The 244,285-nt window shown below is 38.3% G+C and overlaps 1 protein-coding gene across 6 annotated transcripts; it reads left to right on the top strand.

Annotated features, from left to right (window-relative positions):
- The first annotated feature begins 1,077 nt into the window (after positions 1 to 1,077).
- Positions 1,078 to 164,324, top strand: LOC134532714 (sodium channel protein para). 6 transcript variants are annotated; one of them, XM_063369498.1, is made up of 35 exons: positions 1,078 to 1,391; positions 5,844 to 5,876; positions 14,192 to 14,347; positions 18,712 to 18,917; positions 27,381 to 27,509; positions 29,604 to 29,695; positions 33,630 to 33,842; positions 36,593 to 36,656; positions 37,378 to 37,522; positions 39,941 to 40,105; positions 45,902 to 46,210; positions 54,144 to 54,221; positions 59,017 to 59,169; positions 73,505 to 73,765; positions 76,233 to 76,332; positions 78,017 to 78,085; positions 83,184 to 83,434; positions 85,711 to 85,884; positions 89,551 to 89,713; positions 92,250 to 92,437; positions 94,948 to 95,152; positions 108,269 to 108,412; positions 109,878 to 110,019; positions 112,218 to 112,339; positions 116,609 to 116,874; positions 121,264 to 121,437; positions 129,482 to 129,604; positions 136,515 to 136,637; positions 138,524 to 138,718; positions 141,059 to 141,196; positions 141,321 to 141,428; positions 144,431 to 144,701; positions 151,813 to 152,117; positions 157,333 to 157,536; positions 159,953 to 164,324. In XM_063369498.1, exons 1-35 carry the CDS (start codon positions 1,248 to 1,250, stop codon positions 160,541 to 160,543), a joined length of 6,204 nt encoding a protein of 2,067 aa, XP_063225568.1. In that variant the 5' UTR covers positions 1,078 to 1,247; the 3' UTR covers positions 160,544 to 164,324. The 6 variants fall into 6 exon arrangements, with proteins under 6 accessions (XP_063225568.1, XP_063225559.1, XP_063225595.1 ...); XM_063369489.1 differs by lacking the exon at positions 129,482 to 129,604 and adding an exon at positions 127,213 to 127,335 and having other exon boundaries at positions 73,496 to 73,765; positions 83,160 to 83,434; XM_063369525.1 differs by lacking the exons at positions 54,144 to 54,221; positions 129,482 to 129,604 and adding an exon at positions 127,213 to 127,335 and having other exon boundaries at positions 94,948 to 95,182.
- The last annotated feature ends 79,961 nt before the right edge of the window (positions 164,325 to 244,285 follow it).

Genomic DNA, 244,285 nt, shown 5'->3' with positions numbered 1-244,285 from the left:
GCCGCACAGCCCCAGCAGCAGGAGGCAGCAGCTGAGAGGGCTCCAGACAACAACAGGTCTACGTGATTGCTGCTCTATGTTGCCGCAGGTCGGACATGAACCAGCGGGCCCCGACGAACCCCCGGCGCGCCGCACAGCCCCAGCAGCAGGAGGCAGCAGCTGAGAGGGCTCTAGACAACGACAGGTTTTCGTGATTGCTGCTCTATGTTGCCGCAGGTCGGACATGAACCAGCGGGGCCCGGCGACCCCCCGGCGCGCCGCACAGCCCCAGCAGCAGGAGGCAGCAGCTGAGAGGGCTCTAGACAACGACAGGTTTTCGTGATTGCTGCTCAATGTTGCCGCAGGTCGGACATGAACCAGCGGGGCCCGGTGACCCCCAGCAGCAGGAGGCAGCAGCTGAGAGGGCTCCAGACAACGACAGGTCTACGTGATTGCTGCTCTATGTTGTCGCAGGTCGGACATGAACCAGCGGGGCCCGGCGACCCCCCGGCGCGCCGCACAGCCCCAACAGCAGGAGGCAGCAGCTGAGAGGGCTCCAGACAACAACAGGTCTACGTGATTGCTGCTCTATGTTGCCGCAGGTCGGACATGAACCAGCGGGCCCCGACGACCCCCCGGCGCGCCGCACAGCCCCAGCAGCAGGAGGCAGCAGCTGAGAGGGCTCTAGACAACGACAGGTTTTCGTGATTGCTGCTCTATGGTGTCGCAGGTCGGACATGAACCAGCGGGGCCCGGTGACCCCCAGCAGCAGGAGGCAGCAGCTGAGAGGGCTCCAGACAACGACAGGTCTACGTGATTGCTGCTCTATGTTGTCGCAGGTCGGACATGAACCAGCGGGGCCCGGCGACCCCCCGGCGCGCCGCACAGCCCCAACAGCAGGAGGCAGCAGCTGAGAGGGCTCCAGACAACAACAGGTCTACGTGATTGCTGCTCTATGTTGCCGCAGGTCGGACATGAACCAGCGGGCCCCGACGACCCCCCGGCGCGCCGCACAGCCCCAGCAGCAGGAGGCAGCAGCTGAGAGGGCTCTAGACAACGACAGGTTTTCGTGATTGCTGCTCTATGTTGCCGCAGGTCGGACATGAACCAGCGGGGCCCGGCGACCCCCCGGCGCGCCGCACAGCCCCAGCAGCAGGAGGCAGTAGGTGAGGGGCTAGCGGCGCGCACGCCCCCGCCAGCGGCCTCGGCGCGGACCGCTGCCCCAGGCTGTTAGCGGCGGCCCCAGGAGCCGCCCCCCAGCTGCCGCCATGTCCGACGACTCGGACTCCATCTCGGAGGAAGAGCGCAGTTTGTTCCGTCCGTTCACGAGGGAGTCGCTGGCCGCCATCGAGGCGCGCATCGCCGAGGAGAATGCCAAGCTCAAGGAGCTCGAGAAGAAGAGGGAGGGCGAGGTTGGTGCTCCCCCCTCCCCCCTTCCTCCCCCCTCCGCACAAGGTCGCCATCTTTTTGCGGCTGCTTTACGTGCTTGAGGTCTGGAAGAATTTCCCTTCTAAAAGTACCTACTTCAGACAAACCATCGTTTAGTTTCTCGCACGTGGCAAGTGGCACGCTTCGTGTCCAGATGATTACCTTTTTATGACTTATCGGCTCTAATGTCATTGTTAACGTCTAAACGTTATTAATAAAAGATACACAGGTGTGCAGGCTTTCTCCGGGCTGTATCACCCAAATAGGACCCTGTACAGCGACCGCGTAGTTCCATGGCTTTAGAAAACGAAAGAAGCGTGTCGCATGTTCCAAGAAATATTTTTTCACTTTAGAAACGAACTTAAAACTCGTGTCGCACGATGCGTTTCTTTCGTTTCTGCTGCTGCGCCTAAAATTTGCACCGAGGATTAGGCTCAATATTATTTCGACTTCATTTCTTACTTAGGGTGCACAATGCATGCCTCTCAAAAAATGTAGTAAGTAAATTGCTAAAAATCAAACGTTTTAACAATTTTTCTAGGAGCAATGAATGATTAGAAACTGGCAACCATTCCTGTTCAACCTCATAGCGTGACACCGGCCTTAATGTGATCAACCTGACGCTGCTTCAGTTGCCTTTGGGCTGGTTTCTTAATTCGCCAGCGAATCTGCTGGTGAATTTCCTAAAGAAGCTTTTTTTTTTTAAATTGCTGGCGTCTACAAAAGTGATTTCTCTGCGTCCAGAAGTCTCTCCGGTAAAGTTTAACAGGCTCTTGGCTTAGCGATGGGTTGGATGATATGGTCAGTAGTTGAACGATAAGTGCTTTGCCAAGAAGGTGGCTGATGAAATAAGAGGGCGTTTGTCGAGCGGCTGGATGCTGTAGGTATTTTAAAGACGTCCAGCCAAGCAGAGTTCGTTTCTGAATTCGGAATGCCACCAATGATTTAATGTTCGTACCCACACATGTTTGTTTGAGTTATTGTCCCAGAATTACGAATCTGAGCTTGAAGAGATCGAGCACAAAGCGTAACAGTGACTCGTAGTATATCAACCCAAGAAGCAGCCACACACGGAATTACTGCCCTCAAGAAACTTTTTTCCATACGTTGTCATCTTCTTATGTCTTCCATCTAAACTGTTCAACGTTAACTCTATATTCGTCAGTAGTTAGCTTGAAGATAACTTTAAAAGCAGCCAGTGACTAGTGTCAAAAGCAGAACCTTGTCAATCACCCTAAGAATAATCTAGAAATTTATATGACTAAACGATAGAACAGTGATAGATAGCATACAGACATCCACAGTTCGTTGAATGATACCTGTTAACAGACGCTACCCAGCTGGGTTTTTTTTTAATTGGCGCTTTGAAACCCGATCTTGGTGACCCTGAGGCCAAGAGTGGTTGTATCTTGAAACCTGGGACAATCAACAGAAAATTTTCATTTTAAATTACTGTTACAATTTTATTTGGGAGTGGTCCTGACTCCTTCGGGAGAAAGTGACTGCCGTCTGAGGTGTCGGGGCTGTTGCCGGCTCTAGTATCCGAGGCAGAATCCAATAGGGTTACGGGAAAGATGCACGGATGTCAATATAAAGCCTCACATTTTGGGAAGAGGTATCTGATGAGATGGAAAAGCCCTTTGTGCAGGAAATGGCAGAAGGTTTGTAAACTTTACCTAGGGGATCAGCACTACCAGGCCCTCTGGCCACTGAGTCCCAAAAGTCTCGGATCACTGTAAAGAACCAATGGTGAAATGGGAAAGGCAAGTCTGGGCAAGGCTTCTGCTTTGGAAACAATACATAACTGGGTGGAAATAATGCTACAATTTTTGGGGCGCCGGAGCCGACGGAGTATCCGAGGGGCTGGCCCTACGTGACCAGTTTCCCAGGCATCCCCTGTGTCTCCAAGTGGGGGAGCTACTGTAGCAGCTCACGAGCTGTCAGATCGTATAAGCCCGCAAGTGCATGAAGAATCTAGGAATTAGTGCGGAGTGACCCTTTTTGATGCTGGGACTCCCTGCTGAGGTTTTCCCTACCGACCCAGGTCGCATGGTGAGGACTCGCACTGGCAGTTGGTGGCTCTGATCGCTTAGAGCACGTCCTGAGGAGTCCCATCTCTGATGACGGGTGGGCGAAGCGAGCGGCGAAACAGCTTCGGCACTAGTCTGGACAGCTGGTAGAAATTGAATGTACCTCGCCCAGTTCACGGACTCTCTGGGTTGTCTGAGGAGTCCCAGAGGTGTGGTAGACTTGGTAAAGCGTCTCGTGAAACTCTTAGGATGGGGATTCCTCTGAGTCAACCACGAGATATCCTAATTAGGTTGAGGATGAGTGGGGGCAATGATGCCGGGATGGGTAGCCTCAACCTCTTTTTGTAGCTTCTCCTTAAACACATAAAAGTTGCGATGAATGGCGCATCCATTTTTCTATGGCACTAGAGAGCTCGGTTAGGGATGTTCCAGCCATAACGGGAGTAATTACACTCAAGCACGGCATGTTCAACCACTATACAGCTGTTATGCTGAACAAATGTTCCAATTTGCAAACCACTTTTGTAAAGCCAGATAAAGTACAAATATTATCATATTACTCTCTTGGGCTGGGTTTTAAACTTAGTAAGAAACGCATGAGCGCACGGACGCAACAGACAACAAACGTAAGAAAACTACGGCATTAAATTAAACATGCCAATTCGGAAGTCATCAGTAACCCTACAACTTGAAACTGTAAAATTGCAGAAACATTTTTCTTCTTCGTTTTTTTTTGTTTCACGAAAGTGCTTGAAATTCCAAATAGTTCATTTTCTTTCACTTTGCAATAGTTTAATAAGTGAAAACGGGATTTGCGTGGTTAAATTAAATTCGTAAAGTTCTATACACACAACGTCCGACCATTTGAAAGTTTTTGGAAATTTTCAATTCAAACATAGATAGCGGAAACACAAAACGTTGAAAGTTGGTCATTGCCGCCGTTGCGTTTTTTGCGTCTTGTATAATTTATGAACTGGCCATTAAAAAACGTCGTTACTTATCATTATTTCTTCTTGCGTTTCTTGCGTAGATTATAAACCCGGGCCTAACCTCAATTCGTCTACACAGAAGATTTGAAAAAGGACAGTCCAATTTTAGCCCGACTGATGGTTCTGTAGGTTCAGATAGGCTAAGCACTTGTCAGCATCATTGCCTGGGTAAAATTGTGATGGTTTGTAAAAGAAGCTGCAAAGACTCACAGTTTAAAGCATGTTAATATATATACACATATATATATATATATGTATCTTTCGTGGCCTTTGACGAGCTGAGACCTGAAGCAGAGTACACTAACTGACTCTCCCTCAAAAAAAAAAAATATTTTACTGGTGGTTTGCGTAGGCTAGACTAGATTTCTGGACATACATTTACCAAATACGCGTTTTAATAGTAAGCAACGACACCGCTGTACTTCACGGTAAATTCTTTACAATACGCTGCTAAATGTTTGCTTTCTGTCTTAAATACGCCTGGGTTGATCGAACCGTTAGTGGAAATTATCGCCATTATCAAAACGAAATTTTTTTCAAGAAACTGTATGTACCATTTGGGTTGCTGGAATTTCTACTAATGAACGTGAATACACCATGGCTTTAAAATTTAAATGTTACGGTTATAATTTTACATATTTTACATTTCTTATAGCTATAGTTTTAATTATCAGTGTAATGCGAGACAAATATTTTGACCAAGAAATGGAGCTATTTAATTCACAACGAAGTTGTTTAGACACCGCGTAGCATTTATCTCCATTACAACAGTTTTAGAAATGTCACGTTAACTCATGCAAATATAAAATTTGTTTATTTGCAAACATGAAAAAAAATTGCTAAAATCAGTTTCTTCAAGCACGTAATACAGGCTGTAGTGTTTAAAGTCAGTAGCTATTGTGAAGCTTGTAAAACGTTTTCCTATATACCTGTTTAGTTTGCGAGTGTATATGTATAATTAATATTGCTCTCTGTATTGTTGGTAAGTGTTTAATGGTTAACACACTGTGTCATTGAGAATGTCTGTCGCTTTGCATTTATGTGAGTAATTATGTTGTGATACTATAATGAATTTTATTTTATTTGTTGTTATAATACACGAATCACTATTCGATTAATTCTCGTTACAAATTAGAAATAACTGTTGAGATATAATCATATAAATTAGGTAGAATATACTTTAAAATTGTGCTGTAGATTGGTGTTGTGTGTTTTGGCAATTATTGGCCTAAATGTTGCTAGTGTGAGTATTTAAATTCGGTGTTTAGCAAAAGTAACAGTGCTGGATTTATTTTTATTTTCACTCTTCTTCTTGTCAAGTAACTTACATGTTTTATTTGTAATAATTTTTTTTTCAAACTATTTGTGTTTATTTTACTGTCTGTCTGTAAAATGTTTACGTTCTCTCATCTTGCAGGGATATATGGGACGAAGGAAAAAGAAAAATGAAGTAAGACTTTGCTCTTGTACGCTTGGTCCCCATCACAACTGATTTTATCTGCTGTTTGATATTAAATTGATTTTCAAGGTTTTTTCAAAACAAATCACTTTTGTGTCCACATGCTTTTATTTTTTGGGCACAAGTATTATTTTTTTTTTGGTTAAATGATTGACATTGTTAATTTATTAAGAAAGTTGTAAGTAATGCAATTTTATATGATATATATTTCTTACACTTATAATAATTCTTCATAATTTTAAGCATAAAACAAAAATATTAAAAATAAAAAAAACCAATGAAGAAATGAATAAATCAAAGTATGTGGAGAATTTTTTTGAAACTTCCTTTCGCCCACTTGCTTGCTGCTTTTAAGTACTTCATGTGTATTTTATTTTCGCTTTTTTTTTTGTTTCTTCCTATACAACAGTTTCTTCTTAAGCTGTATCAGAAGCACCGTGAAATTTAACTAGCAACGAATTGACTTACAATAACATTTCTTTGGAAATTATTTGACTTTCTCACAGATCGTTTAACAATAATTAACATTTCCAGAAATGTTTCAAAATGTTGTTCATAATTAACTTTATGGAATATTGTAAAACAATAATTTTTCTTAGATTAATTATTGATATAAATCAACGAACAATACTTATCTCATGCTATGCTTGTTGGGCTAGCCTCAGACGTGAATAACATGAGAAGGTTTTAATTATTTGCATACAGCTTACAAGAGACAACATTCACAGAACACAGGTACACAGAATATCTTTGGAAGTGAGGCAAATTTTAGCATTTTTTTGTTCTCGTGAACGAGATCATTAATACCACGAAGGATTTGTAGGCGAGCCGAACCTGTAACCAGAAGTGCTTTTTACGGCCATGCTATTGATATTCTGTGTAGCTACTCGAACACAGAAATGCAGAGAAGGTCTGGCAGACATCGTCACATCGCTGCTTGCCAAAGCTTGGGACTGCATCCTGCACGCTTTATGTATTCCTCCTTAGCAGCCGTAACTTAGCTGCATTACGCTAGCAAGAGGCGTAGAGCTCTGGCACGCATATGCAATATAGTTAGAGCGCAGAATGTTATAATATGTAAGTGATATAGAACCATGTTAAAAATTTTGAGTGACAGATTTCAACACGTTGGAACGTTAGTTGAAACTGTATTTAAAAAAAAAGATTGTAATGCACTTTTAGTTTAGTAATAGTTCGTCACAAGAGTTTAATAACCTGGTATTTATAAAACGACTGGGTAAAAAATGTAGCATCGACTGACTGCTTGGTATTAGATATGTTTACCAAATCCAGTTCTTCTTTCTAGCATTCAATGTGCTACGAAAATTCAGAGAGGTGCATTTTTGAAAAAATCATTATTTGCATGGAATTTCGTATGGGAATATATCAGACTGCTTGTGTTTTCAGTCATGTACAATGCTGAAATACGTTAAATACACTGCTGCTGATCACATTCGTTAAGCACACACAATTAAAAACTCGCACACATACGGATGATAATTATTTGTACCTTCGTCATTTCATGATGTTTTTCAGGCAACACAGATAGTGTCCACATAAAATTAACTGAAGGCTTAAACTCTAATACATTTAAAATTTGTCTTAATACTAGTGGTCTACGGGAAATTAGGAAATGAAAAATTGGATTGAGAAAAACATTTCTGGTTGCATTTTATAATGCCTCCAAGATTATAGTTTGCTCGGAAAGGTAACTACTGATTGTAATTACGAATAAAGACGCGTTATAAAATCCTTAACGTGTATGACACTAACATATAATCCACCTGCCTAAATATATGTTTGACACCGGCAAATAAGTATGCATGAAAATGCATTTAAGAAAATTTTGTGGATTTTTTGGTATGAAACAATTTTTAAACTTTCCACTCTGAGCCCATCTTAAAATTAGGCTGATTTTATATTATTATGTGTTTAAGTTACCTCTGTGATTGGGACAGGAACTGAAGTGTTTTAGAGTTTTGGCCTTCAGTTAAAGCATAGCTAATATAAAATGTTAGATATGTACTAGAATTCAAGTAAAACTATTTTTATCATTAAATATCTGTACACACAGTGCTTTAGAAGTAATCTATTTTTTTTAACCAGACACGTGGGAATAAAGTTAAAAGCTTCATCAGTAATATGTATGGAGTTGATGCTTACTTTTAATTATTATGATTAATAACCTACTAAACTTTTTTTATCTGTTCCTCATGCAAATACTTACGAAAAGTTAAGTAACGGAACGATATTGCATGATAAAAACAAAAGTGGAAAATATTTTACTGAATGTTTAGTACGACCTAATCACAAACAAATATACATAATATCTTCTAAGCGTAAGGATGAAAGATTTGGATTGCATGTAATCGTAGACTGAAAAATTTATTGTAAACGTGAAACGACAGACTTCTAGTAAACTGTTTTGCGTTGCTATAATTGAGCATATTTTAAATGGAATTGCTAATTTACAGGCTGTATTGTATGCAGTCAACTGTAAGCTTGGCGTTTTACCTTATGAAGTGTCACGTGGAACCGATTATTGCTTTTTTCTGTGACAATAATATTTGTTATTTTAGTGATTGTAAGAGTATTATGGCTTACAGTAACATGATCGTACATGAATGAGTAATTTCAAAGTTAAATACTACTCATTATTTAGTTAATCCTTTCTGACTGTGTATAAAATTCGTTGGATACTGTAAAAAAACCTTTTGCTAAATATCTAATTATGACAAGCGGGATTTAAAAATGAATCAGGGAATTTAATTCACCTAACCTTGAATGACTAACCGTTAACTGAGGATAATTATTTAAGCCAAAATTGTGATAGCCTGCCTTCATTGTTATCACATATGGCATCAATAGTTTTAGTAACCTACTATTTTAATAAAAGCTTCCTAAAAATTATATAAAAAACCCAATAACAAGTGATTATCACACACACTGACCTGACCTTAGGTCAAATTAAGGTGAATAGGAGTAATTATCACTATTTAATTTTGGGAGTGCACGCTTAGAAACAGTCCTCGCACAGAAAATTGATTTACGATCCAACTAAGTTTGTTAGAATCGTGTTAAACGTGTATTTGCTAAAGTAAACAACATGATACACAACAAAACTAATTTTGTCCTACCAAAAAATTACAGAATTGAGACGACTAAATATACCGGTAGGAGTAACAAACTTTTTAGTCAAAACATTTTTTAAAATTAATTGGCATTTTTAAAGTAAATGTTATTTAATCCAAAGAAATATTTTTTTCTTCACCTCATTGAAAGTAATCGATAAAAAAGGTCCATCCTTGTTTACCAGCGTGCGTTTTGTAACCGTCATAGGGTGTCCAGCAAAACACACAAACAGAATTCCTTGACTTTTCCCTGATATCTTCAGGCTGCTTATAGAATGTCACTCATAAAAATGCAATGTTTCCCTTTAATATAACCAACTAAGAGGTTGGCGCTCTATTCTTCCATAGACTGTCATAAAACCAAAATACCTACGCATTTTTCAGTTTCATGACATAATTGTTTACTCAGTAACAAAAGCCTAGAAACAGTAAACAAATTAGATTTTCTGTCATCGTACTTCGAGGAATCTAGTGTCACGTACCAAAATATACAGCACTGCACAAAAATTATCTCGACCCACCAGTATTGTAACAAAGACTAAACACAGATACTATATATGCGTGACCCAGTTAATGAGTTAGCGATGCAGTAAGAGCATTTGTCTACGACTATTCCCTGACTTTTCCAAAATCTCAAATTTCCCTGACAATTCCAGGTTTATCTTTATCCTCCCTGATGCTACAAACCCCGCCTCAGCATCTTCGCGTGTGTGTAGCCACTATTATTATTCAAGGAATTTTTTTCAACCAGTTAAATTATTCTCGTAGTTCTCTTGCCATTTGTGGCATGGGTCACCAATTTTCTCACCAGATATTTAGTAAACGTTATGTTGGAGCTGTGAGAGGTCGCGTAAGTGATCATAATTACGAACTTACAGCTGATAATTGTTTTCGAAACCTCAGATGAAACATGATACGCAAGAGCACTACGATCATGAACTTCCTGGAGTTGTCAAGGAATGGTAGTGTTGAGTAACTGTTGAAGGTGCGGTGTTTACGGGGCGGTGTTGAGCGGGCGGTGTTGAGGGGGCAGTGTTGAGGGGGTGGTGTTGAAGGTTCAGTGTTAAGCAGACGGTTTTGAGGGGGCGGTGTTGAAGGGGCGGTGTGGAAAAGTCAGTGTTATGCAGGCGGTGTTGAGGAAGTGGTGTTGAGGGGGTGATGTTGAGGGGGTGGTGTGGAAGAGTCAGTGTTGTGCAGGCGGTGTTGAGGGAGTGGTGTTGAGGGGGTGGTGTTGAGGGGGTGGTGTTGAGGGAGCGGTGTGGAAGAGTCAGTGTTGTGCAGGCAGTGATGAGGGAGTGGTGTTGAGGGGGTGGTGTTGAGGGGGTGGTGTTAAGAGGCCGGTGTTGAAGAGTCAGTGTTGTGCAGGCGGTGTTGAGGGAGTGGTGTTGAGGGGTTGGTGTTAAAGGGGGTGGTGTTGAGGGGGTGGTGTTGAGGGGGCGGTGTGGAAGAGTCAGTGTTGTGCAGGCGGTGTTGAGCGAGTGGTGTTGAGGGGGTGGTGTTGAGGGTGTGGTGTTGAGGGGGTGGGGTTGAGGGGGCGGTGTTGAGAGGGTGGTGTTGAGGGGGCGGTGTTGAGGGGGCGCTGTTGAGGGGGTGGTGTTGAGGTGGCGGTGTTGAGGGGGCGTTGTGGAAGGGTCAGTGTTGTGCAGACGGTGTTGAGGGAGTGGTGTTGAGGGGGTGGTGTTGAGAGGGCGGTGTTGAAGGGATTGTTTAGAGGGGCCGGTGTGGAAGGGTCAGTGTTGTGCAGGCGCTGTTGAGGGAGTGGTGATGAGGGGGTGGTGTTGAGGGGTGGCGTTGAGGGGGTGTGTTGAGGGGGTGGTGTTGAAGGGGTGATGTTGAGGGGGTGGGGTTGAGGGGGCGGTGTTGAGGGGACGGTGTGGAAGGGTCAGTGTTGTACAGGCGGTGTTGAGAGGGCGGTGTTGAGGCGGTGGTGTTGAAGGGTCAGTGTTGTGCAGGCGGTGTTGAGGGGGCGGTGTTGAAGGGGTGGTGTGGAAGAGTCAGTGTTGTGCAGGCGGTGTTGAGGAAGTGGTGTTGAGGGGGTGGTGTTGAGGGGGCGGTGTGGAAGAGTCAGTGTTGTGCAGGCGGTGTTGAGGGAGTGGTGTTGAGGGGTTGGTGTTAAAGGGGGTGGTGTTGAGGGGGTGGTGTTGAGGGGGCGGTGTGGAAGAGTCAGTGTTGTGCAGGCGGTGTTGAGCGAGTGGTGTTGAGGGGGTGGTGTTGAGGGTGTGGTGTTGAGGGGGTGGGGTTGAGGGGGCGGTGTTGAGGGGGTGGTGTTGAGGGAGTGGTGTTGAGGGGGTGGTGTTGACGGGGTGATGTTGAGGGGGTGGTGTTGAGGGGGCGGTGTGGGAGAGTCAGTGTAGTGCAGGCGGTGTTGAGGGGGTGGTGTTGAGGAGGTGGTGTTGAGGGGGTGGTGTGGAAGAGTCAATGTTGTGCAGGTGGTGTTGAGCGAGTGGTGTTGAGGGGGTGGTGTTGCGGGGGTGCTGTTGAGGGGGTGGTGTTGAGGGGGTGGGGTTGAGGGGGCGGTGTTGAAGGGGTTGTGTGGAAGGGTCAGTGTTGTGCAGGCGGTGTTGAGGGGGCGGTGTTGAGGGGGCGGTGTTGAGGGGGCGGTGTTGAGGGGGCGGTGTTGAGGGGGCGCTGTTGAGGGGGTGGTGTTAAGGGGGCGGTGTTGAGGGGGCGTTGTGGAAGGGTCAGTGTTTTGCAGGCGGTGTTGAAGGAGTGGTGTTGAGGGGGTGGTTTGAGGGGGGTGGTGTTTAGGGGTTTGGGGTTGAGGGGGCGGTGTTGAGGGACCGGTGTGGAAGGGTCTGTGTTGTGCAGGCGGTGTTGAGGGGGCGGTGTTGAGGGGGCGGTGTTGAGGCGGTGGTGTTTAAGGGTCAGTGTTTTGCAGCGGTGTTGAGGGGGCAGTGTTGAGGGGGCAGTGTTGAGGGGGTGGTGTTGAAGGGTCAGTGTTGATCAGGCGGTGTTTAGGGGGCGGTGTAGAAGGGGCGGTGTTTAGGGGGCGGTGTTGTCCAGGCGGTGTTGAGGGAGCGGTGTTGAGGGGGCGGTGTTGAGGGGGCGGTGTGGAAGTGTCAGTGTTGTGCAGGCGGTCTTGAGGGAGCAGTGTTGAGGGGGCGGTGTTGAAGGGTCGGTTTTGAGGGGGCGGTGTGGAAGGGTCAGTGTTGTGCAGGCGGTGTTGAGGGAGTGGTGTTGAGGGGGTGGTTTTGAGGGGGTGGTGTTGAGGGTGTGGGGTTGAGGGGGCGGTGTTGAGGGGGCAGTGTGGAAGGGTCAGTGTTGTGCAGGCGGTGTTGAGGGGGCGGTGTTGAGGAGGCGGTGTTGAGGGGGCGCTGTTGAGGGGGTGGTGTTGAGGGGGCGGAATTGAGGGGGCGTTGTTGAAGGGTCAGTGTTGTGCAGGCGGTGTTGAGAGAGTGGTGTTGAGGGGGTGGTGTTGAGGGGGCGGTGTGGAAGAGTCAGTGTTGTGCAGGCGGTGTTGAGGGAGTGGTGTTGAGGGGGTGGTATTGAGGGGGTTGTGTTGAGAGAATGGTGTTGAATGGGCGGTGTGGAAGAGTCAGTGTTGTGCAGGCGGTGATGAGGGAACGGTGTTGAGGGGGTGGTGTTGAGGGGTTGGTGTTGAGGGGGCGGTGTAGAAGAGTCAGTGTTGTGCAGGCGGTGTTGAGGGAGTGGTGTTGAGGGGGTGGTGTTGACGGGGTGATGTTGAGGGGGTGGTGTTGAGGGGGCGGTGTGGGAGAGTCAGTGTAGTGCAGGCGGTGTTGAGGGGGTGGTGTTGAGGGGGTGGTTTTGAGGGGGTGGTGTTGAGGGTGTGGGGTTGAGGGGGCGGTGTTGAGGGGGCAGTGTGGAAGGGTCAGTGTTGTGCAGGCGGTGTTGAGGGGGCGGTGTTGAGGAGGCGGTGTTGAGGGGGCGCTGTTGAGGGGGTGGTGTTGAGGGGGCGGAATTGAGGGGGCGTTGTGGAAGGGTCAGTGTTGTGCAGGCGGTGTTGAGAGAGTGGTGTTGAGGGGGTGGTGTTAAGGGGGCGGTTTTGAGGGGGCGGTGTGGAAGGGTCAGTGTTGTGCAGGCGGTGTTGAGGGAGTGGTGTTGAGGGAGCGGTGTTGAGGGGGCGGTGTTGTGGTGGCGGTGTTGAGGGGGCGGTGTTGAGGGGGCGGTGTTGAGGGGGTGGTGTTGAGGGGGCGGAGTTGAGGGGGCGTTGTGGAAGGGTCAGTATTGTGAAGGCGGTGTTGAGGGAGTGGTGTTGAGGGGGTGGTGTTGAGGGGGCGGTGTTGAGGGGTCAGTGTTGAGCAGGCGGTTTTGAGGGGGCAGTGTTGAGGGGGCGGTGTTGAAGGGTCGGTTTTGAGGGGCCGGTGTGGAAGGGTCAGTGTTGTGCAGGCGGTGTTGAGGGAGTGGTGTTGAGGGGGTGGTGTTGAGGGGGTGGTGTTGAGGGGGCGGTGTGGAAGGGTCAGTGTTGTGCGGGCGGTGTTCAGGGGGCAGTGTTGATGGGGTGGTGTTGAAGGGTCAGTGTTGAGCAGGCGGTGTTGAGGGAGTGGTGTTGAGGGGATGGTGTTGAGGGGGTGGTGTTTAGGGGGCGGTGTGGAAGGGCCAGTGTTGTGCAGGCGGTCTTGAGGGGGTAGTGTTGAGGGGGCGGTGTTGAAGGGTCGGTGTTGAGGGGGTGGTATGGAAGGGTCAGTGTTGTGCAGGCGGTGTTGAGGGAGTGGTGTCGAGGGGGTGGTGTTGAGGGGGTGGTGTTGAGGGGGCGGTGTGGAAGGGTTAGTGTTGTGCAGGCGGTGTTGAGGGGGCAGTGTTGAGGGGGTGGTGTTGAACGGTCAGTGTTGAGCAGGCGGTGTTGAGGGAGTGGTGTTGGGGGGGTAGTGTTGAGGGGGTGGTGTCTAGGGGGCGGTGTGGAAGGGCCAGTGTTGTGCAGGCGGTGTTGAAGGGGCGGTGTTGAGGGTGCGGTGTGGAAGGGTCAGTGTTGTGCAGGCGGTCTTGAGGGGGTAGTGTTGAGGGGGCGGTGTTGAAGGGTCGGTGTTGAGGTGGCGGTGTTGAGGGGGCGGTGTGGAAGGGCCAGTGTTGTGCAGGCGTTGTTGAGGGGGCGGTGTTGAAGGTTCGGTGTTGAGGGGGCGGTGTGGAAGGGTCAGTGTTGTGCAGGCGGTGTTGAGGGGTCGGTGTCGAAGGGGCGGTGTTGAGGGGCGGTCTGACCGGAGCGCCGTGTGCGAGCAGGTCCGGTACGAAGACGACGACGAGGACGAGGGGCCTCAGCCCGACCCCACGCTGGAGCAAGGGGCGCCTCTCCCCGTCCGCCTGCAGGGCGGCTTCCCTCCGGAGCTGTCGTCCGTTCCTCTCGAGGACATCGACGGCTACTACCACAACCAGAGGGTGAGTCGCGGCGCCCGGCTGGCCTGCACTGCTCACAGATACCATTACCACCCCACTACCAGTGTATTTGGAACAATTAAGATCCGATTACCATTGTATTCAGAACATTTAAGATCCGATTACGATTGTATTTGGAACAATTAAGATCCGATTACGATTGTATTTGGAAGAATTAAGAACCGATTAGGATTGTGTTTAGAACAATTAATGTCTGATTACGATTGTATTTGGAACAATTAAAATCAGTACAGGTTTTTATTTGGAACAATTAAGAACAGATTATGATTGTATTTCGAACAATTAAGAACTGATTAGAATTGTATTTGGAACAATTAAGAACCTATTAGGATTGTATTTCGAACAATTAATATACAATTAGGATTGAATTTTGTCCAATTAAGAACCGATTAGGATTGTATTTCTACCAATTAAAATCAGATTAGGATTATATTTGGAGCAATTAAGATCTGATTTCGATTGTATCTAGAGCAATTAAAATCCGATTAGGATTTCAATAGCAATAATTCATATTAGGTCTTTATTATGTTCGAACAATTCATTCACGATACCGTTTATATTAGAAAAAAATCCCTTTCGCACAGCCTATAGGTGTAGGAAGATATCGAAGTACTTATTTTTCTTCTGGAAATGTTTTGGAAACTTCTATAAACTCTTCGAACATTTTAAGAACTTAATGTACATAACAACCAATATTTACACAAAAATAAATATTAATACGATAGAGTAGGCTTACATTGTAGGTAGGTTTTATTTATTTTCTAATTTAAAGCCCAATTTATTTTAACACTTTTACAACAATTGTTTGTATTATCTCGAATTGTTTCAGACAAATGTTTTAGATAAAAGTAATAATATTTACAAACAATTTGAATGAATTTTATTGTGCGCCTACGAAGGGAGTTATGAATTTTTTGTCATTACACTCCAGTTTATTCCACCCTTTGCAGAAATTATCGTCGTATAAAAAGTTAATTAACACTATAGTTATAGATAATAATTTTAGGTTTTACAATAAAACAGAATGGATTTAATAGTGTACATGGTACTGACTAATTTAATTTTTTAAAAATTATACACTTTATTTTTACAACCCCTTAGAACGAAGGTTCGTCTTATCAAAAATTGTTTCCGACTAGAGTGTAAGATTAAAGTTAAAATATATAGAAACAATTCAAACGAATTTGATAGTGTCACTACTAAGGGAGTTATGAATTATTTTTTAAATTATACTCCTTATTTTTTCAACCTCTTGCAGGAATGGTTCTTCTAATCAAAAATTATTTCCGACTAATGTTCTAGATAAAAATTATAAGATTTATAAAAAAAGAATATACAAATTTGATGTTGTGCATACGAAGGAAGTTATTATTTTTTTCTAAACCTTGTTTTTTTAAACTTTTTGCAGTTATGGTTGGTCGAATCAAAAAAAGTTTTCAGACAAAACATTTGGGTAATACTCTTACGAGTTATAATTCATTCAAACGGATGTGATATGTTACAGCGATTTTTCTGTTTTTCAAATACCTTCACCATTTCTGCCCCTTTGGTCGGATATTGACCATTAACAAACTGGATCGAGATTTTCCACTAATTGTTTTTATGTAGTAGTTTGGAAGTGATTTGTGAAAAATTGCGACAAAATCGTGTCCACTATATATATATATATATGTATATATATGTATATATATAAACATATATATAAACGTTTGAGTTGACAATGATTTTGGGGTCTATGGACCACGAAACTAAAAACTATATAAATATTTCCCGAAAGTTACACCATAGTAACAGCTACACTCTCTGAAATCTACCTGAAATAGAGAAGAAAAAAAATAGAACAGGAAGATAGAAGAACGAAAGAATAAGATAGAGAGTGTAGCTTGTTGTGTAGCATGCGCTTGTTTTAGAAAATAGATGTAGTAATTCTATACAGTCAGCTGTGAATACCTAGAATTTTAAATTTGTTACCAGCGCGGTCTCGTTCCTCCTTTATCAACCAGCAGCGTAGAGAGCGCTGTTGAGACAGTCCTGGCATTTCCCGCATAAATAGCACTAGCTATTATATTTTCTTTCTGAATTGCAGAATTGTTTGAAGAAACGGTAACACATAGTGTGCGTATTTCAAATAGTGAGTAATATTTATTGCTAATTAATCATTATTGATAAATTATTATTGACATCCTGAGCAGTAATTTTGAAATGAGTAATAATTTCGCTAGTTCATGCTTATTAATTTATTTTTAATATAATAAAATTTCTCATTAATACAAAACTAATTGATAAAGCAACGAATGCCAAAAATCGCACCCTGTGTTAATTTTAGAATTGTCTTCATTCTCTCTTTCTCTCTCTCTCTCTCTCTCTCTCTGCCGTTTCACCCCTTACGATATACCTACTTACGAGTCGAGGTTTAAATTGCCAGAGAAGTTTCTCTTCTATCATGTGTATTGAGTTACACGCGCTCCTTTTTTTTCAGGTAGATAATCTTATACGACGATAAAAATAATAAACTTTATTGTTTCTGACATGCTTGAATTAAAAAAAAAGGCAATGTCTGCCAATGTCAATTGTAGGCCTATCTTTTTTCTCTAATATATTGTTACGACCGGGTTCGTAAAGGGATAGCCCAATTAAACATTTTACTACCACACAGCTTTATTTACTGCCACTATTTACATCACTGACAAATAATCTTCCGTAATGCCTAATAATCAATGGCACTTAAAAATGTTGCTTCCCCAGTCACTCGTTTCCACACACCGCACACCTCGCTGGGCCGCACCTCTGGCGCAACTCTTGCCGCAGCACCCCTCGCGGACCTCCGTCTCCGCACTCCGCCGCCGCCGCACACTTCCCTTCGCCGAGGATCCACTCGACGCTTCGCTCGGAACTTCGCCGCGCCCGCGACACTATCACCCGGAACTGAACTCTCCACCTTGGAACCTTCGTCCAGGGACTTCGCCGCTCTATCGCCCGGAAACTCCACCGCGGGAAAACTCCCGACTCCACTGAACTCACTCCCTGCCCTGGAACCTTCGTCCAAGGATTTCGCCACTCTGCCGCACCCACGGCACTATCGCCCCGGAAACTCCGCCGCGGGAAAACTCCCAGCTCCCAGCTGAACTCCACCCGGAGGCCGGCGTCCCGGGCTTATATATCGGGCCAGGCGCCCTTCTAGAATTCACGAGCGCGGATGGGGCCAGTCGCGTCATTCCACGCCGACCCGACGGCAGAATTCTCTCGAAACACGCGTCGGTGGCTCGCGTAACTCCGCAGCTGCCTGGTTTCGTATGTCAAGCTAAGAGCGCTGCGCGGGGAGCTGAGGGCTGGAGGGAGGGGAAGCGGTGACCCAGGTGCGCGCGGCACGTCTCATGTTGCGGCGGCCACCTGATGTCAGCCAGCTAGCGCTGCACCTGCGCGCCGCAGCCCTGCTTACGAACGTAACAATATGATTGTTAGAGAGAATACTTTCCTGAAATTTCCACTTTACCTCTATAAGAACATCTCCAAGGTCATAAACCATGTTAACGCGGTGTATTATCATAGCAATAATTGTTACAAAGTTTTAGAGATTTATTACTGTAAGTGTATTTTACCTTTGTATTTTGGCCAAAATTTACGTTAGCTAAGCATTTTGTCACATATATTATTAACGGCGAATACAGTTAGTTGCTTGATATTTCTGGGATCCTGGGATCCTAATTTGTTACATTTTTTTCTTACATTGTGTATTTGTATTTGTTTCCTCTCAATGTTTGCGTTTGTTTTTGCCGGTTTTGGACGGTGTCTTTTGGCAAGCACTGAGAGCAAGTGAACAACGTTAGTTATATTTTTTTCTTATATAGTGTCTTTGTATTTGTTTTCATTCAATGTTTGCCTTTGGTTTTTTCCGACTTTGAACGATGTCTTTTGGCAAGCACTGAGAGCAAGTGAACAACGTTAGTTAAATTTTTCTCTTATATTGTGTCTTTGTATTTATTTTCTCTCAATGTTTGAGTTTGTTTTTGCCTGTTTTGGACGGTGTCTTTTGGCAAGCACTGAGAGCAAGTGAACAACGTTAGTTAAATTTTTTCTTATATAGTGTCTTTGTATTTGTTTCCTTTCAGTATTTGTGTTTGTTTTTGCCTGTTTTGGACGGTGTCTTTTGGCAAGCACTGAGAGCAATTGAACAACGTTAGTTATATTTTTTCTTATATAGTGTCTTTGTATTTGTTTCCTTTCAGTATTTGTGTTGGTTTTTGCCTGTTTTGGACGGTGTCTTGTGGCAAGCACGGAGAGCAAGTGAACAAGGTAACTGGAACCACGTGAGAGCGGTCAGCTGACGCCCTCCCCTCCTGTTGCAGACCTTCGTGGTGGTGAGCAAGGGGAAGGACATTTTCCGATTCAGCGCGACCGACGCCATGTGGATACTGGACCCTTTCAACCCGATCCGTCGCGTCGCGATATACATCCTGGTCCACCCCCTGTTCTCCCTGTTCATCATCACGACCATTCTGACCAACTGCATCTTCATGATCATGGACCCCACCCCCACCATCGAGTCCACGGAGTAAGTATGACTGTCGTTCGTGTCTCTGTGCGCGCTAGCTCTCTCTCTCTCTGTCTGTCTGTCTCTCTCTCTCTGGCCGTGTCTTTGCCGAGGAGAATGTTTCACTTTCTCTGAAGTTTGGTTTGTAAAACTAGTATTTCATTAAAACAAAAAAATATTTTTTTAATTAACTGTGTGTAACTTTAATAAGGAATGCTGTTCATACATCCGTTATAAAATAAACTTTTATTTAGTAGATCAATATTTGACCTTATATTCTTTGTAGGTCAAATAGATTTCGTGTGAAAATTACTCAAAATATGTAGAAAATACCTGTAAACAGTTGTCACTATTGAACCCTAGCATTTCGCAAACTCTATTTATAAGAAAATTAATAAAATTATTCGTTCGTAAGTTGTCATAACACAATAAACTTGAAATCTATTCTGTTCTTAAAATATATATACTTGAGTTGAAATTTAAAAATATTACAATGCTTATTAGCATTCAGACTTAGGTAAATATAGCTTATTTGGCAAATTACGCTATTTTGTGTAAAGGCAGTTGTTGCTTTTTTGTTTAGTTTAGGTACAGTTTTCATAGTAGTAGTGCTAGTCCTATCTGTGTTAAACTCCTGTGTGTGCTCTCCTGTTGTCAGTCTGGTAAATGCATTTGATTAAGTATTTAGAAATTGATAGTGACAAAAATACCATTTTAGAATTGTTAGGTGACAGTAGCAGAGTTTGTGTTTTCTTTACTCTTGGTGTCATAGAATAAGCAATACATGTCCAATATTTACTCATACAGAGCTGGATGTTTCAACAAATGCTTTATCTCAAAGTTTTGAGAATTTAACGCTGGAATGTAAGACTATGGGGGATTTTAAAATATTAACGCGCTAAAATTTTGATCAACTCAAAGGGATATGTGTGAGAGCTTAAGTGGCGCATTTCGCCAAAACTTTTATGATATCAAGGAAACTACCCCTGAGCTAAGATATGTGACTTTTTTTTATGTTGATATGAAAAACCAATACTTCAACGAAATTTGGTTTTTATTTTGTGATTATTATTAAGTAAAACAACCTATATGTTATTACTTCTGCATTTTTAAAGATAACTCGTATTACACATTATAGCAATGATTTTATTTCACTATGTTTGTATCTCAGACATGTGAAATTGTATATTTGTAAATTACTTTTCAAGATTTTTTTTTCTTTTCAAGGTCGGTATTGCAATTTGGAAATATGCATAGCAACCCCAGAAATGTTCGATTATATGTAGACATAAACTGTAAATTTTCAAATAATTAAGTTCAGCTTTGAATAATTAAAATATATATTTTACTTATATAATCCACAGTTACATATTTTATATTTACCTTAAATTTAAGACAGCAACTTCTTCTTAAAGAGAAAATTATTAATGAAGTTATTCAGAGTCACTTGTATGGACACGATAATTGTTTTGCCTGTACAAAATTTACTAGCATGACTACCGTTACCAAAAAATTCTGAAAGACCACTTCACAAGATGACAGAAAAGATTTTCTCTTTCTTCTGTTTCAAAAAACCTTATTGAGTCTACATGATAACTACTAAATTAGCAGCAGATTTTACGCTTCAGGTAATAATGTATTATTGGTACTAATAGTTTTAACACAGTAGTAATATTTGCAGCAAAGTTTGAAAATTAATTTACTATGATAAGTGCTTGGTGTGCACGTATGCGAGCCATTTTAATAGACTTTGAAGTGATTCATAGCCATTTAAAGAACAAAAAAGTACTGATACTAATGAGATGTTAGGCTTAAAAATTATAGACAAATTTTTAATATACATACTCATAAATTATCATTTTAATGCTACATTAAAATAAAGAATTAATATTTATGTGGGAAAATAAAATATTATTAGTTAAAACATGTTTACCTCATCAATATTTGACCCTGAGAAATACCGAAGTTATTCCTGCTATTTTTATTCAAATGACAAATTATTTTTTTTGTAATAAAATAAACTTTTGAAATTTTGCACATACTCTTATTGTATTCAAATGAAACGATCAAATTTGTGATAACTTTACTGAACTTTCATTAAACTAATATATACTGTGAATAAATGACTTTGGATACCATACTGGAATAAACACTACGACGTGTAAACCAGATCATTTACAATCTACTCTTCAATAAACATAAAAAAAAATAATTACCTGCGTATTCGGGTCTTGAATCACGTAAATGTACTGTAGCAGCTCTTGCAGAATTGAGTTTTATATCAAGAACAAAAACTATGAAATTTTTAATTGGTTTTGAAAGTTCTCAGAAATAATTATTTAAAGTTATGCAGAATTTCAAATTAAATACACGAAATTTGAGAAACTAAGATTGGCATACAACACGAAACGTGAGAAATGTTGTTTTTTTGTAAAATTAAATTTAAAAGAGCAAAATATTTAATCTCGTATTTATAAGAGAAAAAAAAGTTGAAAAGTAAATCACATCATTTATTTAAGGTGAACAAAAGAATAAATTTAAGATATAAAAATGAATGGATCCTTTTTTTTTTAAATGAAACATCAATACAACTCATATTTACAAACTTCAAAATAAATCATATTTAGGACATCATCTTTAATCAGCTTGTGAGCTTTGATATTAAATAGTTGTATTGTTATCACCATGGGAATTGAAGGAAATGAATTTAGTATGCTCAGTCACAAAATAATCAACTGTCTTAAATTTTGTTAATGATGCTGTCTTGTCCCTTGAAAAGTAGAGTTCAGCTCTTGTTAGATTGTTAGAAAAAAATTACTGCCAATAAAATAATATAAAAATACAAGAAGATTTAAGTAATAACTTTTATTATTCTTCGACATTTTTATTATTTTTAGGACTTCAAACACAACTGGGACGTACAAAATAACTGTAAATATATCTAACAGGTTCTTTTTATTATCCTAAAGGAAATTGAAAACTAAAACAAATCCCACCACGTCTATGAAACAAAGACTACGCCAAATAATATCTACGTTTACATCAACGGGAAATCCAAGTCACAACGGGAAAGGCTATTTGCTTATGCAATCATCGCCACCACTCTAATACTACTTCCTCTAAACAAAAAAGCTTACACAAAACTTTGTCTCCGTTTAACCAACGCTACGCTTTGCTAATTATGAATTATTTGCTTAAATTACTTTGAGTAATGAAACACTATTCTATTAACCTGAACATAGACCAGAGAAAATATTTCGTCGTCATATTATCTAGACTGATAGCCGAGAAAAACGTTACCAGTGCAGACATGTTAACGCATTTGTATACATAAAATTCCCAATCAAATTGAAGGAAAAAATGCATTGATATTTATTAATATTTAATATAAAATGAAGTTGCACAAGCAAGCAGCAAACTATTCATGTTAGGGACTGGTCGTTGGTAATTGAGAATAAGACTTTCCACAACGTAGGCTTACGATTCGCCAATGAAAGTGTCAAATTCAGTTGAAGAAAAAAAATACCATGCGCGCTTGTGCTCTTAAGGTACTCCCAACACACCCACATTCTTTTTTAAGATCATTCAATACAAAGTAATGATTAGTTGTCGAGTATATTTAAAATACTAAATAATGAAATATCACGCACTAACTACATTGGAACGTGGACACACAAGAAAGAAGCGTCATAACTTCAATAACGTACCGGGTTTCTACACAGCACAAGCAACGCAAAAATGCAAGAAGAGCAAGACGGGAAATGTTAGAATACCAGTTTATAAATTACGCAAGACGCAAAACTACAACCCACGCATTGCGCAAAAATCAACTTCTCGTGTTTCAGCTTTCCTTTACGCCTTCTATAAATTTAAAGTGAAGTATTCTGAATACTTAGAAATATGCGGACGTTATGTGCATAGAAAACCAATATTTTTCTTTCTTTATAACTTTTTAATTTTATAAACTTCCACAAAGCAAGAGTAATTAATAATTTGAACTTAAACAATGTATTCAATAATATTTTATTGAACAACATATATTAAAGAAGGAAGCCCAAACAAAAAAAAATATATTCCTATAATTTAGTTTAGTTTAGGTGACATCTTACGGCAATATATCCCACACTTCTTGCATGATTAGCTGGAAAAGTGGTTTTTTTAACGTTTTTGTGCGGTATGGATAAGGATAATGACATTGAATATAAATCTGGCAATTTTTTTTTGTTTAAAGTCAATTTTACTGGCTACTATGTGTTAAAGCTTAGTTTCTTTTAGAAAAATAAATTAATTTTACTAAGGCTTTTAAAACATTCAGATTTTTTATGATTTTAAAATGCTAAATGAAATTAAATATTTTTTTTCTGGAAAATTTAAAACAAACAACGCAGTAGCCACCGGAATTAGCCTAATTTTTTTTAAAATTTTTTTGGTTCTATTTGGTTCTCCTTATCCGCACTAAACAAAAATGTTAAAAATTCAAATTTTCCAGCTAAATATATAAAATGTATACACTGTATTTTTAAAAATCTTGTTGTATTTTGGCCGGTCAAAAAATGTCTTAAAGTTGAACCATGTTAAACGTAAATATAAAAAAATGACATGTAACTGGACAGTACCTCTTAAATGAAACCACTATTCATTAAATTACTACATATCCATATCCTTAAAATATTACCACTTTTTAACATGTACGGTTTTGGCACCTTACAATACGAAATACATCAAGCACGTGTAGCACCTAAAATAAGATGTAAATAAAAAAAAAACAGAATGCAAGAACGTACACTAGAACATGGAATGTCAGGCATCTCAACACATTTTTATTCATGACCTTCTGTCCTGCTCGGCTCAGTCCGTCGAAGCGTTCACCAATCTGGGTGCGAATAGCCAGGTTTCGAACCAAATATAAGGTTTACACGAGTGGATATTTTAATCCCAGGCAGAGGTTTAGTTCAATACTAAATTCAACATTTCTGTACCACAATTAAGCGCATCGGAATAAAATCGGAGGTGTTGGCTTCCATAAACCAATCGATAAATTAACTGAATATAAATTCAAAAAGCTTCTGTTAGAAGACTTAAAGTTATTTTTAACAAATAATCATAAATAAGGTTGAAGAGATTCCGAAATAAAACAGTGTACATTACATACTATCTGATGGACCCGCACTCAACTGCAGCAGTTTACTAGCAGAATACTGTCGACCTGCGCAATATAACACATCGTTACTCGCGCCTTGAAAGAAAAAAAACCAAATGGAATTTTAAAAAAATCAACTTAGGATAATAGACATCAGCACTAAGATAACTAGAAGAAAATATAAACTAAAGAAATAATATTGTAGTCAATAGTTTAAAAATACCTTAAATAATATCATTTATCAATAACAGCTTGACAATATGATAGCAAAGATGATTAAAAAATATTGGATTATGATATGAAAGTGAATAAAAACATCAACAATGTAATATAAATTTCCAGGATATGATGAAAGAATCAGCACTGCAATAAACATTGTCAGGAAACGAAGGAAGTATCAAAAATGCGATGGATGTTGTCAGGATACGAAGAAAGAATTGACATTAAGATAGATGTGGCCAGGAGACTAAGAATCATCAATGTAATAGACATTTCCAAGAAACAGAGAAGGAATAAACAATCTGATATATATGGCCAGGAGATGAAGAATAAATCAACAATGCGATATATATATTGCCAGGAAACGAAGAAAGAATTAACAATGCGATAGCTAATGCCAGGAGACAAAGAAAGAATCAAAAATGGGATAGACCTTTCCAGGAGACGAAGAAAAATCAACAATGGGATAGACGTTGACAGAAGATAAAGAATCAACAATGCGTTAGGCATTGCCAGGAAACGAAGAAAGAATCAACAATGCAATAGACATTGCCATAAGACGAAGAAAGAATAAATAATGTGATAGACGTCGCCAGGAGATAAAGAAAATATCAACAATGTGATAGACGTTACCAGGAGTTGAATAAAGCAGCATCGACAATGCAATAGCCATTGACGTGAAGATTTTTTGTTTTGTTTTGGGATTCCTAAGTCTTAAATCGCAAGAAAAGTAAAATGAAAAATCAAATTTTGAATAAATTACTTTGTAATGTAAATTTACGTACTGAATTTCACGCTCTAGGCCTCGTCGTCAGACAAAATCTCTCTTATTAATTCAGATGTATTTGGTCTCTGTAAATCATGTAAAATATATTTAGATTTTTAAGGAGCAATGTTTTATGTGACAAAATTTATTAGGTATTTATTGTGAGGAAGAGAAGGAAAGCGGGAGATAATGTTTTAACTAGATAAAGCACTCGTCTGTCACACAGCGATGTAATTATACAATTATCTGTTGTGTAATCCTGCAAAAACATAAATGTATGAGCGTGCGAGCGAAATGGGCAGTAACGCAGAGACATCAAGTTAATGGACGAGAACACTTAAAAATACATAGATGAAAACGTGTAAATTCACTATTACTGAATATTTTTATTTAGCGAAACATTTGCTAGGTCATTATGTGAGTTAAAACACACAAATCAGTAGCGTAAACTAATTCAGAATTTTAATGCTGATGTAGTGGTAAATTTTAAGCTAATCTTTCGCCAGACTTTTCTTGTGATTATGAAAAAGGTATAGGTAAGGGACTAAACTGTTGTGATCATGAATGTTCTTCCATAAAACATAATTTTGCAAACGTTATTTTCAAATTAACTATTCGGCAATTTAAGTATATTTTTCACACTTTATTTAGGAATTAAAAAATTAGAGTGCAATTAACAATTTATAAATTCAAGAAACACAATGCACACAAAACCTGAGGAAGTATTATGTAAGTTGACTTTAAGTGTCACTGATTAACTAACCAATATTTACTATTTTTTTATATGTGGAATTTCATGGAACTTTTTATTTGTTTCCTGTCCGCTAGTTTCTATGATATTTAATGCATTGTTCATCCTGTTTTCGAATAAAGGTTACACTTAATTTTTTTCTAACGCTTTTATTTCACTTTTGGTTGTGAATTTTTAATTTTGTAAGTCATTTATTGTATATATAGATGACAAGTAAGCAGACAGTAATAAACTATTTACATAAAATTAAAAACAAAACAAACAAATTGTTTGCTGACTGGTAATTTAGAGTGTGCCCAAAGTGTATAATTTTATCAGACCTAACTATGAATTCGATTTTTTTTGTTACGTTTGGCTCACTTGCTGTAATTTTTTAATCTTAATTTTAGGTCTTAATCTTAATGTGATATTTTTATACTCCTATCATCGTTATTCAGTTTAAAATAATACATAATAAAAATGATTTTGAAAGTTTTATGTAATGGTGTTTTGATAACGTAATTATTCTAATATAGACATTGTCCTAAAACAACTGAAATATAGCAGAAATATTAACAATAAAATTTAAAATATATAACATTAATATAACATCTCCATATATATTTACGTTAATGCAAATAGTTGTGAATCAAACATTATTTCCTTATATAAACAAAAACACACAAACAAGTACCACATTTAGATATCAAATTCAGATAAACTTTCATCTTTAGTAGATATAATTAATCTGCACACTAGCAAAAATTCAGCAAGAATAGGGTAGCTATGGTAAACACATGGGTTTTAGAAGATGCTGAAAGCATTATAGGTCATAAAAACTTTCATTCTACATACATTGTTCGAGTTTTGAAAGAGTGTGGGGTGATTTCCAGAATTGTTATGTGTATTGTTTTCATTAGTTTCTGCATTATGTGCTTAGTGGCCAAGTTATTTATAGATTTAGCATAAATATATTTTTTTTTTAAAAATTGATTTGGAATACTTCATGAGGTTTTGCGAAGCTTATTTGTAAACACTCTGCCATTTTCATGATTACCAAACCCTTCAATACAAAAAAACAAAGTATTGCAACAAAATAGCTCAAACTATAACCGACTAGAAAATTGTGTTAGTGGAACGGCAGTTGTATTGAAATTGGATAGTCAACAAAATTTTGGGCGATACAATTTTTTGCTTGCAATGATTGTAAATTAATATTTATTAATATAAATAACTGGTGAAATAAAAATGCAACTAAAACATTTATTAGGTTGGTAATATAATTTGGTAAATGTGAAATATTCATACGTGAATTCTGTGTTACCTGGAAAGCATTTGAAAGATTTTAATTTCTCAAATTACTTATTTATTTTTTTAAATAAAAAACAATTAATAGATACATTTATGCAATATTTTTTCGCAGCGAAGTTATAGTTTTAGTGTTAACAAATGAACAAGTTCATAAGTAGCAATGGATCCAACAATTGCTTTCTGGGGTAGCCACGTTCACGAGGAAACAGCGTTTGCCGAGACATCCACGCTCTGCATGCCGACCCCGCCAGCTCCCACAAGCCCTTGCGCGACGCCAAGCTACCGATTGAGGGCCTAACTCGTAGACTTCTCTTTCAGAGTAATTTTTACCGGCATCTACACGTTTGAGTCGGCTGTAAAGGTGATGGCAAGGGGGTTCATACTACAGCCGTTCACTTACCTTAGAGATGCATGGAACTGGTTGGACTTCGTAGTGATAGCTTTAGCGTGAGTAGTGACGAGCGCGTCTCGATGAGTTCACTTTTCCTTTGTCTCCTAGTTTACTCATTGAGTACTTGCATAAGCCTGGCGAGCATTACGTCCTTCCCTGATATCTCGCTAGCGCGGGACAAGTGTCCGTATAGTCGAACGATATGCCATGAAATGGAACTCCATGTTTCCAGCTCTCGCACTTAAACAATGATGATAGCACAAAATCAAACTTACAGTTTCGTCTTTGCATTGCTTGTTTTTTATGCACTAAGACATATGTGCTGAGATAATAAAACTAATGCAATAGTAAATGGTGACTTGGTATGTGTTTTAAATTACAAAAGCACGTAGTTTTGGTCGTTAGATAAAAAGAAAATCACGAAGAAATTGCCTGACTTTGAAATAAGTTATCTTATGTCTTTATCTCTTTCATATATGACAAATATTTTCTTAAAATGTGAGTTATTTGTGAAAAATAATACTAAATGTGAATATGCAAAGCAGTAATGTTTTTTAATGAAAAGAATTAATGGATGCCCAATACATGCCTATGTATGTACTCAATGTTTTAGTAACAGTTGAGCTATTTATGATAAACGTACGTATTTTCTGTACTTCAGTTTGCTGATATTGTTAAGATTGCAAGAGGATTAAACTAATTTTGTAATGCATTCTGCCAAAACATTTTAATTATACTTGCAGAGACAATATAATTAATTATTGCTATTTGAACCTATTTTTTAAATTTCATAATGATGATTTTTGCATATTCTCCTATGCGGAATGAGATTTATGTCATACATAGCTCATGTTAATTTGTAGTGAATTCTCATTAATATATCATAGTAGTTTTACAATTAGACGTTATTAGTATGTAGAACTTTAGTAAATATAGTTGTGTAGATATGTCACGTAGTGTTTATTGCATTTTTTTTTTCAAAAAAATAATATGCACTTTCGTTCAAGTTTGCTTCAATTCTGAGTGGTTTGAATATTTTTAATCTTTCGGTAATAATACCACTTTAAAAAGTTCTAAACATTTCTATATTTTATTTAGCTTCGTAATAATTGATTAAAAACAAAGTATTTTAAAATCTTTTTATATACTAACAAATTCAGCCTTTCTAAATTAAAAAAAGTTGATTGTATATCCTGTTAGCTACATTCATAAAAAATAATGCCTGTTCAGAAATTTAAAAATTCTCTAATGTATGCACAATAATTGTCTGCAGGTGTACTTACTTCACAAAAATATATTTTCGGTGATAATTGTAAATTTCGTACCATTCAAAGTTATTTTAATTACATAATAAGTGTTTTCATTAAGTTTAAAACCTGCATTTAAGAAAAAATATATTATGACGCTCATAATGGCGTTTTTATTTCCTTGCTATTTAACAATTATTGTCTTTATTATTACAAAAATAATTAATCTTAAGTGTTAACACGTTTATCATTAAATGTTTCTAAGATTTTGGCCTATGATTTGTTTTAGAATTTTTAATAATTTTGATACTTATAATTTTGGAAATTATAATGCAATAATTAACAAGGGAAAGCTTAAGAAAGCGAATTTACTGGCCATTATAACATCAGCGTGGAAACTTTTATTGATAATTTTTATGCAACGAATGCTAAATATATTGTTTTCGGTATACTTATTTTAAAATACTGTGTGTGTTTGAATGAACCGTTTCTATTATCGCACAAACATTTATGTTTACACAAATATCAGAGATTTAAATTTACTTTATGTTTTGTTGTTTAAGTGCTTCTATTCTTTAAAAGTAAATTTATATCCTTTGGAAGTAAAAAAAAAAAAAAACTATTCCAGTTTCATATTGTAATAATTTGATGTACACAATGTTTAGTATGGTGCAGCAAAAACTAATAAATAAAATGATACAATACTTTCAGACCTCTTACCTGTTGAAACGAAGAGTTGGTAAAGTTTTTTAAATGATGGAATATTCTTGGATAAGTAATCCATTTTTTTTTTTAGTTTTTGTTACGTTAGTCTAAGCTATTGGTGATTATGAGCACTCTCGTTAGCAGACACCGTGTGCTGGGAGGAAGCGGTGTCTGACCGTCAGCCTGTATTGCTTCCAGTTACGTGACCATGGGGATAGACCTGGGGAACCTGGCTGCTCTGAGGACGTTCAGGGTACTCCGAGCGCTGAAGACTGTCGCCATCGTGCCAGGTGAGGTTGTCGCCTCTCTTCTGACGACGTTCCTTTCCCGGGTACCGCACTGAACCTGGCCGGTACCTTTTTGGGTACCGTGGTAGGGTGTTCACGAAAATTTACCCTAGCTGAAACATATATTATTTTTGATGTGTAACATCTTAAGCCCACGGTACACGGCACTTGGTGGTAGGGAGTTCGTGATTGCGACGGAAATCAATGCACGGCAATTTGTAACAGCCACGGTCCCGCCATCCTCGGACGGATGACGCGAAAAAAAGTTTATAGTATTAGCGGTTTTAATTAATACATTTTTAGCAAAATGGGCAGTATTTTTAGCAAATTTTGGCGCGTCCGGAAATGCAGCTGAAAACACAATGTGTGTGTGTGTGTGTGTATATATATTTCATGCTCGTCATTATTTTAAAAAATTCTACGTTAAATTTTTTTATGTCCATGTTTTACTATTATAAGCGTTTCTGCAATATGAGAACACACGAATTTGCACGTTGCCAAGGTTAGATGTGACATATCACTTGCGAATTATTAAAGACTCGTCACTTTTTTGACACCCACATACTATTGATACTTATATAATTGTATTACATTAACTTATTTAATGACTTACACAAATAATGTATTTATTACATTAATATGCAGTATGTATACAATTGTACTATCAAACAGTTATAATGTTCATTATACGGTTTTATTTTGATATATATATATTTATTTATTTATTCAAGTTTTTTCAGAAGCCTCTAATGAAAGATGTCACATTATTTTACTATTGGTAACATGCTTTTAGTAAATCACCAATGCGCATCAGAACACCTTATTTTGTTTGAAGAAACAAAAGGGTACAAAATTATAAACAATTGTAGACAAAACTGTAAATTGTTTAATTTTATAAAATAAAAAAAGACAAATTTCCCTTGAACAATCATAGGGAAAACATTCTAAAAAGCAACGGTAATGTTGGTCCAATACTGAAGGAACAAATATTTCCTCAATATACATGTCTCAAAAACCATTATACACATTAAAAAGTTTTAAAAATATTTTAGATCATAATATAAGGAATCTGAAATCACGTGAATTCTAGAATGGTTTCTTACTACAAGGTATAGCTGATTTATCTACCAATTTAAAAAAAAAAACTTCGAAAATTTGTTCCAATGGGAATAAGTTACTCGGTGCATTTGTCTATCGCAGAAAATCCAGACTGACAAGGGAAATATTTAGATTTCTACAAAACATAAAGTTCTCCGCCGCGTGTATATATTTAAGTAATTTGGGCCATTTTTTTTATTTTGTTGCGATAGGCAAGTGCCATGCAGTTGCGTTCGTCCAGAATTGCTCGCCATTACAACTCTAAATCACGTTATAGGAAGGTAAGCCGGAGACGCTCTGCAGTAATTGTATTCCTGCCCGCGGAAGTGGAAGCAGAGTTGATGGCACAAGCGTAGCACGACCGTATCAGCACTAACAGCGTGTTTTTACCCCCACCTTCTCTCCAGTCGGTGGGCGCGGCGGAAGAGAGACAAGAGTAAAAAAGAAGTTGCTCTTTGAGGCCAAGACTTTCGACGAGGAGAAAAATTGGTTGTCTGTAAAGTCGGTTTACGGACGATAGTTTAACGTGACAACGTCATATCAAAACATTGATGAAATGATTGCATACTTTTATGAATACAATTGAATAATTTTTATTGATTTATCACTATTTTGTATGGATACAAAGAAAAGAGTGAAATGAAATCTACAATTTAATTGATAAATTTACTTTCATTTTCACTCATTAATTCAAATATATTTATTAATTTAACGAAAAGATTATTTTAACTATACCTTTTATACATGTTTGCTATTTAACTTTTTCCAATCTGTGTTATTCTGTTAAGGATAGGACGATGATAGGAGAAGTAGGAAACGAATGGGATTGTTTCAAGTTTAATGTTCGTCGAAAAAGTCAAATCGATGGTTGTTCCAATCGAGTGGAAGAGAGATAGATGTGCCGCAAACGTACAATGAGCGTAATGGGACCCAGCATAACGGGACAATGTGCGTTACGGGACACTTTTTCGTGCGTGCAGCCGGCGTTCATCGATTTATTAGACTTAACGTCAAAAAAAAAAACAACATTATGGTTAAAAATTAAAATCTTTCAACACAACCTTTCAAGAATGTACACGTAGAAAAAAAAAGAGAGATCTTCTTTCATTACTCTCGGTCACGAGCAAATTCATGTATTCTCATGTTAAAAATACACTTATAATACGATAGTTGGACACGGAATTTAACGTAGAATTCTTAAAAATAATGTTTTTTTTTTTTCAAATAAATTCCTTGATGCAAATTACACGAAGTTTTCGCACCCGCCGCTAGAATTCACTGCCGGAGTAACTACGTCGACTATCGAATCATTCAATTCGCAGACAGAAACTTTAAACTATATAATTAAACGACTCCGATAAAAGCGAAAAAGACTTGAAAAAATCGCTTTTCCCCGGCATTGAAGCTGATTTCCGAAAAGGAATTTTATTAAAATACTGCCCTTCTTGCTAGAATTAATTAAACAGGTGGTAATACTATAAAGTTTCCCTTTGGCTTTGTGAACTTTGTTCGCACTATTTTCCACTGATGGCAGCACTTTGATTACACATTTCCGTCCAATGCGACTTCCGTTACATTCACGAAATTACTCCTACCAAATGTCATATGCCGAGAAAATAAGCTGGTTTGAATAAAAACCATACCATTCCTGCAATACATGGAACTATTAGAAAACTATGGTCTAGCCTGTTCTGCATAGGGAATGTTATGTGGCTAGCTGTGAAGTTTGGCAACTGCTACTTTGAAAACCTATTGCGGACCTTTTGTGGTGTCATTTTTCAGCTCAGTTATCTCTAAGCGAAGGATTGTAATTAAAATGGAGTTGCCCGGTTTCTATACGGCCTAATTATAAGATGTAAACCGCTTGCGAAAGCTGCGCAGAAGAAAATTTAACGGTTAATTTACCAACGGGAATGTCATCTAAAAGAATTTTGTATGTATGGGTTCCAGAGAAGAGTTTGATGTTTCATTACTTACAGGAATACTTAAACATATTCTTCATCCAATCGCCATTATACTTTGTAAAATTGTGTTCGTTAGAGTTTCATTAGCAAACACGAGATGCATTTTGGACAATTCTAAGCTTCAGAGCTCTCAGTGTAGAATTTTTAAATTTACCTACTAACATTTTCATTAGAATATTTCTTCTAATGTCAGGTCTTTCAAATACCAGAGCTTTGAAAGTATACATTGGTTTAAAGTTTTTCTATCGCCTCATACATAATTATTTTTCTATCTTATGCATACGGATAATTCTGTTTGTGGTAGACAAGTTTGGGACTTGCCACCATCAAATCTCTCATGGAACTGTTCCGCTGTCTCTTTGTCAGCTTCTTATTTGTCTCGGCGTACCGAAGGGAATTTTGACGGCAATGATGACGTGTATTTTGTCGGAAATGTCAACACGAATGTAGACAGGAACCTGACGGGAATGTGACGAGAACGTTGACGCTAATTTTGCCGGAAATGTTGACGGGAAATGCACATGGGAATGCTGACGGGTATTTTGTCGGGAATGTAGACAGGAACTTAACGGGAATGACGACGGGGAAATGCACACGGGAATACTGACGGGTCTTTTGTCGGGAATGTAGACAGGAACTTAACGGGAATGTTGACGGGATCGACGACGGGTATTTTGTTGGAAATGTTGAGGAGAATGCAGACGGAAACTTGACGGGAGTGTTGACGGCAAGGCAATGCTGATGAGAATACTGACGGGAATGGGCACGGGAACTTGAAGTGAATGTTGACGGGTATGACGTCGGGAATTTTGACGGGAATACGAAGGATAACCTGACGGGAGTGTTGACGGTAAGGCCGTGTATGCCCCTCGCAGGTCTGAAGACCATCGTCGGCGCCGTGATCGAGTCGGTGAAGAACCTGCGCGACGTGATCATCCTCACGGTGTTCTCGCTGTCCGTGTTCGCACTCATGGGGCTTCAGATCTACATGGGCGTGCTGACGCAGAAGTGCATCAAGAACTTCCCCACGGACGGATCGTGGGGGAACCTCACCGCCGAGAACTGGGAGGCGTTCGTCAGCAACGAGAGTGGGTGTCACAACCAGGGTCGTGATTCCTGTCCGGCCATCCTGACATTCCTTCCCACACGCCGTATTATCTACCCAATATCACGTCTCTGATAAGCTCTCTGTCAGAAAGATCTCAAATGGAATATAGGCGCGAGATTGCCACGCTTGGTAAAAGTGGAACTTCACAGACAGAGAGATATGAAATTTGTAATACCCCCTATTAATTAAATCACATATACTCTTGCGTCAAAAAACAGATATCTCAATAAACCAGTGTCATCAGTGGAATTTATGAACGAAATGATAGTTTAAGAGAAAACGCTTTGCCAATAACGACCTCAGCCTTACGCGGCCATAGTCTAAGTTTGCTTGACTTGTAAATTCCAGCCACGTGGTAGGCGAAGGTTTCACCGACGTTTCGGTTGACCTTGCAGTCGGCATCTTGAGAGTAGCTGCTATTAGTAGGTACAGCTATCCTGAAGATAGCGACTGCAAGGTCAACCGGAACGTCGTCAGTGAAATTTTCGCCTACGACGTGACTAGAATCCACAAGCCGAGTAACTTCAAAACGCTTCTTTTGTCGTTTCAAGCGTAACGAAAGAAAAAAAAATGCAACACTGTAGCGTCACTCCAATATCGTTTTTCTGAGAATTAGTAGTGAGGCTCTCGATTTTTTTTTACCCACCCTCACCACTATCGAGCGCTCCACTCCTAATCGTTGCGCTTTCTGTTACTCTCCGATGAGCCATCGCCTCGACTGGTTGCAATGAAGTTCCACTTAAACATAGGCGACTGTCCGGTGGAGTGGCCGAGCGGAGGTTGTGTAAAGATATACATCGCAGGGAGCACTCTATCGCCATTTAAGTTTGTCTGAGCACGAGAGAGCACGAGACTGCTCACTCTCCAGGACTACTCGCCTTTCCGGACGTCTGCCATGTGACTGTGTGACTTTCAAACCGCTCTTCACGGACTGTGTGACTTTCAAACCGCTCTTTGTGTCATTTGTAGTTTAACAGATGCTTTTGTCGGTGAGATAAAGCAGTGAAGTAATATTTCATTTGCAAGTATATGTTTTATTTCAAGAGTAAATAGTTATATTGATGTTTTTAAAAAAGCTTTAGTTCTTACATGATTTGAGAATTCAAACATGAATTTACACCTCCAAAAGATGCATAACATTTTGAAACTGGACATTTTGGCGTGCTTAATTCTTATTTTAGTGTCCACATAGAAAAAAAGGTTTATTTTCAAAAGATTCATTTGGAAACCAGTTGCCTAAAAAAACAGTTTGTAATACTACAATAAATATAAGTATTGTAAATTTATTTAACACTAGGCTCTTGTTATTTTTGTATATCTGAAATATGTATTTCGAGATAACACTGAGGTTTTGTGACGAAAATTGTTGCATAATTTTATATTTTAATTGATGTTTCATTTAAGCTTACTTTTTTAAACAATGGAAAAGTTAATGGCATATTAAACACTTTTGGTGTATAATACTTATTATGTGCGCCGTTAATACTGGTAAGCTGTACAGGGAACGGTTTACAAATAAGTTTAACTATTAGAGGTGCTGGGGACAACACAAAGCATGAATGCCCGGGTAAGAATCTGAACGCAGTATTACTGCGAACACTATTTTGGAGTCATACAATTGTTTCCATATAAATGTACAAATTTACAAATATCCGTAAGTTTACATGTATATTTCTGTTCCATTTGCAAAAAAAAATTACAGCATATGTACATATGTCCAGACAAAATTAAAACATTTAATAAAAATTTCAACTGTTGTATATGCTCACACGTTTCGTTTGTATAGTACCAAAGTGAGTGTATTATGCCAAATATGAAGACTCTGATAACGAGAGGATGCAATGGCGCACGAAATTTGTAGTCCTCTCGGGGATTAATGTGAAAGGAAGATTTCACTTGTGAGCACTAATTTAATTAAAAATAAAATAATGTATATCAAGTATGTTAAATATTTAGACTAAAAAGGTTTGAAATAAAATAATGAAATATTACCTCATAAAAAATATTGATGAAACCTTGGCACTTGATTCCGTGGGAAAGCCCCAAAGTAGAGGCTTTAGAAGGGGGGAGGGGGTGAGCAAGTCACTCCTGCTGTTTTCACGGCAAGCTGATTCTTCAATGGTTTGTCCTTGCAGGTTACTGCAGGGCAAATATGCTTATTTTTGAAATAAAAATCTCTAATAACATGTACAAGTAAAGAGGTTTTTAATTTGTTTAGAAAAAGAAACAACTGTTGTATGAAGCTTAAAAAGTTCGTATCTTTATTTATTATTCAATTTAATGTCTAAAAAATCAGTTTGCACTTGTTGAAATTAATTTTTCAAGTTTCCGAAGTCTTATATTCTAGGTACATAAACCCACATAAAAGTTTTTGTTATGACTAGGTTTTTTGAAGTTATACTCCTAATGCGACTTCCAAAAAGGTTGTGTTAAACGTTTAACGCTACCATGGAGAATAACGCTACCATGAAGAATTATTTGCATGCAATTAAAAACTATTTTTTAATGATGCCAAAGAAGTATAACTTCTCACGCGCGTACCTAAGTACACGCACCCATTTTTTTTAAAAAGTGAGTGTATATGATCTTCTTATTACAAATGTTGCTATACTTATAAACACAAATGTTATGATCCATACATTTAAATAAGAAGTGTCTTATTTTTATCATTAAAAACCAAAAATAGTAAGTAAAGCAGCAAAGTTACCTGGCATGTTTTGCTCTGTGCAGCTAACTGGTACAAAGTGGAAGGTGATAACGACTACAAGCTGTGCGGAAACTCATCTGGTGCTGGGTAGGTTGACTTGGTTATTCACTTACTCCATAGTTTACGACCTTATGAATATATACATATTGCTAAGCGAAAGGCAAATATTGTGATCACTTAGAAACTGGTCTCGGACAAGAAAAAAAAAACATTTGTCATTCCTAAATATTTGGCACAGTGAAATCTTACAAAATACTTTGTGATGTTCATGGAACTGTGTTAAGTACAGTTGTTTAGGGATATCGGTGAATTTTTTATTTTATTCGCACAATCCACAAAAAATGCGCGACTGCGGTGAACGACGTCGGGAATGCAAACAAACTCCCGGAAAACGTCGCGAAACCTGAAATTTTTGGCCAATCGTAAACCAATTTAGGAGTCTTGCACAGAAGACAAGAATCGGTATATAAACCATTATTAAAAGAAATGAATGAATGCATGCAAGGCACCTGCCACTTCTTTCCCTTGCACTCTTGGTGTCTCGATCAACACTCCTCTTGTCCTCATCCAGTGAAATATCAATTTTATGAAATCCATGTTTCAAATTGGAATCTCAAATTTGATTTAGAATATACAAATTCAATCTGAAACTAGGCCTCAAGTGTCGAAAAAAAATTGTGCAATAAATAAATGGCGTTGAAATAATTCAATAGTTTGATTTTTTTCTTCACATTACACCAGATAAATGTTTAGATATATTGTTGCTGTACTTAATTTTTCTACTAGCAACATATTTTTTCCCTTGCAGCCAGTGCAAGCCTGGCTTCACGTGTCTTCAAGGCTACGGGGGCAACCCCGACTACGGGTACACGAGCTTCGACACGTTCGGCTGGGCGCTGCTGTCGGCCTTCAGACTGATGACGCAAGACTACTGGGAGAACCTCTACCAGCAGGTTCGCATTCCCCCCCTCTTTTTTGACGTGACATCGTCTAATAAATCGATGAACGCCGGCTGCACGCACGAAAGGATGACACATTGTCCCGTTACGCACACTGTCCCGTTACACTGTGTCCCGTTACGCTTATTGTCCCATTGCGCTGTGTCCCGTTACGCTCATTGTACGCTTGTGCCGCATCTATCTCTCTTCCAATCGAATGGAAAAACCATCGATTTGACTTTTTCGAGGCACATTAAACTTGAAACACTCCCATTCGTTTCCTACTTTTCCTATCATCGTCCTATCCTCAACAGAATAACACAGATTGGAAGAAGTTAAATAGCAAACATGTATAAAAGTTATAGTTAAAAAAATCTGTTCGTTAAAGTAATAAACATATTTGAAATAATTAGTGCAAATAAAAGTAAATTTATCAATTAAATTGTAGATTTCATTTCACTCCTTCTTTGTATCCATACAAAATAGTGATAAGTTAATAAAAATGATTCAATTTTATTCATAAAAGTATGCAATCATTTCATCAATGTTTTGTTATGACGTTGTCACGTTAAACTATCGTCCGTAAACCGACTTTACAGACAACCAATTTTTTTTAGAGAATATATAATGTACCTATTGACGCTCTTCACTGACTCACCGCGAGACTGTCTCAGTAACGCTGTGAGACAGCGACTACTTGCAGTGCGCCAGCGTGCGGCGGGAAATCGCCCACCAGGAGTTGGAGGCTGGCATTCTGCAGGTAGCCGCACTTGCTGTTTTACACACAGCAACACGTTGATAACATTTTTCTTTATGTGTGTCAAAGATCGCATTTAAATGTTTTAATAAAAGGATGGCGCTAGAAGTTAAAGAAAATATTTTTTCAAAAATGTATTCTTTTACTTTACAAATTTGATTTATTAACTTCGCAACGTAAGTAAATATTCAATTTATCGCTGAAAATAAATTTTAATTACGTGAGCATGTCGTTATAATTCGTTAATAATTATTGAATGTGACAATTTACACGCAATGTAGTGTTTCAAGAGGTACTTCACTAAAAACAGTTTTTTGGCATATATTTTTATATATTTTCATATATATATAGGTATATATCCGATATCATTTTCATTTTTACAATATTAAAATAATTTAAATTTTTTATATATATTTTGTGTACATTAAAATAAAGTATTTGATATATTTATTATTTTTCAACGTGAGCCTTTGGCCCCTTCCAACCAACTAGAAATCAAATAAGCCTTTTTCCTCATAAAAATTATGCCTTTGAACATCATACTTGAGGTAAGTGGAAGGATGAATAATAGTAAAAATAACTGACCAAAATTAATACGACTGTAAACACAAGATTTTTAAAGCAGGAGAAGAATAAAATATTTATTTAATTCAATGCTCTTTTTGGAAAACCATATAATTTATACCGAAGAATGAGTCATCACAGGAAAAAAGGTTTATCAATACTTCAATTGATAATTCTGAATGGCACGTAGTATAAAATTCGGAGTCACAGTGAAAAAGGGCCACATTACATTATGATTGCAATATCGGAGGTTTTGTTCTTTCACTTAAATTATCTGCTCTAGCATACAATTCACATTTTTAATCACTCCAAATTGATTTATTAAAAATAATAATAAATATGAAGATTCTTTTTTAATGATACAAAACGATTAACCTAGTAGTTACAAATATTAATACATTTTCAGATAAAATAATATTCAAAAATCTAATTTGATTGTAGTTTTGATTTAGCCAATAGTATGAATCATTTGATACGCTAAAAATTAAAAGACAGTACAGTATAGGTCTATCACTTAACAAAAAAATTTAAACCTGCTTTCCTGTAATTTTATAATTATTTATGATTTCCTCCAAATACACTAAACCTCTCAATTAAAGTAAATGAGAATAGGTGAAAAAATGCTACACTGAAATAAAATACACAACTGCCACTTATTTTACATATTACCAAACGATGCAAAGGCGAGTGCAAATTATTTTTATATGGGCGAGTATCTTCATTCCACACACTGTACAAAGCTCTTGGGTTGCTAAGCGTTGTCTAGGCGAATACAATTTTCTCAGTTTTAGAACGCTATATGAGGCTGACTTGCACAGCCACGTATTGAAAATCTTACATTTTTTTTTTTAAATTTTAGTCAATACTTTGATGATAATACCTCAAATCACCAATGCTTGTGTGGACCTAAGGCTGATCATGCCCTAAGTGATAAAATTAACATGCTTTGAATCGAGAACAACACGCACGACGACATATTCTTTAAGGTTCACATTCAGAACTGTTGTACTTGCGGGCGTCCTATTGACGCGTGTCTTGGCGGTTACCAAGATACTGTAGATGGTTTGTGAGTTTGTGTCCCGAAACCGAGCTAGTGACGTCTTCTGACGCAGGTTCTGAGGTCGGCCGGTCCGTGGCACATGCTGTTCTTCATCGTGATCATCTTCCTCGGATCGTTCTACCTGGTGAACTTGATCCTCGCCATCGTCGCCATGTCGTACGACGAGCTGCAGAAGAAGGCCGAAGAGGAGGAAGCTGCTGAAGAGGAAGCTCTAAGGGTAACTCTAAGGCTGGAGCACCGAGACCAGGGGCGCAACAACAGGGGGGGGGGGGGGTGGCAAGGGTATTTTGCCCCCCCCCTCCTCTGAAACCTTGAAGTGGGGGCAAACGGGGGCAAAGAAAGTACTGTATAATAAAATTTTAGATAATAAAACTGCTTAAATAGCACCATTTTCCACCTTGAAATACAAATTTTCCCGGGGGAGTACCCCCGGACCACCCGCTTCAATATGGGGGCTCGATAGTTCTTTATAAAAAGGTATATTGCCCCCCTTTGGGAATTTAGTTCTTGCGTCCCTGACCGAGACCATAGACTATCGATGAGGTAGACTGCGCAAGCGAACTGCGCCGTGGTACTGAATAGCATACTCACTCGCAGAACTACCAAAAAACACTTGTCATGGCACACACAGTGTGGACATTCTTGAAATTATAAAATTTCTCAGCAATGTGTGAGATGACTTTTAAAACAGTATGTGTCCGTTATTTTGTGAATGATTTATTAAAAAAATACACTGCGTCAAATTTCTACTTACCGATTAATAACTCCAATATAAGCTAGGATCTGTTGGAATACCAAAATATGTAAACAAATAAATGCATGTGTCATTGCCAACATTAGCTTATTGTGACCTTCATATCAGAAGCAATTCAGATAGTGATACATCTATGCGCAAAAGAAAAAAAATGAGTCCTTGAAATTATTAGTCTATGACTTTAACACTTTATTCACTGAAAAAAATCTAACTCTACAAATATTTAAAAGTGCTAGTTGACGGTGGAATCAACTTTATCAGTATGTTTGCAGTTCCCAGGATGCACTTATTTATTATGGAACTAGTTGTACCTGTAATATGTTTTCCTATCCCAAAAAGCACTGTTTAAAGTGGAACCAGCTATATCTGAATATTTTATTTTCCCAGAAAGTGATTGTTCAAGGTGGAACTAGCTATTCCAGCACGTTTACTTCTCAAAGTCTTCACTCGTTTAAGGAGATACCATATTTACCTCTATGATTTATTTTCCAATGAAGTGGTCCATTCGACTGGAACCAGCTATACACGTGTGCCTGGGTGTCCCGGGAAGCGCTCGAGAGAGGTGGAACCAGCTATAGGGTGTCCCGGGAAGCGCTCGGGCGAGGTGGAACCAGCTATAGGGTGTACCAGGAAGCGCTCGGGCGAGGTGGAACCAGCTATAGGGTGTCCCGGGAAGCGCTCGGGCGAGGTGGAACCAGCTATAGGGTGTCCCGGGAAGCGCTCGGGCGAGGTGGAACCAGCTATAGGGTGTCCCGGGAAGTGCTCGGGCGAGGTGGAACCAGCTATAGGATGTCCCGGGAAGCTCTCGGGCGAGGTGGAACCAGCTATAGGGTGTCCCGGGAAGTGCTCGGGCGAGGTGGAACCAGCTATAGGGTGTCCCGGGAAGCGCTCGGGCGAGGTGGAACCAGCTATAGGGTGTACCAGGAAGCGCTCGGGCGAGGTGGAACCAGCTATAGGGTGTCCCGGGAAGCGCTCGGGCGAGGTGGAACCAGCTATAGGGTGTCCCGGGAAGCGCTCGGGCGAGGTGGAACCAGCTATAGGGTGTCCCGGGAAGTGCTCGGGCGAGGTGGAACCAGCTATAGGGTGTCCCGGGAAGCGCTCGGGCGAGGTGGAACCAGCTATAGGGTGTCCCGGGAAGTGCTCGGGCGAGGTGGAACCAGCTATAGGGTGTCCCGGGAAGCGCTCGGGCGAGGTGGAACCAGCTATAGGATGTCCCGGGAAGCGCTCGGGAGAGGTGGAACCAGCTATAGGGTGTCCCGGGAAGTGCTCGGGCGAGGTGGAACCAGCTATAGGATGTCCCGGGAAGCGCTCGGGCGAGGTGGAACCAGCTATAGGGTGTCCCGGGAAGCGCTCGGGCGAGGTGGAACCAGCTATAGGGTGTCCCGGGAAGCGCTCGGGCGAGGTGGAAACAGCTATAGGGTGTCCCGGGAAGTGCTCGGGCGAGGTGGAACCAGCTATAGGGTGTCCCGGGAAGCGCTCGGGCGAGGTGGAACCAGCTATAGGATGTCCCGGGAAGCGCTCGGGCGAGGTGGAACCAGCTATAGGGTGTCCCGGGAAGCGCTCGGGCGAGGTGGAACCAGCTATAGGATGTCCCGGGAAGCGCTCGGGCGAGGTGGAACCAGCTATAGGATGTCCCGGGAAGCGCTCGGGCGAGGTGGAACCAGCTATAGGGTGTCCCGGGAAGCGCTCGGGCGAGGTGGAACCAGCTATAGGATGTCCCGGGAAGCGCTCGGGAGAGGTGGAACCAGCTATAGGGTGTCCCGGGAAGTGCTCGGGCGAGGTGGAACCAGCTATAGGATGTCCCGGGAAGCTCTCGGGCGAGGTGGAACCAGCTATAGGGTGTCCCGGGAAGCGCTCGGGCGAGGTGGAACCAGCTATAGGGTGTCCCGGGAAGCGCTCGGGCGAGGTGGAACCAGCTATAGGATGTCCCGGGAAGCGCTCGGGCGAGGTGGAACCAGCTATAGGGTGTCCCGGGAAGCGCTCGGGCGAGGTGGAACCAGCTATAGGGTGTCCCGGGAAGCGCTCGGGCGAGGTGGAACCAGCTATAGGATGTCCCGGGAAGCGCTCGGGCGAGGTGGAACCAGCTATAGGGTGTCCCGGGAAGCGCTCGGGCGAGGTGGAACCAGCTATAGGGTGTCCCGGGAAGTGCTCGGGCGAGGTGGAACCAGCTATAGGATGTCCCGGGAAGCGCTCGGGCGAGGTGGAACCAGCTATAGGGTGTCCCGGGAAGCGCTCGGGCGAGGTGGAACCAGCTATAGGGTGTCCCGGGAAGTGCTCGGGCGAGGTGGAACCAGCTATAGGGTGTCCCGGGAAGTGCTCGGGCGAGGTGGAACCAGCTATAGGGTGTCCCGGGAAGTGCTCGGGCGAGGTGGAACCAGCTATAGGGTGTCCCGGGAAGCGCTCGGGCGAGGTGGAACCAGCTATAGGGTGTCCCGGGAAGTGCTCGGGCGAGGTGGAACCAGCTATAGGATGTCCCGGGAAGCGCTCGGGCGAGGTGGAACCAGCTATAGGGTGTCCCGGGAAGTGCTCGGGCGAGGTGGAACCAGCTATAGGATGTCCCGGGAAGCTCTCGGGCGAGGTGGAACCAGCTATAGGGTGTCCCGGGAAGCGCTCGGGCGAGGTGGAACCAGCTATAGGGTGTCCCGGGAAGCGCTCGGGCGAGGTGGAACCAGCTATAGGATGTCCCGGGAAGCGCTCGGGCGAGGTGGAACCAGCTATAGGGTGTCCCGGGAAGCGCTCGGGCGAGGTGGAACCAGCTATAGGATGTCCCGGGAAGCGCTCGGGCGAGGTGGAACCAGCTATAGGGTGTCCCGGGAAGTGCTCGGGCGAGGTGGAACCAGCTATAGGTTGTCCCGGGAAGCTCTCGGGCGAGGTGGAACCAGCTATAGGATGTCCCGGGAAGCGCTCGGGAGAGGTGGAACCAGCTATAGGGTGTCCCGGGAAGCGCTCGGGCGAGGTGGAACCAGCTATAGGATGTCCCGGGAAGCGCTCGGGCGAGGTGGAACCAGCTATAGGGTGTCCCGGGAAGCGCTCGGGCGAGGTGGAACCAGCTATAGGATGTCCCGGGAAGCGCTCGGGCGAGGTGGAACCAGCTATAGGGTGTCCCGGGAAGCGCTCGGGCGAGGTGGAACCAGCTATAGGGTGTCCCGGGAAGCGCTCGGGCGAGGTGGAACCAGCTATAGGATGTCCCGGGAAGCGCTCGGGCGAGGTGGAACCAGCTATATGGTGTCCCGGGAAGCGCTCGGGCGAGGTGGAACCAGCTATAGGATGTCCCGGGAAGCGCTCGGGCGAGGTGGAACCAGCTATAGGGTGTCCCGGGAAGTGCTCGGGCGAGGTGGAACCAGCTATAGGTTGTCCCGGGAAGCTCTCGGGCGAGGTGGAACCAGCTATAGGATGTCCCGGGAAGCGCTCGGGAGAGGTGGAACCAGCTATAGGATGTCCCGGGAAGCGCTCGGGCGAGGTGGAACCAGCTATAGGGTGTCCCGGGAAGCGCTCGGGCGAGGTGGAACCAGCTATAGGGTGTCCCGGGAAGCGCTCGGGCGAGGTGGAACCAGCTATAGGGTGTCCCGGGAAGCGCTCGGGCGAGGTGGAACCAGCTATAGGATGTCCCGGGAAGCGCTCGGGCGAGGTGGAACCAGCTATAGGGTGTCCCGAAAGCGCTCGGGCGAGGTGGAACCAGCTATAGGATGTCCCGGGAAGCGCTCGGGCGAGGTGGAACCAGCTATAGGGTGTCCCGGGAAGTGCTCGGGCGAGGTGGAACCAGCTATAGGATGTCCCGGGAAGCTCTCGGGCGAGGTGGAACCAGCTATAGGGTGTCCCGGGAAGCGCTCGGGCGAGGTGGAACCAGCTATAGGGTGTCCCGGGAAGTGCTCGGGCGAGGTGGAACCAGCTATAGGGTGTCCCGGGAAGCGCTCGGGCGAGGTGGAACCAGCTATAGGATGTCCCGGGAAGCGCTCGGGCGAGGTGGAACCAGCTATAGGGTGTCCCGAAAGCGCTCGGGCGAGGTGGAACCAGCTATAGGATGTCCCGGGAAGCGCTCGGGCGAGGTGGAACCAGCTATAGGGTGTCCCGGGAAGTGCTCGGGCGAGGTGGAACCAGCTATAGGATGTCCCGGGAAGCTCTCGGGCGAGGTGGAACCAGCTATAGGGTGTCCCGGGAAGCGCTCGGGCGAGGTGGAACCAGCTATAGGGTGTCCCGGGAAGCGCTCGGGCGAGGTGGAACCAGCTATAGGGTGTCCCGGGAAGTGCTCGGGCGAGGTGGAACCAGCTATAGGGTGTCCCGGGAAGCGCTCGGGAGAGGTGGAACCAGCTATAGGGTGTCCCGGGAAGTGCTCGGGCGAGGTGGAACCAGCTATAGGGTGTCCCGGGAAGCGCTCGGGAGAGGTGGAACCAGCTATAGGGTGTCCCGGGAAGTGCTCGGGCGAGGTGGAACCAGCTATAGGGTGTCCCGGGAAGCGCTCGGGCGAGGTGGAACCAGCTATAGGGTGTCCCGGGAAGCGCTCGGGCGAGGTGGAACCAGCTATAGGGTGTCCCGGGAAGTGCTCGGGCGAGGTGGAACCAGCTATAGGGTGTCCCGGGAAGCGCTCGGGCGAGGTGGAACCAGCTATAGGGTGTCCCGGGAAGTGCTCGGGCGAGGTGGAACCAGCTATAGGGTGTCCCGGGAAGCGCTCGGGCGAGGTGGAACCAGCTATAGGGTGTCCCGGGAAGTGCTCGGGCGAGGTGGAACCAGCTATAGGGTGTCCCGGGAAGCTCTCGGGAGAGGTGGAACCAGCTATAGGGTGTCCCGGGAAGCGCTCGGGAGAGGTGGAACCAGCTATAGGGTGTCCCGGGAAGCGCTCGGGCGAGGTGGAACCAGCTATAGGATGTCCCGGGAAGCGCTCGGGCGAGGTGGAACCAGCTATAGGGTGTCCCGGGAAGCGCTCGGGCGAGGTGGAACCAGCTATAGGGTGTCCCGGGAAGTGCTCGGGCGAGGTGGAACCAGCTATAGGGTGTCCCGGGAAGCGCTCGGGAGAGGTGGAACCAGCTATAGGGTGTCCCGGGAAGTGCTCGGGCGAGGTGGAACCAGCTATAGGGTGTCCCGGGAAGCGCTCGGGCGAGGTGGAACCAGCTATAGGGTGTCCCGGGAAGCGCTCGGGCGAGGTGGAACCAGCTATAGGATGTCCCGGGAAGCGCTCGGGCGAGGTGGAACCAGCTATTGGGTGTCCCGGGAAGCGCTCGGGCGAGCTGGTACCAGCCGTGCACGTGTGCTCTTGTGTCGCAGGAGGCGGAGGAGGCGGCGCAGGCGCGCGAGAACAAGCTGGCGGCGCGCGAGGAGCGTGCGGCGGCGGCGGCTGCGGCGGCGGCGCGCGGGGAGGACCGCGACGACCCGGGAGGCGGCGGCGGCGGCGGTGGCGGCGTGGCGCAGTCGCCGTCCGACTTCTCGTGCCACAGCTACGAGCTGTTCGTGGGCCAGGAGAAGGGCAACGACGACAACAACAAGGAGAAGATGAGCATCCGCAGCGAGGGCGGCGACTCGGTCAGCGAGCACCGCAGCCGCATGGGCAACGGCAAGGTCCGCAAAGTGAGCGCGGTACGTCTGCCCGGGGCTCGTCTACTGCCCGTAGTCGCCCGCTCGGTGGTGCTACATGCCGGTCTACTGTTGTGCTTTCCGAGTTTACGAACCTAGACATTCATAGCCCACACGGAGAAAAAGTTTGCTTTGAATCAAACAAATATTTGTTTATATATGGTGAAACAAATATTTACTTCCCGTAACAAAACATTTTGTTGGCCAAACCAAATTTTGTGAGTAACAAAATTGATTCATTACACCTAAAAAAATATACAGTTAATCTGACCAAACCTTTTTTCTGGATCAACAAAATCTTTCCAACAACAAAATATTTGTTTGAATCATCAAAATAAATGTATTTCCTCATATATAAACAAATTTTGCTGTGGCAAACAAACCTTTCTCTCGGTTCACACGCAGCTTCAAATAGGATATAAACTATGATTATTCTAACAAATTTTTTTAAGGGTTATTTACTAACTGGGCGCGTGGATTGAGATTATAAATTATTATTATTTTTATTTTTAATCAAAACTTTTAGTAAATAGTTAAATTTTAGTTTTTAAGTTAGATCGCAGACTTTCATGGCAATTTATAGTTGAGAAATAAACTCCAACCCTGAAGATGCCTGGTACAATGCAGAGCGAAACGGCTTAACCTGAAAAGTCAAAATTGCATTAATTTTATTTTTGTTAGTATGGTTTGTAAATATGTCTATCACTCTGCTCCACAAAACGGTTACCTAACAAAAATATACAAAGGCTGCGCCTCAGGTCTCATTTTCTGCTCTAACTTCTAAGTTTTAACATGTAGATAAAGTCCATACTCAGCTATACTTGAGATAATATTTATAGTTCTACATTATACAATTAAGACCTTGCATGAATTTCATAAAGTGCATAAGTTAAAAAAAAATATTGAGAACGCGAATGCAACCGCACATGGAACCCGCTGTGAATCTTTTAATGCAAATATGTTTATACTGACAAGGAGGCACCGTTCGAGGCAGTTATCTTACTTCACAAAGGACACGTGGTATAGAGCACACATTAAATGTGAAACATTGAAAATTATACTCCGAATCAGTGGAAGTTTACTGGAAAACTGTCGAAACTTTTCCATTTTGTATCTGTATTGTTGCAATTTTAACAGTTTTCCACTAAAATGTCACTGATAAACAGTAGTACAATTGATTATTTTAGTGTCAGATGGACTAAAGAAAACCTCATGGATGAATGTATGGTGTTATGGGTGGGGAAGTGGGGGTGGTGGGAAACTGGAAAAAGATCGTGGGTTTGGGGTGTAGTATAGGGTCATATGCCTGTGCCTTCAGTTTTAAGAACTTCAATGTTACAATTAAGTAAATATTATTTAGCAATATACATCATGCATGAGTAAAAGTAAAAAAAAACAAGTATTTTTTGGTTTTATAAAATGAATTCATCCTCTTAGAACAAGAAACATGTAACCGTCTATCTATTATTAGAAAGGAAGGGCTTGCGTCAGTATAACGATAAATCGATAAATCTTACTGCTTAACATGCTAAACCATAGATATATCACTTTAAACCAATAAAACAAAGCATTTTTGTTTGATAAAATGAAAAACTACAATAAAAATATAAAAATGAAATTATTTTATAGAAGGGGATCTTTAAGATATGTAGTTTTCGGTTTATAATTATTATGCGATGTTAAGACATCCTAAGCATATCACGAAGCGTTAATGAAACACAGTTAATTTAAATTTGTTGTTTTACCGTTATTTCACCATCCTTACACAAAATGCACATAGAAAAGCCAAACACAGCCAGTAAATAAAAAGCCAAAGTTAAGATGGTTAATTTTTGTAGTAGTCAGTAAGTAACCATATCTTTAATTAAATGAGAAAACTACCACACGAAAAACGCTGAAAAGTTAGAATAATAACAATCAAATCTGATATTAAATATTACATTATTTACCTTTAAGAAAAATGTGCAGACATTTGCATCGTTAATTTCTGGTTGCATTTTGCTCTGATTGTGTTGGCTTTTGCATTAAGTGGTTATTTCTCTGCCATGTATGTGCACGTTATCTTAAACTGCAAGTTAGTATTATTTAGCCCAGCAGTATATTTTAAGTAAAATAATAGTAGTGGAAAATCCCTATGTTTTCCTGTAGAAGTACCGTTAGATCTTCAAATATATGAGTACGTTTAGTTGTAATTTCACATACATGTTAATGAAAACGTTGGCATGTGATTTGTGTGCCTTATGAAGTTAGAAATCAACCCTCGATTATTTTATATTAACTGTTATGAACTTCAGCTGTGCTTTTTTTCAATGCCTGTTGAAGTATTATGCGTTTTATTACATGATAAAAATGTTCGACACACTTAAATTATTTTCTCGTGCGACAGCAGGGCAATATCCTTGTTTAACTCGTTTGGTGACATAAAGATTGCAGTATTATACGACGGCGGTGAAAATTCTCTGTCTCTCAACTGGTGAAATCGGTTGCTTAACCAACGTATAATATTGGCTCTCAATAAAGTTTAATTTTTTTTTAGTTTTGCAAAAATATACCTAAGTCTAAATAACTTAAAAGACAGCTGTGCTTAACCGCAGTACTTAAACGCCTTCTGTGGGTACGAGACTCTTGAAATAAGTCTTAAATAAACATAACTTATGACAAACCAAATTGTTATAAACGAATAGCATGCAACTTATCTCCTTAAAAGTAAAACTATTTAAAATAATTGTATCTTTATGGTTTTATAAATAGTAATTATAAACATAATCAAAGCGAATTATATTATAAGCGTTGTTTAAATTATATATAATCAATTAAGAATGATTTAATCTTCGGACCCCACCACGCACTGGCGGCAGAAGTATAACCTGTCTGTGAACGAGAGGAAAGTCGTTAATAATTAATACTTTATAAAATGTTGTAGGACATAAGTTATAATTTTTCTAACAAATTATTTAAAATATATTTATTCACGGGGGCATTTCTACGTTAGAGTTTTTTTTGGTAAATTATAGATCAATGACATAAAATGAAGATACGTATGGATTTATATTATAACTAATAATTTATTTATTTTTGAATTATCTTTTTTTAGTAAATATATAGATTTAAGTTTTAAGGTGAAGTGCAGGCTTTTACGGTCGTTGTTGAGAAATTAACTCTATTCCCTGAAGGTGTCTGCTGCAATGCAGAGCCAAAAGTCGATACAATCTAACACTTCCAAGCGGCTTAACCTCAAAAGCCAAAATAGCTTAAATTTAACTTTTTTTGTTAATAGTTTGTAAAAAGATTAAATCACTCTGCTCCGTAAAGTGGCTTTATATATAAATGATATAAACTAATCTACATAAACACTTTTCAGATATATTAAGTAATATTCATATTGAGTACTTTTAACACTTACTTGCGAGTTTTTCTTTACAGTCATAGCAGTGGCCGCAAATGTATGTAAATGTTATTTAAAAGCCATTTCATCGTGTAATAATACTAGAGAACATAAATGGTTGTAGTGAAAACACTATTTGATTGTAAATTTACGGGTGACTATATACGTGGGAAAAGTCATGAAGACACAACAAATATCTTAAAGAGATAAACTATACAAAACTATTTGGATTTATCAAAATTATTCCCACCAAGTTTCATGCACGTGTCCCATCGTTTTATTAGAACCCCAGTAAAAAATGCATTAATTTCTCTGTGTTCATGTCTCAGCAATATTAGGACACGATGCTATTATCGTCCACTATCGCCATTTTGAAACTCAACGATGCGTGCGTGCGAATGATAGCTGGTAGATATTTGTATTTATTACATTTATTAAGCGCCGGCCAAAATACACAGTACAAAAATAGGCAGTCACATTACAAGTTTAGACCAAATAAAAAACAATACATATATATAAAAAAAGTAATACGGAAAACAAAAATCTAGTGTGAAGTGTAGACGGGGATATCCAAGCAATCATAGCAAGCAAATGTTGAAAAATAAACTCTTTATGAACACAGATCTAGGGAAGAAAGTTCGTCTTTAAGGGAGTAAGTATTATTTGTGATTTACTCATTACATTAATTCGTATTTTCTCTAGACAAAATTATTATTTGGAAAGTTACGTGGCGGGACTGAGTTTTTTCAGCAGGTGGAAACCATTACGATAACTGACGCAATTAGAGGTGAGGTATTAAACCGTAAATTACAGCTCATGGGAGCAATATGGGTTTGGAATATTTGGCCGAAGACATTTTTGAATAGCTTTTCAAATTTTCAGGTACTAAAAAATTTAATTAAAATATACATGGATTGCAAATAAAATTTAAGAAATAATATGTAGTTGTTATTCAAAGTGCTACTGACATATAGAAAATAATCTTAGAAATAATGATACTGGGGTCTAGCAACAGTACAGTGAATGTAGGCTGTCGAGTCCATTTATATACCCACTGATATGGGATATGGCACATAGTTTTTCTCATCAAAAAATTCTTGTTTGTTCATATGTTAATTTATGCTGTTGAAGTTATGGAACTTAAATTTATATATATATATATATATATATATATATATATATATATATATATATATATATATATATATAGCGAATTGATTGTAGCAACTTTGCAAACAAAACATTAGTGCATGTTATTTTTCAAACTTACTTTTAAGGTTTGTTTTCCCGATTTTGTTATAATGCAAAAGGAATCGACGCTGCATATTTTTATACGGTTATGTAAATTAGAGGTTCAAACACAACTCGATCAGAGAAAAGAAACTATTTGTATTGAATGGCTTCTTAACTGCCTTGACAAAAATAGCTAACATAGGACACTTGCAGCTCTTTTTTTATAAATGCCAAAAAATCAATAAATTTGTTAAAGTTTGAGTTAAAAATTATAGTACACTGTTTCTTTAAAAACTACATTACTAAATACTATTTCCCACGATCTACTATTCAGTTAAGGAAAATTCTGTTTTAATATTTACAGGTAGCTTGTATTCAGTTTTTATGAGTGACACTCATAACGATCTAGGAATAATTTGAGAAGCCTAAAATGTTTTAAGTTATACACGCGCATGAACATAAACACATAATTTATATACATACTACCTAATACACGGCATGCGTTGCTATGCCTCATTTTTTTGGAATTTGTTTGAAGTAGGTACACATAAACAATATATATCCCTCAATAAAACTCAGTATATTTCTCTCTATGTATAAAATCTCTCTATGAATCTATGTTTCTATCTATATCTCGGTATATCTCCCTATATATATATATATATAGATCTCTCTATATATCTATACATCCCTAGCTCGCTGTAACTTTCTTTATCTCTCTATACATCTGTATATCTCCCTCTCTGTATCTGTTTATATTTTAATCGCTCTATGTCTATATCTTCCTATCTAAATATTTATCTTTACAAAACATAAGACGAACACACAAACATTCATTATAAATATATATATTTCTTTTACCTAACTATATTTTTATCCATCATTTTATACCTGTCGCAGGCATGACATAGGTATATAAAACACGCGCATATTCGAACGCAACTTTATGTCAAAATTTCAAAGAAATCGGTGAAGAACTTTCGGAAATTTAAGGTTATTAATGGAACAAAATAACATTTTATTTATATATATTAAGATACTTATTTTAAAATCCAACAGCAACATTTTAAATTTTGATAACCTACCAAAAAATAGTGGGAAAGGAAGTTTTACCGGGTCTTCATGTTCAGCCTCTCTGTTATTTATCTTCCGTCTACGTCTGGCTTGCGAACAGTTAGGCAACGAGTTTTCCTTGAATCACATCACTCTTGAATAATGGGTGCCTATATTTGTTGTCTTTCATCGACGGGAACACTTGTTTCATTCCCGCTGTGACTCGGAACAAACATTTTAAATTACATAATTAAGCTGCTTCCTCCAACAAGTGTCGGAAGATTGTAAGAAACGCTAACTCACATATATTAACATATCGAGTACTTCATGAACATAATCTGGGATACTTGAGTCGGAACACATTAGTAGGCTCCAGCCTTAGAAGATCTGTTACTATTGTATATTATTTTTTTTACCAATTCCGTTAAGCATTTGAAATGCACATGGCACTGACACAGATAATCTCATTATTTCGTTCTCGCTTTACGTAAATATACTGAAAATGTAAAAGTGTTGTTAGAATAATAATTTTGTTTGTTTAGTAGTATATCGGCAAAACCTTTTATTTGTGATTTTGCATGTTGAAAAACCTGATACTTAAATGTATTTTTCAGTCTTAAATTTGGTGTCATATATCATCTATAATTTTGTAGTTAGAAATAAATTTTGCTTGTTTATAGAACTTGAGTTTTAGTCATATTCTTTGGGCCATTTTATTTGGGAACGTATCATGAGACTGTCGTGCTTCAAGCAGTTCGGATTATGACAGTACCAATAACTCACAGTTGAGTTCATGGAAGTACGAGTAATTTTGATAGAATAGGGGCTTTTAAATATATTGTAGGATTGGTCTTTGTACTGTAGATGGTAATAAAATAATTTGGATTTGTTACAAAGTTTTCCCTTTTAACCAAAGAAAATAATTTAGAACAGAAATGTAGACTTTTAATACATATTTCTCGATAGAATGTAAAATTTTGTATGATTAAATTTTTGGATAAAAACATTTCTTTCGTACATGATATGTTTTGAGATGTAAATGAAGTACACACGATTGTATATCATCTACGACATTTTACACATCAATGTGGCATGCATGTAAGTGGTTTTTCTATTTCTTCCAGCTCTGTACTGTACTTCAGCCTGTATTTACGACATGCATGATCTTAGTTTGCAGTTTGAGTTCACAGTTTTATTTATACAGTTTTGAGCACCTTTTTGCCAAGTAGTTGTCAATGTATGGTATAATACTAATTAAAAAAAGAAAACCATTTATTGTTAATTTATGCTTATATTTTATACAACTTAAGCCTTTTTTGAACCATCTAACACAAATATTAGAATTATGTGTAATCTTATGACAGATTTTAGAATGCTTATGAGCTAGTAATAAACAAATAAAAAAATAATACATTTATGACAGAATAGAAGAATGATCCATTTAAGGGAACGTTTAAAGCAATATATTCATACGATAAATCTAGACACATTTAGATTTAACGAAGTGCTGCTTCTGAAACTATGACATTTATCCGGTGACACCTTTTTAGGTGTATTGGTGTTTTAAAATTTATACGTCTATTCTTATTTTTACTTTACAGTTCTGTACCATCGTATATTTGTAGTCTGTCATAATATATATATATTTTGAAAAATTTGTTAAGTAACATCAGTTTCAAATTTACTTAAAAAAATTATTTCAGTCCCTACTTTTCTCGAGCTATGCATTTCCTCAAAAATATAAAATCCGTGAACCATTTTAGTAACCTGTCTCGCTTATAAAATGCAGTTTATTTTTGGTAAGTTAACAAAGCTTTAGCGTATTATTACAGAAAGTTCTAAAAGTAAAATTTCATCTCACGTCTTGATTTTGACACCATTTTTTAGTACATAAGTTGACAACGCATGTGTGCTTCATATGATTTATAGTTTAAATTTATACAATTTTTTAAAGATTGTTGCTTATTGCAGAATCCTTGCAACTATAATTTCTCACTTGCTGAATTATGGTAATAACATTTTATTTTATTTTTGTGTAAGCTAATTGAACTACTTCATTTAATTATTTTTTATTATTTACGGCATAAACACGTTGTACGCAATGCTCCAAATGTGTTATGGGATTAAATAAGTATTTTTAAAAAAACACAGAGGTACTTAATTTACTGCTTGTTTGATCACCAGTATGTGCATAAAATGCGTTATATTATAGGGAGCACGCCTTGGGTTATGGTTCTATTTTTATTTGTTGGTTTTTTCCTCAAGGTACGAAGTCAGTACAGAGAACCCATAACCACCCCAAAAAGCCAGTTTAATTTTGCTTACCAGGACAGTCTCATGAAGGTATGTCATTACGTATGTGTTGGATGTCCTCGTGCTTTTGTATCAGTGGTCAATGTTGTGTGGTTATGCTTGTCATGTGCCATTTTTTGAACGTCCGTCAATTCGTTGAATTATATGGGGTAGTTTATCTAAAGCTTTGTTAGTTTTATGTAAACTGTCATATATTGTTATTTCGCAAATTGTAGGCCAGTTAATCGAACAGGGTAAGTAAATACGTTTGTGTGTGTCTACATGCTGCTTTATAAATTACAATATTTACGAATTTGACTCCTTTAAACACACCTACAGTATGTTTTTTGCATGGTCAAAAATCATTAAAACAAAGTTTCTGCATTTGTGAACAAATTTCTTTCCTACTATTAGCCACCTAAAATGTAGTACATCTGGTATGTACTTGTAATTACACTGAGCTACAAATATGTTTATATTAAACACTTAAATATCTGAAAAAACGTTTTAACCAAAATTATTAAACAACAGTGATAATCTGAAAGTTGATGTTGATTGATCTTCGTAATGCATTGCATGAAGTGTCAATTTTGTTTTGGTATTGTATTGCTTCAGAACTGGTTGTATTATTTTTCTACAAACTTTAAATTGCATATCATAATCCATTCCTTGAAGCATTTTAATGCATCATTTTAATATTTTGTGTATTTAACTCACATTTAAATTACTGTAGTCACATTATAGATAAATATTTTCATATGTTTATTAGTGATAATATTTATAAAAAAATTGTAAGTAGAAATAGATGAAACAATTGATGTGCTATATTTGTAATTAGTGATTATTTAAAAAATAGTTTTAGTGGAAACATGTTAACAGTGTACTAATAAAATAATTAAGAGCAGGCTTCTTATAAAATATGTTTAGTTATGATACGCAATAAGACATTTTACTTAGCTATTGTAATGATAGATAATTGTTTAACGCCCAGCAATTCAGCTTTTGTGGAATTTATGTTTGAAATTATTGAACTTATATACCTACTTTGTTTGGATAGTTTTTAATAATTCTGAAATCCCTCGTGATACATCCCAAATTATTTAAGCGTTTTGGTAGTGATCTCAAATGATGCAGGGACTACCAGAAATTGGGAATATTTTTTGTATTTATTTTGGTTAATTTTTTTAACATGTAAAATTTTCTCTCAGTTAAAAAACGTTTTCCCTATGTATTTGCTCCAAAATTTTAATTGAATAAAAAAATGTTCATAAAGAAGCCTAATATTTCCAAAATAAACACTAAGCCATCGAAAAACTTTTTCTCACTCCTAACAACAGTGAAAAATACGTACGAGGGATATTTAGACCTCAGAAAATCTAAAACTTTCTTTAGGCGCTTCTTTATGTATTTTCACACCAAGAGTCTTTCCTTTCTTGTAGATTCCACTTTTTCATGATTCATCACAAAATTCCGGGCATGGCTATACTGTATACTCTTCTCTAACACCTGTTACCTTTTCTCTCTACTATGAGCATGCATTTGGAGAATTTTAAGAATCTAATTAATGGTGCTTTCTTATATATATACATGTATTTTATGTATAATTTATCAGTATTTAGCTCCTTAGCGTTTATTTTTCATAGTGGAAATTCAGTTTTTAGAATGGGTGTTTAGTACGATTTGTACCATTCCTCAACCTAAGTACAGAATGACTGAATAAAATGAAAAAAAAAACAAACAAAAAAACCATTGATTTATTTTGTTAACTTTTTTTGCATTCATTAGAATTTGTATGTGCAAGTTGCACACAGATATTGGACAAAGCATGGTATGAAAAAATCTAACACAATAATAAAAACAAATTAAAAATAAGCACATAAGAAATTTTTCATTAAAATCTTCTATTGTCTGAAACCGGCACTGTTTCTGCAGTGAATTTGTTTAGTTAGTAATCTCCACATGTAAAAATAAAATTTACAAGTAGAGAAAAATGGATCCAAAATAATTTAAAATATGTAAATATTTTTAATTGGTTAAAGCACAAACAATGATTAACAGATTAGAAAGAATGGTAAATTAATATAAAAATACAAGTGTGAGCCATATTGTTATTTCTAATATGTGATGACCAGAGTCATTTTATATTTTTTTTTCAAAGCATACTTCTCACTGGTATTAGCACTTACATTAATTTATATTCTCTAATTAGTCGCATATTCATTAAATTTATTTCCATTCTTCAAAATTTAACTTTGTCTCGTTTAGTTTTTTCAATATTTTTTTTTCTCAGAATTTCGTTTTAGTAGTCTTTTAATATTATATAGATTTATCATGTGAAAATATTTCAGTTCGAATAAAACAATAACTGTTACACAGTTCATATAGCCTTATTTTTTTTAGCCATTTTCATTAATATTGTACTATTGTCATTTATTATTTAGGTGAAGATTGCAATAAAATTGATTTTAATGCCAAATGGATGAATTGAAAAAAAATGTAAATAAAGAGAGTAAGATTAGGTAGTGAATATGATTGGGTTCCTCCGGCTAATATGATAAGGCCTGTTTGTTAATATTTAGCTAGTCCAAGAAAACTGACGGTTTGAAGAATTGTCACATTCTCGTTCTGAATATCAGCGAATTAACTAGCACCTCACCTATAACGGGATGGTTTTAGCAATATTATTAAACTTTCTCTGCGCGCGTGCAAATATATCTAAGCTATCACAATGTACTTCAGTTCCTGCAGCAGTAGTCATAATAATCAATTTAATATGTATTAAAAAAGCCTTTAAAATTTTAAACGCCTCATCAAATTTACTTAATGAAACTAAAATTAATGAATCTTTTTTTGTAGTAAATATATGCCATTTTTTCTTATAACAAGGAAAATTTTTATGAATACTTTTAACAGAAATATATGTCATAAAATATTTGCCTTTAAATGAAATAAAAGAATACATTTCTTTAATCCCAAACTGAGGTAAAATATTTCACGTTGATGTTACATTAGAATTAAAAGTATATAAATATAAATCTAAACGCAACTCTTTTCTTGTGGGCAAGTATGTTGGTTTTAAAACTAATATATAAATAATTAGTTATGTATTGATACGAAAATAAATGTTCTGTGATAAGCATAAAAATCTAAAGTAAAGAAAGCAAGACCAATTTTTTTTATTTTTGTACGAAACATATTTTTATTACGATTGTGGCGTTGGTGTATATAAAAATTAGTTAAGCCTACTGTGGATAAAATTTTAGAATGTTCATTTCTGCTCAGTTTTAGTTTAATTCTGTTATGTCTATAAAGCTTATCACAATTATTTTGCAATTATTACACGAGGAATGATAAGGGATTCCACATGTCATAAAAACTGATTTTTTTTTTACTCTGGTTATAAAGTGGATCGCTAGACTTTTAGACTTGACCTCAATCGCAATGTTATTTTATTACGTTTTCAAGTCACAAGTTGTGTTTTTGATTATTTACTACAGATGTACAAAACGTAATTTTAATTTGACTAATTACTTCATGTAAATCACCAGACTTATATTTTCCGCGTTATCCCAGCAAAGTAATGGATACGGTTCAATTATGGCGGTTCTTGTTAGGTATGTTTATTCATATAAATCAGTAATTGGCTATACATATTATATGTGTGTGTATGTGTGTGTGTTTGCGAGAGTCTTTCAGTACTAGATAGTGATGTGTAAACATCTGATATCGGTAGCGAAAAAATTCATATGTTTTCATGTCGTTAATGTTGCAAACAAACTTATAATAAGAAACTCAGACACGAAATTTAACGTAGAATTCTTTAAAACAATGCAAAGCAACATAAATATTTTCAAGTAACATAATTTCTGATTACGAATCAAGCACGCACTTTCTGCGCCCGCCGCTAGAATTCACTGCATGAATGGCAAACTTTACTTGCCACTTGCCATTACGCGCAGATAGCAGCACGAAACAACAGGAAACTTTAAACTATTAGAAACGGCTTTGATAAGCTAAAAAGACTTGAAAAAATCCTAATGCCCTGCTTTGAACCCGATTTTCGACAAGGATTTTTTCATTAAAATACTATCCATTTTGATAAAATTCACTAAAAATTTTATACTATACAGTTTACGCAAACTTTAGAAGTCATACTGGTAATTTTACTAAAATGTTAACCTGAAACATTTCATAGTACATATTATAGCACTAAGTATATTTTTGTGTACTTGTTTTTAATTAAACGACTGAAATTAAACGGTAAATAGTTCCTACAAACAAATATTAAACTTCTGGAGCTGATTTAAGTTTATTAAATAAATTTATAATTTTTCAATTTTTTTTTTTGGAGAGATAAGATTTGAACCATGTCCTTTTAGGTCATTTAGCGCGCGCTATACCACTCTACTACTAAGCCTATAGGGAACTAAGAAGAATAAGTATTTTAATAATGTAATACCAGGTTTATTAAGAATTTTAAAACGTGAAATTACATTTTACTATGAATATTTCAATTTAACAAATAGGTTTCAGGGTATTTTCATTAATATAAAGTTACCTTTGTCACAACAATACGTTTGGTATGTCCCCCTAGTGTTTACGAAAGTTACTATATGTGAGTTTATTTTGCTACACGTGGGGGTCTTCCATATTGGTTACACATTCCCGTTCATCGACTCCCGATCCATATCCACGAAATGACTCCCACCAAACGCGTATACCGAGAGCATAGATGTTTACACATCAAAAACCACAACTACATGGCAACGAGCATGAAAAAAAACTTGGTGTGAACGACGGACAAGTGCTTTGATGCGGGCGGCGCCGCGGGTCTGGCCAATTGCAGACGAGCCTCAGCCTGCCGGGTTCGCCGTTCAACCTGCGGCGCGGGTCGCGCGGCAGCCACCAGTTCACGCTGCGCAACGGCCGCGGCCGGTTCGTGGGCACCCCTGGCGGAGACCGCAAGCCGCTCGTGCTCTCCACCTACCTCGACGCTCAGGTGAGTGTCCCCCGGGGAACAGGGGTGTGCAAGCCGCTCGTGCTCTCCACCTACCTCGACGCTCAGGTGAGTGTCCCCCGGGGAACAGGGGTGTGCAAGCCGCTCGTGCTCTCCACCCACCTCGACGCTCAGGTGAGTGTCCCCCGGGGAACAGGGGTGTGCAAGCCGCTCGTGCTCTCCACCTACCTCGCCGCTCAGGTGAGTGTCCCCCGGGGAACAGGGGTGTGCAAGCCGCTCGTGCTCTCCACCTACCTCGCCGCTCAGGTGAGTGTCCCCCGGGTAACAGGGGTGTGCAAGCCGCTCGTGCTCTCCACCTACCTCGACGCACATGTGAGTGTACCCCGGGTAACAGGAGTGTGCAAGTATCTCGTGCTCTCCACCTACCTCGACGCTCAGGTGAGTGTCCCCCGGGGAACAGGGGTGTGCAAGCCGCTCGTGCTCTCCACCTACCTCGACGCTCATGTGAGTGTCCCCCGGGTAACAGGAGTGTGCAAGTATCTCGTGCTCTCCACCTACCTCGACGCTCAGGTGAGTGTCCCCCGGGGAACAGGGGTGTGCAAGCCGCTCGTGCTCTCCACCTACCTCGACGCTCATGTGAGTGTACCCCGGGTAACAGGAGTGTGCAAGTATCTCGTGCTCTCCACCTACCTCGACGCTCAGGTGAGTGTCCCCCGGGGAACAGGGGTGTGCAAGCCGCTCGTGCTCTCCACCTACCTCGACGCTCAGGTGAGTGTCCCCCGGGGAACAGGGGTGTGCAAGCCGCTCGTGCTCTCCACCTACCTCGCCGCTCAGGTGAGTGTCCCCCGGGGAACAGGGGTGTGCAAGCCGCTCGTGCTCTCCACCTACCTCGACGCTCAGGTGAGTGTCCCCCGGGGAACAGGGGTGTGCAAGCCGCTCGTGCTCTCCACCTACCTCGACGCTCAGGTGAGTGTCCCCCGGGGAACAGGGGTGTGCAAGCCGCTCGTGCTCTCCACCTACCTCGACGCTCATGTGAGTGTCCCCCGGGTAACAGGAGTGTGCAAGTATCTCGTGCTCTCCACCTACCTCGACGCTCAGGTGAGTGTCCCCCGGGGAACAGGGGTGTGCAAGCCGCTCGTGCTCTCCACCTACCTCGACGCTCATGTGAGTGTCCCCCGGGTAACAGGAGTGTGCAAGTATCTCGTGCTCTCCACCTACCTCGACGCTCAGGTGAGTGTCCCCCGGGGAACAGGGATGTGCAAGCCGCTCGTGCTCTCCACCTACCTCGACGCTCATGTGAGTGTACCCCGGGTAACAGGAGTGTGCAAGTATCTCGTGCTCTCCACCTACCTCGACGCTCAGGTGAGTGTCCCCCGGGGAACAGGGGTGTGCAAGCCGCTCGTGCTCTCCACCTACCTCGACGCTCATGTGAGTGTCCCCCGGGGAACAGGGGTGTGTAAGCCGCTCGTGCTCTCCACCTACCTCGCCGCTCAGGTGAGTGTCCCCCGGGGAACAGGGGTGTGCAAGCCGCTCGTGCTCTCCACCTACCTCGACGCTCAGGTGAGTGTCCCCCGGGGAACAGGGGTGTGCAAGCCGCTCGTGCTCTCCACCTACCTCGACGCTCATGTGAGTGTCCCCCGGGTAACAGGAGTGTGCAAGTATCTCGTGCTCTCCACCCACCTCGACGCTCAGGTGAGTGTCCCCCGGGTAACAGGAGTGTGCAAGTATCTCGTGCTCTCCACCCACCTCGACGCTCAGGTGAGTGTCCCCCGGGTAACAGGAGTGTGCAAGTATCTCGTGCTCTCCACCTACCTCGTCGCTCAGGTGAGTGTCCCCCGGGTAACAGGAGTGTGCAAGTATCTCGTGCTCTCCACCCACCTCGACGCTCAGGTGAGTGTCCCCCGGGTAACAGGAGTGTGCAAGTATCTCGTGCTCTCCACCTACCTCGTCGCTCAGGTGAGTGTCCCCCGGGTAACAGGAGTGTGCAAGTATCTCGTGCTCTCCACCCACCTCGACGCTCAGGTGAGTGTCCCCCGGGTAACAGGAGTGTGCAAGTATCTCGTGCTCTCCACCTACCTCGTCGCTCAGGTGAGTGTCCCCCGGGTAACAGGAGTGTGCAAGTATCTCGTGCTCTCCACCCACCTCGACGCTCAGGTGAGTGTCCCCCGGGTAACAGGTGTGTGCAAGTATCTCGTGCTCTCCACCTACCTCGTCGCTCAGGTGAGTGTCCCCCGGGTAACAGGAGTGTGCAAGTATCTCGTGCTCTCCACCCACCTCGACGCTCAGGTGAGTGTCCCCCGGGGAACAGGGGTGTGCAAGCCGCTCGTGCTCTCCACCCACCTCGACGCTCATGTGAGTGTCCCCCGGGGAACAGGGGTGTGCAAGCCGCTCGTGCCCTCCACCCACCTCGACGCTCATGTGAGTGTCCCCGGGGAACAGGGGTGTGCAAGCCGCTCGTGCTCTCCACCCACCTCGACGCTCAGGTGAGTGTCCCCCGGGGAACAGGGGTGTGCAAGCCGCTCGTGCTCTCCACCCACCTCGACGCTCATGTGAGTGTCCCCCGGGGAACAGGGGTGTGCAAGCCGCTCGTGCTCTCCACCCACCTCGACGCTCAGGTGAGTGTCCCCCGGGGAACAGGGGTGTGCAAGCCGCTCGTGCTCACCTCCCACCTCGACGCTCATGTGAGTGTCCCCCGGGGAACTGGTGTGTGTAAGCCGCACGTGCTCTCCACCCACCTCGACGCTCAGGTGAGTGTCCCCCGGGGAACAGGGGTGTGCAAGCCGCTCGTGCTCACCACCCACCTCGACGCTCATGTGAGTGTCCCCCGGAGAACAGGGGTGTGTAAGCCGCTCGTGCTCTCCACCCACCTCGACGCTCAGGTGAGTGTCCCCCGGGGAACAGGGGTGTGCAAGCCGCTCGTGCTCAACACCCACCTCGACGCTCAGGTGGGTGTCCCCCGGGGAACAGGGGTGTGCAAGCCGCTCGTGCTCTCCACCCACCTCGACGCTCAGGTGAGTGTCCCCCGGGGAACAGGGGTGTGCAAGCCGCTCGTGCTCACCACCCACCTCGACGCTCAGGTGAGTGTCCCCCGGGGAACAGGGGTGTGCAAGCCACACGTGCTCTCCACCCACCTTGACGCTCAGGTTTGTGTCCCCCGGGGAACAGGGGTGTGCAAGCCGCTCGTGCTCTCCACCCACCTCGACGCTCAGGTGAGTGTCCCCCGGGGAACAGGGGTGTGCAAGCCGCTCGTGCTCACCACCCACCTCGACGCTCAGGTGAGTGTCCCCCGGGGAACAGGGGTGTGCAAGCCACACGTGCTCTCCACCCACGTTGACGCTCAGGTGAGTGTCCCCCGGGGAACAGGGGTAAGCAAGCCGCTCGTGCTCTCCGCCCACCTCGACGCTCAGGTGAGTGTCCCCCGGAGAACAGGGGTGTGTAAGCCGCTCGTGCTCTCCACCCACCTCGACGCTCAGGTGAGTGTCCCCCGGGGAACAGGGGTGTGCAAGCCGCTCGTGCTCACCACCCACCTCGACGCTCATGTGAGTGTCCCCCGGGGAACAGGGGTGTGTAAGCCGCTCGTGCTCACCACCCACCTCGACGCTCAGGTGGGTGTCCCCCGGGGAACAGGGGTGTGCAAGCCGCTCGTGCTCTCCACCCACCTCGACGCTCAGGTGAGTGTCCCCCGGGGAACAGGGGTGTGCAAGCCGCTCGTGCTCACCACCCACCTCGACGCTCATGTGAGTGTCCCCCGGGGAACAGGGGTGTGTAAGCCGCTCGTGCTCTCCACCCACCTCGACGCTCAGGTGAATGTCCCCCGGGGAACAGGGGTGTGCAAGCCGCTCGTGCTCTCCACCCACCTCGACGCTCAGGTGAGTGTCCCCCGGGTAACAAGGGTGTGCAAGCCGCTCGTGCTTACCACCCACCTCGACGCTCATGTGAGTGTCCCCCGGAAAAAAGGGGTGTGCAAGCCGCTCGTGCTCACCACCCACCTCGACGCTCAGGTGAGTGTTCCCCGGGAAACAGGGGTGTGCAAGCCGCTCGTGCTCACCACCCACCTCGACGCTCAGGTGAGTGTCCCCCGGGGAACAAGGGTGTGCAAGCCACACGTGCTCTCCACCCACCTGGACGCTCAGGTGAGTGTCCCCCGGGGAACAGGGGTGTGCAAGCCGCTCGTGCTCTCCACCCACCTCGACGCTCAGGTGAGTGTCCCCCGGGTAACAGGGGTGTGCAAGCCGCTCGTGCTCACCACCCACCTCGACGCTCAGGTGAGAGTCCCCCGGGGAACAGGGGTGTGCAAGCCGCTCGTGCTCTCCACCCACCTTGACGCTCAGGTGAGTGTCCCCCGGGGAACAGGGGTGTGCAAGCCGCTCGTGCTTACCACCCACCTCGACGCTCATGTGAGTGTCCCCCGGAAAAAAGGGGTGTGCAAGCCGCTCGTGCTCACCACCCACCTCGACGCTCAGGTGAGTGTTCCCCAAGAAACAGGGGTGTGCAAGCCGCTCGTGCTCACCACCCACCTCGACGCTCAGGTGAGTGTCCCCGGGGGAACAGGGGTGTGCAAGCCGCTCGAGCTCACCACCCACCTCGACGCTCAGGTGAGTGTCCCCCGGGTAACAGGGGTGTGCAAGCCGCTCGTGCTCACCACCCACCTCGACGCTCAGGTGAGTGTCCCCCGGGGAACAAGGGATGTGCAAGCCTCTCGTGCTCACCACCCACCTCGACGCTCAGGTGAGTGTCCCCCGGGTAACAGGGGTGTGCAAGCCTCTCGTGCACTCCACCCACCTCGACGCTTAGGTGAGTGTCTCCCGGGTAACAGGGGTGTGCAAGCCTCTCGTGCTCACCACCCACCTCGACGCTCAGGTGAGTGTCCCCTAGGGGAAAAGGGGTGTGCAAGCCTCTCGTGCACTCCACCCACCTCGACGCTCAGGTGAGTGTCTCCCGGGTAACAGGGGTGTGCAAGCCTCTCGTGCTCACTACCCACCTCGACGCTCATGTGAGTGTCTCCCGGGGAACAGGGGTGAGCAAGCCGCTCGTGCTCTCCACCCACCTCGACGCTCAGGTGAGTGTCCCCCAGAAAAAAGGGGTGTGCAAGCCGCTCGTGCTCACCACCCACCTCGACGCTCAGGTGAGTGTCCCCCGGGAAACAGGGGTGTGCAAGCCGCTTGTGCTCACCACCCACCTCCTCGCTCAGGTGAGTGTCATCCGGGGAACAGGGGTGTGCAAGCCGCTCGTGCTCACCACCCACCTCGACGCTCAGGTGAGTGTCCCCGGGGGAACAGGGGTGTGCAAGCCTCTCGAGCTCACCACCCACCTCGACGCTCAGGTGAGTGTCCCCCGGGGAACAGGGGTGTGCAAGCCGCTCGTGCTCACCACCCACCTCGACGCTCATGTGAGTGTCCCCCGAGGAACAGGGGTGTGCAAGCCGCTCGTGCTCTCCACCCACCTCGAACTCAGGTGAGTGTCCCCCAGGTAACAGGGGTGTGCAACCCTCTCGTGCTCTCCACCTACCTCGACGCTCAGGTGAGTGTCCCCCGGGGAACAGGGGTATGCAAGCCGCTCGTGCTCTCCACCCACCTCGACGCTCATGTGAGTGTCCCCCGGGGAACAGGGGTGTGTAAGCCGCTCGTGCTCTCCACCTACCTCGACGTTCAGGTGAGTGTCCCCCGGGTAACAGGGGTGTGCAAGCCTCTCGTGCACTCCACCCACCTCGCCGCTCAGGTGAGTGTCCCCCGGGGAACAGGGGTGAGCAAGCCGCTCGTGCTCTCCACCCACCTCGACGCTCAGGTGAGTGTCCCCCAGAAAAAAGGGGTGTGCAGGCCGCTCGTGCTCACCACCCACCTCGACGCTCAGGTGAGTGTCCCCCGGGAAACAGGGGTGTGCAAGCCGCTTGTGCTCACCACCCACCTCCTCGCTCAGGTGAGTGTCATCCGGGGAACAGGGGTTTGCAAGCCGCTCGTGCTCACCACCCACCTCGACGCTCAGGTGAGTGTCCCCGGGGGAACATGGGTGTGCAAGCCTCTCGAGCTCACCACCCACCTCGACGCTCAGGTGAGTGTCCCCCGGGTAACAGGGGTGTGCAACCCTCTCGTGCTCTCCACCTACCTCGACGCTCAGGTGAGTGTCCCCCGGGGAACAGGGGTGTGCAAGCCGCTCGTGCTCTCCACCCACCTCGACGCTCATGTGAGTGTCCCCCGGGGAACAGGGGTGTGTAAGCCGCTCGTGCTCTCCACCTACCTCGACGTTCAGGTGAGTGTCCCCCGGGTAACAGGGGTGTGCAAGCCTCTCGTGCACTCCACCCACCTCGCCGCTCAGGTGAGTGTCCCCCGGGGAACAGGGGTGTGTAAGCCGCTCTTGCTCACCACCCACCTCGCCGCTCAGGTGAGTGTCCCCCGGGGAACAGGGGTGTGTAAGCCGCTCTTGCTCTCCACCTACCTCGACGCTCATGTGAGTGTCCCCCGGGTAACAGGGGTGTGCAAGCCTCTCGTGCATTCCACCCACCTCGACGCTCAGGTGAGTGTCCCCCGGGTAACAGGGGTGTGCAAGCCTCTCGTGCTCTCCACTCACCCTGACGCTCAGGTAGAGTGTCCCCCGGGGAACAGGGGTGTGCAAGCCGCTCGTGCTCTCCACTCACCCTGACGCTCAGGTGAGTGTCCCCCGGGGAACAGTGGTGTGCAAACCGCTCGTGCTCTCCACCCACCTCGCCGCTCAGGTGTGTGACCCCGGGGAACAGGGGTGTGTAAGCCGCTCTTGCTTACCACCCACCTCGACGCTCAGGTGAGTGTCCTCCGGGTAACAGGAGTGTGAAAGTATCTCGTGCTCTCCACCCACCTCGACGCTCATGTGAGTGTCCCCCGGGTAACAGGGGTGTGCAAGCCTCTCGTGCATTCCACCCACCTCGACGCTCAGGTGAGTGTCCCCCGGGTAACAGGGGTGTGCAAGCCTCTCGTGCTCTCCACTCACCCTGACGCTCAGGTGAGTGTCCCCCGGGGAACAGGGGTGTGCAAGCCGCTCGTGCTCTCCACCCACCTCGACGCTCAGGTGAGTGTCCCCCCGGGTAACAGGGGTGTGCAAGCCGCTCCTGCTCACCACCCACCTCGACGCTCAGGTGAGTGTCCTCCGGGTAACAGGAGTGTGAAAGTATCTCGTGCTCTCCACCTACCTCGACGCTCAGGTGAGTGTCCCCCGGGGAACAGGGGTGTGCAAGCCGCTCGTGCTCTCCACCCACCTCGACGCTCAGGTGAGTGTCCCCCGGGTAACAGGGGTGTGCAAGCCTCTCGTGCTCTCCACCCACCTCGACGCTCAGGTGAGTGTCCCCCGGGTAACAGGGGTGTGCAAGCCGCTCTTGCTCACCACCTACCTCAACGCTCAGGTGAGTGTCCCCCGGGTAACAGGGGTGTGCAAGTATCTCGTGCTCTCCACCTACCTCGACGCTCAGGTGACTGTCCCCCGGGGAACAGGGGTGTGCAAGCCGCTCGTTCTCTCCACCCACCTCGACGCTCAGGTGAGTGTCCCCCGGGTAACAGGAGTGTGCAAGTATCTCGTGCTCTCCACCTACCTCGACGCTCAGGTGAGTGTCCCCCGGGGAACAGGGGTATGCAAGCCGCTCGTGCTCTCCACCCACCTCGACGCTCAAGTGAGTGTCCCCAAGGTAACAGGGGTGTGCAAGTATCTCGTGCTCTCCACCTACCTCGACGCTCAGGTGAGTGTCCCCCGGGGAACAGGGATGTGCAAGCCGCTCGTGCTCTCCACCCACCTCGACGCTCAGGTGAGTGTCCCCCGGGTAACAGGAGTGTGCAAGTATCTCGTGCTCTCCACCTACCTCGACGCTCAGGTGAGTGTCCCCCGGGGAACAGGGGTGTGCATGCCGCTCTTGCTCACCACCCACCTCGACGCTCAGGTGAGTGTCCTCCGGGTAACAGGAGTGTGCAAGTATCTCGTGCTCTCCACCTACCTCGACGCTCAGGTGAGTGTCCCCCGGGGAACAGGGGTGTGCAAGCCGCTCGTGCTCTCCACCCACCTCGACGCTCAGGTGAGTGTCCCCCGGGTAACAGGGGTGTGCAAGCCTCTCGTGCTCACCACCCACCTCGACGCTCAGGTGAGTGTCCTCCGGGTAACAGGAGTGTGCAAGTATCTCGTGCTCTCCACCTACCTCGACGCTCAGGTGAGTGTCCCCCGGGGAACAGGGGTGTGCAAGCCGCTCGTGCTCTCCACCCACCTCGACGCTCAGGTGAGTGTCCCCCGGGTAACAGGGGTGTGCAAGCCTCTCGTGCTCTGCACCTACCTCGACGCTCAGGTGAGTGTCCCCCGGGTAATAGGGGTGTGCAAGCCTCCTGTGCTCTCCACCCACCTCGACGCTCAGGTGAGTGTCCCCCGGGTAACAGGGGTGTGCAAGCCGCTCTTGCTCACCACCTACCTCAACGCTCAGGTGAGTGTCCCCCGGGTAACAGGGGTGTGCAAGCCTCTCGTGCTCTCCACCTACCTCGACGCTCAGGTGAGTGTCCCCCGGGTAACAGGGGTGTGCAAGCTTCTCGTGCTCTCCACCCACCTCGACGCTCAGGTGAGTGTCCCCCGGGTAACAGGGGTTTGCAAGCCTCTCGTGCTCACCACCCACCTCGACGCTCAGGTGAGTGTCCCCCGGGTAACAGGGGTGTGCAAGCCTCTCGTGCTCTCCACAAACCTCGACGCTCAGGTGAGTGTCCCCCGGGTAACAGGGGTGTGCAAGCCGCTCGTGCTCTCCACCTACCTCGACGCTCAGGTGAGTGTCCCCCGGGAAACAGGGGTGTGCAAACCTCTCGTGCTAATCACCGACCTCGACGCTCAGGTGAGTGTCCCCCAGGGAACAGGGGTGTGCAAGCCTCTCGTGCTCTCCACCCACTTCGACGCTCAGGTGAGTGTCCCCCCGGGTAACAGGGGTGTGCAAGCCTCTCGTGCTCACCACCCACCTCGACGCTCAGGTGAGTGTCCCCCGGGTAACAGGGGTGTGCTAGCCTCTCGTGCTCACCACCCACCTCGACGCTCCGGTGAGTGTCCCCCGGGTAACAGGGGTGTGCAAGCCTCTCGTGCTCACCACCCACCTCGACGCTCATGTGAGTGTCTCCCGGGAAACAGGGGTGTGCAAGCCTCTCGTGCTCTCCACCTACCTCGACGCTCAGGTGGGTGTCCCTCGGGTAACAGGGGTGTGCAAGCATCTCGTGCACTCCACCCACCTCGACGCTCAGGTGAGTGTCCCTCCGGGTAACAGGGGTGTGCAAGCCTCTCGTGCTCACCACCCACCTCGACGCTCAGGTGAGTGTCCCCCGGGTAACAGGGGTGTGCAAGCCGCTCTTGCTCACCACCTACCTCAACGCTCAGGTGAGTGTCCCCCGGGTAACAGGGGTGTGCAAGCCTCTCGTGCTCTCCACCTACCTCGACGCTCAGGTGAGTGTCCCCCGGGTAACAGGGGTGTGCAAGCTTCTCGTGCTCTCCACCCACCTCGACGCTCAGGTGAGTGTCCCCCGGGTAACAGGGGTTTGCAAGCCTCTCGTGCTCACCACCCACCTCGACGCTCAGGTGAGTGTCCCCCGGGTAACAGGGGTGTGCAAGCCTCTCGTGCTCTCCACAAACCTCGACGCTCAGGTGAGTGTCCCCCGGGTAACAGGGGTGTGCAAGCCGCTCGTGCTCTCCACCTACCTCGACGCTCAGGTGAGTGTCCCCCGGGAAACAGGGGTGTGCAAACCTCTTGTGCTAATCACCCACCTCGACGCTCAGGTGAGTGTCCCCCAGGGAACAGGGGTGTGCAAGCCTCTCGTGCTCTCCACCCACCTCGACGCTCAGGTGAGTGTCCCCCCGGGTAACAGGGGTGTGCAAGCCTCTCGTGCTCACCACCCACCTCGACGCTCAGGTGAGTGTCCCCCGGGTAACAGGGGTGTGCTAGCCTCTCGTGCTCACCACCCACCTCGACGCTCCGGTGAGTGTCCCCCGGGTAACAGGGGTGTGCAAGCCTCTCGTGCTCACCACCCACCTCGACGCTCAGGTGAGTGTCTCCCGGGAAACAGGGGTGTGCAAGCCTCTCGTGCTCTCCACCTACCTCGACGCTCAGGTGAGTGTCCCTCGGGTAACAGGGGTGTGCAAGCATCTCGTGCACTCCACCCACCTCGACGCTCAGGTGAGTGTCCCCCCGGGTAACAGGGGTGTGCAAGCCTCTCGTGCTCACCATCCACCTCGACGCTCAGGTGAGTGTCCCCCGGGTAACAGGGGTGTGCAAGCCTCTCGTGCTCACCACCCACCTCGACGCTCAGGTGAATGTCCCCCGGGTAACAGGGGTGTGCAAGCCTCTCGTGCACTCCACCCACCTCGACGCTCAGGTGAGTGTCCCCCGGGTAACAGGGGTGTGCAAGCCTCTCGTGCTCTCCACCTACCTCGACGCTCAGGTGAGTGTCCCCTGGGAAGAGGGGTGTGCAAGCCTCTCGTGCTCTCCACCTACCTCGTCGCTTAGGTTGAGTGCCCCCCGGGTAACAGGGGTGTGCAAGCCACTCGTGCTCTCCACCTACCTCGTCGCTCAGGTGAGTGTCCCCCGGGGAACAGGGGTGTGCAAGCCGCTCGTGCTCTCCACCCACCTCGACGCTCAGGTGAGTGTCCCCCGGGTAACAGGGGTGTGCAAGCCTCTCGTGCTCTCCACCTACCTCGACGCTCAGGTGAGTGTCCCCCGGGTAACAGGGGTGTGCAAGCCGCTCGTGCTCTCCACCTACCTCGTCGCTCAGGTGAGTGTCCCCCGGGTAACAGGGGTGTGCAAGCCTCTCGTGCTCTCCACCTACCTCGACGCTCAGGTGAGTGTCCCCCGGGTAACAGGGGTGTGCAAGCCTCTCGTGCTCACCACCCACCTCGACGCTCAGGTGAGTGTCCCCCCGGGTAACAGGGGTGTGCAAGCCTCTCGTGCTCTCCACCTACCTCGTCGCTCAGGTGAGTGTCCCCCGGGTAACAGGGGTGTGCAAGCCTCTCGTGCTTTCCACCTACCTCGACGCTCAGGTGAGTGACCCCCGGGTAACAGGGGTGTGCAAGCCTCTCGTGCTCTCCACCTACCTCGACGCTCAGGTGAGTGTCCCCCGGGAAGAGGGGTGTGCAAGCCTCTCGTGCTCTCCACCTACCTCGACGCTTAGGTGAGTGTCCCCCGGGAAGAGGGCTGTGCAAGCCTCTCGTGCTCTCCACCCACCTCGACGCTCAGGTGAGTGTCCCCTGGGTAACAGGGGTGTGCAAACCTCTCGTGCTCTCCACCTACCTCGACGCTCAGGTGAGTGACCCCCGGGTAACAGGGGTGTGCAAGCCTCTCGTGCTCTCCACCTACCTCGACGCTCAGGTGAGTGTCCCCCGGGTAACAGGGGTGTGCAAGCCTCTCGTGCTCTCCACCCACCATGACGCTCAGGTGAGTGTCATCCGGGGAACAGGGGTGTGCATGCCGCTCGTCCTCTCCACCTACCTCGACGCTCACTATTACTACTTAAAAAAAATATGGGGTGCACAGTGGCAAGTTTTTTACAGTCACCAGTATGCCAATCATCATCACCCCCACCTGTAATGTTGTATTATTAAGTCACCCCGAGTCATTGTGAAATTGTAGTTGTGGTTGTTGGTGTATTAAAACAACACAAATTCATCCATGTCTTACCCGGGATTCGATACTGCGCTACAAAGTATTACATATGAATTTAAGGATAATATCTCTTGTATATTTTTCTGTAATACCAGTATCTTTTGTATTTTTTAAAAACTTAATATTACCCTTTAATGTTACCACTTTAGTTTACCGAATGTATTCCAGAGTTATCTCACCATCATAAAGTTTGGTACGTCCCATAAATTTTATGAGAGTGACAATGGCTTCCTGGACCCAGGACCCTGTTCCTGTGCCACATTATAATTGCATGGTTATTTACCACCTACACTCTTTCTAGAATGTTATTTAACCTGAAAATACAGGGTATTATATTATGGTTACTATTTTTATAAGTTAAAAACTAAGCTTTATTTATAAAAAATTCAATATTTTTTTTTCTAGTTTGTAAACAAAATTATGAGAGTTAAACATTTAAAAATAAACAGGGCTGGGCCCTGGACCCAGGGGGACACACAGCCACACCTTTGTGGGGGCCATGAGAGTTACTGCATGTGGGTTCACGTTCATAAATGTGGGTCCGCCATCTTCCCGTGAAAACTCCGTTGCACGGCGAACATCCACTGGGGAGGTGTGGCCCGATTCTTTTTTTTTTTTTTCCTAACCTAACTAAAACTAAGTGTATTTTGGAGGGGTCCGGGTTAGGGAGGGACCTAGGTGCGTCTCAGGCCGAAGCCTATACGCCTATTCATGCTGGGATTAGCCATGCAAGGAGAGGGTCGCATGCATCATGTGCTAGGAGGGGATTGGCCAGCCATGGCAGCGATTGGCGCCATGACTAACTCCCCTCACTCTTAAATCTAGACTATAACTAGAGATAGGTTGGGCCCAGGTAAAACCTGCATAGACACAGGGAAAACCCTGGGCACATTCATGCGGGATGCAAATTGGCATGCATTACGTGTAGGAGTTTACAGGAGACAGAGGATGGTCTGGATGTAGTGTTGGGCAGAGTAGAAAAGAGTCTACCATGCGGGGGGTTGGGAACTTGGACTCGTAGTCCGCTTTGCTTTTTATCCAGGACTGGATTTAGTGACCAGGGACGCAAGCGCCCCTGGTGGTGAGTGGTTGCACTGACCACTCACTCCGCCGCCAGTCAGCACCTAAAAAAACTAAGAAACTAAAACAGAAAAAAGATAAATGACTTACAAACTAGGCATTTCGTTACGAAATATGCAAACACCCAACTCAGGGATGGACGTGCAGTGCTTAAGATAAAACTAAAATAAGAACTAAAAATATATATATATATATTTTTTTTTTTTAGATTTTTTATTATTATTTTAGAAATATATATTTTTGATGACTATTACTTAGTATCTAGGACTTATTACTAATTTACAAATCTCTAATATCTACTACTATACTACTAGTTAAATATAGAGGAACTGTCGGTGTATAAAGTTACAGGTGAATTAAGTCAAGACCTATTCGCATTCTGGCATGTTGCAAGCTTGTAATTCAAAATCCCATGTCTTTCAGAAACACAACCGGCACTGGAGGTGAAGCCTGCCAGGCGGGCCATGCCCATCGTACATAGGGAGTCAGCCCTAACACAACAGGCAGTGAACTCCCAGGAGCCGAACCTACACCTGCGTGCTTCGGACCATTTTGAATAAGCAAATTATTCGTTAATGTCTATAATTTAAGTTTCAACTCGCGGGAGACTGATTGGCCGATCGCTCAGCCAGCCACAGCACACTACGGAGGTCTGTGAGCCAAGATTGAATTTGGCATTTTATATTTTCCATGCAACTCTGGATCTTGTTCGCCCAGTGATGAAATATATGGGTTTCTGCTTATGGCACATTTATCATAGAATTTTTGCGCAGTTCGGAAATAATAATGTTTTAAAAGTTCGAGTTTGAGCTCTCTGTGCATAGCCCTTACGGGGCAATACACAGGCGCATCTGTCGCAATACGAATACTCTTATTCTGAATTCTCTGTAGCTTGATTAAGTGAGATTCCGCTGCTGTTGCCCACACCGGCGCTGCATACGTGATTATTGGTTTTATTAGTGCGTTATAAATTATTATTCCGTTTTTAACAGAACTACCTAAACGTCTGCTCATGACGGGGTAGAGGGTCATGAGCCTAGTGAAAGCTGTTTTTCTTTTCGCCTCTATGTGATCGCGCCATAGTAGTTTCCTATCCATGTGTACGCCTAAATATTTAACCACATTTTTGTGAGGAATTTGCTCATTGAAAAGTGTTAGTCGTGGTCTATCTTCAAGTGGCGGGAGATGTTTTCGCGTAAAAACTATAGCTTCTGATTTAGAAGGGTTTACCTTAATTCGCCATTTTGTGCACCACTGTTCTATTGAATTTAACGCGGTTTGTAATCTGTCTGCTGCGAGTTCTAGAATACTAGATCTGCTAAACAATACCGTATCGTCCGCGTAGCAGCCAAACTGAACTGATCGGTGTGCGGGCTTAGGCATATCGTGGATATAAATATTGAATAAAACCGGCCCCAAGATGCTGCCTTGTGGGACTCCTGCTTTAATTATTTTTAGGTGTGGCCCGATGTGTCCCGAGGTCGCCCGAGGTGGCCCGATGTGTCCCGAGGTCGCCCGAGGTGGCCCTAGGTGGCCCGAGGTGGCCAGAGGGTGGCCCGAGGTGGCCCGATGTGGCCCGAGGTGGCCCGAGATGGCCCTAGGTGTCACGAGGTCTCCCGAGATGGCCCGAGGTGGCTAGAGACCTCGGCTAACAGACCTCAGTGTGCGCAGGAGCACCTGCCGTACGCGGACGACTCGAACGCCGTGACGCCCATGTCGGAGGAGAACGGCGCCATCGTGGTGCCGGCGTACTACGCCAGCCTGGGCTCGCGGCACTCGAGCTACACGTCGCACGCGTCGCGCGTGTCGTACACGTCGCACGGCGACCTGCTGGGCGCGCCGCCGCTCACCAAGGAGAGCCAGCTGCGCAGCCGCAGCGCCCGGTCTGGCGGCAACCCGGCCGCGGGGGCCGACGGCGCGCACAAGCACCTGGTGAGTCCCTCGCCGCCTCCACCCCGCCTCCACCCCGCCTCCACCCCACCTCCACGCCGCCTCCATCCCACCTCCACGCCGCCTCCACCCAGCTTCCACCCTGCCTCCACCCCGCCTCCACCCCGCCTCCACGCCGCCTCCACGCCGCCTCCACGCCGCCTCCACGCCGCCTCCACGCCGCCTCCACGCCACCTCCACACCGCCTCCACCCCGCCTCAACCCCGCCTCCACCCCACCTCCACGCCGCCTCCACGCCACCTCCACACCGCCTCCACCCCGCCTCCACGCCGCGTCCACCCCGCCTCCATCCCACCTCCACGCCGCCTCCACCCAGCTTCCACCCTGCCTCCACCCCGCCTCCAACCCGCCTCCACCCCGCCTCCACGCACATTTTCTGTATATAGTTGTTTTATAGTTTAATAAACAGAATAGAATTCAAAACTAGCGGAATTAAACATGATTTGACTTCAGAAATGTTAACAATATAAAAAATTTGACATGGCAGTTCAACAAACGATGAAAGATCGAAGGAGATGTGGAAAAAATATTATAACCCTATGATTCCTTCATCATTGTCTTTCTTACATCCAAACACATATTTTGTTGAATTTATATTTAGGTATGTAAAAGGTAAAACTTTGTGTCGAAAAGAAATATCCCAACAAACCAAAGAATTACAGTGACCAACTGATTTGTGGGTAGCAGCAAAAATGTACACAAATATTGAGTATCTGTTGGATTTTTTCTCTTGCTGATGCAAAGGCAATATCCCAATTTTGTATCTTTGATAAATATAGGTCATTCAAGCAGTTTAAGTAATATTACTTAAATAAGGAAACTTTTTACTAGGTTGAATGGTTTTCGCATGAATTTTCCAAAAAAAAATATTATTGCAGTCAACTTGATAATACTTTTCATGCATTAAACATTGATAAATTTTATGCCAACAGATTAATTTTGATCATCAAATTTCCTAATATTTGAAGACCTAAAATTAAAATATTTTTTATAACAGCCAACATAATTTTGTAAGCAAGTCTATGACCTAAAGGCGAAAAGACATTCAATGTAGGAGCCAGTCTGGCCCTTAGTTCTCCAATGGTTATGTAACTCGAACGCTAATTTAAACAAATTTGCTTCCCTAACAAGCGGCTCAAGTGTATCTTTGTAGGTATTGAGTTCCAGAAAATTCTTTCTTACAACTGGAACAATTATTCGTGATGTACGGAGTGCAATATATATATATATTTTTTTGACGTGAAATGTCTTTAAAATCACACCGAAACATACGAGTACGTAACAAAAAATGTATATACCGTCTTGCCTTAATAATTCCCTAACTATTAGTCTTAGATACGTTAAGTGCGGTGTCGTTATTTAACGTATACAGTCAGCTCGCTGACACGACCTCGTGTTTGCGTCGCGGGCTGGCGGGTTGGCGGGGCAGGGGAACCGCACTGATTGGTCACAACCGCTGCTCTCGCTCCTTTCCACTCAGCGCAGGTCACGACTCAGACGTAACGGCGCTGTACTTCGTGTGTTTGTGTGTAGAGTTTATTTAGATCGACAGATTTAATCCAACAAAAAATAGTGTATTTTAGATAATATCTATACGTAAAAATGGTAAGTAAGTCTATAAAAAAGTCAGCCTCAGCCCGTGCAAGAGCCAGATGCATTAGACAGAACTATGAAAAAATCTGCGAAACAATCAAAACCTATTTGGTTGAGCGATGATTTTGTTAGCAGGAGATTTTCGTCAAACATTACCAGTGATTCCATGGTCAACGCCAACGGATGAACACAATGCATGTTTAAAGTCCTCCATTTTGTGGAAAAAAACGTTAAGATACTAAATTTAAGCAAGAATATGCGTGTCGAATTGCAAAATGATCGATATGGAGAAATATTTTCAAAACAACTCATTGACATTGGCAAAATCCCTGTAGACGTTTTGACTGGCTGCATTACATTTCCTAAGATATAAATCACGACTATGGTTGTAAGAGGAGGCAGTGGCCACGCACAGACGCCGAGCGAGCGAGACTGTCTCTGGAGTCGACTCCAGAGGGCTAAGGGAGCATCCAACTTGCTGGTTAGCTGAGTGGAGTAGGGGGCCGGAGGTGGTGCATAAACTGAGATGGGTAGCCTCAGTCCCTTTGCATAGCCAAAAGCTCTAACGCTCTTCCTGGTTGCGTATGCGGCGTATCCGCATCCACGCCCGTGGGGGCTCCAGGGCGGTAAGGCGAAGGCTAAGAGCGCTGGGTTAACAAATCAAAAGGAGGGGAAACCCTTTCTAGTGACTTATGTCTTTGGAGTCGCACAGCAGCCACGTGTCTGCTTTGTGATGAAAGTTTCAGCACGCAGTCAATTTCTCGTTTTCCATTTCGACCCATCACACTAAGAGCGGCGTGTGTGCCCGACTCAGCCCCGGCCCAATTAATTATTTTTTTTTTCTCTCCGTCCACAGGACGGGTCCGTCGACAGCGAAGACGGCATGATGAAAGGCAAGCAGCAGAACAACCCGTTCATCGAGCCCACCATGCCGCAGACGGTCGTCGACATGAAAGGTCAGTTCCACGCGTCAACCACCTCCCCCTCTATCCCCCTCCACCGCCAAAACACAGCTCCATAGCGTCACTAAAGCTCACACCCGAGCCACGCGCCTATGGTTCACATACCGCGGCTCTTCCCGTGAAAGTCCCGAACACTGGGTGAGCTAATCGGCACACAGCAGAACTACCCCGTGTTCAACTTCAGGCCAAGTTTTGAGCCCACCGTTGCCAGCATGTTGTGACGCAAACGTTTTTTTTTCTTCTTCTATCGCTTCATCACACCTTTTCACATCCGGGACACTATCTCTTAAATGGAAATAAAACTACGTACATTTTGTCACTTCTTACATGCGTTATTTGTTGCACTTTTGTGGATTGGAGCCAGAGTAACTCGCAATTCGTTGGTTAATGTTATAACTGTAAGTTAGCAGGCAATCAGTGATCTTTGAAAGAATCCCACAATTTATTTGAAAATCCAGTTCTCTAAAATTAATAATATTTTAATTGCTTTGAGTTAGTTAAGTGTCTTCGGTTGCATTGATGGTTGAGGTTTCACGCTCATTTGAGGGATGGTTCACGTTCAAACTTTTTGGCATGAGGCTTACAGTTGACATGCAGCCAGTAGAGTTCACGTGTTTGGGAGCTTGGAGATTCCGTCAACTGAAGACTTTCGATGCGTAAATCTAAATAGTATCTAATAAATTTGTAATCTGTAAATCTAATATCTTAAGCGGGTGGTAATCTTTATTATTTTTTCCATAATTTCGTGTTTTTTGCTTATTTGTTAAAAATAGATTCATAATTTAACTATCTTTTACTATTCATAACAATTTTACAAATTTAATACGTATTTATTTAATGGCTTTTTGAAACTTAAAGGCTTTTTTTTATTCCGTCAATCCTAGCATGAACTCAGATCATATAATTGTGCTGTATACAGTTTTAAATTAATCGTTTGTCTGTAGCCTTTATCATGGACTACTTATTTTATTTACGTACTTCATTATTGAGTAAAAAAATATTTTCCCACAATCACCTAAACCAGAATTTTTCAGGGTTTTGGGAAATACAGATTTTTATTGATCTATGAATGATATAAAACAAAATAACTTTAAACCTGTAAACAAAACGATTACGACATGCTCTTTCTTCATGCTATTGGGTTGACAAAAGTTTTTAAAATTTAATTTACTAAAAAAAACTACTTGTCAAACACGTATTAAGCTTATAAAGCACGTTATAAACAATAAATGGTAAGTATATAATTATTTTATTACAACAATAAACAAAATACGAAATTATGTAAGAAAATAATTTAAGATACTACACCTTTTTACTTAATTGGTGGGATTTTGAAAATCTAACTCTTTTGCATTACACTGTTATTTTTTTTAGAAAGACAGGATGATCAAAATTATATCGGACTCCAAATCGGCTTGACTCATAAGCTACGTGACTTACCATAGTTTCGGCTGGAACCATCCCTTGCTAGATTGGTGTATCGTGTTGGACTCATGCTCATGAAGGTTTGCGAGGGTTTGTAAGGACGTTGATAGCGGGAAGTTCACACCGTGTGTGTGTTTTCTGTTAGTCTGGCTTTAACTGTGGGAAGTGAAGGGCGTGGGAAGGGTTAACTGCATGCGGTGTGTGGTGCGCCTGCGACTCCACCCACCTGTGTGAACTGTTTGTTTGTGTGCAGATGTAATGGTTCTAAATGACATCATAGAACAAGCGGCGGGGAGGCAGAGCAGAGCGAGTGAGCCAGGAGGTAAATAGTCAGCCATCTCTGCTACCTTCTACTGTGTGTAGATGGCCAACACCCTTTTCTACCTTCTACTGTGCGTAGATGGCTGAGATCCTTCCACCTTCCAGAAAAAGCTGCGTAAAATAATCCAGACCAGAAAGACACTACTTCAAATTAATAACCATATTTAACTTTTTTTTTTAAGACACTGTTACGAAAATGATGGCCGTGGCACTTGATGATTTAGGGCTTAACGTATTGCTCTAGTTTTTTTTCCCTTCAAAGGCAAAGCGGTATTGCATAACTTTACGGGATCCACGTAACACCAGAATTTAACGATAAAATAATAACACGTAAATTATAAAATACTCATTATTTTAATGAACATAATTTAATTTTTTGAAACGAAACGGGATAGCACAAAAATGCTTTTTACTTGTACAATTTTTAGTTCGTTTTCCAGAATAATATGGAGAGTGATAAACATATTTGTGGCTAATGTAACAATATATTTGCAGGATGAGTAAAAAAAAATAGTGAACTAATTTCTTTATTATTTTGCAGTGTCTTTCTGGGTCCAAAGTAAAATAAAAAGTTTTGTTCCCTTAAAAATAATAATGATAAACAACAAAATAATAATCAAGGATAAAATTTTCATTGAATTAGTTTACTAAGTTAACCGGGTATATGTAATAATGTGTTAAATACCTTAGAAAGTATTTAAAATGACAGTTGCTGTCACATTAATTTGCGCCCATATAAAAAGATCTTAATAAATAGCAAAATCTGCTAAACAATAATAATTTATTTACAAATTAGAGATAATGTAAAACATCTGTTTCAGAAATCGCCTAAACTCTAGGCAAACTCTCAATAATTGTTCACTGCTTTGATAAAAAAAACTATTAGTGAAATCTTTCTTCTTAATGTCGCAGTACTCGAATAAGAAATGATTACAAAATTCAGGCAGTTGATTAATTCTTGCTAACTTTTCTAAACCTTAATACAATGTTTCCAATAAATTTAGGCATACAATAATTCAAACCCTAAGTGAAAAAAATTAGCTTAATATTATTAAGTCAGGCTATGAACTTTACTGATAGTTTCCAGCTCATAATAACAACCGTAAAAATTTAACTTCTGGTATCTCTTGTGCATTGAAATATCAGTCTCACCTAAGAATTACTATAGTCATTAACAATTATTATCGGTATTACCAATTGGATAAATAGTGAGTAAAACAGGAGTAGCGTTGTTGTTATAAGATAAAAAAATCTTCCTTATTGTATTTTATGTGTGCAGCACTATTTGTACACCTAACTCATGTAACACTGTTTCTTCTTCAGAGATGTGGTGTTAGTTGTTGTGTGTGTACTGTACTTTACTGTCAGTAGGAGACTTGGTACTTTCGCCGTAACGTGTTTACTTCCTCTCTCAACACGCCATCAACTCTGTTCCTCGGGTGAAAGAGTGAATGCCAACTTTGCACGCTATTCTTTGCATAAGTCAAACGCATGTTCCTCAGCCATGCTTTTTCTCTTAGCATGGTAGTACTTGCACATTATTAAGTCTCAGTTTTCAACTCAGAATATTGACTAGAGAAGTAAAAATATATTGTTTATGTAACTTTCCGTACTCTAAATAGAGAATATAGAAAAAAAGTAATATTGGCTTCAAAATTCTTGTGTTTACTTCCTGAGAAAAACACAAGTATGATATGTTTAAATCTCTAAGTAAGGCTTGTTGTATGCTTATTTCTGGTAAATTTTTATTCATGCAGAAACTTTAACTGACTGAAAATGTCTAGTAAATAAGCGTGATCTTGGTTGAAGATGTTATTGAACTAGAATTTAAAAATTAATTTGTTCAAGCTAAAACATCAAGATATTCTTTTTAAACTATATATGGTTGGCATATTCCTATTGTCTTAAAAATTATAACAAGAAAATAATTTGAAATATTTTTGAGAAAATGTGGAAACTCATTTAAAATAAATATTATAATGGTATGTCATTTTGTATTAGTAAAATTGTACATAAGTTAAGTGCAAATGCAAATATAGTTTCAATGAATTAGATTTATCATTGAACTATGATTTTTTTCAACAAAATAATATGCATAAAACTATTGACTTGTACGATTAAAAAATGTTATGAAATAGGTTATGCCTAAGAAAGTGTAGAAAAATAATATTTAATATCGCAGATATTCTTTTATTTTGTGAATGGCCACAATTAAAAAAAAGTGCACAATTTCACAATGCTGTAGAAAGAATGTAAAGAAAGCATGCTACATTAGATTGCAGAGGAGTAAAATTACTGTAGTATCAAAAGTGAGCTTAATGCTACAATAGAATACTGCTGCAGTCACATGCAAACTCCCTTAGATTAGTTTAGTTCATTTATTAGACACATTAGTGTGAACAGCATTTTCGACTGAATGAGGAATGCCAGCTGAAAAATATTTTCTAAAGAAAGGTCAGAATAATGAAAATAAGTGGAAAGTACTCTTGTCAAGTATCTTAAAAAATATTTTTAATTTGTAAATGATAGAAATTACAAAAAAAAAATTTTTTTTCTTTTACTTATTCAAGCCCATGTTATTATTGATTTTTCGAATGTGCAGCGAACAGTTTTGGGTAGGGAAAATAAGGCATCTAAAATGAGTTTACTAATTAAAGATATTTCACTAAATACGTTATACTTTTCTTGAAGTTTTTTGTGGAATTTATTAACCTTGAACAAAGTTTGAATTGTGAAATATTTTTAAATGAGAAAAATTTAGGTTTTAATATAAAACCAAATTTTTTCACTATAATACATAGTAAATTACATTTGAAATTTGGTAAAATATATTTGACGTAAATTATTCACTTAAATGTTTCAACTAATTGTCAACGCTATGCTAGATAAGTGTTTATAAAGCCAATAAAATGGTCAATGTCGTGTCACATTGATACAAAAGGACTTAATCAAGCACGGACATGTTTTAGCTAAGGTTAGTAGCTATAAAACTGGCCTTAAGTCCAAATACACGATACACTACTATTGTTTTGATTGGTCTGGTTTGGATAGGTTATGTTTGAATCTGTTAAAAAATTTGAACAAAATTAGACAAGTGTAGTAAAGCGAAAATGGGTACTCACCACTTTTCCTTGTTTTCAATTATATCTAACTGACACGAGCTTTGTACTGACGCAAAACGTCTGAAAACTTCACCATGCAATCAAATTTAGCTTTGCATGACTGCATGGCAGCTTGTTTTTATGTAAAAAAATATTTTAACATTGCTCATTCAGTCTGAAAGAGTGTGCCAAATGCTTTGCGTTGCTCTGCGATTCAGACGTTCAGATATATGAGCTCCTTAGATTCGCATTTGTGGTAAAGTGTAACGGGTTACCTCATCAACAACAGATCGTTCACTCTCCACGTTTTAAAGTAAAGAAAATGGAAAACATTTTTCTTTAGAATAACTGAGTGTGTATGCCATAATATAACAACTTTTTCTGGATGAGTAGAATGCACTTAAGCTTATATAAATAATTTATTGTGTCAATAAAACACATATATATGTTTAAATATTAACAAAAAAATATGGTTTTGAATTAAAACAAATTTTTAAATGTACAAAATCTAATGAAAAACTGGTATGAATATTTTTCTTGCAATAAAATATTATTTAGAACAAACATATGTTTTTTTTCCCCTTGAGGCAGCAACATGTACGTCGAAACAAAATATCTCTTTGAAATTTAACCATTTGTTATTAGTTTAACAGTATTTATGAAAATATTTGCTGTTCATCAACCACTCATTTCTCGAATCAATGTTATTATAAGTAAAAAAAAAAAAAAATGTGGTGGATGATGACAAAGTTGTCCAATTATGTCGCTCATAGTTCTGCTAAATTTCAAGTTTCCAACATTATTTTGGGAGTCTCCTTCAATGCACTTTTACCTCAAACTAACAACGAGCCAGTCAGCACACGCAAGTTTCAGAGTGCCCAATTAGAAACACAAAAAAAAAAATACACTGAAGCGACTTATTTGAAAATAAAATACACGTGTATTTGGTTAGGGTGCCGTGATAAAAACAATTGGTGTAAAACTGTTACAGAAGTTAATTTTCTGTGTTTCCACAGTTTAGAACGGCATACAATTTATCTTCAAAAAAAATATTTCTTTCGTAAATGTAGGTATATGAAATATATCTGAAAAAAAAGGCTAAAAATCAAACGTGGAGAGTAAAGCAGAGCTTTAGAATACGTACTGAGTCAAAATTTTATAGCTTTTCAATAGATTGTTTCGAGAAAGGCGACACGTCATCTGATGACTTATGTCCGGACGTCTGGCGTTCGCACAGCGGCTGAGCCGTAGAGTGAATACAATGGCGGAGTTAAAGAGATAGGCTGCGCAGTAGACAACTATGCGTGGTGTGCATCTGCGGTGCCTGCAAACACGTGACACTTCCGCCTAGCCAGTCTTCATCAATGAAACTTACCATGCTTCTAGGAACCACGATTTTTGTTTTTTAATCGAAATTTCGAATCAAATATCGAATTACTCACGGTAATAAATTATCATTTTTTTCTTTTCAAAATCAATACTAAACAAACATTAATAAATTTTCACACTTCACAGTAGTCCAAAAACAATTTATGCAAAATACAATAAAATGAAATATATGACTAATGATTTCAAACATTTAAAGAGTCAATCGATTTATCATGTTCGTCATGCATAAAAATAGTAATAACAGGAATACCAAAGAAAAATTAATACACACGACAGTGCTTATTAAAACGAGTGCAGCTGGCGTTCATAGATCACGTAAAAAAATCGTCTTTACACTTTTTTTCTCACCAGAGTCACCGTTTGTGAGTTATAACGAATACTTTAACTGCACCACTAATAACTGTGTCACGGAGTGTAGAATGCACCGAAGATATTGGTCTCGGCAGAGGTGGAGGTTTCGCTCTGCGCGACTGTGTTCACTCTGCGGCAGCCGTTGCTCTTTCCCCGCGAAAGAGAGGTGGAGAGATGCTGGTGATGATGGTGGTTGAGGAGGGGGGACGGAGGCGGGACTAAAGCGTCGCACAGTGTCGGTGTACCACTTCCCGGCAGACGAGGAGGACGACGAGCGGACCTTCAAGGACAAGGCGCTGGAGATCTGCATGCGCGGCATCGACATCTTCTGCGTGTGGGACTGCTGCTGGCCGTGGCTCAAGTTCCAGGAGTTCGTCTCGCTCATCGTGTTCGACCCGTTCGTCGAGCTGTTCATCACGCTGTGCATCGTCGTCAACACGCTGTTCATGGCGCTCGACCACCACGAGATGAACAAGGACATGGACAAGGCGCTCAAGAGCGGCAACTACGTGAGTTGATCCTTCCTCTAGTCTAAATAGACACGTACCATTTGCGCAGAACAAATGTTTTTGATGCCATCCCATCTGCCAACAGAACTATCAAAAACATAAATATAGACAACCTGTACAATTTGCGCTGAACAAATATTTTTGAGTCCATCCCATTTGCCAACAGAACTAACGAAAACTTAAATATAGAAACCATGTGAAATTCGCGCTGAACAATATTTTTGAGTCCGTCCCATTTGCCAACAGAACTATCAAAAAATTTGTAATGGCAGATGACAGTTGATGCGTCCTTAAGGTTATAAAATATCATGTCACTTTGCATGTCTGAGTTGATTTAAGTGTGTCAAATTATTCAATTAATTTTAAAATTTCAACCTAAACATATGTATATTCACGCTTTGTTACAATCCGCTTTAATTGACGGGTCCTTTGGAAAATCGTAACCAAATAATGGTATTTTGTGCAGAATTGGGTCTATATTATATATTAAGACTATGCTACTTATCAGCTATGTGGACCATTACAGTCCCCATAATCTGGGATTCTAAGAACTTTAAACTGGAAAAAGTATATGAGTTTTTTAGCTACCACAAAAATCTTGCATATATTCAACGTTTAAATATTTGTGGAGTAAAAAAAAAGAGCACATATGTAACTCAGTACACATGTGATGGAAGTGAAACTTCTTTGGCATTTTAAACTTCGACTCCTAAGTATATCGTAAGGGGTAAAATAGCACACACACACACACACACACACACACACACACACACACACACACACACACAGAGAGAGAGAGAGAGAGAAAGATATATATAAGACATTTTTCTAAATAAACATGAATTAACAAAATTACTACCCACATCAAAATAATCTCAAACCACGCTGTGTTGCCCTCTGCCCAAATACTCCCTTACTAGATGCCTGCAAGTCGGGGTGGCGTCAGGCGCAGGCGGGTCCCTACCGCCGCGACCCGCCTATCCCTGCAGCATGGCGGGGTTCAACCTGAGCCCGCTCAAGGCATCAGGGCTCGAGAAGTTCTCTGCACCGTCCGCAACCGATTCTCCTTCCGTTTCGTGTCAGAAATGTTCCTCAACAATGTTTCACGAAAATCCATTAAAATGCAATGAAATTGTACTCCCATTGCACCCAAAGAAGTTTCAATTCAATAATTTTATATTAAGTATCCAGGTTGGCACTACGTTGTAGTCGGATGCAAGCTGGCCGTTGGTGTGAGGGGTCCTGGGTTCTAGTACTGGGTAAGGCATGGTTGCAACTTAGTAATTTATGAACTTGGTCCAAACATTTCAAAAATCGACGAAATACTATAGAATAACAATATGAATGCATATAACAACAAATTAAACTAATTATAAATAATAAAAAAATGGTGAATGTTGCTCGAGCTGGTTGACTTCCTCGGAGTAATTTCATTATCACAACCCCCTTTCCTCTTCCAGTTTATTGTGTCAGTGCTCCATTCATATCTCGTTTACCTTCATCATCTCTAATAACCTTGAAGTCAATGAGAAGCTAAGCCCTTTCCTTCACTCCTGGATTCACAATGGAATATCTACTGAGAATGAGGCACGGTGGTCTAATGGTTAGAACACTCGCCTCCCACCAAGGAGACAGTGGTTCGATTCCCTGCAATGTCGAACCCTGATTCATGCAAGTGGGAAATGTGGCTTGTGGGTTTTCCCGGTGTACTTTCCCCCACCAATAATTCCGGCGCTGCTCCAAACCCCATATCTTATCACTAGAGACCTGCAAAATTCTCGGATTCATTCGGTAACAGGCTATAATTCAAACACATATACCTCTTAGATAATTTTGCTATTGGCTTACTGTTCATCTGGACGAATCTCAACCAGTTATAAACCCTCAACCAAAGAAGGATCGAATCACAGACAAACCAGCTGAGACGACTCACAAGTCGGCAGCCAATGAACTTGCGTTATTTGCCCGAGTGTACAGGGGTATGTGCAGTCTATCCTGAAGGTCATTGAAACCGCGAATTTTGCAGGTCTCTAGTTATCACCTCAAACCTTCTCCAGGCTGGCCTGAACGACAGGTCTGTCTCTTGTGCAGAGCAGTCAGCCCCATTCCATCCACGTAGACCCTGCCTCAGGCTGGAAACCACATGTTTGATCTGCATTTCATTTTTCACCTCCACCAGGTCTTGTGAGAATGCGGGGGTCCACGACGACGCAATTGTCGCGCGTGACGCAAGCGACGGCTGAGAGTCGGCGTCTTGTCTTTCCTGTCTGACGCAGTTCTTCACCGCCACGTTCGCGATAGAGGCGACCATGAAGCTGATCGCGATGAGCCCCAAGTACTACTTCCAGGAGGGCTGGAACATATTCGACTTCATCATCGTGGCGCTGTCGCTGCTGGAACTGGGGCTGGAGGGAGTGCAAGGGCTGTCGGTGCTGCGGTCCTTCAGGCTGGTGAGTGGCGCCACTCCTTTCACTCAGCTCAGCCCGCACTCGCTAATGCAAGCCTTTACACTTTGTGAAGAATCAAAGATTTTGAAGTTTTTCTTTTTTTGTTGCGTCATGGAAAAAAAAATGCAAGGACTTTCTAAATTATAACCTTGTCACAAATCTTTATGTAGGATACATACATATGCAAGTTCATATCAACTGAACTATTATTATTAATGTTTATACGTTTCATTTGGAAAATAAATGTAGCTCATATTGTTACATGAATTAATATATCTAAATATGCTTACTTGCGTTATTAAAAGAACTTGCATTGACTTCGGAAAAATTATAACGTGTCCCAAATTTTTGGTTGTAAACGCAAAACCACAAAAATATCAACTTCCAGACTGCCTGCGAACGACGAGCTGCCAGCTTTACAAGTGTGTGCCTTTTACACTTTGTGAAGAATCAAAGATTTTGAAGTTATACTTCTTTTGGTGCTTCATGAAAAAAAAAAAAGGCCGAGAGTGATTTTTTTTTACTATATGCGTGCACAATGCCACGAAAATTTTCACTGGATGAAAAAAAGGCAAAATAAAAATAAAAATTATGTTAATACTTTTAAATCTAATGGTTTAGTGATTGATATTGAATACTGATCAATCCAATAAAAAAATAACATTTATTGTGATCATTAGGTATAGAAATTGTGTTAAAAATTTTTAAATTATAATTTATTATAATTTTAAATAATAAATTATTACATTACTATTTTATAGGTATTCAAAATTAATATATTAAAATAAAAAATTCAGGATCTTGATTGATCTTTTTATAAATTAAGTTTATCTAGATTTTTTTGATAAATTAAATAACTTTTTTCATACATGTTTTTATATTAATATTGAACACTGAGTATTGATTTAAATTTGTTAATTTTAATTATTTATATTTTACCAACAATATTGATAAAATCAATCCTTTCCTTTTATTATTTTATTTATATTTATTATTTGAATGCAAAATTAAGTTAGTATCTTTATTTCACCAAGTAAGTATAATTTATAACACGCACATAAATACACGCACCAATTATTTTATGAATGTCGAATGTATGTCACCAGTGTCATTCATCAAAATATACTAAATTGGTAGCATTAACACATTTTTATGTATCAAAAGAAGAAAAATAAGTAATTTTAACTGCATACTAAACATAAATAACGTCACTGACGTAGAGAAATTAAATAATAGTTAACTATTAGCGTGGTTTTAATTTATGTCTAGTGCCCACGCGGTCATAAATATAATCATATGTTTTAATGCGAGTAAAAATAACATATATGTATGGTATTGCATATTTACTGCTTTACTTTTGTTTAACTGTAAAGTACCTTGGAATCTCAACCAAAGCTTTAATTTTACTTCATTCACTTCTACAACATACTCTCCAAAAACAATTCTCTAGACTCTAAAATAAATTAGTGTTAAAAATTAATAATGGTTGGAATTTTCTAAATACAAGCCTAAACATTACTTTCATGAAATAAAGCCTGCATTTAAATAGACACAATAGACAATTCCAGTAAATTTCGTTGAATTTTGAGTATTGCATTGGATTTCAATACTGCATGCACTGTATTGACTTGAATTTCGGTGATATTTCGGATTTTTCGCAATTCATCATGTAATATTTTCCTCAAATCGTTATATCCACCGGTTCTTGTCCTCAGCATTGCACCAATGTTGTCTTATAATTTGCCAAAAGAAGTATGCCGCAAGCAGATGACTGAAACAATGAAAAATGTATTTGTTTACAAATGGTTCTTCAATTAACACACTTTTAAAAAAAATATATATAAATATCAATTAGCGATTCGATGCTGAACACATTAAAATACAGTTAAAAATTAAAAATTCAACACTTTACTGATTTGAAACAAGTTTTTTCGAAGTGCAATATCAAACATCACCATCCAGTCTATTGAGTCCAACATTATAACAATTTTAACAGAGTTATTGGCAAATCCGGCCACTTAATATTGGGCTACAAAATTTTTTTAACTGCAGTGTCTACGCTGCCTGTGTATTTCATTTCATTTATATGCGGAGTTGAACGCCCCCTCTACGGCCATGCAATTATTGGATACGGAATTACAGCGTATGAGCCCAGAACATTTAGAGAACGAATCAGCTATGCCTGTGGCAAGGAACAATTCCCAAAAAAAATTTTTAACCGGTTTTAAGGGCAGATATTTCATGGTTGATTTAATTCTTTGAATGATTCTTGCAGTTGGGAATTTTCATTCAGTACATTTTATTGGACTTACGCCATTGCAGTTTTGCTCTGCTTGTTATGGAAAAAAAAATTGGTTGTCTGTAAAGTCGGTTTGCGGACGATAGTTTAACGTGACGTCATAACAAAACATTGATAAAATGATTGCATACTTTTATGAATAAAAAGTAATCATTTTTATTGAATTATCACAATTTTGTATGGATAAAAAGAAGGAGTGAAATGAAATCTACAATTTAATTGATAAATTTACTTTTATTTGCACTCATTAATTCAAATATGTTTATTACTTTAACGAAGAGATTATTTTAACTATAACATTTATACATGCTTGCTATTTAACTTCTTCCAATCTGTGTTATTTTGTTAAGGATAGGACGATGATAGGAAAAGAAGGAAACGAATGGGAGTGTTTCAAGTTTAATGTGTCTCGAAAAAGTCAAATCGATGGTTGTTCCAATCGAGTGGAAGAGAGATAGATTCGGCGCAAGCGTACAATGAGCGTAAAGGGACAATGTGCGTTACGGGACACTTTTTCGTCCGTGCAGCCAGCGTTCATCGATTTATTAGACGTTGTCACGTCTAAAAGTTCAAGAACGTAAAATGAAGGAATAAAAATTTAAAACATATAAATATACAAAGAACAAGCCTAAATCTGCTATGTCGAACATGTAAACCAAAATATGTACCTAAACAGGTATTATAAATAACACCACGACAGCACAGATGAACACAGCAGGTTTCCTAAGACAAACAACTGAACAGACATCTGTTCCCGTCATCGGACACAAACATACTGCAATGGCGCATGTCAATTAAAAATATTTTGATTCAAAGCTTCCCCATTATAAGAATCGTTCAAAGAACGTACACAGTTAAGGTTTCATTGGAGGTTCAGAAACATGCAGACTTAAAAGATCTTCAAAGTGTTAGATCTCTGACCCTCTAACTATTTCCGTTATTCTCCCTCTCGCAATTCCCTCCTCTATCTAGGACACCACTCCTGAGCGTTGCACTTATCGTCACGTGCTGTGCTGGATAGGCCAGGCGTGACCTGTTGCGGGAAACCTTCTTTTCACAGACGAGAGAGCCAAACGCTCGATCGTGCATCTTCGGTTTTTTTTTTGTTCATTGCAAATGTGTTAATAAAAGGATAGGCCTACTAATGGTCAATTAGGTTAGGTTAGTTACATTATAAATACTTTAAAACATTATGGACGGTTGGTTTGGTTAGGATAGCTACATTAAAGATGCGGGAAAAAGAAAAACCGAGCATGAACTTCGGGGAACTTCGGGTTTTGGCTCTCTCGTCCGTGGAAAAGAAGGCTTCCCGTAGCTGGAAGCAGAAGGGCGCTGGTGTGAAAGTTTGCTGGTCTGACTCCCCCCCGCAGCTCCGAGTGTTCAAGCTGGCCAAGTCGTGGCCCACGCTCAACCTGCTCATCTCCATCATGGGCCGAACCGTCGGTGCGCTCGGCAACCTGACCTTCGTGCTGTGCATCATCATCTTCATCTTCGCCGTCATGGGCATGCAGCTGTTCGGCAAGAACTACAAAGGTAACTGACTGACTGCCCCGGACGTACTCCGCGTCACCTTCGACGATCAGAGCTCTCGGGACGAAACTATATTTCACGGCCGTTGCTGTCCATCCTAAACCCATTGCGACCAATTTCATCACGTCTCGGGCAAAATCTGCGCAGGGTTTCTCTGCTGTAAAATTAATTTCAGTTACTAACAACCTAGACAGTGATCTTACACAATTGTGCCCGACAGATCGACCACTGGATATATTTACAATTACGAGAATAACTCCTTTCCCAGTGTCAAGACGGCCCGAAACTCCCTACGATGTGCGCTTGTCGGTACGTACAACAATTTACAAAAGCTGGAGATCTCCCGCCTTCCTAAAAACTTCTGAAATTGTTAGATTCGATTCAGTACGTAATGTTAACGTGATCTGAATTCATACAAAAAAAATTACATACATCTCGTATGTTTTTGTTTTAAATAAACATCAATCATTTGACGAACCCCTAACATTCTACCTTGAGAATTCAAGGTAGTATTAAATAGTTTTGAGAAAAGAATCACGATTGTGTAACAAACTTATTTAGGCTCTTTCTCTCACGCCGAGTTGGTTATTTAGTTTTATTCTCATAACTTTTATGTCTATAGCCTTATTGCATTGGTTTTTTTGGTAACTTTTTTTTCTAGGTGTTTTCCAAAAGTTATTTTCGAGCTGTAAAAGCTCATGGTTGTTATGATAATTATGAACACTTCCGCCCCTTTTACCTTCAGTAAGATGATCTTAAGTAAAAATCTGTTCTGAAAATTAAGAGACTAAACACAAAAAAGTATGAGAGTTGTCGTGACGAACGAACAGGGAAATCACTTGAAATAATAATAGTGACAAGAACAGAAAATTTAATACAAATCTGAGTGTGGGATGGAGTCTTGAATAAGTTAAAATTCTTTTTGGCGTTCAGAGTAAATACCTTGTAGGCTATTAAAAGTTTTATTCGTTGGAGAATTTTTTCTTTATATTTTTTTTTGGCGAGACTGAAATTAGTGGTTTGTTAGCTAGTGGGTCGTCCCGGTTAAAATTGCAGTCGACATAAAAAGGGAAAAGAGTCACCTGAAAGCCACAAGCCAAGAAATCCCAGACAATCGCGTGAATGCCTGAGACCCGTAGAGGTCAAAGTCAGGCCAGGTTCACATGTGATGAGAAACGAAACGACATGACCTGACGTTTAACCTGATAGTAGTTGACGTCCATGCATTTGTATGAAAACAAATGCACACTGGTTCAGACGTGGCACAGCGCCAAAAAAATGTCGCGATCAGAATTGAACGACTGCTCCAACTTCGTCACGAGCAGACTGCAGTGTTCTGCGCATGCGCGCGTATAAAACAAATTGTCAACAAAGTCATGCCATAGAGTGTTTATAGCTGACTATTTAGTGATTGTTTTTCGTTATTAATTTAATCTGAGCAAATATCTACTTGCGAGTTTTTTAAATTGAATTTTACTTAATATCGAGCTGGATGCGGATCGGTTAGTATGTTTAGTGCAGGAAAGATCTATTCTTTTTATAATCCATCAATGAAGGAGTTTAACGAAAAGAATTTAATTTCAAAAAAAGGTGGAAATAAATAAAGTAACGGAAATACGGGGTTGAGCTGTGGCGAGGAATCGTGTGGCGTGGCGCCGTGTCGCGTCTTCTCTGATTCTATGCGCACCCGGCCTTAGGCCTGACTCACTATGAACCGTCTCATTCGTCCGTCACCCGTACGCCCGTCAATCACGTGAATTGTAGCCAATCATACGGCCCGAAAATTTCCATTCATTCGTCCGTCCGTCAAAACTTTGCCAAAACAGCTAAATTTCAACGGACGGATAAAAGAGATTATAATTATAAAATTATAAAAAAAAATGTCTGGAAGGCATTATCTTAATTTCAAATGTTTTTTTTAAACTTGTTTATTTTTAAAACTGCTTCTGTATATATTTTTTTAACTAGCCCATGCCATTTGAAACTGTAAATGTCTGAGACACAAAAACAATACTGCAAGGTTACTTAAAAACATATTTACATAAAGAAGAAGTCTTTAAGAAGTCCTCAGAGTACATGATCGTCAAACTGTTAAAGCTTTACAAGATAAATTTTCTTGATGATATAAGCCTTAATAGTTGTCGGCAACATCCGAGTAGAAAAAAATTATCAAGACGGACGCGAGGATGATTGTTGACGGACGGGAGGATGATTGTTGACGGACGGGAGGATGATTGTTGACGGACGCGAGGATGATTGTTGACGGACGCGAGGATGATTGTTCACGGACGGGAGGATGATTGTTGACGGACGCGAGGATGATTGTTGACGGACGCGAGGATGATTGTTGACGGACGGGAGGATGATTGTTGACGGACGCGAGGATGATTGTTGACGGACGCGAGGATGATTGTTGACGGACGCGAGGATGGTTGTTGACGGACGCGAGGATGGTTGTTGACGGACGCGAGGATGGTTGTTGACGGATGCGTGGATCGTTGGGCCGGTCTGTGTCGTGAAGCTGTGCTGTGGCCCGCAGACAACGTGGACCGCTTCCCCGACGGCGACATGCCTCGCTGGAACTTCACCGACTTCATGCACTCCTTCATGATCGTGTTCCGCGTGCTGTGCGGCGAGTGGATAGAGTCCATGTGGGACTGCATGCTGGTGGGCGACTGGTCGTGCATTCCCTTCTTCCTCGCGACCGTCGTCATCGGCAACCTGGTGGTGAGTCCCTCCCTGTAGAGTTCACGCGCGACAGATGATAAACTCCTTGCTTGTCATCAATTTATTAGAATTTTTTTTATTGAAAATGAGAAATATAATTGAGAACAGTAAATGATGCAGTTATGATATCAAATTAAAAAAAACACAAGCAGCGTTACTAGAATTTCCGTAGCATCACTGCTGCGTCATTTCTATCTCTCCCCTGCTGTATCGTCCTTGTAACTAATTTCCCCCCCCCCCCCCCCCACAAGCCTTTGCCGTCTTCCCATTCGAATGCACTCTTCCTCCTCTACCGGTTCCCCCACCACGTGCCTAACTATTCCCCCTCGCGTGATCGGAATTTTTTTTAACGCTCGACATTTGTAGGCGCCCCTCCCCCCCCCCGACCAAACGCCGAAAAGAAGATTCTCTTAAAATACCGTTGATGTGAAATATCTCAGCTCTCGGTACACGGCATTCGGTGGGAGTCGCTTCGTGAATGCGAGTGAAGTCATGTGTTACAACCACGGTGCTGCCATCTGTGGAGGATGGCGTGAACCAAAGTTCGCAAAGCCAAAGGGAAACTTAAAAGTATTAACTGTTTAATTTTGACAACCTGGGGTTTTAGTGTTTCTTCAAGTCTTTTTTTTAGCTTTTTATCGAAGCTATTTCAAAATATATTATTTTAAAAATTCGGTCTGATAATCGAATGATTCGATAGTCGACGTAGCTGCTCCGGCAGCGAATTCTAGCGGCGGGTGCGGAAACCACGTGTGATTCGCGTCCAGAAATGTATTTGAAAACACAATGGTTGTATATTTATCACTATCTGCATTATTTTTAAAGAATTCCACGTTGAATTTCGTGCCCGATTCACGTTTTACAAGTTTACATGCAACATTTAGAACACACGAACATGCTCGTTACCGAGATTAGATGTTACACATCTCTGGTGAGTATTGAAAGACTCGCTCACATATTAATTTTTCAATATGTCACACGGGAGTACTGGTAAAATGAAATGTCTTTAAGGGGCCCGCCTAGTCAAGGAATGTATTTTTGGATATTCTTGGCAGCCATTTTGGTTCTCGACGGCTTGATGTTTCACCTAATCGCTCCATGGGATGCAGTTAGGGACATACGAGGACAAGTAAAGAAGTATTTTAATGTATTGTTGACTATTCAGAAAAAAAAACCCTGATAATGTATTTTAAACGTATCACATTTTCTAGTGCAGTATACATATTTATCTGCAAATAGACAATGGGAATCAGTACCTGCAATTTTGTCTGATTATTAAACCCAGCCGTAACTTATAGTTAAGATTTTACAGATGGCAATATAAATTATTCAAATATTTCTGTTATAAAATAATAACAATGTGAAATATTTCCAATTGTTTTATAAGGCTGCAAGTTGTGTTAAATATGAAATATAAATGTTACGGTTTTATACTCCTTTAAATTGTCATAATGGGCTGACTTCAAGGATTACAAATAAAAAATACTTTAACAGATAATAATGTTATATATGCAAAAAAAATTCTTCGGTTACAATTATGCCAATATTAAAAAAGTGTATGATTTGAACATTGTTTGTCACGAATAAGATTTTATGAAGAGGGGCATGTATTTTTCGCGAAATATTCTGATCGCTCGCTAGCGATTCCGCAAAAGAAGTCACTGCCGTATTTGGCAGAGCCATTCAGGACGTATTTGCTTCCGCACTCGATGGCTATGTTTGGCGTGCTGTCAGCAGACACGCATGTGAAATAAACCCAGCCAACCCCGAAGCACAGACAACGCTATAAATGTTTAACGCACAGCTGGTCTGGATATCTTTTCGTGAAAAATACATGGCCCTAGCTACGAGGTTACGGGTGTGTCTCGTTCCAGGTAATCAAATTTGCCAACTTTTTAAGTCGCCGAACATTCATAAAATTAATTATATATATATATATATATATATATATATATATACACGTCGCATACTTTTTGCTTAATTAGCTGGAAAAGTGACATTTTTAAAGTTTTTTGTGCATAATGGATTATGAGAATGAAATGGAATATGAAAATGGAGCATTTTAAGTTTAAAATAATATTTTTTTCTGACTGCTAAGTAATAGGGTCAAATTAAATTCAGAAAAAAAATTAATATTTAACCTGGTATTTTTAAAAACATCAGAACGTTTATGATTTTAAAAGGTTAAATAATAATAAAAAAAAATTTTTCTAAAAGAATAAAAAAAAAAAAAAAACGCCAAGAAGCTGCCCTAAGCATTGTCTTTTAACCCAAAGTTAAGTTATTTATTCCTTTTGGTTCTCCTTATCCATACTGCACAAAAATGTTAAAAATTCATATTTGTCAGATTATTATCTACTGTACTTTTTTTCATTTTGTTGAAGTTAGGCCAACTAAAAAAGGTCTACAAATTTAACCGTGTTAAACGTAATAATAAACTGATGACGTGGAACGGTACGTACACCCTCAAGTTTGCAAAACGCCATTCACTTGGCTGACTCTCCGCACAGGTTCTGAACCTTTTCTTGGCCTTGCTACTGAGCAACTTTGGCTCGTCCAACCTATCAGCGCCCACCGCTGACAACGAGACCAACAAGATAGCGGAAGCTTTCGAGCGCTTTGCGCGCGCACACAACTGGGTCAAGCGCAATTTACTGCACCTGGCCAAAATGTTGCGCTCCAAACTGACCAATCAGATATCTGATCAGACGCCAGGTGAGGGCCCCTCCTCCAGTTGGAAAGAAGGTTTATATCAAAATCAGATCGCTTGTCCTTGTTCTTGCATCGCTGTGTCACTGTGTTGCTGAGTTGCTCATCGGTTTTTTTGCTTCTTCTTGTGATATTGTTTTTCCTCATACTTTGTATTGTTTGTTACGTCCAGTATTTCGATATTTAAGATTTTTTTTTTTTGGCTTGAGTTGAAATGTACTTTTATTTGCCACAGTCTTTTTCCTTTGCATTTTAAGTATTTTTGCTTTCATACAATGCTATGGAATTTCAGAGCATTCGTGCTAGTTAAAAAAAAAGTCAAATGGTTAAACTGAAATATTTGCGTTATGAAAAATATAAAAATAGTATAAAATTCTTAAAATAATTAATAAATGAATATTTAAACGTTTATATATTATCTCAGAAAATAATTTTCATAACTTCAAAGTTTATATATTATCTCAGAAAATATTTTCAAAACATCAGCGTTCTGTTTTTATAACTTTTCTTTCTTGGCCTTTGTTTTAATTAACTGGATTTTTGAAAATTAAGATTTTCAAATATGAAACAGAAAATTAACGAAAAAAGAAAATCATTAAATATATTGTGAAATTTATTCCGATAGTCATTTTTAGACGCTTTGAATGTAAAATAATACGCAATTTGCACCTAACTCACCAAAAGGTTGTTTCGCAGACTTTGTTTCATTCGATTTTAGTCACCAGCTATGACGTAGTGTTTTCGCAACACTGAATAGTGAACTGCTAGAACAAGTAGCTGAACATCGGTAGTGCACAAAGAGTGGAGTACTGTTGCAGATGTGAGCATGCGTAATGTGTTCTCTTTTGCACAGAGCTTTGTTAACCCTGTTTTTTTTGTGGTGAGTGTCGTAACTCTTAATACTACATCATGTTGTCAGTAAACTTTGTTTCTGGGTGAAATTATTAGATGTTTATGACACGTGGAGTAATGTAGCAGGCCTTCCTTCGTATTATTTTGCCATGTTTATCTACAAAAAATTTTACCATGTGCTATTATCAAAATTTGTTTCAAACAAAAGTTTTACATAAAACATTTATAAGATTTACAAAGAATATTAACAGATTTTATCGTATGCATACTAAGGGAATTAACAATTTCTTTTTGTATTTTAACCCCTTGCAGCAATGGTTGGTTTATCAATTATTTCAGCCAAACGTTTTGATAATATGTATAAGGTTTACAAACAATTCGAACGGTTTTGATTGTGTGCCTGCTTTTTTTGTCATTCAATCCTGTATATTCCACCACTTGCAGTAATGGTTTTTCGTATAAAAACTTATTTAAGATGAATGTTGTAGACAATAATTTAAGGTTTTACATAAAACAGAACGTATTTAATAATGTATATGGTACGGAAATTATTATTTTTTTAAATATTACCCGTTATTTATTTCAACCCCCTGCAACAATGGTTCGTCTTATTCGAAATTATTTCAAACTAAAGTTTTAGATAAAAATTAAAAGATTAACAAACTATTCGTACGTATTCAAAATTGTGCCTACGAAGGAAGTAATGTTTTATTTGTCTTCCGTCCCTTGAAATTTATTCAGACAAAATATTTTGGTATTACTCCTACGAGTTATAATAAGTTCAAAAGTATGTGATGTATTCTATATTATAAGAGTTACAGCGATTTTTCTGTTTTTAATAGACACCTTTCCAATTTCTACCCTTGTGGTCGGAAATTACCCATTAACGAACTCGACCGAGATTTCACTACTATATTTTATGTATCAGTTTGGAAGTGATTTGTGAAAAATTGTGGCAGGTATCGTGTCCACAAAATTGTGATATATATAAACTTTTGATTTGACTACAGTTTTGGGGTTTATGGACCATGAAACGAAAACTATGTAAATATTTTCCGAATGTCGCACCATGGTAACCACTACAATATATAGTATTTCTTTAAAATCTACCTAGTAATATAACACAAGGTCTACTTTTCCCGACCTGCGACAAAGACCGCCCTTTTGCAGAAAATTTACTCCTACTTTATTGAAAACGATTAGAAAAATACGGCAAAATGCCTATTGTAATTTTAAATGGACAATTTTTTTTCTATCAAAATAAAGGTCACATGCCTTTCTTATACGAACGTTTAATTTACAATTTGGCCGTATTTCAATTTGTATTAGTGTTACAGCCAAAATAAGACACTAGAATGGTATAATTAAGTAGAATTAATCAATGGTTTAAATTATATTAATCAATTGTAACGCAAAACTAACCGGCACATTTTACGACTTACATATGCATTAAATCTTATTATCCAAATTCAGCATGTTTTAACAATTAGTTAAAATATTTAAATGGTGATAGTAAATTCACTAATCTATAGAATTTGTAATTGATGTCATATTTTGAAATTTACTGTTTGATAATTTAATGCAGATTATGTGTTATTAAAATAATTTTTTTTTGGAATCAATAAATTGAATTTACTGAAATTGTACATAACTATTTTGAACTCGCCAATGGGAAGGATTTCTTGAATTAATAAAATTAATGTTCTGGTAACTAAAAAAATTAAATTTCTTACTATCAATATTATTTGTTTCTGAGTACATATACCGGAAGTTTTGGATTAAATTATTGTAGCGTTTCAAGCATTTAATTTATGTATGAATAAAAACGGTAATTTAGTTACAGTTATTATCGAAATGAGTAAAATTTGATAAGATAAAACCCTCCAAAAAAAAGTTTACCTTTTTAGCCACAACTGACCAATTAAAGTATCCTATTTTCCAATTTTTATCATTTATTTAAGTTTGGCTTTCATAAATACTTTATTAGCTCTAGCAATTTTAATATCGAGGTAAATTCAGTTGACAGTAATATCGTAAGACTAAAAATTTGCTCAGTTAAAAATTTGCTCAGTTAAAAATTTGGAGCCTTAACCTGAATTAATGGAATGATTTCAACCTACTAGTATTAAATCACTTAAGTGTGTTTGTCAGGTTTATTTTGTTAATGGGAAGGGAACGTGTTAATGACGTTGTTGATCTCACATGAATGCGTTAAATGATTTTTTAACAATGATAAATTTACTATGAATTGGGAAAAAGGTGAACACTATACATTTATAGTGTTACAATTTATCGACCGAGACTTTTGGTTTTCTGTAAAACTCACCACTATTTGAACGATTGTGAACTGTGCCTATTTAACATATCGAGTGAAAAAAAAACTGTGTCGTTTAGCTGATGTTCCGACACTTTCTTAATCTTGTGATTATCGTACAATGAATGTCTGCGAAACTCAGTTGCTCCACGTGGCATAACAATCTTCCGTTTGTGTCTCCACTTATAAGACTATTGAATAAGGACAAGATATTTTGTATTTTGGGTACTAAGAAGTGTTGCATGGTCAGTGTACAGTGTCCAGTGTTGAAACAAAGCACCTATACATGTGCACTGTGTATTGCCAGTTTAGTGTTTGTATGTAGTTGCTTAGACCATTTTAATAATTCTGTGTTGTGTGCTTACATTCTTGTTGTGTACTTTCTAAGTCGGTGTCACCATCAAACATGTCTGCCACTTAGGTGGTAAATCAGAGCGCTGCAAAATGTCATATCTAAGAAGGAAAATTCATCAAAACATAAATTTTTATATAAAATAATGGAGAAAAATTACATTTCAACTGAAGTTCTGTTTACTAATTTATATTTCATTAAAATATTAAAGATTTATTCGTCATTAAAGTAGAAATTTGAGATGCTACTACTATGGATAGGTACCTATGTGTATATATGTATGTATAAACTGCAGTTGGTAAAATAGGCGTGTTCTGCAGATGCAAACTAAGCATTCAAATGGGTTGATGGCTAAGGTTGTCCACAAAGAATCATAACCACGCAAGATTGTGAATACGGGTTAATTTTCAGATATTGGCTTCAACAATTTATGTCTCCTATATTCAAGCTCGGAGTGTGATTTGTGTGAGCAAAAACTAGGGATCAGGTATCTAATTAAAACAAAAGTCAGTCTTAAAAGATTCGAAATGTATCTACTTTTAAGACAAAGATTTTATTTAAAAAAATTCGAAGTCCTTAAACTAAATCAGAAATTAACATTTCATAACCCATTTTTGAAAAAAAAGTAGATATATTTTTACTTAAAAATCGTCTATGCGTCCACGCCGGCATTTGATAACCGTTTCCCACCAAAAAATTTGTTCTAATATTTTGATTGCTGGCATGCTGTAGGACGATGAGACACGCCATTTATCAGTGCTTTGAGCGAAGAGGCAGGGGTCACTTTAGTATAGCTTGAATCGTTAACGAAATCACAGTGCCAGAGTTTTTTTGAAGTAGCTAAAATGATTCCACGCATACTGACGCCGCAACTTTGCATGCAAAACATTAGTAATTACAGCGTCGGAACGTTAGTTTTATAAGCAGTACAATCGCATACTATTGGCAACAAGGCACGTATTTTGAACTTCGAAGATCAAGCAGCGAATTATGTATTTACACCCGTAAAAAGGGATCGAAACTGCCTTTTAGAAATTAATAAATTAACTTATAATAAACCAAAAACGGTTAATTATGGACTCGTAGAACCGAATAATCCACCTTGTGTTTCTAAAAAAATTATAAAAAAAAATGTAAGTGAAAAATAAAACAATTTAACTATTAAATATTATCAAATTTTGTCATTCACTTATAATTATGTTAGCCTAAAGTGTTATTCTACATATAAAGTGTATTAAGCTGAAGATGTCATGAAATAAACACTTAATGCCTTTGTTATAAATACCAGCAACTATCCGCATAGTGTGTTTCATATAACATGCTTACACGTCACAGACTTACTTCGGTAGTTGTGAAACAATTACAAGTAAATTTTAAAATTTGTTTTCATCTCAAGAATACCCTATTTCTCTGGGGTCTTTACTGAAAACTGATAATTGACTGTATTGAAAAGAAAAACTATAATGCAGAAAAAATGATTTTGGATATGCATAAATAGACACATCCCTTTGTCCTATGAAATCAGAAACTCTGGATGTGAGCTAGTAGATTCCTTAAATATGTTTAAAAAATGTTGCACTCTATGGAATAAGGTAGGAGACCAGATGAAAAAAAATATTAAGTTAAGCTTCGCAGGTTCCTAGAAGTGTAAATAATTAAAAAATACTTCACAATAATATGCTGCCGAATACGAGTATATTGGTTAAATGGAGACCGTCCACCATTTATATTTCTTGGGCAAAACATTATTTAATGTAATACAGTTTTTAAGCCTTAATAAAACTAATTTATTCGTTTCTGAATAATTAAAACAATATGTTGATTACAACCTTGAAGTAAACTCAGCAGAAAGTGACTTTACAGTTTCATAGATTAATTTAAACCAAATATCCTGTTGCATATTAAGCCATGTTTAATAGTTTGAAGCATAGTGCATACACAGTAAAAATAAATAAATCTGTAATTATATTCAGGTCCTTTACGACGATTTTGGTTTACATTTTACCGTTGAAGCTATTAGTTGTTCTTTATTTCATAGTAGTTTTAACAAACAAAATTAATGGCATAAAATTAAGTGATGCATGTTTTTTAGAAAGTAAACATTTTGCAGGGCTTTGCAGAGTGAATTTTAATGAGTAATATTGTTTTCTGATAAATTGTTAAGAGATTCGGAGTTGAAAATACAATATACGGTGGAATAATAAATTTATTTAATGAAGTGCACAAAGGAAAATTTCATCAACACCGTGGATAGAAACACAACTTAAATTTATATTTAAAATAAACGATTATATACAATATTGTAATGTGAGATAATTGTTCAAAATATTTTGATTATCTGCTTATACTTGTTCAAAAGGACACAAAAAAATACGGTAAAACGTTGAAACAAACAATTTGATTTATTTGATCTATAATAAGTATTCTGCTATAAAATTTTCACAGAAGAAATATCTATAACAATATTTAACTTTTTTGTTATTGGACTAGTTAAGTGTTTGATAAACTTCTACAGTTGGTTGATATAGAGTCATGTAAATAAAATAAAAAGATCTTCATTTTTTAAATTAACTTATGTTATTATCTAGTTTCCGGTTCAATTATACTAGGTTTTTTTTAATTTTATTTGCAAGGAAATTTATGAATACAAATATAGTTGAGTTCTGTGAACAAAAAAGAATATTCTTAAGTGCATTAAAGAAGAAAGTAATTATACACTACAGAGAAAATAATAGAGACATTACAAAAATGAAATAGCACGATAATATATGTGTTTCAAAATTATTTTAGGTTTTATTAAATATGAATTTTACTGACATGAATATCATACGATATATCAATCCTGGACTTAAATAAACCACGGGACTCATGAAAAAAAACAAGCAGTGCCATAATGCCTAAATAGTGCAAAAAAATATTCAAGTAATTTAGAAGTCGAGCGTGAAACATAGGCTGAACCTAATATTTCCAGTGCCCCCGAAGTAGCTACTGTCACAGAACTAAACGATTTTCATTTTTCAAGAACAGCTCCAGAGATGTGTTGACGCTCTCTTGATTGCCACTTTACAGTCAGATTGTTACAGGATTGGGGTTGGGAGATGGGTGAGTTACTCCATATCCCATCTCAAACTTGTGGACCATATCCACAACAAATCAAGATCCACCACTGGAAAAAAACTAAAACCACAGCTCTTTTACAATATATTTCGGTAAAATAACTTGAGTTTATGTGACCGCTAAATGTTTTAGAAGCAAAATTAGGGAATTTATTAAGTAAACAATTAAGTGAAAAACATTTTTGGTATTGTTTTTCCATATCATTGTACATAGAATCTTAAAATACTTCAACTAAGTGATATTGCCTTATCATTGTTAATTGTCAATCTTTAAATTAACACGGGTGTAAGAAAGTCAAACAGCATGAGTTATTCACAAACTTTGTCGAAAACCCATTTTCAATCCAGAAAGTTAATATTCAAAACCTTAAGAAAAAAACACAAAAAAAAAAAAACAGAATGATGCCAAACAGGTTTCTCGTTCAGTTGTACAGTCAGACAAACTGATATCACTCGTTTGAGTTTCTTCACAGTTGAATATGTGGTTTTGGCCCTGGATATCCCCTGTGGTTAAGCCTCACAGACTCACATTCAGTCTGGTTGCCGAGCAGAATGTGTTATCAGCCAGCTCAGTGTCTGACGCAGCCTTTAAACCACAAGAGATGGCCCAAATAATTGCTGATATCCAGTAACATGTTTCGTTAAGATAACAATACTTAAATGAATTTAATATCTAAGCTGAGGACTGCGTTATTCATTACGATTACAGATCTAGGTGGGTGTATAGAATAAAAAAAAATTGAGTTTACTTGCGACTCAGTTTAGAGAGTTTCGGAACTAATTGAATTAGTAGTTTTAGAAATAATCGAAAAAAAATATTGATACCTTAACTGACTCACAGTTCAATGTGATGCCACGTATAAATTGGCCAAAATTACTAAACTGTTTAGTTCTTTCTTTAATAAACAATTTAATGAATGGGATAGGCTAAATGTTGTACTTAAGCAAAACTTTCCAACAATATGTTATATGAATTTATCATATACTATAGATTGCGTTGACATTATAAATTAAATCATTTATGTCCTTCATCTTAGTTACTGGTGAGCTATAGACTGTGTTAAATTTCATCTTCAAAAAGACTACAGTAAAATGTATCTCGTTCGGTCATACACGTATTTCTGTAAAGTTGTGGCTTAATAACCCCGATTAATTGAAAGCTCAAGATAAAGTTTACTGGATTTGTCTGAGAGTATTATATATGTCTTGTACAATTATCGTACATGTTATGTGCAGAAATTAATTTTAGCTATTCTATGAATGGTAAAATTTTAACTACTTTCAATTAATAAAAGATTTTTCGCGGGAGCTTACATGAAAATTTTCTTTGTTCACTTAGTTGATTATTATCTGTCCATTATGCTGGATGTTTCTGAAAGAAGGGAGATATTTCTGAATAATCTGAATTGGTTTTCATCCATCATTACATCAGTTATTTACATATTCATTCCACAAAATAGGTACAGATAGTAAAAAAATCTGTTGTGAAAGTAAGTGTAAGTTTACAGCTGAGCTTGAGTGTATAATATTTATTCTTGCTGTGCTTAAAGTGGTGCAGTGAAAGAGTGCTGGGCCAGTACCCAGAGGCTCATGAATTTAAACCCTGCTCTGCTACCATTAAATCATGGTAATAGTACCTCTTAATGTATCTTGACCATAAAAGCATCTATTTGATTTCGATACAAAAACAAATTGTCAGCGATGTGTACCATGCAGAGGACGTCCACTTCCAGGTAAGTACAATTTCACATGTAAATCTGGATAAGTTGAATTAAGCCAATTATGTGAGCATTACTGTGCATTTACTTCGAGTTTTGCATTTTATAATTATTTAGTATGCGGTATAAATGGCACAAGCCATCTTGGTTGCCCTGAGACTTGTGAACATTACACCGCCCACTAAAGAGTTAGCAAGTCACTTAAGAAAACTAAAATGCATTGACATGCAGATGATTAAACCACCATAAATTCAGTTAAAAATACTATAAAACCTACGAGTTAGAACCACAAAAAAAAATAATAATCCCTGCGAACTTGACACAACCATGAATTGTACAGAGTCAAACCTTTTGACTCAATGCATCACTAATTGTTTATTAAAAACTCATTCAGATTTACACTGTCATGTTGAAATGGTCCAGGGTGCCAAAGTACTCTTCTGTGATATGAAACAATAGAATAATACTTTCTCTCAAGTGAGAAGAATTTCAGATCCACATTAATTTATCCATCTAGCTGTATATGGTTACACACGTCTAAACGTTTTCCCAGACCTTTCAGAAACTACCAGCATATAATATTTCAGAAATGTCTACTATAAAATAAAATGTTAAATAACTGTTTGTTATTTTTAATCTCTGTACCTTGGAGGCTTATGATTACACGTAAAAAAATTTCATATTGTTTTGTTCTCTATTTCTGCTTAATCCTAATTCAAAAAATTACTACTGATAATTTTGGCATTTAAGACTACAAATTGATTTTAGTTTAAATTTTACAATTTTCATTCCCAAATATTTTTTAAATTTAGTTTTGCAATTTTATCAACTTAATTCATAAGGGAAATTATTATTGAGTCATTGTCCTAAGTGCTAGTAGATAGTGAGTAACATGGTGATTAAAATGACTGATAAAAAAATTAATTTTTGTCAAAATACTGTCTTATGCCTCCAGAGTATTAATTTTTATTGTATGACGAGATTTGGGTTAAGTGTCTAACTCTATAAGGTTGTTGAATTAATATAAGGATTGTATTGAGAAAAATATAAAATATTTTGATTTACTAATTGAATGTGTGGAATAATCATAGTTTATATAATATGAACTAATCACATTATCTTGCTCTAGGCAACTGCATTCTCGTAGTCCTTGATTCCTCCACTATATGTTTTACAGGCACCGAAATGTTGTCTAGAATAAAAAAAAACACTGAATTTTCTTGTTGTATGCCACACATTTGTCATGTAACACTTGATGATAAAATCTTGCGCGAATTCTTGCGTATCACCTACTACAATTTATTCCTTTAATCACGAAACATTGCTATACAGTAAATCAGAGTTTGTAAATTTTGGTATCATAAAAATAATGATAACGCAGCCTGTTCTTTACATTTATATCTATCTTAAGTAATTTTTTTGACAAAAGTTTTATATGTTAATACATAAGTTTTACTTTATATCATTTAAAGAGTTACGTTTTCGGTCTTCCATTCTTAGCTATTCTTTCCACTTTTCCTTCAAAGAAGTGAATGCACCTCGACGAAACAGTGAGTTAACAGTCTTACTGCTTCTTCCCTTTTCGATAAGTTTAATTCATTTTTGCATTTATTCTTCTCTCTGCCTTTGGTGAAATACTGCTCTGTGAATATAAATTGTCCTGCTTATAACACGTCAAATGAAGGATCACACTAGATTAGTGTCCCGGGATGTGTTATACATCGGAAATAAGAAAAAAATTTGCAAATAAATCAATTCAGTCACTCAAATAATCAACAATTTTTTTTAACTTTTTTCCTTACAGTTTGAGCGTTTAGTTTTCGACCTTAAGCTTTGGATGGCAAAACATTTGAAAAAAGCTTTAGTCGATTAGTAGCGGAAGAGCATGGAAAACCTAGAAATTGTAAATTATAACTGAACTTAATAAGTATGAGTTATTAATATAATTATAAAATCAAAAATGGACAATCTGTTTCAAGAGTATTTTTAAATAAATATGTTTCGCATTGCACTGGGTTTCACAACACATTTTTATACAAAACAATGGTAAATATTTTTTTCTCTGACTTATATAAGCTCCGATTCACCAGAAAAAGACTTGAAACACGGTTTCAATAAGCATTTTAATGCAGTCATGCTTTTCCTTAGCTGAAAACATAAATATGCAAGCTTTAAATATAATATCTTGCTGTCCACATTTCCACTTAATTAAGTATAAACACCAAAAAAATCAGTCGGTGTTACGTACTTTGAATTGAGAATGTAAAAAATAATAATATATATTTATACAGGAATAGAATGGTTATAGTTTTCATCCTAATTGTATACAGTTGAACTGATGTGTTTACAGCAATATCATAGTGCCATTTAAACAGCGGTAGGCTCACGAAAGCGTTATTTACTAGCGATGTTCTTAAAGTAAGGTCCGTTTCGTCATAAAAAAAATCCTCGAGAAAAAGATTTTATTGACTTGTTTTTTAGTTTACTACATATATACTTCATTTTCACATAATCGCCATTCATTCCCAAGCATTTTTTTCTAACGCTGCACCAGTTTATTTAACCCCTCAGAAGTTTGCCAAATAAAAAGAAAACCAGTTTAATATCATAATTTTGTAATGGTTGTTATAATTATTGACCTACGTTTTATGAAATCAACCAAACTGACGCCTCTTTTGTCCAAAACACTTTAGCCATCATTTTTCGATTCGAGTATATAGATTGCATACACGTTTTCCGGAGATGTTCACTAAGCGCTTATACTTAGTTTACACGAATTACATATTCGAAGTCCATGATGCCTGTGGTTGAGGCGTACGTTTCATTCCCAGGCGGCGAACCTCTATGCAGAGGGGTTAAAGAAACTAGAGCAGCGTTAAGAAAAGTATTATCTTTGAAAGATTTGTGCAATAGGAGTGCATGACTTGATGTAAGCTTTTGGACATACGCCATTGCTAAGCACATGTATGTCTATAGAAGAAAACTACAAAAAAACACAAATGACAAAAACACAAATTAAGCAAAAAATTGCTGTTGTCAGGATATAAACACCACACAATACTCCACAACAGGAATATGGTCAACAAACAAAGAAAAATGGACTAACAGAACGAAAAAAAAAACCACAAATGATGACAGCACAAAAATACCGAACCCAAAAAATTCGGCACAACAGTTGAAACGAGACAAAAATACAGCAAAACGAAAAGACGAAACAATCATAATAGTTTTCCAAAAACAGAAGAGAAACGAAAAGAACCCCACAAATGATGACAGCACAAAAATATTAAACCCAAAAAAATTCAGCACAACAGTCAAAACGAGACAAAAACACGACAAAACGAAAAGACAAAACAAACACAACAGTTTTCTAAAACAGAAGCAAGCGACGTTTCGGGAACTGCTATCTGCTCCCGTCCTCATGCAGAGACGCACATGGTACGAAAATACATGTGCGACAGGTGCTTGGAACTAATTGGCGATTGTGTGAAAATGTAAAGTAGATACGCAGAAAAAAAAACCGCCCATAAAATTTTTTTCTCACGAGTTTATTCTTTTGTCACTCGTGCCTATCGCTGTTTACACGTCACTGTGATATAGCTGTAAACACATCAGTTCAACCGCATACAATTAGGATGAAAACCATAACCAATGTATTTCTGTATAAATATATATATTTTTAATTTTTACATTCTTAATTCAACGTACATAACATTAACTGATTTTATTTGTGTTTATACCAAATTAATCGTATCTATGGACAAGGAAATTTTATTTTTAATGCTTGCATGTTAATTTTTTTTCAGCTAATAGCAACTCCTTGATGCCTTGATGCCTCGTTAGCATGGCTGCATTGAAATTATTATTGAAACCGTGATTTAATTTTTTTAATTCTTGTCTGCCAGTGAATTGGAGCTGGTAGAAGTTGCAGGCACAAATATTTTGGGTTCTTTTTGTATCAAAATGTGTTGCGAAACACCAAGTGCAGTGCGACACATCTTTATTTAAAAAAAAATTGGTTGTCTGTAGAGTCGATTTACGGACGATAGTTTAACGTGACAACGTCATAACAAAACATTGATGAAATCATTGCATAGTTTTATGAATAAAATTGAATCATTTTATTGAATTATCACTATTTTTTATGGATACGAAGTAGTAAAATGAAAGCTACAATTTAATTGATAAATTTACTTTTATTTGCACTCATAAATTCAAATATGTTTATTACTTTAGCGAACAGATTATTTTAACTATCGCTATTTATACATGTATGCTATTTAACTTCCAATCTGTGTTATTATGTTAAGGATAGGACGATGATAGGAAAAGTAGGAAACGAATGGGAGTGTTTCAAGTTTAATGTGCCTCGAAAAAAGTCAAATCGATGGTTGTTCCAATCGAGTGGAAGAGAGATAGATGCGGCGCAAGCGTACAATGAGCGTAACGGGACAATGTGCGTAACGGAACATTTTTTCGTGCGTGCAGCCGGCGTTCATAGATTTATTAGACGTTGTCACGTCAAAAAAAATATTCGTAAAACAGATTGTTCTGTTTTGATTTTATAAATATATAAATGATAATTGAAACTGAACGGTGCTCGCTTCACGAATATCCCTGGCGGACGTGGGACGGGAATAAACACACAGGAACGGGACCAAGCGGTCAGCCTGGAGCAAGTGAGGGGGTCGTGCTGGGGTGTTAGTGGGGGTGGGGAAGGGGGAGGGAGGCAGGGGATCACGTGAGGTGGGGGACCGTGGCTGTGCGCAGACGCCCATGAGCGAGGCACAGACCTGGATCTGACAGCAGACGAGATCCTGGCTGACGGCATGGTGTACCGCGACAAGAAGAGTCCCAAAGACCAGACACAGCTGGAAGTCGCCATCGGGGACGGAATGGAGTTCACCATACACGGTCAGTAGCATAACATTTATGACATTAAAAATTAAAGAAAATAATATTTTTGGCCACAACAAAACTCTTATTAAGGACGAGATATTGCTGTCACCAACGAGCCATTTTAAAGACACTATGGAATTTTTTTTCTGACAACTATAAGTAGAGACCTGAAAAATTCGCGGATTCATTTCCTGAAATGCTACAATTCAAATAATTATACCTTAGTGCTGCTTCTGCTGTTGGTTCACTGTTAATCTGGAGTAATAAGGGCCTATTAGAGACTCTCACTCATAGACGTGTTGAATCACAGGCTACCCAGTCGAGACGACTCACAAGTCAACAGCCAATGAACAGTTGGCATTTGCCCGAGTGTGTAGAGGATAGTGGAGTCTATCATGGAGGTCATTGAACCAGCGAATTTTTCCGGTCTCTAACTATAAGTATTTGGTAGTACCTACCTACATTCACAAAAATTTCTTTTGTAGCCAATTTTTTTTTTCCTTTTAGTTGTATGGCTTGGTATTTCCTGCGCCAGGTTCCAGGTTGTGGATTGAGTGGATGGGGTCAATGACTGACCCTCATGACGTCACGGCGGCCGTCTTGGACTAAAATGTTTTGAAAAATTTGGAGTTCAAGATGGCCGCCGTGTCGTTATGATTGTCGGTCATTGACCCCATTCACACCATCCACAACCTGGAACCTGGCGCAGGAAATACCAAACTATACCACTTTTTTTTTTTTTTTTTTTTTTTTAAATTTTTACGAATGACTTCTCATTTGGCTCAAGAGAGTAGTTTAATATAAAAGTATTTCAAGCAAAATTACCCTTGACAAGTGAACTTAAAGTTATGATAATTCAAGGCAAAATATATAATATTAAGCTGACATATTTCACGTTCTGCGTGAGGGACCGTGTGCAAGTAAAACTGAATAAATCATAAAATAGATCCAGAAAGTGGATTTTATAATTGCTCTAACTTATCGAATGCAAAAATGACCCATATTAAAACCTATATAAACTTAGGACGAGGAAAAAATAATTTTCAGCATACATATTTAAAAATTGTATGTGAAACAGTGTATGGATCTCAGTTTAAATATCCATACGGGGGAAATGTATCCTAAATTTAAAGTGTTGAAAAATATAATTCAGAATGTTTTGCTAAGTTGTAAAGAGATTGAGATAATTGTTTAAAAAATAATTGTAAACTCAATATTTATGTGATTATAATTTGTAAAATATTAATTTAAATACAAATATTAAAACTTTCAGATTTTATTTATTATGAGAGATCGTTAGACGAAATAAAAAAATGCATCCTGATTCATCCTGTGCAATCAGTCATGTAAACCACTTGTAGTACAAAATTTTTAAATCATAACCTGATTAAATGTCATCATTGATGTGCCAAAATTAAAGCTTCCAGGAAAGGTTTCATTGGGAATGCTATCTATTCTTATGGTTATTTATTTTGATCAGGAGACCTGAAAAACAAGCTGAAGAAGGGAAAGCCCATGATGAACAACACCAAAATGATTGGCAATTCCATTCAAGGAAATCATCAAGATAATAGGATAGAGGACGACTTTTTGAGAAACCATGCTGACGAAGATGCGCTAAGGTGAGAACAGCTATTTTTTTTTTTTTACAGTTTAATGAATTATTCCGTAATAATAATATTAATTTTGGCAACCAAGTATGTTCCGCTACATGATTAACAGAAAATAATTTTGTTGTTGTAATATCATACATAATTTTAGATTTATAGTGATATTAGGGCACAGTGTTTTTCAAGGTTTTTCAGATGTTAATTTGTATACTAACTTAGTGTGAAATTTGTTGTGGCCAGAGACAGCCTCGGTTCACAACCTTGTGACATAGAATTTGCACATACATTTACCTAAATAATCATAATAATTATATTACATTAGTAGAAAATTACTAAGGAGGTTATTCTATTTCTCAGCATTATTGCCAAATTACTCTTAAGCGATCCTTTTGTTCCTATTGGAAGTGCAAAAGAGTGAATTCGAAAATATTTTATTGACTTTACAAAGACCTTTGCAATTGAAATTACCTTTTGAAAAAAAAAATACTTTGTATATATATGGGTTTGTAAATCTAAAATTTGTAATACAGTGCTAAATGTTATAACAAACAGACAAACCTTTTTATACAATTGCTATGAACTGGTTTGGTTTTTCCTTCTATTTCTAAAAACTACAAGGGAAGGAAATTTTTCATACCTTTAAAGTATGATGTCACTTAATTGTTTTTCTAATATAAATTATATAACTTTATAAGAAACAGATATATGTATATGAATTTTTTTTTTTCAAAAAATGTTGGATTTGAAGAGAGAAGTGATACTATAAACCTATTAAAACACTTTTGCAATCAATTTCGAACCAAGGAAGCCCATTAAATTGGTTAACATATAGACTAGACATAATTGTGAAAGGCTATTTTTAAGAGGGTAAGAAGTGGGTAACTTTATTTTCCAATTAAAACCGCATGGTTTTATGGTAAAAAACTTACCTCCGAAGCTAATCAAGTAAGAGGTAAAATATAATGTATTTATAATTTAAGAGGGTTAATATGTGATATGTTTTGGTTTGTAATGATACATTAATTTCGAAAATATACTTAAGAGAAAGGTAAGAAAGAAACTGAACATAAATAACATGCTTGAAGTTGCGTAGTATTTATTCTACATTTTTTTGAAGTTCGCCCAATAAGGCGTAAATTTGTTTTTTTTTTTAATAATAAATCATTCATTTCAAGTTAATTAAGCCGCAAGTAAGATCTTGATCTTGAAGGATTAAGATAATTCTCAGTTTTATTTTTATGTTAAATAAATTAACATTAATTTAAATACCTTATTCAATAAGTTATTTAACTTTCAATATACTGTTTATTTTCAGAATAATTGATTCATAAAGAGAGTATTACTTCAGCACATATGCGTATTGACAAGCAAAGCATAACAGTTTTATATTTCATTGCATGTTCTCTTATACAGCATATAATTATAATAAAGCTGAATTGAGTCAGGTATTTTCATTGAATATATTTCTAAAATAGTGGTAGGTTTGATTATTTATAATTAAATAATGATACCGATAAAAATATTTTTTTCTTGTCTTTTAATTTTTTATATCATCACAAAAACACCAATGGGTTTGAATGAAATTCAGCACGATATTAATATATATTTATGAAATATTATTTAGGACACTTTTAATCTCGATAATTTACATAGTTCCCGCAGTATGCACACCTTTGTTTTTGCTTGCATCGCTCTAAAAATATTCAACGGAATTAATCAAAAACAAATGTAGCAAGCGGGTAGTTTAATGCATAAATAATTGCCTCTATAAAATACTTTCCATCCTGATACACCTCCAAGGGATTGATTCAAAGTTTTTGAAAAATGGCTGCTGATTGTTGATTGCAAGGCATGCATCTTATAATGCGCAAACAATGCAATGCAGGTAAAGCTACATATGGTAAGCGAAGATTTGTACACATAACATAGATAATATTATTTTTATTTTGGAATTTAAATAATTTTCTTTATTAAACTGAATGCAATCTTTTTATGTATTTATTGATAATTTTTTTGTGATATGTTTTGGTCAGTGTAAACTGATATGGTGTATTCATAGTTTTGTCAATTTCTAATGTTGATCCAGTTTGCCAAGTATAGTTGACGAGCTTGTGTGAGCCAACAAATTCATTCTATGTTCCGCGCAGACAGAGTCGCAGTCACAGCTAGTTGTACACATACGCACTAATTAGTATTGTTTTAATTTGCAGCAACAAGTCGTATGGCAGTCACAAAAACCGACCATTTAAAGATGAAAGTCACAAAGGAAGCATAGAGACTATGGACGGAGAAGAGAAGAAAGATGCGAGCAAAGAAGACCTCGATCAGGAAGGTTGGTTTGCAACGACCATTTAATATTTTTGAAGAAAGTTTTCAATACTTTTTGTTTTGTAATTTATTTTAGAATAAAGCTCAATTTAAAGGCCAATCATAAAAAATCGAAAATAATTCATAATGGTTTTATTAAACATTGAGAATTATATACTTTTCGAAATGGCTTCGCAACTGTACAAAAATCTTGCTTTATGATATATTTTGAATACATGTAGTAAAAATGAAACAAAGAAACTTAATTTCGAGCATATTTCTCAGAGTAAAGGAGCGAGAGAAAGAAAGAGAGAGATGGAATGACATTCAGGAGAGGTGCCTCACTTTGTGTTTTCAATTTCCTGCATATCTTCTCTCTTCCGATTTCTGCCGCAACCATTGCCTACACGACTCATGTAGCCGTTTACGTCATACATGGTGCTGACTCTAGTCTGATTTTTCTTTTGCCATGGAGTAATTTTATAACATTTTGGGGAACAAACATTGTAAAATAATTATTATATTATTATACATATCTAATATTTAATATTATAATAATTTGTTTCATTTTGCAGCCAACAACAAATTAGTAATTAACGTGTGTAGAAAGAACCGATATGGTATGAATATTAATTTAGGGAATTTCTGTTGGATACAAATACATTAATAAATATAAATAAGGACACAAGTGTGATATTTAAAGATTTGTTGCAGTGGGGTTAGTAATTAAGTAACATGTTATGGACACGTCGTTTCAGGACATTTGTCGGCTGTAGAAAATGAAACTGGTACTTATATAAAAATAATAAAAAATGTAAGAATGTAGAAATTATCAAATACCACATAAATATAATTTTCAAAAATAAATTATAAACCTGTGGAATTACAAAGGCTTTAATTCAGTGAAAATTTACTGTATTTTTACGTTTATCGTTTGTACATTTTATTTATCAGTTTTTTTAAGTCCACTCATTTAGATTTAAACTAAAGGTTCAAGTGTTCAAAACAATAAAAAAATACTACTTTTTTAAATTCAGAAATTATACTTTAAATTTTAATATTTTTATTACTTAAATTACATGGTAGCTTTCTTGGGAATGGAAGCAAGGACTCCTGAGTCAATGGCGTATTTGATCTTCCTTTGATATTATTTTGTTAGTATTCAAATGTTTATTTATATTTTATTTAATATTAAAAAAATTAATAAATATCTTGAGCGTTTAATAGATATGGCACAAAGATTTTGGAAAACGTTACAGTGATTACAAAATTGTTTCGAAAATTAATTATTTCTCGAGGTTTCTAGAGTGTTGTTATGTTCAAGGTTATATTACAAGGACATTAAAGTCAAGTCAATACATCAAGCTCAAGATCAAAGTCATAGGCCAAGGTCGTTGAATATGACTTCCAAAGTCGTAAGATAAAAGTTGTTGTACTCCAAAACCTCTTAGACTAAGTGCCATTTCACCAGTTTTATACCTTTTGGTAGCGTCTCCAAAGGACTCCAGTCCAAAGAACTTGCAGTTGTGCATCGTGGTATGTTTGGTATACTTACTTATGTCATTTACTAAAAAAATTAATTTTTTAAGGTTGCATTGTTATAATATAAATCACCGTACATGTGAAAGTAACACGAGTTCATTTCTACTTCCAGCTACAAACTAAGAATGACTTAACATTGAGCGATTTTTATTTAATGTGTAAAAAACGTAACTTTGGTTCGTAAAATGTAATTTTTTTATTGTTTACAAGGAAAATAATTTGAAACTCAGTTGCCAAACGATAAAACTTTTAAAACTATGTCAGATATTTGTAAAATTTCAAATGGTACAAAGCTCTGCCTTGCAATTTTACAATTGATATCACTGGCAACTGAGTTTCCAAGGGCTATACTTGTAAAATTGCAACATATTTTGCAGTGTATGGTCTAAAATTGAAAGGATTGGCATTGAGAGAAGCGTCAACTCCTCTCCATAAAATATGTGCCATTTCTCCAAAATTGGCTGCAGGGCTGCCACACACAGCTACAGATTATTGGCATTTTTTAAAAAAAAAAAATTATAGTTGGACATACGCCATTGCAGTTTTTTTTCTGTATGCAATAGGGAAACCACACTAATGGCAGAAATAGGAATAAACAAACACACATCTTTCTTGTCCATTATTGTGGTTACTCTTCGACAAACAATGAAAACCAGCAATGGCTAAGTCCCTAAACATGTTTTTCAAACAATCTTTCCCACTGCAAGAATCATTCGTCGTGTTGAGAAATTATATTGAAAAAGTCTTCCTCAACAACCAAACATTTTTGTGGATAACGCTATGAAGAAGTTGTTATTCAATTTTCTAATAAAAATTGCAGGTCTTTAGCGGCCATTGTTTGGTGTTGCTTGGCTTCTGGGTTGTAAGCCGCGTCAAAAGCGAAGATTTCACCAACCTTTCGGTTGACCTCGCAGCCGCCATTATCAAAGTAGCAGCAGTTACCACCTGAGGCATTTGAAAAGTCTCATACCTTTAAATACTCTCGGCTAAGAGGGGAGTGTTTCCTGAAGGGCTTGCAGCTGTGGGCCAATCAGAGCCTTACTTTCTTCTCGTTGTCTGGTTGGTTTGGCCAACCGTAGCCGGGCCTCAGTAGACCCAACCAATCAGAGAGGCCCTGTTTATGTTATCCAAACCAACCAGGCAACCAGAAGAAAGGAAGGCGTCTGATTCAGGAAAAACCTCTCTCTCAGGCGAAAGTATTTACAGGCAGGCGAATTTCCTATAATCTCAGTAAAAACGTTTTCACCTTTAAATTACGAAGAAGGTCAGTTACAATTTATTCAGTGATCTTTGTAAATTTACGGACACTGATGATAATTTCGAAATAATGTTATTACCGTATAAAAAAAGCATTCAAAAACTGGTTATGTCTGCAGTAAGAACAATGTTAATTGTACACGTGTGTGTTGTTTACCTTTGTCGGAAGTCAAAATACGGCATAATTTCTACGAAGATTCAAATTTTTTGAAATCACGGAGAAAAAAATATTTTTTTTGACGCGATAACGTCTTATAAATCGATGAACGCCGGCTGCACGCACGAAAAAAATTGTCACGTTCCGCCTGAGCGGAGCGTGCAAGAACCGGCCGGCCACCGTGCGAGAAAATCTTCTATGATATCAAACAGGTTAAGGCGGGGCTTTTTAACTAATTGTTCGTGGTTATATATTTAAACAAATTAATTAAATTAAATTTTGCAAAAAAAACTGTAAATAATATTTGAAAATTAAAAAAGTATGCAATTTTTCATCAATGATTTCTTATGACTATGGGCATGCTTATTTCGCGAAAAGATTCTGAGACTAGTTGAAAGTTAAAACAATGTATCATCGTTTGTGTGCCATGATTGGATGAGTTTCTTTCAGGTGCATGTCGATTGTTAAACTACCAATCACAGCTGTTCAGGGCGTAAGCAAACACGTCCTGAGTGGCTCGGCCAAACGTGGGAACGACTTCTCTCACCGACGGCTGCCAATCACAAGGAAGAAACCGTCGGTGCGGATATATAACTTGTTGAAGGTCTAACAGGCGTTCTGATTTATTCGCGGAATAAGCCTGCCCCTACTTATGACGTTATCACGTAAAATTATCGTCCGTAAACCGACTTTATATACAACTCCCTATTTTTTATTGACGTGACAACGTCTAATAAATCGATGAACGCCGGCTGCACGCACTAAAGAGTGTCCCGTAACGCACATTGTCCCGTTACGCTCATTGTACGCTTGCACCGCATCTATTTCTCTTCCACTCGATTGGAACAAAAATCGATTTGACTTTTTCGAGGCACATTAAACTCGAAACACTCCCGTTCGTTTCCAACTTTTCCTATCATCGTCCTATCCTTAACAGAATAACACAGAAGAAGTTAAATAGCAAACATGTATAAAAGTTATAGTAAATAAATAATCTCTTCGTTAGAGTAATAAACATATTTGAATTAATAAAGTGCAACTTAAAAGTAAATTTTATCAATTAAATTGTAGGTTTTAATTTCACTCCTTCTTTTTGTATACGTACAGAATAGTGATGATTCAGTAAAAAAAATTCAATTTTATTCGTAAAAGTATGCAATCGTTTCATCAATGTTTTGTTATGACGTTGTCACGCTAAACTATCGTCCGTAAACCGACTTCACAGACAACTCCCTTTCTTCGTTGAAAAGTCCGTAGCATCTAGCAGTGTAGCTGCTGACCTGGTGACGAGGACGGCCGAAGAGCCGGTTGAAAGCGGCCGAGCCACGTGTGCCGCAGACCCGGAGGAGCCGGGCGACGACGAGGCCCCCGCCGACGACGACCTGGCGCTGGAGGCGGCCACGGAGGACGCGCTGCTCGCGGACTACCCGGCCGAGTGCTGCCCGGACAACTGCTACAAGCGCTTCCCCTTCCTGGCCGGCGACGACGACTCGCCCTTCTGGCAGGGCTGGGCGCACCTGCGCCTCAAGACCTTCCAGCTCATCGAGAACAAGTACTTCGAGACGGCCGTCATCACCATGATCCTGCTCAGCAGCCTGGCGCTGGTGAGTCACCGCCTCCACTCGCCGTCGCCCGGTGGCGGATCCAGAGGTTCAGAGTAGCCAGAGGAAAAATGTCTTTGTATTTCGCGGGTGCGCGGGAATAAGGGTATAAGTCAAATATTGGCAACAATGGTTTTTTTATGGTATGAAATAAAGGAGAATAAGCTCTACAAATTGGTCCAAATGGGTTAAGTCTAGCACCATTGTGTGTTATTCTATAGCACTGAACTTTTGGAATGAATAATTACTGATCTTGCATACTTGAAGAACTTTAAATGTTTAATATCTTAATTTAAGTAATTTTGACATATACCCCCCCTTTTTTTTCCCCGCGCACCCGCGATTTAATCTACTCACACTACACATAACATACAACCACCATGATTTTATGATTCTACAAGAAATTCATTAATTATATTAAAATATACTAGCTGCAGTATTCGGCGTTGCCCGGTCTAAACACATGGATAGAGACCCGGAAAATTCGCTTGTTCAATGACCTCCAGGATAGACTCCAATATCCTCTACCTACTCGGGCAAATGCCAACTGTTAATTGGCTGCTGACTTGTGAGTCGTCTCGACTGGGTGGCCTCTGTGATTCGTCACTTCTACGAGTGAGGGTCTCTAATTGGCCCTCAGTCCTCCGGATTAACAGTGAACCAATGACAGAAGCAGCACTAAGGTATAATTATTTGAATTTTAGCATAACACGAAATGAACCCGCGAATTTTCCGGGTCTCTAAACATGGAGATTTATTGCCTGCGAGTTAAAGCAAACTGGATAGCGCTATACGACAGCGTGTTGGACATAGAGAAATGCCACACAATAATTATTACTGTTTGTATGTTTATGACCTATGATTTTTTTTGTTTACCCATGGCGATGGGTTATTTATTATTTATTATTAATTATAAATTATCAAGACCATTAATCAAAATAAAAACTATCCTATCTCTCAAGTTGGAAAAAATTACACATACACATCGAAATCGGTTGACTTGGTGAAGAGTTCACTGGAAACAAACATCAGGACACTGGATTTATATATATATTAAAATATTTTATTAGTTTCAGAAACAATCATTTTTGTCGGCAATATTAATGTAGCAGACAACTGGTTTTTCGGGGGGGGGGGGCACTTGCCCCTGGTTCCCCCCCCCCCCCCCCTTGGATCAGCCACTGCTGTCACCCGGGATTCACGAACAAGACTGCGCTGTTCTTACTTTTCAACCTTCAATTCACAAAGAACACCTCTTACAAATTATCCAGAGGGATATTCGTAAAATTACAGACACCTTTTTTTTTTTTTTTTAAATTCGCAGACACTGAGTTAGTCCACTTATTTAGAGAATGACGCCAAAATATTTTTTTTTGTAACAAAACATTAAAAAAAAATTTAAGTTTACAGAAAGAACACACTTCTTTTGTCCACGTGTGTGTTTACCTTTGTCACGATTTGGAAGTCCAAATACGCGTAGTTTATTTGAGGTAACTTCTTCGTTAAAAAGTTAGTAAATTTACTATAATTTCTAACAGTGTGACAACAAATGATCCAAACTGTATAAAAAAAATTCGTTTGATTACATACACCATGGTTTAGTAATTTTAAAATTCATGGCGTGTTAATTTGGAAAACTAGTTCAATTAGTGTAATTTTACACAATTAATTATAGAAAACCAAGCTGTGCTATAAGCTCCGAAAAAAGATAAGAATAATTATCTTTCATTGAAACTACACATTTCGAGGTATTGATGAAATTACACATACATCAAGTGTTAAATTAATCAAAGCCCGGTTTTTTGTTAGTACATATTCTTTGTAAGTACACACATAAATCATAGTAACAGCGCAAAATATTTGTCAGAGTAAATTTAATTCTAAGAAGGAACTGTAAAAAAGTGTAGTTTGTAATTTATTCTGACAAACCCCCATTTAATTTACATTAGTTTACGAAAGTGGTGTTATATGTATGCACGATGGTCCAGTGTTAAGATGCTTTAATAATAACTTAAAGGTTGTGATATAATATATGATAATTCACTCTGATTGATAGACGTATTTACTTTGAAAAACTGATGATCAGACGTTTGAACTCATTACTGGGTTTCGTGAGCACAGGTAAAGCCACAGTTATATCAGCTATAACGTCACTAAGCTTGCCAAGGCATGATTATTCCTCAGTGGTTTACCATTGTCATCCGAGGGATAAAGGTAAAAGAGACATCACAAACACCCAGTTCTGAACCAAGGGATAAGGTTTGACCAATCCCCTTCGTGGCCGGGAATCGAACCCGGACCCCTAGACTCACCAGCCCGACACCTAGTCACTAGACCAATTTGGCGGTCACTTGAACAACTAAAAGTGATAAAATTAATACTCCCTCGAAAGTATACATTGTTAATTAACAGCTAGAAGCTACAAAAATGAAATAATTTAAGATGTAGTACAAATTAACATGTGAATTGTGAATGTAAATTTACTCAACATTGTAGTACAATTAATTGACGGTTGTGATAATAATACACATGCATGCATGCGTAAATGTATAAAGCAGAGTGTAAAAATGCACCAACAGCTATGTATAGAAACTGACAATACTTAGCGGTTTCAATTACCTCTAGTATATAACCCAACAATCCCTTAAATACTCGGGCAAATACCACCTGCTCATTGGCTACTGACTTGCGAGACATGTCAACTGGGATGCTTGCGATTCGACACTTTATTGGCTGAAGGTTTTTAGTTGGCTCGTAGCTCTTCAGATAAATTTTGAGCCAATCACAGAAGCAGTACACAGTTACAAGTGTTTGGATTCTACCATAGCGCGAAATAAGTCCGCATATTTTTCCTGACTCTAACTTCGACATATTCACCAAACCATAGGAATCATACGTGTACACTTTTGATAGCATTTTTACTCGAATACAAGCGTAAAAATGCAGCACACGTAGGTGTATAACTACTCTAACTTTGGTAGAGACTCAGCTGCCACACACATTTGGTATAAAATTATTTTCTTTTACACTGCAGGGATCTTCGTAAAACTACATACGTCTTCATGAAATTTACGAGTAGGTACATTTACTTACAGTGTACATGAATTCACAAGAATCATCTGGGAGTGTCAACAGAACCTTCAAAGACTGACTAAGTCAACGCGCATGACTACCCTGCATACGGCGGAACAGAGAATTCAGAAGTACGAAGTCGGCGACGTTCTCTACGAAGATACAGTTATCTAGAATTACGAAGAATATTTGTTTGTATGAGGCAATTTTCTTCTTCGAAAAGTCTGTAAATGTACTTTATTTTCTTGCAGTTTACACACACTCATTGTCACACATACACACAACTACAAACTGACATTGGTAGATGATATCATTATAACGTCGAGTACTCACGTGCCCAAAGTTAAGATTCCCTTTACTTACAAATATTTTATGCAATATCCCTCAAAGGTTGCATCGTAGGAAAATAAAACGCTTTAAACGATAAGTATTGAAATATATTTACTAATAAAAGATGTACCTAGTAATACTTTGAATTTCCAGCCATATTTATTTAGTTTCCAAATCTCCAAACAACATACAGTGCCAGTATACTGCATCTCCGTTTTAAATCCCAGATACGTCACTTTTATGCGCCACTTAACATGGGACATATCCCAATTTTTGTTTCTAATATGCCACTTGCTATTTTAAAGGGTTTCTTGTAAATATCTCGTAGTGACAAGTGACGCCAAAAATCTCACGTAAATACCATTTGAATATTATACAGCCAAACTGACAGTGAATTTCAAAACACTCGTGAATATGGACCTCTTTTAATATCTCGTACTTGTATCTTGAGGTTACACAGTATGCAGACACGCATAAAAAAACACACCTACACACACTCCGAAAAATAACGTAGTCGTGGAGCTGTGGATGCATTTTACAGGTGTGTGAGAAATTTGGTATGGAAGAGGAAGGTGCCGTTAAAATGCAAAAAAAAAAAAAAAAATGTTTGTACAGAACCTATTATGTGCCGATAATCACTAATTGAACAGACACTTGGGCTGTAGACAAGGTTGAAAATGATGGAGTCCAAGTACTCAGGAAGAAGACCCCAAGGAAGACCAAGAAGTAGGTGGGAAAAGCAGATATTTAAAGGAGTGCAGGAGAGAGTAGAGAACTGGAATAGAGTTAAGGATGAGGAATGGTGGAGTGACAGAGAAAAATGGAGGAAATTTAATTTGCTGACCCAGCCACAGGATGGAAGCAGTTGATGATGATGATGATTATTATTATGTAAGTGTACGTACCATGCAACCCCAACCCCCTTTATACCTCGTGCCTGTGTATTTCAGGGATGTTGTCGCTGGCTAAGCTTAACCGATCTGTTCGCAGGCCTTGGAGGACGTTCACTTGCAGCAGAGACCTATTCTCCAGGACACCCTGTACTACATGGATAAGATATTCACTGTGATATTCTTCCTGGAAATGTTGATCAAGTGGCTGGCCCTTGGCTTCAAGAAGTACTTCACTAACGCGTGGTGCTGGCTCGACTTCGTCATCGTCATGGTAGGTAACGTGTTTCGAATAATTTTAAACTAAGCGTGAGTTAGTTATTATTTAATGAGGAAACATAATTGCCAAGCTTATTTATGTTCAATGATAAGGCTGCAAAAATGTATATTTTCATTGAATACAACATAAACAGAATTTGCTTAAGCTATTCAAATACAATATAACATTAGGTTTCAATAAAATGATTGATTAATTTAAAAAAGCCTACATACTGTATAAAATATTTAAAAAAAAAATTAAATGTTTTTCATATGAATAGTTTTAAAAGTTTAGTAACGTTTTTAATTTAAAATCACAATTAAAATTGAATATGGTAAATTTTCTAAAGACACGAAAAAAAATGTAAGGTCTAAAAATTATAAATGAATAAAGAAAATAATATTTAAATTAGTACCTACGTAAATACTTGTTACCGTTAGAGAAGTTCAACCAATGTTTTAGTTCTTCAATTTGTTACATTTCCTGTAATACACATTTTAATGGCATCATACATTTTCTAGACAGCGTGAGTATATAAGTATATATACATACACATTTATGAAAAAAAGATTTCCAGGTAGTTTTACTATTTTAGAAAATTCAAAGGGTTAAATGCCAAATGTATTATACTTAAAACAATTTGTAGCTAATTACTATTAATAAATTAATTATAATAGGAAAAAGTTGTTTTAGTTACAGGTGCTAAGAGGGTAACATTTTTTTCCATCAAATAAAAATATATTCCAAAAATATTTAAACTAATGTCGAAAAAATATAAAAGGCATGATAATTTTAAAATAACACATATTGAGGATTAAAAAACGCCCTACAATTATATTTCCAGTTATGAACAAATGTTCAATTGATTACATATGGATGGGTACATTATGTAATTTATTTTCAATTCATAACATTCTTTGAGCTTTGATACATCACTTTTGTAATATACTAATTTTAATGCTAAATACAAAGATATAAATATGATACATAAAAAAAACAGATAAATTTTGTTCAGATGGTAAATTAAAAATTAATGTAGGTTTAGGAACATTATATTATATAAAATTTAAGAATATTAAAGAGAAACAATTTTTTTTAAAGTTTCTGTTTTTTTTTTTTTTTTTTTTCGCGGACGTTTATAAAGTAATACAAGGTAATATTCCTTACCTGAGTTTACACAACTAAATAGAAGTAATAGAATATGAAAAAAATATACAGAAATACCTAATTTATTTTTAAACAGGTTTATCTGATTATATTTTGGACATTGCAATACTATTAATCCTAAATATAACTAATTATATAGATATAAAACGTAAACAAAGAATCAGACACTTTTGAAAAGGGTTATTTACTTGAAGAATTTTTTGTGTGTATTAATTAAGATGTTCAAGAACAGGAACTTTATTTATCAGTGTTAAAAGTTTACAAGCAAGTGCATACAAATTTGCAAAGAACAATAAATTATTTAAATTTGCGTTTTATGTGAATTTTTAAATTTAATATTTTATAACGGCACATTTTTAATTCTTCACTGGTGATTATATATTTAAGGAAAAACACTTATCGAATTGAAAGTTGAGGAAAAATACACACATTTATGTATTGTGTAACAGTAAAACATTTAAAATGGAAATTTAACGAAACATCCCGTAATTAACGTTAAGCAAATCGGTTAAGGCAAAACATGATTAAATTAAAACATTTGCAAATTCATTTAAGCTCAGTTTCTGATGAGTAGGTAGATAAATAATAATTTTCGACGAAGCCTAGCAAACAATAAATTTTTCTTTACTGATTTTTATGCAAAAAAAATCGCGTAATTGATGCTTGCAAACCTTGGTGTGCACTTGCTAACATAAATGTTTAGAGAAAGGTTGTGTGTAGAGAGAGAATGCTTGTTAACAATTTTAACAGGGACTTCTAATGCATCTCGGCGGCCTGAGCTAGTGCCTGGACCATCTTGTGGATTTCTGTTCTCCAAAAATCGCCTCAAATTAACTTACCCAGTAATGACCGTAGTGTGAAAAATAAATGAAAGAAATAAAGTCATCTGTGAATGAATTACAGTGTAAAGACACCAAAAAATTAGCACCAATTTAGAAGTCTTGAATGAGCGTAATGTATTCTGCACTGCTTCACGCATACTTAAAGTAGTGGCCGTGGGCTAGTAAATAAATACATTTTATGCCCTTTTTAAAATTATTCGTGTGCCAAAGGTAAATTATCACTGAAATGCAATATAGATTAAATAACGGACGCAATTACATAATTGCTAAAGGTGTTGTTTATACTTTTTTTCTTGTTCAGAAAATATACACAATTTTATACTCTCTGCTACTGTAGATACACTAAGATTATTTTTGAGACGGAGTTATTTCATTTCACGAAAACGCAACTGAAATTGTTGTATTTTTAAGGAAAATTGTGCTTTGAATCACTGAGCACATAAACACTAAAACACTAAATTTTTCCTCAGACCAACTCCAGCTGATGGCATTTATAGAGACGACCGTATAATGCAAGCTGGTGTTTGTTAATACGAGTAAGCATTCATCAGTATTAATGTGGTTAAAATTTACATAATTCCCGGAAATTCTCCACACTATGAGTATATACGCAACTTATTCTTTTGTTATTATTTAAATGAGAAAAAATGTTTTTTTTAAGTACAGTAAATAACTATAAATTCTGTTACAATTGAACCCCAAACGTTACGACATTAATTCTGCCCGTTTGATCAGCCAGACATGCCTCAGGCACAGCACTATATATATATAAAAAATTGATTTTACGTTTTACTAGGAAAATCCTTGGAAACGGAGTTTTCAACGATATCACTAGTAAAACTGCAAGACAGCTTTGTAAAATTTCAAAATTTACAAATCTCTGCCTTGCAATTTTACAAGTGATATCGTTAGTAACTGAGTTTCCAAGGATTATTCTTGTAAATGTACAAAAAACATTTTCACAGTGTAAGCTGGGTATCTCAGAAGGCGGAGAGATCCGAGTTCAGGACCGCTCTGATTGGTAACGAATGAAAAATGGAATTAATTAATTAATGACGTCTCTTCGGCTTCAGGGTCATTAGAGACGAAGAGTTTAGCAGTGTAAATTTTTATAAATGGAACAGAAATATTAGTGTAAAATTACAGACATTTGTAAATTTGTACATCTACATGAAAACAACTCTATGACTACAAGATTGTGTTCGCAGCAATACCGGTTTCGGATTCGTTCTTTGTGTTGTCCCATATACTCCAATGGTTAACTTTATTTGTAAACCGTTCCCTGAGTAGGTTTCCAGTATTAACTGCGCACATAATAACCATGATACAAGATAATTGATTATTATTCAATTATAGTAGGTATCCATGGTTTGAAACAATGATCCTTTAATGAAATTTCATTAAAAATATAATATCGTGTGCCAATTTTTGGAAGAAATACCCAGTATTAACTAGAAAAACATTCTTAATATATGCAATAATAACCGTAGCCATATTTTGTACAAATTTACAATATATCTGTTGTGGTATTACGATATATTCCTTGGCAACTGGTTTTCAAAGTAATCCTTTGTAAATGTACAGTTTTATTTTCCTGTGTGACAGAATGAGAATGTAGTGGTGATCAAATGAACGGACGCGGGGAAACGCGAGCACCCGAGAAAACCACCAACTCAGAGAAACGTCCGCCACGTTTCTCACTAACGAAAACAACTCGAGGTTTGACCCCGCCGGGTGTCGAACTCGAAACGCTTTGGCGGCGGGCGAATGATCCAACTGATGCACCACGTCAGAAAATTATGAGAAAAATTAAGGAGTTTTATCCCCAGTTATGTCGAAGGGAAATTTTTGTGACAGCGATAAAATTCGTGGTGGTTGTAGAATTGGATTCTATTAAATGCAAAACAAAATGTTTTTTTGAAGTGACAACGTCCAATAAATTGATGAACGCCGGCTGCACGCACGAAAAAGTGTCCCGTTACGCACATTGTCCCGTTGCGCCGTGTCCCGTTACGATAATTGTACGTTTGCGCCACATCTATCTCTCTTCCACTCTATTGGAACAACCATCGAATTGACTTTTTCGAGGCACATTAAACTTGAAACACGACCATTCGTTTCCTACTTTTCCTATCATCGTCCTATCCTTAACAGAATAACACAAATTGGAAGAAGTTAAATAGCAAACACGTATAAAAGATATAGTTAAAATAATCTCTTCGTTAAAGTAATAAACATATTTGAATAAATGAGTGCAAATAAAAGTAAATTAATCAATTACATTTCTAGATTTCATTTCACTCCTTTGTATCCATACAAAATAGTGATAATTCAATAAAAATGATTCAATTTTATTCATAAAAGTATGCAACCATTTCATCAATGTTTTGTTATGACGTTGTCACATTAAACTATCGTCCGTAAACCGACTTTACAGACAACCAATTTTTTTTAGCTCTAACTTCAAAGACGTATAACAGTCTTGGGAAGCGCTTACGACAGTAAGTCATTTTATGTTGTCAACTTATTTTGTCTTTATGAACCGTCAGCCGGAGTTAGTCGGTCGAATTGAAACTCATTCTGCATAACACTAACGCTCAAAATTTATAGGGATGTTACGAACAGCTATACAGCTAATAAATAAATTTACATACCCGCAGGATATAAAGCATAAATTGGCAACGAAAAAAAAGAAGAAAAAAAACGTTAGTGATTCTTTCAGTACCCGCTTGTGATGTGTAAACATCTAACTTCGTTAACGAGCAAATTCATTTGCTAACATGTTGCGAATAAACTTATAATACAATGCTCGTACAGTAAATTCAACGCAGAATTCTTTAAAATAAGGCAGATCTTGAGTAATATTAGAAAATAGTCTTTTCAACTACATTTCTTGAAGCTAATCACACCTACGCCGACTATAGAATCAGTCAATTTTTAGCGAGAAAGGTTCAACTATATAATTAAACGGCTCCGATAAAAAAAAAATCCCTTGAAAAAAATTAAACCTCGGCTTTGAACTTGATTTTCGACCAGGAATTTATTAAAATACTCTTTGCTTTTGTCTGAATGAACTTTGGTTCCCGCCTTCCGCCACATATGGTAGCACCGTGGTCACGTATTTCCGTTTCATTCACGGAATTACTCCCACCAAATGCCGTACACCGAGAGCAAATATGTTCACACATAAAAAAAAATTCAAAGCAGTCATGAGGACTGCTGACAGAAGTGAAAACTTAAAACTATAAACAAACAGTTGTTATTTTTGGATATACAAATTAATTGTTTGATTTTAAATTAAAACTCGTAAATCAAAACTGTTTACATTTATCGGGTTTTGACATCCATCGGCACTCTGAGCAGCAATTATATTTATTTTCATATGGTTTATTTATCATCAAGTCACATGGGCTGCCCAAGCCCAGTATTAAATATAAATACAACTACATTCACAGCTGGCCCAGCGCAATAAGCTATACTAATAGGAACAGATACAGTGTTATCGTTAACACGTCACGTGACCACGTCGATGACGACTTAAATGAATTTACTCCCTATCCAAACCTTCATATAGAGAGAAAAAAGTACTTGGTTTTTGACTTTCAAGTCGCGGACGCCACGCGAGGTGCGCGCGAAGCAGTGCAGAAAAAATGAAAAAAAAAAAAAAAAAGGGCAGGAGGTTGTGTTGTCGTGCTGTTTGCCCGTGTGCTCTTCGAGTGACTCGCCCGACGCCCTGTGTGTTGTTTTGTCCCGCCACCCCCACCTCTTCTCGCACTTGTAGCTGTCGTTGATAAACCTCGTGGCCACGTGGGCTGGCGCCGCAGATATCCCTGCGTTCCGCTCCATGCGCACCCTGCGAGCGCTCCGCCCCTTGCGCGCCGTGTCCCGCTGGGAGGGCATGAGAGTAAGTAGACTATACCTGGCACACACACACCTCTCCACACGTGTACACACACTCACGCGCGCGCCGCGAGCCGCCGTGTGAACTGCGTTCACGCAACCCGCAACCGTTCAAACACATCTCATTCAATCTGTTAAAAAAAGAAAAAAAATGGTAATTTGTTTCGGACGATGACTTCGAAATTAAAGATTTTAATTCTGAACCAAGTCAGTTGATGTGATAGCTTATAAGCAATTAGTACTTTTGAAATCATTTATATAACTGTAACTGAACGCACTTTGACCTATGGCAACAATTTACTAACGAATAACAGAGAAAAAATTACTATTACAAAATATTTGTGTATGAAACAAGGTTTTAAATGAGTTAGCATTTTAACACTCAGAAATACAATGCGATGCTATGCATGCAGTTAAAATATAAGGGAAATCTTAATAATGTGATGCATGAAATTTGGGACAGTTTGTTTATGGTAATGTAAGTAAAAAAAATCTGAAAATTTATTAAAAGAATATTTGTGCCAGTAAATATAAAAAAAATAAAATTGTTTCATTTTGTAAGTATTATTTTATTTAAAAGTTTATCAAGACTTTTTCATTGAATTCGACTTAGTATTAAGATATTAATTTCTCCAAAATTAAGCATTTAGAATTGGCGCGCAGAATATTTTTCTCTTTGAAATTAGGAAAGCCAGAATTATGCAAATTTTGGTGACCATGACAAATTTGCACAACTACTGTAGCTGAAATCAAACAAATAGTCTGTAGGTAGACAAGTAAACGACTCCACAACGCAAATTTTGCAAGTGTTTTGTGTCTGTATGTTCGAGATAATTTAAATTTCGTGCTATCAGTTAAAAAAAGTATCTAAAAAAATGTATTACATTAATCACGAACCTATCGATTTATAAATCAATTTGTTTAGTGTAAACTTTTCGATGTCGCTCATCGCAAATTTTCTGAGTTACGAAACTCGTATATTAAGTAAAAAAAATTGTTAAAAGATAATATTATTTCATAACATATTTGACTATTTAATATTTATGTTTTATTTTAGTTTTTTGTATTAGACATAGGTATATAATATTTTCTGAAACATGCAGATTTGGAATTTTTTGGTTTGTTGGATACTTAGGTATTTTTATCTCTACCCGATATCTATAAAATATCAATATATATTTTCCTATCAATTTAAGTACAGAATAAAGCCAAACTCTTGATTTTTCTCTGAGAAACAAATAGCATATAACTAGGAGTGGCACTCTAGAATAAATAAATAAATGACACCCTTGAATAAATTTTAAACGTGCGTTGCTTAAAACCTGACCTACTTGCTTCCTTGATCCTATTCCATACAGCTACTGGTTTGTTTTCGTTTCTCTGACTGCGCTTCGGCAGGGAGTGAGGAAGTTCCCCGCCGAGTCATGTTTATGGACACATTCACACACGCCACACATCACATCACGCCATAGCTTCCTTCGTTACTGTCTCTCGATCTCTCTCCCCTTTTTTCTTTCTCTCTCTGATGTCGCTGGTTGCCTATCTGTCTCTCTCTCTCCTCTTGGACTTCCAGGAAAAATGCTTTCCATGTTGTACTCAGTGGGTTTGTACGTATGTTCTGTGTGTGTTCATGTACTGTGTACTGTACGTATCACTCCATGTGTATCTATCTGTTTCAGGAATTGGTTCTTCTCGTTCTGCGAAATTTGTACTGTTGCAAAAAATATGTTGTACTTCTGTGTCCACACAGATTTATTGATTTGCAACTGGAAATTTGTTTTCAGCTGTTGCCGCTCAAAAACTTTTGAATTATTCAGTTTTAAAAATTTTGTTTTATACAATTTTTGAATTTTGAAAAATAAAAGCTAAGCTATTTTAATTAAAAAAAAATATATATTTTTAGAGCGGAATTTATTTGAAAACAATTTTCTGTGCCCTGTAAAGATTATCACGTGCAATGTGTACTGTATAGCTACTTTGTAAGTAGTCATTGTTGTGGTAACCATTGGAGTTGATATTTCTTTGCTATTTTTATGCGTTGCTAAATTATTCTCTCTCTTTTTTGTGCTCAAGTTTTTTTTTTGTGATGAAAAGGGAAATAGTACTTACATATCGTAACTAGTACGGAAACCCCTTTTATTTAACTACAGGTGTCGCTCATAAACTTCCTAGCGTCCTTAGTTGGCGCAGGAGGGATTCAGGCTTTCAAAACAATGCGGACTCTGAGAGCGTTAAGGCCTCTAAGGGCCATGTCTAGAATGCAGGGAATGAGGGTATGTACCCAGGCGTTTCGGCACACCTTGAAGGAGCGTGTATTACCTTAGTCTTTCTCGCAAGGATCAACCAATTTTGAATCCATAAGGTTGTTCATCAAAAAACAATAAAAATCAAAAATAGGAGTAAACATTTCAGCAAAGTGAATTTTTACATTATCTTATTATATAAATAAAAATAATTTTCAATGACAAGACAGGAAGTACTTAAAAGTCTATTAAAATGTACTGTACTCACTAACGTTGATGTTCATAACTTTTTCCTGACTAAAAAAAAAAAAAAAACAATGTTTGCGCACTCTTATGTTTACAGCCTTAAATAAAAGCTTTGAAATAATTATTTAACCTTATAAATATTTTTTTGAATGTACTCTAAAACAATCTTATTGGTTAAAATTTTTCTGGTCCTAGCTCCTTGTAAGGTTTGCTTGAAACTTTGGGAGTAGATTGCTTGATATAAATGCATATTTGAAATGGCCCAAAATTTTTACTTTCGTTTTTTTTTATAGAAATCCAAGCAACAGTTTTAGCATGTTATCCACAACAAATCAGACAACCTTAAGGTTCATAAAAAAAAATTAAAAATTATGTTTGATCTTATGCAATGCACAATGTAGTCTAGACGTAGAATAGTATATGTTTCATTTATATCTTCGTAATTTACGTCTCCATTGTATTTTGTAAACAAAAAGAGTTTATAACAAGTATCCGTAAGGTTTTGCTGTTCAATTTCTAGATCAAAGTGAAATGCGGCAAAGAGAATATTTATATAAATTTACTTTTTCAAAATTGAATATTCAATATTTTAACTCGGAAAAAATTTTTTTTTTCAGAAAGGAAAATATGAAATCCACTTTTGGATCGAATACCATATAATTTTATAAATTCATATTATAATAAGTAAATAACTGGTTAAACTTAAGTATTACATTGTTTTATTTTATTTTATTATTTTATTTCTATACATTCAGTTAATCTTTTCCCTTAGCGACTATTAAGACTATTTGAGCATTAAATAAAAATATTGTCTGTAATAAATAATTTTAAATATCAAATATATTGTATGAATAAATTTGATAATTCAAAGATAGTTTTATCTAAGAAAATGGTTAGTAAACACTGGGAAACTCAAAGTATAATATATGTACAAAATTAAACGGCCGATGTTACCCAAAATGCGGATGGATTGTAGTAAACTGTATGCTTATTTATTTTATTTTTATTTTACTCTGTGTTAACCTATAGTGTGATATATGTCAGTAGATTATAGTTGCTCTTTAACATCTTTCCTTTAATGTTATTGTTTAATTATTCCTAATTTACGCGTAGGCTAAAATTCTATTTTATTGTACAAGAACAGTATTTTAGCTTTTTTAGTAGTGGCTTGAAAAAGCATGGGTATTTTACAGCATGTGGATTCTAAGTCAATGTTTTGAATATATGATATATATACATTTGTATACCTGTATTTAGTTTATGTAGTAAGTAACTTAATTTTAGAATCCTACCTTTCTCACATAGTCGGTACATCGGATTATGCTAAACTCATACAGAATTTGATTGAAAGCTGAATAGTTAACATAATACGTTGGGTTTTGATTGTTATTAATAATTTCAACACTTACGCCATGTGGTAAAACAACAATGTTTTAATTTCCGAAGGTTTTATTTTACGACATTAGTAAGTAATGAAAACATTATAATTTAAAAAATTATAGTTTCTCTAACGTTAATTTAAATGTTTGATGATTTTCATGACCAACTGGATCCAAATACAAAAGCAGAAATTATTGAAAAAATACATTTAAAAATCGTAAATTAAGTTTACTTCACACAAACGTTTTTAGAATAGAGTCGCATTATGTTTTGCAGATACCGTGATATTAATTGTATGGAGGTGGTTGTTTGCGAATAAATATTTTATCTTGGCTTAATTTTTGAGGACGGCACAGGCTCGTAGAAATGTAGCTGAGAGATGAATAAAATGGGAATTAACTTGGAAATTAAGAAATTTTCCTGGAAAAGTATTCGGTTCTTTTCTTGTACACACAAAACCATGAAGATATACCAGGAGACAATAGCTTTCGTGAGCATGACCTCATAAGCCAGTTACTCCCGGAATGACATGTTTTTGGCGTGACATTAAACGTGTACGGGAAAGAAACCATGCTTCTATTGCGATGAACTTGAAAGCAAAAGCGTCTAAGACACGCTAGTTCTGACCGAAAAAAATTACTAAGGCCACGGATGTTTTGCAAAAACACCTGAACGCTCATTAGAAATGCCCGTGGCATTCAAGACTCACCAGAAGAGCAGCCGAAAAGCCAATTACTTATTTGAGAGGGCCATTCAGGTTGCGTTTGCTTTCTCACCGAATGGCCGCGATTCGTGTACTAATAGTAATCACCTCAACACATCACGAAATACAGAAGATGCTCTACAGTGTTTTAACTATCAGCTGCTGCAGTGATTGTCAATCACTTCATAAAACACCGAGAATGTGTTTTTTTAGGATTAACGTTACTTGTGTTGTAAAAGCGTGCTGCCTAGCTGATGTTTTTTTTAAACACTACTTGAAAAAATTGTTTGCTGTTTATCGTGCGTGGTTTGGCTTTTGGTATTCAAAACCAATTCAGAATTCTTCGTCAAGTACAATGTAAACTTTAATACTGATGTACGATTCTCAATCATTTGTTTTAAAAATAAATCACAACACCTATGCTTTCAGTAATCGATCAATGAAAATCTAGCAGAAAATCGTATGATCGATGATAGCAGTCTATCAGTTTCATATAACCAGTACCCTTGGGTCATTATTTGCAGGCCTCTGCTGCGAACCAAAATTATGATAATGGATAATTTTTCAGAGTGGATGGGCAGGGGAAACCGCAGTACCCCGAGAAAACCAACCAGATCTTGGCAACGACTCTTATCCAGTTAGTGAGAAATCCTAATGTGGCTGGAGATTGAATCCGGATCACCTGGGCAGCAAGCAATTAATTTTTGACAGCTTTAACTTTCATTTTGACAGAAAGACTGACTGCGACCAGAATTGTTACTCATTTTGGGGACCGCAAATTAAGGGCCTCGTCTACAATGTGCAGAGATTCAGGGAAAACAACGCGATTTGAAAACTACGGAAAATATCCGAGTGCGGTCTGTGTACGAAAAGCATTTAAGAATTCGCTGTAGGCCGATAGGTATTTTTTTCCGGATTAAGATTATACACTGTATTTTTAGAAGAGTTAAAATGCCTATAAAGAGTGTTTTCAGAGTATTTTTTAGGCATAAAACAACTGGTACAGATTCTTGAAAGCGCTTAAGGTACTTGCATTTTATCTTTATCTTCATTTTTACGTTCAAATTTCATAGTTGTCCAATGCACGATCAGAAGACTGCGCTCCAGTCAACAGCCTTGCACTTAGGGGCGATAACGCACTAGAAGCGCCAGTGAAGCACAGCCTTACCAACACAGATACACCTCTGACGAGGCGGACCCCTTAACACCCGCGCCTTACCAGGGACTTGCACCCAGAATCCCTCGCGTTCAAAGTCGGCGTGTTTCCCTGCGCTTCGTAGGCTGGCCTTCCCAGCCACTGTGGTTCCAATAAATCAATGTTCAGCGCTTGCATATCTCCTTGTATCAACAACATCACACATTCAAGAACACTAACTGCAAGAAAATAAAGTCATGTTTTTTTTTACTGTGTAGCACAAATTATAATTTTGCTCTTTTCTCGGATAGATTTTTTTCCCGGACTTCAGTGTACCTTATTTATCCATACATCGAGGTCACGAATACGTAGTTTTTTTTTCTTCAAAAAAATCCATTTGAATTTGCCGTTATAAATCACCTCTCAAAATATGTCAGTCAAGAAAATTCTGAAAATGTTTATGTGTGTATGATAACTGAAAAGATTGGTTTTCTCTCAGCAAAATTAGAACTGTAATAAAACTTGCAGTAACAAGATAAATTTCCTCCAATTTTAAGCCATGAATGAGTGATTCATAACATGCAATGAATTCACTAAAAAGTAATAAATAAAATTGGAGAGATAATATTTGCTTTGTGTTTTGCATGCGTAGCAGCCTGCATGTCTTTATCTTGACAGGGAATAAAAACTGCGGTAGGAGACGGTAATGGTTCTTAAAGTGTGCTGTGTCTCTACCAAATCACGAAAATAAATATAATTATCGTGCGATTGAAATTGCCAGTTATAATTTTGACTACAAGATACACTAATACGGGTGTAATCAGTAGTTTTATTGTTTATATAAAAAAGGGATGTATGATGAATTTTTTTTTCCCGTTAATATTTTGAGTGAGAGTTAAAAATTTAGCAAGGGCAGAAATTTTGTTAAACACCAATAATGTCTTTGTGATGTCTTCAAATAAGCCAAAGTGGTTTTAGACACAACCAAAGGTAGACTTATCCAAAAACAGACAATTAGTGATTGAACACGTCCATGTCATTCTAGACTCACCAGAACAGTAGCCGATAAACATTCACTAAGGCTCGGTAAACACTAGCCAAAATCTCAAAATAACTAAATATGAGAATATAAGTTGGTCCATTTCTGTCGTGGACATGACAAGACCTTTTAAAAAACCAAGTACGCACTGGCTGCTGAATCTGGAATTAAATGTTTGTCCAGATTTAATCTCGCAAAGAAAAAAAAACAGTACGTCAGAAAGTAAATGGTGTGAATTACAGGCATAATTTTGGCCACTGTTGGATTAAACAAAATAATTTAGATTAAAATTTAAAAATAGTGCAGTCGTAAAAGACTTTTCTGGCTCCTAAGTTACCATAACACGCAGCAATTTATGGAAAATTGTTAAGATGTTTTACTTTTCCACGGCAATATTGGGTAATTTCTTATTTCGCACGAATTTGCAAGAAATCCTACCAGGCAGATTTTATTGCTTTTTTTTCATGCATGATCCTGTGTAATGAAATACAATTTTTCTCTATTCTGCATTAACACAAACTCTTGTGTATTCCACCACATACTATCATGCTCACATCATTTAAATCACTAATAATATCAGATGGCTAAGAAACAAAAACTCCCTACAAGTTATATTACACTGTGACACTTTCAACACCTAACTTACTACACAAATCACAATAAAAGATAAATATATTATTATTTTATTCCCTAAAATGTGTATTTTTTTAATGTATAATGGACTTCCTCACGTTAATGATCCTAACCTTACTCATTTTTTACTGACCCTTTATTTTTGAACCTCTGTTTCCTTCCAAACTTTCTAATGATGTCATAAAAAGACTACTTAGGATTGAATTTTTTTCGTTTGGTCAAATGTTTAGTAATATTTTTTTTTGCAGTAAAATTATAGAGAACGGTGATTTATTCAGTCTGAGTAAGAAATAAACATACTGCTTTGCTGTACATTTTTATATGAGGTTTATTTGTAAGCAATACTTTTGAAACAAATGTATAAAATTTACACATCTAGTGTAGTGACCAAACATGCTCCAATTGTAAAATGTCTTCAGCGATAGCAGGCGTGGAAGGGTCAGCATGTTTGATTGTCAGTCTAAAAGTCATGTGGCCCCTGAAGTCACACAACGATTGCATGAGTGTCTTTTCAGTTTTTTTTTTAAATATTTTAGTCAGTAAGGTCCATTACCATAATACGTGTGGGGTAAAGAAAATTTGTAAATTTTTATCAAATTCATATAAAAATATATAATGACAATTTATTTATAATTAATGTTGGTTATGTATGCGTATATATTTCTTAGTACGGATGACAATTAATTGAGATTTTTTTTGATACCATTTTTCGGTAATCACGCAAAAGTAAATTTTTGGGAATTTACTCATAAGCTGTAACAATTCAGAGAAAAAATAAACTGTTTTTAAGGGAATACACAATAAAAACTGATCACTACTTCATAAAAAATATTAAACCAATATTTATTTTTTTGCATGTAAAAGTTAAAATCAAGATGGAAATATTTTTTTTTCCATTGTATGTGAAAATATGAACTTCAATTAAATGTATTTATTCTACTTCCCCAGAAAGGACTTAATGGTAAGATTTTTTATGGCAGTTACAGAAGGCAAATGTCTTTTATGTTATGTTGTATCTGGAATATGTTTCACTTAAGCATTATAGTAGTTGCAGTGATCACACAATTTAATTTATTTTGACCATATTAGTTAGCTATGTAAAAATATTAATATGAAGATTTTAGTGTTGGCTACACTGAATTAGAACAATCACAGGTACGCATAGAATAATATTATTTTCACAATTGCTTCAAAGGCACTGCTTCAAAATTATAAAAGTAGTAATGCAGCATACAAGTTGAAGCTATAATTTTCAATGTTAGAGATTTTTAAAAGCATGCTTAATTGTAGCATAAATGCACAGTTTGACTGATTACTTTACCAGTTTTGAGCACAAAGTGTGCTAGTTAATTTATGCATGAGTTTTTTAAAAAAAATTAAGTGCCACATTGACAAAGTACTGCATAAAAACTTGCAAATATCAAGAAATGAATGATGTGTGACAAGTAAACATTTATTCAATAATTATAAACAAGTTTACGTGTCTTATTTAAGCAAAATATTTACCTTTTTGATCTTTGCTTTTTATAATGGAACCAAAACATTTTTATTAGTGCTAAATAATTATTTTTTGAACATGAAATGCATATAGAAATTTTATTACCAATAAAGTGTCATGTTCAGTTCAAACTAAAAGGTAAAATTTGATTTAAGCACAAAGTAAGCACAAAGTAAGCACAAAAATAAATTTTTCCCTTTGCATAGTATAAAATACAAAATAAAAGGGCATATAAAGCCAATTAAATTGTTAATCTTACTCTTAAGTTTCATTAATCTTTCTAACTACATGGGTTGCACATTTCAGGTTGTGGTAAATGCTTTAGTGCAAGCCATACCCAGTATCTTCAATGTGCTATTGGTGTGCCTCATATTTTGGCTCATCTTTGCCATCATGGGTGTTCAGTTGTTCGCTGGAAAATACTACAAGGTCAGTATCGAGGTTCAAGATACATGTAATTGTCATGAGTTAAAAGTTATTTTTCGTTTTACGTCTTTAATGACTTAGCATTAGAAAATATTTCTGAAAACTTTTACAACTCTGAGTCTCTCATGTTCGCCACTTTTCCACATCAACATGTTTTTAAAGCATTGCAGATATTTTTCAAAGAATCATCAAGTTCTTATCTGGCAAAATATTCTAGTCACATTCATGGGCAACCAAATTCACAGCAAATAAATATGGTAATATTTTTTTCTGGTGAAATAATTTTGCACGCTATTGCTTTGTGAGGATCAAAATTAATTCGATAGATAAATTCATCAAATAAATTAAAGGAGAATTTTTTTAGTCATTGTAAAATCGAATTAAAAATTGTTGCTTCCAAACATTTCCTTGGCTTCTCTGTGAGACAATGTACGCATTTAACGCGCATAACTATGTCCACTTAATAAGTAAGAAACCAGTTGCACCATAATCGGCAATTAACATAGCAAATAAAAACATGTTTATACTTCAAATAGCTGAATTACCCTGCGTTTCCCGGGCTAAGCACATCATAATATAAGGATCATCACTACCGAGTTTCAAGTCTGTATGACGTACACTTGAAAAACGGGAAATGTTGATTTTTAAAGTCTCACTGATTGTACAATTCAGGTGCATCAAGGTTTACGTATCAGCAAAACTAAGATGCCAATCTACAGCTTCATTTTGTGGGAAGTCAGGTAACCCTTAGGCAAGACGTGACGAACACACCATGCGATAGCGGGTTACAAATTTAAGGCAACGCAATCTATTAACGAAGTTCTAAAACAAATTGCTACTAGCACTTTTAGTTCGCTAGCAGTCGCGAGCTGCACTAAGCGCATGGGTTTCACCAATGAGAAGGATATGAAGTTGCCAGACATTATATGACCTGTGGTGGACACAAAGAAATGACACAAACCCACTGTTTGTGTGTGAGAAGCCTAAGATGTACATCAAGTTCTGTCCCTTCCCGATTACACCCGAACAATTCACCTTCGGCTAACTTCGGGATTTGTTTTATTTTTGCGCAGGAAAAATGAATTCAAATATTAAAAGTGGTAGGTCAGCTTAGCTACATTAAAAAAATTTAAAACACTATGGACGGTTAGTTAGGTTAGTATAGCTACATTAAATTAAACAGAGAAAAATAAATAAATATATATATATATATATATATATATATATATATATATATATATAAATACACCCGAGGTTGGCCGAAGGTGAATTGTTCGGATGTAATCGGGCAGGGACAGAACTTGATGTACATCTTAGGCTTCCCGTTTGTGTGTACATGACCTATCTGCAATGATTTTCTATTATATGACTAAATTGACCTGTTTTTCACTCCCTTAGGGATATAATTTCATAATTACATGTAGTCTATGTCTCTTTACAGTACACAAACTATCTATACATCATGCCAATCCGTTGCTTTGTTGCTGCGTGAAAGAAGGCATACAGAAAAAACACACTTTCGCATTTAAAATATTAGTAAGGATAGTTTTCTTATGTTACGCTTTGCTGTTCCTCCATATCTGTTTACCTGCTAGTACCAGTTGTTCCACGGTTGTATTAGATTTTATCGGTATTGTTTTAACCATTCAATAAAGTATTTTAAGTTAAGTTTTGAGTAGTTTGAGTCTGTAAGTGGTATAAAATACTTCAAAGAACCGATATAAAAAAGCAGTTTTCTAGCTGTCGGCGTTGTGGTCAATTTTGACATTCGGCGTTATGGTATTTCGGCGTTATGGTATTTCGGCGTTATGGTATTTCGGCGTCGTGGTGACGACCCTCTCGGAACAGCGCCCTCGAGAGTGTGGCTGACGCGTGTCTCGCTGTCGCAGTGCGTGGACATGAACCTCACCACCCTGAGCCACGAGATCATCCCCGACAAGAACGCCTGCATCGCGGAGAACTACACGTGGCTCAACTCGGCCATGAACTTCGACCACGTGGGCAAGGCCTACCTGTGCCTCTTCCAGGTCGCCACGTTCAAGGGCTGGATCCAGATCATGAACGACGCCATCGACTCCAGAGAGGTGGGTGGATCGTCCGGCACTGGATGTGTGACATCTCAGCTCCCGGTGTAGGAGACGTTTCGTGATTGTCACGGAAGTCGGACGGAACGGAAATGTGTAACCACGGTGCTGCCATCTGTGGCGGATGGCGCGCGAATCTATGTTCACAAAAGCAAAACGAAACTTTATTTTATCAGTATTTCAATAAAATACATTCTCAAAAATCAGGTTCAAAATGGGGTTAAAAATGACATTTTTAAAAGTCCTTTTCGCTTTAATCAAGGCCGTTTAGTTATGCAGGTGAACATTTCGCTCTGCAAATAGAATGACTGATATTCAACATAGCTGCTCCGGCAGCATACTCTAGGTGTAATTTTCGTCAAGAAATTAAGTTGAAAACAAAATTTACTTGTGTATGTATATATATATCACGGCATTATTTTAAAGAATTCTACGTAAATAATCGTGTCCAAGTTTAATATTATAAGTGTATATCCAACACGAGAACACTTGAATTTGCTCGTTACTGTGGTTAGATGTTACACATCTCTGGCGAGTACTGATAAACTCGCTCACATATTTTTTAAAAACATAAATTAATAATACAACTAACGTTATTTGTTTATAAACTCATGTGTCTATGTTCGTGGGGAAACCATTTTTTAAATTTATTTACCAATGATATACATAAAATTAAGTAATATATGACAAATGGTACACAGATTTCTATTAATTAAAGCCTGTGTACAACACGACCACGTGCTCTTATTTCATGCTATTGTTGACTAACTAATTTGGGTTTATATTTCTAAAAAAAACTATTAACACATACGTATTAGATTTATTAACAGCAGTTATATATGATTTTTTTAAAAACATCATGAGCTAAAACACGATATTACGAAAGCAAAATAATTTAGGGTACTACCCCCTACACGGCGTGTTGAACGATTTAATTTCCTTATCATTACTGTTATTTAAGGTCTATTCCTGGAAATGTATCACATTACCACTCTTACATTTTATGTTATATCACTAAATGTGTCACTAGATATTCATAAATAATTTCATTGTTTAAAAAAGAATACTTTGGTGACGAAGTATCAAGATATAGTTTGTAATGATACAGGATAAAATATTGGATATTTTTTAAACTCATTGCTTTGACTATTGTTACATGTATAAAATAAATGTTAAAAAATTGAACATTTATTTTGGCACTTACAAACCGGCACATAATTTTAAATTTAAATTGACGTTTTATACACCATACATATTTAAACAATGGAATAAAATACTCAAAAATTGGACTTTATTTGGTTTTTTACGCTTATTTATGCGTGCAGTTAAAATTGGAAAGTTATTAAGGGAACGGTTTACAATTAACTGTAACTAATGTAGGTACTGGGACAATACAAAGCATAAATGGCCGTTCAAGAATCTGAACCCAGGACAACTTCTAAAACAACGATACAGTTGTTTTTATGTAAATATAAATTTTACAAATGTCTGTTATTTTGCATGTTTTTTTATTTTACATTCACAAAACATTTTTGTAGTGTATTAAATACAAGTAGTACCTAGCAGCGGTAAAAAATCCAATAAGTTTGGAAATAATATTTTTTTTTGCCAAACCATTCGTCAATGATGGGCCAGTTAGTAAAAGATTTAAAATTTTCTACTTAATAATTAACACCGTGACGTCACAATCCAAGATGGTGGAAACCGCCACCGACACCACGCACCAGAACCAGCCACCGAAATTACTTTTATATACTACTGACTAGGTATTTAATTAATAATTTGTAATAAAACACCTTTACAGCTTTGCACTTTGCGTATTACCAAAGAAGCGTAATTTTCCTAATCACCTCACAATAAAAAAATGTATCTACTAAGTTTTGTTTTAGTTTTTTTAAAATTTGAAATACCGGCAGCGAGTATATTTGAGGAATTTGCCATGGCACTTAACTTAAACCTAATGACATCAAACTGCAGATGTCTTATCTCACATCACATTAATTACAATTACTCAGCAACATGTAGCAATTCTTACCTAAATAACAAGTGAACAAGCTTTAGTTTTTCAGTAACTTCACTTTATTTATAGTTCTTAATTTCCCTCCCCCCACTCCTCTAATTGAAAATATCAACGTTCAGAATAAATTTTATCCCCACCCCCTCAAAGGAATGTAATACACTGACTTCTTTAAAAGTGTCCGGTTGTTACAGCAGTATGCCATGCTAATTATGCAGATAAGTATCAAAGATGAATTTAATTTCGCCCCCAAAAGGTTGCTTGACGAAGACATTTTGATACTTTCAATATGCATTGGAATTAAACCTGTCTATGTGTTGCAGGTGGGAAAACAACCAATTCGGGAAACAAACATCTACATGTACCTCTACTTTGTGTTCTTCATCATTTTTGGATCATTCTTCACGCTCAACCTGTTCATTGGAGTGATCATCGACAACTTCAACGAGCAGAAAAAAAAGATAAGTGTCTGAGTTGCATAAATGCAGATACTGAATTTTCATCCTGATATTTTCGAGTTGTCCAGTGATGATATTTGCTCATAGATGTGAAGACATTTGAAAGATATGTTCTGTGTCCCTTCAGGCGGGGGGCTCGCTCGAGATGTTCATGACTGAAGACCAGAAGAAGTACTACAACGCTATGAAGAAGATGGGATCCAAGAAGCCGCTGAAAGCCATTCCGCGTCCAAGGGTGAGGCAAACTTGCAACTAATTACTAAATTTTTAGTTAAAAAAATAAATATATTAATGCTTCTCAAAGTTATTAATTTTCCATCTTTATAAAATTAACGCAAATACATAAATAAAGTTAATAATAAAATATATTTTTGACACATTATGCTTTTTATAGGTCCAGAAATACAGTAACAACTAATGCGTAAATTTACTGATTATTTTACAGTGTAAAGTCAGAATGTAGAGCGACGAGATGAAGTGTTCGTTACACTAACACGATGTTATAAGTAAGTGTTCACTGCAGTTTGGTTTGTCAGTTACACTTTCTTACATTTGGCTGTTGATTTGAAAAGCAATTATGGACATATGTAGGATAAATATCAAGACTGACAAAGTATATACAGAACAAGGACGTAATTAAGAAGGAATTAAGTCAGTAAAACAAAACGGGAAAATTGATATGAAATTTTATGAAGGAATATTCTTAATGTAATTGTATTTTATCTCTGTCTGTAATAATGTTCTGGAATGTATGCTGTAACACGTCCAGTGTTAAGGTATTATTTTTTGTGCTTTTATCAAAAACGACAAAATATGAACTTTTTGTTCTGTAACAGAAAATAAACCCTTAATATTTTGTCAGTACTTTGACCACTATAAATATAAATATGCAAGTTAAACAAAAATGTGCAAATTTTAAACCCATTATAACTGTAAACTAAAAATAATAAAAAAACAATAATTAATCTGTACCTATAATATGGTATCAGACAAAGAAATACGTCTCTTAGCTGAAAACTGTACCTTGTATAGGGATATTCACAGTATTGTAGTTGATTATTCTAAAAGAGTTATTTTCTACAGCATCCAACGAGTATCGTCGAAGTCTGCAAACTTGTTGAAATTTCCTATGCTTGTGGAATTTAGCCGCGTCAAAATTGAAGTACCTACATACCTCTGATGTTTTGGTTGACATTACAGCTACCATCTTTAGGTTAGTAATTTCCTATTAAGTTGTGTGTAGTTTCATGTTTGGAAAGTGGCCCTTGATTGATAAACAAGCTGTAGGCTCTCAGTAAGCATACTTTACCAAAACCAAGGTATGTTGAAGCAAGAAGACCACAGAGAACCTCATTGGGCAACTGGTGAAGTAGAGAACACATCCAAAATGTCGCACAATAAGGCTCCTGTGCTTATATGGCCTACCTATGCTTTGAAATGTAACTCAACTCAGGTGACTAGGATGACACGTGAAGTCCCACTGAAATGTTTATGACAAAACGGTGGCCGGCAGGCCACATTTACTACCGAGGAGTAAGGTGGTGGTGAAACGGTAAGACACGTGACTTGAATTCCAGAGGAACCAAGTTCTAATCCAGTTTTGGCCATCCTGGATTCGATTTCCCATGTTTTCCCCTGTATGTATCACTCGCAGGAAAATGCTAAAGTGATTCTTTACTGTCAGGACATGGCAGATTTATTTCTACCTCAGTTTCTTAAAATTATTTTGTTGAGTTTAACCATACGAAATAACTCACTGTCAAAGAGACGTAAAACACAAATATTCATATTAATAAGACGGAGAGAGTTTGTGTGTTTGTAGTTCTCGTAGTGCGGGGACGGGGAAGCACAGAGCCGCGAAATTTGGTAAATATATTCTCCATGTTTAAGGTATTTGCATCTCAAAGAGATTTGTTCAAATTTTGTTTAAGATTTCTAATAATAGTTCTTTTATTCTGCTTCATTTTTCAGATAAACTCCATGACAATGACTATTCCATTATCGATGCTGCTTTCATTTACTGGCAAAGGCTTTTTCATCCTTTACGCTTTACTCAATTTCAAAACTTGTTCATTATTACTGTAATAACTTTTGCCATTAAACCAACACAATATTGTTGGTAAAATAAAGGCGTATTTGAAGGCATTTAAAATTTTTGGAAACCAAGGTGGTGTGTTTGGATTGCATTTCTTTCAGTTTAAACTTGTTCAAACGATTTTTTTTATTTTCAAAATTTGATACAGTTTATTTTTTTTTAGTTCTAGACGTGGCAATGGCGTACCCACGAGGAGGGGCATGTATCATGAGCAATGCAAGAGTGTTATGTCTGTAGACGTAGGCTACATAGTGAAGCACGGGTGTATCTGCTGAAAAAAAATTAAAAATTAATTTATATCAGTACTATATTAAGTACATGTAATTTTTTTTCTTTTAAATGAGTTTCTGCGGTCTCGACGTCAGTAAGATCAATACTATCCAGGAACCTGGGAAAGAAATCGGCCATGATATCTGGTAAAGAACCATTCCGACGTTTCCTTAGTGCTATTTTGGGAAAACTTGTGAAACTGAAATCAAAATAATTGTACCAGGATTTGAACGCCCAGGGCTTTCTGGAATGCAAGGTAATGGGTATCTTAGGTCCTGAACTATTGCAAGTCCCTGGGTACCTTAGTTCCTGAGCTATTGCAAGGCACTGGATACCTTAGTTACTGAAATATTGCAAGTCCCTGGTTCTTGAACTTATGCTAGACCCTGGGTACCTTAGTTTCTGAACTATTGCAAGGCCTGGGTACCTTAGTTCCTGAAATATTGCAAGGCCCTGGATACCTTAGTTCCTGAAATATTGCAAGGCCCTGGATACCTTAGTTCCTTAAATATTGCAAGACCCTGGTTCTTGAACTTATAATAGACCCTGGGTACCTTATTTTCTGAAATATAGCAAGGCCTTGGGTACCTTATTTCCTTAAATATTGCAAGGCTCTGGGTATCTTAGTTCCTGAACTATTGCAAGGCACTGGGGACCTTAGTTCCTGAACTATTGCAAGGCTCTTGGTGCCTTAGTTCCTGAACTATTGCAAGGCCCTGGGTACCTTAGTTCCTGAACTATTGAAAGCCCCTGGGTACCTTAGTTCCTGAGCTACGAGGTGGTTACCACTCACCAGTCTCACGAGAGTCCGGATAGGCCTCTAGCGTATCCCCGCACCTGCAGTGACGTGACGCCACTTCGCTGTTTCGCAGTGGAGGCCGCAAGCCATCGTTTTCGAGATCGTGACGGACAAGAAGTTCGACATGATCATCATGCTGTTCATCGGCCTGAACATGCTGACGATGACCCTGGACCACTACCAGCAGTCGGAGGCCTTCAGCAATGTGCTCGACTACCTCAACATGATCTTCATCGTGATCTTCAGCTCCGAGTGTCTCATGAAGATCTTCGCCCTGCGATACCACTACTTCAAGGAGCCGTGGAACTTGTTTGATTTCGTAGTTGTCATCCTGTCCATATTGGGTAAGTTCCTCTAAAGATTCATATTAAATGAATGGAAGTGATCCTTTCTGCTCCTGGTCCTGAACCTATCATGTTGTTGGTTCCATTTATTTACCATATAATCCCTAGTGGAACTTGCTCACGATGACTTGAATGACTCCTACATAATCACTTTATGTTACGGCTGTATTACGTAAGCTGTAGTACTCTAAACTGTCAATTTCCTGGCCAAAAACCATTTTACAGGCTTGAAAATAATCCACGTTAGGATTCCGATATCACGTTTAAATAATTTTTGTAATTTTTTTTAAAGCAAATAATACGTTTTAAATGACTGAGATACTGTTCGCGATCAAATTAGGATAAAAATTATAACTAACTGTAGATTCGTTTTAAGCATACACGCTTTACTTATCGCGAAAATGCGTTTCATCTCAGTATTCAAGCATTACTACAGATTACCAGCGAAGCGATTGCTGAAATAAATTGATTAAATTTATTTGATAAGAAGCGAGTAAAACATAAATTTTTTTTTGTGTTTATAATACATTCCGATTGACAGTCTTGTTGAATTAAATATGCCTCGGTAACAATTTACGGCTGTTAGATTTAATTTGGTAATTAAATAATCAAAATAAAATAAATATGCACTAGGTCAACTAACTTAAAAATACTTTTATTAAAAAATACAGCCTGCCTTCATTTAATTTCATCATTAGGGCTTACCTAGAAGTGTTATTTTGGTTTCAAATGGTTTGATAGCAATTCATGACGCAATAAATAAAATAAAATTGAAAAATCACAAACCAATTATGTTTATAAAATATAGAAAAATGAATGTTCATAAAAAAGTCTCACCAACAAATAAAAATAGTTACTCGATAGTGAAATGGTGAGAAAAATCTACCGTTTGAATCGAATTTTCGCGGAACAAAGGTCTGTACTAGTTGAGTTATTTTTTCAAATAGTTGCATATTGCATCCTGCACCCTGCACCTTGTTACCTGCATCCCAATGATATATTATATATCTTTATGTATAATATAGATTTTACATTTTGATATTACTTGTAGACATAAACATAATCAACAGATAATATGAATGAGTCAAAGTGTATAAAAATGCATTTTCAGTCAGGATTTATCTCAATTATGTGCCAATGGTAAAAACAGAAAATTAGAAAAAAATTATTTGCATATATTTTGAAAGCATAATCTTGACATCTTCACTGTTAAAAATGGGCATAGTAAAAATTAATTCTCCAATATTATAACAAAGCGTTATTCCCAAACATATATTTTTGCCTCAAAAAGGAATACTTCTGACTGTCCAAATTTAATTATAAAATAAATTGTCATTATGATTTAAACTGTAACTTTTTTCTGGCTTAAACAATGTTTAACCCAAAATGTAGTTATTTTTAAATTTTTTATTTTAATAGTTACACCGTTTAACGAAAGGAGTTCATTAAATTGTATCGCTTTCTGTAACAGTTAATACCCAAACTGTGCAAATAATATGTTTATAAGCATTTAAAACCATATCTCCAAAAAAATTAATAACTAATAAAAATAATCGTTTCAATACGATAGCTTTTACTTGTCGGAAAATAAAGATAAGCCAATCAACGATAGCTACTTGTGTGACAGATGGTCTCAACCAAATAATCAACAAAACGAAATAATACTGAAAAAGTGTGGGAAAACTCGAGGGACTCTGAACTAAGCATTATTAACTTTATTTAACTCAGAAAGCATTTTATACCACTTTCTTTCTGATTCATTATTATTTCTGTTGTACGTTCTGTGGCTTTGAGAATCTAAACTGACCATGCATAAAGAATATAAAATGTTTGCTTGCTTACAGTTACTTATAATGATTTTCTTTAGTTAAATACAACAGTTAATTTTTTCAAAGCAACAGTAGTTCACTAGTAGAGCATACAACGCCACCAATTTTTTTTACCTTACAGCAATGCATAAACTATTTCTCGTTGTTGTTTTACTGAAAGTGATATAAAGGTTTTGTGAACTATTCAATAGTTTTGAATCGCACTTAAAAAAATATTTTTAATTGCTGATGAAACGTTAGTTTATAATTTATTGTTATGATTCTAGTGTAAACTATATGTCAAAATGACCCATAAATTTCATGTATACTTTTATCACTTTCAGTATTATGATAACTGCTTGCTTAGGAAATTTATGATTGTGTAAAACTTCATAGTTGTACAAACAGACAAGTACACATAAACAATTAGTTAGCAGGATTTCACAGTCATTGCCATTAAGGTGTTATCTTCTAGAAAGTTTTATACTTATATATAATATGCAAATATCTAAAATAACATTGTTAACTATTCTCTCTCATAATTTCTCCACAAAATGTAAGCAATTTTACTATAGTTTAGTTAGAAATTTCTTTATAAAACATTCATGTGAAATATTGATGGATGAACATTTACGTGAAATTATGAAAATACATTATCGTTTATAATTTATCTTTATTATTTTACGCACTTTACTTCCTAAATTACTCCTATTTCGGTACAATTTAACCTAACTTCACTCAGAAGACATATGATAATTTTATTCAAAATTAATACACAAGTTTTAGTGAATAAATAGTTTATTCGAACTAACTGTATCAGTTTATGTGTTACTTTGTTGTTTGCGTCAATTATACTTTTGTAAGATTGGTGAATGCTATGCAATTTATCACAAGGTGTAGTCATAAGGTTCTTAAATTTAACTGAACTAAGTTACACGCTATAATTCTATTCAAAATTGCGTATCGTTATAAATTATTTGTTATAGATTTTTATCATGTATTTTTGTAAATACAAGCAGTAATTAAACTCTAGCAAAACATTTTGAAAGATGATTATTAAAAACATAGACTCAAATGACTCAGCTTGATTTCTCCAGTTAAAAAAGCAGCGTAAAAAGGTATTTCATAACTTACCTCCCAATATTAAGAGAATAAAAGTTGACATTTTTATTTCTGCAGTAAATGTGTCGTCCTTAAATGATAGTTCAAGGTTTGACCGTAGGAACAGTTATAAAAAAAGTTCTTTAGCTCAATCACATTCAGCTAAATCTTTACAAGCAAAATCTCACAAACCAGCATTTGGAGAATGTTTCAAAGCCACTTTTACGAAATCATTAAACAAGATATAGAATAAGTGTTCTATAGTAAGTGATTGAAGTAAACATGTTTCTGTTTATGTATAATTTCCCCTATAGATGTGTCTGTTATCTCACAAAAGTTTATTTTTTGGTCGAAAAAAAAGTAATACTTTTACGAATGCTTTGAAGCCTTATAATACCATTATTTAGTGCAAATAAGTAGGGTATAACCAAAGAAGACAAGATATGCTAAAGAAAATGAATCTTATCGTAAAAAATATTAGGAGACATTAGTATATAATAGTTCCTTCTGGCGCTGGTGCCGGTGCAAGGATTAAGGATAGTGTCCACCATATGGGATTGTGACGTCACGGTAGCTATCTTAGATGACCTTGAACTTAAAACTTAACCATAACCTTTGACCTTGACCTTGACTTTGAACTTCGACCTCAGTCCATTTTTGATTCCGCCATCTTGTCATCGAACGTACCAATCTCCAAACATTGCACGTTTCTTTACTGTCGCCATCTTGAATTGTAATAATATGTCCGCCATCTTGGGGTTGGGGGGGGGGGGGGGGTGTGTTTGTCTGGCTTGTCATGAAAATCACTGACCAGCCAAACATTTTTAAAAATTAAAAAATAAATCGCCGTGTGGTTAAAGGCGTATGTTTTACAACCCAGAGTTCAGAGATATCGTGATTTGAATCTCAGCGCTTGCAATGTTTTTGCATAAAAAATTAATTTAATATGTCAATAAGTCCATAAAAGCTCTGGTAGATAATGGAACAACGACCTTATGTGCATGAGACAGAGTGATGCTGGCGCTATCTAGGAACAAACACCAAGAACCAATTTGACATGATCCAAGGTGGTGGCTTCCAGCAGAACAGAAAAAAAAAACATAATGTCAGCCGTGTTATCATCTAAGATGGCGGCCCTGAGCAGACGAAAACCACATGATGGACATGATGTCAGAATATAAAAAACGTGGTTGGGACATCAGAACCAAGATGGCGGACATTTTATTAAAATTGAAGATGGCGACAGTAACGAAAATTACAACGTATGGTGATTGGGATGCTTGATGACAAGATGGCGGAATCCAAGATGGCGACTGAGGTGGAATGTAAATATCAAGTCAAGGTCATAAAGGTAAATGTCAAAGTCATCCAAGATGGCCACAGTGACGTCACAATCCAAGATGGTGGACACAATCTTTAATCTTAGCACCCTCACCAGCGCCAGAAGGAAGTATTATATACTACTGGAGACCTTGGTGATAAATTGCAATAATATTACCAATATGTTGACTTATGGTAATAATTAATATAAAATATTAATTTTAAGTCTTTATGGCAATGTGTTGAATCTAAATGCCATTTGTGTAGAAAGTAAATCAAGTATATAGTTTTTCTTTAAATATTATTTTCACTAATAAGTGATTTCTGTAACGCAATGATCAGAATAATAAATACTAAATGAAGTGCATCCGCCGGATGTTTTCCTTTATTTTATTCTTTAAAAAATTACAAATAGAGTTAAAAGTTATACAAGTTATTATATCAAAAAGAGTTTCAAAAAGTTATTGAATGCAGTAAATTTTCAGTACCAATGACTATAGGTATTTAAGCAATGTTTAATGTTAGTTGTTTAACATTATAGTGTCGTAAAAGTTTTTTTATATTCTGATCATTTGACGCTACAAGATGATTATGATACTTGGATTTTATCGTCCAGCATGAACACATTTACACCTGGTTTGCATAAGAAAATCGAGAAATTAATTATTTAATACTAGAACATTCATGAAAATATGCTATGAATTGTATTTTTGAACACAATAGCAAAAATGTAATAATGTTCACACCTAAACATTTTTGCATGTGTAGTAACGTTTTTAGAACACTCTCCCATATATTCGGTATTAATTAGTGTTATTAATATAAACTTGTAGGTGCAAGTTATAGAACTAAATACCAGACAAATAAATTTAATAGCTATTACAGTTTGAATTTTGGTAATGCATGGTATCAAATATTAGTGACAATTAAAATCAAACACGTACTTGATTAAAGTACCAAGCAAGATGGTTAACATATATAGGTCTACTATACATGTTGTCAGATTGCATATCAATAATTAGTTAGGCCTGTTTGATTATTTTGTCTTTTGAAGCATGAAATATTTATAAAAGTTCTGTATATTGTGCACAGTAAGCCAAACCAATACGATAAAAATATACTTTATCTTGGCAATGAATTAATCCATGATATATTTACTTCCAAATATTAAAAAAAATTGCTCCTGGGGTTTTGACACTGAACGCTTGCTCATTGCTACGTATAAGTTGAAGCAATATTAATACATCGTTACTATTTTGAATATCACTTAAATGGTAAAACATTTAAAGTTATACTCATACATTCACATTTAATACAGCTGTAAGAATTAAACTCTTCTAAATAATGTAATTTCGAAAATAAACCAGTCAGGCTGACTAGTTAGGATGAAAATTATTCCAAGGAATAGCTTCTTTGTCATCATATGAATCCACAATTTAGAGTGTAAATAAGGAAAAACTAGTAAGATATAAATATTTTTATGAATATTTTTTTATTAATAAAACAAGTGTTAAAAATTATGAAGTTTCTTGAACTCAAACGCATAGTGTGGTTCCCTTAAGAATATTCAACTTCAAATTACTTTATTTTCTAGTTTTATATAGTTCTAACGTACGATACCTGTTTAAATTGTAGCTACAGTTAGGATAAAAAAAAATCTCATTACAGCTGATGTCGTGGTAAACATTTCCCGAACATTAAATATAAGTTTTCGAGGAACATTAAAAATGTAAATAAATTAATTTTAAATTTCGTATATTGAGTAGAACATGTTTAACCTAGCGTAGCAATAATATAAAATACGCTATTGTAAACATTCAATTTCATTTAAATTCTAGACTTAACTAATATCTGAATTTTCCCACAGTTTAAAAAGAAAAAAAGGTGCAAAGTGTATTGTAAAAATAACAAAAACCAGCTATTTGAAAATAACTCTTCTAATAGGAGTAAGGGTATCGTACGGAAACAGACCCGTGGTAGGGGCAGGGGGGTAGAGACGGGAAATGGTCAAGTTTGAGGGACTGATCCCAATAGACACTGGATAAGATGACGCTAGTTTCTGAACATAAGCTTGACACACGTCTGGACTCACAAGTGGTGGCGTTTCACGTGCTCGTCTATGAGTAGCGTCGGATAGCTTTTTTAAATGAGGCTGAGCGAAAACGCGGTAGGTCCACTAAACATGAGTCAAGGTATTCTTGTTCTTTAGAACACTGTAAAAGGTAAAAAAAAAAGGGGGGAGGATGATATGTGATGTTAAAGCACAACGCAGAGAGGGCTTTATCAACGCTCCGATATATATATATATATATTTTTTGGAATTGTCAGTCATGTGCATGAACAAGGAGGGAAATATAGAAGCGCAACTTTTACAGTGGAAACTGAGACCATGTTTTTCCGCGACACGTGACGCTTTCCTTCTGATGGGCCCACAACTACTAACAAAAAAAATGAAAAAAAAAAAAACTTGGACGGAAGGTCCAAATCCAAACTGTTAGTTTTTTTAATGATAATTAATTTCATAGTAATTAAACTGTGCGAGAAACACTTAATGCTGTTTTTGTAATGAAGAAAGAAAGCATGTTCTATATAAATGATTATGAGATGCAAAAATTTTCTGGCATGCCACACCACAAAATATGTTAGCTGGTTTGTTTTTTTGCATTGCTTCTCACGATCAATGTAGACGTATTGAAATGTGTATTATGAAAGCTGCTATCTAGCGGACGGGCCTGAAACTACTTCCAAACACGAGGCAGTCAGAGGTTCCACGCGCGGGGAGGGGGTGTGACTGTGTTCAGGACTTGAGTGCAGGGAGGTGTGAGAGTTGTTTGAGTGTCGCGAGCGCGCGGACACCCCGCTGTGTCCCTTCCCCCCCAAAGGTCTGGTGCTCAGCGACATTATCGAAAAGTACTTTGTGTCGCCGACGCTGCTGAGGGTGGTGCGAGTGGCCAAGGTGGGGCGAGTGCTGCGCCTGGTGAAGGGCGCCAAGGGCATCCGCACGCTGCTGTTCGCGCTCGCCATGTCGCTGCCGGCGCTCTTCAACATCTGCCTGCTGCTCTTCCTCGTCATGTTCATCTTCGCCATCTTCGGGATGAGCTTCTTCATGAACGTCAAGGACAAGAGCGGCCTGGACGACGTGTACAACTTCAAGACCTTCGGCCAGTCCATGATACTGCTCTTCCAGGTGGGTGCATCTCGCTGCCGTGACGTCATGGCGCTCCGGTGCGGACTGGAGGCCTGTGCGAAGCTTCGAATAAGCGAATCAATCGAAGATATTTTAGTAGTATAGGATAGGGCATCCGGGTACAGGGTCCAGGGTGTGGTGCCTGTGGTGCCGACCACAATCTTGGATTGTGACGTCACGGCGGCCATCTTGGATGACCATGACCTTGACTTTTGACTTTGACCTTGACCTTGACTGCGGTGGCCATTTTGGATCCGCCATATTGGACACGCCATCTTCAAATCGAGTGCCCCACTCACTCATGATGAAATTTTCGTCACGGTCGCCATATAGATTTTTTTTATGTTCTGGGGCACTCGAATTAAAAAAAAATGGCGGATCCAAAATGTCCGCCGGGGTCAAGGTCAAAGGTCAAGGTCACGGTCACCCAAGATGGCCGCCGTGACGTCACAATCCAAGATGGCGGTCGGCACCACAGGAACCACACCCTGGACCCTGGACCCGGATGCCCTATCCTATACTACTTCTTTTCAATACTTATTTGACTTCGCCACGAAATATTTGCTAATCGTTTTATTTGAAGCTTCGGTTCTGATGAAAATCTTCGCGTCTGACGTGCAGCTTCGCGTTTGTTGTAAAGTTTGGAAATATATGAAGCCTGAGATTCGATCATGAAAATATTATTGAATATTTTTTATTTCGCTTGAACAAAGTTGGTTAAAAAATAAATAAAAAGAAGGCACTCAATTTGCTTTTATTATGGTTTAAAACTAATATTATGCATAATTATTTTTTAATCATACTACAGGGCCAAAATATTTAATCGCTAATAAGTTCCAATATTAAATACATTAAACGATTTTTTTATTTGAATCCCATATTTTCTAAAATTAGTGTAATACATCCTCACCGAGAGAAATACTCTCAATTACATTCGACTTCACCAATATTTTAAACATTAGATTTGAATTTTGCTTCGCATAAAAAATAATAAGTATTTTCACAGGTCTTACACAAGGAGGAGGAGGGGGGGGGGGAAGAATTGAGTTTTGAAATTTTTTTGACTCGTTAGTTTTCCCAGATTAAAAGTACGATAATTAAAAGTCTGTTTCTAATAGATTTCATAGAAACCTCACAAGTTGTGTGACACACACGCGCAGATCGTATTTACAGTTATGGCCATGGTAACGTGTGCGGTCTTTAAATTTTTTTTGGGAGGTTTGAAAATTGTACATGAAGTAATGGGGAGAGCCTCCGTCTCCCTGGGCTACTCTCATCGGCCCCGTGGACAGACATCCGCCATCATTGACTTTTATTGAAGTACTAAGCCCTAGCTTGCAGCATGCAAAGTATGTCAATAACAGAGTGTCCCAGTTATAAACGTTAATAGATTCAATTGTAAAGTTTGTAGAGTTTTGGTTCAAGGTCACAGTTAAAGAGTAACTAAAAACAGTTTTAGATAAGCGCATGCGTGAGTACTGCTTTGTTGTTTTCTCGCTTGCAGCGCCGCCTTCGCAAAATGTGAAGGTCTTCGTGTTCTTTAGAACACTGTAAAAGGCAAAATAAAGGTGTGTGTGTGATATGTGATGTTAAAGCACAATGCAGAGAGGGCTTCATCAACGCTCCGACATGTGCATAGAACAACGAGGGAAATATAGAAGCGCAACTCTTACAGTGGAAACTGAAACCACGTTTGCTACGACATGTGACGCTTTCCTTCTGATGGGCCCATAACTACTAACAAATAAATATGAAAATAAACTTGGACGGAAGGTCCAAATCCAAACTGTTAGGTTTTTTTAATGTTAATTAATTTATCAGTAATTAAACTGTGCTTGAAACATTTAATGCTGTTTTTGTAATGAAAAAAAAAAAGCATGTTCTATATAAATGATTATGAGATGCAAAATTTCTGGCATGCTACACCACAAAATATGTAGCTGGTTTGTTTTTGCATTACTTCTCACAATCAATGTAGATGTATTAAAATATATATAATGAAAGCTGCTATCTAGCGAGTGAATCGCTAATTCCATCTCAACGCGCGTTTCGTTTAAAGTTTAATTGTGATACACCATGTGGCAAAAACATCCGCCGATGGTAGAGGCGGTTCGAAACGACCGGATGTGTTTGTAAAGAGTAAAGAAAGGGACGACCAAAAGTGTGTGTACAGGATGTTGACCGTGTCAGAGCATCTGACCTGCGTAGTCCTGAGAAATCTGTTCGGAAAGAAAGTCTTGACATTCAGTTGCCAAAGAGTTGAGGGTTTTAAGAACACGTCTACGCATGTGTCCATACCGGTCACAATTGCTACATGCTTTAAAGCCAGATGACTATGGCTTACGTTGTAACTTTGCACTTCAAGTGTTTGAGCGGGAAGTTTACTTTCTTGATCGTATGGTGGCCGTAATGTTCGATTCAACAGAGAGATTTTTCGCTGGCCTCCACGCTGCCATGCGTTTTTTTCTTTTGAGGCTTTACAAAAGATCATGTCTTCGTTCCGCAGCTACCTTACGATTTTCTAGAATTGAGACACAGAATTATCCATTACTCCGGACTTGTTAAACGAAGTGTGCGAAGAATTAGACTTTAGTTTGGATGCGTGCCGATAGATAACGTGCACATATTGAACATTTGTAAGACAAACTAGGTTAATTTATCTTCAGTTAGATGAATGATTTATTAGTTAATAGCTTAAATTGAACTGTTATAATATACCAATGAAAATGGAACATTCTTTTATGGACGCCCTGTATTTGAAGTTATGTGCAGTAATATTCTCCAGGTGCTAACAGGCTGGAGCCAATAGTTACTGTTTGACTTTTACATGACTACAAATTTATTTAATAATTTTACATAATATTTTCTTTCATTGTAACTGGCTAAACAAAGCATGATTGATTTTATTCATTTAAAACTCAAATCATCTGAATGTTCTAACTTCAAGATGGCCCCATTTTCGCTTTGAAGTTCTTTCTTCTGATTTCAAGTCATGAGATAGAAAACGCGAATCGCCTCTAAGATGATGATTTTTTTTTTTGTATTCGGATGAGTACTGGCATAGAACTATCCTAAACTTAATCCGGGGGGGGGGGGGGGGAATCTGCAACATAGTTTAATTTTTTATTTCTCTATACTATTCGGAAAATAAGCCATTAACTTTTGATGGACCTGGATCCACTGTACGGCAAACAAAGAAAAATAATGCGATCTCCAAATTCTGTACATTCCATATATGATCTCCAGAAGTCTTGCTCCTTGGAAAGGGGATATGCTGTAGAGACAGCAAATGCTGTGCGAAACAACCAGTGTCTGAACCAGATCGCTGAGGATCTCGGTGCAATGCAGATTGACATCAATGTCCAAACACTGCTCCCTAAAAGAGCACGTGAAAAATATTTGTTTACCTCAAAAGATTGTTTGTTCGAAAATGGTGAAAATTTTTTTAAAAGATTTAATGGAGAACTTTTTTTTTTTTTTTTTTTTTTTTTTTTTTAGCAGGAAATACCTTATTTACCAAACAGAAAGATATCATTGTATAAACAGCATATTTGGTGAGGTGTAGGTACAGAATCATTCAAGTATGTAATCCCCACATAATATCTTTTTACATCAATAAAACTTTGTTTCGCCGTGTACAAAAACAATTTTTTTTTTCAAATGAACCAACGGTTTTTCTCAGTGCAGCTTTTTAGGGAATATTAAGTAGTTTTGGAGGAATTTGAAGGTAAGGGTCATCTTGCGTTTGAGGTTTTTAAGCCACTTTGTGGAAATTTCAAGCAAGTTTGATGTTCTTTCTTTTTGTGGTGGTGGCTGGTATGTGGAATTTTAAACAGCTTAGTGGAATGTTTTAATTTTGTAAAAAAAAAAAAAAAATTGTTTTGAGAAATGTTTTCTTTGAAAATGAAACATTTTGAGACTTTTTAGGGCATTTTTGAAGTGAAACTTCTAATGCGACTTCCAACAAGGTTTCGTTAAACGTTTAACGCTACCATGGAGGATGTATGAAAGCAATGTTGCGTTAAACGTTCAACGCTCCTGGGGAGGGGGAATAGAAAGAGACAGAGCGAGAGTGAATGCGTGGCACTCGAACGCATGCGCGTAGTAAACCTGTTACAGGCCAGCGTATCTTATACTTCAGTTATCATAATCCCATTGTAAATGTTATAGATTTGGATATTTCTCCACTTTTAAAAATGATGATTAAAAGACGCGATCAATTGTGAATTGTAAGCAATGTTAATAAAGTTTGTCTTAAATAAAAAATATGATTTCACTAAAATATCAATTTCTACCCCTTCCTATTTTCATTTCCACATTACGAAGTTTCACTTCTTCCGCGCGAAGGGACTCCACGCAATATTATTTTTTATTAGTTTTGGGTAGCTGTTTAGTCAGATTCCACCCTCCCACTATTATTTTTATTAGTTTTGGGTAGCTGTTTAGTCATATTCCACCCTCCCACTATTTTTTTTTATTAGCTTTGGGTAGCTGTTTAGTCAGATTCCACCCGCCCACTATTATTTTTATTAGTTTCGGGTAGCTGTTTAGTCAGATTCCACCCTCCCACTATTTTTTTTATTAGTTTTGGGTAGCTGTTTAGTCAGATTCCACCCTCCCACTATTTTTTTTATTAGTTTTGGGTAGCTGTTTAGTCAGATTCCACCCTCCCACTATCTTTTATTAGTTTTGGGTAGCTTTTTAGTCAGATTCCACCCTCCCACTATTTTTTTATTAGTTTTGGGTAGCTGTTTAGTCAGATTCCACCCTCCCACTATTATTTTTATTAGTTTCTGGTAGCTGTTTAGTCAGATTCCACCCTCCCACTATTTTTTTATTAGTTTTGGGTAGCTGTTTAGTCAGATTCCACCCCCCACTATTTTTTTATTAGTTTTGGGTAGCTGTTTAGTCAGATTACACCCTCCCACTATTTTTTTATTAGTTTTGGGTAGCGTTTTAGTCAGATTCCACCCTCCCACTATCTTTTATTAGTTTTGGGTAGCTGTTTAGTCAGATTCCACCCTCCCACTATTTTTTTTATTAGTTTTGGGTAGCTGTTTAGTCAGATTCCACCCTCCCACTATTATTTTTATTAGTTTCGGGTAGCTGTTTAGTCAGATTCCACCCTCCCACTATTTTTTTTATTAGTTTCGGGTAGCTGTTTGGTCAGAGTCCACCCTCCCACATCAGCTACCCTCCAACCTTGCCCTCGCAGATGTCGACGTCGGCGGGCTGGGACGGCGTGCTGGACGGCATCATCAACGAGGAGGACTGCCAGAAGCCCAACAACGAGCTGGGCTACTCGGGCAACTGCGGCTCGGCCACCATCGGCATCGCCTTCCTGCTCGCCTACCTGGTCATCAGCTTCCTCATCGTCATCAACATGTACATCGCCGTCATCCTGGAGAACTACTCGCAGGTGCGCCCTTTGCCCCCCGGCTATGGTCACCCTCCGGTACCGCGGATACGGTCCTGCAGTATTGTGACATCATATTTCTGATGAATAACCCGGCAGTTCTAATGATACATCCAATACACAGTTTCTATTATATTGTGTTTCAAGATATAATGTTACAAACTTTTGGTCTCACCTATGATCCTATCCACCCCGTTTTAAGGTAGCTCGCTTCACTTTCTTCTCGTTACTGCTAATTAAGGTATATTTCTGTAAGGTTTACTTTTGACTTGATGTAAGCTTTTGGACAAACGCCATTGTTTAGCAATGGCGTATGTCCAAAAGCTTACTTGAAGTCATGCACTCCCATTGCACAAATCTTTTCCTTCCGCTATCTTTTGTTTTGAATTTTTTGTCGGTCACACATTTTTTTTAAACCATATATATTTTCTAAAACACTATTTCAAAGCTATTCAATATTCGTGCAATGGGGAATTTTGGTTTAATACAGTTTTTTTGGACATACACCATTGCAGTTTTGCACTGTTTGTCATGGATAAAAAATTCAATAATGCAAAATTAAAAAAATTTAAAAAATTAAAACATAAAACCTTAGAGAGCAAAGCCTAAACCAGCTGATGTTGAACAGATGGACAGACAGATTGTTGCTTATCTGATATACATTTACCGTTCTTGTTGAAACTGTCCCGTTGTTGTTAGGCCACTGTGTTCATCTGTGCTGTTGATTTTTTCTCGGGACTAAATTAATTCCACGTAATTTTTGTGCTGTCTGATGTATAAAGTTTGGAATTATTCGTTTGTGCTGTCGTCGTTTTTTTGTCCATAATAACTGTTTCATTTCATCGTTGGGTCCATATGTTTGACATCAGATCATTTAAGGTTATTCTATGTGGGTTTATGTTTGCCATTTGTTTTATTTTTTATTTTGTTTTCTTGCAAAACTCCAATGTCATAAGTCCAAAAAATTGTATCAAATTATTTTTAAACTATACAGTATTCGTGCGAGTGAACATAATTATGATAAAGTAAACAATAAAAAGTTAAAGGAAATTGAGTTGCCATACAAAATAAAATAAATAATAGAACATGAAGTAAATTTAATATTCATCTTGGTAAAACGTACACCAGTATTCGAACCAGAATCCTCGCAAACCGAATTCCGCTTCACACTGAGTGGGATATAAAATATTCGACATGAATAATAATAGCAAATAAAATTATTAATATTTCCCCTTGTTGACCATCCAGGAGGATGAAGGAACTGGCAATTGATCTGAAAAATCGTTGTGTGCCTGAGGAGACACCAGAGCATGGTTTCCGTTCGACACGCTACACTTCGCGAGGATTTACCACTTTTATACCGAATGTCCCAGAACTCAACGTTAAGCCGAGAAAAAAATTATTCGCCAATTAATTACGGTTCTAAATCAAAAAAAAAAATTTGAACTTAATCATCTGAACGTTTCGTCTTCATGTATGGTCGAGCGGTCGTTGGTTTCGACTTGCTCTAGAGTACCTCTAGCAAATGGTGCATGTGTATATCTCTCATGGGAGGGTTGCTCGTGGTTTCTGGTGGAAGATGAAGACGGCTCAGATACTGACGACGGCAGATGGACAGTTTACCATCCCTCCAGATGCCACGCTGGTTCAGTGGTCAGATCACCCGTCCCCCCAGAAAGACGACCGAGTTTGGGTTACTGGTTGTGTGGTTCGACCCGAATTAATTTTCTCACGTGGCAGACCAATTTACCCCCCAGCCTAAAAATTCCATCATTGCTACATCCACATGCCGTCACACTTTCTAGTCACTGGTAAACTCGATGTCGACAATACGTTCCCTTGTTCAATCATTCACCAATCCTCTAGTAAGAGTAGGATATTCCTGCTCCTGATGGTAAAATATATGATATATCTCTCTATGTATCAATGTTTCTATCTATATCTCACATCTATATCTACATCTCTATATATATCCTCGCTATCTCTATCCCTCTATACCAAACTTTACCTATATCTATATCTCTGTCTCTCCATGTCTATATAGTACTTATATCTTTATCTCTTCCACACAGAGAAAAAGGATTGTTTAAATAAAACTAATATTTGTTTATATGTGGCGAAACAAAACATTTACTTGCTGTAACAAAATATTTTATCAGCTTAATCAAACTTGGTTAGTAACAAAATTTATTTGTTACACCTGACAAAATATACATTTGAGTTGACAAAATCATTTTGTTGGGTCATCAGTATCTTTCCTACTACAAAATGTTTGTTTGAATTGACAAATTTTATTTATTTCGCCATATAAAAACAAACATTTTGTCGGGGCAAACAAACCTTTCTCTCGGTGCGACCAGAAGACGAACGCACGTAACAACCCCTCGAGCATGGACGGACCGACTCTGTTCGCCCGCAGGCCACCGAGGACGTGCAGGAGGGCCTCACCGACGACGACTACGACATGTACTACGAGATCTGGCAGAACTTCGACCCGGACGGCACGCAGTACATCCGCTACGACCAGCTGTCCGACTTCCTGGACGTGCTGGAGCCGCCCTTGCAGATCCACAAGCCCAACAAGTACAAGATCGTGTCCATGGACATCCCGATCTGCAAGGGCGACATGATGTTCTGCGTGGACATCCTGGACGCGCTGACCAAGGACTTCTTCGCGCGCAAGGGCAACCCCATCGAGGAGACGGCGGAGCTGGGCGAGGTGCAGGCGCGGCCGGACGAGGTGGGCTACGAGCCGGTGTCGTCGACCTTGTGGCGGCAGCGGGAGGAGTACTGCGCGCGGCTCATCCAGAACGCGTGGCGCAAGCACAAGAGGCAGCGCCTCGGCGGCGAGAGCTCCGACGAAGGTCCGGAGGACGGGCAGGCGGACGCGCGCGACCGCCGCCAGACCGCCGTGCTCGTGGAGAGCGACGGCTTCGTCACGAAGAACGGCCACCGGGTGGTCATCCACTCGCGGTCGCCCAGCGTCACGTCCAGGTCGACGGACGTCTGAGCCGGGCCGCGTCCCCCCCTCCCGTTCACGCGCGCCGCGCGCTTCGACTGAAGCGCCACAATGCGGCCCGCCGACATCTTCCCCCGGGGACTTGTTTCGTTTCCTTTTTCTTTTCGTTCAGACTCCTCGTTTTACCCGCGGGGCGCCGGCCCCGCGCGATCAAAAAACACCCGAAAAACCACAAAAACCCGTCGAATCTCCAGGGAAAGTAACGAGCGAAACACCGAAAGGTTTACGGACGACGACAATATCCAGGGGCGTGTGATGGTGAACTGCTTTACGGAGACCGCTCGTTCCTCTCTGGCTGGGACTCGCTGGACCGCGAAGGATTCACTCCTGGACTCCGGGATGTTCTTCTTCCCCCCCTCGTCAGTTTAGCAACAAACTGTCACGTGAACGCACGTTTTCCGCGGGCTCCAGGACGCCAATTCTTCCGGTCGCGAAGCTAAGAAATTTCCCCGGAAAAATTTTTTTTTGGGTGCTGGAAACATTTCAATGCTTGGGGAATTTCACGGACCAGAGAACGAGAAAACAAACAAGGAAAAAAAAATAATGGAGTAGGATAATTGTTGGGCTTACGCTAGCATTCTAATTTGTGGCTAAGATATTTTCTTGGAATAAGAGAAAAGGAATGGTTAATAATTTTAACTTGAGCTTCATATGCTTATTTCAGTCTGCTGTGTTTCCTTGTTACCTACTTAAGATCTGCGTGTGATAAATATATATTTTTTAAATCAACTTTTTAAGTCCAAATCCACGGTGGGAGCATACATTCAGGAGGGGAGGGACGAAGATGTCCACGCAATCAGCATAGCCTGCAAATGCTTGTTACGTTTTTCTATTGTGTGAGAGAACTTCACGTGCACACGTTCATTCTCTATGAACACTGGTCTGAAAATGTGCTTCGTTTTTTGCAAAAGAACTTGACGTGTAAAAAGGACAAATTTTAAATTGCCCGATTTGTTCCGAATCTTTTGCCAGTGCTACTTATTTCCCTTGTATCATAATGAGAAGTAATAAGATTAAGCTTAGATTAAGAGGAGTAAGTGGACTCACACCGCTATCACGTTACTTATTTTTGTAATTCGTTGTTGTCTACGTATAATTTTTTTTTCGCTGAGGTAATCGTTGAGATACACATACACACAAAATATTAAGAATGATAAGTAATGCTTTGACGATAGTCACAGCTTGTCTTGTACGAAGTAGAATTAGATTTTAAAATTGTGATTGCAGTCCGTAGACCGTGCTCGAAGTGTGCATGTTTTTTGTGTGGTTTAAAAAAAAATAAGAAAACCGGATTAAAAAATAAGCCCTCTGTTGTTAATTATCATGTGGTTTTATATATACTAAATATTTATTCAACTCTTTGCCAGCTATAGATGTGATCCTTCTGTCTACATTCATCTTTTTTATAATTTGAACTATTTCTTTCTCTACTGTTACGTTTACTTGATGTATCATTTATTTTTACTTTTTCCATATGAAATAACTACCACATATTCACAACACAAGTATATTGGTCAGAAAACGTTTAGTTTATAACATGTATAATTTTTGATAAATATGTCCAATTTTTTTAAGTCCATCTTTTGGATTAACTTTTTATCTTAGCCATGTTTTGTTTTGGAAAAATTAATCAAACATTGGTTTTTGATAACGATATTTGTTTATGAATATTTTCTTGATTCTCGAAGGAAAAAAAATGAGTTTGCAGTGATGTAATAAATGCAACACGACTTGTTTAATTTTGGCGTTTGAATGGTGCATCAGAAAGTAAATGTTTCCTGTAATTTATAATATAAATGATAAGCATTTCTTCACGTGTATTATGAAATGATCAAAAATTTGATACCATGTTTCCTTAATTTATGAGGAAACTACAACTGAAATCCGTGCAATCCAGCTTTAAAAAATTGTCAGTAATGCAAACGCTTCCACTTTGTTGCTGATTTTAATTACGGTAGATTAAGATTTGTGTGTTATAAGTCATAAGTGCGCCAGACAGGCACCATCAAACTCACGAAGGTGAAGGTTCTAGAAATATCGTACACATTTAACAGCAATAATTAACACAGAACATTTCGCAAAAGCATGTCTTGGTTGTATGTCTGGAATAGTGTAAAAGGTCGCCATAATTTGTAACTTTAAAAGGCCCAGTATATTTTTCTTTTTGGAACAGTATTAATTAATCATCTAAGTTAGTTGAGTCATAAAACCCAAATATGAAGAATTGTTGACAATAACCAGTATTGTGTATTTTTAGGCGGATAAACGAAGACATTTCTTGATTTTTTTGGTGGAATAACTGCTTGCAGATCATAAAAATTTCTCATTGAACTATTCCTTCCCCTAAAATGAGAAATTTTAATGTTCAATTAAGGAAAGTGTTTTTAGGGCCAATTTGATTAATTTATTAGCAAGACACATCAACTGCAGTGTAATGATAATGTTTTTGTTTTAGGTAATACACATTTTAGTTGTTATTTTGTGTTACCGTTGGTGATAGCTAAGAGGCAAGACAGAAACAAAAACTTGTGATAATGGTCAAGCTGAGTGAAACATAAATTAAATATTACACTCTGTGGAGTCGTTTGTGTAAAACATGTTGAAAATAAATATAAGCGAATGGAAGCATAACAAAATAATAGGTTATGATGTTAATTATACTAAAGATTAATACGATATTAAAAAAAACTAAAAACTTTCTTATCCTAAAGCTATTGCTGCAGTATGCGTGGAATCATCTGTAAGCTTTTATTAATTCACTCACAAAAACCGAAGCACTCATCAGTCAAATCACTTTGTGCTTTTAAGGTATCGGCAGCTCTGTCTTTTTTCGACTTTGTCATGTTCATACATAATAGATATATAAATATTTATCACGCATATATATAATTATTAACTGAGAGAATTACGAATGTTGAAGCTGTTTCAAAGTAACATATGCTTTGCACCGTGAAATGTGTGTAGTAAATGAAGCGTTCAGCACTTATTTTGTTTGAAGATTAGTGACGCTAAACACTTTGTTGGTGACATTCTTCTATAAATATGTGTTTTAAAAAGCTATGAAGCGTTTTATACTTTTGTTTTTAAATAAACCCTTTGGCTGCTGAGACAATGTTTAAAACGTGTGAAGATTATTTTTTATATTGGTGTTTGTAATATTATCCTTTAGAAATTTTTTTAACAAATTGTACAGTTTAAAAGCCAAATAATTTCTTTTGATTCAAAATGGGGTGAACAGTACAGTTTTTTACACTTATTTTCTAATAATCAAAAAAAAATCCTCTTTCCTCACTTTACTTGTCTAATGTACACGGGTTCTTAAATAAAAAAAAACAGGAATGGTAAATATGCAAGAATCATTGTCACTTTTAAAAAAGCTTTAACCTTCGTTTAGGAGCTTTGTAAATTGTTGCATCTATGGTAACCCAATTTGAGCTCTTGTTCGCTAACCTGGGTAGTGCATTGTTCATTCATAATAGTTGCAGTTGTGAAATTTTCAACCATTCATCATTCAAAAGCTTACATTTTCTAAACAATATTTACAATCAAAAAGTATGGGATGAATACAGTTTATTTAAGAATGAAGAAATATTGTTATTTATTATTTTGGATCAAAAATTGTATTCAAATTAAAATACATTTCTGCAGGCACAGAAAAATGTTAGAAAAAATGTAAATTTTTTACTTATGTCAATAATATTACATGAGTTATTGGTTATAGCACAAATTTGGTTATTTGTAAGTAAAAGTGGTTATAATACAAACTTTTAAACGAAAATGAGAAGTTCTTATGTGTTATAAAGTGTCCTTTAAAATTAGTAAAGACCATTTTTATGCTACATTCTGCTAGGAATGAAGTATAAGTTTACTATTTATGCTATCAATACTAGAAGTAAATTATATTTCCTCATCAAATTTTTTAGTTTTACGATGTACACGTTGACAATATATTTTCATATTTAATTAATTTAATTATATTATAACAGTTTTTCTAAAATTTGCTTCGTTAAGGATGTATTCCCGTTTCAAGTCATTATTATATATTAAATTTTAAACATTGTTTAATAGTTTAATGTTTTGTATTTTAAATGTTAAACAGTTTATTCTTTTGACTTTTTGAGCAGCGGAAACTGAAACATTTAAAAAAAGTATATAGTGTATAGCTATATAGTGTATAGCTATATAGTGCATTTTTTGCATAATTAGCTAATAAAGTTGAATATTTTATATTTTTGTGCAGTATGGATAAGGAAAACCAAATTGAATAATTAACTGAAAATCACTGAGTTCAAAGGCAATGCAGGTTGCTCCTGCGTGATATGGTTTAAATTTCAATAAGAAAAATTAATTTTATTACATTTTTCCTTTTAAAATCGTAACAGTTATGACGATTTTAAAATGCCAGTTAAAATTAAATAATTTTTTTAAAAATAAATTAAACCATATCACATAGCAGCCAGTAAAATTGCCTGTAAAACTTAAACGTTCCAGTAATTTATACCATTTCATTCTCCTTATCCGTATTGCACAAATGCGTTAAAAATGCGACTATGCCACCTACTTATGCGAAAGTATGCGATTAGTATATTTTTCTTTTTGTGAAAGTTCTGCCGCTCGAAAAGTTGGCACGTTTAACCGCGCAGAACGTAAATATAAAATTGTTAGTGCATAAAATAATGATTCTTTTAATCTAAAATGTGACCTAAATATGCATGGTGGTCAACCATAAAAAACTTTATATGCAAATACTATGGCATAAATTGAAATTCATGTCAAGTATTGTTTATTTCATATATATTTTTATGAAATAAAATTTGCGTCAACTAAGTAACAATTATATATTTTGGATATAATAAAATAAAATTATATACATTTGGTGGCTTAAGCCAATCTTCTAAGTAGATGATACACACATAAAACACAAATCATTTTACAATTTTACAATTGTTTCGGCATAGGCGGGAAATTAAATAAACGTTATACATAAAATTGCGACAAAAGGCTACCTTTCATTAATAACTATGAATTTAAGAGGACTTTAACTCACACAATTTGTAAGTGAACTTCACTAAATGACTAAAATATTTATGAAAACAAATATTTACAATTCTGAGTTGTATCATTTGCAATAGAAAACGTTTACTTAAAATATGGTTAGTACGCCATCGCTTATCAGCTAAAAACATCGAAGAAAATATGTATTCTTTTCTAAGGCTAATTTGGGGGTCACACTTTGTGTCCGTGACATTTAAATAATAAAATAGCTTTGTAAGTGATGACAAAAGAACCTGCAACAGTTAAAATGATTTTTAATTATTGTAGTTGTTCCACACAACAGATTTAAGTTTTTGGTAAGATACAAAAGTCACTTAAAATACATATTAATTTTGACAAATTCTTACATGTCCCAAAATGTGACTTTCATGGGTGAAAAACTGAGATGTAACAGCCAGTTAAATATAAAATCACGGCAAGTACTCAAAAATTCGTCTTACAAAGAATCCTCATTATAAAGAAAAGAATTGTGTTTAAGAAATTCAAACAGGGAAGCTCAATATATTGAAATAATAATTTTATAGTTCCAATTCTGTGGTAATATTACTTTTGCAAAAAATATTTTCAGTAAAATTTAATAATTGCATAAAATGTTAAAGAATGTAAGTTTATATAATAATTTCTCAATGAATGTAGGTACTAGGTAGCCTTTAAAATGCTTAAATTTTTATTTGAAGTCAAATTTACTTAAATCGGCTTTAAAAGTGTTGGGTTTCTTAAAATGTTTTGCTAAACTGGGCGAGAGATTTAAGTAACAAAATACACAGCGGTCAATCCCTTCACGCATATGCAGTCTCACAAATGTTGATTTTTTTTTCGTTTTTCTCGTCACTACTTTATGTTAAAAGCTATTTCTAAAATTTCAACTCAATGCCTCTTTTGCACTTTCTGCGTCAAAATTTTTTTTTCAGTAGAGTTTTACTTTGTGTAATATAATGGTGATGATGATTACAAATGATGATAATTATACAAAGACTGGCGGGCCTTTTCACACCCACGATATTACACTACCAAGGGGAAAGTCCTAGTTGGGGGATCACCAATTTGGCTTAAACTGAGTGAGTAGAAGCAGGTAGATGTCCCTTTCAACGTCCTAACATGTCTCGTCTGAGTGGGCCATGGGAAGCGAGGAAAAGCCCTATAAAGATATGAACGTAAATTTTCAGGGCTATTTATGTCAGTGGCGTGGCACAGTTGCCAAGCAAATTGCCGGTCAAACTGCCTGCTCGGGTTTGATACACAATGGAACTTTTTGTTATTAAAATTAATATTTTTATGTCTCTAAATAATATACAGTTAATAGCAAACTTTAAGTACGCTTGAAATGTTAAATTACATAATTGGTTGAGGTTTTGACTACAAGGAACATTTACGAAATTTCTAGCAAGTAATTATCTACGCTGCCTCTTTTTTGACGTGACGTCTAATAAATCGATGAACGCCGGCTGCACGCACGAAAAATTGTCCGGTTACGCACATTATTCCGTTACGCTGTGTACCGTTACGCACATAGTTCCGTTACGCTGTGTCCCGTTACGCTCATTGTATGCTTGCACCGCATCTACCTCTCTTCCACTCGACTGTTTATAAAGTGAAGTGAAAAGTTAATGTGGTTTTCATTGCTTATTACAACAACAATTATGGCAATAAAGGTTAATTATTCTTGCATTTTAAAAATCTGATTACTAGTATAATTTCAATTTTTTATTCTTTTATTATTAAAAAAAATTGGTTGTCTGTAAAGTCGGTTTACGGACGATAGTTTAACGTGACAACGTCATAACAAAACATTGATGAAATGATTGATCCAGAAGAAAAGGAAATATCATATTCGGCCTGAGACTGAGCCGTAATAGGTTTTTGCAACCAAACCATTTAGGCTTTAAAAATATTATATTCTTTGAGGAAGAAATTTTTTTTAATTTTTCTATCTTTTGTATGATAAAATCTACCTCTGCATACTTTTATGAATAACATTGAATCATTTTTATTGAATCATCACTTTTTTGTATGGATAAAAAGGAGTGAAATGAAATGTACAGTTTAATTAATAAATTTACTTTTATTTGCATTCATTAATTCAAATATATTTATTACTTTTGAAATGTTGCGTGTGCCGTATTTATTTTTTCAAATACAAAAATTTTTTCGCAGCTGCCGGGATTCGAACTGACAACCCTTGGATTGAAATTTAGTGACGCTAACCGAACGCCCACGAGGCCATACTCTTAATGTAAAAGTTTCAGATTGTATATACATATTTATAAAAATTTTGTTCACGGTAGGGGAATAATATTATTTCGTTTTTATAACACGATTTTATAACAAATACGCATCCCAAATACACCAAACTTATTTATAATGTATTACAAGATTTTTTAAAACATTGTGCAAAAGATCCCGGGTGTAATTTGAATTATTATGTGTAACTGTAAACACCATTGTTGGTTCAAAACGTATTTGAATATTCAACATTACCTATAAATAACCGTGCAGATTGTGCTGAAAATCGGTGGACGATCGTTAAATTACATAATATTAATAATTCAAACGACGAAAATATGATTGAAAAGTCAAATCGATGGTTGTTCCAATCGAGTGGAAGAGAGATGCCACGTATGCGTACAATGAGCGAACAGAACACACCCGTAGTGGGACATCCGTAGTGGGACACTTTTTCGTGCGTGCAGCCGGCGTTCATCGATTTATTAGACGTTGTCACGTCAATAAAAATGATTCAATTTTATTCATAAGTTATGCAATCATTTCATTAATGTTTTGTTATGACGTTGTCACGTTAAACTATCGTCCGTAAACCGACTCTACAGACAACTAATTTATTTGTTTTTATTATCAGAAGAAACATGACAAATATATATATATTTTTTAATTTTCCAATAAAATAATAAGCTTTAATGACAAATCACTGCAGACTCGTGGCAAGAAGCTGTTCTCAACTGTAGAGACTGTTACAGACTGAAAAAAAAAAAAAGGTATTGTAATGACCGACTATAGGTGAATTTGAAACAGCTGCACAGAACTGTTCGTGCTGAACACACGAAAGAGTATAAAGAAAAAAACAATCCAATGAGAATATATCGACAAAAAAAAGTTGCTCAAAGTTGCTATTGAAGGACAAAAGTTAAAAATCACAAACCACACTCTACAGTAAATACAATTCAAAAATGTATCACTTAAAACAATTCCTGTTTTAATGTATTAACTAACTAAATTAAAGTAAACCGTAATAAATTGAATACAAATATTAAATTGTTTAAATATAATTAATTCATGTGATACATAGATTTATATTGTGTGAAATAAAAAAAAATTAATAAAATTTTAAACAGCACCACTTGGTATTTAGCCCATACCGGCAAATTGTCAGACACTACCCTTACCTCTACGTCACACCTTTTAATTAATTATGCATGAAAAAAAATCATTTAAATTCTTATTTAAATAGCTTTTACGAGCTTTCTAGGACCCGCTCAGGCGAGATATGCCAGGACGTTGCAAATGGCACCTACCTGCTTCTATACTCACTTAGTTTTAAGCCATATTATTCAGCCTGATCTCGGACACTCTTCTTGTTAGTGTAATATCCGATGAAAATATTTGTGGCCAAAAAAGTGCAAGGGAGGTATCGAGTTAAGAGTTAAAAAAAAATTGGTTGTCTTTAAAGTCGGTTTACGGACGATAGTTTAACGTGACAACGTCATAACAAAACATTGATGATATGATTGCATACTTTTATGAATAAAATTGTATCATTTTTATTTTAATAATAAAATAATAAATACTTGAAATTATACTAGTTATCAGATTTTTTAAATGCAAGAATAATTAACCTTTATTGCCGAAATATTTGTTGTAATAAGCAATGAAAACCACATTAACTTTTCATTTTACTTTATAAACAGTCGACGAAACAGTTCACGTGTAGATGACTTGTAATTAATTTTAAAAACTGGCTTTTAGCTATAAAGTTTAAATATAATTATGAACAAGTATTCATATAAATAAATTGTAATTAAATATCTATCATCAATTATATGAATCACCATAATTTTTTAGTCAATTGTAACATAACCTATTATTACTGCACTCGCCGACAGCGTAACGGAACACAGCATAACGGAACAATGAGCATAACGGAACAATGTGCGTAACGGGACACTTTTTCTTTCGTGCAGCCGGCGTTCATCGATTTATTAGACGTCACGTCAAAAATAGCCCTTAGAAAACAGTTATGACAAAAAAAAACGGAAAAAAAATTATTATTTACATGACGTGTGAGATGGAGCCTTCAGATGGTCATGCAGAACTCCAGGTGTCAAAGGCGCCATTCGCAAACCGCTCAATACTCCATTAAAAAGTTTGATTACGAAAAGCATTTAAAAACCATTTCCTTTGTCTACACAAGTTAAGTTTCATGGTTGCATGTTTTACGAGTATTTTTTTTGGACAGTGAAAAAAAAACAGGCTAAAACGTGTGTTTGCACGGATGTGTTTTAGGTATGAAAAAGTCTACACGCAGCATTGTAAATGGTATAGGGAAATGATGGAATAATTTTACTGTAATATTCCATCATGAATGATAGGGTCACCACTACAAGCCCCGCAGAGGGGCGTTACCGCCGATGATAATGCGCGCCAGTTCTGTGCCTGGCGCGTAGGGGCGAAGAGGCGTGCGTTGCGCGAGCCAGTGTCGCCCTTAGCGACCCCGCGCTTGTGGATCCCGTGTAGCCAGTCAGCGAGGAGGCGCAGTGGTGACACGCTGGACTCGAAATCTGGACTCGGGGGTCGATTTCGGTGGGGACGCACCACAACACCGAAATACCACAACGCCGAACGTACAATAACGCCGAAAACCATAACGCCGAAATGCCAAATTGACTACAACGCCGACAGCTAGAAAACTGCTGTGTACCACAACGCCGTATTACCACAACGCCGAAAAATGTCATTGCAGGACTGCCACAAAGGTTAGGTTAGGTAAGGTTAGGTTAGGTAAGGTTAGGTTAGGTTAGGTTAGGTTAGGCTATGTTAGGCTAGCCTAGGTTAGGTTAAGTTGTGGTATTTCGGCGTTAAGATACATTTAAGAAACACACACAAATTCATTAAGTTGTTTTTCATTTTGCTCCTGTGCCCCCCCCCCCCCCCCCGCGCAGCAACATTTTTCGGCGTTACTGTATTTCGGCGTTGTGGTACACAGAAGTTTTCTAGCTGTCGGTGTTGAGGTCAATTTGGCATTCGGCGTTATGGTATTCGGCGTTATTGTACGTTCGGCGTTGTGGTATTTCGGCGTTTGGTATTTCGGCGTTGTGGTAACGACCCGATTTCGGTATCCTTCGGGCTTCCTGAAGTCACTCCCGAGGCTATTCAAGGCCACGGCCACTATCGTTCCTAATTTCCTGGAACTGTGTTGTTTAGTATACACTTCTCTCGACCAGTCGTTCAATGGACATATTTTGTTTTATATTAAAAATTTTGCTTCTCTGTTCGGTTACCAAATGATCTCCCACTTCCTTGAAGTGAGCAACAGAGGCACTGGAACACTGTAAAAATAAAAGTTTTATTTTTTTAATTTTTTTACAACGAAAGTCCTTGGAGACTCAGTTGTCAACGATATCATTTGCAAAACTACACGTTGGAGCTTTGTAAAATTGAAAATGGTACAAAGATCTGCCTTGCAGTTTTACGAGTGATATCTTTGGCAACAGAGTTTCCAATCCTTGTAAAATTACACAATGTTTCTGTAACTTCTTCGCCACCTTAAAACTATTAAAAATTCTTCTAATAAGACAGATCTTACTGAGAACCAGTTTAGGTTTATCTTTATGAACAATATAGAGAGATTGCAAATTATTTACAATGGGTCCTTCGTTTCTCATTATTTAACTTTTGTACCATTAGCTATGGACAGTTCGTGAATATTGTTTCGGTTCCACGGATTTAACACACTTATCAAAAAAAAAAAAAGATCAGTGCGTGTAACTCTGTACATGTGATAGAAGTGAAACTTCTTTTGCAATTCAAACCTCAACTTCTAAGTATATCGTAAGGGGTTAAATGGCAGGGAGAGAGAGTACAAAATTTTCTCAAATTAAAAAAAAAAAAAAACAATTAATATTATATGCACGGGATTTGTTTAAACTTTTTTTAACTGGCATATTATTAGTTGGACTTAACATACGATGTGTGATTTAGCTAACGAAATAATATTTAGTGATAAATAATTACCCTGTCAAACTAAAGCGTGAAAAGCATTAGCCTCTACCAGCAAAAAAAAAATTATTTACTTAGTTAAAACAATACTGATATAACACCGTTTAACAATACTGATTCACACAAGAAATTAAAATAATACTTACCTAAAAGAACACAATTTTCTTGCGAATATGGCCCGTTGTGTTGCCCTCTGCCCAAACACTCCCTTACTAGATGCATGCAAGTCGGTGTGGCGTCAGGCGCAGGCGGGTTCCTACCGCCGCTACCCGCCTATCCCTGCAGCATGGCGGGGTTCAACCTGAGCCGCACGCCGCCACGTGGAGCCCGCCCAAGCGAACGAGTTCCCTGCACCGTCCGCAACCTATTCTCCGTGCTTTTCGCGTCAGAATAGATAAATCATAAATGAGCATGTATAAGTATGTGTGCTGGTATGCAAGTGTACGAGTATACGCAAGTGTGTTTAAATGGGAACATGCACTCAAGCTTCTCCGCTATGATAATGTTATCACCTAGACTTACCCTATCAAAAGTCAAAAAAAAAATATCTTCTTAAAAGTCCCTTAAACATTATTTGGTCCTGAATACTAGAAGATCTGGAATTGTTATACATGTTGTATCAAAATTCATGTTACAGCGCTTGAGGGTAGAAAGCTCTTATTATTTGCAACCATTTTTGCCATTAAACATGTTGCTGGAAACGCGTAGTTAAGCCCCTGTAGCCCCAGAAAGAGTCAGCGAAGGCAACCCTTTGGGCTTTGTGTGAGACAGACGATACTGTGGTGAATTACGTGTTTACGACGCCGGGCAGCGCTCGAGAGGACTGTACGATGTCGAATGCTGACCCCCGCCCCTTTTTACTTCCACTGGTGGCGCCCTCACCTATTTTCTTCCGTTCGTGCCGTGCCGTGCCATAGCACTGCGCAGCGTGACATCGCAGTGTCGCAGTGTGTTTTTATATCACGGGTGGTATGTCGTTGACTGTTCTGTCGTACAAGCAAACTCGTGGTGTCATTTCTTTCGCTGTGGTTCTGAAAAGGGCGACGTTTTAGTGGAGCTCAATGGAGTACACGTTTAGTGAGTACACGGACATGCTGCTTGTTTACGGGGAAGCTAGACAAAATGGACGAGCCGCCCGTCGTCTGTACGAAGAACGATATCCGGGTCGTAGGATTCCAGCTCACACCATGTTTGCAAGACTTACTCAGCGAATGCGTGATACTGGTACATGTGCCGTCACAAGACCAAATGCTGGTGCTCCACGCAGGGTTATTACTCCCAGTTTTGAAGAAGATGTACTTCAGAGATTTGAGGAGAGTCCGGATACAAGCACAAGGGCAGAAGGTTCCGATATGGACGCTGACAAAATGGCTGTTTGGCGAGTTCTTCATGAGCAACTCTTGTACCCGTACCACCTTCAAAAAGTGCAACACATGGGTCCGGCGGACTATCCTCTTCGCATGACCTTTTCTCGTTGGTACATTCGAAGAGTATTGAGGAACCCCGAGTTTGCGGTTTTATTCAGCGATGAAGCCAAGTTCACTCAAGACGCTATTCTCAATTCGCACAACAGTCATGTTTGGAATGATGTCAATCCGCATGCAACGTGTGTTACAGCTCGCCAGGAACATTTTTCAGTTAATGTGTGGGCTGGTATTGTTGACGGCGTACTCATCGGGCCTTTTTTTGATACCTCCACTTCCTTCAGAACGAACTACCAGGTCTTCTTGAAGAGGTTCCATTGCATGTCCGACGTGTGATGTGGTACCAACATGACGGGGCACCACCTAATTTTTCCCTGCAAGTGCTAGAGTACTTAAACCAAACATTTCCAAACCGATGGATTGGACGAGCGGGCCCTGTCGCATGGCCGCCCAGGTCACCGGACCTAACCCCATTAGATTTCTTTCTGTGGGGTTACGTAAAAGGGCTTATCTACGCTACGCCAGTAGAAACGGTAGAAGAGCTTACACAGCGAATCATTGAAGCGTTCGAAATCATAAGGTCGACTCCACACATGCTCCAGCGTATCCGTGAAAACATGATTCGCCGTTGCCACCTCTGTTTCGCTCAAGGTGGGCGCGTTTTTGAGCCGTTGCTTTAGGCTGTCACGTTGTTAAAACGTATGCAACAATTTCAATGTTGTGAAACAAAGCCGAAGCTGTGATTGATTTCAAAGTGAAATTAAAATCTGTGCCACGATTAAAAAGGTTATTTCTCTACTCGAACGCCCGCACATCCACAACATAACACTCTACAACGGGTTGCCTACGCTGACTCTTTCTGGGGCTACAGGGGCTTAACTACGCGTTTCCGGCAACATGTTTAATGGCAAAAATGGTGGCAAATAATAAGATATTTCTACCCTCAAGCGTTGTAACATGAATTTTGATACACTCTGTATAGTAGGTGCGCTTCCAGGAAAAACCAAAACCGAAAATGTTAATGTTGAGTACTACTTTTCCATAAAAACGCCGTTAAGTATTTCTAATGTAGGTAACCTAACCTAATAAATCCTAACAACTTGTTCATACGACAAAATACAATTTCAATTAAGATAACTTAACCTATTTATATTGGTCCATAATCTAATAATAATTTTTGGCGTGGGAGAGTAATTTAAAAAAATTTCGCCATGATAAACATTCAAAAAACCACACTTAATAATTTTTTTGGTCGTTGCTAACTTAAACATCTTTGGAGTACAAACACCTGCATGGTACATGTTCAATTTAACACTACTGTGTTACCGTCTGTAAAGAAGTGTTACTTAAATAATTTACGAATTCACTTGAACGATAAGACTAAACATTTAAGTACATAAGTGAGGTTAACGATTGTAACAAACATGGTCACTACTGCCCCGTAAGTGGAGTTATATACTGGTCACTACTGCCCCGTAAGTAGAGTATTATACTAATAAATTACTGGCCCTTAAGTGGAGTATTATACTCGTCACTACTGCCCCGTAAGTGGAGTTATATACAGGTTACTTACTGCCCCGTAAGTGGAGTATTATACTCGTCACTACTGCCCCGTAAGTGGAGTTATATACTGGTCACTACTGCCCCGTAAGTAGAGTATTATACTGGTCACTTACTGCCCCGTAAGTGGAGTATTATACTGGTCACTTACTGCCCCGTAAGTGGAGTATCATACTTGTCACTACTGCCCCGTAAGTGGAGTATTATACTAGTCACTACTGCCCCGTAAGTGGAGTATTATACTCGTCACTACTGCCCCGTAAGTGGAGTATTATACTCGTCACTACTGCCCCGTAAGTGGTGTTATATACTGGTCACTACTGCCCCGTAAGTAGAGTATTATACTGGTCACTACTGCTCCGTAAGTGGAGTTATATACTGGTCACTACTGTCCCGTAAGTAGGGTATTATACTGGTCACTTACTGCCCCGTAAGTGGAGTATTATACTCGTCACTACTGTCCCGTAAGTGGAGTTATATACCGGCCTCTACTGCCCCGTAAGTAGATTATTATACTGTTCACGTAAGGCATGTATAGGCGTCAAATGAATTGGGCAATACAAACCTGCTCTCTCCTCCCCCTTAACCCCTTTATAAATCTGGTTTTTAAACCTGGAATCGTGAGATCACTATCCTTAACCTCTGTTACCTCCGTTACGCTATACTCACTTCAGTTACGCTGTGTTGTTGTCATCGGGCAAATTGTTCTACCGATAGTAAAGTAGTTTCACTTCAAAAATGTTCAGCTGTTTTTCGAAGAGCAGTACAGCTTTTAAGACTCTTTAGAAGTTATTTCTTACTAGGAACTAAAATAATTCAAAGTTGCAAAATTACTTGCTAAGTAAGAATTTTTTTTTCTCTCATTGTATTTTCTCTGTTGTACAATACGAAAATTTCATAGACTATATTTTTTTTCCGAAGAAAGCAATGTCACAAGTGATAAATGCAATTTGACCACGTTGGTTAGAAATTATGATATAGTCATTTTTTTCGAGAAGTTAGTAATAACAAAACGTGTTGTGTCAAATGTCGTAATTAAATTGATCGTGCTATGTAGGTGTAGGGTTTGAACGTAGTCGCTTGCACACAAAATGGTTTTTCCCTGCTCCAGAAACTTGCTGGTACATGTTCCTTAATTCAGACTTTTTACATTGCTAAAACAGTAACGGATGTGATAATTATATAAAAAAAATTGGTTGTCTGTAAAGTCGGTTTACGGACGATAGTTTAATGTGACGTCATAACGAAACATTGATGAAATGATTGCATACTTTTATGAATAAAATTGAATCATTTTTATTGAATTATCACTATTTTGTATGGATACAAAGAAGGAATAAAATGAAATCTACAATTTAATTGATAAATTTAATTTTATTTGCACTCATTAATTCAAATATGTTTATTACCTTAGCGAAGAGATTATTTTAACTATAACTTTTATACATGTTTGCTATTTAACTTCTTCCAATCTGTGTTATTCTGTTAAGGATAGGACGACGATAGGAAAACAAGGAAACGAATGGGAGTGTTTCAAGTTTAATGTGCCTCGAAAAAGTCAAATCGATGGTTGTTCCAATCGAGTGGAAGAGAGATAGATGCGGCGCAAGCGTACAATGAGCGTAACGGGACACATCGTAACGGGACACTTTTTCGTGCGTGCAGCCGGCGTTCATCGATGTATTAGACGTTGTCACGTCAAAAACATTAAAATGATAGGTGATGAAAGATTATTTGGCAAGTACATTGGCACATATAACCACCGTGTGAGTGCCACATGGATGAGTCTAGCTGCCAAACATTACATATGTGTTCATAAATATTGTGACGTAACATTAAATGAAAGAGTGATATCGTGAAAAATTTACAGAAACAGCCCTCACATGGTAGTTATGAAAATAAAATGAAATAACTAATATTGCATCTGTGATATCGAGCGTTAATCTGCCCGTCTGACTCAGGTTATCCCCTTTCCACCGGTGACCATTGTAACCCCGGCCTCCAGCAATCTCAAAAACCTGGATCGCTACCGGGGTCTACAAAAAACCTTCCACACACACTGCCACAGGGAAGCAAGGGAAAATAATAAAAAAATCTTATATGTACCCTTCCCCTGTCTTGTGTGTATGGGATTCGAAAAAGATTCTATAAGCAACAAATTGAAGTGGGATCGATGGGACGTCACATATAAAGCAAACAGACGTACGGAGCATGAATTTAATGCAATACTGTCACTGCGAGTGATGACGCCGTACAATAATAATAATATACATTTAGCGCTGACATGAAAAATTAATAAGTGATACAGGGAAAAAAAAACGCAACAACACCATGCGCATGGATTTAGCAAAAAAAAAAAAAAAAAGGAACATTATTATGAGATATTATTATAAAAGTTCAAAAAGTCTGTATGGCCATTTTCACCGAACGGTATTTTCCACATTGTTTTTGCACCAAAGTATCGGGCTATATCGAGCACGCTTCAGAAGTAGTTTTAAGTTCTTGAGGGTATTAATCACATTAGCGCCAGGCGTTAAACGCAGTCACGATCGTTTTACTTAGCATTAAGTCAAATTGCAATTTTCTTTTTCCACCTTCCGTGCAGGTGAACCATCACCAGAAAAAAAAATAAGGCTCTCTAGTCTTACTTTCAGAATCGCAGCGAGTCCGCCACTGCCGTGGCACTGGACCACCCCGGGGCACCAGCGATGTCCATCGCCTCGCGTCTCTCCAACGCGGCCCGGCCGTCGAAACCTCCACGCTCGTTCAGCGCAGGCACTCGTCCCTTGCGGTCCGTCCACACCGGCGTCACATCGAGCAGTCCCTCTTCCTCGCGGTCTTCACACGGAGTATTCCACTCGGAAATCTTCGGCTCGGCCCGAACATTACCGAAGGCGTGCGGTATAGTGTACCAACTTAACACTCGCTAGCTCGATAGTGCAAATTCATAAAAGTTCAAGTAATTAATTTTACCAATTAAATACCAAAAAATAAATAAACGTAATTAAATATAACAATAAATTGAATAAATATAAAACAATTAAATATAGTGACCAGCAAGTAATCACACATGGTCGAGGCAGTTACCAACATGGTAACACCATCTCAAGTATCGTTCACTCTCTATTTTTTGAAATTTCATTGAAATGATTAAGCATAACTATTATAATATGCACATTTAAGTGGTTTTTAATAATGCTCTATTAAGCATACTCAAGTAATAAATTACAGGAATAAAAAGCAAATCACTAAAACTAACATAACAAAAAAAAACTTATGTGTCGTTGGTTCTAGGCATCCTCGTTGATAACAAAAGGCAATGTTTTATTTATGATAAAGTTAATGTTTTAATTATCATTCGAAATGTGGGAGTGGCTACTGTGCATAGAATGCCATAATTATATTATTATCTGATTTATGACAATATTTTATTGACGCCCATATCGTTAAATGCTAAAGGAACCATTAAAATGAATTAACAATGTTTTTTTTTATTAATGTTAGGATGTCCTTTACCGATGCAACCTATACAAAATTAAAAATTATGTTTCAAGACTGCTTTCAGTGAGAAATTACTGTAGAAGGACATGATAATTATTTCGAAGCTATAAAACAAATTTTTGTGTCACCAAATAAATTAATTTTCGGAAGTAATTTTTTGTATTTACAAAATTTTACTCTATTACTCAGGGAGTTTGAGTTAATCATTTAACAGTAAAAGGTTAACTTTAAAGGGTGAGGACACAGTTGACTGAACAAGCAACAGACTATCGTTACATTTTTTTTTACTAAAATGTAGCGTCATAAACATCTCAAATGCCTCAAGAATACATGAAAGGCTGCATCGGCGATTCTGTGAAGACCATGGAAACTATTCTGGAGGTAATAAATGGCTGAAATTCTTTAGAAATTCTGTTGAAGTATACTTTATAAAAATGCTCTTTATAAAGATATTTTGAAACAGCCAAGGTCTTGGTTTAAAAAAAACTGAGTAAACTATCAATGAAATGTTTTTTTAAATAACAATTTTGAAAAACTTAAAAAAATTGTACATTATTTGGGAATTCAAATCATTTAGCACATATTAATTTAAATTAATTAATTACCATGGTTAGATACTAGTTAATATTATAGTATATTTTCTCTCATATTACAAATTACAGACTATATTCAATCGGAGGAATACTATAAAACGTAATAACTTGTACTACATGCCACAGAAAGTTTCGATTCCTAATTATGAACATGGTAGTATAGGGTTGGAATAATATAAGGTATAACTATCGACAAATATTTTCATAGTTTTATATTACTAAGATTAACTTCAAATATTGCAAAATGCTGCTTATACATTTGAATTCAATACAAAAGTGTCTGTTAAATATCAAATATAGAATTAATAAACTAGAGATAATTAATTATCTATATAAATAAATAATGTTCGTTCGTTTAAAATCTTTAATTTTCTAAAGTCCTTCACCGATTGCTTTGAAATTTTGACACAACGTTGCGTTCAAACACGCGCGTGTTTTTATATAAATATGTCACACCTGTGACAGGTAAAAGGATAGATAAAAATATAGATAGGTAAAAACATAGATTTTTTTTCATTACTATTGAGTTACATATATAAAAATATATATATATATATAAATATATATATATATATATATAAAGATATTGTGCATATCAGATAGGAATATATAGACAGATACAGAGATATACATAGAAAAATAGATGGAGAGACAGAGCATTAGAAAAGATAGAGAGATGCTTTGTATATGTAAACCTACTTCAAGAAAATACAAAAAAAAAAAATAATTGATTGATGCATTGCAACGCATGCCGGGGATTTAGGTAGTAAATATGTAATAACGGTGCTAGAAAGTACACGCATCACGAGCAGGCGAGAAAGAAAGCCGCCTGCTGTTAAAAGGCAGTGTTTACGTCAGTGGCCCGGTCAGGTAAACACAAGCGCGGATGGCACTCCGGCTAATTAAAAACGCCCCGTGCAAGCCACTTCGGGGAATTACACGAGGCAGACGGCTCTCCCCGCCGGACGCAGAGGTCGCGAGCTTGCACTCAACAGCACTCAGCGGGGAAGAGTGCAGCGAACATCTCCAGAGCACTCTGCACCACCCTGAGGTGTTTCCTCCGTTAAGGGACCCGCCTGGTCAGGAGTGTTTCTGTGTCGGTGAGGCGGGATAACAATGGCGGATTCATGATGACTTTTCAGGAGGGGCTATCGCACAAAGAAAGGTCGTAGTTGCAAAAGATGAAAGTGGTCAGATATTGGCCTTGGAATATTATTTACAAATTACAGGTTTCAAATACAGAACCTTAGTAGCTCCATGCAACTTTTGATGAAATAAAAGTTTAACATATGAAATTTAATATTTAAGTAAACATAAATATACACTAATCAATAAACTTGGTCTCGGGAGGGGCTATCGCCCCCACCACCTCCCTCTGGAGCCGCGCTTGCGGGATAATGAGCTCTACGCTCGCTGGAGCTTCGCCTCTGAACTGGAGCGCTGTCTTTCCGTCGTACACAGGGCAACTATGTCATTCGAGCGGCCATCGTAAAACTATATTGAGAGATATCAATGTAAAGGTGTAATGCAAGTCCCTTAAGTGCTTTCAAGAATCTGTACCAGTTGTTTTATGCATAAAAATTACTCTGAAAAAAACGCCTTTTGGCCATTTTAACTCGTCTAAAAATACAGTTTGAAAACTTAGTCCGGTAACAATACTGATTATCGGCCCTAGCGATTGCTTAAATGCTTTTCGTAAAAAAGACCCCACTAGGATATCTTGAGTAGTTTTTCAAATCACGTTGTTTTTTCCTGAAGTTCTGCACATCGGGGCCTTTAAGAGCACATATCCCGTTCTGGACGGTAGCAAGAATTTTGTGAAGAAGGAAATCCAGTACAACCATTTTATCGTAAGAATTGTTTATAATAGAATTTTTGTAATTTTAAAAAGAAAATTGTCTGTCACACTAAAATCTCAGGGAATAGTACAATAATTTTAGTTCTTCAACATTTGCACGTATAATTTTTTAGTTATGTGTTTGCTTGAAGAAAGAAAACTGGACATTTTGTATTTTGTTTATTTTTATTGAAAGTTTTTAATACTTTGTTCTTATGTCAATTGTTTGATTTCGTTTGGACAAGTCGTAAACATATATAAATGTTAGTAAATACATTACACACACATGTCAGGTTTGTAAGAAACTAGCATGAAATTTAGTCTCTATTTGGAAACGAAATTCCTGCCGTTTCTGTGTATGAGGGCTCTAATATGAAGGATATACAATACTATTTCCCACTAAGGAATAAATAATATTTTCTTATTTTGAACTTTGTAACCTTGCTGTTATTTTCTAATTTTGTTCTCGCATTTTTGTTTTCTCTTAAAATCTTAGAAGAGAGGTGTACAGACACCCAGGAACCAATATAACTTATATATATATATATATATATATATATATATATATATTAATACAAGAAAAATAATTCAATCCGTTTAAAATATACACACAAAAATATATATTGACAACAAACGTCAAATAAATAAGTATTGTTATTTAGCTTTAATTTTTGTCATCTTAGCATGATAAATAACATTTGCAATTTTTCTTTGAAGTTTTATTTATCCAGAATCTTATGGCCTGTATATACTGAATGGGGCAAAAGGCGTGTATCGGTTTTGAAGGTCCCAAAAAACAAAAGAGCAACTTACAGAAACGAAGTTAATTTTAGAAGAATTAGTATACATTCCTATTATTTTATCAGGTTCTGAAGATCACATCAGGAAGATGGTGGCCATCAGCAGCGATGCACTGATGAAGGCGGTTTCGGAACTCTCTTGACCGCTTTCCGGAACATTTCAAGGGGTTTAGCAGCGATCTCCTCCCGAAGCCGCACCTCCAGTTCTTCCGAGGAGTAAGGACGATAGAATTGAATCCCCTCGGAAAGGGTACCTTTCATTCTTTTGGTGGCGGTAGTGTAGCTGGGTATAAACTGGAAAGGTACACTTTCCGATTTCTTAAAATGCATATTATTTTCTGCTTTAAAAACGTGAAAGTTATACCCCCTGGAAACATATCCCAAAATGACTGCCAAACAAGTAATGTATCGATACAAGCGCCTAGTTCCTCAGTTTCATACTAGGTAACGCTGGTAGGGAGTGTCCACAGAATACCTTAGCAAAATAACCGCCTATGTAGCGTAACATTTTAAATTGTCTTCTCTTTTGTCTTTTGTTCTGCGTGTAAACTCTACTTTGATCAAAATATATGATCAGAGGAAAATTCTTATCCCGTGTATCGTCTGTGTTAGTGCACCATACTTACCTAACCTAGCCTAACCTAAGAAATAGGAAAGGGTACCTTTCGAGTTTATTTTCTTCTGTGACATTGCATAGAAAATCCTGAAAGGTATTCTTTCCGAGGGGATACCTTTCCGGTGCATATTTGCATTAAAGCCGAAACATTTTGAGGAATCGGAAATGTTACCATTCCAGTTTCTACCCAGCTACACTACCGCCACCAAAAGTATGAAAGGTACCCTTTCCGAGGGGATACAATTCAACCCCCCTTCCCTTCCCGAGGAGTGAGGGCGAGGTGTGGTAACCTCTCCCTAGAGGCGGCCCCGCAGGAAGAAGACACAGGCGCTCCAACCCGGTCAGCCAGAGACGAGCCGCCCCACGTCGCCTCGGAGAGACCAGCCGCCCAGGGAACACCCGTCCGAGCCTCGAGCCGCGTGGGCTGTAGCCCAGGAGTCCCCCGGATCCGCTTCCTCGCTCAGGGAACCCGAAGAGCGGGCGAAGAGTTCCGAAACCGCCTTCATCAGTGCATCGCTGCTGACGGTCACCATCTTTCTGACACATGATCATCACAACCTGATACAAAACATGGGGACGTATACTGATTCCAATAAAATAAACCTCATTTCTGCAGTTGCTCAATTTTTTTTTAAAATAGCCCTTCGGAAACGAATCACACCTTTTGCCCCATTATGTTTCAATTGAATGTGTCATTGTTAGAGACCTGAAAAATTCGCGGATTCAATGGCCTCTAGGGTAGCCTCCCTTATCCTCTGCATTTCTCAAGCAAACACGCGTGTTCATTGGGTGCTAACTTATGAGGCGTCTCCACTGGGTAGCTTGTGATTCGAGGCTTCTTTGGTCAATAGTCTGTCATTTGCCCAGAGAGATCCAGTTAACCTGCGAGCCAATAGCAGAACCAGCAGAATTGTTCACATGTTTGGATTTTTTGCCTATCACGAAATGAATCCGCGAATTTTTCCGGTCTCTAGTCATTGTGAATTTTCTGTAATCACATTAAAAAAAAAGTCGATTTTAAGATCAACACCTACGTGTAAGCGAGTTCAAAGCAGTACAAAGTCCTCCCTGTGCACCATGCATCGGACGCTAATGGTTACAGCCGGCCAGGTTATGGAACGTAAATCACGGCGAAGAAAGCTGGCAGAACTCCAAGCTCAAGTCTGGATCTGGAAGTGGCAAGTAACGACGTTTGGCTATGCACGGGGAAGCTTAAGGTGGCATGACTTCCAATATTATGACGGGCTTCGAGCTCCTCATTTCGACTCGCTGCTCATAAAATGAGTCCTACCGGCGCAGGGATCCAGCCCGTGAGCCCGACACCTTGGTGATTACGGCCACTAAGTGAAAGGAAAAAGTTAAAAAAAATTTTCTCTTCATTAATTTTTTTTTAAAAGTTTTTCGTTGATTTAATGCTTATAACGTGCAACTAATTCTTTAAATAACAGCCTCTGCCGAGTTAGCGTTCAGAGACTCATGCTTAGAGGCGATAACCTGCAGCATTAACTTACACTAATTTTTCTCTCTCATCGTTGTATCATGGAAAGGTGTGCGCTTTTTCACGTAACAATTAACCTTAAATATTCTAACACGCTTGTCACTGGCTTTAAGAACAAAAAAAAATATTTGTTACTATAGTGAGTTTTTACAAATTTATTGTCGCTTGAAAATGAAAGTGAGAAACAAAAACAAAGTTAATAAAAAAAGGTATTATTCTAAGAAAGAACAGGAGAGGAATGCATATTTCCAAACCCTAGGTTGACTCGCGTGCTGGCCCTTGAAGTGCGCTGCGATTGGTCGCGGCTCTGGCGGGGAAGGAGGAGGGTATTTATGGCTAGGGTCACCGTGAAAAGGGGGTCGCGCTCTGGCGAATTTATATGATGATAAAGGCTTTGTTAATCTTGGGGGAGGGGAAGGGAAAGAAAGATGCCATTATGACGTGGCTAAAGGGCACAAAGTCAGAGTCCGCATGAAAAAAAATGCAAGCTAACAAATAGTCAACAGCTATCATGTTTACTGCTGCAGATTCTGTAAAAGACTTAGAAAATATTATTTCAGAATACTCTGACGGTGCAAAATTCAAAATGGTAAACAATGAAATGAACAGTGAAGGTTTTAGTTTAGTGCTATTTCCAAGATTGAGGAAACTAAATGCGACGGATATTTGGAGAGAGAAATACAATGTCAATTGTTAGGTGAAGAGTTTCTCAGACGTCACTAAAACAGATTGAATTTAAAAACAATTTAAATTTAAAAAATTCTCAGAATACGGCATTTAATAGGTAAAATTTCTTGAATTGAACGGAAATGTGACATCTTTAACGGATGGCAAGGGGTAATGTATAGAATTAAATGTTTGATTTTAATAAACTTTGTTTTCAAAAATCAGGTCGATAGCTAGGGTTTAGTCTTTATTTAATGTCATATCGGAGCGATTTCATTATATAGTTTAAAATTTAGATGTCCAATTTTTTCTTCTTTAGAATTTGTGGTTTATTTTGATATATTATTGTTTCAAACTAATAATTAGTTTTTGTCTGTCTTTTGAAGTGGAAATGATGGATAATAAGTGTTACATAAATCAGCATGCAGAACACAATAATCACGACTTTTATGATAAAGACAATTCATATATAAATTCCAGTTCATTAAGGCATGTTTGTAATCAGTATGGTAAATTTTCGCTTTGAATTAGGTACATGTTAAGTTGCAATAGATATCTATAAAAACTCTTTTTGAACATGTTACATTTCTGCTGCCATGTCTGACAGAAAATTTTGTGATGCAGGTAGTTTACAGGAATTACTGAAATTATAATGTGCACACATAAATTAATTTTAACCAGTAAAATATACTAAATGGAGTGTAATATTAATAACTTAAAGACATATGAAACAATACTATCTACAAAGACAGTCATAAAACCAATTTGGTATACTAAAATAATAAAACTATTAAAAAAAGGGTGCGTATAATATTTATGTACGCGCGTTAGAAGTTGCGTAATAAAAACTAACTTTTATATTGCGTGAAATTAATCATTGTAATTAAAATCATAAAAAGACGGTTAGAAAACTATAATTTCCATCAATTAAACTTTAAATAAATACTCAGTATTCAATACTAACATAAATGTGTATAAATTTTAATTAATATGCAAAATCATAAATATTCTGAATATTTATTCTGGTTTATTTTTTAATTATTCATTAAATACTTATGTAATAATTTAAATTTTAAATAATTTATTCAGAAGGACACATGAACTTACGAATACTGCCATGTAAACAACCAGGAGACTACTAACCCTCCACAGACACTCCCTGCCAGCGACATGCAAGTAACATCGTTGTAAACGTTAAAAAGTTTATAAACATAATTTATATCAATAATATTCACAATAAATAAATGTATTTAATTATATGGCCCCCTTTATTCAATACCAACCAATAAAGTATAAGATTTAAAAACATGTATATAATTATTATTTATATGTAGTCATTTTTATGCAGTCAATTTTTGATATGTAACATCAGCTCTCGGAATATGGCATTTAATATGTGTAATTTCGTGAATTGAACGGAAATGTGATATCTGTATTGGGTGGCAAGAGAAAATTTATTAAATTAACTCATTATTTTAATAAAATTCGTTGTCTAAAATCATGTATTTTATCGGTGCGATTTCATTATAAAGTTAAAAATTTAGCTACGAAAATTGAATAATTTTAGTGCGGAAACTACATATGATTTGCGTCAGAAATTCTGTTGAAAACACATTTTGCGTATATTTATCACGCTCGGCATTATTTTAAAGTCTTCTGTGTTATGTTTCGTGTTCATTAGTGTATTTGCAAAATGAGAACATATGACTGCTGTTTACTGAAGTAATAAAACACTCGGTCACGTGTTTTTTTAATATCCTACATGGATACATATTTGCTTCCCAAATCAACTGCCAGAAATAAACACGTGTTAATAACTACAGTACACTCTTGGCATGACATTTTGACAGTACTCGAAAGACTGTAAGTCACCGCTCTACCCTCTGGCTCTGGGGTAGAGCGCCTGCCTTGTGACTTGTTGGACCCTGGTTATTTCTATGGAAGTAGACGGTGGCATGTAAGGTTGCAATCATAAACAAAATAATTAATTTATACACATTTTTGTTACAATGCCGTATATTAAAAAAAAATTAGTTGTCTGTAAAGTCGGTTTACGGACGATAGTTTAACGTGACAACGTCATAACAAACATTGATGACATGATTGCATACTTTTATGAATAAAATTGAATCATTTTTATTTTAATAATAATAATAATAGAATAAATACTTGTAATTATACTAGTAATCAGATTTTTAAAACGCAAGAATAATTAACATTTATTGCCGAAATTGTTGTTGTAATAAGCAATGCAAACCACATTAACTTTTCACTTCACTTTACAAACAGTCGACGAAACAGTTCACGTGTAGATCACTTGTAATTAATTTTAAAAACTGGCGTTTAGCTATAAAGTTTAAATATAATTATGAACAAGTTTTCATATAAATAAACTGTTATCAAATATCTATCACCAATTATATGAATCACCATAATTTTTTAGTCAATTGTGACATAACCTATTATTACTGCACTCGCCGACAGCGTAACGGAACACAGCGTAACGGAACACAGCGTAACGGAACAATGAGCGTAACGGGACACAGCGTAACGGAACAATGTGCGTAACGGGACACTTTTTCGTGCGTGCAGCCGGCATTCATCGATTTATTAGACGTTGTCACGTCAAAAAAATGTTATATGGGTTATATTAATGTCTAAAAATCCAAGAATAAAAACAATTGTGTCAATTGTTTCTCATTGAGATAAATTGACAATGTGGCATTGGTTTGAGGGCAGGCATACTGGTTTCTCGCCTCACCTGACTCTAAACTAGGCTTAAACGGAGGGAACTTGCCTCGAGCCAGCTTCAGCAGCCACGGTCGCCCAGGAGCCTGCGTTAGTTAAATGATTTTAAAATGGGAATTTTTGTGGGTTAAAATTACTAAATTTAGTTAAAGGCTTAATTGCTACATAAATGCTGCGGCATATGTTTATTAATAATAGCCAGTCATGGGGACTGTCCACAATTGAAAACTTAAAACTTTGTTTTTAAATGTGTAATATGACATCATTTCTACGTCAAATGTACTTAAGATAATAATATTGGTATTATATCAGTACGATGTCAGCATGACATCATTTATCCTTACATCATTTTTTAATCAAAACAGATGTCAGTGGTGTGCAAATATTACTTAAAAATTCATTACCTAGTTATGACTTACCAGTGATGTCAGACCTAGGTCATGTATTCACGTGGTCAAATTAACTTCACTTACTGCTACTACAGCATGTCGGTGATGCGAACTCACAAGATTTTACCACTCCAAAAAAAAAAGTCCAACACGCACATGATACAGTCGAGTTTATACAATGTATTAGTGTATATATGCGTATACATGTACACAGGCAGCTGCGATTCACCAGTCTGGCGCAAAACGTCACTAGCATGTCGGTGACGCGAACCCGTAAGTTTTGCCCCTACAAAAAATCGCTCAACGCGGCTAAATAAGTTTTCACTTCAATAATAATACAGATTATGTTCTGACAATGAGTACACGCATATGTGCAAACACACACATATAGTTATATTTTCCGTCGTCGTGCCGGATTGCTTCCCCTTCCCTTGGGAGGTTCCTCCACCCCGCGACCACCTCCCTCCCCCTTCCACCTAGGGCACAGTTGAGGCACGCGTCGGCGCTTTGCACAGAAGGGCTGAGGACTCCAGTAAGTCTCATGACGTAGAGACCTGCAAAATTCGCGGATTCATTCGGTGATAGGCTAGAATTCAAACACATATACGTCTTAGATAATTTTGCTATTGGCTTAATGTTCATCTGGACGAATCTCAACCAGTTATAAACCCTCAACCAAAGAAGGATCGAATCACAGACAAACCAGCTGAGACGACTTACAAGTCGGCAGCCAATGAACTTGCGTTATTTGCCCGAGTGTACAGGGGTATGTGCAGTCTATCCTGAAGGCCACGAATTTTGCAGGTCTCTACTCATGAGCTCGCTATTTCCTATGTTCTTCGCCATCTTGACACATTCAACCCTGCTCAATTTGTACGTGGGGCAGCATCCAATAGATGGACTATGATGTAGTGTTAGCGAGACACCTTGTGGATTTCCTCCAGCAGCGGCTATTGCATTAATGTGCGCGTTGGCTAAAAGCAGTACGAGTTCTTGTTTAAAATTATTCAATCGATGGACTATGATGTAGTGTTAGCGAGACACCTTGTGGATTGCCTCCAACAGCGGCTGTTGCATTAATGTGCGCGTTGTCTAAAAGCAGTACGAGTGTTTGTTTCAAATTACTGATTATATGCTTGTAGCCTTCTGCGAAACATTGTAGCATGGACAGAGTAACAAATATTTCGAACTTCCCTTGTTATTCATTCTCAAGGGCCCAGTCGGCAGTCTTTGCCGCAGACAGTTCGTTCGGCGTAAGCAATATGTAGTTTTCGATTGTAGATGTTATGTATGCCCACATATCTCGTCTGGTCTACCTCAATGGGATTAAGTAAATATATCATGCGTCCGATTCCAGAATATTTTCGTCGTAGTTGGATGGCCTCCATCTCCTTTTGTCAGAATGCCTCTTATACGTAGAAATGACTGCAGAGGTAACGTTAAGATATATTTGGTGCTTTACAGTGATGCATACTTCAAATGGCAGCGCTTACGGTCCGAGAAGAAAATGCTGGTACTCATGAGTTCCTTTGTCGTAATTCTGTCATCAAAAATTAACGGGTCTGCCAAGTTGTCCAATACTGAGAAGAAACTCTACGCTTTCAGGTGTTAATGCACTGACGTTTGGTAGAGAACAGGTCTTTTGCATGGCGATTTCTTTTATAACTGTTCGGTGTCATGAACTTTATATCCATCGCTTCAAATGCAGGCGTAACGTTATTTCTTCGTTTCAAAAATTCGCCTCGCTGGTTAACGATTCTGACAACTTCGTGTGAACTTTTAACGACGACTTTATCTTAAATTATGCTTTTCTGCACTTCAACCAGTTTATATGTTCGTGGAACCATTGGCGAAAAATCGTATAGTGTGTTGTTTAGTCTTCCACTGAGATACGTTCCACTTGCCAAACTGCAGTTAATCCTTATGACATTCACGGGCATAATGATTACTGCTCGCGTAGATCCGTATGTTTTGTACATCTTCGGTTTGAATCCTTTCATCTTACCTATGATCCCTAGTTTCGTAAAGTGTTTGGATTTCTACGTAGATGAAAGTCTACAGATAGTGGTAACTTTTCCTTGATGTAACGTGAAATGTCGTCAGTTTATTAAGATCAGACATGCAACGGTTTATCTTGAGCGGTCCAATTACTTTTCAGAAAAATTATCTCGCAGTTACCTTAATCAATATTTGGTATGACATTATATTTTTGAAAATATGAGAGTCTAATACGCCATTATCCTTCCTACAGGCGGGAAATGAACAGTACACAACTCTGAACTATGACTTATAAAGGTAAGTGATATAGACATGTCTGATTTTTTTTATCAATACTGCGTTTGTTTTTATTTATTTCGAACAAGAAATCTCAGGAAATAGGTCCCGTGGTTTGTTTGGTTTAGCGAATGTTCGGTATCGTAATTGTAGTACAGCATAATTCTAGTCGAGCCCTCAAATGATCGAAAATGTATTATTTGGCCCTTTATACAAATTCGATGTATGGCGCGCAGAGCGTGCCATGACCTGTGACTTGTCATGCCAGAAAATTTACCTGCAAAGCCAAAAAAATATTGAGCGTGCTATTTTTAATTAAGCCTTATGTAAACGCATTAGAAGTCATACTTCTTCGGTATTTCTAAAAAAAATTAACCGGAAATATTTTTAAATCCTACATACTACGACACTGGGTAAATATATATATATATATATATATATATATATATATATATATATATAAGAAAAAATAAGTTAGAATGCTGGCATTTATAGTAAGAAAATACTGTAGTTAACATCAAATGCAAGAGATAGCGCAGATAGCAATACATGCTGTATTGACTCAAGAAAATAATTGTTACATTATTCGACACCGTGTTGAATTAAATTGGTGATAAAATCTTTACTGATGAATATGAAATGTTCAGTCAGCTCCATAATGTTAAGTTTTGTGTGTAAGAAGTGTTTACGAACCTGATTATGTCGTTTCAGCAAATATGTGTGTGTGTATATATATATATATAACAATTATTTTCTTGAGTCAATACAGCATGTATTGCTATCTGCGCTATCTCTTGCATTTGATGTTAACTACAGTATTTTCTTACTATAAATGCCAGCATTCTAACTTATTTTTTCTTATATATATATATATATATACACACACACACATATTTGCTGAAACGACATAATCAGGTTCGTAAACACTTCTTACACACAAAACTTAACATTATGGAGCTGACTGAACATTTCATATTCATCAGTAAAGATTTTATCACCAATTTAATTCAACACGGTGTCGAATAATGTAACAATTATTTTCTTGAGTCAATACAGCATGTATTGCTATCTGCGCTATCTCTTGAATTTGATGTTAACTACAGTATTTTCTTACTATAAATGCCAACATTCTAACTTATTTTTTCTTGTTATGAATATAAATAACAAAAAAGTATTTTGAGAGTGTTTTACTGTTATAAAGTTTTATTTTTTAACACCTACAGGCTATGCATGTCCTGCGAGGTTCACGAAGCAATAAATACGGTTAAATCAAGCTGATCTGCCATTTTTCGAGATTATTACCGTTCGCAAGTAATTCCGTTTACGCATGCACTTTAGCAGCCAAAATATAAAATTTCACTTCCTACCACTCCCCTATCGATGTATAACTTCAAAAAGTACGAGATAATATCGTACGAATTAAAAAAAAAAAAAATGAAGTGCGCAATTGTTTCAGTAACATCTAACCTAGGAAACGAGCAAGTTCATGTGTTCACATGTTGCAGGTACACTTATAATACGTAATAAATATATACACTCGTAGTTTACGCACCCGTCGCTAGAATTAGTTTCCGGAGCAGCTAAGTTGGTTAATGTACCATTCTATTTGTAGAGCGAATTTTCAAACAATGCAACGAATCGGCTCCGATAAAAGCGAAAAAAAAAAGGAAAGAAAATTTTTTTCGTAAAGGATATTTCATTAAAATGCTGTCCATCGGGTTAAAAATTCACCAAACGTTGTCTTAGTGAACTGTGGTTCGTGCCATCAGCAATAGATTGACAGTGGTTGCACATTTCCCTTTTAAATCGACTGCCGTTCCAGTCACGAAATTACTCCTACCAAATTCCGTTATGCCGAGAGATAAGAAGTTTAAACAGACACAAAATAGGTTTCAATTCTTCCCTGCGGGGCAATGCTTTACTTCGGGGACAGAGGAATGCTGATGCGTGACGTCACTAGAGGCTGTCGCGGCCGCAACGTGACCGTAACACCACGGCGGACAGGAGGTGGAGGGGGGGGGGGGAGGCTGTCTCATGAATGCTTGACTAGTTTCAGCTCCGGGAGGTGGATAATTACGAGGCTCCAGGGGAGAGACATCGCGGAGAATTTCCGAGGCTTCATTTCCTTGGGGAGCAGCTCTTAAGGGCTGCGTCGCGCTCTGGGCTCGCCAGGGGAGGGAGGGGGAAGGGGGAGGGGGACGAAAGGAAGGAAGTGAGGCAGAAAGGAAGTTAAAGGCTGGGTTTATACACTTCGCTGGAGACGTAGGAGCGCAACGATGGGGAACGCGAGAAACTTAGGTAGTTCGTTAAATAACACACGAGTCACAACACATCGCCAACGTTACAACTTTTAAACTGCAAAAGTATAGAAATAATTTTTCTCATATTTTTTTTCTTCGCGAAAACGTGGGAATTTGTTCCAAGCCTCGGTCTCGAACGGCATTTTTCTTTCTTTTTTTGGTCATTTTCTAAGGGCTATTTCTAAAATTTTAATTTGTTCATCCATTTTATTTGTTGTTCAGGGGAAAAAAAATATATTCTAAACATATATTCTCTTGGTAAACCATCATGGGTGTAAACCGCGCCCAATTCTTCGTAATTATCATTACTTTCGCGACTTTTCACGCTCATTATATTGCACTAAGTGAATATCTGTTTAAAATATTTGTGATAAAATTTTAAAAAATGTTCTTCATAAAGTAATGACAAAAAATTGGTTGTCTGTAAAGTCGGTTTACGGACGATAGTTTAACGTGACAACGTCATAACAAAACATTGATAAAATGATTGCATACTTTTATGAATAAAATTGAATCATTTTATTGAATTATCACTATTTTGTTTGGATACAAAGAAGAAGTGAAATGAAATCTACAATTTAATTGATAAATTTACTTTTATTTGCACTCATTAATTCAAATATGTTTATTACTTTAACGAAGAGATTATTTTAACTATAACTTTTATACATGTTTGCTATTAAACTTCTTCCAATCTGTGTTATTCTTTTAAGGATAGGACGATGATAGGAAAAGTAGGAAACGAATGGGAGTGTTGGAAAATGGCTTACTCAACACGAAGATGCAGTCAAAAATAATATATTTGCGCCATGGACTCTGCAGCAATGCTAGGAGGAACGGGTTAGCAAAGAGCAATGAAAATGTTACATTTAAATGCATGAAAACATAATTACGCCACGGACTCGGTCGCAATGCTAAGAGGTTCAGGTTAGCAAAGAGCAATATAAAATGAGCGTAACGGGACATAGCGAAATGGACAATGTGCGTAAAGGGAAATTTTTTTGTGCGTGCAGCTGGCGTTCATCGATTTATTAGACGTTGTCACGTCAAAAAAAAAAAAGATTTCTTAGTCTTCGATACACATAACGTCTGCATCTTGGAAAGATTCCGGAACATTTCACTTCAATTACAGTAGACGGAAACGCAAGAGATTGACAGTTGGTTGATGTTTGCGTTGCGTGATTTTAAAAAACGCGTATTTGAAAACGTTGTGACTTAACTTGTTGCGTCCTTTAATTTCTAGAATTACTGAGTTTCTTACGTAGTTTATAAACCCGGCCTAAGGAAGAAATAGAAGAGATGAATAAGTAGTATATGCATGTATGTCCGCAAACAGGGTCCAGGGTCCGGTGCCGGTGCCGAGCCACTTCTCTGACGTCACGTCAATCTCTGACGTCACGGTGGCCATATTGGACGAGCGTAACGGGACACAACGTAACGGGACAAGTAGATCACGGCGGCCATTTTGGATGACGTCTTTGTGTTCTAGAAAATGCTGGCATTGTGTTGTCCGCCATATTGGATGATGACGTCACCGTTGCAATTTTCGTTACGGTCGCCATCTTTAACTTTTTTTTATTATCCGATTTAAATAATATTTTATTTAAAAATTATAAAAAAATTAAATGATAAAATTTTAATAAATTATTTATAAAAAACAAACATTTACGACACGGAGTTCGGAGTCCTCGGTTCGAACCCGACGAGTGCAAAAAAAAATAAAAATGGCGACCGATCCTTCCCCCGTGGTGGCTGCTGGCAGACTGACTCCCACCACTTTTTTTCAAAGCATATATAACATCATCTAGTATGACATCATGACCGCCATCTTGTCTTCGATGCTGGAAGCCATCATCATTGTATCGTCGGCTAGAGTGCACCGACGCCATGTTAGTTTAATTCGTATCCGCTAGAGTGCAGTAATCATTTATTATTTCTGTGACACCCCCCATCATGTCATTTGGCCGTCATCTTGAAAATCCGTAATTATTGAGCTAGAAATTCGGGAAAAGTTCCAAAATTCATTAAATAATCACTCATTAATTTACATATTGATTCGATCGATTCCCGTCCTCGGTTCGATACCCAATCGCTGCAATAATGTTTAATTTTATGTAAAAAATAATAATTTCAATAAACCATGTTCATCATTTGTAAAGAGACTCTAAATCCTCTAAGACCACCATCCTATCAGACATCTAAACCACCATATTGGAAATGCGTAATTTTAATGCTATAGATTCGGGAAAAAGTTCAAAATTCATTAACTAAATTTGTAATATATATATACTGATTGATTAGATCGACTCAGGTCCTAGGTTCGATCCCTGGTCGATACAAAACAAATTTAATATTTTAAAAAAGTACCACTAAAGTGGCAGGTTTGAGAAAATAAAAAACACCACAAGTTCCTTTAAAAAAACTTTTATTACATAAGTAGTACACTACTACAAGTACAAAAAAAAATACACAGACAAATTACTAAAGTCTTGTGGATTTCTCGATTTCCGCATCAGCCACCCACGAATTAAAACGAGGTGGAAAGCCCCACCACATGACGTAGGACCGTCCTTTTCTTCGTTTTATAATCTTCTCCACCAAGTACGTATCGGGATACAATGTAGGCTGAATCTCTTCGGCATAGAAGCCGCCATGGATAGGTTTTTGGTCCAAATCTTCGAGGTAGTAGGTCCTAGGCTCTGATTCACGAACATGTGTCACACGGAAAAGTTCGGGACTCCAGTTTGCAGTGAAACCTTTCTCGAAGATACCTTTCTGCTTGGAGATTCGCACAATGTCACCGACGTTAGCTTTACGCTTTCGTGGATCTTTCTTATTCGTGTTGGAAAACACTGTTTGAAGCAGGCGATTGTCCGTTACGTCCTTTGGCTTCATTTTCGTGGTAGAATGCACCGTGGAATTATACTCGCTTATTAGTTTCGGCAAGATGTCAAGCCACTTGTAATTTCCGTTAGCCGTTCATCACCGCAGCTTGAGACGGACTGAAGTCCATATCACCTGGGGTCTCACTTATATAGTCGCATTAGCTTGTTCAACACATGAGTCAAAACATTAACCATGTTCATTATACTCGCAATTAGCATTCTCGGAGCAATTTTTATAATGACGATGTAAGCTGTCGAGACGTGAAATTACTTTACCGCACTTATTGCACTGAAATTGTATTCGTTTCAGTAAATTATTCGGACAACTGCTTTTTTCATGTTGCGCGCATTCGTAGGTTTTGTAAAAGATGTGTCACAATACTTGCACTGATGCGCTGTACGCTCTTCATTAATTGAAGTCTGGAATTCAGATGGTGAAACTTCAGCTGATGATGGAACAACACGTATCGTTGTCTCCTCTGCAGCAGATATCGGGATCTCCAACGCTGTCGTGGTCTCCTCTGCAGTCGGTATCAGGATCTCCGACTCCATCAACGTTGCTGCCAACGAGGTCCCCGCTGCTGACGGTAGACAGTCTATTCCGGTCGACATAACTAAATCTCACGAAACTTAATGGAGAGAGCACGTCCGTACTGCACCGCGACCAGAGGTGAACTGCGGGTCCAGTCGTCTGAACCTCGCTTATATACCCGTGGTCTACTGGTATACTACATGAGTCAAAATAATGTCTGTATTTAAAATTATTTTTTTCCTATTAGGTACCTAAAAATTGTAGAAATAAAAAACACACAAGTTCAAGTTTTACACATTTATTTGTAAAAAGTACACAAATACATATTAGGTTAAGGAATAAAGCTTTTTCACAAGCAAAGTCTTTAATGCCGCACGAACTGACTCGTCGACTCCGGTTCCAACCGGTTCGTAAACTCCGGTTCCAACCGGTTCGTTGACTCCGGTTCCAACTGCTTCGCAGGCCACAGGATCAGGAACACAGTTTTCCAGCTGGTCATCTTCTGCGACGTTGACAACTCCGACAAGACATGGTCGATGACGTCTGTGACCACGTCTACGCCTGGGCTTTGGCTCAGTGCTAGTTGGGACAGATTCACTGCCTGACCTGCGACGACGAGACGCACGCCGTTTGGAAGTCTGCGTAGAAGCATCACAGGTCGCAACAGGTTGCAACATGTCCATGTTTGGTGTTGCACGTGCAGACGAGGCGACTACCTCAGCGATGCTAGCAGGAAGTATTGTGTGTGGTCTCATGTGATAGACGGCACAGTTTCCAGGTTCGCAACAATCTACGAGCTGCTGAGTCGGTTCGTAGGACACAGGAAAGTGATAAACCACCAATGCTGAGCGCCTCCATCACAGGTTTCTGTATATGTACGTAGATACCCGGAATCCCAGTAGCTGTACTCGACACTGCTGAAGCTAGGTCTTGCGCTCACGTACACGTTAGCAGGATGAAACGTAAACATCTTCTTGCAGGTCGAACGTCAACTGAAGGCACGTACGGATGTACGCCATTTATATATGCAGGCTCCTACTAACACTGTGTGTGCCATTTCTGCATTAACTGCGAGTTTGTACAGGCACAGACACGATCAAACTTGTCACGTGACTGCACGTCGTATATTGCACTAAGCTTGCGCAGGGAAGGACAGCCGTAGTCGGTCTGTAGGTCTACAATTACAACTGACGCATCACACAACTTGCTCAGCCATTTATTCTGTTCAGGTCCGGCAAAGTAGATTATTTCGTTTTGAACTAGTAAATCTTCAATAGTGTTTTTCACTTGGTGGTACGGAATTTTTCCTTCGTCCCACTCTAGTCCGTGATAATATTTACATAGCCATTCATTCGACCGTTTACTTTTTTCGTCTAGTAGTTTCCACGGATACGAAGGTCGGAAGCTGCGGGTTCGAGTCTTGTCTCCGGAGGTGACGCTAATTTCCTTGAGCACGAATCCATTTTGACTCTGGAAACCTTGCAGGTTGCAGTACATCTTGTCGCTAGCAATGCTCGGTCGTAACTAAATTATTATCGAAAACGAAACGGTATTTATGTCAGAATTTTCACAAGTTTGTCTCTACAATTGTACTATGCAAGCCGATCGTGAAGTATCAGACAAAAAGCATAGGTGTTTGGTGGAATATTTCCGCTGGTCGTTATCTCGATCCTACAGTCGATGATGTTTGAATTAGTTCGATTATCCTGTTTGGAAACGTCAAACACCATTAACGGAGCCTTGTTCTTGAAACTGTCGGGACTCAGTATCGGTGACTGTATCCGCCCGTAGTAAGCTTGCTGAAACTTGGCATACATTTGATATGCTAGAAGAAATCTTCCACTTTCAAAATCCATGTTCGTGTCAACGAACGGATAACTTTCGCTGTTTAAAAATATTTTTACATTGCGTATTTGACAGTTATCGAATACGGAGCGACTCACTCCTGCATTGAGTTGTCTTCCGGTCTGAAGCCCGACGATGATGTATCTTGGTTTTTCCGTAGCGAAGCTGGACTTTACTATCCAATTGATACGCTGACTATGAGGCAAGCCAGGGTAAGTTTCCAGGCTCCAGGATCGGAATGGCACATCGAAGTTCTTGCCATTTTCTATGTTCTTCAACATCTTGACTCGCTCAACGGTGCTCACTTGGATGTGGGGCAGCATCCACTCGATAGACTGTAGTGTTAGCGAGACATCTTGAGGGTTTCCTGCAGCGACGACAATTGCATTAATGTTCGTGTTGGCTAGAAGCAGTACGAGCTCTTGTTTCGAATTAATGATTATATGCTTGTAGTCCTCAGCGAATCCAAGAAGCATGGACAGAGAAACACAAACTTCGAACTTCCCTTCGGCATAAACCGGAAGCTTATATTCATCCTCGAGAGCCCAACCGGCCATCTTTGCAGCAGACAGTTCATTTGGCGTGAGCGAAATGTAATTTTTCATAGCAGATGTTATGCCTACATCTCTCGTCTGGTCTACCTCGACGCCATTGAGTAAATATGTAATGCGCTCGATTAGGTGAAGAATACCATTGCAGGATATTGATGTCGTTGTCGGGTGCGTACCATCCGCTTTTGTAAGCGTGCCTCTTATACGTAGAAATGACTGCGAAGGTAAAGTACAAATATCTTGGTGCTGTACTGCAATGCGTACTTCCGATGGTAGTGCGTACGGTCCGAGCAGGAAAGGCTGGTACTCGTGCAATTCCATTTTCGTAATGCTGTCTTCAAAAATGACCGGATCTTCCACGTTGAGGATTTCGTCTTCCATATTTATTCGGCACTTGTCCAATACTGAGAAGATACTTTATGCTGTCAGGTGTTAATGCACCGATGTCTGGTAGAGAACTGTTCTTATTCACGACAATACGATTTCTTTTATAACTGTTCGGTGTTACGAACTTTATGCCCATCGCTTCAAGTGCAGACGTAATGTAATTTCTTCGTCTTGAAAATTCACCAATCGTTCTCGCTGGTCAACGATTCTGACGACGACTTCGTGTGCGCACTTCACGACGACTGGAACGTAAATGATACTTTGCGGTACTTCTACCAGTTTATATCCTGGCGGGACCATCGGCGAAAACTCGTGCAGCATGTTGCTTAGTCTTCCGTTGAGGTACGTTCCACTTGGCAAATTACAGTTTATTCTTATGACATTCACAGGTAAAATGTTTACTGCGCGCGTAGATTCGTACGATCTTCCTGTATAATATACCTTTGATTCGAATCCGAGCATCGTACCTATGGTGCCAGGTTTCGTAAAGTCGACATTTTCACTGCATGTTAGAATACTTTTTTGAGTGTTTGGATTTCCACGCAGTTGAAAGTCTACATCCTGTGGTAACATATCCCTGATGTAATTTGCAATGTCGTCAATTTCGTAAGAGCCAACAGGTAACTGTATTTCATGAGCGGACCCATCGCTTTTCATGAAGCAGATCTTGCAGTTTTCCTCGTCGATATTAGGTATGGCATTATACGTTTGAAAATCTACGAATCCAATACACCATTCTCCGTCTGAATACAGAGGCGGGAATTGAACCGCCCGCAGCTCAAATGCGTGACCTGTCAGGGTAAGTGTTATCGACATGACTAATAAATTATCATCACTGCACAACCTTTAAGTAGCAATTTATATTTGTCAGCTAATTTTTGTTTGTTAAAAGCAAAGACACAAGTGTCCGCAGTTTGTTTGATTAGGCCTCTGTTCCAGTTCGTAATTGTAAAACAACGTAGTGGACCGGCCCAGGTACCGCCTAAGTTCGGGCGGAGGGCGTAAATTACCGAAACTGTCGTAGTAAGTAGCTTTTTTTCCAGACTTTACATAGGCCACCCAGTGCGTGCCTCGACCCGCCGACATGTCTAAATTAATTATGGCGCGTTCACGTGTCTTTGGCTTGCTGGGCAAAGTGTCTCGCATAAACACGCCGCGGGAATTTGGTATTTTCAGTTTGCGTGCGTACTTTATTAAATCTATATTGGTGAGCGGACGTTTCGGCAAAGAACTTAGGATTTTTTCATTCGTTTCTTCCTCATGCCTCGTCCTGTCTTGTGAGGTTGTAAGTAGAGTCCTGCGCGGTTTTTTTTTACCGATGGCAATTGCTTCCATGTTGGCGTTGTGTCGCTGTGCTTCTTTTAACTGCTTGCGCTCATTCTTCGAAGTGTTGACTGCCCGCACTTTACCGCTCGTTGCACCGATGAGGCCGCCGAGAGCACCCAATGCAGGCAAAAGCAAAGGAAGAAATCCTCCTATAATCTTCTTGTCGAGAGTCTGTAGTTTTTGCTTGGCTTTTTGCACGCCTGCACCAGTCTTGCGTTTGGTCTTGCGTGAGTTAGTCTTTGACTTGATGGAGCTGGCTCGACGAGCACCCAGTCCTAATTTCGTCTTTGCCTTCATGATTTGAGATACGCCCCACGCTGCGATTTTCTCTCCTAGTTCCGCGTTCGACGATTTGCTTATATCTTCGGCTTCCTGTGCCAATATCTCGTCGGCCCGGTGTCTGGATTCCAGGTCCTTGTTTAATGAATATGCGATATTGTGCTGCTTGCACTTTTCGTCGAGTGAATTAATGCCAAGTCACCGCGAGCTAACTTTTTCGCTAGTTTAGTGCCGGGGCCACAGAATCTGTAGCCGGGAATGTGTAGCTCGAATGGTAGGTTGTTTATCAGCGAGTTCACGAGTCCTGCACCGATGTGTTCTTTGTTCTTACCTCTTCGAGTCATGACGCACAACTGACCAGAAAGTATAAATGTGTTTGATTTTATACAATTACTTTAGTACAATGCAGGTCATCAAGCAAGACGTGTGTTTGCCCGTATGCATTACGCAAGACGATGTAATTAGTGCGTGTGAATTACGACATGGCGTACTGTTGCCTTCTGCCGTACGTTGCATAATGGCGGGTTCGTCAAACTGTGGCAAGACGTGTGTTTTACAGAGTTTACTGGAGGAACCAAACGGTCTTCGGTTCGAGAACGTTTACTTGTATTCCAAGTCGTTGCAACAGCCAAAGTACCAGCGCCTAGCAACTGTTCTACGCTCGGTGGATGGTCTGGAGTATTTTCCGTTTAGCGATAATACCGATGTTGTACCTCCAAGCGAAGCAAAAGCCAATTCCGTGTTTGTTTTCGACGATGTAATGTGCGAGAAACAAGGCATAATACAAGAGTACTTTTCCATGGGCAGACATGCCAAGGTAGACTGCATTTACCTGTGTCAGACGTACAGTCGTATTTCAAAACATCTCCTACGAGACAACGCGAATGTCATAGTACTTTTTCGCATGGACGAACTTAATTTACGCCACGCTTATGATGATCACGTAATCACCGACATGACATTCCAGGGATTCAAAAACATGTGCTCCTTGTGTTGGAAAGAAGAACACGGATTTCTAGTTATAGTCAAAGATTGGCCGCTATGTAAGGGCAGGTACAGACGAGGTTTCGATCAGTTTATCGCCAAACATGAGTCATAGCATTTCTAAATTTGGTCGCAGCAGTCGAGACTTACGTACTGCTCTCAAGTCTCATGACGACGTTATCCGCAAATACATTTCGCTACTGGCTCAAAAAGTAGACAGTGTGAAAAAGGAATTACTTCAGTATCTCGTTGCCATCGACCAGCGTGTGGAAGCCTCGGATTCTCGCATTCTCGACATGATCGAAGTATCGAATGCACAAAGACGTGACGATTTGAGAACTTTTCAAAGTAGTCTGAAGACATCACTATCTCACTTGTCAACAAATTCAGATTTAGCCAAACACAAGAAAGAAGTTTCTGCGAACGAATAAAAAAAAATATATATAAGGAGGTCTTGCAATAAGTTTTCAGCCAGTACAATGTCGGACCTGGCCAGTGACCTTCATCGAGCTATACAGTCTGTTCGTGAAAAATATTTACTTGCTAGACGAACCAGACTTGCACGTGAGATGCAAAATGAGGAGATATTTAAACCAATCACTAGTCGCCTCGACGAACTTAAAAACAAGGAAGAACCAGCCATCATTGTGAAGACAGAAGTTGAAGATGAAATGCCAACTGTAAAGAAGAGAAAGTATGAACCGGATCGAGAAGAAGAGGACTTAACAAGTACAGAGTCCATGCACAAGAAAAAAATACAGAAAAAGGGACATCAAGTTAATCCAATGGTCCGACCATACCTAATATCGTTTACGAGCCGGAATAATGACACGACCTACGGAGTGTACAGAAAACATAATAAGTGGTTCCTCGGTGCTAAAGAAATAGACTTTCTACCAGGAAATATCGTGCGCGTAGAAGCGTTCAAAACACGCGGGACTCCGGGTCTGTACGAATTTCTGTTTCGCAGGGAGCCTAAAGGATATTCTCACAAAGACTTACAAGAGTACAAAAAACTGCTAGAGCTAACCAATGCACATTTTCGCGATAACGATCCAAATAGTGGTGTATATAAAGACGTAGATCATGAAAAAATCGACATTCTCGCTAATCTCTTCAGTTAACTAACAATACATGGCGAAGGTTTAAAAAAGCTAGAAAGTGGTCAGATATTTGACTATGTATATTGGGACGAACCAAATGAATTAGTTGATCGCCTTAGAATTCTACATGCTTCGCTTAGTGTAGGAAATTATTCGCACATCAACGAAATAGTCTCCATACTTGAAGAACTGAGGGGAGCCAGCTACATACAATGAGTCGAACCGGAATCGCTCGCGAACTTCATGCTCCTGCTAGACGGAAATATCTTCGTCGCAAAGTCATAGTTCGTGGAATTGACGATTTATTCCAGGCGGACCTTGTTGAGATGATACCGTATTCCCGATTGAATAAAGGTTTCAAGTACATGTTGACAGTCATCGATGTTTATAGCAAGTTCGCTTGGGCTAGACCTGTCAAATCAAAGACTGCAACTGACTTAGCCAAGGCCATGCACAATATTTTGCAGGGTGGACGTGTACCGTCGCACCTGCAAACGGACCTCGGGAAAGAATTCTACAATGCAACCTTCAAGGCTTTGATGAATAAGTATGGCATCAAACACTACTCTACATTTAGTAACGTCAAAGCCTCCGTTGTCGAAAGGTTTAACAGAACTTTGCATTCCAAGATGTGGCGACAGTTCACGGCTAACGGATATTACAAGTGGCTTGACATCTTGCCGAAACTAATAAGCGAGTATAATTCCACGGTGCATTCTACCACGAAAATGAAGCCAAAGGACGTAACGGACAATCGCCTGCTTCAAACAGTGTTTTCCAACACGAATAAGAAAGATCCACGAAAGCGTAAAGCTAACGTCGGTGACATTGTGCGAATCTCCAAGCAGAAAGGTATCTTCGAGAAAGGTTTCACTGCAAACTGGAGTCCCGAACTTTTCCGTGTGACACATGTTCGTGAATCAGAGCCTAGGACCTACTACCTCGAAGATTTGGACCACAAACCTATCCATGGCGGCTTCTATGCCGAAGAGATTCAGCCTACGTTGTATCCCGATACGTACTTGGTGGAGAAGATTATAAAACGAAGAAAAGGACGGTCCTACGTCAAGTGGTGGGGCTTTCCACCTCGTTTTAATTCGTGGGTGGCTGATGCGGAAATCGAGAAATCCACAAGACTTTAGTAATTTGTCGGTGTATTTTTTTTGTACTTGTAGTAGTGTACTACTAATGTAATAAAAGTTTTTTAAAGGAACTTGTGATGTTTTTTATTTTCTCAAACCTGCCACTTTAGTGGTACTTTTTTAAAATATTAAAGTTGTTTTGTATCGACCAGGGATCGAACCTAGGACCTGAGTCGATCTAATCAATCAGTATATATATTACAAATATAGTTAATAAATTTTGAACTTTTTCCCGAATCTCTAGCATTAAAGTTACACATTTCCAATATGGTGGTCTTGATGTCTGATAGGATGGTGGTCGTAGAGGATTTAGAGTCTCTTTACGAATGCTGAACATGGTTTATTGAAATTATTATTTTTTACATAAAATTAAACATTATTGCAACGATCGGGTATCGAACCGAGGACGGGAATCGATCGAATCAATATGTAAATTAATGAGTGATTTATTTAATGAATTTTGGAACTTTTCCCGAATTTCTAGCTAAATAATTACGGATTTTCAAGATGACGTCCAAATGACAAGATGGCGGGTGTCACAGCAATAATAAATGATTACTGCACTCTAGCGGATACGAATTAAACTAACATGGCGTCGGTGCACTCTAGCCGACGATACAATGATGATGGCTTCCAGCATCGAAGACAAGATGGCGGTCATGACGTCATACTAGATGATGTTATATATGCTTTGAAAAAAAAGTGGTGGGAGTCAGTTTGCCAGCAGCCACCACGGGGGAAGGATCGGTCGCCATTTTTATTTTTTTTTGCACTCGTCGGTTTCGAACCGAGGACTCCGAACTCCGTGTCGTAAATGTTTTTTTTTTAAATAATTTATTAAAATTTTATTATTTAATTTTTTTTATAATTTTTAAAAAAAAAATATTATTAAAATCGGATAATAAATAAAAAAGTTAAAGATGGTGACCGTAACGAAAATTGCAACGGTGACGTCATCATCTAATATGGCGGACAACACAATGCCGTAATTTTCTAGAACACCTTGACGTCATCCAAAATGGTGATCCAAGATGGCCGCCGTGATATACTTGTCCCGTTACGTTATGTCCCGTTACGCTGTGTCCCGTTACGCTGTGTCCCGTTTCGCTGTGTCCCGTTACGCTGTGTCCCGTTACGCTGTGTCCCGTTACGCTGTGTCCTGTTATGCTCGTCCAAGATGGCCGCCGTGATGTCAGAGATTGACGTGACGTCAGAGATGTGGCTCGGCACCGGCACCGGACCCTGGACCCTGTTTCCGGACATACATTCATATACTACTGGAATAAAGAGAGCAATGTAGAATGGAAGGAATGACTTTGACTTTGACTCGGCGACATCGAGGTCATTAGAGACGGACAAGCGGCGTTAAGGCGAGATGGCGCAGCGACGGAATGAGTTGGTGGAGGAAGAAGGAGTGCCCTGAGAAAATCCACCGGCTCACAGATCAACGTAAGCCACATTTGAGAAGCGGAGGGAGAGAGAGGATAACAGTAAAATGTGGAAAATTCTAATTAAAAAAATTACTTTATTGCAAATACATAACTCACAAGATTTTATTCTATGCGTTTTTAATGCAACTAAACAAATCGGCTTTTGGTTTGTATAAGTAGTGAAACTTAGCCGATCCGAGTCCAGGTTCAAGGTGGTCGATTGTATGTAATGATCCACCATATTCAATTCTGACGTCACGGCGGCCATCTTGGATGACGCCACCGTGGCACTTGACCTTTTACCTTGACACCGGCCACCATATTGGATGATGTCACGTCCACCATATTTAATCGAACGTCCACTCACCGAACGATAAAATTTTTTTACGTCCGCCATATTTAATTTTGACATAATATCCGCCATATTTGATTCGGACGTCACATCCGCCATTTTGGATCTGACATCACAGACACTTTTTTTTTCGATTTTGCATCAATCTTATAATAAGTAAAAAAAAATTGGTGGTCAAATTATTTTTAAAGAAATTGGTGTGAAAATCTTCTTTTTTTGTCGCTAAAAGATATGAAGTTAATAGTTTCATCCAGTGAGAGGTAACGGCAGTAGTTCTCCGAACTGCACGCGGAGATAATGCGCGCGGTGTATTCTGGGCTGAAGGCAGTGAGCGGTAAGCGTCAGCTCGGGATTCAGCGCGGCCGTTAACTTCGCGCCGCTTGAAGCGCTGCGACCCCCCAGGACGCCGGCTCCCACGAGACGTCCGTAAAAACCTCGTCGTTATCGCCGCCGTCGCGTCGGGCCGATCGAAAATGCTAATGTCCCCGCGCGTGCAGTCAGGCCCCCGCGATCACGTGACACAGATCACGATCACGAGAGACCACGCACTGAAGATATACGAAGTTACCCGAAGATCACTCGTGAGAAACCATCGCATTGTAAGGACCTTTTTAACGTGACAACGTCTAATCGATGAACGCCGGCTGCACGCACGAAAAAGGATGACTCACTGTCCCGTTATGCACATTGTCCCGTTACGCTGTGTCCCGTTACGCTCATTGTACGCTTGCGCCACATCTATCTCTCTTCCACTCGATTGGAACAACCATCGGTTTGCCTTTTTCGAGGCACATTAAACTTGAAACACTCCCATTCGTTTCCTACTTTTCCTATCATCGTGGTATCCTTAACAGATTAACACAGATTGGAAGAAGTTAAATAGCAAACATGTATAAAAGTTATAGTTGAAATAATCTCTTCGTTAAAGTAATAAACATATTTGAATTAATGAGTGCAAATAAAAGTAAATTTATCAATTAAATTGTAGATTTCATTTCACTCCTTCTTTGTATCCATACAAAATAGTGATAATTCAATAAAAATGATTTAATTTTATTCATAAAACTATGCAATCATTTCTTCAATGTTTAGTTATGACGTTGTCACATTAAACTATCGTCCGTAAACCGACTTTACAGACAACCAATATTTACGGTCATAGTGTATTTTAAATAACGCTAGTACAACCCAATCAAACATTCATTTTAGTTACAATAGCTGAACCTAACATACCCTTCCCGGGTTAAGGAGGAACCTAGGTAAAGCCTATTCGCCTAGTCATGCTGGGTATTAGCCATGCATGGAGAGGATCGTATGCATCGTGTGGTTTTTCGGGAATTCACCAGCCATGGAAAGCAATTGGTGCCATGGCTATCTCCCCTACATTAAAAACAAGCTTAAAACCATGCTAAATTGGGCCCAGGTAATCCTGCACGGACACAGGGAAAACCCGGGTCACATACATGCGGAATGCAAGGGCATGCATTAATTGCGCAGGAGTATACATTACACAGAGGATGGGATGGCTGAAGATTAGCGCTGAGCAGGAAAGAGTCTACCATGCGAGGGGGTGGGAGCTTGGAAGCATAGTCCGCTTTCATATTTTAATCCATTGCTGGGATTATGAGCAGGGGCACTTACACCCCTAGTGGTGAGTGGCTACACTGGCCACACACTCCGCTGCCAATCAGCACCTAGAACTAGAGGAGAAAGACAAGCAGACAAACTTAGATACTAGACCCGTGCTTAATTAGTTTATATTATAAACACAGCACACAGCTGAGACGTCGGTTTGCATTGCTGGAAAATATACGTAATACAATGTCCTGAAACTGTTTTTTTTGTTGTTTTTGTTTTTTTAATTGAATAACTTTTTCCTTAAGCCTATTACTTAGTAAGTAGGACTAGGATGCTAAAATACACTACTCCATTTGCTAATGTAATGACAATAGTTGCAGAAGAACTGTCGCCGTATGTAAGTCACAGGCGAATGGAAAAAAAATACATGCCTTCGTATTTAATTTATAAGTGTGTTTAATGTGCAATTAAAAATCCCAAACCTTTCAGAAACACAGCGGGCACTGAAGGTGAAGCCTGCCAGGCGGACACAAGGAGTGAGCCCTAACACATCAGGCAGAGATCCCCAGGGTGCTGGCCAGACCTGAACTAACCTTAAATTTTACTTCGGTAAACTTCGGAACTGTTCGGGCTGTGGTCGTGGCTTTCATCACCGAGAACTGCAGGCCGTATGTTGGGCTGATTTCCTTCGGGACTTCGCCCCCCTCCCCCGCAGGCCTTAAAATAAACTGATTACTACTAATATTATAAAGGCAGAGAGTGTGAGTTTATTTGCTTATGAGTAGAGACCTGAAAAATTTGCGGATTTATTTCGTGAAATGCTACAATTCTAATAATTATACCTTAGTGCTGCTTCTGCCGTTGGTTCACTGTTAATCTGGAGTAATAAGGGCCAATTAGAGACCCTCTCTAATAGATGTGTTGAATCACAGGTACCCAGTCGAGACGACTCACAAGTCAACAGCCAATGAACAGTTGGCATTTGCCCGAGTGTTGTAGAGGATAGTGGAGTCTATCCTGGAGGTCATTGAACCCGCGAATTTTTCCGGTCTCTACTTATGAGGAGTAAACTCCAGCACTTTTTTCCTTGTTATTATCCTACATCAATCCACATATACATAAACTATGTTTTATTTAAACAACATGAAAATAATACGTAAACATATGCGCCACTCAAGTATGTATATGATTAATTATTTAAGTGTGAATAAAATCGAGTGTGCGTTAAATATTTTTCGTTATTTTCTGATTTTATTATAATATATTTCATGGGATGAGGATATTTTGTAACCTATGGAAACTACAACTGCAAATAAGTTTATAAGCACGTTTTTAAGCCAGTTACCGGTTGTAATCATTGCTGCGATGTCAGGTCCCTTGGGCCGGTGTTGCGCTCAAGAGAGATCACCCCGGCGCCCGGCGCTCGCTCGCGCTTAGGTTGCGGGGGGTTGAAAAGAAGATAAGGGGGGGGGGATCGTGGCATCTGCCGGGAGCCACGAAAGAAAGAAAACCTCGCGCTTCTTGTCATTCAAATTAGTACCTCCCCCGACCGCTAGCGGTCCGCTGGCGCTGCAGTCTCTCGGTACGGAGCGGAGATGGGGTGAAGCCCCGTCTGAGGAACAAAGCGGTCCCTCGCATAATGAGATGCCACGTGCTACACTCCCCCCCCCCCCCCCCTTGACAAACAGTGAGAAAAAAATTCCTGTACTTCGACATAAAGATTGCTTTGGAAACAAGTTGCCAATAAATAGTTTGTAGTACTACAATAAATATATTGCAATTTTGTAAAACATATGACTATGGTTATTTTTGCATAGATGAAAAACGTTTTTTCCTAGATAAAAACATAGAATTTCTTACAAAAATTGACGCATAGTCTTTATATTTTAATATATCATTTATTGAAGTATAATTTTTATGAACCACGTAAAAACAATTCGAATATTCAATAATTTTAGAATATTTTTTTATCGTGATTATAAATATGCGCAGTTAATACTGGAAAGACTATTCAGTGAATGGTTTACAAATAACTTTAACACAAACATGAATTCCCGGGTAAGAATTCTAACCCAGTATGACTTCGAATATTATTTTGTAGTGACGGAGCTGTTTTCATGCAAGTGTACAAATGTACAAATATATGTAATTTTACATGAATATTTCTGTTACATTTACAAAAAAATACAGGTTAGGCGTTGGGACTCCACGCGTTTTAGAAGTGAAACTTCACAGTTTAGGGATATTCGATTTAGTGGGGTACACATACATCTGAAACACATGTACAAGGGTTCAAGTGTACAAGCGTGTACAAGTGATGTATCTACCCTTACCGCTGCTATAAAGAGTGTTATTTGGTTGTGTAAATACATGCGCCTTAATCTATACTAATATTATAAAGCTGAAGAGTTTGTTTGTTTGTTTGTTTGAACGCGCTAATCTCAGGAACCACTAGTCCGATTTGAAAAATTCTTTCAGTGTTGGATATTACATTTATCGAGGAAGGCTATAGGCTATATTATATTATCAATAACATTAGGGATCCTTACTGAAAGTCCAATTTAGAATCAAATGCGTCGGAGGGGGTTAGATACAACATGCAGTACACGTACGAAGTGTGTGTTGACAATGCCGCAGGCGCTAGAAGTTTATTTCCTATTACATATTAACATTGTGGCCATGCACTAGATGCCTTATCATTCTTAATTTTCCCATACAAGTAAAAAACACCCGTGTGATATTAACAACGAAGCAATCAGTACCCTCATAGGAGTTCAATTAGTATTTAAATACTTTTTATAACTTTAAATCTCAAACCTAAACTATTGTTTATTTTCCTCTCTTTGTGTTTAATTTGTTTTTTTATTGCCCTTTTTTTCAAGTATATATATTTTACAGATTTGAAACTTCACAGTAATGTTCCTTATGTTACGCAAGATGACATTTTCCGAAAATTAGATCCCATGGGTGGTTAAAACCAGGCAACAGTGGGTACTTTGTCTGCACGAGAACAGTATTTTGCATTGTTCATGCCTTCTGCGTCTCCATGGCAACGGGCATCGCGCGGCAGTGGCGTACCCACAAGGAGGGGCATGTATAATGAGCGGCGCAAGAGTGATCTGCCTGTAGACTGCCGTAGCGAAGTACGGGTACATCAGTTGTACGTTGCGTGCACGAGTTGGGAAACCATCGGTGGTATTCATTTTCTCTCCGGTACATTATAAACCATTGTAATAAATTTTCACTGAATTTTTTTAATTTACCATTACTGTAAATGGGAGATGTGGCTTAATTTTTTTCTATTAGTATAGCCGTGCGAAGCCGGGTCGGGCAGCTAGTTTCGCTAATATGTTGTGTATATGTTTCTTATAATATGAATACTATGAATACATAGTATTCCTCTCACATGTTCAGGAATATGTTTAATGCAAAGGAAATGTACTATTTTGTAGGGTTCACTAAGAGGGGTTAGGGTAATGTCTTGGGAAAGGTGTGTGGAAATTTGTATCGTCTAAATTAATCAGAAACATATGTATAATTAAGAAAACTAATATCAACAAAAGTTATAAAATGGAATGATTGGCTTATTTGTATAAACATTTACCAAAATCTATTAAAAAAAGTGTTTGTGGACTCCACGTGCAACAAAAGTGTAAAACTTGCTTATTATAGTACTTATTAGGTAGGTAACATAATTCTCTTTGGCTGAGGTCACAGATGGAAAAAATATATGCAAGTATACGAGTGCTAAATTATGCTACTGTACAAGTATTCAAGTATGAAAGTATGCAAGTCTATGGAAGTATGCAATTATTTAAGTGTGCAAGTCGCAAATATGCAGGAATGTAAGTGTTCAAGTGTGTAAGTGTGCATGTAGACAAATGTTAAAGTGTGCAAATACGTAAATGTGCAAGCATGTTCTTGTGTAAGTTTGCAAGTGTGCAAATGTACAAAAATGTAATTGTGCGAGTACCTATATAAAGTGCAAGTTTGCAAGTGTGCAAGAATGCAAGTGAACAAGTATGCAGTATGCGAATGTGGAAGTATGCAATCGGGTAAGGTTGCAAGTGTTCAAGAATGTGACGTCATTTATACCTCTCCTCTACCGTCTCTTCTCTACTGGTTACCCCCAATTCATACCAAGTAATTACCCTCATGCGATCAGATTTTTGGAAACGCTCGAAAATTTTAAGCCCCCCCTCAGCAAAGAAGTTTAATTTAAAAAAAAAATGTAAATAAAACAAATTCTCAGAGCTTTTACCTGACGAGACACAGTTCTCATACTCGATTACCTGCCGAGCAGGTTACTTTTCACTTGTGGGTAAATTTCTTTCCTTGTTTCAGAACCGTGCCGCGGAAGGCAGTTGAGAACCATCGCAGCATCATCCCAACCAGTACTCTGGAGCCACTCAATGGCGAACTGCCCCGTGGTGATGACTGGGGTTGTAAACAAGACTCTATGCCAGTCACACCAAAAACACAATCATAACATGTTTACGAACATTAATACAATCATTTGAATTCCATTTCGAAGTCACTACCATTGTGTAACTTCCGGAAAATTTCTACGATCGCTTTTAGTTTCATGGCCCCTTGACCCTAAATTTTGAGCAAAATTGGTCCAAAGCAGTTGACTTAAGGGTAAAAAAGGTGAACGAGTCTTTCAGTACTCGACCGAGATGTGTAAAATCTCACTTCGGTAATGAGCAAATTCATGTGTTCTCAATTTGCAAATATATATGAAACTCGGACACGAAATTTAACGTAGAATTCTTTCAAAGACTGCCGAGCGTGATAAATATCGTAAATAGAGTTTTGCACTAGATTTATGGACGCGAATCACACGTTTATTACGCACCCAACGCTTCAATTCGCTGCCGGAGCAGCTACATCGGCTATGGGATCATTCGATTTGCAGGCCGAACTTTTAAATTGTATAAATAAACTGATCCGTTTAATGTGAAAAAGACTTGAAAAATATTAAACACTGACTTTGACCTGATTTTATTAAAATACTGACCATCTTGTTAAAATTCATTTAAAAGTAAATAGTATAAAATTTCCACTTTATTTATGAACTGTGGTTCGCGCCATCCGCCACAGGTGGCAGCACCGTGGTTACACATTTCCGTTAAATAATAGTAAGTTCCTTGAATTGGAAAAATATAACTGAACAGTAAAGAGTTATTAGAACATCGAACAGTAAAAAAAAAAAAAAAAAAAAAAAAAAAAAGGCGCGTGTACTTATGTTTGCGCATTAAAAGTTATACTTATTTTTGATTTAAGACCTTGAACTATTTTGAAATTTACTGTAACAAAAAGCAATAAAATAAAACTCAGTATTTACTATGAATATGAAGATGTGTATAAAATACAATTTTAATTTAGTAAAATAATAGAGATAAATATTTAATAAAATTTGAAAATCAATAAATATGCTGAATGATAATCTTTTACTTATTAATTTTAATTATTTATTAAACAATAATGTAATAAGTAATAAAACAAATAAATTATACATAATGTGAACATAGCCTCACTTACAAAAATAAGCTTGGAAAATGTATAAACACAATTTATTTCACTAATATTTAAAATAAATTAATGTTTTTAACTATATAGACTAGTATTCCATATAAATCATTCAAATATGTAATTTAAAATCACACATACAATTTTTATTTGTATCCTTTTTTGAATGAAGTTTTTTTCTCTGTGAAAATTTCGTTGCATAGTACACGCGCATCGTAAAAAAATCACTCTCATCATATTTTCCCATAGCGCACCTAAAGAAAAATTACTTAAAAAAAAATTACGAAATTTTTTTATCACGCCAAATATTAGTGCAAAAGTTTGAAGAATTAAAAGAAAATTGGTTGTCTGTAAATTCAGTTTACGGACGATAGTTTAACGTGACGAACGTCATAACAAAACATTGATGGAATGATTGTCTACTTTTATGAATAAAATTGAATCATTTTTATTTTAATAATAAAAGAATAAATACTTGAAATTATACTAAGAACAGATTTTTAAAATGCAAGAATAATTAACCTTTATTGCCGAAATTGTTGTTGTAATAATCAATGAAAACCACATTATCTTTTCACTTCACTTTATATACAGTCGACGAAACAGTTTACGTGTAGATTACTTGTAATTTATATTAAAAACTGGCATTTAGCTATAAAGTTTAAATTTAATTATGAACAAGTTTTTATATAAATAAACTGTAATCAAATGTATATCATCAATTATATGAATCACCATAATTTTTTAGTCAATTGTAACATAACCTATTATTACTGCACTCGCCGACAGCGTAACGGAACACAGCGTAACGGAATAATGAGCGTAACGGGACACAGCGTAACGGAACAATGTGCGTAACGGGACACTTTTTCGTGCGTGCAGCTGGCGTTCATCGATTTATTAGACGTTGTCACGTCAAAAAAAATCGAACCTCCATTGGTAGACACAGTTGGGAATGATTGTAGCTGTTGTAAAGGTGTCACAGGTGAGGCGGGGGGCGAGGAAACAGCGCGCGAAGCTGGAGCGAGAAGCTCTGAGAAGATCGGAGAACCCAGTCACGTCTCGGACCCAGATTGCTTCCCGCCCCGTCGACGACCCGCTGTTTGGGCGTTAAGTGGGCTCTTTCGTTTACCGCCGCCGAAGAAATTCTTTACCGAGCCAGGTTGGGGGTGGGAAATTTTTTTTACCCCTCTCGGGGAACACCTGCCAAATTCTGAATTTCCTGCCAAGCTTCCCTCGTTCATATTTTCCCCTTCTATAAAATAGTTGCCAATTTAAGGGCCTATTCAAGCAATCTCACAACCTTAGTAATCGATGCTGAATATTGAAATAAATTGTTTGAGCTATACAGTACTTACTATCATTTGTTTATTCTAAAAAAAAAAAAAAAAACAATGCTAAGCAAAAACCTACTTTTTTAGAAACAAATTTCTTGGACGCATTTATTAGCGAAAAATAAACATGTCGTTTTAAAATCTTTTAGGAACATTAGTGCATTTTCTTATCTTTGTTTCTTAATTTCTTTTTATCTTTTAACTGCATTAAAAAATTTAATTTTTTTTGCCAGAAAATTTTCTCGTTAAAGTTCAGTATAATTGCCGTTAAATCATAATAAATATCTACTAGTTACAAACGTATAAATTTTAGTTTTTTTATAAAAATAAGTTCCCAAACCAGCACAAAAACAGTCCCCTGCGTTGCTTCATTTCGTGAATTAACACTTTGAGAATTTATTTTGAGGAATTTATTTGTAATACATAATTTTCTGGGTAATATTTAAAAACACAGTTAATTAACTTACTTTCTTTCGAAATAACTAACACCTAAAATCGATTTATTTCACTTAATTCTTTTGATAAAATCTCGTCCGGGCTTTTTAAGCACAGTACGCTGCCAAAAATAAAAAAATTTCACTGTACCTTCTCATGTTGTCCTGCGTATACAGGAACGTAACTAGTCTGAAGATCATGTCAGTAGCGCTATCGGTGCTGTGCCGCGATTTTATTTATTGTCAGAGCATACATTTTGTTGGGATCACGTTTCGTGGCTGCTACGACATGCAGCCCACTGGTAATTATTTTATTTATGGTATTGGATATATTCTATATATTTTTATGATTTATGTACATATTAAATACATTACGATAGTTTGCTTAATATTTCACGATTTATTCAAAATACACAGTCCCCTGGCAACGGTCTCCTGATTTGTAATGTGGCAGAGAACTGTCCTTTATTACAGGGGATTGTGTAGATGTGACAACAGTATCTCATTTGAAGTTAATTTAATTATTGTTACCCTAATAGTCATAATAATTTGTTGCAGGCTTGCTGTGACTATGTAAAAATACCTCCTAAAAAGCAAAAGTTATCCAGAGAGGAATTATTACAGAAAGAGAGGTGCGGAACATCTAAGGTACCAACGAAGAAATAATGATCCTCAAAAGAGGAATGAGTTGAAAGAAAAGGAGAGGTTAAAATTCCAGGAAAAAAGAGCAATTTCAAAAAAAAAAAAAAAAAACATGCCAAAAACTCCACGTGAGCAAAGAGCTTCCGTCAAGATTTGGAAAAAACACTGTGCAACTTGTGACCGTGTCTGGTCACAAGACGTTAAAATTAAATTTCCACCACTAAACATTTAAGGACATGAAGAAGCTTACCTTCTATATTGACATGTGGGAATAAACTGACCTCTTGTGACGTCACGACTCATAGATAAGCTACGGCTGTGTGCGGCAGAAGACAGTGCACTTTCAACAAAATACCATAGACAAAGTGGAGACTTCATTCCTACACAACATCGAATTCAGTGTTACCAACTCCGAATTTAGCAAGAAGAAGAATAAATCCCGGAAATTGGTTGTTTATCGATTATGTGAACTGGTATGAAGATCTTTCTGGAACATTCGAAAATCATCTCTATTAATCCCGAGATTGGAGGGGCAATAGGAGGGAAGGGGGAGGTGAGAAATGGGTATATAAGCCCGGGATTTTGATCAGTTAGGCATGGAGCAGCAGGACCATCAACATCATCATCATGAGGCATTAGAGAGAAAGAGAGATTGACAGAAGGCAAGGTGTTTTGGAGAGCTAAGTATGGGTGTTGTAATTATTTGTTATGATATGGCCAGTAGAGTTTAAAGTTTTGATAATGATGAAAACAACTGTGAGAAGTAACCATTGGACTTGTGTTTTGTGCGAATATGATGCACCTGTTTAAGCTTAGTGTTGCTTTAGGTGTTCATAATGTGGATTGGCACTTGGTAAATTTTGTTGCACCTCCTGTGAATTTTGCTGTTGTTGGCGGCCATATTGCTTTCAATAATTAATTGATATTTAGCTCTCCAAAGACCTTTTCCTTGCGAGTTGATTAATGGTTTGTTTATTTTTGGTTTAAAGTCATTAAGCATTTAAATGTACCTTGTAATAATTTTTTGGCTCTTCTAGCCTAGAGTATTGAAACCAAAGAAAAGTATCAAAGTCAGGAATATTTATTGTGTGTAAAGTATAAAATATTTGTTATTTATGAGATCTAACTATTCTTGTATTATTTATGAGATATCTCTAGTCAATTATAAAACATTTGTGATATATTTATGAGATCTAACTATTTTTATACTATTTATGAGATATAAAGATTAACAATAAACTTTGAAAATATATTTGATGTGTTCGGTCAATGATTTTGCCACCTTACATTTTTCAGCATAGGTTTTGATGTTCACGTTGATTTTGAATTTTAATATGCAGGTTAGGCCCCATCTGGGCAAGTATTTACCTTGTGGGAAGTAACAGGGATTTTGTGCTTGCAGTGGGAGTTGGGACTCTGATGGGGCCCGGCCTCAAACTAAACAGAGTTACCAACAACTTAACACGTGAAGACACACCGTCCTCAGATTCTGAACGCCTCAAACCAGCTTCAGTACGCATTACACCAGTTCCAATACAACATCCTCCAGCTACAAGTCCACAGTCACGAGTGCAAATATGCAGCGAAGAGGAAAGGCAAAAAAGCAAAGAGAGAAAAAAACATTAAAGTATTTCTGTATTGCAGAAAATGCTTGAGAAGTACAGCAGAAAATTGGCTAGACTAGAAGGTAAAACAAGAAAGATTATTGAAGATACTTCAAATACTAAAATGCAGAAGATTTAACTGAACCTGATGGTGGAGAAGAAGTGGTAAAAAAGTTTGGTGACATCATTAATAAACAGCTCCAAGACAATCATTCGAGGCTAAAACATCAGAAAATATCAGAATATTTACAAAAGCAGTGTCTGGACATATGATCCAAAAATATAGGCATTGGATACCTAAATATAGTGCTGTTATTTATAGAGGAACAAAAAAATCAGAGTCGTACAATTATTTGTCCGTACCTAAATTACGACGAATGAGATTACCTAAACGTGCGGAACATGTAGTTCAGCAGTTTTATGAAGACGATAGTAACAGCCGTATGGGAGCAGAAAAAAAGGAATTCATTATCTTAAACAAGATTAGAAAGCAAAAAAGGCATCGGCTTGATACAATGCGCAATCTATTCAAAAAATGTTTGACCGATAACTTCCAAATTAAGTATGAAACATTCTGTCTATTACGTCTGTTCTGGGTAGTCAAGCCTAATGGTAAAAATCGTGATACATTCCTTTGTTTAGATCACAGTAACCTGGACATGAAATTGAGCGCTTTGTATGAGGCAAAAATATTACCTTTCAATAATCACCAAACGTTACTAGAAGGCTTATGTTCAGATCGATATAGGGTAAAATGTTAATCAAGAAGTTATTTGGTGTGCACTAATAGAACTCCTCGTTATAAGGTGTTTGATGACGGAAAAGTCATGAAATACAAAATATGGATTGCTGAGAGGCAGGAGATTCAAGATCTAAAAACCGAAAAGCTGCGAACAGTGACAAATTATTTGAAGAAATATTTTCATGTTTGTCCACGTCAATTAATAATACACTGCATGAAAATTTGAAACAATTCGTTGCCCATCGTTCATAAGTTTAATGCAATGAAATATTTAAAAATAAATCTTCACGACAAGGAAGTCCTTACTCACATGCATATCAGCGAAAATTATTGCACAAAGTATGCAGAAGAGATAAAAGCATTTCATTTCGGTCAATCACGAGCTCAGCTAAGCCTTCATACAGTAGTGATTTATCAACTAGGATGAATATGATCGTATTTTACAGTCTCTAAGAACATAGCCCATTCACCTGCTGCCATTTGGCACATCTACAACCAATCTTTAAAGCTCTTCCAGATGGCATTAGGCGCGTACACTTCTCGAGCAATGGCCCTGTTAGGCAGTACCGCAACAAAACAATTTTTTTTATAATGGCAACTAAAACTTCCTGAAGAAATTTCAGGTGCAGAGATATTTACATGGAATTATATAGAGAGTGGGCATGGAAAGGGTTCACCAGACAGTGTCAGAGCAACATCCAAACGAATGGCAGATTTTGTAGTAAACGCTGGTGGTAATATTAATGATATCGAACGATTCTTACTATCCATCCATGAACGATGCCCAGGCATCACATGCATCACAATTGACAGTCAAGTCATCCAGAAATATTTTATTATTATGATACCAATCTACTGTGATTTCATGTGCCTTATCTACATTTCAGTTAAATGTGTACTTATTTATGTTAAAGATATCTATATTTGAAATTAGAATACCTACCAAGTGAGCTGTTACGAATAATTACTTAAAAAAATACTAAGCTAGGACTAAACAGTTAAAGATTTATTTGAATGGCTTATTAGTTTCAAGTACACTACTTAGAAGTTTATCTCAGGTTAAGTTTAAAATTTTATCTGTAAGCTACCTTGTTTTCATTTTAAAAGTATACTCTTTTTGTTTAAGATATTTCAGAAGTGAAGTTTTAATTTTTACTTTATTATTGCTAGAAACTGTAGCAATATAATTATAGGAATGTAAATACTATGTGGTATATAACACTAAATGAATATAATTGTGTATTATGTGGTATGGATGTCTTTGCAACAGTCCCCTGCAACCATTATCCAGAAAATGCTAATATCTGAAAAAAGCTATAAATCCAATGGGCTTTATAATACTTATCATTAAACTGTTACTTTTCTAGTCCTTAGTACGGATTTTTTAATAGGAAGAATATTAATATGACCAGACCACTATGGATGGGCCGAAAACGTCTTTACAGAGAATCGCCCATATTTGAAGTAAAATATAAATTTTTACTTGTCGATATCAACCAAATGACACACATATAAACAAATAAGTTAACTTAATGGTTCGCAGACTTATAATTTTGGGAAATATCTCGACGTCACTAAGGATTACTCTTTTTTATTCATACATTTTTTTTCCTCTTAAAAAACTTACGTTCGTTGTTCTAACGAATCAAACGCTTGTTTCTAATTTTTAAACACAAATATTGAAAAATAAATAAAAATTGTATCTTATCATTTTATAGAAAGCACAAAAGTTCTAGCAGCCTTTATTATTTAGTAAATAGTACGTTTTCAATGATCTCACATTAAATATATATATATATATATATATATATATATATCCATCTCTCCACTTTTAAACATACATTTCTTTTTAGGTATATAAATTTAAGATGTAATGACGTACTATTACTTGAATTTATTTTAAGTAATCTAGGGAGATTAGCTCATATTCTGTACAGCAAATTAAAACTTAACTTTATTTTTAGCACGTATTGGCGTGAGAATTTTCTCACGTCGAAATTCCTCCGACAGTTCTGGATTCATGAGACCTCAAAGAGCCACTGCAGGGTTTGTGGGTCACAGTTTCCGTCTAATAAGTCGCTAAGACACCAGTAAATCAGTTCCGAAATACCCCTTCTTCGCCTCCTGCACGTCCCTATTATTTCTACCCTATTTTCTCCTGTTTCCGGGCGACGGTCGTCATTTCTTCCCTCCCGCGCTGCGCGTATTACGTGCCATAGAGTCTGCCTCCGCAGTTCCAGTGTAGTTCAACGATCAAAGAACACGCCAGCGAATAGAGGAGCACGAACGAATATGGCGGACGAAGGATTTACTGTGTTCCGAAACCACCATAATGACAAATTGTAAACAATTCCTGGAAAAAAAAAATTCCTGCTAGATAGTAATTATATTTTTTTTTATCTTGAAGCAAAACGAAAGAAAATAGAAAAAAAAAAGAATCATAAGTCAACGTGGATTTGCAAACTCAGACACGTAAAGAAGCAATTTTTATTCCATCCACTAACTGAACTGCGGCAAACGAAATGTCTTGTGCAAACTTATATAGCTTGCTTCGTGTGCAGTTTTCAACTGGCAATGATCAGTAATTGTCTGCTGGTGTGTAAAGATAGGAGCATAAAAATTACCACCAGACTCTTATTAAGTAAATGACCTTGTAAATACTATCTGTTTTTTTTTTTGGATATGAAATACAGAAAATTGTTCGAAATAGAAAATGCAGCAAAAAAATGTAAATTACAGTAAATTTACGGAACTTTCAACGAAGAATGCACTTAATATAAAAAATGAAGAGTTATTCGTAATTTAAGATAACTGGATCTTTGTAGAGTCTACGCCGTACATGAACTATTGAATTATTTTTTGTAGGTTATAAACAGGGTAGGCTAAACACACACGTGGGAGGAATAAGTGTGTCGCACCTGTGTTTTCGTACCATGTGCGTCTCTGCCTGAGGACGGGAGCAGATATCAGTTCCCGAAACGTCGCTTGTTTCTGTTTTAGAAAACTGTTGTGTTTGTTTCGTCTTTTCGTTTTGTCGTGTTTCTGTCTCGTTTTGACTGTTGTGCTAAATTTTTTTGGGTTCAATATTTTTGTGCTGTCATCATTTGTTAGGGGTTATTTCTTTCTCTTTTTTTTTTGGAAATCCATTGTGTTTGTTTCGTCTTTTTGTTATGCTGTGTTTTTGTCTCGTTTCAACTGTTGTGCTGAATTTTTTTGGGTTCGGTATTTTTGTGCTGTCATCATTTGTGGTTTTTTTTTCGTTATGTTAGTACTTTTTTCTTTGTTTGTTGACCTTATTCCTGTTGTAGAGTATTGTGTGGTGTTTATATCCTGACAACAGCAATTTTTTGCTTAATTTGTGTTTTTGTCATTTGTGTTTTTTGTAGTTTTCTTCTACAGACATACATGTGCTTAGCAATGGCGTATGTCCATAAGCTTACATCAAGCCAAGTGTGTAATTTGCACGAATCTTAGCCAGTTCTTGTATGCGATTTTTTTTATTTGCCAAGATTATTACGGTGGATTCGTGTTCAAATTAAGAAAAATTTGCAGCCGGAAAATTACGAAGATAACGGCACATTTACGAAGAACCCTGGAATGATTTGTAACCAGAAGTCCGTCGTAAATTCAAGCTGAAATTTTTTTAACATTGTATCGGAGGGATGTTAGAAGGAAGTGGCCACGCTTTTGGCTTGTATAAATTGTGAGTCAAATTTTTTTTTAAAAAAGGCAGGTTTAAATCTGTCAAAATGTATCCAAACAATTGTTTTATGTATACGCTTATCCAGCTGGTTAATTTCGGGAAACTGCATGATGCATTCCGCAACCGTCCAACCCTTTTTTTTTTCCAGTGGCGTGGTGCCGGAGGGAAATCATGTCGCAGCGTTATCAGTGGCGGGGCGCGCGACGCAGTGGTCCCGACGGACGTTGAAGCAGAGATACCGTTAATGATCACAGTTTAACACGAGCCCGCAACGATGTCCTGTCTCCCGCCACCGCCATAAATACCGGTCCGCGTTTAATCGTATTCGCATGCCTTTATCGATCGAAATCGAACGCAGTAGCGGGATGAACACATTTCCACAACAATCTTCTTGGTAATTTATACTAATATATTATTATTTTGAGAGACAGACAGATAGATAGATAGATAGAGAGAGAGAGAGAGAGAGAGAGAGAGAGAGAGAGATATTTTGTTAGGGAAGATGTAAACTCGGGGAAAAAAAAACTGAAATTTAAAAAAACTGTAACTATTCATTATTTCATATGGCCACAGTTGGCTAAGTTTTATTCAAGGGAAATCATTCTTTCTTTAAACAAATAGAATTAATCTATATATAACTCAAGCTGGCTACCTGAAAAACAGATATATTAAACAAAAGGTTTTATTTACATTTTACAACCAAAAAAGGATGACGTATTTAAATGCTAAATTAAACTATGTATGGCTCATGTTTAAAATCAAGTTTTGTAATAAAAATCTACATATTTTAATTATTATAAAGTTTTGTTTTAATTGTACTTGTTCAATTAAGAAAAACTTATTTTTAAACTTTATAAACAAATATTTGTCAGAATAGTTTTTTTTTAACACCAGAAGTAAAACCATGTTATCAAAAGAGACAGGAAAAATTCGCGGATTCATTTCCCGAAAGGCTAGAATACAAACAAATGTACCTTCATATTGCTTCTGTGATGGTTCACAATCTATCTAAAGACAGTAAAAGACAGTAAAAAATACAAGACAGTAAAAAGTCTCAACTAAAAAAGTATCGAATAGCAAGCATCCCAGCTGATAGGTCTCACGAGTCAATAGCCAATGAGCAAGTGGAATTTGCCCGATATGTACGGGATTATGGGCGATCACCGATTGGTTAAACCAGCAAGCCAACCAGAATGAGAGTAGCTACCGATTGGTTCACAGCTGCAGCCAATGAAGCAATACACACAACTCATGCAAGGATATTTAAAGGCATGAAAACTCCCATTAAACTCAATAGGAAATAGAACAGAAAAAAAAATTGTTTACTTTTTAAAAGATTCCTTTGGAAACCTGTTGCTAAGAAATAGTTTGTAATATTACAAGAAAAATATTTTAACTTTATACAACACTACTATGGTTATTTTTGCATAAATAAAATACATTTTTGAGATGATTTTATATATTTAAATAATATTTAAACCATGGAAAATATTTCGCATATACAAAAATTGGCTCTAATTTTGTTTTATTGTGCTTATACATGTATGCAGCTAATCCTTGAAAGCTATTCAGGAAACAGTTTTCATATATTTTTAACTATTGGAGGTACTGGGACAACTCGAAGCATAAATGCCCGGGTAACAATCTGAACCAAGTATTACTTATTGAGAACACTGTTTTGTAGTGATGCAGTTGTTTTCATGGTAAATTTACAAAATAACTAATATTTTTACATGACTATTTCTGTCACAATACATTGTGATGTTCAGAAGATGGCGACTGCAATTTTGACGGTATCTTCATCGGCAAGGCTGGAACCCACAACCAAAGCAATGACTTCGGAATTCTGCGACCCTTCGTAAAGGGTCCCTCCTGCCCGGGCACACACACGGTGCGCGGAGCTTCAGGAAAAAAAAAAAAAAATAACAACACGATTTGAAAACTACTCAACATACCCAAGTGGCGTCTGTTCACGAAAAGCATTTGAGGATTTCCGCCGAGGCCCGACAGAGAGTTTTTGTGTCCGGATTAATCTGTTAATTTTTTTTTTCAGAAGAGTTGAAACTGCTAAAGGGCGTGTTTTTTCATAGTAAATTTTTTGGTGCAGATTTCTGAAAGCACTTACGGAACTTACGTTACAACTTTAGCTTCATAACGTTACTTTTCACCGCTCAAGTGTCACAGTCACCCTCTGCACGTCGAGAAGATTGCGCGCCAATTCCAGAGGTGACACCGCGCTCGAAGCACCGGCGAGCGTCGCTCAGTATGGGGACGCACCACAACGACGAAATACCACAACGCCGAACGTACAATAACGCCGAAAACCATAACGCCGAATGCCAAATTGACTATAACGCCGACAGCTAGAAAACTTCAGTGTACCACAACGCCGAAATACCACAAGGCCGAAATACATTAAACGCCGAAAAATGTAATTGCAGGACTGCCACAAAGGTAAGGTTAGGTTTGGTTAGGTTAGGTTAGGCTAGGTTAGGCTAGCCTAGGTTAGGTTAGGTTGTGGTATTTCGGCGTTAAGATACATTTAAGAAACACACACAAATTCATTCAGTTGTTTTACATTTTGCTCCTGTGGCCTCCCCTCCCCGCAGCAACATTTTTCGGCGTTACTGTATTTCGGCGTTGTGGTACACAACAGTTATCTAGCTGTTGACGTTGCGGTCAATTTGGCATTCGGCGTTATGGTATTCGGCGTTATTGTACGTTCGGCGTTATGGTAACGACCCCCGCTTTCGTTCCTAATTTTCTGGAACTACGTTGTTTATTATACACTTCTCTCGACCAGTCGTTCAATGGACATATTTTGTTTTATATTAAAAATTTCGCTTCTCTGTTCGGTTACCAAATGATTTCCCACTTCCTTGAAGTGAGCATCAGAGGCACAGGAACCCGCCTCACCGACACAGATACGCCCCTGACCAGGCGGGTACCTCGGTGCTATGTCTGAAGCACGAAAGCACGAAAGCACACACTGCATCACGGCCTCTAGTGTCCATGGCCTCGTTACGGCCGCGCATCATTCCGTCCGCTGTCCGCTGATAAAAAAAAAATAAAAAAAAAATGACAAAACGAGGCTCAATTAGCCCGAAAAGCTCGTGGTCGCGACCTTGGCTCGTACAACGCGCACGAGTCGGGGACGAGCTAACGGGCGGCGGGCACGCATCGACCAGCGGTCGCGTCACGCGCGTGACACGCCCACTGCGTGCCTGGTCGCGCGCCGCGCTTGTCGCATCCCCGCCGTCGCCTCCCTCTAGCCTTCTCGCTCGCCACACGGGACATTATTACTGCCTGTACTTTCACCGAAGACTCAGCAGAACCCGGCAGGCGCTGCAACCTGCCAGATACAGATGGTTGGTATGTAATTGTAGAATCCATAAAGTGTTTAAGATGGTATTCCATTTTAAACTCACTCACCAATTACCAATCAAAGACAAAATCACTATTTCTTCTTATTGAATCTAATGCGACTTCCAACAAGGTTGCGTTAAACGTTAAAAGTTAAACACTACCATGGAGAAAGCACTGTTGCGTTAAACGTTCAACGCTCCTGGGGAGGGTGAATAGAAAGAGACAGAGAGAGAGAGTGAATGCGTGGCACTCGAACGCATGCGCGTAGTATACCTGTTACAGGCCAGCGCGAGCGCTAGCAACGAGTAGCGTCCACTATTCCAACTCAAGAGGGAGAGAGAAAGAAAGATACGCAAAGGTAGAAAGTAGGAGAGAGAAAGAGAGTGAGTCGGTAGATCCCAAGCACATGCGCGTGGTATTCTTGCTATGCAGCGAAGTAAACAGTGAAGTTTCATTTCTTCCACGCGGAGGGACTCCACGCACTATTTTTTTTCTAATTGAAGACAGTAAAAATCACAATATTCCAATTTTCATGGTGATCGGTTGAACGGAATAGAGGTTGATGCGCGAAAAAAAAAACACTTGTATGTGACAACTTTCATAGCGATCGGTCAAACGGTGTCGGAGTTCATCAAAGTCATACATATCGATAACCTCTCTCTCTCTCTCTCTCTCTCTCTCTCTCTCTCTATATATATATATATATATATATATATATATATACACACACACATACATACCTTTGGAAGCCAGCGAATAATAAATACTTTCGTAATACTGCAAGAAAAATATCGTAAATTGGCTATGGTTAGATTTTTTAAGCCACGGAAGAAGAATGAATATAATATTTTAAAATTTGAATTTATTTTGTTTTATTGTGTTTACTAATGTGCGCAGCTAATACTGAAAGCTATTCAGGGAACGGTTTACATATAAATTTAATTATTTGAGTTAATGAAACAACAAAAAGCATTAATGCCCTGGAATGAAACCTAACCCAGTATTATTGCAAACATTTTTTTTAGTGATACAGAAGGTTTTATTTACAATTTTACAATATCTGTAATCATGCATGGTTATTTCAGTCCAAGAAAAAAAAAATTACCAGTGTAGTCGCGAACAGATATTATTTATTATATGAAATTTAAAAAAAAAAAATGTTAATTTAGATGCACAAATATTGTGCTGATTCATTTTGGGAAACAAAGTAAACTTAAAAGAGATGCAAGTCTGATTAACTTGAACTACAGTTCTTTTAACAACATGGATGACCCGAGCCAGTAAGATACAAGGAAAATAAGAGTTAAGCCAATCACGGGCAAACTAATAATAGCAATATTAATTCGCTCGATTACGTACAAAACAATCGAATTGAGCATGGAGTGAACAGAACCAGAAATAATGGTGCATAGATAAATTATTCTCTTCTGTTATAAAAGATTTCTTTGGAAATAAGTTGCCAAGAAATAGTTTGTAATACTACAAGAAAGATATTGTAAATTTGTACATACATTGGCTATGTTTATTTTTGCATATTTAAAATAGGTATTTCGAGATAAAACTGAATAGTTCCTACAAATTTTGAGCATAAATTTATATTTAATTTTTTTAAACCATGGAACAAAATATCGAATTTTATATTGATGTGATTTATTTGTTTTTATTATTAATAATAATGTGCCCAGTAAATACTGGAAATATATTCAGGGAATAATTTACAAAGTAACTTTAACTATTGGAGATTCTGTGATAACACAAAGTATAAATGACTGTGTAATAATCCGTCACCAATATTACTGCGAACACTATTTTTGTAGTGATACAGCTTATTTAATGAAAATCTAAAAACATTTATATATATATAATTTAATATGAATATTTATGTTCCAGATACCAATAATAAATTACAGAGTGGTGATAAATATATATAAATAAAATGTCATAACACTCTGACGGGTAGATTGCAGGTTTTCGTTGCCATTATGTAATAAACTATCTTGCGTTCCGAGCTGAGTTTCGTCACATAAATCAATTAAGTTGATATATCAACCCTGAAGATGCCCGCTGCAATGCGGAGCGAAACGTCGGTACAATAAACCAATTCAACGTGGCTCAGCCCAGAAAGCTACGATAATTTCAACTCTATGCTTCCCTTTTTATGTAACTGAAATAGTTTTATCGTCACACATACACACTGTTCTCCGTTCGCACCAATGGCAATGTGTACCAAATCTTCGTAGCCGAGGGTTGGCTCACTCGATTTCTAAACGGCTAGGAGTCTAATTCACTCAGCAAAAGTTTAATAAATGACAAAAGTGTGTAGCGACGTGTAGAACGACCGTACTAGGGAACCTGTTAAGTTTTTCTAAAGGCTATGACCAAGAATACGAGGCAAGAAACGGTTGAAAAAAAATTAGTAAATTAAATCCTGACAAATGTTTTGTATTACAAAAGTGAATAACTTTTTATGAATACAAATATTCGGCAAGTATAATGAGTATAGTAAAAAAAACTTAAAAGTTTCTAAAAAAAAGTGTGTGCGTGTAATCTACTCACTACATAAGTGAAACTTCTTGCTTATTATGTATAGGCAGAGATCAATTATAAGTATTTTTTTATTGAAGAAGAGATAATAATTGAGATTAATAAGAATTCTGGTGTCCGATATGGAACAAAAGAAAATTAAATTGTAGGTACTTAAAAAAAAGAAAGAATATGCTAGCGTCAATCGTTAGCCGTTACGAAAAACTGAGGAGTTGACAAACACAAAGAGCGTTACAAGAACTCCGTAGCATCACTGCTGCGTCATTTATACCTCTCCCCTTTCCGTCTCCCCTTCCGGTACAGTTCCAGTGGTCGGCGGCTGCTACTATCTGAATCCCTAAAGCTCACTCGAGAATATTAGCGCTAGGAAAAATTGTACGAGTCTTTTTTCCACAAATTTCACTCATTATCGTAATGACACTTATACATAAGTTCTTACCAGGAGGAGTATCTTATAGTGGTAGTTCACTAAAAATTTAATTTTTTTTTAAATCTTGCTAGAGTCGTGAAATTCGTCCATCACACACGGTGTTCACGAAAACGCGTTCCCGCCAGGACTCGGTTGCGCAGGGGTTGTTACGATGCGACTTAACTCGAGAAACCCAGCGCTGAAGAGGAACGCCCATGAAAGGCGTGATTCCAGAAACCACGCGCCTTCCTTCAGCAAGGGCGCGCTTCAGCTTTTTTTACGAGCACAACTCCCAAAGACACCCTCTTTTCGCCCGGCTCAGAAAATCCTCGTGATTTATTAAGTACACACACATACACACGTTCAGTTGTTATGACGTAAACGTAAAGTCTATCCAAAAACGCACTCAAACACCCGCAGTTACTTGAAAAATTATGCGTCTTTTCCCCCCGTGCGCGTGTCGCGAAGCGGCCGTCTCGGGCTGCCGGCGCTCGACTGGACATACAGCTTAGCGCGGTCCAGCGTAGCTCCCAGTCACGCCGTGCTCCAAGAAAATAGTCCGCGCTTCGTATCCACCAAAAATAACCTGTTAGAAATTAAACACTATCAAAAAAATTGGTTGTCTGTAAAGTCGGTTTACGAACGACAGTTTAACGTGACAACATCATAACTTAACATTGATGAAATGATTGCATACTTTTATGAATAAAATTGAATCATTTAAAATGAATTATCACTATTTTGTATGCATACAAAGGAGTGAAATGAAATCTACAATTTAATTGATAAATTTACAATTATTTGTACTCATTAATTCAGATATGTTTATTACTTTAACGAAGAGATTATTTTAACTATAACTTTTATACATGTTTGCTATTTAACTTCTTCCAATATGTGTTATTCTGTTAAGGATATGACGATGATAGGAAAAGTAGGAAACGAATGGGAGTTTTTTCAGGTTTAATGTGACTTGAAAAAGTCAAATCGATGGTTGTTCCAATCGAGTGGAAGAGAGATAGATGGGGCGCAAGCATACAATGAGCGTAACGGGACACAGCGTAACGGGACAATGTGTGTAACGGGACACTTTTTTGTGCGTGCAGCCGGCGTTCATCGATTTATTAGACGTTGGCAAGTCAAAATCTCTTACTAACATTTCGGTAGCCAGCAAAATATTAAAATACACCATTAAAATATAACTTACAAATAAATAGTAAATTACAAATAAAAAACAACATTCGCGGAAAAAACAATACCAACTTAACATTTTCTTAACCACAGGGCCGAAGTCTATAAATCCTCAGGAGTCACATACGAGGAAGTTATCTACATTTGAGTTGATATCAGAATCTGACCAGAAGCTGTACCGTTATTTTTTTTTTTGTATTTCTAAAATGTTTTTGAAAACACGCCGTTAGCCATTTTATCTTTTCTAAAATTAAAGTTCAAAAACGTAATCCGAAATCAAAAGTACTTTTCGGCCGTCAGTGAATTCTTAAATGCTTTTCGTGAACAGACCCCACTCGGATATCTTGAGCAGTTTGCAAATCGCGTGGTTTTTACTGAAGCTGTGCGCACCGCATGTGTGCCCGGGTAGGCGGGGGCCTTAACACCGCTTTTACTCTCCAGTTAGTGTCCGCGTTTCCTGGGAAGCCGCTTTTTAAAACTCCATTGGGACAAACGATACTTTTTAATTATCGGTGGATCAAATTTTCAAACGCTCCGTTTTGCAAACAGAAACTCTGGCAGTTGTGATACGCAGCGTTTGAGCGATTCCCAATGCCATGATGGCTTGTGTATTTTTTGTTATATTTTATAACTGTAAAATCGCCCTCTCTCCATTTGCCCCCCCCCCCCCCCCAAAAAAAAAAATCTAAGCTGGTTTCGCCCTGTGCATCGTATATTAACAAGTGCACAATACAAATGTATGGCGGGTGGCATCGATATACACACGCTTTTGTGCCTACCGCAATCATGAAAGATTGTAATGTTTTATTCACAGCGCTGCGATCCACCGAGTGCGCGCAGGGTTGCCAACAGTCATTCCCTGCAAGGTCACTGACACAGTTTCATTGTGCTTGATGTTTGGCGAGGACTTGTACAGAGAAGTTGTTCGGTGCGAAATCAGTAAATTTGACGGTGAGTGTTTTCTTAACGAAATAAAATTGAGGCCTGGTATTTGGAATACCACTTCTGAAGTCTATGAAAACACTGCATGTAACTCTGAATCCAACAGCAGACAGTTGCGATCTGGTCGGCCAATCAGCCCAGCCAACCGGAAGAGAAGAGGCCACTGGTTGGTCAGCACTCCCAGCCAATCACAGAAGTCCAGCTCCAATTGGCCAAACCGCACTGGCCAACCATAAGAAAGTATGGCTCTGATTGGAACACAGCTGCAGCCAATCGGGAAACACTCCCCTCCCAGGCAAGAGTATTAAGAGGCAGGAGAACGTGCAATAACTAGAGACCGGAAAAATTCGCGGATTCATTTGGTGATAAGCTAAAAGTCAAACTTGTGAACAATTCTGCTGGTTCTTCTATTGGCTCGTAGTTTAACTGTATCTCTCTGGGCCAATTACAGACTATTTACCAAAGAAGCCTCGAATCTCAAGCTACCCAGTGGAGACGCCTCACAAGTTATCACCCAATGAACACGCGTGTTTGCTTGAGAAATGCAGAGGATAATGGAGGCTATCCGGGATGACTGAATTGTTGCCCATTGGAAGGGCAGCCCTTCAGGATTTTTCTGACGTGGTTTATTTGTACAGAGACTGGAAGGGCAGCCCATCCAATTTATGAAAACACGCTCCTTTAAGAGTTCAAATAATCCTGAAAACTTGCTCCTTGGATGGGCAGCCCTTCAGGATTTTTCTGACAGTGGTTAGTTTGTAAAGTGGCCTAACCTATCATTACCTAATCAAACCTAACCTAACCTAACCTAACCTAAACTAACCACTGTCAGAAAAATCCTGAAGGGCTGCCCATCCAAGGGGCAACAATTCAGACAACCTTTCAAAAACACCACTGTCAGAAAAATCCTGATGGGCTGCCCATCCAAGGGCAACAATTCAGACAACCTTTCAAAAACACTACTGTAAGAAAATCCTGATGGGCTGCCCTTCCAAGGGGCAAGTTTTCAGTATTATTTAAACACTTAAAGAAACATGTTTTCAGAAAATAGATGGGCTGCCCTTCCAGTCGCTGTACAAACAAACCATTGCCAGAAAAATCCTGAAGGGCTGCCCATCCAAGTGGCAACAATTCAGCTCCCCCGGCTATCCTAGAGGTTATTGAATGTGCGAATTTTTCAGGTCTCTAGCAATAACCTCAGTAGGTAACTGGTATCCCGATGATGGCGACTGCAACATCGACCTAAACGTCGGTGATATCTTCGCATTCGACGCAGAAGCCAAGGAATTGAATAAACGGCAATGGTTGGTACAACTGCATTGCAAAATAACGCCGTCACAGCATTCGCGCATCGAAACGCTTAAGTGATAAGAGACATTCAAGAGTCCTACGGGCACTTGGAGCGCTCTTGCGCTGGAACGAGCTAATTTACTCCCCCTTTTTCTCTTTCGGCGGGAAGAACTTGTGTGGTGGCTCGTGTTTATAAATAGGTGAATCTAAGGCCGCAGCCTGCCCGTCTACGCTCTGAGGTTCTCGACAGCTATTTGTGGCCCGTCCCGTCCGCAGCTTCGACAAGGCGAGGCTCAAGCCCTCGAAATAATTCTTGTGAACGGAAGACAGCGCGAAGGTTCGCCGCTTTTGATTCGTTTGTAAACCGCACGAGATGCGTTGGTCCTTTTAGGCGGAATACGGGATGATCCAGAACCACGGAGTTTGAAGCCAGGGAGTTGGTGCGTGCGAAAAGTCTATTGAAGTCATTGAGAACGAACCCCTACCCCACATGCTGTACCAAATATGGAAAGCAATTTTTTTTTAAATATTTAGTTAAAAATTTCACCCATCACTAATTATGATTATTTTCTCGAACCCAAACCTCAAATTAGAATTCCAGACAGTGCTTCAAATATACCCCTATCTATGTATCAAGGGTCGAAAATTAAATAATTTACTTTAAATGAATAAAAAAATATTAAATATGGTGTTGAAACAGTCTAACATTTAAATAGTGGTTTCACAAACTATGTTTCCAGAATCAATACATATTGTAATTTTATTGATATAATTACATGCTACAACTGCAGTATCTTGGTGAATGGTATCAGGATTGTTATAAAAAAATTAACCTTGTGAATTTAAGTGGTTATCAGTGTTTAATTTTTTAATTCAATTTATTTCCTCTAAATGTTTTTTTGAATCTTTTTTCTCGATAATGAAATCCTTCGAATACTAAGAATTGTATGGTATTTGAGGTTTTGATTGGCTCATTCCTAGTTACATATATTGTTTTAACGCTAATTTCTTGTTGTTGTTTTGTTATCAAGTATGTTTAACAGTACTCACTTCATAATGGTACTTTGAACGATTCTTCCTAGCGATTTCTTTACAAACTACTAAACCAATTTCTATCATTAGCATTTATACAGCTGCCAGTTTTTCTGCCAACTAGAGTAACATACTTATACTTAGGAACAGACACTGATTACATGGACTAATACCTCCCTGACCGGAACTATCAGCCAGTCGAATTTGAAATCATATTAATGGTCATGTCTACGTGTGTTATTATTATTATTCTTTAACATTGTGGTTTACGGCTCATTGATGACGGCATTGTAGACTAACACACAAGGACAAAATAAATTGAAGTTATTTATTATTTATTTACCGGCTCTTTTTAAGTGGTAAAGTTAAGGCCTGCCACCTTGTCTAACACCTAAACACATAAACTTTGTAAAATTAAAAGTAATCCTTTATCAAAAAACATACTTAATAAGCTATCCTAAAAAAAGAAATAAACAATATCAATTACATACAAAATAAAATACAAACTAAATAAACAAACTACATACCAGAAAGTAATGAAACATGATTCACGCATATCAAACTACCGTTAATGATAAAACAATGTTTATTTATTAACAGTAAATATATGACAGTAAAATATTTAAAAAAAATGGAAATAAAATATCATGACAAATACACTGCAAAATAAAAATTAATTACCTACCATTAAACTTAAGATTAAAAAAATTTAACCTATAGAAAACCATTTGGATAAACATACACACACACTTGGCGACGAGATTAAATGGCTATGATGCTACGAGGATAGGCCTACAAGTCTACAAGGCCGCAACGGGCTACAATGGCTCCATTTTACAGCCAGAGTTAATTTATCTCATGCAAATAACTTGCTGCAAGTAGTCCCTATTCTTGCAACAGTTGGCACCACATGCTGTGTTGTACAGGCGGTCGTTCTTTCATGAGGGATGCGGGATGCTCACTCACGATTGCAAGAGGAGCGACACAAAGGAGAAGGAAGTTAATCATGCATGATTGTGATTATCTGTCCTCTTGAGACATATTATTTGATTGAGTAATGATATATTTGTTTTAATTCCACCTGATAAAATCATTGTAAGTGCTGATAGAGTAACAGAAATTCACTAATCAAGTATAACTCTGAATAAAATTGCTTGAATCATTAAGTAAATATTTTTCATGCAGGGATTGATTTTTCAGAAATGACCAGAAGAACTCGCAGAACATGAGCAGAAGTCTTGTCAGAAGTAACCAGGATCACGAGGAGAAAACTAACAGAAGCGTCGCCACGAATGCCCAGAAGAACTTTGAGAAACCAACAAAATATTGAGATGAATAATCAGAGAACATGGAGAAAAATAACACACGAATTCCTAAATAAAGATAAGTGAATCACAAAAACAAAAAATTACAAAACTTTGTTCACTTGTGCTAGAACTCTATTCTTGCTGTAAAAAGGACAAGTTCACAAGCTGACAGAACCTTCTGAGGGATTTTGCCCCTCTCCGAGGTATATTGCCCTTCTCCGAGGTATTTTAGCCTCTTCAGATTTTTTGGGAGATAAAACGGGAATTTTTCCTTAAAAACGGGATGTTCTCCTTCGAAATAGGTGAATTTTTAGGAATTTTATGTGATTTTTTTTTAGTAATTTTGAGGAATTTCGAGTCCAAGAATAGTCACCCTATTGTCACAATCTAATATGGCGGTCGGCTCCACAACCAGTAACCAGGGTCAGAATCGGTCAATACATACTACTGTCGTTGGCAACTGAGATTGCAAGGAATTTCCTTGTAAAAGTATAATTTTGTTGCTGTTTGTGAGAAAAATACAAACAATTTGTAATATATTTGCAAGACACATTTTCACGTAAACAGGATCCTATGATATGTTTTAATCATTTTACTTGAGCCGAGCTCCCAATAAAAGATTCCATGTTTGGCGTAGTTAAAAATACCTGACAAAAAAGTTGAAATATACAATGACTTAATTACCCAATACTTCGTGATATAAATTCTATAAAAAAGGGCGCAAGTTCAGAATCAAATGCTCTACCTTGAACGATAATACAATTTTTGTCTTTCATGTTTTTTTTGTAACTGTTACACATAATACAGGTGTCGCAACACTTCACGTATTTTTCTAAGGAAATCTCTTTGTTTTACATAAGTACACGTACAGAACGAAACCCAACGACATAATGTAGGGACTGGATCTATTATTTGGTATATTATAAAAGTTTTTAAATTTTAATAACCTAAGCATGTATAGATGGTCAAGCGGATTGTATTTAAATTGCTTCATATACTGGTTAACTGTGGCGCAATGAAACACACGGCTGAAAATTGTATTTGTCTGTATTTTGGCCCAAAGAAACCACAAAGCCCAATTGAAAAATTAACTCTTTAAAAACCGGCTTTATGAACTGAAAAAAAAAGCGCGTACGGAGAGTTTTAGCGCTTCGACAAATTTTACCGTTGGCATCCCATGGGAGAAATGATTTTCCAATTTTCAGGGTATGTTCAGAGGCGACCGAAAAATTTCCGCATATTCACCATCGAGGCTGTTTTGACTCGTGGGGGTATTTTCATTACTAGAGTACACTTGTTACGTTGACAACAATGTCATATCACTTTTTTTTTGTTTTCTCTCTGTTGTGAAACGTATATCTGAAGTGATGATGTTGGAACGAATTTGATTCCAAGGTACACATTAGAATTGCACAAAAGAGGACTAAATTATAATTTCCGGCGAAAATGACGTTACTTAAATAAATATGTATAACACACATAAATAATAAAAATAATGTGGATAAAAAATATTGGTAAATCAAACTGGGATATGCCCAAAAAGGGAAATTATACAAAAAAATTTAAATCACAAAAATGCTTGATATAAATACGTGAAACATTAATTCTCAATTTAGTTAAATGCATTAGCACCATAGTACATGCATAATAAATTCTGAAGCTCTTTATATTTTTTATTTTTCGTGTTTCAACACACCTTTTGACTATATAACACAATAAATAAATTAATAATAGAAGTTTTTTTGCAAGCAGTACAGTATTGTATGAAACAAAAAGAATTATTTTCTTAAACTTAATGTGAACAATATTTAATGCAAAAATTATGTACGTACTTTCTATGAAGCTTAAGTAATGTATTAAAATATAAAGGAAAGTTATTGTTCGTTTTACTTGCGCATGCAGATGATATGAATGACATCAAACTTTATTAGGGTGCGATAGAAGTTTTTAAGTTAAGCGACAATGCTTAAAAGTTTAAAATCTTAACTTTGTTATCTAAAAATAAGGCCAAAAATACACGTTCGGAGAAGTAAACATAAAATTACACTATCCTATGCAGAAAATAAACTGACGCAAAAAATAGGCAATTTTAACTCGGTTTCATATGCAGTGTTGGTTCTTGTCTCTACTATGAATTAAGATATTCTCCTATAAATTCATTCCAAAAGCTCTCTCCTAATTTTATGTTTGACCACAGTAGTATATAATCGTTCATCCGGTGCCAGGCTTTAGGCTGAGGTGCAAGGTGCCGAATGCCATATTGGATTGTGCCGTCACGGCGGCTATCTTGGACGACCTTGACCTTGACCCCGGCGGCCATCTTGGATTTATCAATTTCTTTTCTAGAAATTTATGCCATTTTGTTTTCTAGAACATTTTCTTTCATTTTTTTCTCTAGAAGTTTCTGCCATTTTATATTATGACACCATTGCAATTTTCGTTACGGACATTCTTGAAAATCCGTAAGTGTTATCAGAAAAATTTGGAAATTTTTGTAAAATTTTAAAAAATATACATATATTAATCAAATTTTAGTAAAATATTATTTTAAAACACACCGTTGCCAACATCTGGAAAATCCGTAATTATTATAAGAAAAATTTGAAAAAAAATAAATTAAAAAAACAAATTAATAAAATTGTAATTAAATATTATTTTAAAAGGGCACTTATGTCACGGATCCTCGGTTTGATCTCGGCGAGGTCATTCGATTAAAAATGGCAACGGATTCTTCCCCCACAGAAGCCATCGGCAGACTGACCTCCCACCACTAATGACAAGGTATATATCGCCACCTAGTATGACGCCATGCCCACCATCTTGATTTCGTCTGTTGGAGGCCATCATATAATTTTCGTCTGATAGAGTGCACTGCTGCCATGTTAGTTTAATCTTGACCCACTAGAGAGCAAATCATCCATTAATACTGTGGCACCAGCCATCTTGAAATTTATATGCCATCTTGGAAATCTATAATTATTTAGCTACAAATTCGGTAAAAGTTCCATAATTCACCAAAAAATATGTAATTATTATACTGATATTTGATCGATGCAAAAAAAATAATTTTATATAAATAATAATAATTTAAATAAATACGGTGGAAAGTCCTAAAATAATCTTAAATTCCTCTACTACCAACCTCCAGTAAGTCGATGATGATATTTGACTGCCATTTTGGAAATTCGTAATTATTTGGCTAGAAATTCGGGAAAAATTAAAAAAAAAAAACACTTATTAATGTTTTTCTAATTTATTCGATAAATATCCTTCTTCAATTCAAACATTGATCAACGCAAACAATTTTAATTTTAGTTAAAAAAAAACTCTTATTTAATAAAATATTGCGGAGTTCTAAAATATGTTTAAATTCATCTACTAAAAGCCTCCAGTACGCCGATGATGACATATTGATCACCATCTTGGAAATCAGTAATATTTGACCTAAATATTTGGAAAAAAATTTATAAATCAACAAAAAATCGTCTGTAATGTATAATTGACTCCATAGATTTTCAATATTGGTTTGATTCTCGACCGGGAATAGGAGTAACTAAAGCTTAAAATAAATTTTTAAATTCTGTTTCCCATTACATTTCGTGGAGTTTATTAGTCATTCGCTCAAAGAAAAACGACTTTATACAAGACATCTGTCTGACGAGAGAAAAACGTCTCTGTGTTCCATGTTAGGCGTATAGACCAAGCATCTCCGAACCAAGAGGTATTTTTCAATGATACTCGGAAAAAAACGTTTTAAACAGGCAATTTCCGATGTCAGGCGTTTACACCAGAGATCGCGGAACAATGAAACCAATTACAGACTTAACGATCCACAATAATTGAAAAGGAAGCATATCAGGAAGCATAATCTAAAAAGTAAGCACAATCAGCGATAAGGAAGCACAATTAAAAGTGCAATCGACGAAATGGAAGCACAATTACCGAAAAGGAAGCAAAATCGGAAGCGCATTCGACCAAGAGGAAGCACAATCACCGGAAAGGAAGCATAACTGGATGTGCAATCAACGAAAAGGAATATCATTTGGAAGCACAATCAACGAAAAGGAAGCACAATCGTAAGCAAAATCAACGAAAAGAAAGCACAAAGAGAAGCACAATAAAAAAGGGAGCACATTTGGAAGCACAATAAAAAAGGAAGCTGTACTTAGAACTCAGTCTTAGTTAGAAACCAGATTACAAGAAATAAAACATTACATTTTTGAAATCTAAATAATTGATTTTTTTTCTCTTCAATATTATACACATGTAAGTTAAACAAGTGGTTATTGTATGTAACTAGCCTCCCTAAGACTTAGTTATAAATCAGGTTACAAGAAATAAAACATTACATTTTTGAAATCTAAATAATTGATTTTTTTTCTCTTCAATATTATACACATGTAAGTTAAACAAGTGGTTATTGTATGTAACTAGCCTCCCTAAGACTTAGTTATAAATCAGGTTACAAGAAATAAAACATTACATTTTTGAAATCTAAATAATTGATTTTTTTTCTCTTCAATATTATACACATGTAAGTTAAACAAGTGGTTATTGTATGTAACTAGCCTCCCTAAGACTTAGTTATAAATCAGGTTACAAGAAATAAAACATTACATTTTTGAAATCTAAATAATTGATTTTTTTTTTCAATAATATACACATGCAAGTTAAACAAGTGATTATTGTATGTAACCAGCCTCCCTCAGTTCTTGAATAGTAGAGGCTACTTCATCGATGTGCGAGTAGTTTCCTCCGCGAACCGATGCCACCAACAATCTCAGACGATCAAGCAATATGTTAGCATCTTCCCATGACTTGTAAGCTATATCTTTTGCTATTGTCATCTTCCTGAAATGTCTGGTTTGATATTTTTAAAATCACTATCATCTTAGTGTTCATCGCAAGCTCGTTAAGGATAATTTATTTCGGTCTCAGGGCTTCATCACAGCTTTCGATCTGGCCAGCTTTAGGTGCTTCATCACAGTCTCTGGTTTTGTAACCAGCTTTAGAGTCACTGTCGTCATCATCGTAGAGGTCAGCGTCTTCACCCAGATTACTATAAGAATTCGAAATATTTGATGTCGAAGCTTCTTCATCGTCATGAAGCTTCCTTTTTAAGAGTCAATCATTTTTACAAAGACCGGAGGATCTACCTGAATTAGACTTGAATGTTTTCTCACTTTACATGTTAGGGATACTTCCATTGTCTACAGTCTTCCACAAATCGTCAACAGCGGATGACCTACGAACATAATCTCATTCAAGACAAAGAAAATTATTAATTTAATGAAGAACACTCTTCTTTACAAAAGTAGCTCAATCGTTGTCCTCTAGCTTGTAAGCAGGCTTGGCATTACAAGTCATGCAGTGTTTTTTAAAGCTCTCTCAGCGTAAACGACTTACTGCAACGAACACAACTTATCATTTCGCATAGCGGATTTTTAACACAGTCATTATTCTCGTGTTGTCTAACATTATTTCTCAAGATAAATTCCTTGCTGCAAAACTTACACCTGTATCCTTTCGATACAGCGGCAGACATCGAACAAGGATCCATATTAGTTACTGAGACTAAAAGCATATGTTTACTGAGAATTTTAAATAAGAAACATTACTTAAATATAATTTTTTTAATATTTCGTCAGTGAGAATTAATTCATATCATGCAAGAATCTTGTTGCAAGTAGTTTCTTTTTCACCAACAAATAGCATCACGTGTTGTATTGAGGAAAATAATTTTTTTTTTATGTGGGATGCGGGATGCTCACTCACAGTCGCCAGAGAAGGAAGGCTTCGCTAGACATCAAGGAGAAGGAAGTTTGTCTTGCATGACAGTGCTTCTCAGCTGTCTAAAAGCATATATTTTTGACTGAGCAATGGTTGATTGTTGTTTTAATTCCACCAGTTTTAAATATCGTAGGTCCTGATTTAGTAAAAGGAATTCAGTAATTTATACGAAACTCTAAATAAAATTACATACCTCAATTAAAAAATGTTTCATGCAGAAATTGATTTCTTATAAATAACCAAAACCACTCGGAGAACTTCAGCAGACTTCTCGACAGAAAATAATAAGGAGCATACAATGAAAAGAAACGCTGATTTTTCTTAATCACTATCAGCAAATTTAAAAAAAAAAATTACATACAAAAAGAAATAATAAAGAAAGAAAAAAGAAACAAAAACATAAACAGTTTCTGCCAGCTTATTAACTTCTCCTTTGTTGAGCAAGGATAGAGTTCTAGCACAAGACAGACTTTTATGTAATATTTTCTTTTATTCCATTCTTATTTTTACTATTTTGTAATTTTAATTTTAAGTTTAGTTAATTTTAATTAATTAATTATTCAAAGTCTCTGAAACTGAAGAAGATGACAATAAGGAGTCACTCTGAGGCATTCAAGACCATCATCAAATCTCTGATCGGATATGTCCAACATTAAGATGGAACAAGTGAAACTGAAGTGATGCTTTTAAGAGTGTTGAGAAACATGGCTTCCAAGAAACGTGTGCAGTGTGTGAAGCAGCCGAAAAGCACAAATAATTTCCAAAACATATGTAGGCGTACGGTAAGTGAAACCTTTTAACCAAATTTACTAATTGTGTTTTAAAGAGTACAGTGTAATGCACTGTAGTGTAAATACGTTATACATATTTTACTTTGTTCAAAAATAATGTACCAGTATTTCAATACTACAGTATATTCATAAGTACAGTACTGTTTACATATCTAGTATAGAATAAAAATACAAATACATATTAAAGATTCACCTAAATTACGTTGAGAACTGTTTTTATTTTAAATACCTGTACCTACAATAGTGCACTACACACATAGATTTTGTACAAATACAAATAAGTCTAAGAAAAAATTCAACAATAAACACGTTCATTATTTATGGCCCTCTAGCTATTTATATACGGCCTTGTGATATCAGGTTTTTCAATATCCGGATCGGCGGGTCGCCATATTAATCCGTATATGACAGGTTTTACTGCAATCACAAATTTAAATGTACTTCAGAATATTAGAAAGACCGTTTTATTTTTTGTGCGATAGTGCTGCTATCACTAGTATTTTTTTCCCCAATGACAATTGTATGGATGTTTGCCAAAAGTCCGCTAAAATACGTTGAAATCAGTTTCTAGCCTCGCGCAGGGTGGCACAGTGTATTAAAACGGTTGCTGATTTGTTTCCTTAAGTGGGATTCGGTTTCAGACACGTTCAGGAATACGGCCCCGCCAATTAGGTTAAGGTCGCATCCCAACTCGCTAACTTACCCGCCCTTAGGAAGCCTTCTTTTCACAGACGAGAGAGCCAAACGCCCCATCGTGCATCTTCGTTTTTTTTTGTTCATTTTAAATAAATATGGCGGTGTTGATAAAAGGAAAGACCATAAGCAAGGCAACGGTATTTATTTGTACGCCGCCATATTTTTCGTTTGCCGTGTGTCCGTGAATGTTTATTTTGGACAACTCATGATAACTAATGGTCAATTAGGTTAGGTTAGCTACATTATAAATACTTTAAAACATTGTGGACGGTTGATTTGGTTAGGATAGCTACATTAAAGATACTGTGAAATCATTTAAACGGTTTCCTAGCGCTGGATAGCTACACATTAAAAAGTTATTTGCTAAGCAACGATAAAATGATTTTATAGTATTTTTAATGTAGCTATACTTACCTAATATAACTAACCATCCACAATGTTTTAAAGTATTTATAATGTAGCTAACCTATCCTAATCGACCGCAAAATTTAATGCCACATCGGTTTATACAATGAGATAGAACGGCGTATGACATGAGTAAACTACATCCCAAATAAATACACCTGTCGTGGTACGGAAAACAAAAAAGCGAGCATGAACTTCGGGGAACTTCAGGCGTGGCTCTCTCGTATGTGAAATGAAGGCTTCCCCCCGCCCTTAGGGTACGCGCACAGTGCAGGCAGGTTTTCAGATTCCGATAACCAGCGCCGACCGGCGCCGACTCTCGGCTCCAGTAGGGGCTCACAGTGGAGGAAGACTACAAGCACCAACTGCGCAACCTCAGCAGTCATGAGGCGGTGTGTATTCTTATTGCTACAGAAAATGTTAGTTTTAAATTAAAACCACAGAAACGTGATGTACATGAAATTAATCAGTTGAGAGCTACATATGGCTAATATCATCACCTATTTCCTCAATTGAAAGCAGACGACCAACGATTTCGTGAATATTTTATAATGACGAAAGAAACTTTCTATTACATTTTCGACAAAATTGAAAATCGATTGATGAAGAGTTGGTGTAACTTCCATCAATAAAAGATTCTCCCAGAAGAACGGTTTGTAATAACCTTGAGGTAAGATATGTACCAATTCCAGTCTCTTTTTTGTACTGATAAGTGTTACAACCGTTTTAAAGTAGATATAATGTAAACAAAATTAAAGTTCACAATTTAATATTACAATTAACCTGCCATCAAGATAAAACATTAACATGTAGGTTTACAGAAATAATGTTCGAATAAAAAGTAAAGAGAAATTTACTTTCCAATTGGGAAATGCATCTAATTACAGATCATTAAATATTACAATATTATTGCCAAAGTAGTCATATGATATAAAAAAGAGTGTCTGGTGCATAGATAACAATATATATGTGTTAGGATAAGTCCTGAACTTGGTAGCAGTCTAAAGTCAAGTACTCATTGTTGGGATACATGCCCACTGCAATGGAAACTGGAGGCGATACTGTGTGGTCTGTAGATATAGTAGAGGTGTAAGATGTTGCGCTTGTTGAGGGTGATGCAAATTGAAGCGAAATTTGACGAGAATAACTTGAAGAGTAAGCGAACTCGTGAACCAGATCTTGAACTCTGCTCCTGAAGCATAGTTTCTGATCACCAGGAATGTTTTTACGTTAGGTAAAAGGCTACGAAAAAACAACAAGTCATCATTTTCAGTTTGACGATTTTGTATAGCATTTTCCAACATTTGAACTTTTTTTTCTCCATTTCAATAATAGTTTCATTGTACTGAGAGTTTTCAAGAATCCTCCTCCTCTTCTGATGTCGTATTTGTGGACAGCTGTTTTCGCCACCGACGTCTTCATTTTGGCTTCGTTTCTGAGTCCCATCATCATTAGTGTCTTCATTTCGACTTATAGCCTCACTAACATACTCAACATTTTCAGTTATGGCCTCATTTGTTTCAGCAGGTGAATACATTGCTTTTGAAGTCAAGTTACTTGTTGATGCTCGAGGCTTGACAATGTCCTTCAAAAACATCAAGGATTTAAAATGAGGCCATTTCGGTTCATTCGATGCATCTCCAGGATCACCTGAACATGGTGGCTTGACCTTCCCAAATTCAACACAGAACTGATCCCTTAAATACTTCCACTTCTTGCGAAGCACTTCGTCTGGAAAATAAAAAACAGAGAGTGTTTTATTAACATCACAATGTTGATATTAACATGTTTTACAGATTGAATATTCTGTTTTTTAGTAAATAATTTGTTCTTACTAATTTTTTAAAAACATTATTAAATAAAGATTTCTGTAAAAACTATTCCAATATGTTGCAAATAACTTATATTCAACAAACAATATTTGCCTAAGAATAATAGAAGTGTAAACATATTTTAAACATAAATACCATAATAATTAAACTCGCGTTTGTAACATAAAATTACTTTATATGTAAAATTTGCATTTTGAATGCTGATTTCTGTTAGTATTTACTATTAGGCTATCAATATATACTTCAAAAGGTAACACGATAAATAGTTATGGAATTCTCTATGGTGTAGTGGAGCCCAAGCATGGTAGCCATAACATTTCATTCATATTTTTAAAATGTTAAAAACATATTAAAAATATTTATAACATTATTCTTGCTGGCTGGTTTTTATTTATTCAATAATGTATAAATTCTTTGTTTTTCAGATACCTCTCCACTGGAATGTCATTTAGTACTTTGGCGTTCAGCTTCCGGATGGGAAATAATACTGTCGGGCGGATCATCAAAGAAACTCTACTTATTCTTTGGGAAGAACTACAGCCTTTGCACATGCCGGTGCCAACTACTGAATCATTGAAACACAATGCTGCAGTCATTGAAAAAGATTGGAATTTCCCTCATGTTGTTGTATGTTTAGACGGCAAACATATTCGTGTGATTTGTCCTAGTGAATCAGGGTCAATGTATTTAAAATATAAAAAGTTTTTCTCTGTTGTGCTCCAAGGACTTGTGGATGCAAACTAAAGGTTCATTACTGTAGACGTAGGAGGTTTTGGAAAGCAAAGTGATGGGGGTACATTTGTGGCTTTAGACTTGTTTCGATTCATCACCGCAAACAAAATTATTTTTCCAGAACCTGACTTTCTACCTCATAGCAACGTGAAAGCTCCATACGTTATGTTAGCAGATGCGGCCTATCATTTGCTTCCATATCTAATTAAGCCATATAAACGACAAACCACAACCATAGGAGGTGAAAACTTCAACAAGCGTTTGTCTAGAGCTAGAAAACCTGTGGAATGCGCTTTTAGAATTTGATATTCGAAATGGCGCATTCTCTCAAAATGCATAGAGACAAAGGTTGATGTTGCTGACAGTGTCGTGAAACGTGTTTGTGTATTGCACAACACTATAATAAACAAAGAAGGGGTTGAAAGGCACTTAACTGATATAACTGTACATGGTGAATCTTTTATGTGGGAAAGACAAGGAAGATATACGAATGATGCTAAAACAGTAAGAGACGTTTTTTGTCTCTATATGCAAAAGTTTCCTTTAACATATGATTGAAAGGTAAACAATGCCTAAAACAGTGTTTAGTTGTGAGAATAAAGAGTTGTGTGTGTTTGTAGTCAATTGTGTAGACTTAATACCACTTTTTCATTAGCATAAATGTTTTACATTACATGAAAGGTTTTCAAAACATCATGGGCTCATGTTTCTTATTTAAATAAACATACATTAGGCCTACTACAATATTAATTGTTATTTATAACTGATCTCCTTACCTGGAACATCCATTTCCTTAGAAATGTCTTTCCAGCAACGATCCGTAACAACCCGGTTGGAATACATTTTCAGTCTCTTGTCCCAAACTTCAGATTTAAGGAACACTTTGGATATTAGAGTTTCAGTATCCATCTTAATAAATCACAACTAAACACACGTAAATAGTGTGCTGGGGATCTTTTAGGTTTCACAGTGTTATTAGAAATGAACAGAAACAAGGTGTGATTCCGTATGAATATAATTACGTCAAATGTATTAAAGGAAAATTTATAACAGATAGAAAAGTCATTAACATACAATTTCAATTACTTAATTAATTAGCTCTCAAATATATTTTAAAAGAAATATGGGCTAGCCCTTACTTAAATTATTAAAAGGTTTCATTTAAAAATACATAAACCAATAAGAAATACAAATATGTTTAAACTATCCCAGTATATATATTTAAAGTCCAGAAATTATGTTTATATGATGAACTGCATCTGACGGCGTAATTTAGGTAAGTTCAAAAAAAAGGTTGAAAGTCACAGTAGCACCGGAGGTCGGGGCTTCGTTTCCCGGAGATCACGCGGGAACATGATGCCAGGGCGCTTGTGTCCTGTGGTGGAAGGGAGATGAAAATGCCAATTCGGCGTCCGGCTCTCGGACCCTGTCTGGAACAGTCCAAATCAAAACTGATCAGAACTTGTACCCAGACAGTATACGGGGCAGAAAATGCCCACAAAGGCTAAGGGGAGGTTGGGGAAAGTCGC

This window comes from Bacillus rossius, chromosome 1 (assembly GCF_032445375.1).
Source record: "Bacillus rossius redtenbacheri isolate Brsri chromosome 1, Brsri_v3, whole genome shotgun sequence".
Lineage (NCBI taxonomy): Eukaryota > Metazoa > Arthropoda > Insecta > Phasmatodea > Bacillidae > Bacillus > Bacillus rossius.
This window is presented reverse-complemented; position numbering and strand designations above follow the sequence as displayed.

Excerpts from the sequence above, each read along its gene's own strand:
- LOC134532714 (XM_063369489.1), top strand. The coding sequence starts at position 1,248 with ATGTCCGACGACTCGGACTCCATCTCGGAGGAAGAGCGCAGTTTGTTC. Across the intron at positions 89,714-92,249 it reads GTTCGGCAAGAACTACAAAG|ACAACGTGGACCGCTTCCCC; the intron begins GTAACTGACTGA and ends TGTGGCCCGCAG. Across the intron at positions 121,438-127,212 it reads TCGACTTCGTCATCGTCATG|CTGTCGTTGATAAACCTCGT; the intron begins GTAGGTAACGTG and ends TCGCACTTGTAG.